The sequence below is a fragment of the Ixodes scapularis genome, unplaced genomic scaffold (assembly GCF_016920785.2).
Source record: "Ixodes scapularis isolate PalLabHiFi unplaced genomic scaffold, ASM1692078v2 PGA_scaffold3__209_contigs__length_174095766, whole genome shotgun sequence".
In the NCBI taxonomy this organism is placed as follows: Eukaryota; Metazoa; Arthropoda; class Arachnida; order Ixodida; family Ixodidae; genus Ixodes; species Ixodes scapularis.
In genome coordinates this window covers 132407680-132696037 of record NW_024609868.1, presented here as the reverse complement: position 1 = coordinate 132696037, position 288358 = coordinate 132407680, and the positions used below count along the sequence as shown (strand labels likewise).

Genomic DNA, 288358 nt, shown 5'->3' with positions numbered 1-288358 from the left:
TAGTTTTAAACTATGCATACTCATTCACACGGAAGTCTTTATTTTACGGTTACCATAACGAGGCTATCAGAGCGTCTTTAAGAAAACGCGGGCCAAAGCTCTTCCGCAAAAACTACACATCACAGTGAAAACGGGTAGATGCCGCAGTGGCCTGCGCCAAAGTGCCCGTGAGGTAAAATTATTATCGTTAAGCATAATTCGGTGATTAAATACAGGCTAGATTATTAACTCTCCAGGCACGCTTTCATTGGATACTTCATGCAGCCATCCAAAACTACTGAATCCACCCATATTATTATAATATAAGCTACGCCTTGCGTTCTGCGGGGTTCCGAAAAAAAATGCTCAAATTTGGACGCGCTTCTAGGTTACGACTTCTTATTGGAGAGCATTTTCGCGCCAGCTCCACCGCGGTCGAAACGCGCAATGTGCGTGCGTCATTAGGCATAACACGTAAAGACGCATTTTCGCACTGGTACCGACGCCAAAGACTAACCTTACGTGGCAGTTCGGATGCTTTCTCATCTAACGTCTTCTACGTACCTTGCTCATTTTGGTCACGGAGAGCGGGATTGCTGGTGCAGAGATGCGCTCCGGTTAGGAGCCGAAACGTAGACATGCGTCCAAATTGAGCATTTTTTTTGACGCCGTAAAATACTGCCCCTGCCCTATATCATTGGAATGTTGGTTTATTTAGTAGTTTTCCCATCATTCTCTCAGCGAGATTCTAAACAAAATCGTGGCTTTAAAATTAATAATTATTAATGTGACGACTCAAAGTAATTATTCGCCGAATTATACCGACCTCTAATTATTTTCTTTAATTAGCACCTGTGCACAGACCGTTACGACGTCAACCTTGTTCATGGGGTTGACACGAGGACAACATAACGACCGATTGCTCACAATGAACGTTTCTTCGTACTTCAGGCTCTTTTGCCATTCCTGGTCAATGCTGGGCTTCAGTACAACAGTGTAGGGAGCGATATCATAGCTGCGATTTCACCGTCGGATCAGCACCCATTTGTCCTGCGGCTGCATGATGACGAAGAACACGCTTCCTGGATCTACGTTGCCCCTCATTTCACAAGCGGATTTACATTGACATCGACATTGGCGCTCATTCGCACTCTCGAGTGGGTACGGAGAGAGCACAACAATTGTGATGGCTTACAAAAACCTTTCAACGAGCACAACTTGGGCCGCGTTTTCCTAACACACATTGTATAATATTGAATATACTCGCACTGTATTATATCAGCGTTTTTGAACGAAAATTCTAGTTCTGCGTCAATGTTAGGTTACGTTTCAAATTAACAGAAACAGCCAAATGTTTTTTTATATAAAAGTCAACATAATTATTTTACTTGAATTTTGTTGTTACTGTCCTGGCCGTTAAAGCATTTTCAGACAATGCTAGCCGGGATAGCAAATGTGAAAAGCAGTCACTCCGAACGAAAGCCAAGCTAGAGAAAGTTCCCTTGCAACATGTACAGTATCGCGAAAACACAGTAGGCACATCTGAGCTTCGCTAATATGTCAATATCAACCCAACATGTGATGTAACTCGGATATTAATTTCTGTATTGTACTGAGCTCAAGGGTGTTTTTGCTGTGATGATATCTTGATATTTAAGACTCAATGTATTTCATCTAGGTCTGATGCAATAATATATAACCCGCCTTAATCTATAACACCATAAACAGGTGGTCTGAGGTGAAAAAAAATATTCGTGAAGACAACCATTTTGAGAAATTCTGAGAGGCATCACCTTTGTCGCTCTCAAACAAAAATGTACAACTTAATCATTGTAAACTCATCACCAAACTCAGAAGCCGTATTAGAAAAAATATATAAACTCGTGTAATATTTTTGTTTTGCTGGTTAGTAGTTGCATAAGAATATTTATTTTAAGAGTTTTCTGTTACGGTTTCTATGTTGCTACAGTTTATGAAAAGTAGAGTTAAGAATTGGGTGGAGCACATCGCATAATAAAACATAAAGGGCTTTCTCACAGTTTAGTAAGCAAAAACAAAATTTATATAAAATCAGGTATCTAAGATCTATTGATGAGTTCAGAGATACTTTGTGAATTCTGAAAACTTGATGCTAGTAAAAGTGAGTTATGCACACCAACTTACCCAATTTTCCGTCTTACTAATAATCTACAGTTTTTCACTAATTTTTTTACATCTCCCATCTTCAGCGAGAGAACTAGTTGTGAATAACTAATATAATACGAATTACTGCGAATGTGTTCCCTGTTATCCTCCGTCATAGTCCTAATTTCGCGATATTTTTTTGCTGTTACATTAAAACCCTGAAAATCATATGAAAAAAGCTTGCTTTGTGTAGAAATGTTTTCAGCGCACACGAAGTGCTCATGCATCTGAATATTTTCCTCGTACACTTTGCTCTAGTTGTTCACAACACTTGCTGCAAAAATAAATAAAAATAACGGCAGCTTTTTTCTTATGACCCAGAAAATTACTCTTCATAATCAATTTTGTTCCCGGCAATGCCCTTTCCCCGGTGCGTTGGCGTGTGCGGGAAATGGAATCCATTAAGATCGACGACCCAAATTACGAATGAAGTCTGGAGCCGACGTGCAATTAATTTCACTTAGCCCCCGAAGCGGCATAAACATTGCTTGATTCTTCTGCCCAACCTAATTCTTTGTATTGTGTTGGTATCCAAAAACTCTCGTGTGCGAATTATTTCGATATGTATTGTACAATTCGTTTTCGTTCTTTTTTGTGCTACTAAAATAAAAGAATTGTTATTCTTCTGCATATAAAGCTGCAAACGTTCTGTGAATTGTTGTATTTCATTGATTGGTTGCTGCCTAATGACGAGTGTTTTTTTTTCATTCGTTTTATTGGAAGCTGTTACGAAGTCTTAAGTTGATTACAGAGAATAAATAATGCTAAGTTGCGTAGCACTTCTTTTAAAGACGTGTAAACCATACGTTTACTATTCAAAAACACATGTAGATTCGCGCCGTATAACTTTTAGGGAGGTTCGACCAGAGGTTTTACTCCAATATACAGTGTATTTGGTATCGAATTTTAATTAGCTCCAATTTTAGTATTACTAGAATATATGACTAGACTCTATAAAAATGAAGACTCAGCAACAGTGTCTAGGACACTTTTACTGATTTACGAGCATTGTTAACCATGAACGTCTACCCAAGTACTACAACTCTTTGGGCCAAAAGTTAGACTTCTTTTCTCGGAACTAAGGCTCTTAAAAAGCCCGAAGAAGCCCAGAAAGCGTCAAAATTAACCTTCTTTGGGGAAAGGGGCATCTTGGCCCTAATTTGGAATAAGAGTGACAACGTTAGGCTCTATTGCTGGTGGTTTGACTGTCATCTGGCATTTTCGTGTCTGAGTTGCCAAACAAGTACCATATATATGCTGCATTGCTGGTTCTGCGGTTCATACCTGCCGTCTTCTTTTCAAATCTGGCATTTTGACAATTTTGTAACGATCCAGAGAATGACCATTAAAACGTCGTAAAATGCTTTGGTACTAATGCCTTAGAGCAAAACCGCATTCGTTTAAATATAGGCTCTTGAATTGCCAAGCTTGTGGCGAATTTCGCGTTTCTCTGGCCTGCAACCTCAATATGTATACGCTGTTCCCTCAGAAGTGATAAGAAGAAACTTTTTGACGATAAAAATGTAAACATGTGCTATTTCATTACGCAAACAATTTTAGCCTTGATAGCCCGCGAAGAAATGCAGATAGCATGAATTTTTTAGAATTGAATGTTTAAAATGACCAATTCTTGGTATATTAACTTAATAATATCTAACCGAACACTAGATGAAGCTATTTCACAAATAGATATATACATTGAGGTATAAATTTGACAACATGTGAATTTAAGAACTCATAGTTACCAATGCTTGATCGGGAAGATATTTATTACTAAATGCACATGCTGAATGATTTTTTGAAATATACAGTTAGAAACAAAGGAAGCAGAACGCACAAATATCGAGAAATAAAATGGAGTCTAACAAAGTGTCAGTTGGATGTGATGATTCCGATATGATTTATAATATCGATTTATTGAACTTAAACAATATTTAAAAAATATTACTGAGGATTCTGTCCCACTATTTGTTCCCCAAATTTTATATATTTTCCTGTCCAACAAAAGTTGAAAAATTGATTTATACGTTTCTTCCCTAGAAACCGGAGGAACGGAACGATGAAAAACGGACAAGACAACAACAACAAAAGCAATGCAGCAAGTTGAGACTTGTTGTTGTTTTGTCGGTTTTTCATAGTTCTTCGTTTCCGGTTACTATGGAAGTTCTTCAGTAGCTCGCCTGTGTTTTAACACTTTCTTCAATGATTAATACGTGAAAATGAAATTTTTTCCGTTCAGGAACTCTGTATTAGATATGTGTATCAGTGTAATCTGCGTGGGCAGATTTATGTAAAAAAAAGACGGATGTTTTCTTTGAACATACAAAGACAATCTGCGGGAAGTGTGAGAAGTCTTCGTACGTTTTGATGTTTTGGGATCATGATTCTTGTACCACAAACCTGGGCAAACTAAGACCATGGTTTTGAGATTTCAACCATTTTTGGTATAGTACAGTTTCGGATAACATATATCTAAATCCAAGACTGTGTCTACTCACTAACGTTGCGACCGATTGTAGTAATACATTTGTCTGGATACTTAATTGTACAACATATTACCGCATGCCTGGCTCAGTGTGCAGCGCAAAAGGATGCAACAAGAAAGCACGAGGCTCATGCCTCAGCCTTTGCAAACTTTTGAATTACTTTCCGCCGATTAAATGTTCCACTTAAGGGCCGGGTGATATTCTGTGTTCTTGTACAGAACCTTCTCTAAGATAGACGGTGTACGAAACCAACCGTAGAGCGCTGCTTCGGGTTGGCCCTGTACAGTGGTCAACAAGATTTGCATGGTCGTTGCAGGCCCGTTAATCTCATTAAACGTTTATTTTCAAGGTTAAAGATGTCTGTACGTTCCTATGGATGAATAATTAACTAGGCCGAAGTGATATGATGTTGTTGTTTTGTATCTCTTTAGCTTCTAAAGTGCAATATATTACATACCTTCGACTGTTCCATGCAATCGCCTCTTTATTCGGGATAAGGACCAAGTTATAAGTTGTACAGTGCAGGCCAAATTGGCAAGCTACAGTGGAGGTAAAATTTTCTACTTGAAGGCAGACTTGCTTTGAGACTTAACTTGAAATAAGAAAAAATTATCCACACTCTTGAACACACAAAATAGACATCCGCTTTCAAAATACACAACAGCAAAAATAAAAAGCTACGCGCTTTGCCTTCTCGTATTCACTACAAACCCGTTGATTTTTTCCCTTCCTTTTTAATATAACAGAGCTCTTTCATGGCCAGTAAATATTTTGTCGCTCCGATTTCTTTATGGCGAAACGGCGGCGCCGGGGACGTTGCCCTTAAGGGGTACGCCCTCCTCTTTTCATCAGGCGAACCACCACGTTTTATAAATCACCAACAGTCTGTTTTTTTATAAAAAAAATTACCATGGTCTAGCGTTTCCTAATATTCCTCGAAGTTTTCCACTTTTTACGGCAAACTTACCGAGCTACATATACCCAAATCAACTTTCCATTCATTGAGCCTCTAGTGCATTACATCAGGCATCTCAAGTGTTGTGATGATTGCCAGTACTGTACTTATGTCTTCGCAAAAATTAATAGCTTTGTCCTCTTGCATGTTGAACTTTAGATGTAAGCAATAAATTAAGAACTAGAAGAAAAAGCCTGCTTTTTCCGGAGAAATGAATTATACAGTTCTTTAAAAGGCAAACGTATTTCAAGACATAAAATATATCTCAAACAACATGACTCGTGTCCTTTAATGTATTCATTATCGAAATAATCATGACTACCAAATCGGTAGCATTCACTCTAAATTGTACTGAGTTCTAGAAAAATAAAAATTAAACTATGTTGGCCAATAACTGTCTTGAATAACATATTAAGATGGCGAGTTGTGTTTAGTTGAAGCAGCGCAACTTTCTCTAATAATTCTCCAGACGACGAACCGATTTATAAAATTTCGAACTTTCCGTGACACCCTACTGAAAATTCTCATTTCTATGAGAAATTTCTGGTTTCCAATAAACACTTATGAATCAAACAAGATATATAAGAACCATATAAGAAACATATAAGTACAATATGAAAACCATATAAGAACTACATAAGAACACATAAGAACCATATCAGAACCATCTAAGAAACTTCTAAGAAGTATCTTATAAGTGTCTTCTATGGTTCTTATATGTTCTTATATATATTATATAGTTCTTATTAGCTTCTTATGTGGTTCTTATATATCTTGGATGATTCATGTGTTTATTGGACACGAGAAATTTCTCACAGAAATGGCTTTTTTTACTAAAGCAGCTCCTCAGATTGTTCATACTCTTGGTGATCCCTACCCCCTAAAAAAACAGTAAAACTTATCAATATCCTCATTCTGGAACAACAAATCTAACAGGAATTTCGACTGGGACACATAAATCTAGAATGGAAACAAAATAATAACTTCTGAAAACCTGAAATCCTGGTACAATCCATTAGAATATCTAGTTCCATAATCCAGATAACTAAAATATATATTGGATGGAGGGGGGGGGGTGGGGGTAGGGATGTCCTTTCATTTTTTCAATGTTTTCAATTTGATTAGAAATATAAGTGCGTATCGGTTTTACTTGCACAAAAAAATGAAAAAAAAACACTTAATGGAACCCGAAGTTTGGCGAGAATGGTTATTCAAATAAAACGTCAAATTCGACACTTGAGTAGATTTGCAGTTCTGCCGTTTAGTAGGGAACGCTCTCTTTAACTAACCGGTTGTAAAACCCTTTGTATAAGAAAAATTAAATTAAACTTTTCTATAACTATCATGCATATCTCAAAATGATCAAGTTTGAAGTAGATGAACATTTAAAGTGGCCTGATACAAATTCCACTACAAGATGTGCAACTAAAACTCTTAAAAACAATAATATATGTACATTTCTTATGAAAAAATAGCGCCCCGCTATTATGGTCCTATATGCAAAGACGTTTTGTCTATATATTCCTTTTGTAATAACTGCTTACAGGATTTTTGGATGTGCACGACCAAGTTAACCTACAGAAAGTTATCAGTAAAAAAGAGAGCCCCATCGGGATCATATGTTTAATCAATAAAGGAACCTTGGAATTGAGGAATTAATATTTAATGTAACGACAGATCCTGTCATGCCATGTTTAAATAGAACTCAATATCCCAGCAGCGTTTCCAAATTCGTATTATATATAGATAAATTTTAGGATTACTGTTTTTGTAAAATGGACCACATGTCTTGAATTATTCTTAAATTGATAAATAAGATGCTGCACACGTTATCATGCCAAGTATAATATTCATTCAACTAGAACAAGCCTTTTGAGTAGAAAATATTCTGTCACGTCTCTAGCACAAATATGGTACCAAGAATATTCACAAAATAGTCAGTAAGTTATTTTCTAGCTTCATGGGCTACAATTTAAAGTTTCACTAATCGTAGAAGTACTTTCACAAAATAAATAATGGTCGGGAATGCATCTTAGAAGGTGTATTTTATAACTTGCATCCTTCTTTCTCATAGTCTTGTTCAATATTTAAGCAAAACCGCGCGAAATCCAAGGAGAACATTCGCGATATCGGATGCACTTCCTGGGGAATCAACCCAGGAAGAACATAATAGAAGGATAAGCTTGGAGTGGAACGCAGCTCTCCATGTTAACACTCTCCAATCTCTTACCGCAGTTAATACTGTATTAGTGGTATTCATTGTGTGGCGATTGCGTGCAACTTTTGTTTAGCTCACAGAACATAAAACCATCTGATTGATTTGGCTTTAAACAACCCTTTTTCCAAGATATTTTATTTCCGTCGCCTATTCTTGTAGATAAATGTGGACTTCAACGAAAATGCCCAGGCTCAGAAAAAAAATGATAAGGTGTTTATTCTTTATATATTTAATGCACGGGGTACATTTCTACCAATAACATTGTTTGATCGAAATATAAACATGGTTTCAAGCCCCTCTCCTCTCTCGAGGCCAGAAAAGGCGTCTGTTGATTAATTCAGTCTCGCACAAACCACGCTCCTACAGAACATAAAAAAACAATCTCTCGAACCTATGCTCCAGCGCCGACCCGCTCGCAATATCGGACGGTCCCAATTAACTTCATATATTAGAAAAAGTCAACCTCCGAAAACTCTGGTGCTTCAACGACGAAGCGGGCGTGTAGCCCGATAAGGACGAAGCCCGCTCCGCTGCGACATCGCCCAGGCGCTGGTGTGGCCGGAAGTTCGCAGCTCGTTGTTCCCTGCTGCTGAGATCTTGAGCGGAGGGAGGCGGACTTTAATGTTCCCGGCGCGACGTTTTACGGCACTCAGATTTGGACGCGATACTGGCGGCAGCGTGTGTTCTGCCCGAAGATTCGGAGATTGGAGTCCTGCGCAGAGCACGTTTTATGGTGTCAATTGAATGAGAACTGTTCTCGCTCCGGAAGCCGCGGCCGAGGGAATGGTTCTTCCAAGGACGTCGCGTTGACCTTGGATTCGGAACTGCGACAATATGTGGGGCGGTTAACTTCCGCTGCGTGTTTCTCTAACCCTGGTGTGCCATTTCCTTGTGTGTTTTTTTTCCTCTTTTCGTTCGAAATGTGTGTGCTAGTGAAGCAGGGTCGTCTGACTGGAATAACAAGAATACGATGTTAGTCTATGGCGTGTTTTTGTTAATTCAGACAAGTGTTACATCAGATAATCATGTTCTAATTAAGAAAAAAAAGGTCGCAATAAGTCATCAATCAATAGTTAGAATATAAGTGTAATCGTGAGTTCACACTAAGAATCGTAGTGATCGAGACACAATATGCTGTAGAACTATTGGTTTACGCTCCAAGTCACATTTGATATTCTATCATCAAAGCAAACTTAGCATCCCTTGATTCTTCAAAAGCGTGTAAAAATAAAATTAAAATAAATAAAAAAAATAGATTAATGATTGGAATGCGGATCCAGATTAAAAAGAGCACACACTGGAACATGTACGTATCTTATGTGCTGATTGTATCTCACGTACTATGTGTTCACGGTGCTACCGAATCGTAAAAAAATGCTTCATGAAGATAGCTTGAAGTGAGAAAGGACAAGTTAATTTGAACACGTATGTCTAAGAAATATATCTAAAAAATTGTATTTCATATTTTACACCCTTGCAAATAGCTTTAGTTTTTACCATTAAGTTAGGTTTCCCCACAATGTGTAAATGTTTCCTCGATTTGGTAACACTGTACACGCATCAGACGTGCTAGGTTTTCTTCGGAATATTGACAAATTAAAATATTTGGGTACTTGTGGATACTACTAACAGTTGTAATCACAATAATGTTTGTTTTTCATCTAAGAATGGCATTTAATAATCAGAAACCGAGCGTATTGGAAAGGTTCAGTTTTATACAAGAGAATAAACAAACGAAACGCAGCACAAAACACATGTTAAATTAAATTTTACAAAAAAAAAAAGAAAACAATACAGAGCACACGACACGACATCTTTCGAAAAGGATAAACAGGCAGGCGCCCTTAATTGTGGGAGTTGGTAAAGAGCGCCTGTGGCGACTGCCAGTTTAGCTGGAGACGTGGAAGAAGGCCAGCGAACCCAGGCGGTAACCTTCTTTTGGGAGGGAACACAAAAGCTCCTGCCGCGTCATAACTTCCTGAATGAGAGATGTCGTGTTTTGTGCTCCGCCTTATTTTTTTATTCTTGTGTGTGGTAAATTGTCACCTATTGTATATGTGCCTTTGTGAGCGAAAATATTGAGTCGCTATTAGGAGGTGCTTGTGCACTAACTTTTGAGGCGTGTGACAAAGAACAATACGACGTTGATCCTTGTGGCGGGAGTTAACTAGTTACCTATTAATTTAAGGTAATCTGTATTTGTATCTGTAAATTGTTCTTGCTGTCGTGTTTGAAAATTTTTGTCATAGGTCATTAGAAAAATTAACTAGTATTATTTATATTTGTTCTAATGTTGCGCTGATTACTTTATCCTGTCAGCGTCATTCATCTGTTTCCATTCTACATCACAAGGCATCTTTACGTATTCGAAACTAACTTCAGCGACACGCCTAGCTTTCAGCGAAATACCCAATAAGACTTAAGTCTGCAAAGAGGCTAAGCCTTTCATCGTAAGTCCTTCCTTCCGATTACGTATGTTGCCTTCGTATCGGGTTGCGAGGGCGTCCTTGCCCACTCTCTTCCAGGAACATCTCGCTTCCCAATGCTGCGCTAACCATGCGAACATTGGTTCTTGCTCATCTCGTATATTTATCGCTCCATGTTTTTACGTACATCCAGCTTTTATATATATATATATATTGCTGCCTCGCACGGCCGCCAGAGTTATTCCGGCTACTCAGCCGTATACCTTCTTATACGTTCCATCTTGCACATTTACTTCGCTCTTTTCTTTATATATAATTTTGTCCATCCTTTTCCTCCGAGTCAGCCGTAGTCAAAATATTTACTCCTTTGCGCGCTGCTTTCAGGACACCCACACCGAAGATAGCATTTTTTTTATGCTTTTCGGGTGCGTGACAAGGAAACTTACTCAGAGGTCCAGGCCCCGGTGTGCCACTAAGGCTGGACCTGAACGTTGGATCGCTTCAGTATGCTCACCCGCGCAGCCAACACGAGCCTTTCCCTCTGTTGCCACGCACAAAATACTTGGTAAGGATAGGTCCGCAGCTCTGACGCGTGAAAATACCCTTGGCACTGTGGAACAAGTATCTGGACGGCGTTCGCACCGCAGGTCGGTTGGCAGTAATCGGTTAGGCTGAAACAAAAGTTTATGCGTATGCATGAGACCATAGCTTTCTTTCGTCCTTGATTCCGAGCGAAGGTTACGAAGCCCAGAGGTTATTTTGCACGAGTTGGAAGTTTTAGTCTAACCTTACGATAGCTCCGATAAATGTACAAGACGCCAATGCGATGCATGAGCAAAGAAGTAGTACATTGCTCTAGAAGTGGTAGACCGGTGATTAGACATACGTGCATTTTAATAGTGTGCTTTTTACATCTAAGAAAACACTTGAAAAAAGAAACCAATGAACGCTGAAGACCGTTTTCACGTAGGCTGCATTTGTTTTGATGTTATGAGCCGCAACGGAAATGTGATGATAGAGGTTAATTAAGAGATTTGTATTTGTACATAAAAAATAGAAAATGACGAGGTCTTGATATTTTTTAAAGGATACGTTATTGCAGCTAAGGTCTAGGGAGACAGATAGCTTAAGTTATGTACAGCAGTTTTCATGAAAAAAGAACTGAGCGAAGCGTACATGTTTGATGTCATTACAATGCGTTAGAAGTTGCAAAATTTCCTGCTCAAACAATATTTACAAGGGCTGTTGTTTTCAAATTCTAATATACTGGTTAAATACCAAGGAGTAATGACATTTATTTTGACATAACGTGATACAGTCACACGCTCGAGCTACTTTCCTACGTACGGACCCCACATATTTGCGCAGTTAATATGACGTCACAAGCTTCCCAAAGAGGGTTGCCGACTGAGTTCAGCCTTTCCATCGTACGTCAGCAAAATCGTCATATACCACAGATGTGTGATGCGTATGGACGAACCTTCGTGCCGGCTAGGGAAGGAATGAACACTCGACCTTTATGGTGGGAGTCAGGAAAGGACGTCTGGGGCGACTGAAGATCTTGTGGCACGCGTGAAAAAATTAGTGAGAACTCAGGCGGTAACCTCTTTGGAAAGGGCATCCAAAAGCTCGTGCCACGGCTTAACTTTCTACTTCACCTCACTGATTAGGTGGACAAGTAGCCAGAGCATGTTTCTCCAATTGGTATATAATGAAGTATTTTTATTACATTGTTTAACCCCGTTCATTTGAAGTTGGGAAAAACAGTCCTTGTGATATCTGTCAAACGATTGGTACTATGCAATTATTTGCAGTGTTTTTTGCAGCATTTTAGAGAATTTGTAACTAAATTGTTCCCTAACATGGTTTTATTATAAATAAATTGTTGACGGCTCGCACGTCACAGCTTCATATTCCGGCAGTCTGTGCCCTATTATATGCATGACTGATATGTTGGCTGATTCTATTGTATTAATACAGGGCGTAATATTGACTTCATTGTTTGATTCTTCTAATCCGCCATTTGTCTGGAATAATTAGATGGTTATGATCGTGCTTATCTAGTTCTGTCAAGAAGTAATACAATTAAATTGACACAATTTATAATTCTCAGAAAACACAAAAAACAGCTATCTGTAAATTTTTTTTTTACTTAGGGAACATGAGGTACTACTTTAAGTATGTCTACCCGCATTGCGAAAATTGGTTAGCTCGAGCAACCAAACTATATAAAGTATATTAGAAGTGTATATCTTCTAATATTCATATAGTCTAATTTTTGTTTTAGAGTTTGACGGTTCACCTTTACTTATTTCGGCACCAGAGACGAACAAACTGAAAGTAGGACTTAATGTATATTCAATATCATCACGCATTTCAAATGTAATTCAGAATACGAAAACGTATTTGACCCCTATCTTTTTTATTACACACAAATACAGTATTACTTCATTATTGATGTACTGCGTTTGGAAAGAGTATAAATTTTTGAATTATATCTTAGGTTTGAGGCCTTCATAATTGGATGAAATCCCTGCGTGTCTATGTGCCTCAAGATATTTTACTTTCTCACTTTTCAACTTCTATCTTACGAACGTACGTTAGAGATTTTACTCTCCGACCTATGTTGAATTTTTGATCAATGCGGGCTATCCAGAGGTGTGGGCTGGACATGGATTTGATTTCTCTAGACAACACATTGGGACGAGACGTGAAAATATTTTTAAATAAAATCGATAATGTATCATTTATGATGCAATTCTTTCGAAGCAAATGAAGCTCTTGCTTGCTAAGGTATGCTGCGTTGTTTTTTTTTTTTTTTTTTTTTTTTTTACGTGAAGAGTAGGTACCAGGTGCCGACTAGGCATTGCGTGCCGAGCAAGCAGCAGGAACGCACTCTATAAGGTTACAAAGGTTTTCCAATCAAAGTTTATTTTAGGGATGATACAACGGGTTCCTATATTCCTGAAAACGTGCTACCGTGGTTCCTAGCTTATGTTCTTTTTTTTTCCTGGTAAAAAAAGAACAAGTTTAGGAGATTATAAAATTTGCTGAAATTCTTTTGCTCAAATATACAATCGTAAAACTTTTCTTTCGTTTTTTATATTTTTACTATTTCAATTTAAACAGAATTCTTTCCTCTGATCACTAAAGGTGCTCCCCCGAGTTTATGGCATAGCTGCACTTATATCATATTTGTTTTCTAGATACTTCCTTGGTTATCGTATTTTGTTGCAAGAAGTTTACATTTCAGCAACAGGTATTATGTCAGCGCTTTGCGTCTATTTACACTGCATCTTGCCTAGTTATAATTCGAATGGACTTCTACTTTGCGTTGCCAATTCTGTTTTCACCTCACCAGCAAGCACTATCATATTTTAAGTATTTAAAATTCTTTCAGCAGGAAAGTCCACTTTTATGGCCTAACTCACTCTTTTCTGCAGTTACACTAGCAATTGAAACCACTTCACAACAAAAATGGTAGGGGTAGATATTAAGATATGAATTAAAAGAAGCAATTAGTTATATTATCGCGTAAACAAATATTTTAGCTGTATGAGTATTTGCGTATCTTAAACATTCTAAATATAACTTTGTCACCGACCGTCGAAATCAGCTATAGTAGTTCTTACAAACCAGGAAACTATTCTCCGCAATAATAATAGCAATATTAGGCTGCAAGATTTCCGGCCATACACGAGCTAAAAGGCTTGGTCGTACATTTCCGTTGGCTGCACTGATCAATATTGTGTTCCAATGCGGTGGAATTTCCATGGTGTTTTAAGTGTAATTTAGAAGCCGTAGTGCAGTCGGTGAGATTCAAGTTACGGATATGCAAACTGGGCTTAACTGATAGCGCTCTAGAAAACTGCGTTCCCAAGACGAGATCGATGTTTGCCATGCCCCTTTTACGATCATGTTATACTTGGTCAACGCGGCGCTGATTGATTGGATCGCGATGACTAGCGACTGGTATCTACAGCGGAGGCTTACATCGCTTCCAGGTGCTGTCTTTGTTGCTCTTTAATGACTGGGTTTCAATATCTCTCTCTAATCGCGGCTTACATTTGCCACAAAATAGCAAAGATTAGAAGTTAATTATTTGAATTTTAACACCAATTATATAACTTTTGAGGAGCCAAAAATCCTTGATTATTTCGGCTGGACTTTCTGCATGTATTGCAGGTTCGTAAACTATTGAATGCGAAAGCCTATTTCTTTTTAACCACACGTTGGAATTAAGGAATACATACATCTATTGAGCCATCTCACACGTGGTACATATTCGATATTCGTTTAGCTACAAATATTTTGCACTTCTGTGCCTAGTTATGTGCCAACAGGCACCTTGATTTCAAATGTTTATTTAGAATATGCCCACGCGCTCGTCGTTGCGTAGTAATATTTTTATCGTTGACTGCATTGACATAGAGTGCCCGAAACCCAACTGCCAAAAACTTCTATCCACCAGTGTGGACTGCTTACATCTACAAGGCTGTAGAAAACCCTTCCTTTGCCTGAGAACCAATACAAAAATAAAAATAACTCTCATACAACACATTTATAAAGGGCCGGTTCGATTTTCACTCTAAATGAAAATTAGCTATGTCACTCAACCATGCCAATGTCGTAGCTGACAGGTTCCTGCTAGAGGAACTGTACCGCTAAGGAAAACCGGTGGCGGAAATTGAGTATGCAGGATTCAATTTCATTTCATCACGAAGAAACGTTCGATCGATATATCGTGCCCACCTATTACTCCACGATTTTTTTCAGTTCGAGAGGAGTCGCACTTGGGAGATTAAATACACGTTTAAATATGGTTCTTCTGTCACTGAAGGTCCGCACGGCAAGAAATAAAAATTGACCAAATTATCCCGGGAACCCTAAACGCGAAATCTCCATGAAACTTGCGGGCGTTTTGTTTAGCTGGCAAGGAGCCTGCTTACTATATTACAGTGTTGCTTAAATTAAGTTAGCGCATTTTTGTGAACGTTTTTTTACGTGCGCTTTCCACAATTTTTTTTAACTCTTGGAATGTACCGCATATGTGCTCTTTTTTTTTTTCTTTTCGAACTCGCTTTCTCATGCATTTTGTATTAGGACATTCCTGTCGCTTCATCGATCATCTGACCAGCTCAAATTGCCAGGAATAATGTTTTTCTTTTTTTCTTCTTTTCAGGGTTATGAATGTGAGGAGGAAACTCGGAAAACCTTTGCCTTATTCCTCTATAAAAAATATTCCTCTATTTCGGAACTTACGTATACATCAGACGTTTCATGATTTTTTATTTTGTTTGGTTTCGTCAGTGGACTTTTTTGTTTTTAATCTACTTTTTTTTTTACTTGCAAGCCTTTAAGTCCCTGGAGGGAAGGTCGGGTTTCATACTCGCTAATCCAAATTTATACTCGACGCCGGCTTCCGCATGTGCCTCCCGAGAAGGGAGTGCGGAAGGTCACGAACGCGACCTTTTTTTGTTTTTCCTTTTGTCTTCTCTTTCATAGAGCTTTCAGGGCAGGGTCATAGATTTCCGGGTATCGGATTATGGGATTAAGTAGGGATTGGTGGCAACAGCAGACAGGGACGACTCCGAGAAGGACGCTTGATTATGAAGAGCTGAGTGTTTTTTTTTCTTTTTTTTTCACATAATACTAAGAATTTGGTGACCTTGAGACTTCCAACAAAAATATTGAATCTAAAAACTGCGCTTTGGTTATGAATATCTGTTTTTTTTGTTTGTTTTGCAATAATTCACGTCTATTTATTGTGTATTTATTGGGTAAAATAAATAAAAAATAAACTCCCCTTCAACTTGTCTAAAGCGTCAACATATCTCAGTATCATCTTTAGTCCCCACTAGCAGCTACAAAAAGGCAGTTATTCACCCCCTTGTTTGTACCCGATTCATAGCTTAAATGTATTAAATCACCAACTTGTACAAATTGCATTATCACGTTCTTCGTCCTGTACAAAATATGTGAAGTCACTTGTGCAAACTCGCTAATGTTTACTTTGTATATAAGGCGACAGCTGAAAAAGATTACCTAAAACTGTTAGCTTCAACATTTTAATTCAAATGTCCTGATAATATAAAGCGGATAAAGGTCTGATATTGAATTAAAAGTATAAAACAGAACTTTCCTCGCGAGGTTTTACACAGATATTCACACACATAACGAGTGTTTTGAATTGTAGCGATCCATGCCGACAAACCCTATATATCTTCTTTCGATTTTTGTCAGAAATGTTCTAAATGCTTTTTATCGACTCCATATCTGAAATCGACTGTTTAAATTTTCTTAGCCCTCTACACAGGAAAATATCAATATTGTTATCTGCACTTATTCAATACCTTATTTTAGGTGTCCTTCTTTTTGTATTTTCTAAGCAGCAGTGAATCTGAAAGAAATCAATCAAACTGCGCCCGCGGGACGTTTCCTTTTGAAAACCACGCCGTGCGACCAGTCGCAATTTATTTTTTTCAATGCAAGAAAGAAAATTTTATTCTGGGTCCTACAGCAATCTATGTCTGACCAGGCTGCTTCTGTTTACGTTTATATTTTTATGTTTTGTAGAAGAGCTTAAAAACATCATGTAAACGATTTTCATATTTTTTTTTTTTTTTTTTGTGAAAGACACCAGGAATGCTTCAAAATCTGAAGCATTCTTTACATCGGAAGTTTCAAAGCGAATTCAGCGATCTTGAGCATATAGTAGATGCCTTTATTATCTGGAAAATGCGAATTTCTTTCCACAATTTAAATCAATTAAACAATTTTATTATCCTGTTTTCATTTTCGTTTGAGTAATGAGCCATCAAATTACTTACCGTAATTCACCGTTGTGGTTCACGAGCAAGGCTTCTCGACGGATCAACTATTCCTGAATTTAACGAATGAACCGTAGCGCATAGTGTCTTGCCAAATACTGACTATATTGTTTAGAATGCGATCTGGTAGCCATAATTGGCAGGTCCGTAAATTTTGCGCAAGGAAATAAGTTTGATCACAACGTGGCAATAGATTCAGTCGCTCTATAGATAGCTTGTTAACAAAGTAATCATTTTATATCTATCGCTAAATCAAACTCCGTCAATTTGAAATTTTTCTTAACATAATATGGCGTTGTTGAAAAGTTTAGCTAAGGGATAGGCGATACGAGAGTAGATATAGAGTGGCTTTGCTCACGAGGAAAAGCTCTTAATTTTTAATGCGTTAGTATCCGTCAAGGGCAATGTATAAAATTTTCCGAACCATCTTTCAGGGTATTTTTTATCTTGCCTGCAGTAAGACAACGGCGTAGAAACACCCAGACAGCAATTAGTGCCGTGGTAGTTTGAGTTGTTCAAGGAATACTTTAATTAGCGCTTTGTTTTAGCACACTTGGAACTACAAAGATTAACACAAAGAATCCCGGACGTCGAAAGGGCGACACGTTTTGTTGCAGTCGCTTAAAGACAGCAGGGACAAGTTCGATACCGGGTGCCATCTTCACAGCATGGGTGAGGTCGCAGATAGCATCCGGCCCTTAATCAACCTTTGGAAGTACCACTTATCGTCTTCAGGCTTCCGCCAGTCATGCATGACTGCACATGACAACTGCTCGTTGAAAGCAGCGATATCGTTTTTTGTTTTTTCTCTAGCTGTTTCAATATCATTAAACGCCGAACTAGAAAGTGTAATAAATCGCAGTATTCACCTTGAACGAAAAAATTTTTTTTACAAACAATCACTGCCTGCCGAGCACTCCTGAGATTAAAAGGTGGGAACGGCCCGGCATTTCTCTCTCTCGGTGTTTTCGGGGCAAGACTGTACAGCGTGTATAAACTTTACTACTCCGGCCACAATCACTTGCTCTAATTTTTTGTAATGCTGACTATACATTAGAGAACAAATGCCCCCATTATGTGCTATACACCTTTCCAAAAAACACTCAACCCCAGGGGCAACAAACCGTTTTCGAGCCCAGTCACTGAGTTTGAGGCTAGACACTCACCGGCGTCCCTCCTAACCCTAACCGACTGGACTGTGATTTCAATCGGCGCAGCCTGCGTAGGCGCAGTTTAAAACGCTGCTGGCGGCTAAATTCTCGTCTTTTCCCGCTATATTTTGTGTTTCGTATTACATGTATTTTCCCGAGGACATTAAGAAACCATTGTACCACATTAAAAAAAAAACAGCAAAAAACAAAACAAAAAACTGTAATCTATTGATGTTAGGTACGCGCGCGACAGAACAAATGGTACTAGAGTGTATAGTTCTAGTTATTCGTGTTTTTTTCTTACGATAAGCTTTGACGGCGCCGCGGGATTCACCGCATTTGAAACGACAAAGTGCTTTGCTGTCAAAAATAAATTGCAACAGAAGAGGGCCGAAAGGCATTTTTCACGCTCTCAAATAACGTGTTTACCGGTGGACAGGACAGGAATACGCAATTGAGCAAGTGTTAACATTCGAACAATATATTGTACGTACCAAACGATGCAGCGCTATCCGAAAAGAAATTATTGAGAAAGATCTAAAATAACACAGTCACAGTCGACGACAGTCACATCTTGACGATCGGACGGAATCCGAGACGACTTCGTTTTGGGGCACGTTTTGGGAAGAGCTTCCTTTTTTCACAGCCGCACCAAGGCAAAGGAACGAACGCGACTGACCCGTTTTTCACCCCAACCCGGACAACTATTTGTTTGAGACGACTGAGGATTCTACGCGGATTATCTGTAAGCGGGGGTACAACAATCTTTGCAAAATCCCGTCGAGGTTCGTTCGACGTCCTTCACCTTTTTCGTTTCCCGTGAATGTAAAGCAGAAAAACATGAATGGCAGGCACTTACTAGCCTTATTTCTCACGATGGAAGATAACACAGAAAGGATACGCAGCACGCATAAAAAAAATTAAGTGGAAACTTTTAAGAGGGGCGAGAAAACGTCGAATGCAAAACCCCCCAAAAACGTAGGCAGGGAACTGCGCTGAGTGGGTCTTCACAGTCCAAGAGAGTGGCCAAAACGTTCTAGCTGATAGAGGGCGCGAGACTCGCACCAGCCGCATCAGCTTCAGCAACATGGCGGTTGCCCAGGGGTGTTTTTTGGAAAGGTGTATATTTTGAAGTTTATAGTTTCGGGCTGAAGTGTAAAAAAGGCTTCCTTCTTCTGAAACAACAGAAGAAAAGTAGAAAAAATAGCAAGTCGCAAAACGTTGCATCATCACAGATCACGCATTACAAAACAAACACTCGCTAACAATGTGTAGCAACAGGTCGGAGAAGTAGGAAGGTGTTACGGAGGTTCCAAAGCTAGCGCATTTAGTGCAATAGTATATTTCTTGATTTTGCAAGAAAAATTATTTGTAGTATGCATCAAAATGTTTTGGAATCGAAGTGAAGGAAACTATCAAGCGAATTTTGGCGTAACACGCGAGCGTCATATTTTCGCCAAACAGGGCTAGTAACACTTTTTTTGCCGTCAGGATACACGTCATATACGCTGTGATGAAAACATTAAATTCTGCTTTTAAAAATGCTGTGAACGCACACCCACTTGACTGCAAATCGTTTTGTCACGCAAGAGTTTTTTTTTTAATTTACGGTTAGCTGGGATGCTGTTGGACACGTGCTAGAATTGAAATGTATGTTAGCTTAGCCTTGGCGGTGGCACAACCTTCAGAATATTTTGAAATATAACAAATACAGGCTCGCTTTTTGGGCTTGATCCTGTGCTCACCATGTCAGTCACTTTGTGTTTCATGTGTAAATTTTATGCAAAACACGAAAACAAATTTGACAGAAAAACATTACGGAGGCCTAACATACAACTATGTTGTTTGTATTTCAAATTATGTACTTCCTTTTCGCATGACGGCAGTCGCTGTACGCTGACAGTTTGTAACAGAAAAGAACAACACAGAGGTGCCGGTTTCGACCATGACTGTAATATACAGAACACCGCTGTTGACGTCTTGTATGTTATGTAAGTTGAATATATCAGAGAACATACTTATTAGCTTTGCATGTATTTCACTCTTGACAATAAACGTACTTACAGTTTTCATATGGCTTATTATCAAGATGTTATACATTGCGTGTTCCTTGCGTTAATTTTAAATTTTATAGTCTGTATATTCGTGTAGTATTACTAACCCTTTGAGTGCCACGTTCCAGTATTCACAGACGCGCTCACATGCAAATTTCAGCATTTTTTCCTTACTTTCTCTTTCTGCTGGGATGTCGATCTCATATTTACTTGTAAAATGTTTTGTAATAACACGAGTTAATCGTACGTCAAAAGTCTTGTTTAGGGGACCTGTTTCGTTTTGCTCATTTGTTATTCTAGAGAGGACAACCTATTGTTGTTCTATTTCGCGCTTTATGGCGAGCACTAACATCTAGAAATTAGTAATGGACTACTCTAGAAATAAACGACTTAAAAGTTAGTTCTGAATAAAAATATCGGTTAAGTCCACTTGAACAATGTGACCCCGACCCCAGGTTGCGAGGGTGATGTGCCACTGTGCATGATACCTCGTCACGAAATTATGATGTAACATTATATGCATATATAAATATATATACATATATATATATATATATATATATATATAAACGTCGAAGAATAAATCGTCCGTTGTTGCTGCTTTCACCAAGGGTGTTTTTCTTCCCAGTTATATATATATATATTCCAGGTTAGACGCATATATACATCAATTAACTGTGAGCCGATAGTTTGGTGCATCCATGAAGAAGTATTATACTTTATAAAGTAGGCTACAAGTTTTCTGTGTGGGACACAAATTTTAGTTCGACATGCGGAAAAAAAACCTAGCGTTCAAACGTGTAATTATTACAACGTAATTACCACCAAGTTTTTCACTTTACACGCATTTCATTTTAATTCTGCGTTACATCTCACTCTACCCAATACACGCTTTCGTCTGTGGGCCATGGTTTGATATCTTCCGAAGCCTGGTCCCAAGGTTGCAAGACACACATATTTGTATAGGGCTACTGATGGTATAATAGGTCAATTACTTGCTTCTGAGCATTTGAGCTTTCTGAGAAGTTAAATTTTAAGTTTTCAATGTCAAGATTAACTGTGTCAACTTTCATTCATTGCCTCTTAGTGTTATCAATAAGGTATATTTTCGCCATCTCTCGTATCCTATGTTTGTTTTCCGCTTCTCTCCTTGCTTGAGTCAATCTATGCTAAATACCTTTATTGAAGAGGAAGGTGACTCAGTACTATTTGCTTTTGATGATATTGATGCTACTTTTGAACATTCAATATTTTTTAGAGAAGCTTCATACTCCCCTCCTTTTTAAGAATACATTACTAAAAATGATCCTTTCTGGTCACAGTCTCCAAGACAATCACGACTAAAATTTCTCAACTTCCCAAACTTCAGGACCTCAAGCAGCCACTTATGGTCGGTTTTATTTACGATGGCACTAGCCCTCTTATCTTCGTCACATGAAATTAACAAATTAATTAATAAGACATAAAGAACACCAACCATAGCCAGTGTGGAGAAATGTATTTTTGATTAAACGGATATCAGTTATTTGCTTATATCATATTTTGATTTTGATCAGTGTAGCTAGAACGAAGAATGTTTATCATTGCATGTATTCTTTAAACATAAAAGATTGATTGATGAAACCGTTCGATCACTGGAAACAATAGGAAAAAAACTAAACTGATAATACAATCTAATTAATAACTTTTATTTATATAAGCACCGGCATGCTAAAAAGAAGGCAGCTTGACTTTTCCAGTTGCGAAACTGCTAAATATGATGCCTCTTTTCGTTCCTGATTTTCTTGGAATAGGATCATTACGTAATTGCAGAACAACGTGTAAGGCAGAAAGAATGCCCGATCAACATTCCTATTCGCCCAGAAGAGCGCTGCTTTTTGCTAGTTTTGAGCCTGTTGTAAAGATTTTGGTCTTCATGAATATTTAATTTAAATACAAATCAAATCCTCATAAAATAACAAATGGTAGACAAACTTAAGAATTAAATCACCATTTAAATAATGATTGAAGTCGTGATTTAAATCAAGATTTAAACAAGCTTGATTTTTGTATAGGGTCAGCTGAACAGTTACAAATTCGGAAAACCCGAGAGAGGAAAAGACATACAGCGGTGTGTATGTCTTTTCCTCTCTCGGTTTTTCTAATTTGTAGCTGTTCAGCTCACCCGATTCAATATGTACCGACTAGCTCAAGTCAAACCTGTTGATTTTCGTACTCTACCTGCTTTATAGCAAACTTAATTATTTTTCTTGCATGGCTCCTGTATCTGATAACTTCCGCAAGCTTTAGAGCAGATATATAAATGCGAGCATCAATGCAGGTCTTTTTAACAGCGTGACTATGACCAGACTGAATGAGCACACAAGATGATATTCTCTTCATTTTGTTTTAATGAATTATTGTTCTTGATATGCGCACAATCTTAGCTGCTTTCAAGGAGGAGTACCTTTAAGATAAGAGTTTACAAACATCTCGCTTTGATTTATGTTCCCGGCACAGTATGTGTCGCGTCCTTTTCTTAAGTCGTGTTCAGGATTAAGACATTTAAATCTGCGGTGTAAATATCTTTAAGCCCTGTGTAGCAATAACCTACTCTTAAATTTGTTTTGTACTCTTTATATGCTAGTAAAACATTGATATTCGGTATTCGTTTTGAATTCTTACTTTATGCGAACCACTAGACGAGAAAACTAAAATAAAGACTACATAAACATAGAAATGAAAAGCCTGACGACCTGAGTTTCCCGGCCTAGCACTCGAGTGATGGATTGTAGCCATCAATCACGTCACGCGCAGGTTTGCACTTTTCTGAACTCCCCGCTCACTCTGTTTTTTTTTTTTTTTTTCTGGCCGTGTTTGATCACATTCTTTGCTTGCTACGACAGGACTCGTTCGCTCAGGTAACTACGCCACTGACAGGTAGGGCTAGGAGAGATGTTCGGATCTTGAGAAAACCAGTAGCTGCTCGAAAGTTTAATTTAAAGAAAGGATTTTTTATTACACGTTTTGGGGTATTGGTAAAGCACTTTTATTAGGAGGTGACTGCAAAATGATGTTTTACTTTCTTTGGGATTTAGGTCAGAGATAGCTCTGGCTTTTTTTAAGAAGTTTGGCGTTGAGTGTCATTATGATGGTTTAGATTATGTTAAAAAATATTGCTAACCGAAGCCAATATAGGCTAAGTAAATAGGGGTTGCTGCCGTTTCAGGGACAATTGTGCATGATGCTGTTATGTAAACAAAAAGCATATTGACTTTGGCTTTTGTATATTGCTCAACCTCTTCCTGGCATATCAAAGACGACTGGTAATCTTGCTGCTTTTCAATATCGCGCATCATATGGATGCCACGAAATTTGTACGAAAAGAAGTAGGCGAAATCTTTTGGCATTTTTAAAGATCTTAAAACCTTAAATTCTGTAATCATTATTACGTTGATACACAGTCGCGCATTCAATATCTATATTTTCGTTTAAAAATCAAGTGAGCACAATAAATAGCATGGCGACATTTTCTACAATATATATATATATACAGAGAGAGAGAGAGAGAGAGAGAGAGAAAGAGAGAAAGAGAGAGAGAGATTTTGATACCAGTTGCCATTTTTGTAATATTAAATGCGTGTTACTGCTATGTATGTCATTTTAAGAATCGATCTTTTTCGGTAAGCTTCTGGGCATGCGTACACTCCAGCTGTCGCCATTTTCGCGGGACACCGGCACGCGGAGCCTTCCGAAAATTGGCGACAGCAACATTGTCAGCATATATCTTCGCGCATATTCAGTCTATTTTGACGCTTTGTGTTTTAGTATCCGTAGTATGGGGTATAAAAACACTGAAAACCGATACAATGGCATGGTGCCAATGTGTTTTGACGGGCGAAGCATGTTGGGCTGCTCTTCTATTGTAGCTCGCAGACAACTCCTCACACGGCGCTCGTTACTCAAAAAAGGTCCATTGCTATAGGTGTTGAGTGCACGGCTAAATATGTTCGAATTTGTGTCATTAACCGGTGTGTATTTTATCTAAGCTGCAGGATTGTAACACTACTCTTTTTCAGCTGTCAAAATAATCGCGTAGAGCCGCTGATACCTCTGATCTAGTTGAAGTAAACTAATATGATAATGTTTTGAGCAGAATGTATTACTTTTGAAGCATCAGTTCCTATGTAACATGAATCTTTGTGCCAAAATCAGTTTTTGTCTGAGAATTCACGTACTTCAAAAGCACGAAGGAGCCAAGGTTGAGCCATATCTTATTTTCTTTTGCCTGAGCCTGCGTATCTTGGCCCTAAACCCCGAAAGGAGTGCCAAAGTAAGGCTTCTCTTCTGGTTGTTGAATTTGCATGTGGCAAGTTTGGGCATGAATTGTCAAACAAGAGTAATATTTAGGATTCACTGCTTGTAGTTCTGTTTATATCTGGCATCTTTGTCTGAAGTCTGGCACTTGGTAATTATTTTGCCAACCAGAAAAAAAAATCGAGAAACAAAAAAAAAAAAAACTAGATTGGCCCAAAGTAATAAATGCCTAAAAGTAAAACCGTATTTGGCCCACGATAGGTCTCTAGCACTTCCAAACTAGGATCAAGTTAAGTGTTTCTCTCGCTTGCTGGCTGGGTAAAAGTCACCGGAAAAATGCCCAAGCAAGACATATTTGTCCTGCTAAAATAAAATTTGCTTTCAGCAAACCCTTTGATCATATTTGGCAAAATACTTAGACATTTAGTATCAGAAACACAAGCGTATGTCTAGTAGTGTAAGAAAGGTTTAAATTGACATTTGTGTGCCGGTGATATTTTAAAGAATATAAAAGTGCTTCCGGCCACTACGTGTCAAAAGACGTCAGAAACGAACACAAGAGAACGTAAAAAAGAACGCGAAGGAAACGTGAAAAAACATCTGCACGGACACTGTCAAAGCCACTTCGAAAATTCTCCTGAATTAAAGATATTTGAGCGGAGTATTGGCTGCACTCTCGGCAGACCCATCATACGCAAAGTTTAAAAAAAAAGAAAAAGGCAGTAGCGTCAGATATAAAACCTAACGTTACACGTCGCTTTTATAACATCTCAAACATTAGAATAATTTCTTTCTTCCCACAACCGGATATATTGAATATCGAAGTATCAATTCCACAAATAAATAAGGTAGGCGTCATCTTGAGTGGCTACAATTTGATGCGTGCACCCGTCTTTCCAATTAAGGCATGCCTCTCAAAAGATTTTTTTCTTCGGTTTTGATCTATAGAGGTTTCTTTTTTTTTATCTGACACTTTAAAGCCGCGGCGCTCACTAACACCCTTCTCCTCTTCGCTTTTAGATTACGGCAAACCGTCACTTTGCAGACATCAAGATTCTTTGGCGCCGGAACAAGGATTTTTTAACTCATAAAAAAGCAGTCCAATGAAAAGACAGCGATTACGCCTATATATCGGTTTTGAAAACTAGTTTTTTTGTAGTTGTTTGAGGTACGTTTTCTAAATTATGAAATGCTCTTTAACGCAACCCCCAAATAATCAAATTATGCCCGGTCGAAAACCCGTCCGTGCCATTTCCGCTAAATTTAGTGGGGAAACTGACGTCACGTGACTTTACACAAACTGGAGAAGTTGACTTTACATGGCATATAAGGCAATTTAGTTTCCCCTCTAAATATAGCTGAAAATTTAGGTCCTGCTGTGACCTAACCATCAAACCATTTTTTCGCGTTTAATTGAGCGGAGAAATTGACGTGGCGGGAACTGTACAGAAATTAAGTTTTAAATTCTGAAGTCTCTTCCCCCGCTAAATATATCGGGGAAAATTGGCGTAATGTGGCCCAACAGCAATCAGGTTTCAGCGGTAGATATAGTGGGGGAAATCAACGTCACTTGATTTGACATAACGTGACCTTGATAAGTGTATAAATTTCCCTCTTCCTCCCTTTCTTAAATTCTCTACTCGCCATCCTAAAGTGCATTCTTTCCCTTCCACAATCAGGGGCAGATTTATGGGTCAGGCTTGGGGGAGGGGGGAGGGGGGCGTTTGCAGAAAAATGGCTTCCCGGACGAAGCGCTGCAAATATCTGTTTTGTTGACCAAATACGTGTACCTTCGATGTCACCAAGAACTAGACACTTGTTGCCGAAACAAAACAAAACTGGTGTATGTTGTTTTGGCCTTGACCTGGCCACGAGACGCACCAAGTCATTTTTCGTAAAATTGTCAACAATTTAGGATTCTTCACTCCCTGCACGACCGTTTAATGCCATCCCAACAATTTAATGGATCGCTCCTAAATACTGCGTTTCATGCATAATCTAACTTTGAAGATAAATGTCGCTGCCATTTCTTTTAACAGGCAGGTTTAGAATGGGGAAAAAAGTAGTTTTAAGGCTACTTAAGATTTCCTATTTCTCGTTGTGTCCTATAAATTGTTTCAGGCGACAACCGAAACGCAACAGTTACATGCCGTGTTTAAATTAAGCGGGCCTAGGCCAGCTTAAGTTTATCGAGCAATATTCATATGACTGTGACATCATGTTAGGGGATAATATCACATAACACTGACACCACTTGAGTTATGATGTCACGTGACTAGTTTACGCTCAACTTAACAGAGGAATTCCCCGCGCTACATTCGGCGAAAACTTCCCGCGAAACCTGGCGGGAAAGTTTCTTCTCTCATGACGTCACAATTTTGATGTTATGATACATGACGTCACAATTGTGAGGTCATGTAATGTAACATCGCGTGACGCTGTGATGTAACAATGCTACAAAATTTCGATTTCCCGCTAACTATTTACCGGGCCACGACCCTCACAAAACACACACGGAATCCTCTACGGAAGCCTGCCAAACACTACTATTGCCGTAAAAAGAAGAAAAACAAAGATATATATACCTGTCGTTAAAGCGTTTCAAAAATGAAAACGATTGGAGTCGAGCGGCGAACGGACGGAAAGATGGCGCGGTTTCCTGACGGACACGTTCAATTCCGTCCGCAGTTTTTTTTAGTACTCGGCGCCCAAGTTTAATTTCGGACGGCGCGCGACGTCTCGCTCTTAGATTACGGCTGCCGTCGTTTGCCGAGATTTACCGGCCGCTTGCCCTTCCGGTCACAGCGGTCACGCTGTCACACGCGATAATTACTTCAATCCTGCACTATTTGTGTTTTAAGTATTTTTCTGGCGCTCATGGTTCCTGTTGAAACTCGGGGTAATGAGAACGTGGGCGCTAGGGTAAAGTAACGAAGAATAAAAGCTTAATTATGCGAAGTGGCTGGTTACAATGAATGAAATATGAATAAACTATGTTCACAATTCAGTAAAGTCAAATTATGATACTAACACACACACAAAAAAAGTCGAAACTGATGAAATGGGCAGTGAAACAAAAGATTTTCACAGAAAAAGGGCAAATGCTTTTACGTCTGAGGGTGAAAAACACTTGATACCATGGAGAGTGGCGGGAAAAAAATTTTCTACATTCTCATTAAAATTACAAAGGTAGTGAAAGTCTGTATCAATAGCTGACAAAGGAGCAATAATAAAATTAAGAACGGCAGGCGACATTAAGCTAGCATATTTTCCTGCAAGACCGCCTCCTATTATCCCTTTGTTAGGTTCTTTTTTAAATGCGATTTCATACGGATTTGGAATTATAATATTAATGTTGACTAATCAAATAATAATATTATTACTGCTAGTACCATTAGTATTAATATTATTAACGATAATAATAATAATAATAATAATAATAATAATAATAATAATAATAAAGTTTTATTGGAACACGCATTTAACAAGGCAGATACACGGGCCTGTCAAAGCCAGAAGCGGCTTGTGGGACAGCACCCTACAATTGATGCTTGAAAGAGTCCCCACAAACAAGAAGTTCACAGCTCAAATTCAACTACAGATGCAGAACAATGTAGGTGATGATGGTCATTACAACATATGCAAACAGAAACATGCAGTCACAACTTCTCCCTAATACCTTGAAGTGATTCTTTCAATTTTTTTAAGGAGTCCACACCATAGATATTATCTGGTAAATTGTTGAAAATAAATGGAACGTAAAAATTTCGCACTCTTTTTCCGTACTTTGTTTCTACGAAAGGCACTTCAAACCGCTCAACACGCCGAAGAGGTCTACATAAGACCCGAGGTACCTTAAAAGTATCGCTCCAGAAGTATTTTAGAACAACCGTGTGTACAAGTAAAGGATAAAAAAAAGGCAAACCCAAGCATGTTAGCATTTCTTCTTCAGTTTGTGACGTTGCGCCGTACATTATGCTTTTAAATATTCCTTTTAAAACTGAGTCAATTTTTTTGCCCCATAGTCCTGGGCTGTGACCAAAAATAGTTATTCCGTAGCGTAATACACTGTATGCTAAAGCGTGAGTTATTGTCTTTTTGGTTGAAATGGGTATTAGAGATTTGGCATTATACAGAAAACAATATTAGAAATATTGTTTCTAATATTGTACAATTATACAGAAAACAATATTAGAAAACAACAATACAGAAAACAGAAAATAATATTAGTATTAATAATAATAATATTAATATTTATTGCTCGAAAACATAAGATGAGGTAATGAAACGGGTTCATCGAAGCCATCTAAGTCTTGCATGATAAACATCAGCTTAATGATCATGCTGCTCTTGGTGTGAAAAAGAAAATCCCAAGTTCTAAAAACTTTTTTTCTGGATACGCATATGTAAAAAAAAAGTAAATTCATTATGATTACTCACGATATGCGATTCCATACTACTAACAAATCTAAAGCAGTGATACAGAAAACACCACATCAAACAAACAAAACATCAACAACAACATACAATGATCCCTTTGTAGAGGGGTTACGAGCTGGGCTAGTTGGTAACTATTATACATGGTTAAAACCAGCGAGCAGCGTGAGAACACTATAAAATACAATATATGTATTCTTCTACAGTTTCCTCACGTTGCCCGCTGACGCTCTTTCACACAAAGGCGCAGTTTGGTATTGTAGTGCACAGCACCTGCGACCACTTCCGAACAACCCATTGAGCGGGTCCTGACCTTCGATGCATGTGTAAACAGTAAAACGAACGTTTTCCAGAACCCATTAGCCAAAGCATGGTGCCAAAGCGCGCGTCTTCGTCTGTATGTGAGCACGCATGTGTAGGGTAAAAGGGAAGCAAACAAGAGGAAGTCCTTCGTGAATCCGCCATGACCAAGTCATAACAACGTCACCCAAAGTGCCCTGTTGAATTTTTTTTTTTCCTTTGAGTATTAAAAGCAAAGGATGTAGCGAGAATGACCCAATTGCGGCGCGTCCAACGCATACATAGACGTGTTGCGCCATTTGCGCAAAATTGCGCCATGAACGCAATTCCGCTACAACTTTGCGTCAAAGTACCATTTTGGCTAAGAATTGCGCCACGCATGCGCCGAAATAGGTTTTAGCAAAGGAAAGAAAGAATTAGTATTGGGCGAGCTGAGTTTTTTTAAAAAGTAGCAGGAAAGAAAAATGGTACAAATACGTATTTCGCACAGCCTCTACTCACGATATACTTAGTTCAATTTTGGTCAGAGCACAGGCGACGGTTTTCTAGCACACATAAACTATAATCTCAAGTCACAGGTCATTCTCTGCACTTAATGTAGTCGATAAAATACACGTACAGGAAAATGGACGAATGCAATGGTGTCGCGCTTACACGCTGATTGGTTTGTCTCATTGGCTTGTAGCGTCCGCTGCCCTTTGAAGTATGTGGAAACAAGGCATTGATATTGCTCGTCAAGCGCGCTGGGCGGGTAATGCGCTGGCGGGTTGATTGCCGACACGTCTAAATTTGTAGACGATTTTGACGACATAAAAAGCTAAAATTTGCGAGAAAACGTTGTAAAAAAGTACGATGGCGACTATACTTCGATTCAGCTTCGGTCCGAGTGCGGCCAATGTTATGAGACGAAGGGCCAATCAAACAGCGAAAGAGGCACAACGTCACGGCGTGCTCTCTGCAGTTGATAGGACCAGCCGGTATTCGCCGCCTCTCTGCACAGTAAATATTTTAACACCCAAAATCGTGTTAAAAGGGTGTTTTTTTTTTTACCAACACCCTTCCTACACCCCTCCTACACCCTTTTTACACGATTTTGAGTATTGGTGGGTGTAACAGGGGTGTACGAGAAGGCTTACACCCTACATACACCCCTCTTGCACCCCTATCACACCCACAATTTGAAATATGCTCAGGAAATCGTGTTAAAAGGGTGTAGGCACTCGTCGCAACACCCCCCGTTCATAACGTGTAGAAAGGGTGTGATGGACTTGTATGATTTCAAGGAGTCGGAGTTAATCACGTCGAAGAAACCCTTGTCTACGAGAGGAGCCGGTAAGGACATCGTGACATCAATTGATCGTCATCGCGGTATAGCAGCATGTGCCCCAAATCGAGGAGCAAGCTATGAAATGAGTCGGAAAAAAAAAATGTCGCCTGCATTAGCAAGCTCGAATTTTTATCTAATATGCGCTTTAAGCGGTGGATTTTATACTTTGTGCAATACCAAGACGTAGCTCAAATTGCTTGGAATTATGTAGCGATGCATCGGTCCGCGTCCCGTCAAAGCTTCAGGACATCAACGAGAACGTGCAAGAATGCGCGTCACATTAATCTTACACAAATCCGCTTTCCGCTCTGTTCGGTCAATATCATTGTCATCGACGCCGTTTTTCTTCACGCCAGAGGAGAGGCCATTTATTCGTACCGGTTTTTGCCCGACAACCCGGCGCAAATGACGATGAGCAGTGCTCTATGCTTCCGTCCCCGGTCAAGTGGTTTTTAACGGACGTCCACACACTTTTCATCCACACGGTGTGAGACGGGCGTAATGTTGATACTGTCGATTACACCCATGATTTTATAACCGTTCATGTTTATTGCTTTGATGAAACGGTTGCTGATGTACGGCGGTACCAACATCGAATATAATTAATCGCCACACAAAGGCACGTACGATTAGGAAGTGCTAGAGAACGTTTTTTGCAACTCCGATCGAACTCTTCGTCCGAGAGGAGCCGAAAATTACGTGTCGCGCGTGCATCAGCTTATCAGTTCAACTTCGATTTAAAAAATCACCTCCCCTCGCAAAAGGTGACCGAAGACGTGTAAATATACAGCCCAGGCAACACACCATATGTCGCCGATATTGGATCTATTCGAAAAGATTATGCGCACACTATTTTGGTTTAGCCAACATTTAACGAATGGGGTGAGTCGCGCCAACGATATCCTGACATAACGTACGCGACGCCGTTTTTAGTTGAGTGTTGAGAGTATCCTGCGTGAATCGGCTATGCCGGAGAGGTATTTCTATTTCTTTGCCGCCTAAAATACGACGTTAAAAATCAAAAAAGCTTAGCCAAAACGGAATCTGCTTGCTTTTAGCCCGAGAAATCTTTTCCGGGCAAAAAGCGAGCAAATTCCGCTTTGCTTAATCTTTTTATTCATTTTCTTTTTAACTGCACTGAAGCTTGGAACAAACAGTGGCGCCTTTTTTTTGTGTAGCACAAACTCACCTGACTGAACCAATAAATACACTTCCAAACACATGAGAAAAAAAAGAAGGAAAGAGAAAGAAGGAATTCAAACGCATAAACAAGACGACGATCAACGAGTTCTACCCAGAAAGCATAAGCCACTCCTCGGCTCCACACTTTTCGAAAGGGAACCGCCACTCGAACAACAACCACTTCAAGGTCCCACATACAAGGCGACCCTCCCTGTGCAGCCCAGGAGGCAGCAGAGGGAGATTAGCAGCTTTGTTCACACCCTTTGACCTCTTCTTCTGATAAGCCTCCCCACTTTCTTTTGTGTCCGTGTGGCTGTGAGCGAGTGCGAAGGCCGCTTCTAGCGAATCAGAGGTGTGGAGCGAAACACGTGACCGCTCTCCGTAGGACAAAAACGCTTGGACGAACATTTGTCACGCGACTCGCTCTGACGCGCTGATGGCTTACTGGAGTCATAGCCTTCGCCGTTTGCCAGTTTATGGTGAGCTGTAGGGACCACGTAAATCCGATTTCCAAAAAGCGTCCGTCAGTGTTCTCTTTTCCGTGCAAGCAGGTCCTGACGAGTTCCATTTCGCGACCGTGGTTTTTCGTCGTGAACGGCCAGAATACATCTATGCAAACTTTTTCATCTATTGGCCATTTACTTCGTCGGAGTCTATGGAATTATTGTGCTGTGTTTGTTGGACGAGTTTCGACAAAGAGCTGCTCATCGGCGGACGCGAGACTTCAGTTGAATGTGATCGACCGCCTTCATCCTCGACATTGTGTTTGCGGTGTTTCGTGCTGCCCCAATCGGATTGTGCATCTATCACGACTGAGAGCTGCTCATCGGTGACCGCAAGGCTTCCGTTGAATGTGAGCGACCGCCTTCATCCCCGGCATTGTGTTTGCGAATTGTTCTGTGCTGCCCGAATCGGATTATTCATCTATCACGGATTACATGAGGTCGCTCTCTTATTTGTAAGTACTTTGCAAGCATGCTTAAAAACATGAACTGCCGCTTGCGTCCCAAGTAACTTCCGGTCGTTCCGTCTTTCCAAGCCTGTCGAGTTTTGCTTACGTCACCAGTGCTAGAAAGAATAAATGTCGCAAGCAGGGTTCTCCCCAGGAATTTGTGAGAGGTGGGCATTACCGGGGGGAGGGGGGGTTAGAAAGTAACACCCCTTTTTAGGGTGTTAGACATTAATCACACCCCTTTTTAGAGTGTTAGAAATCACACCCATGACTAAGGGTGTTAGAAAAATCACACCTTTATTCTAGGGTGTGAGTATATCACACCCCTTTCTTAGGGTGTCCGGACATCACACCCCTTCCGTAAGGTGCTAAGAATTACACCCCTTTCCTAGGGTGTTCTGTTACACGAATAAGGGTGCTCCCCATAGGACAAGCCATTTACACCAAAAAGGGTGTTAAAACTTTAAGTGTGTGTGCGTGCTCTTCCGCCGGCTAGTCCTATCAAGCGCAGAGAGCACGCCATGACGCTGCGCTTTTGCGCTGTTTGATGGGCCCTTCGGCTCATAACATCGACCGCGCTCGGACCGAAGCTGAAACAAAGTATAGTGTCATAAGAGAGAACACGGGTCTTGTACTCCTGATGGGATCACTTGATTATCGTATCTGCCCCATGCCTCCGTGCCGTTTCTCAGCGTCTCCCACCAACGCGCGCACGTCGAGCTTCGCCGCTTTGCACCGGGGTGTTAGGAGCAGAGGCTGACTTGGGTGCGCACCTGGGTTAGCGAGATTGGCTCGGAAAATATGCTGACTACTATTATAGGCCTACTTTCTTGGGTCTTAATTGTAGGTTGATCTCTAAATTTCGGAAACCTACACAGAAAAAGAGAAAGAAAAACGGATCGATATTTAAAAAAAAAAATAATCCGAGGACACCATATATATATGCACTCCTTTTGAGTTGTGGATACAAAAGCACTCTCGGCGCCGAGAGGAGCAGGAGTGGCTGCAGCGCCGGTAGGGGGTGTGGCGGTGCGCCGTGCACACCACGCTAACTTGCTGGTGACTGCTGCGCCGCTCGAGCGCAAAGCTCGGCGCGGCGCGTGGTGAAATAACTTGTCCTCTCATCATCATCATCGCCCTAGGTGCGGGTACCGGTCAACGTTACTAGATAGATTACCTCGGGTTTGGAACTCCCACGGAAAGGGGCCCCCCTTGCCCTCTCTCTCCCCCCCCCCCCCCCTCGCTCACTTCAGTCCGCCTCCCGTCGTTTGAAGCGCCATCTAGATTTTTGTTTCATGATTGTGTGTTTCATAGAGTACGGTGGAGCGCCTTCTAGACGCTGTGCTTCGAGACGTACGTATTCCATATAACACACTGCAGTTACCATAGCAGCCGTCCGGTGCGTCGAGCGACGGAAGGCGAGTCGTGGTGAGTGAAGGGGGCTACTGCTCGTGCGAGCAGTGTCTATGGGCGGTTCCGTAGCTGAGCTAGTCTATTAACATTGGTACCGGTTGACGACGTTAGACCTGAAAGCGTAACGCTAGACCTAACGTTAGGCCAGCGTATCCTTGCGTACCCCCCCCCTCGTAAAACAGCTACGCGTATCGATTGACTTTGTTACACCTCAAGGCAAGGCGTAACAACAGGCATAACGTAAAGCCTAACGTTAGGCCAGCGCATACCCGCGTCCCCCTCCCCCCCCCCCCCCCCCCCCGCCTCCCTCACGTAAAACAGCTGCGTGTACCGAGTGACGACGTAGACCTCAAAGCGCAACAATAGGCCTAACGTTTGGCCTAACGCCAGGCCAGCGAATATCCGCGTCCACTCTCTCGCTGCGCCGCCAGCAGTTCGAGTGGCTCCATAGAAACTATGACGCCATGTCAATGGAGCCACATGACGTGTCGCCGCCAACGGGAATTTAGGTGCCATTTCGCTGCTACAGACAACACCGGGCTTCGCTCCATACGACAGTTAATGCTTTCACGTTAATAAAGAGGGTAGTCAAGGTCGTCCCCTGCAGCTCTCGGTCGACAGAGCAGCGAACTCGAATTTCACCATTGTTTCAACGCCTCTAAAGAGCAGTGTCACCTTTAAAGCACAAATGCAGGTTTTCACAATATGTGTGCGTGGTAGTTTCTGTGCGTTCTACATAACAATATAAGAGTCTCGTGTTCGGTAGGTTCGTAAAACTTAGAGGGTGCATGTTTATTGATAGGCGTGTTAGTGGATATGCTGCTTTTTGCTAACATTTTACAGAAATTATGTTTACAGGCTAAGTGCACTTCGGGGGTAAGAGTGGGAGTCAATAGGGGTTATAAGAGAGAGGCGTTTACAACCTGAAGTGTAGTGGTAGGATTGTGTTTTTTTTTGTGCAAATTATTGTTACCCATTATAAGTGGGACCTTCTCTGGCCAGAGCCATACTTCTAAAAAGAAGGATGTGTGTACATTTTGCGCGATATCTCAGTCATTATGAAATATGAACTCATTTAGCGATGTAATAACTTTTTTCTCTTTTCAAGTGATGCGCTAACAGATGTTGGCTTCTATTCTAAGAGCGTAAGTAGCTGTTCCAGAATAATGTATTTCCTGCGACAGAACCTTCAAATGCTGCTGCCATCATTTAACCAGGGAGAATGTTTTGCGAATGTTCCTTTTGAGAAGGTTCAAATGAGAAGGAAGTCGAAACGAGAACGGGCTGAAATGATAACCAATCATTCATCCCTGCCGTTAACAAGCAAAAACGACAGTAGCAAATAAAAAGGTAAATATACCGTTTTTGGCATGCCGAAAGCAAGAGAGACATTCGATTAACAAAATTGTACTGAATTTGAGAAAGTGTCTGTTAGTTTCTAGAACATTGTACGTATATGTTGTATTATTTTATTATTGTGCTTCGTAATGAGTAACCGTAACTAAGCAGAAAGACTTTCATGACACGGGCGCCTCTCCCCCGACTGGTTGCGCTCCCTAGAGACGTTTTTCTTAACTTCCGAAACAATAATATTGCAGTTTTTACAGAAATCGTCCTATTAGATTCGTACCCTGGATCGTTGTGGTCTTCATTTAAGACGTGTAGTACTTCATAAATGACAAGACGACCACATTCAAACATGTCTAAATATGCCCTGGATACCTTTAGGACACTAATTCCGTTAAGGACACTTTGTATCGGGGAAGAGAAACGTAACAGCCGATTGTAACTTCTGGCCCGTACCTTGCCACGGCTCTCTTACTAGCGTTTCTAGGGTTAGAGATTTGGCCGCTTGTCAAGTAACGCACTCGTACGTTGAAATGAACCGCACTCGTTCGACGAACAAAGCGGCCATGTTTCAGTCTAGTGGCTGCTCTATCATTCCATCACTGTCAGGCTTTTATTGGGCATTTGAAACAATTTATTCTTTACCGAAGTGCTGTAAAACCACTATCCAGATATTAGCCAATGAGCAACACTTTTGAGGTTAATTTAGAACTTCATACACGCAAATGCTTTTCCGTTTCCTCTCATACCCTTCCCACTTCCCCACCCTTCTCTTGCGCTCTAAATATACGGCATGCAACTAATTGGATCTGACCACTGTGGTCTGCGTTGAAGGCCCCTAATTGGAGTACGACTGCCAGAATTCTGACAGCAAGCTTTGAGCGTGATGGCGAGGGGCAGACGGAATTTCGAAACTCCGTCCGTCGCGAATGCTGTTGTAGCACTCGGCTCGCGCTTTAAACTACCGCCCACAAAGTGCAGCGCCAAAGTAAGTGCGATCGAAACGGGAGGGGGAAATATTTGAGGAGCGTCTCGACGATGTTGCGAGTGGATGTTGTCGCAGAGCTTGTCGAGACCACGGTTATTGATCGTTTCTTTTCGCGGCGAAGTGATACGTGTGGGCTGCTATTATAATCTGACACGCACATTGGGCTAGCTAATAAACCTCGATGAACTCCAAGGATCTTGAAATTCATGACAATTATCTCCACGCAGAAAAAGAAGCGTTGTAGCAACCATTTTTTTTTCTGTTTAAATTTTATCATTTGCATCGGTAACCAGCTAGCTTCGTGGCACCTGTGGTATAGAAAATATTGTCCTAGAGTTATGCACCCTAAAAAAAAGGTGTAGCTTTTACACCCCTTGTCACAAATTTGACACCCCAAAACTTCAGTTCGACGTACAGCGCAATAACATCGAAATGACGGCAGCAACTTTTACGAGAGGCTTGATGACGGTTGGATATAACATATTCAACAGCTAAAGTACTTATCAAAGACTTCAAAAGAAAATCACTGAGGTTTTCGCAGTAGGGCCAAGAAAACCCCGATAACTTTTTTTGCATTGAGTCATATGTGCATTAGATATTTTAATAAGTTGTACAACTCGGCTATCAAGCCGCTCGTGAAAGTTGGTACCTTCGGTTCAACCTCAGTGCGCTGTATGTCGAACTGAAGTTTTGGGGTGTCAAATATGTGACATGGGGCGTAAAAGCTACACCTTTTTTTTTTAGAGTGTGGAAATTGTTATTACGTCTTGTTCAACGTCGAGAGACTTCACGTGCTTCGATATTATCTCCTCAAAAAGTCTTAGTTGCCATCATTGCCTTCTAACATTTAGATTGCTAAGGTTTATACATAACCGAACGTTTTGGTTGCTCCTCTCATATACATGAATAATTATTACAACCATGGAGCTAGTTATTAAGGCTTGTGCGACGACGAGAAGCCTCGAATATATGGAGACTATCTCTACGGAAAAAAAAGTCTTAGTTGTAAGTATCGTTTTATTCCGTCTAAATTTCCTTACTCACAGCGGTAACTGGATTGCTTGGAAAATCCCCTCGTAGATTATGACAAATTACAATCATTAGGCTAGCGCTTGCCTTGTTGGGCGTCGAGGAGCCCCGAATTCATAAAGATTATCCCGACAAAAAAATGTTACTTCCTCACAACATTACCCTCCTCTGCCTGAATTCGTTATGTTACGTTCTGTCGCTAACTGAGTTCACTGGCTGCTTCTTTCTTAAACAAAATATCGCACAGCAAAGTTACAAGGTGCGATACAAATGTTCAGGCACAATGAAAATGTTAAAGCACGATGAAAATTTTCGAGTACCTAGTTTTTAGCTCAGCTAACTCATACATGAACATCCCCCATGACTAGCTTTAATAGTTGGTTTCAAAAGGGGTGATTCGTGTTTCCGGTCAATATTTAAATTTTAATATTTAAAACACAAAAATGAACCTGATTTCTTCGTCAGAAAGTTGAGCCAGGCATCATAATACCAATACATGAAAATTTGGAGTATTTGAGGTTTAGAAACAAAAGCGACTAACGTAATACGTAAAGTATACTAACTTAGCATGCTTTTCAATATGGAAAATACTTGAAACATAGCATGAGCTTGAGTGCACCATATAACTACCGGTCTGCCTGTTGTTACTTTGTCAATCCCGCGGCTATAAGTTAAAAACAAATATCTATAAACATCGATGAAGAGTGTCCCGCGATATTTATCTATTCAATATTGTACTATTCAATTATTAAATTGTTATCTGTTGAATATTTAATTGCAATGCACGGTGAACTAGAAACGCAATAATGTGTCAAGTTTGTTGCCCGGGGGGTTGTTGAATTTTAGCGACGATCGATGGTTGAGCTGTTTGTGAAATCGGACTGGTTGAATTACGATCGAACAATTTGGTAGAAGTGATGCATTTGGAAAAGTAGGGTTGAGGCATGATATCTCAGTGGAACTGGTATAGAAACATACCATTACTAAATATTATTATTTTATATAAAATAAGCGCGTTCAGTTGCGAATGAGATTCTCACGTTATTTGGGGTACTGTTTTTGTCAAAGTTCGAGTCCGGTGCCCAAAGAAAAACTGAAGCTCTTTAACGGTGCACTTACCAGTGATAGTAAAGCTCAAGATACACCTGAAAAAAAAAAACTGGTTTTTAAGTTATTCCTGGAGCTTCTGTTTGGGTTCCCTGGGTATATCACAGATGCCTCTAAACGTCTTCACGTGTGGGCACTTTTTGTTTACAAACTCTCAAACAATATATGCATTACGTGAATTTAAGTTGAACAGAAGTACTCCACCGCTCGCAATTTCTTTAACTCTGATACACGTAAAACCAGAAAACGTGATTCATTTAATAGAATATCCAAGTACTTCGTCATTCAATACTTCGTAACAATAATTACATCAAAGGACACCTCAGTTCCATCGATATTCCATCATTGAATATCCACTGCGCACGCTAAATTCGCAGGGAAGATTTTATTTATTCAACGGTCAGTTATTTTAGTTTGAATTCAAGACCGCCTGTCATTTCAGTAAGCTTAAGGTCAACGTTACGGTTTCTGAAGTCCTAAGATTAGTGGTTGTTTCCAGACACGTTAGCTTAACCGAAGAGTCTTGGAGTAAACACGTTAAATTTTAAACAAAAATGTACACACTACGAAATATATTATTGTTTATGAAAGCCGTTTTAAGTATGAATCGAAGTGCTTAATCTGTATATTTGGTTTATTTATCCATCTGCTCTGGAATATATAGTTATCTTGAATCCTAAGATTCATTGTTAAAACAAAAAGGTCGCTCCCGGTACATGTCTAACATGATAAGAGCCATTGCCATGCCGCAGTGGTTCATTCTGCCGAATATGAAAAAAAGTACCGAGCAATCGTCTTCCATTTCAAGTCGAGAAACCATAGCTCACGCGTGAAAACCCCTGGCAAACCCGCGGCGCTTTTGTAGAACAGTTTCTATTGATCGGGCGCCTTGCCTCTTTCTTGTCTCACGTCCGCTTCGCCTAGCGAGGTCTTTTTTCGGGTTCCTCTCTCCCTCTTTTCCCTTCCGCCTTCTCCCAAGTCGTTCTGCTCCTTTCGCGAATCGCAACCGCGTGAAATACCGCCATCTTGCAGAGGGAATGGAAGTAACAACATCGGCGACTGGGGAAGGGAGAAAAAAAAAACATCGCGAGAAGGTGTAAAAAACCCACGCGAAAGAAAAAAGACCAAGAGCAAAAAAAAAAAAAAAAAAAAAACTAGACCAGAGCAAGAACTGTTTTTCATGTTCTACATTCTCTTACTCAAGAATGTTTTTCTTTTCTTATTTATTGTTCTCACCAGGTCTGCTGCAGTCCTCGTGGACTGTTTTTCAGTCACCTAATTTATGATACCTAATCCCTGATGTATCGAGGGTTAGTGGAGACAGTTATATCTGCACATTTAATCATAAAGGGTGCTTTAAAAATTAATTGAATATTCTTTTCGCCTTCACTACAGCGACTCAACCTGCTTTTCAGATAAAACTGCCTGATGCTAATCATTTAAAAGTATTTTGTTATTACATTTACGCATTTCCAAACCTTTAAAATGGCATGTTTATTTCATAGCTATACTGTGACTTTACTGAGGCACCGTCGCTTTTAATTCTTTTACCAATATATCATTAGCTGGGTGCAGAAATTGCATAAATTAGACTGGTAAATTACACGTACAGTCTTTGCCAAAAGTGCTGAACCCACCGCGCCCGCGGCCGGAGCGAGCCGTCACTCCCGTGCGACGGCGCTGCTACCATCAGCACTCTATGGCTGAGAGGTCTTTGAGACTGAGGGGAACTTGGCTCTTGCGTCGCTCTCGTTTTGAAATGTCTGATCATGACCCATGTAATGAGCAGATAGGAGAGTAGCTAAATATAGTTACTCGTTACTCTCTCAAAAAGAAACTAAATATGGTTACTCATAAGCGATTCTCAAAAGGAACGCGTTACTTTACCTCAAAATAACGAGTTACTTTTTTCTTAACTTTGACGACAGAATACAAAACTGCTTTTGTTTCATGGTTTTCTGTTTTATTTTCAGCAGTCGATGCACGTTAGCAGTAGCTGCCTCTGGCAGGTTTCATCAGTTTTGTTTCTCCGCTTCCTTGAGAATACATCTACGGCGTCGCTAAAGAGTCATTCTGCTGACGCGCTCGAAGGAACGGCAGGGCTGTGCTTCGGGAAGAGCTGGTGAATCTTGGATTCCCCTCTCTCGGTTGTTCACTCTATATATATATATTATTGTTTTGCATTGATTTTATATTTGCGGCAACGTGAGCTAGCTCTTGCGATTTGCGAATTCAACTTCGTTTAATGTAAGAGAGTTTTAGAACAGCGTACTCAAAAATTTTGCGAACGCAAACGAAAAAAAAAAAAAAATGCTTCGTCGCCACTGGCCTTCAGCCGGGTCCAAACCTTGTTTTGGATTGTCGCGTGACGACAACGCGTTCTCTTGCAAAGTGATAGGTGTGCTATTCTAAAATACGTTATTCTGTCTGTTGAATTTCTCTTACGTAATATCAGCTGTCATTGCCACGGTTTACTGTTCTCGGATGAAACGGAGCTGCCAGCTTAAATTCACGTGTTGACCGTCAGATGGCACTGCATCATTTGATGTTGTTAGCAACATCAAATGATGTTTCTAAGATTATAATTTGATGTTAGTTTGATCCCTCGAAAAAAAGGTTCATTTTATTTTTGTTTTTGGCTTTTATATTTACCTCTTGTTTTTTTATCCCCCTTTCGTTGTCCGTCATGCAATAATGGAGTACTGCCATTCTTTCTTAGTTTGAGATTTTCCCACGCTGATTTATGTGATTTCAATGACATTTTATTTCTTGTCCACTTCAAGAAAATACCAGCTAATAGCAGACCCCAAGGAATGACGGAAGAAAGATACAGAAACTATTTTGTTTCTAGCTTTTGAAAGTCGCGTGAGTTGAAGAAGATGGGAAAGCAATCATCTTTTGACCATTGTTCCGAGTGGAACGACTTCTTCGAGTTTAGCCTAGTACGACACTTGATCGGTGCCATTAGATGCGTTTATGGTTTCTACCGTTGGCGATAGCTCTTTATCGTGGAAATCCGTAATGATTTATCTGCTTTGTTTTTACTTTTGAGGATTATTTTTCAAATATATAAAAATATGACTAAGGGACTGGGAAACGTGTAAAACGTTTCACGGGAAACATAAGCTGATGATCCATATAATGCAAGCAAGTGGTATGTCCCCTTCCCAACTCTAAACATGTGGAGAACATGGGCTCGTATTTATTTTTGTAAGAACTGCTTTGCTACACAGCTTGAACTGGAAAGTTTCCTATTAAAATATTATTGAGCTACCGCCTGACTAAAATCACAATTGACATGTAAATTAAAGAGACAAACGATTTGCCGAGGAAGAAATCGATAGAAGCGAGTTTATATTTTATGTAAAAAACATATGTATGAATTTTTTGTTAAAATCTGCTTGTCCTAGGCTAGTCGTCATCAATAGTTTTCTTCTCGTGAGTATGTTACCAAGTCGTGATTATCCAGTATCAATTTCATAACCAAAACAATTTTTCTTAGTAACAACTTCAGTCTCCCTTGACATTAATTTTTTAACTGACTTTGGGCACTAGAAAATGACTAAGAAATATATTTTGGATTTTATTTTAGGCATTACCTCTAATAAGATTTTATTTTAAGGGCATTACCTCTAATAATATAGACTCTCCTCTCCGCAAGATGATATGGGCACTTTTCATCCGAAATAGTGAATACTGCTATTATTTTGGTCATTTATGAACACACGTAGAAAATTACAGATTTGCTAAGCTTCGTATTCGGTATACTAAGACAGGAGTTAAAACTTTTTTTTGCTATGGGTACGTTTAAAGGAGCTGCTCGAGGATCAAACGTCACAGCATTTTGCGTGGTGGTTGGAAGTGAGCTAGTTAGTTTCTTAATAATCAATTGAACTGTGCTCCTGGGTTTTCAATATTAGAGTGCACCGAGGCTGGAAAAACCGGACACACATAAAGTTAGGAATAACACGAAACGACCCTGAGACTAACAATACAATAATAATAGTATTATTAATAATTGTCCAGTGTGTAGGCTTAAACAGCCGCTTGGACATGCAGTTTTGACAGAAACAAGTCAGCGCTCAGTTATCATCTGTAGTGTTTTTATTTTAGTTTCAGTGTCCTTCAATCTTAAGCACTTACTAATGAAGTTATATCAAAGGAATTTTCCTTCGGTGGAAATCTTGAATAAAAACAATGAACTTGGGATGAAACAATGGGATGTTTTCACATGGGGTGCGGAGAGGGGGAGGAAGATTCTGGGAAGGGGGGGGGGGGCGGCTAGACTGAGGCCCCATAAGCACCCCCCCCCCCTAATCCCCCCTCCTGTGGCTACGCCTCTGTCCACGTTATATGTTCTGTTTTCTACTCCGGGATCAAAATAAAAACGTAAAAAACAAAAACAGCTTGACACATAGGAAAAAAAGATAACATAACACCGCCGTTTCATAACCAGCGCATCATAAAACTATCATTTACTTTCACTTCTTTTCTTCGTCATCTTTACTTTGAACTATACACATCCGAACGGCAGGTACTCTCACTACACTGAGAAAGCCTTGAGCACTCGGACAGAGGTGACTGTAGCAGTTAAACTTTGCCAATTTCTGACTCAAACTTTTAAGTTTTGCTGATATAGTTTGTTGCAATGCTCTAACAAATCAAACACGTACTTGTAGAACGTTTGATTGTTGTTTTTACAAATATAATTTATTGAGCTTATTCATATCCTTAAATGTAACTGTGCACGCATTTCGCGCTCCCTGTATCCTCTTTTCCCTCGTCGTCTCTTCTCTCTCGCTCTTCGTCGGGACCCTCTCGAGCTATGTGCTCTCGGGAGAGGGAGCTTTCATGTTTATCCTGCCGCGGAGCCGGGGCTCTCGAACGGTGGCCGGTATCCCCGCTGCGCGCGCGGCAGACTCCTCGTTCCAGGAGTCCGGCTGGGATGTGGCTTCGCGGAAACGAACAATCGAACTAGCGAACAGTTCTTTTCGCGTGCATTCAAAGTAAAAAAAAAAGAAACTAATTTGCAAAGAATTTTAACTAATCACCTTTGCTACGTCCACCTCACCCACGATATCGCAGGTATACTAACAACAACTATCTACCGACTCCCACTGAACTGTCAGCCCAGGTCGTCGCACTCGATAAATCGCATGCACGGTAGCGAGCTTAGCTGCCCCAGTGTTTCACTCCGTGTTAGGTTAGGATGGACCGCCGGGCACGCTGCGCTCTACCTCATCAACTCATCATGTGTGCGTTTCGGGCGATTCACTACACGCTTCACTTGTCGTCCATGCGCCTCTCCAAAATGTCACGTGACTCTCCCACGGCATTCGATTGGCTTCGGATTGGCTTACAGGGTCCTGTGCAGTCCATATTATGTGAAACCATGTACAGCATGGCTAATCGATCCCCGAATTCCACCATCGAATTCCAACATCCCCCGGCCTGCCTATGGTGGGACTGTGCATTTACTAGCTTACTGCGGCTCTAGCTAGCTATATGCGTGTCGATATCCGAATTCTCAAGCGCGCTCGATCGATACGAGCATTTTGATCGATTTAACCTTTTGCCGTGCTAATTACGTTTGCAACGTCGACGTAGATTAGCCGATGCATGCTGGCTGGGGGTTGCCACTTCCCTAATTAGTTTCGAACCCTGGGCCGCAGATACATTTTTTCCTTCTTTTCCACGACTCTCGAGTGATTCGATTAGGGCACCGATAATTAGTGGTCAAGCACGAGTCTGCGAGTTGAGTAATAAGCTTTGACTTTAGCTTTCCTTCTACTTTTTGTTTTGTAGCCACAGAGGTAAACGCGGTTTTGGCGGAGTAGCTCCTCAACTCCAACAGCTCGTGGATAAATCTTGCATATTTAGTATTTGCTGTGCTTTTTTGGGGGGGTTCTGAACACATGGAGTGATTTGTTTTGTAAGATATATTCTTTTTTTTTTGTTTTTGTTTTAGCAGTTTAATTCAAAATGTTATGCAGAATTGTAAATGAGTATATAGAAAACGACCTTTGTCTGCCATATATTGGTTTCTTGATCTAAAACTTTCTTTTTTTCTAAAACGCACTGAACAGCAATATTGCAAATAATAAAAACGAATATTTCTGCGGAAATAAGCTTCCCAATATTTTAGGCGAGTTGCGTGATTAGCGTGTGCCCTTGTGCGGATATTAATTGGAAATGTTACTGCACGTTTTTAATTAAAGTGTAAACTTACGTCTTGTCCAAATTTTCTTTTTCGAATATTTCGTTTTTCTGACAGTAGCTACGTTCTAGCAAATGCACCAAAGCACGAGGTGAACATGCCCTTCTTGAATGAAAACAAGCAAACTGGCAGAGGCTAGTGTGGAAATTCATGTTCACATACATATTTGGGCTGCATCTGTCAACTCCAACGTCTCTTGTATCTCTTGCTGGTCCATAACTCCATTGAAATGATACAGGCGTGCGCATTAATAGTGCAAATATTTTGTTCTTACAGAAGCTAACTAAGACGTCGCAAGCAGAGCCGTGCATAGAGAGAGTTTGGTCAATGGGAGGCGCGGGCAGAGATAGGGCGTGCATCAGACTCGAAAAGAGGGCTTGGCATGCTCTCTTGGCCAACTAGAAGCCGAAAAGAATCCCCTAGCGGTGGTAGCGAGAAACAGTTCTGATCAAAGGTATATGTTCGTATATGGTTTTAATAAGCGCGTAAGAGTGAAGTGTAGTAACTCTTTGTGGTTGAAAATAGGGTGCACGTGATGTTTCGATCATGATCATGCAGAAAGATGAAAGAAACGAATGTGCCGCTCAACTCTGTTTTGCTCTGACAGAGTGTGGCCGCTCGGACGGCAGATTCCCGGCCCTCGGCGCTTGGCCTAAGGATTATGTCGATCGTTCTGCTAGTCGCACTCTTCCACCCTCATTTTGGATGAGCGTTATTGAAATATCACGTGTACCGTATTTTCAGCCACCGAGAGTTACTCCGATGCACTTATCAGGTTTGTTTCTCGCGACCAGCGCCAGGGTAATATTTCCGGCTTCTGGTTTGTCACATTCGAATTTCTGAAGACGCCCTGGAACACGCCCAGCCCGTTTTTGGCCAATGGCGCCTCCTCATTTGTCTCCTATACTTCCCATCCAATGGCCAAATTCTCTACATATACGGCCCTGGTCGCAAGCGCCCTAAGCGCGGGTCGTCTGGATAGTGGAGGTACCAGGATAGGCCACCCGACAAACTAAAAAAAAAGAGAAGCAAGCAAGTATCACAAGGTGACACCGCGACTGTTAAGTAACGAAGGATTTTGTTAGAAATAAGTAAGATTTCTTTTAGAAAAGTCTATCTTTCTACAGTTGCGTCGGCATCATTTTTTTTTATCTGCCTATGTTTGTGTCCACATTTTTGGGCGTTTGTTCGCAGACCCGCGGCAGGTGGTGAGGGCGTGAACGGGGAGTCGTCTTGTTCTCTCAAGCGCGGGGGGGCTTCGAGCAGCCGCGGCGCTCGGCGGAGAAAAGTCGGACCCCGGTCGTTAACAAACGGATCCGGCTTTTGAGATCAGGCAAATTCGGCTCTTGAGACTGGGGACTAAAGTACGGGGTTTTAATTTTGGGAGTTCTGTAAATTATTGTTGACTTGTTGTCGTTCTGTTTTGAAATAAACGTGGCCACACTGGCCATCGTAAACCAACCAACGTCGCAATGTGTCCAGCGGGATTGAACAACTTTTAGTATTTTTTTTATTATAAACTTCCCGGGGGACTTGCATCGGGCGAACGTCATCATAGATCGTCACCATCCTGACCGGCCCCCTCTGCCCTCTCCCCACGGAAAGTTGACTGCGACCCTTAGAGAAGACTGGGCAAGTTGCAAAAGGCTTTTAGAAAAAAAGATAAGGCAGGAAAATGACGGAAGTTGTGTAAAGACACGGTGGTGCTTCTTAGGAATGACGATATTCGACATGAGCGTCCGCTGCGTTTCTAAAAAACGGAATCGTGCTTATGACTGTTTGATCGATATATGAAAATTGAGCTTCAAATGTGTATAGGACGAATAATCGCTTGAAACGTTTCCCTTCAATAATAATTTTGTTGTCGGGAATGTTAATTACAATAGATAGAGCTGCTTGTAGGCACCCGAAACAATTGGTTTTATGTCTTGTATCCCAAGAGTTGCATGTCGTAACGTTACATTCGGAGATTTGTAACGACTCCTACATTCCGAATGAACGACTTCACTTGCGCAACCGTTATATTTTATAGCCTTTTCTTACTCTCAGAATTGCCAATCGTTGGTTTTTTATTTGTACCATTCTTTTCATGAAATAAAGTGGTTCTGGCTGCACCCTCCGCCGAAAAGGCTGTTAACGATGCAGATGAGTTAAACGGCACTGCGCCTCGCAGTCTGTCGTCTGAAAGTCTTGGCTCGAATGGGAATTGCGGTTTGTTTTCATTTTTATTCCGGTTGAAAAAGGCGTCATTTTACTGCCGTTTTTGTCCGAACACGAATGATTGTTCTCACTTTTTTTTTTAACCTAAACACCAAGATATATCATTCCACCCGGGCAGCAAAAGGCTTAACCAGCTCTTTCGTAACTAAAAGTTATGACGCAACCCCTTTCTCGTGTGTTTCTCTTGATGCTGCGGCGACTTTAGTTTTTTCGCGACCCGCAACGACTGCTTATGACATGTTTGAAGGATTGCATAAAAGGATCAAGATGAAAAAGAACGTATATTTTTGCCTGAAAAATAAGTTTTTTCGACGTTTTCCTTTTCTTTTTTGTGCGCATCAAACATTAGAAGCACAAAAAGAAAGCAGAACAATCATTCGGCTTAAATACATCTTGTTTCGTGAAGTATCTAAAAGTGCTGCATAGCGTATTGCACATTGCATCATTCCTTTTCCAGGTAGCATGTCAGAGAAAGGCTTAACTTTGTGGTAGTTTAACGATCGTCGGTCCTAACTTGGGCCTAATACGGCATTACCCCAAGGCGTCAGTTAGTGACAGAATATATTTGTTTCGCGCTACTCTATTTTTAGAGCGCAGCTTTTAGGCGCCCATTTCCGGCTTGAGCGGCGTCGCCGCCGTCGTCGTCGGCGTGAGCGCGCGGTGCATAATAGGACATTTCCCACAATGCACCGCGCGGGGAGGAGGATGATGCGAGGTGGAGGGGAAAAGGAGGGGAGAAGGGGAGGGGGACGGAAGAGGAGGAGGGGGAAGGGGAGAGATGAGGAGGAGGGAGGGAGGGGGAGGAGAGAAGAGGAGGGAAGGATGAGCGGAGGAGGTGAAGGGGGAGGAGGAGGAGCAGCGAGGATGAGGAGGCAAGGAGGAGGAAACAGGGGTTTACTTTCCCCTCAGTACCCTTCCATCCCCCTCCTCAAGAGCTGCGCTCTAATTCGGCATTGCAGATAGATGTAAACGGCTTCCATATTTCTTCTCTGGAAGGAATAACGAAACTAAACCGCATTACGCTTTACTGGAGGCGGAACATGTATATACTTTTTTTTTTTTTAACTTACAGGGTCCGTTGCTGGTCTAAAGTGTGCGCTTGTGTTTGGACGGAACAACGTTAACGCCGGCACAACGACGACAAGAGCGGTCAATCGGAAACCGTTGGATGTCAAGAACAACAGCCAATGGAAATTAAGGGGGAAGTGGAGGCGAAGAGTTGATGGCATTGTTCGCTGCACTCGCCGCAGCGGGAAAGGGAAAATACGCGCACGTTCGGATGCCAAGGGCGGGAGACGTAAAAAGTTAATTTTGGTGGTATTTTTGGCAGGACTCTAGGAGGCACCCTTTGTCATTTTGTAGAGTTCTCATTAAAGGCCGCTGTACAAACGGGACGTTCTGCAGGGAAGAACCTTCTCTCCCGAAGCTGGAGACGGGGAGGGAAAGGGCCAGCGTTGGGTGGAAAGGGCGTCTAGAGAAGGGGATTAGCCTCGGGGCGAGGCCATCCTCTCGAGAGGGAGTGGGGACGGAACATAGCTGCCGTTGGGGTTCCGGCTACCAGGTGGAAGATAAGCTTGTCAAACGGCGACCTCGGATGCGAGGACGGGCACTTCAGAGAATTTGAAAATAGCTGCTTGATTAGCTGGACGACCCAGTGCGGTCTACTGGCTCAAGAAGGTGAATCGGATGAAGAAAACTCGTTTTGCTCCAAAACTCTAAAAGCATTCTGAAACGTGAACACTTGCCACAAATAAAAATAACACATACATGAAGAACTACGAAGGCACCTAAGCTTTTTCCTATGATGTGAAAATGCGCGAGCATTACAGGCAGAGTTATGTTGGCACAACTTGCAATAAAGAAAAAAAAATTATGTCGGCGCAACTAGGCGCAACGAATAGCGCGCTAGTTTCACGATCAAGAGGGCCTAGCTTCGAAACCGGGCAGGGGATGATTTTTTCTCGTGTTATTTTTTTATTTCGTTTATTTTTTTTTGTTTGGTCACGTGACAATAAAAATCACATGAACAGAATTTTTTTTTGGCCACGTCGCCAGAGATTTTTTTTATTATTATTACTTCTCCTTTTCTTCTGTCTTTTTTTTTTCCTTTTTTTCGGTTTACGCTCCCTTTTGCAAAACTCTTTGCACCTATTTCGCGTTACATTAGCGTTAGCCAAATCATTTTATTTATGGCAGGGAATTCTGCCGTACGTATCTTATGTTACTATTACCAACCCTGGCTTACAATACGCATAGAGAATTTCGTCCGGCAACCAGTTTGGGAATGACGAGGCCAAATTTGTGTTATAATTTTTTTGAGGTACAAGCATAATTTCGGCCTCGTTATCCGTCGGTCTCTATGATTGGCTCTTCAAGTATCTTTTGGGAAGGCAGACGACTGGCATTTTTAGTGTGCACGTGTGTCGACCAGAGTGAACATTGCTGAAGCGCCTCCAGTGTGATTTTGGCCGTAAATAACTGGAGGCCCCGGGCAAACCCACCCAATGTAGAAAAGTATCTACCTTTCTCGTTTCATAGAGAGCTATGAAAGCGACGAATCCCAGCCGAGTCAAACTAGAGGCTTGCAAACGCAATCGTGTTGGCAATAGCTCCAAGGAGTTTGTATGACCCTCTCTGGCAGTGTGCAGAGGGTAAAGGCACGGAGGTAATATATGCTTTCGCCTAGTCACCTCGCAAACGGTTGGGTATTGGCTGCAGAGATCCATTTCGCTTTGTTTTATTACCGGGATTATAGCTTGATTTCTGTGTTCCTAATTTCACAGACAGAACGAAATCGCTTTTCTCGTGTGGTGTCACGGCGGTGAGACTGAAATGAATCAGTGTACCGGAATTCGACGCTTGTGCTCGTTCTATAGCGCTTCTAAAAACCGTGTGATCACGGCTGTCCAATTAACGTCAACAATGCATAAACTGCAGTTACTTGTACTCGTATTGCATCGTGAGGGAACGACTATGACTGGGTAAACAGGAATAGGGAGAATGGGTGCGTGTGATTTGTTGAAGTTCGAATCAACAAATCAAGCTTCAACGAATGCGATAGTATTGCATTCACTGAACCAGATATGAGTTTTCAGACGGTATATACCTTCCAAGTATGCGATTCGTGTTCTGCCAGTGGTGCCTCAGCTAAATTAAAAAAGCAAAATCCACGTTGAAAAAAAAAAAAGTTTACGGTGACTCGAGCCGCTCCCGCGCCGAATCATGTTTCACGTAAGCGTAATCTTGGGGTCGATGCACGACGAGTTGTCTTCAATCATAAAAATAGTTTGATTACGATTATTGGCAGCGCTAAGAATTTGAAAGCCAAGCAGTGAAGACAACGGTGTTCTTAGAAATATTATATACATTTTATTTTACACTGTTTGACTACGCTGCCGTCGTTATGTTCTTGAATTATTGGCTAGCTTGTGGCGGACAGGGAAGTCTTGCAGGACCATATGATAGGACCTACACTAAACCTGCCGCACTTCATAAAATGTTAGTCCAATGCATACAAGCTTGTTCAAGGCGGACGGAGCGTTGCGCATCCGGCAAAGCGCATACAGTCGCTGCCCGCGGCGTTTTTTTTTTTTTTTTTTTTTTTTCGAGCAGCGGAATAATTTTTAGTCAAGCTGCAGGCCCCCTCTTCGGCGGGTTAAGCCGGATTAACGGAGGCGTCTCCTAATCCATTCTCCATGTTGTCCCCTCGGGGGAGGGCGGTAAACAGGTGGGGGAGGGTGGTGAAGGAAGGAAAGGAGGGCAGGAGAGGAGGAAACGCAAAAAAAAGTGGAAAGCGCGAACTGTACAGCGGCCTTTAAGCAAAAAAAAAAAACCTCCCAATCCCGCTCCCGTGAGGTCGAGGCAAACAGCTGGAATTAGAAATATTCCTTACTCTGCGGCGAGCGGAACCAGAAATACTTCACCATTGCTGTTCCACCCCTAAACATGTTTATTTTTCGTCTCCACGCAAGAGGAATACAGCTTGCTTTGGACCGCCCTTAATTCCGGAACTGAGATTTAAACGAAATATATCACGCATGAATCAAGGATCCAGCGGTGGAGCCTATTCCTAGCACATGCTTAGAGATTTTGCCCGAAAATTCCCGATGACTGCCAAACTGCCAGAAATCAGCATAACTTCTGGTCTAGATTAGCGAGCAAAGACCAAGATGAGCGGATTCTGCGCAATACAGTTCACGTTTGGCACTGACTTGTCTTCTTCGGGCTTTTTAAGGCCTTAAATTTACAAAAAGAAACCCGAATGGTGCCCCAAGAACTGCTCTGCTCGTGTTGATAATCTATATTTTCTATATTTTAGATGCCGCGTATCAATCAAATTAGATTAAAGAACATTTTAAAGTATTGCAGAAGGTAATTTAGTTTCTGTAGTTATGTAACTTATCGCGCCCCAAGTAAATAATCAAACGGGGTATCATATATTCATACGCACTTTGTAATCCTCCGTCTTTATTAATTCTATTTGAGACGTTGCACAAACTTTCACTTTAGCGTATTCTTGAAAAAATGATTTGTATATCTACCATTAAACGTAGGCCTGATGTGTTTGTGTAGAATAATTTTAGGATATCTACACCCTGCGGAATTGAGATTTGACATCTCGTTTTCGGTCCGAGAACTCGGAGAACTCGCGCGAATGAACTTGCACTGAAACTGGTGTGATAGCGGCCATTAAGCCTATAAAATTCTCGGTAACGATAAGTCTGTTTAAGGAAACAAATTACTGGTGCTAAATGCATTCTTTCGCGCCTATAATTGCAACGTTCGTGGTCATTTTGCTGGGAAATTGTATAGTGGCGCAGAGCATTAAATTAGCAAAGAAGGCACTGGGGCATATTAGTTTTTTCGCGTGGTACTTTGTGATGAAGATTATTTTTGTCAATGTGCTTCTGCGAGGAAGTATTTATTGTCGTTTTATATATTAATTTTAGTCGTTGTTTCTAACGCTGTTATAACCATATTTTCAGGACTGCATTGTGTACACGACGTATAGTCAGAAGAACATAATTTCTCCAGGAACGTTTCTTCTTGGTCTGCACCCGGCCATAGTCGGGAGGAAAAACCTTTGGCGATTTTGTTTTTTCTTGGGTGCACCTCACCTGCTTTATAGTCCCGACCGAACACAGCGGAGCTTCAAACATCTGCTTAATTAGCGCATAAAAAATGCTTGTAAAAATTCATCACTGCGCGCAAACGACGAGGAAACAAAGTAATAGAAGGACACTGGAGGAGCGCTGACTTTCAACTATACTTCGTCTCACCCAAGGATAGACTAAAGGTAAAAGCTACGGACCGCCAGATCCAATCACGAGCCACTTCGAAATTGCGTGGTATTTCGCTTCGATGCACGTCTCGGTGCCACCGTCTAGGATCACTAGTGGGTATTGGTGAACAGTAATTCGAATTAAACAGCACTGAGTGACTCATAAATTTTACATCGCAAAGAAAGCCACGACATGGAGACTCTTTGCAGTGCCCTCTAAAAATATCTGTGCGTCTACTTTCACGCACACCACTTGGAGAGCCAATCACCGCAACTTACGGAGGAAGCTCAGCCAGTGACGATGTGGAAGCATATGTTTAGACCAAAAACACAGTCTAATTTGTGACATTAAGCAATGCAAAATGTCACGCTTGCATTGCTTTTTGCTCTAAACATATGTTTCGGCAACGTCATTCGCTGAGCTGCCTCCCTAAGTTGCGGCTATTGGCTCTCCGAGTTGTGTGCGTGAAAGTACACTCTACGAAAAAATGGAGGAAAAAAGTAGCAACGGCGCGTCTTCCTCCCTTCTACCGACGCGCCCCCAAGCGGACACGAGAAAAGGGGAGGAACGAAACGTTTTTCTCCTTCTCCGGGCGGACGGGAGAAAGCTTTCGCCCTCCCGACTCATCTTCTTTCGGTTTCGTTTTTCGAGCAGGTCGCGCTCGTTGTTTAATAAATAGCTGTTGAGTTGATCGCGCTTCAGCGGCAGCGAAGGCCGTCAGTAATTCCGTCTTCTAGTCTAAACGTGCAGAACAATCCGGTTGCATTGACGTTTCTATCACTAATTTTATCAAACAAGCTAACGAAGCCGCTAGAAACAGCGAAGTTCCGGAGCAGTGCCAGCAGCGCCACGTACACTGGGTAGGATCTCCGTCTCCGGATTGCGCGACTCACGCGGCAAGGAACTACAGTAGCGAAACCACGCGGAACTGTGTCGACGTTTTCGACGTTATGGGAACCGCAGGAACTGCGTCCAAGACAGGCAGGTTTTGCTGCCGGCTGCCTGGGTGCCTTCCGTGCTGAGTTCGGTTCTGTTTTCCGATACCGAGTGCAACCGGCGTTCAACGTGGTTTTGTATTTGTGCGTGTCAGCAACATAGCTGCTACATCGTGATGGCAGTGTTCTGGGTTGTGAACAGAAGACTGGAATTATCGCCCATGTGACGTGTGTTCACGTGTCAGTGGTGTAACAACGAGGTGAGATGGCGTAAACTGTCGGGCATTGATGCCGCTCGTCGGGCCGTGATCGGAGGGGGCGGGGTGTCGCAGGCTTTACATTATATAGTTTAATACCACTTGAGGGGTTACGTGCAATCGATCAACGTGCAGATAGTCATGTTGGAACGCTGGTCTGAACAGTGTAAGCTCCTATCGTACAGTGGCCAATGTGACTGTCGGTTGTCTCGTCCCCGAGAGCCATTGCGCTCTGGGGCAAGGACAACAGTACGAAATCGTGACGGAAAGTACGTATATTTACAGTGTGTAATTTTAGCATTAAAAATAATACTAGGTAAAATAGAGAGAAAAAAAACTACCCTTTATTTTGCTGTTTAAATATACTACGGTTCCTGGAGTGACTGTCCTTCAAGTGGCGCGCTGGGATGAGCGCTAGACGTTTTCGAGCTCGCCACTGCGTAGCTCCGTACACTCAACACCTGCCGCAAGTCGCGGCTTTGACTGCATTCAAGTTTATCGAAAAGCGATTTCTCAGCCCGTGAAGCATCAATTCCAACTGGGTGAATATCCTCTCTACAAAGATTAATTCAAGACGGCAATTGCAGCTTTGCGCGAAGAGCACAAAGAGAAAAACAGACACAACAATAGAAATACAGGCTACGACGTGCCGTGCGGGGAAACAAACTCATGGCTTCGAACCGCATTGGAGCGGCTTGATTTATTGGCTTTCAAATAATTACGGCATGATCGAGCGTTTCCTTTTTAATAAGAGATTCATCCCCTGAGATACTCAAAATACTCTCAAACGTATGACATTGCTGGAAAAAAATCAAAATGCTGGGAATATTTTTTATTGCTTATTCAGTCACCGAAAAATTCCGTCCGTTCAAAACGACCAGTATAAAAGACGGAAACGCAGAGCTGGCTGTAGTGTTCGGGTTAGTATGGTGTTCTGTTGTATTGATATTTGTGTGCGCCGTGTATGTGCTCAATGTATGTTCACCTGATGCTTGTAATAAGCGTAATGTGTGTATCGTAGAGGACCCCCAGCGTAATAGTGGCCTGAGAAAATCAAATTATTTTTTGTAGAACATGAATTGGGCGGTACCTAGCGCCACCTAGCCTAGCTACTTGCAATTACTCTGCTTGACCCCGCCATCTGGTGGCTAGCGATGTAACCTTCTTTCACGCTACGCCATAAAGAGCGGCTTCGAGTTTGCTCTTTCGAGAGCGGCTTTTGGTTTCGCAGATTGAGTTTGCCCTTCTCCGTGATGTGCGGTTGACGAAGGAATTATGACTCGAGAAACACCTAAGGTAAGACGGAAAGTGCGCGAAGTAACTGGGTATCGGTTGCCTCCGTTTACATCGCAGTGCTGTCGACGAGAAGACTGAGAAACTGCTTTCGAAACGCAAGTTCTGTACCTGTGGGGGGAATCTTGCTTCGGAAATAAAAACAGTTCGCGGAAAGCTCGTGTTACGCTTTTATTTGCTGCTGCTCTCGTCCCGTATAAAAGACGTAGCGTCCTCGTCAAGCCTTATTGGGCTCGATTCGCTCTATTCGCGGCCGCCATATTGAGATGCAGGCGACGGAGGAACTTTGCTCTTCTGCTTCAGGGACGAACGTTTCTCCTTTTCTAAAGGAACATAGGTTACAAGACCGTTCCTTCCCTAAGGGAGGACTATCCATACCCTTTTTTCTAAGAATGTAGACGCACATACTTTTTTTAGAGTGTGTCGAAGCTATAGAAAGGATGCGGCGCCTTTTGATTCGTAGCATTATTCGTCCCCCCCTAATCAATTTTAAGCGTGTCATAGTTTTGTTTGTAACGTGACTGGACCTGGCGGCCCGTGGCTTTGGCCTTTAAGGCCCGTTCACACAGTTCCGTACGGAGCGACCACTACGCTTACGAACGAATGCAACCGATTGGAACGACGAGTTACCATAGCAACGAAGCGCCAAGCGGTCATTTGGTTCGTGTTCGTCCGAAACGCAAGGAGTTGAGCCGGGCTGAACTTTTTCGTTACGTTCGGGAACGACCGCAACGACAGACCAATCACAGGGCGAGGAGAGCTAGGTCGCGCGCGTTGCATGCCGGTCGTGCCGGGCTCCTTCTATCTGCAAACATGGCGTCGGTGGTGATCGTCGACGTGGACGGCGTGGTGGAAGCTCATCGTTCCGCGTAAAAGCGCTATCCTCCACAGTGAATTTTCGTCGTGTGTCGTTATGATAACCCAGCACGTACTAGAAGGGAAGATCCACCTACTCATGCGGCGATCTCGTGGCGGCACTGTCAAGACAGCAGAAACGCCCGTTCCGTCGTGTTTGTTTACTTCGACTGCAGTGGTGCTTTTTTAGCATTTTTGTCCTCGAACATCGCCCGGATTTCTTTTTTGGTGCATTCCATACGTGTGCTCAAGTTCAAGTTATTACTGCTGCGTACCGTATAAAGGATGTGAATATTTACGCGTTTTCATGACCCGAGAAATGTCATTAGTGTTAGCAATCCTGAACGCTCGCAACGTCTATCTGATCATGAAATTATATTTCTACGTTGCGCTATCGCTGCTAAGGTTACATCGTATTTTATAATCGTAGAAAAGGCGTGTGGTGAGATATGTACTATTGACAAATTCGTGCATTAAAGTCGTGATCGTGCAACACGGCGTATTGCATCTTTTTTTTTTTTTAATGAACTAGGGTACCTTGCAAGCGTATGCCACTCACTAGGCAAGTGAGTAGCAGCGCGTCACCTTCTTTTTAGAGGCACCGCTGAAAAGCTGACGGCGGCGGAGAGGCGGTCGCCGCGCTGCCGACCCGCTGCGCTTGTTGCAGTGGTTGAAGGAGTGTACGCGCGGCGCTGAGTGGTCGTTCCGGTCGCTCCGGTCACAACGGACGCAGTCTTGGATAACGGGGTTGTTTCAGATGTCTGAACCACTTTTTACATAGCTATTGTAGGTGCACAGCAGATCTTCGTGACTGTACGCCGTAGCCGAAACCTCCGGCTGCTCCGGTGAGGACGGTGGACCTCGCGTCGGGCGGGAAACCGTCCGCCATGTTTGTAAGCGTAGCTGGGTTGCTTATTATTGGCTAGTAGCAAGAGCTGAAGCTCGTTTTTCATTGGCTGTTGATTCGTGTGGTTGCGTGCGGTTGCATGTGTGTGTACACGTCGTGTACAGTTGTCGTTGAAGTCGGCGCGGTTGCATTCGTTCGCAAGCATAGTGGTGGCTCCGAACGCAAATGTGTGAACGGGCCTTTAGTCCTTCTTAGAATGAGACAAAGTACAATAAATTTTATGGAAGGAAACACAAACAGCGGTAAGCAACTCGGTCATGGTCTATCAGCACACATACTTTCAATGTAAATGGACCAATATTGGGCTGCCACTTGGGTCCTCCCCACATTTCTCGATGGCGTAAGCTTCTAAAATATATTTGGCATTGCGATTCCCGCCCCTTCCAATGATGGTGACGTTGTCCAAGTCAGGGCGGCACTCACAATCTGCGCAGTCTAAAGGAAGGTACCTCCCCCCTCCTCACACAAACACACAAGACACACACACACACTGTCAACCGCAAGGTTTAGCCTTGCTCTCTCATTCACAGGTTTATGCACTTTCCTGTCTGGTGAATGTTCGCACGTCCAAAGGGGTCAGCGAAGTCTTAAAAACAACGCCTACCGCTCTGTGTGTTCAGTGTTTTCTATGTCTTACTGTACACGTGTGCTTATTGCCAATCCTGTTTTAAACTCTGGGCTGAGTTGAGCCAACTTTCTTGCTGCCGAACATTCTGTGTGCTGGTCGTTCGCGCGCTGCGTTACATTTTTCGAAGTATGCAACAAATAGCTCGCATCAACACCCTAATCTGAGGCTATACGCTTTGAATATTATCTTACCGCGCTTCTCCCGCAGCGAGTAGAACGTGGCATCACCTATATGCGCTCTTGAACCAAGAAAAAATATCAAAGTCTAGACAACCCCTACAAAGAGTTAATGACAAGGCTAGGTCTGCATTTAGCTATATGACTGCAGTCTCAGCAATCCAAATTAATTTTCAAATCGTTTAATAGTTCAAAGACTAAAATCTAACCTTTGCGTTTTTTCTGTAGTTTACACCAAAACGTCCTACAATGTTGGCATATTCTCTGAAACGCGGGCTGGAGTGTTAACGTTTATATTATGCGGCATAGCCCACATCCATTCAGAGTTAACTTTGCAGTCATCTACATGTTGGTTCAAACAAACAAAATGTCCACAATTATTATTTGTACCTTTTAATGGCTCCTAGATCGGGTAGCGTGCGATGTTCTTTAGGTACTACCTTATGCAGAGAAACACTCCAACATTCCTATGCCTGCCGGCCGCACCGCAACAACACACCTATTACTGGATGGCGGAAAGATTTAGTTGGGTAATCTTAACGTATTGTGAGATACATGTTGTGCTCAATCGCAGCGTTAATAAAGGGAAACCTATACAGTTACTGTCATTTTTTTTTTAATAATCAAAATTTCTACTTGCGAGACCCCGGTCTAACCAACTCTCAATTCCGTCTCAGTTATTATGCATGCAGATTAGGCCACCTCGCCAAAACCCCTCTCCTTTTCGAATCACCACTCATGTTGCTGAAATCCTCGCAAATGCCTGCGATCTCTGAAAACCAGGAAAACAGCTGAAGCAATACAACGGCCAAAGCTGAGGCTATGACCATCTCTCCACGGTAGCAACGACAAAATCAATAGTTATTTCCGTGAAGGTGAAGCCTTGTATTTTTCCCTAGGTGGCGATTCTAGTCTGCGGTAGTTTTCTCCAATGTCCGTGACACCACGAGGGAACAATTGCTCCAAGAAACGATGGCTACTGGACCAATTGGATTTTGTGACACTGCTCAGAATGGGAACTTGTTTTCTTTACTGCTTAATGGCGCTCCTTTGATAACGTGAATAAATGACCAAACTTTATTATTTTGCTGAAGCAGAGGGAAATGTAGCTAACTGTTGCTAACGCCATTTAGTTCTATAAAAGCTATACAACAAGCAGCGATTCATGTCTCCAAAGTATGATGCTATAATAGTACTACTACTACTACTACTACTACTACTAATATTAATAATTTATTATTTTATTATCTTATTATGCTATTAATATCTTATTATTTTGTTTTCTGATGCCCCAAAACGACCTGACGGCCTTCTCTTGTGTGCACCGGCGCAAAGAGATAACAGACAAAAAAAAACTGTCAAGCACTAGATCTATTTACTCAAACCCAAAATTATACAAAACTACAATAATTCAGCCCATGGCGATACCTTGAAATGAGAGTACAGTGCGAGATTCCGCAGTGTTGCTGCGTAGCGTCTGTATACCAAAATGTAGTGAAGGCACAGATGATGAACGAACATCCAAACAAATGAAATGCCTTGTAGGGCGTAAAGAAACGTGAAAATTGACTCTGCTAAAAATCCGTGATGAATTAACCATACCATTCAAAATCCCGTATAAAATACGAAACTGCAAACAGGTCTTCTGCTCGATAAGAAGTTCGCCGAACATTGTGTTAGTAAATTTTCGTAATTATTATTACGCGCTGTCCAATCCATCTGTCGTCAACACTATGAATAAGTCTTTTCTTCACATTTTTAATGATTAAACTGAACGATAATGAATTAGAAAACACAGACCCGCATCGCTTATCGCTGGTCAGCGAATTCATTATCCCAGAGCAGGGATAATGAACATTAAACCATAGACCTGAATACAAGCCTTTAAATAACTAAAAAAAAAAATATAAGTTATATCAAGCAATGGGGCTTTCTAAAATGCTACATTAAACGGGATAAGATTCCCACCACTCACATTGCACTGCCCACAACAACAAAAAAAAGTAAATTTCGAAAGTAAAAGCACAATCAAGAACTGAACACGCAAATATCCTTCACAAAAATACTCGTTCTCTCCGTTTTCCATCAAGATGATATCTGAAATTTAAGATAACATAGGGTCTGCGCATAGACATCACTTTAGTTTTCAGAGGGTTAAGTTGAAAGGAATTATGTTTACACAACTCTGAATAGCATGACAGATCATGTTGTATATAATGCATCAGTGTCCATGAGAGAATTTACGGTTTTAAACAGCTCAATATCATCTGCGAATAGAAGCAGCTCACCATGTTTCGCACAGACGCTATATCATTTATAAATATATAAAAAAAAACTGAATTGGTCCTTGGGTACACCTGAAGTTGAAAAAAAAAAAAAAACACACACACCCACACACACTTCAAAAGAACAATCGGCGGCCCTAGCACTGTTCGAGCGAAAAATCTCTTGACCAGTTACATAATTCCGAAGAAAAAACAAAATATTTTATGCATGAGCAGCCCATTACTGACCTTATCTATGCCATTGACATATCAAAAGGAAATCGTGTCCACCTGTACTCTGTTCATAACAAAAAGCGCACAGTAATTAAGAAATGTACACAAATTGGTCTCAGCAGACCTAGCATTAGAAACCATGCTGTGCAAGTGTCAATGTTTGGAAGAAAAAAGAAATATCCGTGTACGCACAACCATTTCCAAAACGTTAGGAAAACCAGAGAGTAAAAAAGCAATGATGATAGTTAATAACAGCAGATGCGTCGCCGTTTTCTTTTAATTGGGACAATAACAGATTTTTTTTTCAGGGCAAGGGGAGGACGCTTGATCTAAGTAAAAGGTTAAAATATGTTGCAAAACGGGGGATTAACAGCTAACCTCTGGCTTTGATAATAAAACTTGGTACACTTTCTTCGCCTGTCGAAAACCTCGGTTTGAGCTTATCGCTTCAGAAAGGTAAATAGAATCGGTTCTCGCAGCATTAAAAAGATGCTTGACAGGTCAGCTGTTAAACTACAGATTGATGAGATTGGTGACAACACGAGGTAAAATAGTCTGCAAAACTATTTACCACTTCATCAGGAGATGATTGATAGCCCGTAACGTTATCGTAGAATCACGTAAACCGACACTTCACCTGCTCTCGTATTTTCGAAAGCTCTCTGTCAGCGAAATAAAGTATATCCTACGTTGTCAGGATGTAAAAGTATATCAAGCTTGAACAATTTATTGTTCACAGCACGATATATACCAAATTTGGTACACCATAGATTGGAGCCGGTTTTTTATGAAATCGGTGAAAATATTGTTTTTTTCGTAAGTACAACTTTAAATCCCCGGAAAAGTGTTCGGAATATATAGACGTTTTTTTTTTTTTTTTTTTAGGTTTAGGCACGAAAGTAGGTATAAAATTCTTTTTACAATCTACGTGAGCGGGGGCAAACCGGACTTGGGCGGCCTAACTAAACCTTGCCCTCCCTCCTCCCCCCCCCCCTCCCCTGTGTCCCACATCGGTTGTGCGTGGGCTATGTTAGCAATGGTGCGGCTCCACAGTGGCAGAGCGTGAGCATGCCCGACTTGGGCAGCCTGTGTCAAACCCCAGTGGGTCCCACCACGGCTCCGCGGGGGCCACGTTACCAACGGTGCGGGCTCAAAGGCGGCAAAACGTGGGCGCGCCCAACTGAGACTACCTGTGCAATTCCCAGAGCAGCACTTTTCGCTAATTTTGAGAATATTTACTCCCCGTTCTTGCAGTTCAACATAAAGGATCGGCTTAATATGATGCAAGATCACCCTGGACTGTAATTCTAAACCGTGAATGTTGAGAAGGTTATTTTACGTGGGGTAGAATTTTTTTACGCAGGGTATTGAACTTGAGGATGGATTCGAAAGAGGTTCGTCAGAATAGCGTATATTTTCTAAAATCAGGTTTTGTAGACGGCCCAAGCTCGCTATGTATCCCATGATTCCCATCCAACAGGATGTTATATGAAAATGTGCGCAGTTTTTTTCCTCTCGCAGACTTCAAATGGCCAATATTTTTTGCCTTTTTTATGATTTTTTATTGATTTATCAAAATGGTAATATTTTTACTTGGCACACGAGGAAAGTGGGGCATGCTCAATTTGGGATGAACTGCAATACCACACGCGGTAAAGGAGATATAAAATGACCCTGAAGTTAGGTTCGCGGGGCGACCTCACGCGGGCTGTCCACGTAGACCCGCTTTGGGCCCCACGGAGGAAGCCCGGAGGGCAGCTCAAGTGTGGCCGACTTGGGCCCGAGTTGCAGAAGAGACGCCCGACCCATGTGGCATCCCCTTTGCCCCCCCCCCCCCCCCCCTCCCTCCCCTCCATTTGGAGAACACTTTGTACTCCTTGGGAAATTTGACATAAACTCATCGGCCTTCGTGTGGAGGCATCGTATATTTTGACAAAAAAAAACAAAAAAACTTACCAACTTCCTGTGTTATGTTCACAATCAACTGCGCGACCAGGATGAACTAGATAGCGGAGCAGTCGTTGAAAAAAACTGGATAAAAAATTCCTCCTTCCGCCCACACTCTGGGTTCGTTAATCGCGTCAAGGACTGACTCCTCAGATTCCAGGTGAGGAGTCAGTGCTTGGGAAGGCGAGGAGAAGAGGAGGAGGACGGGTGGAAGATGGTAGGACTAGTTGGTACGTTGGAAGAGGTATTGGCGATGCCCTCCACTTCTCCTAATGAGTTGCGCTCTAATTTTGCGTTACAGAGGTTTGTAGACATCTTTAATTTTTTTTTGTTACGTGTAATCTTAAGATTTGATAATACGGTACTTGAATAACGTTTCTGCCTCATTAGTATGCTTGAGTTGTTTTCGATAGACATCGGTATTACAGATTTCGCGTTAGCGTAAAAGGGAACTCCAAATTGCGTCTTGGAGAAGCCGCCTTAAGAATATTGCCACAAGGTATTATACCTAGAACACGAAATCCCAACTGAGAGACTATTCCGCGTCATTTTATAGCTAAGCCTTTTAATCGCCCTTTTCCTGGTTGAGCGGCGTCGGCGTCGGCGTAACCGTGCGTTGCATTATGGGGCGCTTCTCATAATGACGTCACACATGACGCCATGTGTGACGTAACGAGGGTAACATTTTTCTGATATATTTGGCGTGAAAAGTTTTCGTTAAATTTAGCGGAAACTTTATCCGCTAACTTCAGCGGATACTTTGACCCTTGTGACGTCACAGGTGACGTCATGTGTGACGCAATATTTCCCCGCTATTCAGCTTCCTCGCTAAATTTAGCGGGAACATGCATGAAAACTTCCCGCTAAATTTATGTGGAATATTTTACCGTTAAATTTAGCGAGAAAATTTTCGCTTAATTTAGCGGGAAATTTAGCTAAAATTTCCCGCTATATGGGAGGGGAGCAGGAGAGGAGGAGGGAAGGGTACCGGAGGGGAGCGGGGGCACACCCTCCCCTCTGTACCCTCCCCCCTGAAGAGCTGTCATCTAATTCGTTATTGCAGAGAACTGTAAACGTCTTTCTTTTTTCTTTTTACAATAAGGTAGATTTTTGCAATATTATGTGAAACTCCAGCACGCGTCTCCGGCATCTAAATAACGAACCACATATGTAAAAAAAATAGAGTTCAGGCGAGCTGGTGTTGTGTTGCACATGATTGTAAACCTGAGACTGGGGCAGAAAAGAGAACACAACAGAAGGTAGTAAAAGAGGTGGCAACGTCTCAAAGAGGAGGCTACGTCTTTTGAGACGTTGCCTCGTCTTTCACTACCTTCTGTTGTGTTCTCTTTTCTGCCCCAGTCTCAGGTTTACAATCATGTTCATAATATGTGGACCGTAATTGCAGTGTCTTACAGTAACTAAACAAATTAAAAACGAAAATCTTCGGGCAAAAATATTTTTTACATAAACATTTGTTTTTATTTTTATTTTTTAAATAAGCTTTGAGGCGAAGAAAGAGAGAAATTAAAACGATAGGCAGTCGGAGTTTGAATCCCGTCACTCTGCATGACCGTCGCGTGCGCTGAAATATCCTTAAAGAAAAAAAAAACTACATAGTTATTTATATAAATATAGGATGAAAACAGCGTTCCCGGCTTTCAAAGAATGTATCACGGAATTTCAGTAACATCCCCAGTCCTAAAAATGCAACCAGACGAGGAGCAAGTTTTGCGCACGTAATTGCTGGAGTGAAAAAGAACGGTAATTACATTAGCTATCAGGAAAATACATCATTCTAGTTTAGTTTACTCTTACGGCTTTGAACTGTGGCGAAACCTAACCTTCAACCATAGCGAAACGGAATTAAGGAGTAGAATCCACTCTTTAGCTCATAAATCATGGCATTTTCTCCAATGCATGCTCGTACGATTCTCTGCAGTTGATTAGCTGGAAGCCTGTAAGTACACTAGTATTCCTAAACTTCATAGAACTGATTTTTTCTGAAAAAGTTCCGAGAACAATTTGTTAAATTTGTGGGCCATTATATCAATATGATGAAGAAAGCCAGAATTAGTTACGGTCGGTGATGACCACCTTGTAAACCAGACGCTGCGTATATGTCGGAAGTTCGCTAATGCGTAGCTGATGCGGGGAACATGAAAAATAAGCGTTTGCTTCGCAACTGACTGGCAAGCTTTTGGAAGCCGTAAAATTATTTCGGGCCATGACCATACTGCAAATCATATAAACATCGTTCAATCAGCGTTTCATAATGATTCTTGGCGTTTAATTATGGAGAGGGCGCTTTTTTCTTAATTTTATGCTTTTCGAAATTTATAGATTTCATTATGAAAACAGGTCAAATTGCGCAAAATCGCTACTTGCGCATGTTAATTTGAGGGCCTCACTTTAACACTGATCACAAAATCAAAAGCTTTTGAAAATAAAATATTGAAAAAGCTTTTGTCTCTTTCCGTGTCCCCGTGATGCAAAATTATACAGAGGTTTTAATGTGACTAAAGTACCGCAACGTGGTTACTGTAAAACATGTAAAATAAAAAAAAATAAAAAAACGAAAGGGGGATTGCGTTTTGTGCCCATCCACGTATATGTTTTACGCGTACGCATTTTAAACTAACAGTTTGTTTTTGGTGTATTTTCGCTCTAATTATTTAAACGTAATATCGAGTAAATATCCAGTCCAATGTTACTAGCTCGCATCTAAGCAATGCGTTTGCACTTCGTTTCACCTTATCTACAGACGCAGCCTATGCTACGAGCTGATGCTAGCACTCGGAGAGCGTCCAAAGCTAATCATCATGGTGTACCTCATGTTTCTGTACGTGTTCTATCCTCGCCCAACCAATCACAAATAGAAAAAGCCCAGTGAATTGCGCTTTTAACGGTAGCGTCGACCGCGTCTGGAGTTAAGCTGAAACGAAGAATAGATGTAATGCACCGGTAACCGTGCCCTAAACTGGCCCAAGTTGACCGGAGATATATGCGCTGCTTTTGAATACCAAGAATATGTAAATAGTTTGTGAAGATCAGATATTTAAATGTTTGTGGAGTATAGCTACTGGGAACAGCACAATTTGTGAAAAATAAAGAGTATATTTTTGGTGCAACCGGTGAATTTATAAAAGACCGGTGACCTAAGTGTACTATTACGGTTGGTCTCGGTTCTAAGTTATCAAGAGTTCTGTCTTAGAACGCCCTTCAACTTAATGGGTTATAAATGAAGTTTTGGTTTTTTGGATTTCCTGCACAGCGCAAACTCCAGAAACAGCAAAATTCGCCAACAGATTTAAAGCTTTACGTCAGTGTGATAGAAAGGGGAGGCCGGTACATTAACCATATAAAAATGCCCGCGGGTCACTTTCCACAGTGGTAATCCGAAACAATTTGTGCGGTTTTTTATTGAAGCTCAAGGACTGGGTGCGGTAGAAATCATGTTTAAATTTGAAAAAAAAAAACAGAAACACTGTTGTCGGATTTATCAGCGTTTCAAAGCGTCAGAGAAGATTCAAGTGAATATTTCAATTCCTGCGTGTCGGGCGTGCAGAAAAAGCAAGCATCTTTCGTTATCTTACACGCGATGCTATATCCAAAGACCCACCCTTCAGTACCCTCTCATCCGTCCAGTTCTTGACCTTTGAAAACTCCTACCATAATCTTTCTTCAAAACCTTCTTGGGTTGTGACCAGCGTCGTAGGCGTTAGAGAGAAAAAAGTAACAAAATACGTTACACGTTACTTCTAAGGTAAACGAACGCGTTAACAACGAACGTGACCTCAAGATAAAATGAACACGTTACCGTTACCGATATAAGGTAACACTCGTTATTTTTGGGTTACTTTTAATTCATAAATTGAGTGCAACATAGTTATTTTTGGCGACAGCGTTTTTCGACACTCGGACAAAGGACGTGGGCGCTGAAAATTTTCTAAAATGTCACTTTTTGAGTGGCGAAAAGAAAGCCAAATTTTCGAAGGCGCATGAAATGAATGCAGTAATTAATGACCTGGCTCCTGTACTTTGTGTCAGGTTAAGTGGAGACGGAGGCGTCTCTACGAGCAAATGGTACCATCCAAGCAGCGTCAAAAAAGCCAGTCGTTGGACCTTTTATGTTTATGATTGGTTCAGCGATGATCGAACACTTACAGAAACATGAACACCATGATGGTGTCCTTTTGATGAGGTTTGATTGGTCTCATCAGCTTGTAGCGTCGGGTGCGTCTGGACTTCAGGTAAAATCAAGTATAGAACCCCGAAACAAAATTAAGTCTACTTTTTTCAGGTCTTACCCCCCTCCCCTCTCTCTCTCGCCTTCTAGAATGTTTTTATCAATTAGAAAACTAAGCAGAACCGAGCCGTGGGCACAGGACTGCAATTAAGAGTTCCTTAATGGGCTCGAGCCCGATTCATCAGCCTACTTCCGAAGAAGGCGTTCGCTAATGACTGCCAGTGCGGTAAGCCTCGCTGACCGTCTGCCAGCCGTTTCGTCAGAATCAATGCGATTCGGGTCCTGCGAGATCCTCGAAATGGGAAGTTGATGGGTCCCTGAGGTGATCTTTGCAAGCCTGACTTCTCCCGAAGGATCGGAATCGTTCCCGGTGGCAATTTTCTGGGGATGAAGGGTACGGCTTGATATACGGCCCGGTTAGACCACGAGAATCGCTCGGGTATTTGCTGCGTCGTACGCCGCGTTATTGTAGAACGGTCCATTGTTCCACTATGTCGTGTTTGAATCTTTCTGTGTTAGTTAAGCGGCAACGGCTAATATGAGTGATTTCATCTCAAATTGGTGCAGGCGAGAAAGGATGTATATTTAATTTGGCCAGGTAAAAATTGTGTTGCAGGAAATTTCTATCTAGAAGAAATGTGAAACACTTGGGTTTTAATATTTGTTTGTTTTCAAGTTATGAAGTGCAGATTTTATTATGGTGGAATTAAGTGTTTTCCCGACTGTCTGAGGTCACATGATTGATGGTCGACGTTACAGTGCTCTTCAACACATTGTCATGCACTGAAGCTTTTGAACACATAAAAAATGAAAACGCTCATACACCACTCTCTAACAACTCTGTATTTTGTATTCCCTCTTAAACGTCTTCTGCTTCATTTAAGATGATTTCAAATGAAAACAACAAAACAAATAAAACGCATTTCAGCTTCTTTTTTAGCTCCTAGACAATCTTGTGGCTCAATAATTGTTATTCGTTGTGGTAATATTATAGACGGCGTACTAACACCTTTATCTCCGTTCGTATAATGTTCACGGCTGCGATAATTGTTCATGCTAGATGGTTTACACTTTTGTCTAATCACGAATTCCATAGGTCGTCTTGGAGCGAGTCGGGAACAACTTTTCTGGAGCTCGCCAATTTCACTGGGTGATCGCGATAGAGACGGACGTGTTCCACTCGTCGTTTTAGATCAGCTCCCAATCGAGATCTCGCGGATCCGACAAAAGTCGCTCCGCCAATTTCGGCGAATTCGACCGGAAGCGAGACTGGCCAGCCCTCGGCGTGCACACGTGACTTCCTCTCTCGCCGCGCATCTCGCCTCAAAAGAATTCGTAATTGCCGGTTGCGCAGCGCCGCCCGCTTTACTGCTGCTCCTTGATGACAGCTCTCCGTCAAGCTGCTCGAGCGGATCCTCCAGCAGCAGCGGCTCGAGCAGCAGCGACGATGAGGATTGCCTGTTTTTCCCGCATGAATTCGACTGCCTTTTCAAACTTCCACAGAACAGACCGAAGATCAAAACGTATTTGGACACCGCTCACGAGTATTTTGATGTAGAGGCCAGTGGGCTGCGTTGATGGACATCGCTTATCGACACACATCTTACAAACCATCATAAAATTCACTCTTGCGTTGAACACGTGTTGTTAGAGTCGCGATTGCGAAAACATGTTCTTGGAAATCAGGAACCACGGGAAGGGAATTCACTGGAAGGTAAATGACGGGAAAGCACCCGCCGATCCCGGAGAAGGGGTCATGTTCCACCGGGAATCTGGAGGTGGAGCAACTCCGTTCGGATCGCGTGCCACAACTCGGATCTGGTTTACACATATCGGCGCGCTCTAAAATGACCAGTGGAATTCGCCATAACATTGTGCTGTTTTTGAAAGGCGCAGGACAACAACAATCCCGACAATGAGCTCCTAAGTTGCTAGACATGGCGTTAGATAATGTTGCTGTTGCTAATTATGCTCTCAAAGGCGGCCATTAAGACACCACCCAGTTTGTCCTACTTATTTTCTTCCATGGAAAAGGAAACGCAAATAGACAATTCCCTCCACGCAAAACACAAAGTTCGCTTTATTGTTTTTGAAGTTGCAAGTTGCTCGATCAAAACTTTGGTCACATTTTCGGACATGCTGGAAAGTTTGTTTGGAGGAGAAAACACGACGTCAACATTACCTCCCGTTGTTTTCTTAAGGCCCTGAATAAAATAGATATACGAGACCATCGCAGGTCTTCTTGTCCTGTCGCTGTGCCCTGCTGAAAACAGCGTCCTTGCTTCACTTCTTGGAGGCGTTCTTCTACTACTGACACCAATAGTTAAACAAGTACCCAGCGGATATCAGCCTTGCAATTTGCCCGTCGAAGGTTCCTTGTACTGGACTTGGGCATTATTTTGTGATTGACTTCTTGATACATGGCTGCATTATTCCTCTCTTGACGCATTCTGACTGCGCAGAGTTAATTAGTAGTTGTGGGGATTTCCCCTTTTGGTTCATATAACCAGCGGACGTGATGGGGTCGCGCCGCCAGTCGGAGATCTAGGAATTCTCAGAATCCTTTTAGCAGCACCTCGTGGTGATATCAAATTGTCCATACACTCTTTAAATCTGGTGAGTACGTCGCAGTGTTGTACACGTTCCTCAAAAAAAGGGAACGAAATATCGTTCCTCGTTTCTTGTGATTTTTGCAACGCGTTCCCGTTACAAGTTCCAGCTATGCAAAATGAACTCGTTCCCAGTTACAGTCAAAAAATGCAACGTATAATGACATATACGTTACATTTGTATTTTGATAATTACCATATTTAGTTAAATCAAGAAAAGTGTTTTTTTACTATCTATTTCATCAAACGGCAACTTATAAATTTGAATTCCGTGATGCAAGGGCACCAGTAGAAGAAAACAAGAAGAAGCAAAGTTTTATATATTGACGTAGTCGCCTTTAAAAATCGCAGCTTTTAACTATATTTATATTTGTTGTGGGCGATTCAGACAAGCCAAATGTACTGTTACTCTGAATTCCACTAGAGTTTTACAACCGCACACGTGTCAATCTAACAAAGTCCCTTCTTCGAACTTAACAACAGTTGCTTCTCGATGTTGCTGTCCACAAGACGAGCAAGTGAAGAAGAGAGTAGGGCTTTTGGAAAATCACTCTTGAAACCTACAAGTCCTTCGTGAAGGTTGGATTCGTTGTTGAGGGAAGAAAGAATACAGGTAAATTTTTTTGTCTTTTAATTGGCCAATGTTCGGGATACAATGGTGCGTTCAATGTCTGGTAACCTGTTGTTTTTCTGTAACTGTAGGTCTCTTTGTGAAAGTTCAGTGAGGGCAGTAGTCGGCCTTAGATTTCTAGATGTATGGTGACTCGGGGAAGCAAAGAAAGTAGCTTAGTTTGAAATGTCCCTCTTTCTATGTCTCTTCCTTTGACTAAAAACTTTGCTTGTACCGCAGCCTCAGGTACTGAAAAAGAATAAATGTCGACTAGTTCTCCGACACCCGACGTTTACCAAGCGAAGACCACACAAAATAAACCCTAAGATAAGGAACCAAAAAGTTGGCGCGATCCTGCTCTTCGAGAAGATATTGTTTTTATACTTCTAAAATTTCCCTCTTAGAAAGAAAAATAATTTCCACTAGATGAAAAAAAAGGAACGCCGTTTATTTATTTATTTTATCTTAAAATACTGCGACCTCGATGAGGTGATCGCAGGAGTGGAGAGAAAACATACATATTCATTCAAAAAGGCCATCGATTAAAGATGTACACACCCTACGAAACAAAACTTAGAAAACCGTGAAAAATGCAATATAAAAAAGAGTACAAAAACAATCACATACACTTCAATTACAGATTCCAGGCACCATACCAGAACACCTACTGTATTTCTAATACAAACCTATCAAAATCGAGACAACGAACTGATCCATTTATGTTATTCCAGTTTTCTTTCGTTCGAGGAAAAAAATAATATTTAAAACGGTTAAGGTGGGCTCTGTACGGTACAAGATTTAATGGATGGAAGCTTCGAGTGCGTGATTCAGTAGTAAAACCAACATATTTTTCCCAATTAAGTGCACAGTTATTATTCACTATTTTGTGTAGGAGCTTGAGCCGTTCTACAGCGCGTCTAGAATCAAGAGGCGTAAATCCTATGTCAGTCATGGTAGATGTAGGAGAAAAATTGCGGACATATCTATTACAAATAAATCTAGCTGCCTTTAATTGTATTGCGTCAATCTGCTTAATATCACCCTTTAGATACGGATCCCACACCACACAACCATACTCTAAGATAGGTCTAATGAAGGTCTTATACGCCGTTATTTTAACTTCCCTAGTTGAAGATTTTAAAGTTATTTTGACATATCCTAGCCTTTGCAGAGCACGGGAACAAATATAACCGATTTCTTTATCCCATTTGAGACTAGGCGTGCAAGAAAGCAAAACAAGTACTTTTATTCATGAACTCGACGCAGAATTATATTACTAGTACCATACCTAAGTACAGACGGTTCCTTCTTATTAGTAAATGACATAACTACAGATTTTTCAAAATTAATTTCCATCTGCCACTTTTTACTCCAATTAAAAAAAAACTGTTCAAAAGAGTCATTTAGCAAGGCATGGTATTCTACCGAGTTGATTTTGTTGTACAAGACGCAATCATCTGCATAGAGGCGAATTTTAACTGGAAGACCATTGGCGACGTCGTTAATATAAAGTAAAAACAAAAGAGGTCCTAAAACTGATCCCTGTGGGACGCCGGAACTAACTGAGACATTGCTAAAACGAACATCTCTGTATGAAACAAACTGTGATCTATTTTTAGATAACCTTTGATCCAATTAACTAATGACGTATTATTTAAAATCGCTTGTAGTTTCTGAGGAAGCTTATGATGTGGCACCTTATCAAAAGCCTTAGAATAATCTACAGAGATGGCATCAAGTTGTCCTGTTTTATCTAAAGCTAAAGCTATGTCGTGAGTGAATTCAAGAAGTTGAATTGAGGTGGAGTAGCCACGACGAAAACCATGTTGTTGCGGGCAAAGAATAAAATTAGTCTCGAGGTACTCAGATATCTGTTTATAGACAATATGTTCCAAAAGTTTCTGTTCCAGTAAAAATGTAAGGAGTTCCCGTTCCAGTTCCACCGATGCAAAATGGAACGGCCGCGTTCTTTCGTTCCTTCTAAAAGAAACGCGTTCCAGGAACGCCGTTCCTTGGAACGCCGTTCCGTACAACACTGCTACATCGTCCTCCATGGCTTAAAAGTTGTTTTAATCGGTGACTAGAAGAAAGTATAAAAAAATCCCACGTAGCGAAACACTCGCTCTATTTTTTTTTTTTTTGGCATCTAACCTTTGGTGTAAACCACTATCGAGGTGTGCGATAGAGAGGTGACAGAATACATGGGAAAGATACGATACTCTTCGTAATCCATTATTTTGTAGGTAAGCCGATCCACCGCAAGAAGCAAATGTGGCTTTTAGATAGATGTTGAGCATATCGAAAAGCTGACTTTGGGCCATGCCCGACGCATGAAAGACAATGTTGCCAAAGGTGACGATGCTGTTTTCAATACTTGCTATGAGCTGGTGTTGTTGAAACGCACAGTGAAGTTCCTAAATTTCGATAGAAAAACTTGCATATATCGATCTCTACTTTCTTCCAAAAAGTCGAACACTTCGTAGGAGCCTCGGATCAAGTATGAATCGTCAACTCTTAAAAGGTTTAGTTTGTCTCGTAGGAATAAGGCGACTGAATTTCGCTACATCCCCTTTTCTGAAACGATGACTCTTAGGGGGAGTCGGATTTGTGGGTGTTTTGACTAAGAAAACTTCTAAGCTTAAATGTTTTCTGCGGTCAATGTCAGAGCAACGATTTTTTAATTCAAGCGAATGACAAAATAGCCTTGCTGCTTGATTTACCATACCTAATGATATCTTAACATCGCTGTTGAAAACGGATTCAATCGCAGTTCAAGCTTTTTTGCCGAACGTAACACAGCGCAGGAGAAAAGCTCAAACTTTCTCAGCAGCTAGAGAATGCTCTTTTAGGTACTTCTCTTTTCTCTTTGGAGACAGAGGGGCGACAAGCGATTTATGTCAAACGAGTACGTCCACTCCTCCAAAAGTTCAACGAAGTATCTCAGCCTCTGGGGCGTTCCCTGACGCTTGTCTCACTAAAGAATGTTGCTCTGGTGCCCATTTATAAGGTTCTACTGCAAACTTTCGGCCAAGAGTGAGGACGAGCCACACAAAACTTGAAACAAGGACTCCTCTATTGTGTGCACATGTTTGTTTCACTCTCGTCTCGTGGTTCTGCCTTTTAACGTTTTTCGTTATTTTTTCTCAATTCTTTGTCTATACTCTTTCGAACCTACGAAGACGTCTTGATGTAACAAGATACTTGAGGCGTTTTAATTTTTTTTCATAAATCATCAGCCTTAACATTTAGGTAACCTTTTTATTAAGTTTAACATACTTAAGAGTCACTTAAGTTGTTTTTTATAATTTTGATTTCCATGGAAAGCCCAAGAGGTTCTTTATAACTATATTAGTGTAATTCAGATGTGAACTTTATCTTTCGCGGTATTATCACCTAAAGACCGCAAAAAATAGAAAACTTGAGATTAATTTGTGTTTTGAAGCCACAGATTGTTTTCGTCTTTGTAGAAAAGAGGGTTTTCTAACCAAAATATTAGTTTATAAATGCAATATTTCGTTTTTATGCCCTCTTTTTAAGTACCTACATCGGGAAATATGTAGACGTTATATTAACTTATATTTAAAAACAAATACCCGATTGTCCGAATTGACAAAAACATCGACCTTCAAGATCTAATGATCCACGAAATGCATTGTAGTTAATAGGAGATATGCGAAATGCGCAGCGCAAGCTACAAGGCGCGGGAAGAACTAGACCCGCCGTCTTGGGTAGGTCGAGAAAAGCATCCGGGCACGCTGGCGTGTGTTCGAATATCTTCTCTTTCTACCGGCCAGACGCCATTAAACACCTTTGTATAGCTCTTTAAGTAACGTGGTTTCACCGACAGCAAGGGGAATAAGGTGTATGTCACGAAGGTATAATTTATAACTACTATTCGAGGGATAAAGATTAGATTGAGTGGTCCTTAAGCGGTTAGCACAAGAAAACCATCGTTGTTTTTTTCTCTGTTATATTTAACACATAACATCCTATCGTTAAAGCTAAGCATGTTTTGAGAAGGACTTTTTTGGGGAACCAAAATGGGTGACGAACTTTGCGTTCCTGGATTTTTTTGTTCGAAGATAGCGCGAAAAGGCGCAGCTGTCATGTTTGCCCGAACAGTCTCGCGATTTGTATACTTAGCAGCGTGACAATAAGGATGCAATTTTTTTTTTTAATACGGTGTACTGCAGCTAATAGCACAGCTTGTTTTAACGTACATGAGTTCTGTTCCTCGGGGACTGCAACCTTACAGGATGAAACTGTGATGGCGCCCATGTGTCGACTTCCTTCTCTTCCGCGACGCATTCGCCATGAGTGCCTGAAGTCGCGGCAATTTTCTGAGAGTGAAGCGCTCCGTTGCTCGTAAGCTTTTTTGTTACCCTTCGGTGGCTGGAAGTGCTGGTAACCGACGCCGCGAGGGTACTGCTCCTACCGACAGCAAGCCTCACTCACGGCAAAGGGGGCCCGCTGGGAGCATGCGCTTCCTACTAATTATTTTGCCGTTTCGCGTCTCCGCAAATTTTCAGTGCACTGAAATGCCAACACGACGTCCTAAAAGCAAATGAACTGCAAAGGCGTCTTCAGTGCCGACGCAGCTGCGGGCACGAGGCTTTTGAAAGCGTCTTCTCTGCGCGAGTTCTAATGCAAACAACGCATTCTGCGGAGCTTCGCTCTCGAGCCCGTGCCTTCGCGTGCACTGAACGCAATTTGTGAGGCGGGATATACAGGGAAAAGCTGGCGGCATGCCTGCGAAGTAAATGTGGCGACTCAATCTGGAAGCAGCCCTATTTAAAAATCTAATTTGTATGAGACATTTTATAAACACAAAATAATCATATAGGATATGTAAGACTTTGGGCCAGTCGGTTCATGATCGAAGAGAGGCGCGGAAGAAACAAGGACAAGAAGAGACGTAAACACTGGCGCTAGATAAGGGCCAGTGTTTTCGTCTCTTCTTGTGCTTCTTTTTTCGGCGCCTATCGTCGGTCGGGAGATATAAGAACCACATAGGAACCATATAAGAACTATATAAGATATATTTTTACACGCTTCTTTTATGGTTCTTGTTTGTTCTTATATATCTTATATAGTTATTATATATTATTGTATATATTGCATGATTGATATGTGCTTATTAGACAAAAGAAAGTTGGCAAGAAAATGGCTTTTTCATTAGGGACGGTGCTCCCGGTATCGAGCGGGCACGCGTACTAGCGATCTGTTTCTAAATCGCGCTTTGTTTCTAAAATACTCTTTTTAGTGAGTTCAACCTCTTTGCTTCATGTTCATACTCAGCAGTTTCGACGTACCTTGAGTCGCAGACGGTCGTCGACACCGATTAGGGCAGCGTGTGGGCTGTTGACGGCGGACACGACTTGCTTGGCTGGCGAGACGACTTCGCTGTTGACGTGTACAAGTTTGCGAACGTGTCATCAGAAAGGGCAGGCAAAGCATTTATATTCTAGATTGTTGTGCCATATGCGATGTATGGTTTGACGCTAAAAAATACCATCGTCGCATCATTCCTCCGGCGGGTTACACGGTTGATCAGCTCGCAAGCGCGGCTTTCTGGCTCTCCCAGTTCGCTTAGTGTTGCCAGACGTCCGAGCAATTTCGCATATATTCTATTGGTGAGGGAATGGGTGTTTCACGTGACGTATATTTTCCCCCTAAATTTAGCGGTGAAACATAATGGTTGTGCAGGTCACGAGACGCAGACTTCCCCCGCTAAGTGTAACGCGGACACTGGATTGGTGTCTGGGCCACAAGACGTGAATTTTCAAGCGGGTATCTGAATTGATATATAGGTCACCTGACGTCCATTTCTTGATATATTTGGAGGGTAAACTGAATTGCTGTTTTCGCTACAAGACGTGTATTTAGCCGCTAAACTTAGCGGGGAGACAGAGTAGACGTATAGGTCACATGTTATCAATTTCCCTCAGGTCTATAGTTTACGTGACGTCACGTGACCCCACTTTCCCCATTAAAGTTAGCGGAAAATTTACGGGTGGACACACGAAATGCAGGGGTTAGGGGCTAGCGTTAAAAAGCATTTCATGATTTAATAACAAGTTGCAAGGGCTTATTAGAATAGAAAAACCTGAATGTGTAAAGCTAGGGTTGATATAAAGCTTTGACTCATGCAATGTTAATGCGTGTTGGACGTGTACTTGGCGTGCCTCGTTCCTTTGAAACTGCTATTTTTGTCCAATACATCGCCATGTCTACAGGGAGAAAAACACATATTTTTCTGTATTGGTCTGAAGCTCACAAAAGGACCAGCCAAGCTTCATATACTTTTTTCCCACTTTTTTGCGTGCCAACCATATTATTAACTCTTTATGGGTTAAGGTTGTCTGTACGTGAACGATTGTGCCCTTTCTTCAGATTAAGCGCCGAAAACGTTTAAAACACTTTTAAATGTTCTCCCAGCGAACACTGTTGCTTCTAATCTTAGACCAAGTTTTTTTTTCTGTTTTTGTTTACGAATGAAATCAGCTTTCTTGTCCTTTTGAAAATAGGAATAACTTTGGTCTACTATGCCATGGCGACCGGTTCTAGACCGGGCAGAAAATCTCTCAGCTTCACAATACACTAAGCGATATACTAATTTACTCTCAGGACCTCGAAGTAGATACTGCATTCATTGCGGAAATTATACAATCAACACTTACATCTACATCCAGGTAATGGTTGTGTTCCAACTTTTAAAGAAGGCTCCGTAGACGTCCGTAAACCTAGTTTGTTAGAATCTTTTCAATTCATAACCCTCTCAGCCATTTTTTCGTCCGTGTGAATGAGTACGGCGTTTGTATTAGTTTTAAAGTGTTGTGATATTCTTATATGAGTAACATTTGTTGCATTTATTTTTGGTCTACGTTACCTCATGTTTTTTCGGAGGTCACGCATAGTCGATATATTTCTTCGAATCTTTGTTTGCAACATGCTTCAAGCTGAGCTCCCGACCTAAAAGCACTTTGACTAGTCTTGAAAATGTATGTTATTTCGCCTTGAAATTAAAAAAAAAAAAAACATTTTTTAAATATTTATACCGACCATATTTCACTCTTAAACCATAGATTTTTGGGATATTGTGGATATAGTGATGCCGTTATTTTTTAAATTCGTTTAACTGGTTTTAATTGTTTTATATTTTAGTAACTGCGTCGGAATTGGTGATAGTTACTCGATAATTGTTTTTTTTTAATTTAGTGGTTATTCATGCGTTTATGACAACTTTATCATTCATATTTGCTATCTGGCTAAGAACAATAAATATATGCTATTGTTAAATTATAACAAAAACTGTGAAAGTTCTTTGTTTCACGACTGCAATATTTACATCATTGTTTAGGTACATTGCAGAAGATTTAAGCTGAGAGCTTTCAGAAAATTTTAATATGGATTATATTGCGCTGTTTTTATTTAAAACACATTATATTGCAGCTATGTTTTGGAGCGCACGCCAATTGGCTTCATAGTGCATCATTCTAAAAATGCAAACGCGTACGAAAAGCAAAGCCGCTCTGAGGCTTTGAACTGTAAACTATGTATTTTGTAGTTGATTTCGTTTTACAAATTTTTAATTTCCAAGATTTAGTCAAGCAAATGTTTTAGATTCATAAAATGTTAGGTTTTCTTACTCAGATCGGCGGCGTAGTCATAAACATGACCCTTTACAAGCTCAAGAGATTTCCATTACAGTGTCACATACTTTGTCAGGTAAAATATGATTTGTTACTGCTCCACTTACGAGGTTCCATTATCCATTACTATGTCAAACACTTTGTCAGGTACAATATCTTTTGTTACCTCGCCACTTACTAGGTTATGTCAAAAAAGAATGCAAAGATTCGTGCACTGCAAAAAATGACTCATATGCATTTTTAGTAGCAGAATATACGTTTAAATGAATATGTTTACATCGCTCGTGAAAACAAGCCTATATCTTGGTTTGAGGAGGTACCGTTATACAACTGCGCTGCAGGTAATCGGTCGTATTACGCAATACCGCTGCAGGCAGCTTCACGATGCCGCTGCCAATCTTTGATTCGCGTTTTTTGTTGTTTTTTTTCGGAACCGGGAATGACAAGCGTGCTAAAATCTTCCTAATAGCTTAAGCTCCCTTTGTGTGCCCGATAAAGCAGAGCCCTGCGGTCAACAAATAATGTCCCTGGAACGCATCATGAGCCCCACTCAACGGTGCGGAAGGAACTCCGCCGCTATCGGGGGCAAACAATAGCTTGGGCCTTGCTTCCGAAGAAAGATCCGGGAGGCAAGAACGGCTTTCTTGGATGCTGCACATATATTGAACATTCACGTGTTTGTACGTTGTTTGGTGCTTTTGTTTTGATCTATTTAGGATACTTCCTTTCTGACACTAATGCCTAGAGGTCTGTATAAATCTATTAGTGGTATAAGTGCTTTTGCATTTTTGTTTTCACGCAAGTGGGGTATTTTAGGCGAAATTTGTTTTGTTTTTCCAGGCACCACAGGGGACTGCTATCAAATGTGATGCTAGACTGGTGAATAAGGAGGGGTAGTGGAATACGCAGGATTCTGGTAATTCAGCTTAGACTAGATGGCATGCTTTGTAAATACGGGGTGATAACATTAGGGGAACATAAATGCATTGCTCGGTCTCAGGACAGAAAAGTAAGGCTGTAGTAAGTGCTTAAATTCGCCACAGTATACTTGTGTGATGTTACTCAAATAGAAATGACATAAGAATGTCATAACCTGATTATCTCATTTCGAATTTATTTTAAAAAATTATATTTCAGAAAATGCTTAGAAAACCATGAAGCTTGTTAGGAAACACAATAATGTTTACAATATGGGTGTTATCACTTCACCTGGCTTTTTGCTGTAGTAGCACTTCTCCGAGGTGCCTCGTGTAGGCAATATTTAAACATAGTTAACTGCTTAACACAACTTAAATAAGACTAGATTAATATTTAACATTAAATAAGAAGTGCGTTTGACCTTTTGAGAAGTGCTGACAATGCTAGCACTGTATATTTTGCCCTAATTGCTTGCTTTGCTACTTTTTTGTGACGCCGTAATAAGCGGAAATGTTGCCATTAACGTAATTTATACAAGAAATTATACTTGAAGAGGTCGCAAAGTTTAGCTTTCCGATAATGCGGCCCCACAACCTATACATTTTCTCATATTGTACTATTCAACGATGCTTATTTAAAACAATACGAGTAACAACGCTGTTTATAAATTGTTGAGAATGTGATCTCTTTAAAATGAAAAATAATGGCATTTAGTACTGATTTTATAAGTTTTGCGGGAGCTGCGTGTAGAAACTTTGCGAATCGTTCTAGCTCGTTGTCAATTCTTTTTATTGTTTCATAAGGTATGTTCAGAATGCTGAGTACGGGCATTAAACGTTTGTCTATATTTTTTTAAATGCTCAGCACAGAAAAGGTATTGAATAATTTGCATTCAATTATGATTTTCACCGTCGTATAGCTAAATTGGACCAAATTAGTTCCAAAGAAACGGTCATTTGGGAGCCCCGGGGTGTCGCACGTTGATATTTATATAATTATAATGCAATTAAATGCAAAGGGGCAATATATATATATATATATATATGTGTGTGTATAATCAGTTAGTTATATTTATATAAAGTTTTCCTGTTTCCCACCATTTAAAAATGGAAACATTTGGTAGTGGTAGGTCTATTTAAAAAGTAGTTGATCTTTTTAATTAACGTTTAGTATTTATTGCCTATAAGGTTCAAAATTTGTTATTATCGCTTTGGTTTGTCTGTTTCCTTGCTCTGTTTGTAGGACAACCAGTGGAACGAGCCTTTTCACTTGAACTCAGAAATGCTCCATTCAAGTAACGTTAATATGTGGAACAAATGTGGCAGATGAAAAAAAAGTAATTATTTGCGACATCTTTTTAATCTAGCATAAAACAAGCAAAAGTAAGCCAATATTTACATTCTGTAAATTTAGTTTCATAGACAAGTAATACAAAATAATACAAGAAAATAAAAGTGGGTGTATGAGCAAATCCCTCTCAAACATGTTGATGTATTAGGTAGTAAATAAATACAAAGCAGGATATACATTTCTTGTAAGTTACACACAATACCACTACGCCATCAGATAGTTCATGGTAATAGCTGCCCGCGCACTGACTGATACTTTGTGTCATAGTTTTGAAGGGTTCATATTCTTCAACAATGTAAGTATGAGTTTCCCTTTTCTTTAAAAAATCAATCCAAAATTTTTGAACTAGTAGTTGTTCTTATATAAATAATTCGCACTAACCCCCATATCAAATAAAATTATAGCAGTTTCATTTGTATTAAATAGTTTGTTATCAACTGCCGACACTGTGAAGAGATCATACCTGTGTATAGCGTATTTATCAAGTGGAGCTTGAGTTTTTGTTTTGAAACTGTTAGGTTCTATCATCTTTAGATTGAAGTTTAGTTTATCAGAGAATCGGTACTATAATATGTGTATTCATATGTTAAACATGCAATGCCCGTTCTCCGCCCCACAAAGTGAAAGTCAAATTGGACGTTTTAGTGATTTATACAGCGTAAGGTTGGTCTGCCAGCAGGGGCGACACTGGTTTACACTGTAGATGAGCAATTTTGCCAGTGCAGTACGACTGCTAACCTGGGATCTTTAACGTGCACCGCGCAGTGGTGATACACGACCGCACGCCGGTACGATGCTCATCCAGATCGAAACGGGCAGGGGTGGGGCTCGAACCCAGGATCCCTGGGTTTCGCAGCGCGAGCTTTCGCTCCACGCGCGTCGAGCTGGGTTTGCGCTTCAGCCCACTCGGCCACCGATCCCCCCTCTCCGCCCCACAAATTTTATAAAATGTAGATCAAGCTTTAGTGACGCCTAATTATACAGTCGTCCTTCTGTATTTAAAAGGAGAGTATTCTTTCGATGAGAACATTTTCTCTAGAATTAGGTGCCCACAAAATATACAACACAAAGTAAACACTAATGAATTACACATGCATCATATTTGCACGTGATGGTTTTTGTTGTATTGCGGCATTGAGCATTCGGTGGCAATTTACGTGAACAAGTTGAGTACGTACGGTAATTTTAATTATAGGATTAATGACATGGTATTAAAATAGTAGGTGAAGAGTTCTAAGACATTAGTTTTCTTTAGCTTTACACGTCGAATTCCCTCGCAAACCTAAGCACTGAAAAAAATATTGATTTGTATAGAAACATTCCGCCTCAATCATATGTCGTGAAACATATATCGTCATTAGCGATACATCAAAACTCACTAATAAAGTTTTGATGGTTTAGGCAAAACAATTAAAGAAATTAATACATCACTACGAATTTGAAGGATTGCCGATTGCTGTGCATTTCGGGAAGATTATCGCAAAATTTCTTTCTGCGTTCTATGGTAATTCTTCTCGTATATTGTTCCCTTTGTGTTTTTAATAGCGGCAGCTAGACTGCAGTTGAGGAATCAACATCCAGTTTAAACTTGTCCTTTTTTGACGTCGAATTTCCAGCTGTAGGAACGTTGGATCTAAGTAATTGAAACGTGCGATAGATATGTTCAATACGTTGACATACTTCTTAGGCTACAAGTAGAATAAAGGGAAACCTTATTTCGTGGTTGTGAGCTTCGAAAAACATAAAAGAAAGAGTAGATATCTGTCTAGGTAACTAATACGGTATGCTGATATTGACAGCAGTGATGATCGCCATAAACGTAATTTAAGGGTTGACTGTGAATTGAACGATTCATTCAGATATTACTCGACAAGCAATGCATTAGGTATTTGATCTGTAGGTTACTCGTCGAATTTCAGAGCCATGGTAGTTTACATTCAGCTTTTAAATTTAAAAAAATGCTACAAGGACAAGTTGGGGCTTATTAGCAGTCAAGAAGTACTCGACATATTCTTTCCCCTTTAAAATTGGCTCGCATAAAAAAAAGCCGGGAGCTTCTCGAATAAAAATATATAGTGTAATATTTCTATCCAAATTAATAATGTTATTGCGTTAGTGCACATATAAGTCTTGAAGAATTGCATCCCTGATAAAGCCACTAACACAGGTTTAAAAAAAAAAACAAAAAAAAAAACAGGTGAGAGACTTTGAAATTCTTGTTCGGACGAGCGTTCAAAGAGTTACGGCTAGGATGATAAAGAACGACATGGAACTTTTCTAGAAGAGAAGTTAAAAAGCCAGGATGCTCACAAAGTTCATTCTAAATGCTTCCGAGCTCGCCGGAATTAGCATTAGCAATACTAAACTTGAGACTGAACTCCTGCCTAAATGCCGAAATTTTTTGCCTTTGTAAAACCTATGTGATTGTACACAACTGATAAATATCAAAGTTCCTTGCAATTTTAGGGCAGATGAAACACGAGAAAAAAAAGGTATATATATACATTTTAAAAAGTACTCAATCACAAGCGTGGGGAGCCGAGGTTTAGTTTTCAAAGTCCTTGATTGTTTTCTTGCTCTAAACACCCTTGGGAGCTAAACTAATTCTTCATAGAGAGTTCACCGTGCGATGGCACTTCCAGTATAAGGGGAATGGCAAATGGCTCGGCGTAAGATTGTGCCTCTTAGAGCTTCAATGCGCTCATCGTTCAAGCTGTAGCCTGTGCCGCATAAAATCTGTAGTATATTACCCTACTATTCAACAATTTTAAATTGTTTGGTGAAAGGGCGTATGTTATGTTCAGTTATGCTAGGAAGGTATACATAGGCTCGAAAAACAGTTAAAACACGAAGTAATGCAGACGTTTCCCAATTACCTCCCCTGTGCTTGATGTATGCATTTAGGGAAAACCTGTATATTAATACTTCAGTATAAAATTGCTGACAATATTTTATACTGGTGCACAATACAAACCCACGCAATCAGATACTGTAGTTTTTAAATAATTTTTTAATACGGATTCTTAGAGCCAAGGGCGTTGGACAGACAAACGGCAGACTGAGTTCGGGCTACACGATGATGATGGTTAATTAACAAAACCTGAGTTTATATTTTTTTACGTACAATTACTGCCAGCCCAAAACAATGGGCCAAGGTAGCGTTGCGCCACAGAAAGTGCAGGCACACTTGTAAAAAAAAAATGAAAAAAAATGTGCAATTACAATTATAATGGTGCCATTGTGCTTGTGAAACTCGTCATTGTAGGGTCTTTTACAGCATCTGACTCAAGTTTATTACAATCGTCTACACATCTTGGGAAATAGGAAAATTTCAAGGGGGCAGGAAGTACGGATATCGCTGAATATATATTTGTTATGCTATGTACGAGTCAGAAGTCTACGTGAGTCAGCTGGGACGCCCGAGTGGAGGTATCTTTGCCTATTAATATTATGAAATCAACTTACTAATTAAAAAAAAGCATTTTAAACGATGTGTATCCATGCGTGTCGTTACGTCAGGTAGCCCCGTCCTTAATCTGATCATTGTTACTGAGTTTGTGGAATGATAACGGCTACAGATAAACCTCACTGCCTTATTTTTAACTACTCCAAGCTTATTGATGTTGCCCTGAGCGAAAGGTTCCCAGAGCATACTCGCGTAATCTATGTTTGGTAAATGATAGACTATCTATGATTGCTGCGTTTGGTCCTATGTCCCAATCTGACTCGTTTGTTCCTGTCTTGATGCCCCTTTTATAGTCAAGTTCACATCACGATTATAAATTACCGGTGAAGTCATTTTTTAATTGGTCGTGGCCGTCGGCGTGTATTGCGTAGAATATAAAGATCCACCACAATTGAATCAACGGCTGATATCCAGGCATTAACAGCTTGTCTTTATGCTAAAAGAGGTGGAATGTGAAGAACTGTTGAGTTTGGAAACGTCAACCTATGTCCAAAGCCTTGGTTTGGGGAATTCAAGACATACTTCATCAAGAGATGGCGTTGCGGGCAGTTGTGCATTGTCAAGAGATGGCGGAGATGGCGTGAAGAGAAGGCGTCAGGGTAGAAACGTAACAGGGCGCCTTCGAGGCAAAAGGTGTACTGCAGCCTTTCTTTGGAAACTCGTGTTTATTAGAGTCACTTTCTTTATAGTTGACTAACATGATGCCTTAATAATATGATTGGGCTCAGAAAATAATATTATATCCATGTCTGAAACTTTTTTTTTTTTTTTTTTTTGCTGGAAAATTTAGATATTTGTACCTTTATGCTCTGGGGTTATTATAGCAAAAGTCTTGTTTTAATTTAAAAAATCTGTGTTTATATTAAAAGTTCATCTTCTATGAAGGCTATCAATACCGCAGAGAAGCAAAGTTGGGTCAGTGTTACCAAGAATAAATGCTTTTATAGAGCTAAGATTTATACAGAGCTTTTATTGACAGAAGCTATGGCTCTATGGCAGCTGGGCTAATTCGTGCCTAGACATTTTGACTAGAATTGCATGCAATACAATTTCAGTATTTCGTGTGATTCTTTATTGTTAAATGACATTCAAATTTATTGGTATTTATCCTTCAGCTCAAATGATTTCCGCTTGGAAATGCGGCTGGATTATCTCGTAAATTTGAGTTTATCTTGTCTCTTCTTCTTAAGATCATATCGTGAGTGAAACATTACATCAAATGTAAGCACCGCAATTGCGTATATAAAAGAACCGTTTATCGCAAGCGATGCTTGCTAAAGAATATGTATAAGATATTTGTTACAAAAAGCAAATCTTTTGCGCTTTAAAATCTGTCGTGCTGAATGTTTGAAAGGCAATCGAATTGCGCTCAGGAAAGCGCAGATCGCCATCACGTTTAGAGACGAAGGAAAAATACAGAGAAAGGCAATTTAGGCCTATCATTGAAAGCCTCTCAAGTCCTGTTAAAGTTCGCTATTTCGGCCGAAAACACATTACCTATCGATTTACAAAAATAAACACATAAAATCATCTCGTCGTGCAACGAACGAACACCGTGAAACGGCCTTCAAAACCTAAGCGTGTCCCAGCAGGCGTCTCTCCTGTCTTGAAAAAGTTTGCAGATTAAACTGGAAATAAGTAAGAAGTAAAAAACACTTACGCCCAACGCGAAAATTTTATTAATATTTTTTTTTCTGGGGTTACGGTATGGCGTTGTGTACCTTGTTAAAAATATTTTTGCGGAGGAGAGGAGAGGTCGCCGGCTTTCGGTGTCGTCATATCAGCAGAGTCATCTCCGCTTCCGGAGCCAAGTATTGATCGCCTTTCGCGCACAGGCGAGGAAATCTTACGTTTCTTAGCCTTGACATTTAATTTATGGCGTGTCGAACACCGCAGGCGCACAGTGCCGATGAAATATTCAGTGCGCCGACACTGCTGTCAGAGGAGCTAGCTGCGCCACCTTGGATTTTTTGCAACTTGTTGCTTTTCGGCGTAGCGCAATCCGTTAATATTTCCCGTTTTATTTTAATTGAAAAATAGTTTATCATCTTGATGATCTGAGCGGGTGGATTTCGGAACTTTGTTGATAACGCTCATTAAAATTGAGAAAAGTTCCCTCTTATCCTGGCTGGTCTTGGTCATTATTAAATACCGTCAGGACTTAGATATTTGTAATGTCAAGACTAATAAGAAGGCCACTAATTAGGGTGCCGTTTCATCTCCAACAAAATGAAACCTACACCCTCAATGAAGCACCAGTTGAATTATAACGTCTAAAACGAACTTGATGTTTTAGTCCGAAGTTTGTCTTGCCTCTATTAGCATTCGAACGAATTGCTGAAATGCAGCAATTGCGGATCAAGAAATGTCTCTAGCTTTTGAAGAGAGAGGTTCATAATAATGGAATGTTGTATTCAAAGTATTTGTGTTGAACATATGAAAGGACGCATCGTGGATTATTTTTCAATTTGCTGCAACTCGAGGCGTTAAAGAAAGCGAATTCCACCAAGCTTCACTTTCCTTTCGGAAACAAGAGTGCAACACAATGAAATGACTTTTATTTTATCTGAGTATTTCTTGCAAGCTAAGGCACGTTATAAAATATAAGCAGCTAAAAATAAGCTACATAAAATAGGCTATTTAAAATACACTATTGATCGTTTCTGTTAGTGTTCTGTCATCGCTGAGCCAATCATAAACAGACAAGGCCTAGCGACTTGTGCTTTGACGATGCTTGATTTGTCCCATTTGCTCGTGGCGTTGGCCGCATATGCTCTTAAAGGGAAGCTGAAGTGGTCCTTGACTCCGAACAAACAGTAGAAGTTGTAATGTAGACACATCAAAATTAAAATCTTAAGCTTTCTTTCTATCGTATTACTTAGAGCGTCGTAATGGTCAATTAAACTGTGTACGTCGTCCTCCCCTTTGCCAACACCTCCTACATAACAAAGCTGTAGTGCTGCTAGAGATGACGTCATCAGCGAAGGCCAACGCTGGTTACACATTGGACATGACGATTGTGTCAACGCTTGGCTCAAACTTGACTTGAAGTCGAGCGCTGACGCTGCTCTTGTTTCCTGTCTGTTTCCAGCGCTGCCCTTCGCTGGTTTACAACGCTTCGTCCATTTCGTTTTTTTCTTTTTTCAAAATATGAACGTTCGTTTCCTTTTCCTCTCATAAACATATCTTGCACGTCAGCGCTTGTGTGTGCTATCTCCATTTCTCCTGTTGTCCTGTAATTTCTGCGCTCTTTTTTTATCCTGTCGTCTCAATACCAGCTGTACAAACTCACCAAATTGCTGCAACGTAGGTCCAGATATCCATGGTAATTTATAATCTAAGTTTAACAACACAATGCCTTTTATTTCCTGCAGATAACGCAGAAGGCAAAGATTTTAACTCGGTCGTTGTCAGTCCCTTCTTTCTATGTACTTTCCTCATGTTTAATTACTGTTACCAACACGCTCGTTTTGTACCTAATCTTAACTGCCCGTTACTAAAAGAACTGGGTGACCACGGTGCTAAGAGAAGGTTCCGACCACCCAGGTTTTCAAGCCAAATACGAACTCGATGAGCGTGTGGCCACACAGGCTCATGTCATGCCCACAGTCACTGACGACTTAAAAAGAAATGTAAGGTGTGGCTTTATATGTCCTTGCTACATGATTTAGGATTTAGTCTTCGTATTTCTTATCGGCAAACTCCGTGATCACATTGGCTAAGGAGAATTAATAATCTGCCACAGACTCGACACACCCTGCGGTTCTTAAGCTGTCAGTGACATGTTTTATGTTCTTGGATGTTTTATTTTTATTTTCTTTATTTACCCTATTATTTTTGTAGCACGATTTAGATTGATTCTTTGAGTGCTCCTTAAAAATAGACACATGTAAGCGTGTTTTGTGCGTCTGTACACCCGGAGTTCCGAAATTATTGGAGATGGATGCAATGTCCTGCTTGCTTACACCAAGATTTAAATAAATTGAACTGCAAAAATTACTTGAACAAACAATGAAACACTCATATGGAGGTGTAGAATGTTTTCTCTAAATAACATTAATAAGGATATGTGCAACTATATTCTGCGGGTTCCACTCAAGTGACCAAAAAATTGGCAGGCTTTCACGGCCGCTATGCTCTTGCCAATGAAACATTGCCTAAAAATCAAGGGAATAGAGCCGTACTTCCGCCTGTTATCTTTTCATGTGTTTTAGTCATATTAAAACAACATTTTATTGTGTCCAGTTTGCATTATTTTTTCTTACGATTCTTAAAAGCAGTGTCCCAGATTTTAACACACACATTTTTTGTCTACACTTCGGTAAAAAAACGAAGCCTTTTTACTTGTGTCTGATAATTCTGCGTGAAAAACAAACAAACAATAGTTTTGTGTGCCTCAAATAAATGCACCTGTGCAGTATTGTGCGTGCGTAAACACAAAGATTATAATAATAATAGAACTACACCTTTTAACTTGTCCTTATCTCACGTAAGATTATCTCTTTAAACGCAGGTATCTACAGGTAGGCCTAAATTCGGATATCAGATACTCAGTTCAGGATCAGTATCTATATTCAGAACAGCCACAAAACATGAAAACGTACAGTGCTGTTTTAGTTTATGGACAGAAAGCCGTCATTGAGTACACTCCATATTTACTAGCTTCACAAGCGTATAAAAAAAAATTATTCCATTATACAAAACGCAAAGCTAAGGGGTGCTTCAGGAAACTTCGAACGCGACTATACAAACTTGATTGCATGCGCGTTTACGTGAAAGCGTTTAACGCGGAAATTTACAAACGCACAGACAGACTCGCAATCACGGAAATGTATGGAAGGGTTTCTCCGAAAGAATTGTCGCTTCTCCACAGCGTTCCCAACGCTATCGCTTTTCATTTAGTTGTCTTAGTCATTTCTTAGCGAATCAAATAAAGAAGGGAGTTGACGAGGCAGCCTTTAGCGAAGGCTGAACTTCGTGCTTGCAGGACCAGGGACTGCGTTCAAGGACGGCACTAACAAGGCGCGCTCCAGAGTCGTTCCTAGCAGAAATAACGGAACGACCAATTAGAGTAATCTACTCCCAGCACGATCTGCTGGGGCGACTGTTCCCCGAACCACTGTACTGAGTCAGCGGAAATAATGATATGATCTACACGCTGCTCTGTCTTCTCACAAGTAAATTAATTACATATTTATCTGCGTCGCTTTGGGGGGTTGACGTTATACTGATAAGGAGCCATAGAGAGAATAAGGACGAACCTCGAGAAAGAAGCGGATGTAGCTTATTTATTCTATATAGCACGGGGAATCAATTTCAACACTGCTCGGTCATTTGTTTAGAGGCAAGAAGAACAAAGCTTTTGCAATATTGTCACGGGTGGTGACCAAAAGAAAACAGGAAATAAACAAGAAGAAATAAACGTTTAATGTGGCGAACTTGTGCCAAAAATAAAAGAGTACAAAAGATAATAATAGAGCGTCGCGGGCGTCGAAGTCGGCGTGGCAGCAGAGTCGAACGCTGGGGCGAGACTGACTCGACAAGGTCGCGGGCGGCCTCTTATCTAGAGTGCGCCGCTATCTCGAAGATTCGGCGAAAGCGGTTCGAGCGTCGCGTGATCGGGGCGAGAATGAACACGCACTTTCTAGAAAACAAAAGCAGGGATAAATGATAGAAGTTACGTGCGGTACATGAATAAACGGGAACTTTCTGGAGGACCGTGACCGAGCGTTGCTTTCTCAGCCTTGCGAGCGGCATTACTCCCCCTTTAAAAGTGCATCGCCCCGATGCAGTGTAAAACAAATCAAAATAAAAAAGAACGATAAACTAAAGAGTCTTTTGGAGCACAAAAGGTCCACAGTCCTATCGAGCGTAGTACGGCTTCAGGCGCACGACGTGGACGACCTCAGGTCGTGGTGGGCGGCGTGACGATGTTCGTGTTCCGTCGGGCATCACCTCGTAGTTCAGTTCGCCGAGGCGACGAAGTACCTTGTATGGTCCAAAGTACCGTTTCAGCAGTTTCTCACTGAGGCCGCGGCGACGGATGGGCGTCCATACCCACACCCTATCTCCGGGCTGGAAGTGGACGTCCCTGCGACGAAGGTTGTAGCGGCCGGCGTCGACGCGTTGCTGGTCTTGAATCAGGAGTCGGGCGAGCTGGCGAACTTCTTCGGCGCGTTGAGCAACCGCCTGGGCGTCGTCGCTCTCGTTGTCAGATGGCTCATGGGGCAGCATGGCGTCCAGCATGGTCGTTACCTTCCGACCATGTACCAGCTGGAAAGGGGTGAATCCAGTGGTCTCTTGAACCGCCGTATTGTAGGCGAACGTGACGTAGGGCAGCACCTCGTCCCACGTCTTGTGCTCTACGTCGACGTACATAGAGATCATATCGGCGATTGTCTTGTTGAGTCGCTCCGTCAGCCCGTTGGTCTGCGGGTGGTACGCTGTGGTGCGGCGATGGCTGGTGTGGCTGAGACGAAGGACTTCTTGCGTCAGCTGGGCCATGAATGATGATCCACGGTCTGAGATCAGGACTTCGGGAGCGCCGTGCCGGAGGACGATGGATTCAATGAAAAACTTGGCAACTTCCACAGCAGTTCCGGAAGGAAGGGCTTTCGTTTCGGCATACCGCGTGAGATAATCTGTGGCGACGATGATCCAGCGATTTCCCGACGTCGACGGCGGAAAAGGGCCAAGTAGATCCATTCCGATCTGCTGGAAGGGTGCTGTTGGCGGAGGAATTGACTGCAAGAGTCCGGCCGGCCTCGTCGGAGGTTTCTTTCGTCGCTGGCATTCATGACATGATCGCGTGTACAGGTGGACGGTTTTGGGGAGCTTGGGCCAGTAATACTTTTCACGAATACGTGCCAGGGTCCGGCTGTAACCAAGGTGTCCGGACGTCGGGTCGTCGTGGCAGGCTTGAAAGATCTCCTCCCGAAGGTCGGTCGGGATTACCAGCAGCCATGGCGAGTTTTTGTTCCCGAAGTTCTCTTTGTAGAGTACACCTTGTCTAATGGCGAAGGTCGGCAGCGCTCGTGAAAAAACACGTGGCATCGCACTCCCGCGCCCTTCCAGGTGCTCTATTAGTGCGCGCAGCTCAGGATCGTCTCGTTGACGCCGGGCCATGTCGTCGATGTTCACTGCGCCCAGAAAACACTCGTCGTCATCGTCGTCGCTGCTGCCGGAAGGTGTTGCGACGGGAGCTCTGGACAGGCAGTCGGCGTCGCTGTGCTTGCGGCCTGACTTGTAGACGACGGTCATGTTGAACTCTTGTAGTCGGAGACTCCACCGCGCGAGGCGTCCTGACGGGTCCTTGAGGTTCGCAAGCCAGCAGAGCGAGTGGTGGTCCGTGACTACCCGGAACGGGCTCCCGTATAAGTACGGACGAAACTTCGTGATTGCCCAGACGACCGCAAGGCATTCTTTCTCAGTCGTGGAGTAATTTCTCTCCGCCTTGGTCAATGTCCGACTTGCGTAGGCGATGACTCGCTCGGTGCCTTCTTGTACTTGAACCAAAACCGCGCCAAGCCCTGCGTTACTTGCGTCCGTGTGAATCTCGGTTTCCGCATCCTGGTCGAAATGTCCAAGAACAGGAGGAGTCTGTAGTCGTCGCTTCAGCTCGTCAAATGCCTGCTGCTGTTCATCGGCCCATTCGAACTTCTCGGCGTCCTTCGTGAGGTGTGTGAGCGGTGCGGAAATTCTTGCGAAATCTCGAACGAAGCGCCGATAGTAGGCACATAGCCCAAGAAACCTTCGGACGGCCTTCTTGTCTCTTGGCGCTGGAAATGCTGCGACGGCACGAGTCTTCTCGGGGTCTGGGCGGACACCTTCGTTACTAACCACGTGGCCGAGGAACTTCAGTTCGTCATAAGCGAACCGACACTTTGACGGCTTCAGGGTGAGTCCGGCGGTCCGTATGGCTTGGAGAACTGCTCGGAGTCGTCGCAAGTGCTCGTCGAAGTCGCTGGAAAACACGACGACGTCGTCGAGGTAGACGAGACAGCTCTGCCACTTTAGTCCTGCCAGTACGGTGTCCATGACACGTTGGAAAGTTGCTGGCGCCGTGCACAGTCCGAAGGGCATCACTTTGAACTCGTACAGTCCATCCGGCGTGACGAAGGCTGTCTTTTCTCGGTCCCTTTCGTCGACTTCGATCTGCCAGTAGCCGCTCTTCAGGTCCATCGATGAGAAATATCGAGAGTGGCGCAGCCGGTCTAGAGTGTCGTCGATGCGGGGGAGTGGGTAGACGTCTTTCTTCGTCACCGTGTTCAGCTGCCGGTAGTCTACACAGAACCTAAGCGTCCCGTCTTTCTTCTTAACCAGTACGACTGGAGAGGCCCAAGGACTGCTTGAAGGTTGAATTATGTCGTCGTTCAGCATTTCTTGAACTTGCTCCTGGATCGCCTGCCTTTCTTTAACGGAGACTCTGTATGGCGATCGATGCACCGGGCGCGCGTCGTCCTCGGTAACGATGCGGTGCTTCGCAACGGTGGTTTGGCGCACCTTCGACGACGTGGCAAAGCAGTCGCGGTATTCGGCGAGAAGGTTAATCAACTGTCGTCGTTTCGGGCCCGGGAGTTTAGGGTCAATGTCGAGCTGCGCTGGCGACGCACTGTCTTGCTGAGGTGGCGAGAATTCGTCAGTAATGGCGGCGACAGCGGCGGAGTTTTGGAGTTCCTCGACCTGGCCCACAGCTGCACCTTTTGTGAGGTGTTGCGCTTCATTTCGGAAGTTCGTGACGAGGACCACAGTGCGGCCATCCTGAAGTTCAGCAACTCCTCTTGCGACGCCTATTCCCCTTCCCAGAAGCAACTGGAGGCTTCCTTCGAGCAGAACTTCGCCGCAGAAATCTTCGGTGATCCCGACGGGTACGAAAACACTCGACCGCGGCGGTAAGTTCACGTGGCTGGCGAGGACTCGGACCGCAGATGACGTCGCTTTGGGTTCCTCCGGTGGTGAAACAGGCTTTCGCAGCGTCAACCGGTTTGCTCCGAGGTCGATGACGGCGCCATACTCGCAGAGGAAGTCCATTCCGAGGATAACGTCCCTCGAACAGTCTTGCAGAACGACGAACTTTACAGGGCACGTCTCACCGTGGATCTCGACGCGAGCGGTGCATCGCCCGACTGGTGTGATGAGGTGCCCACCGGCGGTTCGTATTTGAGTTCCATCCCACGGCGTCGTGACTTTTCGAAGGCGGCGGGAGAGCCTCCCACTCAAAACTGAGTAGTCTGCTCCGGTGTCCACGAGTGCCGATGCGTCGTGGCCGTCGATGATGACGTTTAGGTTGCTGGACACCGTTTCAGGAGCGTTGTTTCGGTCTCCGGTAGCGTTCGAGTGGGGGCCCTCCGACGTTCGTGGATGATCTTGGCGTCGGTCGTCTTCGGCAACTCCACCTCCAGGGGTTGCCGCGCTTAGTTCCCCCGGCGTGGAGCGAGGGGTGACAGGCTTTCACGTCGGGGTCGGTGCATCGGCGAAGCTGGACGTCGTGGTGACGGCGACCGGAACTCTCGGCGTGACGCAGGCTCGGGGGACTGGGGTCGTCGCAGGTACTCGTCGATCTCCCGAGGGCGTTCACCATACCGGGGGCGCTGGTCGCTTGGATGGAATCCGCGCAGCCCGAGTCGTCGGTATGGGCATCGGCGGTACACATGGTCAGCTTCCCCGCAGTGGTAACACAGCGGGCGTCGGTCGGCCGTCCTCCAGACGTCTGTCTTCCTCGGCGCAGGTCGCTCTGGGGGAACGTGCGCCTGATCTTCCGGCCGTCGGGGGTACTGCGGCGTTGGGGCGTCTCTTCGGGGTGGCGCCATGGCTTGGCGGGAAGCTTGCGGCGGTCGTCGGGCCATGGCGGCGTAGCTCAACGTCGGTTCCTCCGGTGCCACCCTGGTGACGGGAACCTCTGGTTGGACCGCGCGATGCACTTCTTCTCGGACAGCCTCGGCGATGGAAATGGTTGGCGGACGGCTGGTGGTTGGCAGCAACCTTCGCAGTTCCTCCCGGACAACCTCCCGGATAATTTCGCGGATGTCCGTACCAGGCACGTTTTCACCGCTGAGCAGCGCGGTTGCAGTGACGCTTGGCTGCCGCTGGTAGTGGGAAGCGCGCGCTTGGAGGGCGCGCTCGATGTTTGTCGCCTCGCTGACGAAGGCGTCAACGGTTGCCGGCGGGTTGCGGACGAGGCCTCCGAAGATGTCGTCCTTCACGCCCCGCATCAAAATGCGCAGCTTCTTTCCCTCGGTGGCCTGAGGATCGGCGCGGGAGCTCAGGCGGAGGACGTCTTCCACAAAGCTCGTGACGCTTTCATTGGGGCCCTGGGTCCTGGTTCGCAGTAGGTCCTCGGCTCTCTCTCGGCGGTGGTGGTTGACGAACGTAGCCTTCAGGTCGGTCTTGAAGATGTCCCACGACGTCAAAGAGGACTCATGGTTCTCGTACCAGTGCTTGGCGGTTCCCTCAAGCGAGAAGTAAACGTTGTGCAGGCGTTGCTCGTCGGTCCAGCCATTGTGGCGGGCAACGCGTTCATACTGGTCAATCCAGTCTTCGACGTCTTCGTAGAGTTCACCGTGGAAGGGGGCAGCTGTCCGCGGTGCGACGGGCATGTAGACGACGGGAGAAGCGGCGGGGGCTTGCGACTGGTTGGCCATCGTCGTCTTCTGCGGCTTGGGCTTGTCCAGGAGCAAACCGTACTCAGGATCCTCTCCCTTGGTGCGGCGGCTGGTCCGAATTTCAGGTTCTGCGGTGAGTGGTCTTCTCACCGAGCCGGGAATCGGACTTGCACTGCGGTCCCTTGGAGGAGAACGCTGCACGGGCATGCGGTATCCCGCACCTCCACCAAAATGTCACGGGTGGTGACCAAAAGAAAACAGGAAATAAACAAGAAGAAATAAACGTTTAATGTGGCGAACTTGTGCCAAAAATAAAAGAGTACAAAAGATAATAATAGAGCGTCGCGGGCGTCGAAGTCGGCGTGGCAGCAGAGTCGAACGCTGGGGCGAGACTGACTCGACAAGGTCGCGGGCGGCCTCTTATCTAGAGTGCGCCGCTATCTCGAAGATTCGGCGAAAGCGGTTCGAGCGTCGCGTGATCGGGGCGAGAATGAACACGCACTTTCTAGAAAACAAAAGCAGGGATAAATGATACAAGTTACGTGCGGTACATGAATAAACGGGAACTTTCTGGAGGACCGTGACCGAGCGTTGCTTTCTCAGCCTTGCGCGCGGCAATATTAATGAACAACAAATTTAGACGAGGCCGGCTAGCATCGCAATTGTCACAGCTGATGCTGATTTGAATGCTATAAATTTAAGGGACGTTTAGGCCGTGTGACGCTTGTAATTTTAGCACTTTTTAAAAACACCTTAAATAAAATATGTTTTCCATACCCAACGAACTAAAACTTCGTGAATCAATTTTACGGAAATCCTAGAGCCTTGGGGATGTGCATCACCTCACGCCTGTGCGCGGTTATTTGTTTGTACAATTAGCTTTTTTTGGGAAAATGTGCATTTCAATTTATCGTTGGTGATGTGTTAGCCTACAGCGTTCTTGATTCCTGTACTTTGTAGATTTCAAGGTATCGGTATCAAAAATTTATGTTATGGCAGGCATTTTGTTTCCTCACTTCATTTTTATTTTCTAAGAAATGACGACAATCAACGAGATACTTTACAGGACGTTTATATTTGCAGCGTTCCTACGAGGCAGTATTTCCTTGTACTTTTGTTAGCCTTCCTGCCCAGCAAATATAGGACATTTTTAGTGTCGCAATGTATCTTTGCAATTCTTTCGGTTGCAACATTTTGATTACATTTGTGATAAAAATTGTAGTCTTTATTAGGAATTTGAAATTGAGAAAAAAAAATTTATACTTAATATATATCTACGCTTATGCGCTCACATTCGACAGTGGAAAAAAATCTATATTACTTGTCCTGGAAGCCTAGGAGCCTCAATGATGGGAGTTCAAAGAACCGCTTCGGGGACCATGGACCAAAATTTTGATGGTAAAAAACAATTGGGGGTAATCAAGAGCACGGCTTTTCGTCTCGTGCTGCCGCTCTTTAGAATCATCTTCTTTGAGTCTTTTGAAATCCGGCTCGCTTAATCTTTCGGGCGTGAATAGGGTGCCCCTGTACAAAAGGGGCTACCGATTTCCCGCATTCCCTTAACGCTGGTAATGATGCTTCGGGTTGGAAGATCAACATCTCTTCTCGTCCCTTGTCATAGGGGTGATCGAACAGAGGCCCAAGAGAGTGGGCGTCCGAGATCCCGCCGGGCAAACCTCCACACTTCGAAAACCCGACCGCCAGTTGCAGACCTGATTGATGGCTTCGGTGAAGCCCTCTTTTTTATTTTTTTTTTTTTGGTCTAGGTCTTATTCCCTTGGGTTCATCTCAGTGCAACGACCGAACAAGAAAGGAGAGAAACACTCCGATGCATCGCAAACAGTTTTTTACAGCCTTTCGGTCGCTGGTTTGCCGATGATAAACAATAGGGCATTTGTCACACTGCGCTTCATACTTTTATTGATGGTCTTCTTGATTCTTGTTGCAAGCATTTGGGGCCGTTTGTTTTGATGGGAATGCGAATGATTGGTTTTCAGTATGAATGCACGTTCTAGAAAAATGGTGGTAGTGGAGTATGCCCTGCATTGAATGTGCAATTCATAACAACCTGCTGGCTGGTCTTTGTCGATTGAGACCTCGCCATTCTGGTATGATTTACAGTTGCAAAGATGATGTGACCGTCGGCCATTTTCTTTTTCACTCCTTTTTTAAAAATTTATATAACTAAACAGATGATTAGGTATATTAAAAAAATTCCGCTTTGCTTTTGCAAAATGCTGACTCAAAACTTAAAATATAATTTTGTGGCAAATACCCTGCTGAAAATAACACTTCAGCCCATATGTGTTATGGGACCCTCTCTGCGCTTAACACTCACCCCAGGCCCATCAGAACCCTCAGCCCTACAAATTCCTTTAGCCCGTCAGACCTTCAAATCCTTTCAGCCCGTCTGACCTTACAGCCTTTCAGACTCCCTCACTCCTTCAACTCTCTAGAAACTTACATGAGTTTGAATCATACAACAAAAGCGCTGTTTAAAACGATATTTGAACCTTATTTGAGACAGTAAGTTTTACATGCATTCTGTAACTCAAAAAGACAATTATAGCCTATGCTTGCTTAAATCTTGGCTCAAGCAGTTGATGACGAAAGTGATCAGAACAAGTAGGAACAACCGAATCCTCTCTCGTAAAGATATACTTCAACGTACTCACAATGCCACTGGGTGCATTCCTGTGATGTGCGATAGTCCAACTAATAAAAATGAGCAGGTGTACCATACGGACGCATACACAGTGTCAGTAGAAGGGTTGGGCAGAAATACTGCAAAATATATTTCGTAATACAAATACTGGGATACATTCAAATAGTAGCTAAATGCAGATACTAAAATATATCTCTAAAAATGTACCGCAATACGTATCGGAAATACATTTTAAATAGATGCAAAAATATTTTGGAGATACGAATACAGGAATACATTTTAGGGAGGACAGAAATACGAATACAGAGATACTGGAACTGCAATATATTTTTCACATTTGTTTGAGACGTCGACTGAGATGAAGCTTGAAATTTGAAGTGAAAGATTTTAATCCAGGAATTACTTTCCCGTAGGCTTGGCACTTTGTCACGGTCCGGTGCGGAGTGAGAGGGGAAGCGCACTCGCCGCAGACCGCAACGGGGGCTCGGACGCCCGCTATCCCAAAGTACGTGGGCTCCAGGGACGGGGGGAACAACGACAAGGCATGTGACGAACAGAGCAGTAGAAACATTTAGTAAAAGGCTAGTAAGATAGTGACAAAAGTAAAAGGGTAATGCATGCACAGTCTCTATCAGGCGAAATAATACAAGAGAAACTTAGTAGCTATGGGCAAGACAGAGTATACATAATAAGAGGAATGGAAACGATACCGCACTTTGGCGCAGTCCGGTACGACGAGGCTTGCAGAGGCGTGGGCGCACCTGATGTTGGTCGCTTACGACGGACTGGGTCTCGACGTTGCCGCGGTGCGCCAGAGGCGTTGGTTGTTGTCTTCAATCGCTGCCGCGACACGGGCGGTCGACGCGCTGGGACAGTCCGGAAGAGGAAGCCCGCACAGAGCAGGAGCACAGACGCAGGTGACGTTCAGACTCCAGACGGGTCTTCCCCTTTACCGCGGTGCCCGAGGCTACGCCCGGAGCCGACAGGAAGAGCGGGTTGCGCTCTCGAACCCCCCCCCCCCCCCCCCCCCCCAGTCGACTGCTGCGCCGTTTCCCAATTACAGCCAACGGCACTCTTTCCTAATAAACTAAACAAAATACACCCGCTCCGCTACAATCCCAATACACTCACACGTAAAAAAAAAAAAAATGACCGTCACAGCGGCGAAGGGACTTGCTGCCCCCCCGCACCAAACAAAGTCAATACCAAAAACGATCAACTGGGGCATCTGCCAAGCTCATTTCCAAATTCCAAGAAATTTTACCGCGTCCAAGCATCGGGCAAAAGTGTCCCCCGAACGGGAGTCCAAGAGGCCATGAACGAGTCAAGTTAGGGTCCTAGTCGAGACCGGCGAGGTGCGAACTAGCGCCAACCAGGGAGTGTCACACCACCCGCGGTGACAACGTGGCCCCGCAGGCAGCCGACGGGGCGACATTTAGAACACGCGTGGCCCGGCGGGACCAGGCCGGTTTTCGTGACACACTCTGCCTTGAAGGTAGTGGTTTCGGACGACGAGGAGTCTTCAATGGACTAACAAAAACGTTCCATCTGGAACCGACAGCGGTTTCTTCTCTGACATTCTGTATGACGAGGGATGCGAAACGTCTTCGACCTCTATACAAATTCTATGTCATCCTTAATCCCATCAAAACGTCACCACGCCCCTGTCCAATGAGGATGCCCCTCTCAACATTGGTCACATGACGTCACGGTGGAATGAAGCGGTATTCTTTATCTGTAGGTGTGGCCTTCAACATGAAACTTTACCACGCTGCTGTATGAAAGGACAATACGTACTTTTGTTGTAGGTTACCTCCTTGAAGACCGTGCAGGCGGTGTCATTTGGGATTTTTGAGAATAGTGGACCACCTGAAGCATCCTGGAACACATGTCTTATATTCTGTTACGGTTGAAAAAAATGATAAAGTGGCATCCCTGTTGTGAAGGTCCTTCCTTCCGACCCTCCGCCACCGACTCATGGGTCGCAGTCCTCAAGTTTCGCCTAGCATCATCCAAACAGAGACCTAGTGGATTGGGACCTGGTATTTCCGGCACAGGTGCGAGCTCTCCGAGAAACAGCGCGCTCGAGACGAGTCGCAGATGTACGAAGTATGCGTCGGCACAGCGAGGACAGCCGAGCTGCGCTCGGCTGTCCTCGCTGTGCCACCAGCCACCAGCGCCACAAGGCGCTGGTGGCAGAAAGGCGAACGTAGGTACGGTGCGAGACGAAAGTTTCTCGATCTCGGTAGACGGCCAGATGGCGCCACCACTTTCGTTGGCGTGCGCGCCCCTCGCCTCCTCCTCCTCCTCCTCTCTTTTTTTTTGTTTGTTTGTTTGTTGGATTGGTGCCGTCTGCTCGCCGGTGCCGTGCTCGCCGGTGCTAACGGCCAGCACGACACCGGTCGAGCAGACGAGCAAATGCGCTTCGTGTGATATTAGCAGTGCAATAAAACAGAAACAGCACGTTCATTGAACTGTATTTTTTTTTTATTGAACACCATTCGAATGAGTTGCGGTATTTCAAAGACGTATTTACAAACTCCTTTGGCAGTTCACCGCCTGTCATGGGCAACCAAGAACTGTAGGAGGGAGTAAACGAAGTAAACGTTGCCATATATGTAAAACAATTTAATTGTTCTAATGTACAAGCGAACAGAACAGCACTTATCATACTCTATCGTAAGAAACAAACACGACGCTGTCAAATTAACTGAAGATTGCTCTGACAACAACTCACCTGGAGGAACGAGTCCTTGCAGCAACGGGTTCGTATCAAGAACGCTGAGGCACGCGTTTCTCCCCAAACGAATGTTGCTACATTTCTCAAACGCGGTAGCGCCGGCGTGCTCGCTACACAGACGACACTGGCGCAGCTTGCACATCGGCAGGCTTCCAAGGTCCTGGCGATTTGCATACGCAATCCGTTTCGATGCTGTAATGGAAAGATTGAGAATGATCTTATATTTCAATGCTTCTGCAGTTTCAAACGCTGACAAAAAAGCTTGATATAAAGGTTCACCTGTCGTCTGTTGGAAACCGGAAGAATGAGCGCTCCGAGTTCATTTGAAGAATTGTTACACCACTTCGCCGCGCAGTAGAGTCCTTAATACGCCATCATAAACACGCAACACACTCGGCAGAATCTCTGTCAAACTAGAAACGTCTCTAATCCCTCTAATCATTTTCTGTGCGCAGACGCGCAGCGATCTGTACTCAGTAAAATCTACACTTTCGATTTCAACACGCACGGAACGGTTTGAAAGCCTGGAGTGACGAGCGCAAACAAAAAGAAAAGACAAAAAACGGCCGTTTGCTCTCACACTGAAAGTTGATGATGGGTCGGAAGAGCCGAGAGTGCTCCGGTTTCGGTCGCGAAGATGATATACACGACGCCAGCGCTAAAAATGACAGCGGCAAAACATTCTGGTTTGAGACGAATGGGTAGACCAACGAATTTGCTCTTTGGATGGATGTACGAGAGCGAAGCCAGCGATACGGCGCCACATATCGGCCCAACCGGGAACTCTGTAAGCTGCATTCGGCTGGTAAGGCCCCGTTTGGCCTCCTTCCCTTAACACCTTTTATGGGCTTCGAAAGAGGTTTGCGAATTATGAAAAAAAAAAACGTGATTTTGCCTACGGGCATTTTGTGTTGCAGAGCTCTCAACCGTGGCTTGAATATACTAGGCCTGCATGCAGAATAGTGCACTACTGACTTGGCGCTGTTGGCAAATTGTGTTTTTTGTTTTGCTTTTTTTTTATTCGGGCACTTTTATTGAATTACAAAAAACAAGGCGTGTTAGAGGTTTCTTGACAAAAAAAAATGCATTGGACGTTTCTAAAGACGCCCTGCATCTTTGCCCTTGGAAATTTTGCTCTTGATTGAATATTTCTAAAGATCATTGAACAATCTTAATTAATTAGTTACTTGAGAAAAATACAAAAAACTGCCTTACTTGCTCCAAACAATGAACAAACTTATTCGCTTAGTATCGTTTACCTAAATTGCACCAAAATATTTTGAAACCTTGACTCAAGTTACGTGGCATACTCTGTAAACTAGTCATCATTATTTAATATTAAAATAAAAGTAGCCGCCCTTCATCAAGTGAGCAACGAGGGCTGTTGAAATATTCTAATCGTAACTGGCATCTGAAGCAGAGTACCTATTGTAAGGTTAAGCTGACTCAAACCCTCAAATTAAAAGCCTACGTTTTTGATAACAGGTTTAGCGATATTTTTCTCTGGAGGTTCTTTTTGGGATTGATTTCTTCGAGGTTTAACCAGAAGAATTTTGAAGGATGAAGTAGTAGCTACTTCAAAAGAACCTTTGCATAGTATCTCAGATACTTCAAAATTTTTATAACTGCAAGGAATGAGCAATGTCAGTTTCAATTGTAACTGATGTGCGATTTTCTTCCTAGTTTGAACTTCATAAATTCTCGAGTCTCACAGAGTTGTATATATTTTCACTTATTTTATTAATGCAACGTAGATGAATATTGCGTTCCCTACATTTTCTTGTTTTTTTTATAATTTTGGCAGAAAGAAGTGATATTTATGGATCATCTGAAGTATTCAGCGTAGCGTTTCTTGAGACATAGGCGGGCGCGTGTTGTAGATAAAGTTGTTTAATTTTTGCGACCGTTCTTGTAAACAGATCATTAAAAAAAAAAAAAAACTATAGGTGCACGAGTTTCAATCGTTCACTTTGGCACTCGCATTTTGAGGTGCGCTCTCTGTAGTAAAGACAGACAGAAAAGAAGCCTGTACAACTTCCTAGTGCCATGAAACGTTGACAAATTTCTCCTCGACTCAGTCGTTGGGTGTTCGGAAACAAAGCTCGCCACAGGTTTCCGCCTCAACGAAAGGTATACCTGGCGCTTTTAAATCGCACCGCACTCTGGTGGAATTCAAACCGGTCGATGTGAACGGAACCCAAACGCATTAGGCTCGAACGCTTTGGCACGGAACCGGTAATGCGTTCAGATGGAACCGGATGCATCCATGCTGGGCGCCGATGTCGACAAGAAAGTTTACTTTCCTTCTAGATACTTAAACAAACGTCATTGTAGCCGAGGAGCGTGAGCAGGGATAGTAGAGACACGAGCACGCAATAAATCAACTCAGCCGCATACTCACGTAAACATTTTTTTTAAAGCTAATGTTATGGTGAGCGCGTTGGAAACAATTAAAATGTCGAAAATAAGAAGCAAAAAGGCGGACAAGACAATACATTATGTTTGTTTTATGTGGAAAGGTTAAACAACGTCATGTTTAAAATACTACATGCAGCGTTAGGAGAAAAACTTTCCCCTGAAATATTCGGGGGATTGAAGTTTAGGTCTAGACCGTGCCATTCATATTAACTAGCTGATTACATGGCTTTCTTCCTGGCTACTCTAAACCTACCCAGCCACTGGAATTTACTCACGAGATTGTTTTTGACTTAGATAAAAGAGGGCAACTAGATGCAGTCCTTATTGACTGTTCAAAGGCATTCAATAATGTGCCACATTCTAAACTTTATTGATAACTGTAAAATAAATTAAAAAAATGCATCACTAATGAATTGGTTCGCTGATTACTTTAAATATATATTTCAGTTTGTCTCATATAGGAATATTTAATCTAGCAAGATTTCGGTTTGTTCAGGTGTCCCACAGGATTCGGTTTGGGGCCACTTTTGTTTTTGTTTTATAATAATGACTTCGTTGACCATTCCTGTTAAGATTCGCCTCCATGCTGGTAATTGCGTTTTATACAACATGTTCTGTTCCGTAGATAATCAGGTCATGTTAAATGACTCTTTTTATAATTTCTTAGTTAAAGTCAGAAATGCTAGATAAAAATTAACTTTGAAATATCTGTACTCATGGCTTTCACACACAAGAAGACGCCATCTGTTTTTAATTATAGTGCACGTACTGGCAATTCTCCACCATGTGTAAATATACATATTTGGGTATTCTATTTACTCTACGTTTTAAGTGGGACAGGCACATTATTTCTATCTGCTATCGCGCTTTACGAAGATTAAGTTATGTTAAGAAAACTTTAAGATGTTCAACAAGAGAGTTTAAAATAACCGCCTACAGGACTATAATTATACTGAATTCAGAATATGGCTGTGTGATCTGGAACCCGTATATAAGCGGAGATATTAAGCTTCTTGACGCAATAGAAGCTAAGCCAACAAAATTGATTTTTAATCGATATGAGTTTACATTTCCTCCTGCATCGTCAACGACAAAAATTGGACTTGAACCCTTAGGTTCGAGACGTGTAGCACAATCTCGTGAATAAGAGCTGTGTAGCTATTCGTGAAACGTATACTGATTTTATTTCTCATTCACGTAATCGTAGCTTCCATAGTCTAAATATTGTACCGTATGCATGTAACCTCAATAGTTTCAAATATTCTTTTTTTCCGAGGACCACCGATACTTGGAACAGCACTGATGGAGCTATTCGTTCACTTGAACTTTAGAACTTGATATCAGGAGTTCACTAGTTTATTGTAGTTATGTGCTGTTGTTTTGTTAACCCATTTTAACAGTGTGTTGTACTTTTCTATAGAAGCGTCTTCATACATTTTTATATTGTATTGACATGCAATCTGTGTGACATTTTTCACTCCTGTAATGACCTTCTAAAAGTATCAGTATTTTTAAGTAAATAAATAAATAACAATATCCAACCGCCTTCTATTGAGCAACAATACGAAAAAAAAATTTCTGAAAAATGACAATGCTAAAGGTACAAGCGTTTACTTGAGTTAAGGAATGAAACTGCATTTATTATGGGTTTTTTGCTCTATGCAATCGAAATTGCACATGTCAGTGACGGAAGATCATATTTTTCAATTTCATTATGCGTGGTAAACGAACGATATAAAGTCGCTTGGCCGTGTTTCTTTTCGACAGATAACCTCAGTGGTTAGCCCCCAAATAAGCGTGTTTTTTTTTCTCTTTTCTCATGATGTATTTTTGATCATATAAAAAATGCTCGTCCAAAACAAATACTCTGCCAAATATATTTATGATTCCCATTTAACATCACCTTAACTGCATAATCCTATGCGTGAGAACGAAGCAGAGACAGAGATGTATAAAAAATTGCAGCTGTCGTGTTCCACTCCAAGATAAAGTTGTGCTTATATTCTCTATTTGAGGAATCCCGAGTTCTTTCCCTTTATACAAATAAAATCTGCTATACTTCGTTTCAGCTTCGGAACGAGCGCGGCCGATGTTATGAGCAGAAGGGCCAATCAAACAGCGAAAGAGACACAACGTCATGGCGTGGTCTCTACAGTTAATAGGGCCAGCAGGTATTCGCCGTCTCTAAGTGCGTGCTCCTCCGCCGGCTAGTCCTATCAAGCGCAGAGAGCACGCCATGACGCTGCGCTTTTTGCGCTCTTCGATTGGCCCTTCGGCTCACAACATCGGCCGCGCTCGGACCGAAGCTGAAACGAAGTATAGTACACCCTCAGGCGATATGAAGCTGAACGCCGGACCGTCGACCGCTCCGTGCTATCAGCGTCATGGCGCGGCTGCCGTGGCGACCACCTTTCTTATCGCGCGCTTCGCCGAGACTAAGCGCTTCGATCAAGCACTATTCTCAGCTCTTCTGCTATTCCGAATAGGGTGCCGTTAATTTTGCAGCCATCAAGCCTGAAGGAGCTTACAGAAACGACCATAGGGTAGGGGGTATTTTTCGTTATTTTAAAGATAACCTTGGAGTATTTGGTCCTGTCGGAGTCAACAGGACCACATGAATCCATTGTTGTGAAATCCCTAAGGTCACTAATTGCTTCACTTCATCGTCTCCCGTTCGACACTATCGATGCATTTCTTAAATACGTAACTGAAATATAATGGATATCATCTCTCAATTTACCAGTTGTTTTTAATTTGTGATTTTAATTTTGATTTCTGAATATAAAATTGTTCCTGACGGCGCTTTCTTCAAGCTGTTGAATCTTTCGGTTGCTCAAACGTTATTTACTCACCCACGAGAATAACGCCTGAAGCGAAACACTAATCGGTTTGTGAGTTAGTAGCCACAATCCAAATTACGTTATTGAAGGTATTCATGCATTTTATTTAAGCTACCATATACTCATTTTTACCACTAATTAAAAAGCGAAATTGTCCTTATAACTATCCTTCAGTATTACAACAAATTTTGGTGCAAATGCTGTCGCTTATTTCTGTGGCATGATATAAGATACGAGTTGGAATGCCGTTTACAATGAAGTAAAACCAAACTTTAAGCTACGCAGTTTTTTGCAGAAGATAGAGCATAATTACAAGACGCATTTCCCCTCGGACCAATAATTATTCACAACAAGCCTAGGAAACCTTGCGTTAGGCGGGAGTTGTATAAAATAAACAACAAACGTAACAAAATATTCGACAAGTTAAACCCTGTAAGACACCAAGTAATCTTACTTTAATATAAACATAATAGAAAAAAAAATCTTCAGCCAATACCTTAAAAAGCACGTGAAGAATACCATTAAAACAAGTTAGCAGATATATCGAATGAACCTAGCAAACTGGAATAGAGTCGGAAGCTTTTTGGAAATAAAATTAAGATACTTGAAAAATTGCGTGTGATGGTATTCAGTGCAATTATACCTCTTTGGCTGGCAAATAAAATTCTTATTTTTTAAGCTCTGTGTTCATCACTGCAGTCAAATGACTAAAAAGAAAAGTATGTTTCATATGCAGTTATGTACTCTATTTTCCGGACCCCAACTGATGAACAAGGAATATTCTCAATCTTTAAATATAAACACAGCAGCCGGAGCACAGGAAATGAAGGCCATAACTGTCATAGGTCTCGCTCACCTTATGTGTTCATCTACGCAGAATATAAGTAACAATGCATTAGCCAGTGGCACTTTAGCTGATGGTCTGAAAATCGCCAGAATTGCTGTTTTTCACAAAGCCGATGGCATTCATAACTATCTTTCCATATCCGTACTTCCTTTATTTTCAAAGGTACTATACAACATTCCATAAAAAACGATTCCGCAAGTCTTTGAATGATAGAGATGTTTTTGCAATGCAAGAATACAAATTTAAGACTAACAAAAAGTAAACCGAGATGGCGCTAATCAGTATCAAAAATCAAATTAATCAATAATTTTGAAAATGAACTGTTCACCACTGGAATATTTGATTATTTTAGAAAGGCGTTTGATTTTATTAAATGTGATGTATAGTTTTACAACTATCAGTACGTGGAATTCGAGGCGTTGCTTTAGGTTCGGTTTGTAGCAACTTATCGTGTCGGTGTCGGTCACAATGTACAGTCGGGAACAAAAGTCCCCAGGACGTGCGAGCTGTGGCTGAAACGCATTGCTCTGCCATCTGCCGGCGGGTCGTCTGGTTTCGAGATCACACAAAAGCGCACGCGCGTCCTACTCTGCCTGCAAACATGTATATTTTCCCGCTCTTCTGCAGCACAGCGCCTAACTCGGAATCGGACGCATGGAACCGCCTCAGAGATAGCGGTGCGGCTGATGAGCGTTTGTTACACTTTCCGAAACTGGAGATACCGCCTGGGGCGTTGCGCCGCATTTCGCCTTGTCAGCGCACCTTGCTTTATAACCAGTTTAGCTTATCGCTCAGTTGAGCTGCCGTAACTTCTTGCTTTATAGGTGTCATATCAGTAAGCGCTCTCTCCGAGGCGGTACCACCCGCCCGATTTTTAGTTAGGTACTGCGCCACAGAACAGCTGGAAGGCGCACATGTTGGCAGGCACAGCAGGACGCGCGTGCGCTTTTCTGTGGTCTCGAAATTAGGCGACCCGCCGGCAGATGGCAGAGCAATGCGTTTCAGTCGCAGCTCGCACGTCCTGGGGACTTTCATCACCGACTGTACGTGTCCGAGTTGATACCGGTCCAAGTGAGAGAAACTTTAATATGGGATTCTACTGGGGCCTGTTTGAGGTTTTCTGTTTTTTTATTATTTAGATTAATGATATTGGTATGTATACCAAACATTCCTGAAATGGTTTTTTTTTTATGCCGATGCATACGAGCGCATTTTTGTGGTCAATTTTTGCGTGATCATGAAATCTCGGCTAACAAGTGGCTCAGCGAGTTATCCGAACGGCACGACTCTAATAAATTTCAGTTAAATGTTAGGAAAACAAAATATGTCATTTTTAAGCCACGCGCTAACTTGATCATAGTAAAATTATTCAAAATTCCCAAAAACCTGTGAGTGAGCATGTCAATGTCTAAAAATTCTTACATTTTTTTGAAGAAAATCTAAGCTGGGCTCCCCAGTAGATAACATTAATTCAAGCATCTCTACATCTATTTTTATTTTATACAAAATTAGATTGCTGGTTCCATGCTCGTTAAAACGTCAGTTGCACTATACTCTAATGCACATTCATGTCCATTACTGCCTACGAGTTTGCGGATCAACGACTAAAACAAATATTGATAGGCTCTTTCTTTTGCCAAAAAAGGCCGTACATTGTATAAAAAACCTTCAGCGTACTGACTACACAGCACAGTTATTTTTTAACACAGTATTTTGACCCTTAGTCATCTACTCCTCCTTAAAATTATATGCATATATATAGTGAAATATTTACTGGCCAGTTCCGTTTTTTAGAAAATTATTTCTAATAATATACATTACAGTCTTCGACATGACACTTATAGAACACCTTGTTCGAGGACGAAATAAGGAAATTATCAATAATCATACTTAATACGAGATCCCTTAGACATACATTCTATTATTATGAAAATTTTCAGATTGTGCTTCAAAACACAACTTCAAAATAGAATAAAACTGTACAATCCGTCATGTCACTTTGAGTAAATTCTTTTAGTAAGTGCTCTCACTGCTTTCGAGTTTTATTACATGGTTGATGTCTAATTTTCAATGAGTTAAAGCATGCACGGACAATTGCATCAACTGCATACCAAACACGCTATTATGAGTGTTGATGTGCTACTGTATCTTTTTGCACCTTTTTAGTGTGTATTGTTTGCGTTTTCGCCTGCTGAGACATGTGAAGGGGTAGTACGGAAACGTCAGGCAGACGAAGGTCGAATGTCCCTAAACTGCGCGCTGCCGCTGCTGTCATACACACGGAACATTCGGGGTTGTTCTGAAACAGAAAGCACGATCACAGCCGATAATGGGATGCAATTTTCTAGAAGAGGGAAGTTTAATAAAAGTAAGTACCGGCCCGCGCGGTGTTCGAGATAAGGGTCCTGTTCCTGCTCGTGGCAGCCGCGTGCGTACACCACACTTCTGCGCACGCAGCATTATGCATCTCCCCAGCCTTCCTTCGTAGTAAAGAAGCTCGAAGGCGAGCGCGTTCCAAACTAAATGAATCAGTGACTTCTTTCTTTGCCTGTTACATATATATATATATATCTGTGTGTGTGTGTTCAGTGTATGAATAAACAACCTCGCTATGGCTTGTTTCATCTAATGCTGCCGATGCTGGCTGACCAAAGCGCTACATCAGATTTTCTTTTTGTGTCATAAAGAAACGGCGTCTCTATGACATTGAGTAGTTCAAGGTCCCTAAGCTTCATTGATGCGTTTTTTCTCTGTCTTATGTTTACCCCAAAAGTGCCGTTTCCTCCAAGAATAGCAATCTGGGTCAAGGACGCTCCATTCACGAACTGTGATGCCGCATGAAGAATGCAAAGCGCAATCCCGGGGCCTCCCGCAAAAGAACTCAAATTTCCGATATGCTGCATTGCTGCACATGTTTACTTGCAACTTTATTTGTCTCGTTGTGGAAGGCAATTTAAGTTTGTTTTTGATCTTCAGGTTTCTTATTCCATTCGCAGCGTCATTGTGCGTGTGTGCGTGTGCATGTGCGTGTGCGTGCGTGGGCATGTGTGTGTGTGTGTTTTTAATAAACACATCTTGTTTTATGTCTCATTTTTTGCAAGAGATCTCGCAATATTTGGGTATTAAACAAGACCAGCACAGAACAGCGCTAACAATTTTGAACGCTTATTTTCTTCCCATACTGTGCCCTTGAACCGAGCAGAAACGAGGAAAGGACTACTTCCGCTGAAGAAAGTGTAGGATGTTTGTGTGCAGATTGAGGAATACATCACGGACTGAAAAGACGCATCAAACAAGACTTGGGGATAGTAAATCTGTTTACTGCTTCCATTCTCCTGAGGCAAGAAATGGGGGGCCAGCCAAAATTTAGTGTATTTCGCCTCATGGAGCACGACAAAATGTCACAGTTCTCGCGCGTTCGCCCGTCAAGTTACGACGTAGTTTCCAGTTCACTGAGCCCGAAAGCGTGGCCCGGGTATTTCCCTTCATTTTTTTTTTTTTTATTTACGTATGGGAGACCATGTAGACAAATACGAGGCGAGCATTTAACTGGGCATGCGGATTTGTATTTGCCTTATCTGAGATCTGCGACTTGTTTTAAATAGCTATAATCAATATCCCCACAACGCGACATCCCTCCCGCTGACTAAACTTATGTAGTTTTTGTTTCTTCCTTGTACAGTATAATCGCAAATATTTATCTTATTGTGTATATGTTCTGCATAAAAAAAAAAGTTTACGAACCTACAAAATCGGGTCGGTCGGTTGGTATAAGTTGTGCATGTTAAGAAGAAAGCTAAAAAAAAAAAACTAGAAAAAGAAGACAGCAAGGCGCATTTAGAAAATGATCCCGTAGTGCTTGAGAATTTTTTTTCAATTTTGTATTTGTTTTTAAGCTGTTTATTCATGTCACGTATTCTCAATGAATAATATGTACACCAGTAGAAAGTTTAAGCTGTTCAGGTGTAACGATTCCCAAGATGATCGCCCGACAATTTTATAAGAATAGGGCTGGTTTAACACACCTAAAAATCATATTTTTAACGTAAATATTGTTCTCACATGAAACATGTTACGTTAAATGTACTGCATTTTAATAACTCCAACAAAAATTGTGACTTAGCGTTGAACGTGACGCTCGCTTGTCATTTTCTTAATGATTATTGTCGAAGAAAATAATGACTCCATATTAAAACAAATGTGAATGTTATGAATCAATATAAACTTAATTATTCTACTTACCCCAATTAAGTCAAGACCGGGCTAAATAAGTAAATGAAATTCTATATTCAATTTCTTTTAGCTCTATGGTTTTAAGCATGCAATCACTGTTCCCTTGCCTTAGTATTTAAACTAATTCTTACCATATTTATTAGGTGTTTATATTTACACAGTGCGTAGTAAGGATCGCCTCGTTGCCGTGACGTATTAATCAGCAGCTAGGTAAAACAGCACAACGCGTAAGTTTAAACGCATTAATTAGAGCCAGTAGAAAGAAGGCGCTACAAAAAAGTGGCAACGAAGAGTAATTGCCAACAAAAATTGTACTTAGCAGAGAATTTACAGATGCACTATCGTCACAACACGGACGGTGTTAAATTGCTGAAATTTATAGATGAGCAACTCAGTGACACTCACGTTAAGGGCAAGTGCTTCCCAATTTGTGTCGCATCGAGCCGACAATACAAAGGCCAACAGAGTATTCTACGAATATATAACTTAAAAACGGTCATTGCACTTACCATAAAAAATAAAACAATTTTATATCGATGCAAGTGACGGTTTCAAGTGCACAATATAAAATGATCGGTTGTTCCTTTATATACTCAATGTACACCTTATTGTGGAAGGAAGTTTCTTCTTAAAAAAAAGGCCCACATAAATCTAAAAAAATACGCCTGCGTTATACGACCCGGAGGCAGAATTTGTCAATCAATTTCGTTTTATCATCTGAAGCTGGCGACGTGTAACGTCTTACTCATTCAAGCTGTAGACGGTTGTAAAAAAAAAGTAGAGCTTGTTTCGTGTTTTACGGCTCACATTACGGCACACAGTATAACATGTTTCGAAACTCAGGTTGAGTGTCCTGAAATAACGTTATCTTTTGCGCAATTTCGCCGTTGCGTAAGAGTTGTCTCTGGTGTTTTGTTTCAGAGAGTATGTTTACTGCTAAGATGAAGCCTTCTCCAGCATCGCACGCTCTACCCTACACTGTGTTTGCACTTTGGGTCATTCACACTATGTAACAAAGTTTTGACACATTACTGCCCGTTGCGTATTTAAAACGAATGCCCTCCTAAATTCAGGGGGTATTGTCCCCTTCTTTATTTTATTCTAGGTTATTTTATGGCGCACAGCTGTGACTTCATTTGATTGATGGTGAAAAATCTCCCTGACGTCTGGCAGTGGTGAATCCGCAAGTCTATCCCTTCGTCGCTAAAACGTTATAACTTTTTTCGGTGCAGTCTGGAAACAAGTTGTAAATCAGTCATGTCGATAAAATGTCCCAGATATTAAGATATTCCGAGACGAGCAATAATGCGGAATGTGTTTTCTGTAACTCTATCACAGCTTCTAGATCTTGAGAGAAAAGTCAGGAAAACGAAAACAAACGCTGCATATCGTCTTGATAAAAGAATCCGAAAAATTCAAACTGAATTATTAAACGCATCACCAATATATGAGGGCTCATCGGTTGAACGCATTAGGTAATTCCTTCAAATGAGTTTACAAAATTATGGTAGATGATACATATTTGGCTCCCTGATGTTGTGTTTGTATAAAGTATATCTTTTATTATTTTTTAAAATTAACTTAGAGACTGTTCACTGGTACACCTGACAAAAAACAAAACAGATACACTTGCACCAATGGAATATTGTTCAGAGCACAAAATGCAACTAGAAGAAGCATTTCTAAACTCGTATGATTCGCCTATCCTGGCATTCGTCAAGGGATTTTACTATTTGGGCGTGTTGGTGGTTTTCCACAATTAGAACGAAGATAAAGATAAGGGTTGCTCAAAGCGCGGCTGTATTTTTGACGACCTGTAAATTAAACGTGCTCCCTAGAAAAGGAATAATACGTCACGTGATTGCTAGAACAGACTCTATGTGTAATTGATTGAACTTACACTTACGTTTTTAGATCATGTTGTATTTAGGTGAATTAAAAAAAAAGAATGTACTAAATGTTGTGTCCGTCTGTCACCAAAACTTGCTGTTAAGCAAGCGATGGCAAGGCGGCTGTCTTCACCTTCTTGAAATGAGCTTAATGTATACTGGAATCCACGAAGCCTTCCTACTCTCTCTGCACTTACCACCTCCAGGAGCCCCCAAGTCGGGCATCAGTACATTGACGAGAAAAATACATCCAAATATCAAGCTGCAAAAGAAACGTGGTACCTGACCGGGCAAATCTGATGACCGGGTATGGAGGTTGCAGGCCAGAACGAACGATTATAAAGCGCCCGTTTCACGGCTAAATTGACGGTCCCCGCCGTTGGAATATGTTTTCTGGTTCAAGCTTCATTGTTCCCAAATATTATAAATTATAAAATAAATGTTTTAAGAAATCAGAACCTGTCTAAAATTTTCGATCCGACAGTAAGGCTTGCAGAGTATGTAAAGATTGCACGTGGCCCGTGTCTATTTTGACACGGCTCTGCTTAGCCAATAAAGATTACGATTACGAAAGGTTACGACAACTAAAAACGGTGTTCTCCACCCTTTTCCAAACTGAACACACGCTGTTGCAGTTTATCTTCGCTTACATAACACAAGCTGCTGTGCGGTCGTTACAGCAGTAACTTGTGCAGCAGGGGTTTTGCCAATATTGGTGTCTTAATGCGTTTGACATTATGGTGAGAGTCGATCAAATACTGTCCATAATTGTGTTGTCATGAAGCCGGATATTATGTCGATTCAGTGGTTCGTTACTTTCAAGAAACACAATACAGATCAGTTGATAATAAAAAAAAGCAGCATACAATTTTGCAATGGACCCAACGATTTATAATGGTGACGGCAGGTCTAAAGAATGCATGGCATCGTGCTTGAAAAAAAAATCATAAATTGTTTCGAACGTTAGTCAATATGTTGAGATATGTCATGGACAGAAATCACTCTACCATGAACTCAGAAAGGCGCTATTGACTTCGTAGAGTTGGTGATACCGTTTAAAGTTCTTACCACGGACGTTCAACGCGTATAATTATAACGTTTTTTTTTTTTTTTTTTATATCGGCAAAAGCAGGTATTTTTTATTTTGAGCTGGTCTATGTTTTATGCCCTCGACATCCGGCTTGCATTTTTTAGTATATTAGCAAATTTAGTAGTATAGGCTTTTAATTCGTGTTTACGTGGAATAGTTGAGGCACATACTTCCCTTTGCTTGGGCTTGCGATGAAGTTTAATAGTTAAGTAGCAGTTGTCACCGACTAGCTGATGTTCTTGAAATTCGTAACGTTCTGTAATATCTGTCAAATGCTTCAATAAGCATTCCTCAATTAGTACCGCTCAACATTACATGCTTACTAGAAGGGAGGGAGTGGTTTGTACTATCAGTAATCACGGCTACATTATATTGCAACAATCCACATAAAGACCCACAAGAAATTAAAAGAAGCAAAATCCTTCATCGATGTTACCATTTGTCTTAAATCTGTCATTTGACAAATAGTCCAGATTTGGCAGCTGCAGTAATTCACCTTATCAGCTTGCTAGTTTCAGTGAAACTTTCACGGGAGGGCATTTATCGAACTATCAGTGGCAAAGAGGAGGTAGACACTTATAACTGAATGATATTTGGGGCACCTAGTGTGCATTAGCTAAAATTACTTAAAGTACGTTCGGCACGGATGCCCAGTAAAATTCATGGTATATTATTAGGGTAAATCTGTGTATTCTATAACGACATCTGTTATCTTTTGTTTTCACGTTGTTCTGACAATTCAGGCTAAATTATTTAGGGGCCGTGTTAATTAACCTCGAAAGTGGTGGTTGTACAATTTCACGTGATAGCGACCCCATAAAACCCAGTTTATTATTTGGTAATTACTATATTGCCACGCTCGTCGGCGACCGACCGCGCGCGTGGACGAGTGGTTACCGTGCTTGACTGTCGCGCAGAAAGTCTGGGTTCGATTCCAGTCTGTGGAATGCTCTTTTATTTGTTCTTTCAACGTTGTGTTCTCGTGATTTCGAGAACATTCTCGTCTGATCGAGTTCGGAATGTTCCAGTCGCCGAACAATCTAAGCCGATTGTTCCAGATACCAACGCGCGTACATAAGGGACTCCGCGTGCTGATGTGCAGTCAGTTTCGCCCCAGCGTTCGACTCTGCTGTTACGCTGACTTCGACGCCCACGACGCTCTGTTATTATTTTTTGTACCCTTTTATTTTTTGGCACAAGTTTGCCACATTAAACGTTTATTTCTTTCTGTTCATTTATTGTTTATTGGTCACCACCCGTGACAATATGAGTCGTCCGGTCCTCTAAGGAAAAAAAAAATACTGGTTGGTGGCTGAGTGGAAATACCGTATATAAAACAAAAGACAGAAAATAATCATTAAAAAATGGATCAACACTTTTCATTAAAAAAACGACACAACGCATTGAACTCTGATCTTATCAAATAATTAAGATCTTCAGAGCAGGATGTGTATTTTGTTACATTTTTCTTTATGCTCGTTGATTACTACTGAAGCTCTTTATATTTTATGTACAGTCGGGGACAAAAGTCCCCGGGACGCGCGAGGTGCGACTGAAGCGCATTGCTCTGCCATCTGCCGGCGGTTGACCTGGTTTCGAGATAACACAAAAGCGCATGCGCGTCCTACTGCGCCTGCAAGCATGTGTGTTTTTCCGCTTTTCTGCGGCGCGGCGATTAACTCGGAATCGGGCGCGTGGTACCTGTGGTACCGCCTCGGAGATAGCGCTTACGGCTGACGAGCGTCTGCTACATTCCGAAACTGGAGATACCGCCTGCGGCATTGCGCCGCATTTCGCCGTGTCAGCGCATCTTGTTTTATCACCAGCTGAGCTGATCGCTCAGTTGAGCAGCCGTGACGCCTTGCTTATAATATATGCCATGTCAGTAAGCGCAATCTCCGTGGCAGTACCACGCGCCCGATTCCAAGTTGGGCGCCACGACGCATAAAAGCGGGAAAACAGACATGCTTGCAGGCACAGTAGGACGCGCATGCGCTTTTGTGTGATCTCGAAAACAGGCGACCCGCCGGCAGAAGGCACAGCGATGCGTTTCAGCCGCAGCTCGCGCGTCCTTGAGACTTTTGTCCCCGACTGTACGTTTTACTAGTAAAAAAATATATTTTTGTAACGATGTACCTTATAACATTTTAACCAGGTTTATTATATTTTATTTTGATTGATATTATTTCAATCAGATTTATATGATCTTAAGTCACTGTACCTAAAAAAATAACGGTGGTTTACAACTCGATGCATTCCTCAACATCGCAAATAGGCCATTCCACGTCAAACTATCGAGGCCTAAGATCGGCCGACTTGGATTTGGCGTAAATTATTGTATCGGTTAGTGGTGATGTACAAGTATATTTTCCAAAATATTTCTGCTATAACTATCATACAATTTTTTTTCGCCGACACCTTAAATTTGGCAAAAAACAAAAAGACCTTAAAAGTTAAAAAAATGAAAGCCGTTTACAACTCCTTGTAACACCGAAGTAGAGCGCAGCACTTGAGGAGGAGGAGGGAAAGGAACGGAGTGGGGGCTATGCCCCTCCTCCTCTTCTGCTCGCCTCCCATTTAGGTGAAATTTTGATTCTCCGAGAAAAATTTTTCGGTAAATTCCGCGGGGAAACTTTTTCTGCTAGATTTAGCGGGGAAATATTTCCGCAAGAAATATCGGGAAAACTTTTCCGCTAGATCGCTAGATTAAGCGAAAAATTTTCCGCTAAATTCAGCGGGAAAAATTTTCCGCCAAATTTGGCGGGGAAATTTTTTCCACTAGATGTAGCGAGGAAATTTTCCGCTACACTTAGCGGGAATATTTTTCCGCTAAATCTTGCGGGGAAATATTTTCTAGTAGATTTAGCGGGGAATTCTTTTCGCTAGATATAGCAGGGAAATTTTTCCGCTAAATTTAACGGGGAAATTTATCGCTCAATTCCGCGGGGAAATTTTTTCCGCTAGATATATCGGGGTAATTTTCCGCTAGATCGCTAGATTAAACGGGGAAATTTTTCCGCTAGTGTTAGCGGGAATTTTTTTCCGCAAGATTTATCGGGGAATTGTTTTTCCTAGATATAGCGGGGAAATTTTTCCGCTAAATTTAACACGGAAATATTTTCGCTAAATTCCGCGGTGAAACTTTTTCCACTATATATATCGGGGCAATTTTTCAGCTAGATCGCTATATTAAACGGGGAAATGTTTCCGCTAAATCGAGCAGGGAAATTTTTCTGCCAAATTTAGCGGGGAAATCTTTTCCACTAGATGTAGTGAGAAAAATTTTCCGCTACATTTAGCGGAAAAGTTTTCACGCTACAGTGTGGAAATTTTTTTGGCTAAATTTAGCGGGAAAATGTTTTCGCTAGATATAGCGGGGAAATTTTTCCGCTAAAATTAACGGGGATATGTTTCCGCTAAATTTTGCGGGGAAATATTTTCCGCTAGATTCAGTGAGGAAATTTTTTCGCTAGATATAGCGGGTAAATTTTTCCGCTAGATTTAGAGGGTAAATTATTCCGCTAGGCTTAGCGGAGAGTTTTTGGCTAGATTTAACGGGGAAATTTTTCCGCTAAATTTAACGGGGATATGTTTCCGCTAAATTTAGCGGGGACATATTTTCCGCTAGATTTAGTGGGTAAATTATTCCGCTAGGCTTAGCCGGGAGATTTTTTGGCTAGATTTAACGCGGAAATTTTTCCGCTAAATGTAGCGGGGAAGTTTTCTCCGCTAGATTTAGCGGGAAAACTTTTTGGATAGATTTAGCGGGGAATTTTTTCGCTAGATTTAACGGGAAAATTTTCCGTTAAATTTAGCGGCGAAATTTACCCATAATGCACCGCGCGGTTACGCCGACGCCAACGGCGACGCCGACGCCGCTCAATCCGGAAACGATCGCCTGAGAGCTGCGCTCTAAAAAAATTAAAATGGTGCAAACGAGTTTGCGGGAAAAAACATCGTTTTAGAAGGTCTATATAGTCTAATAAATTATTCAATAGGGTTTGTGACGCCTTTCTGACTATTTTAAGGGAGAATATTTACATACTAATTATACCCCAAGGCGTTCTTGAAGGGCATTGCATGAGGGGAAAGGGAGGGGGGTGGGGTACAACGATGAGCAAGTGATGCAGACAATGAAACGCTTTGTGCACATTTTATTAGATTGTCATAAAATGTTGATACCAATATTTTACTTCCAGTGCCAGGCTATCATATAAAGACTTCAAATTTGTACTTGCTAGTAGTAAAGAAAGCAATGCATATTAAAAATTTTTGTCAAGGGTTTAGTTTGTTTCTTAAGCCATCTGGACAATATTGAACAAATACCAAAGAGCTCAGTTTAAACATATATACATATCTTATCAATGTATTCGGCCTAAAATATATATCCAGCAGTTATAGAGATTCCAGACATCACGTAACAAACGAGAATTCTCGGAGAGGTGGATTTTCTTTCTAGAAGCGAGAAAATATTTGTTGAATGCGGTCAATTCCTACTGGTATTAAAATTATATCAAAATATTTGTTTTCAAAGCCAAAACCAAAAAGTGTTCAATCTAAGAACACATGCTTCACGGTTATGTACAGTTAATAACGAAGAAAGCAGACGAAAAAAGTTTAGAAAAGTAATATGTATTAAAATAATTATTTAAATCTGCTTTGTCGCCGACAATTACCAAATTGAAAAATACGGAGCTGAAAAACAAGGAGCTGATTGGTCTAAAATTATGAATACATACTTAACGGTTTTACATAGCTTGGAATTCAAACGAAAACAAAAGCGAAGTTCGAAAAAAATGTATCTGCATTTTTAGAAAAAAAAATATATATAAATGTTTTAATTGTTGGTCCATCATATTGGGCGGCTCTGCCTTGAGGCAGACATGCGCCGTATTGAATACGTTAGCTAATGGTGCTACTGAACTACGATGAACACGACACACGCAATACTAACCGAGAGAATGAGAACAGTAGGGTGTGTCATCCGAGCACACGACCTCCAGCACGCGCTCCTTGCCTTCCGCCGTGCTTTGATTGCTGCCGTTCTTATCTTCCTAATTACTACAGACAGATAATTAAAAGAGACGATGATAGCGGGAGATAGTACAGCCGTCTGCGTCTTCATAAGTACAACGTCATACCAGTGACGTCCAGTTTTTAATGGGTATGCATTAACTGTCCTATGGAGCGAAGCCGGCGTCATCTGATGTCTGTAGCAGCGAGAAACGGTACCTTTATGCCCATTGGGTGAATAAAACGGCACCTAATTTCCCATTGGCTGAGCAAAATGGCATCTAAATTCCCATTGGCTGAGCGAAACGCCACATAAATACCCGTTAAGTACAAAGAGAACGCGCCTCAGAAATAAAACACAAAGAGAAGCACAGCAATGCAGATGCCACGTCAGAGAAGCCGGCGGGGCGCTAATGGTGAAAGCAGACGCGCCTCAGATATAAAGCACAAAGAAGAACACAGAAACGCGGATGCTTCGTCATGCAAGTCGTCATGAAGCTGGCGGGGATCGCCGCGCATGCGTAATGGGAGAGCATGACGTCAACGCCGGAGCGTCATATGAAAAAAAGAAGACGTGGCGTGCGGCGTGTATGAATGCATTGCGTGCAGAAATGGTTTCGCAATCCTACACGTAAGCAGTCTTAATTGTCTCTGCCCAAGTTTTATAAATAAGGTTTTCGGGGAACCTTAACCCATCTCAGGAACCGGATACTCATCTTCCCCAATATTGCCAAGTAACGTTTTACGCTACTTTCGCTATATTTTGATACTTTTAATGAGCAAATTGAGAGGACCACCACTTCGAGAATATGACATGTTGTAGTTACCTATTACTTTCATCCAAGATTTTTATAAAGTTAATTTTTGTTTAGAAGTCGAGTTCATTTGAAAGTGCGCAAAAGAAGAACTCTAGAAAAGAAATGTTGGATTTCGATTTAGAGCATGCTAACTGAATATATGTTTGTTCCAGAAGACCGTATCAAGACGTGCTACTAGGGACCTTTCGAGAGATGACCATGTGCAATGGAGTTGCAATGGGCCGACATAATTTTCTCACTTTTAAAAATATTTCTTCATTCAAACTTTGCTCGTTTGTTGTATTAGATACAAGCTACACATATGTAAAATATATGCACCTTTATATCGAACACTCCCTGTTTTTCCCTTTGGATACTGAGTATTTTGCGATATTTTCAATTACAGCAACAGACAAAATTAAAATAGAAGTCGCGTTTAAAAAATAGCCTTTTTTATCGTTCCTTGTGTGCATTCTAGACTGTCCATAAGCGTTGAATATATAATTTCGTCCCACGAGATGCTTTTTAAAATGAGTGTATGGCTGTTTGTTCAAAATTGTCAATTTAATTTTAGGAATCGTAGCACATTTTTTATCAAAATATATGTACATTGCAATCCGTATCTTCGTTTGTTGTTTATTGACCATTGCGTTCGGTTTTCACTTTCAATTGAAACGTTTTTTTGTTTTGTTTTACTGTTTCAGTTTCCGAGAAAGAGGTCAAGCAATGGTGAGTAATTCAGCGATTTATAAATCATTACTTTTTCAGAAAGATCATCGACGAATTTTTGTCCTGATTATAGCTCGCTTGTCAGACATCCATAAATAAATCAACGACGCCAATAAAAATTCGCCTCTGGTTATACGAAGTCTTGACGCGACAAAATAGATCTGACAGTGTGTTGTAAACAGCTTTCCGGGTACGAAAAAGCGGACGTCGTGAAACAAACAATGAAGCGCGTCAGTGAATGTCCTCCTATACCAAGGAGTCTTCAGACGCATAAAATAAGTGCCAGAATTTGGCTGCAAGATGCACGATGATAAAAAGTCGCAGGCTTTCTTTGTTCTACTATTAACTCGTCGTTTATAACAGGCAGTCTCGAAAGTGAGATAAGATCAGCGACTCCGAAATTAAAGTTTACCAAGGAAAAACCGGAAAGAGGGGTCCTAGAGTTCCTAGATTTATGTATTCATGTGAATCAAGGGATATGTTGGGAATATGGAGAAGAAAATTCTAAACCGGTGTTGCCCAGGATTAGCTGCCATTCGAAGGCCGTAAAAGCTGGGGTTTTAAAGTTGTTGCTCAGAAACGCGCTAGACAGGTTGTGTGTTCATTTTATCATGGACTCGGTTGAAAGACAGTGCGAAAGATTGATCTGTTTAGTATATAAAGAAATTTTTTGTCAAACGGCAGTTATAAATGGTTATCAAAGGTAGGGGAGAAACGGAACAAGGTGAAGGGACCAGATTTGCTGTGATGCCGTATTTTCATGAAATTTCGCACAACTTGAAGGAATGTGCGAAAACATTTGGAGTAGACATTATCTTTTGCTCGGATTTTAAACTCAGTAGATTAACGCCATTTCAAACAGGAGCGAATAACTGGAGAAAGGACCTTCCAGAAAAATCGGTAAATTGCGAGAATGGTGTTGTGTAAGATATACCACTGGAATGCGGGTTTAAGTATGTAGGTCAGACATCACGATGCATCAACGAGAGATTAACTGAACACAAAAGAAACGTGAAGAACAGTGCACCGAACTCAGAAATCGCAGAACATGTCCACGAATGTAACGACTGCACTGCGATTTGGACAGAGACTGAAGACATTCACATGGAGAGGAATGATGCAAAAAGGGTAGTAAGGGAGACGGTGCGGATAAAATTTCTAGTTAATTGCATAAGTCAGGCTTCTTTACATTCCAGTAAAAATTGCGAGAACTTTATATATATATATATATGTATATATGTTTTTTGATCGGTATGTGTGCACTGTATGTTTTTGTCCCGTTTCAGGTTCAGTGTGTGCCCTAGCCTTCATTTATCTATTTATTTCCAATACTACTAACCCCATTCGGGGTTGTTGTAGGGTGGTACTGTTTGAAATGTTACAAGCAGAAAAAAGATACTCAACACACAATTTGCAGGTCGATATTCAAAGCAAATATAGAAAACAAGATTGAAAAATTAGAAACCAACTTCAATACAATAGCTATATTGCACTTTTAAAAACAGCATAAAATATTAGTCTATGATGAGAAATGGGATTCTCCATAATCTAGGTAGATTACGTAGATGCCCACGCTGTCATCGCTGGCATAAACCGTTTTTTTCGGTGAAGAGGGCATTGTTTGTTTTGGTGAACCTTTGTTAGGATAGACTAGGTACTCATCCTTGTGTTAAATTTTGGGAAAGATTGTAGAGCTATTTTTGTGAATCGACATGAAGGCCGTCCGTAGTACTAGTTGGTGTATTGGAGGTTTTGGTGTGTGAACTATTTATAGGTTGTCCCTAATTGTGTTGGTGGTGGCTAACTCGAGGGTTTGGCGTTTGAACTGGTTAGAGATTGCCCCTTTGTATTATTGGTGGCTGATTTTGGGCTATATAAGGAGGCGGACTAAATAGGCCTGGTAGCTGAGTTTGAGACGTCGTTCTGTCCTTTTCTGTTCCTTCGACTTACATGTTCATTTCTGCCCCAGCCTGAGGTTTTTTCAAAATGTGTAGCATTCACCAGCTCACCTGCACCGAAACTACATTATCTCGTTTTAAATGTTCGCGTTCATCGCGCGGTAATAATTGCCTCGTGAAAACAATGTAATGAATCATTACATCGATTTAAAAAAAAAATTCCCCTAGCTCCAAAAATATATGTCCCCCTTGGAGGCACAATAAATTAAATTTTAATTCTAGGCGTAGGCTACAGTAGCTTCTGTAGTCAGCTATGAGCCGGGAGAAGCAACAACATAGAGTAACATAGTAATACTTACTTAGTTACCACTACAGCCCTAAATCGGATCAGCTGTGATATTTCACAACATCCGCAACATGGCGCAGTGGTGCCTAATTATTAATTATTTATTCATTAGTCATATTTGTGTCATTTACAGTTATACATGAATTTAGATGTTTTTACAAATGTTCAGTTTCGAACGTTTTCAAAAATATTACGACTGCGACTGGGCAACACGAACAACTTGGAAGTTTTCCTAACTGTATCCAAGGTGGCGGAGGGCGTATGCACCCTGTGGATTTCTAGTCGTTCTTTATTTGTGGCAAATGTGAGATGGTTAAAGCGCAACCACGTGACGAGTCTTTCAAGCGTATGTTGAGCGTCAGCTCCGTCACCGAAAGGTGCTTTCTTGTTTGAAATAAATTAAAGAGAGCTGACGCTAAGAACACAAACGCGCTGACCTTAAGGTGTCAAGCTCGTGTTTATAGTTTCTGTTTTGCTCGAATTTAGAATGAAATGAATACCACTGTTCTATGGATTCCTATAGAACTGTTATTTTTGCTATGGTTGTCTTTCTGGTCACGATAGAATCTTGTGCATTACTCAGATATATTTTTTCAGTTGTCGCCTTTATTATTCTTATTAAAGCGGTTTTATTTTTAAATTTCCTATGGTGTATGGCTCTCCGTCTTCTCTGGAAGTTATCATTTACGTATGCTTTTGAGCAATGATTCTTACGTAAATCTAAAATTCATGCAAGTCTCGGCAAAGTAGCTGGTGCAAGCAACCACCTAATACTAACAGAATCACTAATACTAGTTATCCACGAATTCAGTTAGCAGCAATCTACGTCTCTAGCCATGTAGTGAACCAAAGCGCCTAAACAGGAAGCTGAGACCAAATTCGCAACAGCCGATACTTGCGCTGACAATCGATTGGCCTCTAAAGCCAATGGGAGTGGCCACACTTTACGGTACACTTTCTTTTTCTATGAAAGCGACATTAAAAAGGTACGAACTGGGAACCTAATTTTCAAAACTCCACCGTAAGGGAAATAGAAATATTTTTTAAAGCAAGATATATGAAAAACAAATAGAAAATCCACTCAAAGTTGAATTATACTTTATTTTCAAAGTGTTTACATTTATTTTTAAACACGGTTGATACTTCAAATGTTTAGACTTAATTTTAAACTTACTGTACATCTTAAGAAGTTTACTCTTCATTTTAAACTTATTGTGCACTTTAAAATGTTTACTCTACATTTGAAACTTAGTGTAGCCTTTAAAATGTTTATCTTTCATTTCTAAACAAATATTGATATGTTTTTTTTTAAAAATAATCTTGCAAATATATCATCTAAAGCTTAACAAATTTGATTTTAAAGAATACTTCATGGCGGTCAGAAGTTACTTACAATCATATAAAATAATTTTGTTTGTTTTCTTTACCGTTATTTATCTCAAAGCACCCTGGGTTAATCGTATAGGTGTGGCGACCTTGATATTTTCTGAAATATCCTATATACCTTTTTTGTACTCCGTTACATGGGCGCTGCCATCTTGTTATCACGTGGAGCGACCGCCCAAAAGTAACATCAACGTGTCGCTCCACTCTCGCTTTCGCGCCTTGTCGAATGCGTTGCAGTCATGCTTTTCGACGCATTTCACGGCGTTTCTTGCGCTACTCGGTGAAGTGCCCTCTGATGATTATCCTTGCTACCTATTAACATGGCAGAGCATCTGCGGTTCCCTTTGTAGCACACCTTGTTTATTTTAACCGTCGGCGTATCGAGTACATGACAGGAAGGAACAAGCACAGAAATCAGCGATAGCATTGGCGCACTTCGATTATGTAAACATTTAAAAAGGAGGAGTGACAGTACGTGGATTTTGAGGACAATCGCTTATAGAAAATCAGGTTTGCTCAGCAACCGTGGTGTAAGATTCGAAATAAGTAGATCAATAGGGGGTGGGGGGGGGCATATTTATGGTCGCGAGTTTATGAGCGTGACAAAAATAGCCAGCGAAAGTAGCCAATATGTTTGCTTTTTGAAAGTTGGAAGAATCGTGTTTTTCCTTAATAACATATACATACACGGTTACTTTTTATAATCTCTCAAAAATAGAGCAAACAAATGTTTCTTTTGAGCTTTTTAATTTTGATCTTCGAAGAATGTTAACGTCAGATTACGCGATTTTATTTTTCATGATATAACAACTAAATGTGTGACGTGTAGAAAATCATTGAAGTGCTTTACTTACATTTTGATATATATGCAATTCAGTTAGTTTATTTTAATAATTTTAACAAAAAACGTAAGGGCTACCCGGATGAAAAGCGGTCTCAGATAGCTTGAATGCTTGGTGCCCGCAATACGTGACAGTAAAACGAAGCAGACGAAATGGAAATCTCGCGAGTGCAGCTTTGTCCGTGCCAGAAAGGGGTTTACTTTATAGTTAGATGGGCGAAGCCGAATAGCGTAAGTCGAACTTGTTCCACTAAATGAAGACCTGCACGCACAAGTTCATAAAGTGGTGCCCTTGTATTCGACTTCACCCAAACTGAATGGAGGTCACTTCTCAAGCACCCTTTATTTAATTCGTAAAATTTTACAGAGGAGAGCTGTCAGATTTCATTCGATGTCTGTGTTTTCTTTTACGTTGATTTCGTCCTATGTAAATGTCCATGTAACAAAGAGCTTCTTTCGTAAGACTAATAATATTAAATGCTGGTAATGAGCATTTTATCAGAGTCGATAGTCAAACAAATTTGCTGCCTGCCCTGAACTAGCAAGTGCTTAATTTCGTTAGAGAAAGAAGTGCGTGCCAATTTCACTTCGCTTTAAGATGTTTCGTCTTCATTACAGGAGGCTTTTTTCGCTGCCAAGGCTCACTAAATGTTTACGTATGCGAGAATGAAAGATTGTGTTATATAGTGCGGTCGTCAGTTCTTGTGGATTTAGCACATAGTTAAAATGGCCATGAAATTACCTTTCTTTTTGAAATTACCACTTTTGCCAAATAACTTTTACATTACACCATCATTATGCACTAAACGCCGAACAGGCATCCGTTTTCGTTTCGGTTTATTAATTTCTTCACAATTCACCGCAAAACAAGCCGATCCGTAATTTTGACGGTCGTGACGTACTGTGGCACGACATCTAGAAGTTCTCTTCGCAGTAAGGGAACGGGAGTTTTAGCGGCGAGCTGGCGGTGCGCCACTAGGTTTTACCACAGAATTTTACTGCGCTGACGGCGCCGATGCCATCGACATGTTTTCGGAATTGGTGCCGCTCATCACCGCGATAGCCATAGACACATTGCAGCTGAGTGAATTTCATTTAGGTAGGTTGCTCTACAGCGACAGTATGGGACGGTTTCATGCGCCTCTACGTCTGTTGTAGAGTGCGGCAAGTCTGACGAAGACTCCAGGTCATCGTCAGAATCGGACGGTAAGGAGTGGTGAATCCAATGTACGGAATGTTCCGAGCACGCACGGATGACATTAGAACTGGGGTCCCTCAAACCGATGAGCCTGTACCAAGTGCTTCGACGTGGTTCCTCGAGTGGCAAGCGGTGAAACTGCAGCCGTTTCTTTTTTAAGCTCCGGAGTGCACAAACAGTAATGTAGAACTTGCAACGAGCGCGTTTGCAACGACTGCCTCCGCTGTGGCTGGAGCGACCGAACAACCCCTCTGCGCCGCGCGTACACACTCCTACAACCACTGCAAGCAAGCCCAGAAGATCATTAGCACGCCGGCCGCTCCCTGGCGTAGCACAAAATGGACAGATTTTTTCTATGAGCTCAAGCTTTATTAATTTTTACTTTGTCAGGATAGGCTCTCGGGGCACAGCGGATGCAATAAGAAAATAAAAGAATGGAGCACGCCGTCTTGGATGCTCACGACTTTAATACACTTCACCGATAGTACCACTCCCTCCACACTCCATTTCTTCGATTGCAGGAGACGATGTAGTCTTAGCACCCATAGAGCAACGTAGAAATTGACTTCGTTATCCCATAGACGTTGCGAGAGTTCAGGAATGCTAAAACTAATCACTTTTCTTTCGGTTAACGAAAACATCGAAATTCTCATTCTTCATACACGCGTTTAAATAGAGTACGCACCAGTAATACCTTGGACTCCAGCACACGCGTAGAACGCGCAAAATAAGAAATCCGGGCGATGTTCGAGGAGACAAATGCTAGGAATGCACCACTGTAGTGGAAGTAAACAAACACGACGGCACAGCGTTTCTGCTATCTTGAGAGTGCCGCCACGACATCGCCGCACGACTGGATGGATCTTTCCTTCTAGTACGTGCTGGGTTATCGCGACACACGGCGAGAATTCAGTCAAGGATAGCGCTCTACGCGGAACGATGAGCTTCCACCACGCTGACCACGTCGACAATCACCACCGACGCCATGTATTTCAGCGGATAGCAGGAAACCAGGAACCGCGACCGGCGCAGGCGGATCTTTCTCTTGCTTCGTTTACCACACGATAAATGGCCCATGGCTCCGAGCATTATAAAATTCGGAAAGTTCCGTCACATCGCTAATTATGCTAGAAAATACGGATAAAAATATTCATTAACAAACCTTTTAAGAAACATTTGTCGGCTATTTATTGTTTATGATCGCGGTGCTGGTGAGGTACGCTCTTATTAATTAGGCTAAGTGAATTTGGCTGACGTGCTTTGGCACCGCGGATGCATCGCAGTAGTGAAAAAGCAGGGAGCGTTCGAAGGAAATATATAAAAGAGCTCCTTTTTTTAAGTTCTCTTGCGTTTTTTTTTGGCTCTGTTTTTTTTTTTTCACACCTTTTACGGTGTGCGGTGCATGAAATTCGGTTTCAAAATTGTTTCATTGTCCCTTTAATCAGGTTTTCGATATTGCCTTTTTTTAGCACACATCCATGCATTTGTCTTTTCATTAGTTTATTTTCTAGGAAAATAGGGGGCCGAAGCAATAGAAAAAAAGCATCGGTGGAGGAGTGGGCTACAGCGCACACCCAGCTCGACGCGTGTGGAGCGAAAGCTGGCGCTGCAGAACCCGGGGATCCTGAGTTCGAGCCCCACCCCTGCCTGTTTCGATCTGGATGAAAATCGTACCGCCGTGTGGTCGTGTATCACTACTGCGTGATGCACGTTAAAGACCCCAGGCTAGCGGTTGTACTGCCCTCGCTAAATTGCTCATCAACAGTGTAAACCAGCGTCGCCCCATCATGGCAGACCGAACTTACGCTGTATAAACATTAAAACGTCCAATATCACTTTTTAAGTTTATTTTCTGGATATCCGAATGATTGGGTGATGCCATAGATAACGATAACCCCTCTGCGTATTAGTTTAAACGTTTCGTCACCAAGCTTGGTCAAAAATAACAAAAAACATGGCCAGATGCATAATAAGTTATTCGTACAACAAAAACAAATATTTCTGAAGCCGCTAAGCAACTTTTAAAGTGACTAAGTGGTATTGTTTCATTGGCTGTGTGGTACAATATAAAGATGTGTTTAAAACAATTAAGCAAATGTGACAAAATATCACTACCAGAGTAGCGAACACGCTGAACCTTAAACATACTAAATTGAGGCCGCCCATTGGTGGCAAGTGCGCCAGCGCCCTCTTTTCGCACGTCGAAAAACTTCTGAGATGAAAAGATCCATACCCTTACGAACCTTTCTTAAGTTAGATTTTTTTAAATCATACTGTGTGTTCTCAAGTGACTCTCAGTGTGATACTAATCACACTGAGACCCTCTCCTTCTCGTCTATGCGGAAGGTAGCAAAGGGGCTACCCTACAAACGGCAGATGGTGTCGTGTGGGCAAAAGAGCATCCGTTTTATTTCGCTCGCTGGTTTTATACCAAGCGTCGTACACACGCCACAAGCTCTATCTACCAAGTCGAAATTTTTTGCTTCGGCAGCAAACATGTCAAAGGTTCAAAACATTTCCCTTGCGTACCGGCCCATTGTGAAACAATAGCATGCGGACTTGTTCCTCCTCGGTTCTTTGATTGATGACCGTAGCGAAGCGATAGTCGTCGGAACGTTCGATCCACACCGGTCACTCCGATATGCTGTCAAAATACAGCTGCGGTGGCTGGTACAGCTCGAACGTTCCCGTCCGCGTCGGTGTATCTCCGCCATGACCGTCTAGTGTGACTAGTATCTCCGTTCCCTGACGACCGCTGGTACTCCCATATCTGGCACCATGTCGTGTGGGCAAAATAACCCGTCTTTCTTTTCCACTCACTGGTTCTATAGATAGCGTCGTACACACGCCTCAAGTTGGGTAGATTGTCATAGTGCGGCCAGCGCACTCTTATCAGGCTGAAACCAAAGATGGAGAAAAACATCTCAGACTTTTCTATGTGGTATCTTTATTCCCTTTACTAACTTTGGTATGTTGATATGCAAAACGAGGTATTGGATATTAAAAGATAAGACCAAATAACAAGTAAAATACGTAAAAAATCGCAAAACAAAGCTTGCAGAATGTTCGATATTTTGAAAAGCGTTGATTGTTTCAAGCAGAACGAGGAAATATATCATAAACTCACGTACTAAAGGTGCTTTAAACGACCATATCTGCGAACAATGTTGACAAGCACGATAAGCATGACAATCATGATTAGCATGGTCAAGTTACCATATCTGCAACATCGATATGGAAAGCTTGTGGGAGTAAAAATTCTACTTAGCACTGAGCTTTGTGCCAAAATTTGGCAATTCTCTGGGAGTTTTGGGGCTTGACAAGCCCGAATTAGCCAAAGTAGAGTAAAATCTAACCTTCTTTGACACAAGTCTTCATATTTTGGCCCCAATTCGCCAAAGAAGTGCGAGAGTTAGCCGTGACTTCCTCTAATCTCGGCTATTATCTGGCTGCTATGGGCCAAGGTCGCCAAACGAGTGCCATAGTCAGGCTTACTGCATGGCAGTTCGGCTCCCGTCTGGCATTTTTGGGCCCAAATCGCCAAACAAGTGCCGACATCAGACTTTATTTCCTGATAATTCAGCTGTCTTCTGGCATTTCTGGGCCAAAATCGCCTAAAAAGTAGTAGCATTAGACTTCCAGTGTGAGCGCTGGGTGGTGATCTTTCGTTTTTTGTCCCACATCATTACGCAAGTCTCAGAGTTACGCTTAAAGGCCCGTTCACACTCTTGCGACCGACTTCGACCGAGAGAGACTTCTTACGACCGGATCCGCTGCAGCGGAGTTGGTCCTAAGAAGTCGCAAGAGGCTTAAAAACCGGTCTCGTCTCTCTCGGTCTAACTCGGTCGCAAGAGTGTGAACGGGCTTTTACTCTCTATTAGCACGACTAAGGATCTGTCATACTTCGACATTGTGTGCAGCGAACTCAGCGTAGAGCATAACGTGCGCCTTTCATTAACCGGCGAGGAGGAACTCGATATCCTTGACCAACCAGTATTTGTATGCGCTGCGTTACGCCGCTCTTTCTACGCTCGACGTCGGAACGTTGACAGCCTTCAGCATCTGTCATCTTGGGACCTCGATTCTCTAACAAATTCCAGAGTTAAATAATCTGGGCATGTCCCGTTGACGAGTGTTATTTTATGTGTGAAGGTAGATGACCGATAAGGCAGTGGTGGTATGCGTGTGGTCTGCACTTATCTAAATACAAAATAAAGTCTAATTCCGATCACAGCATTTGATTTTACTTTGGTTGTAACCTGATTTCTCCAGTCCAGAAGTACACCGAACGCTTTGCAGCAGTTGGACCAAGCAACGGCGTTTCAAAAAACGCAGATTGCGGCGGAATATTGAAGTCGCACGTATGTACACACGAAAATATACGGACGTACCGTGGGACTGGTTCGAGGTTGCCGCTACGGTTGCCATAGAGCGAGTGTTGCGCGAGACTGATGTGCACATGTCTCTTCAACACTTGTCATTATTAGGCGAAGTGTGTCAAAAGTGAGTGGAGCGTTGTGTGTGTCTTAAATTGTTATTGACAACGGTCAAAGCCTAGCGATAACAAAAAGTAAAAGCGACCACGGCTCCGCAGTACCGCGCCGAGAAATGTTTGACCTTTTTTTTTAGATAGAATCATTGCGGCGACGATTTTGTTGACGTTTCTCCTAAAGTATTTGAAGCGATCAACCCGGCACTTATTGCTTTCACAAAAATTCAACGCCCCCCCCCCACCCAAAAAAATAAAAAAGGAAGAAAAAACAACTAAATTTGACACTTGAAGCTTTGGCTCCGAAACACTTGATTTTCCTTTCCTTTGCTTTCAGTTTCAGTCAGTAAAAAATGCAGGGGGAGCTTATCTGCATTGTCCACCTCCCTTTAACCTCGCCTTTTGTTGAGGCTCCCCACCTGCTTGTCTTTCTTCCCGAGGTTGTGAGCATGCGCGAAGGCCGCTTTGACCAAATCAGAGGGGTGGAACGAATCCCGTGACGTCTCTACATAGGACGGGTAGGACAAAAACGCTTGCACAAAAATTCGGCACGTGACTTACTTTGACGCGCTTATATTATCACTTGGGGCGTAGTCTTCGCCATTGACCAAGTTATGGAGAAGGGTAGGGTGCCACGTAGGTACGTCTTCGAAATGCGCTCTTCGGTGTTCTGCAGCTTCTTCTGTGGTCACAGTCATGGTTTTTCATCGTAAACAGCCGGAATACGTTGGTGTCATCTTTTCGCTTATGGCCACTTTTTTGGCCGTAGTCCGTGGAATTGTTTTGCAAGGTTTGTTGGACGCGCTTTGATACGAAACTTCTCTTTGGCGAGAGCAAGACATTTGTTAAATGTGGGCGACCTTCATAATTCTCGACCTTGTGTTTGTGTTGCTTCATGCTGCCCGATTCGGATTAAGCATCCATGACAAATTGCATTGTAACGCTCTTTTTTGTTTTAGTAAGTATACTGCAAGCATGCTTATGATAGTAGGCCTGCTGCCTCTCACTCCCCCATTTATTCGCGTTTGATTTATGAGATTTGCTTTGCATAAAAACTGTATGAAGTATATTTAATCATTTGCTGTCGGTCTTTCAGAAAGTATATCTTTCTGTGTGTAATGATGGTGATCTAAAAAAACTTCCTAGAGCGTTCAAAAACGATTCTGTTTGTTTGTGTGTTATTTGAACGATATTGCGCCAATACTAGACCGGTGGCAAAAAGACGGTACATCAATACGGGCACGACGCTATCAAGCATTACCGTGATCCTTGGGAACGGAGATGGAACAACCTTACCATAATGTTTTGAACAATTAATTAACTCAATTGTGTTCTCGAGTGCGTCAAAGAGTAGTTTTATGGCACACCTGAAAAAATCCAAACTTCGGCAGGTCTCTGTGCCTTCTTGGCACTTTTAATGCATATTCGGCTCTCCAGTGGCCAAAGAGAAAAAAGCCTATCTTTTGCATGCCCCAAATCCCCGAATTAGGACTTACTTTCGCAGTTATGGCTCAAATGTGGCACTTACTTTGTCACTCCTGCAGCGGACCAGAGAAGAGCCGAACTTTGGCGTATTCAGAATCTGAAAATCAGGATTTGCTTTCGCAGTTATAGATCAAGTATGGCACTTTTTATAGCACTCCTGCGCCGAGCCGGTCTAAAGTCAAACTTTGACTTGTACAGAATCTCGGAATCAGGACTTATTTTGGCAGTTAGAACTCAAGAATGACACTTACCTTGGCACTTTTATGGAGAACCGGAGAAAATCCAAACTTTGGCACTTCGGAAACCCCTCCGATTAGCATTTACTTTGGCAGTTACGGCGCAAGTATGGCACTTACTTTAGCACTCCTACGCGGATCGAAAAAAAGTGAAACTTTGGTATGTCCAGAATTCTCAAATTTTCATTTACTTTGGCAGTAATCGCTTGAGTATAAAACTTACATCGGCACTCCTTCGGCTGACTGGAGAAAAGCCAAACTTTGGTATGTAGGGTATCCCCAAATTTGGATTTACTTTGACAGGTATGACTGAACTATAGCTCTTCCATTCTCACCTGTGCGGCGAACCAGGGAAAAGCCAAACTTTTAAACGTCCGGAATCCCGAAAGTAGGATTTACTTTGGCAGTTAAGACTCAAGTGTGCCACTTCCTTTGGCCTTCCTGTGGCGGACCGGAGAAAAGCCAAACCTTGGCACGTCCGTAATCCCCAAATTATGATTTGCTTTGGTATTCATGGCTCAAGTATGGCACTCTTATGACGGACCAGGGAAAAGCGAAATTTTAGCATGCTCTTGGATCGCCTAACTAGGGTTAAAATTAGGCAACTTACAGTGACACTGACAAGCGCCATAAAGCAAAGCCTCACTGGGCCAAAGTTGGGCACTTAGGTTTGCCTTACGTTTTCCCAAGTTTGTGCGTTTTCCTGGCTTACTACCTGAGTATATTGCTGCGTGCGATTAGCTGAGTTTGCAGCGTGCACAGCTCCCACGCCGCTGGCTGAGGTTTGAGCCCCGCCAGCACTTGTCCTTTTTTATCTTTCTTTTGTTTGCATGTCTAGAATGTTCCAGATGGCTCGAGAATCTTGTTGTTTGTTCGAGCTCAGGAACTTCTAGACACCAATGCGCTTCCAAAAAGAACCACTTATGGATGGTTGAGTCAGTGGCCCTTTCTTCGCCGTCAAAGTATGTAAGGTATGTGTTACTTTATGTTTCTCGGCACAAGTCAGCCGCCTTAAACGTTCCTTTTAAGTCTTATTAAATAAGTTTATGTTTTCATTCCTGACATTTTCTTGGAACGCAGTCTATGCCCACAATGCGTACCACCTGTGAACACGATAACTTGAAAGACAACGACTCTGAAGGCGAATTCCCATAAAAGATCATACGATGACTCCAACTGTGACCTCAACGACAACCTCAACTGTGGCCTCAAAAACGACCCGGGTTTTGAACTCGACAAAGGTACTGGCCTACGACCTCGACGATAAAATGATAACTTTGACGACGACGCTGACGATGAAACGGACAACCAATCCAAAGAAAAACCCCGACTACGACGCCAACAACCAGACCGGCTATGGCCTCGACGCCAAGCAGTGTCTTCGACCAAGACGACGAGACTGCCGACGACACTCATGACGATGACACAGGCGACGACTCGAATGACGACATCGACCATCCCGACAACGACGTTGACGGCAAACCTGATAACAACTAGGACGGCGACCCAAGCACGAACCGGACGATGACTTCCACGACCACACCGACTGCAACCTTGACGACGACCATGATGACAAACCGGATGACGATACCGACGACAAGTGTGACGTCGACCAAGAATTAGAACAGCGCGAGGATGTTCGGCTCCTCACTCAACGAGTGGGAGAGTTCGGCCAGCTGGGCCGCAATTAGATTCAAGCGGCACAACTTGCTGATGAGGGCCGGTACAGTCTTTGTCACCACGACGCCCAGTTCCAGCCTGGCTACCAAGTGTAGATCCGAACACCAGTTCATCGTCACAGCGAGGAACCGTTAAAGTGGTGCTTCGGATTCAAGGTTATGCGCTTCCTGAGGAACCTAAAATGCCTGCCGTTACCCGACAGAACATGCGAATTGTCAGGCCGCCCTCTGATGACGCCGTTACCCGACGGAACACGAACATTGTCAGGCCGTCCTCTGCGACCCAAAGGTGATCCGGGAAGTCCGACTCAAAGTAAACTATGCTCGAAAGGACTGTGAAAATCTGTGTTTTATGTGACTGTAATTTGCTCATCTCTTGTTTTGAGTAGTCAATTTCTTTTTGTGTTCCATCTGGACAATGCGTTTTTTTATGAGGTTAGCAATGCCACCTGCCAATATCTGAGTTAGCCGCGTGCTCCGCAGGCTGGCATTTGATCCCTCCTAGGGCTTGACCTTTTATCTTTCTTACGTTTGCATGACTGGAATGTACGAGATGATTAAAACATCGGGTTGTTTGTTAGAGCTCGGAAACTTCACGATACCAACACGCTTACAAAAGGAGTTTCGCACGGCTTCTTGAGTCAGTCGTCCTAGTGTCACCGTCAAAGCATATACGTTTTTTTTTTACTTTATGATTCTCGGCACACGTTCGTCGCATTAAACGTTCATTTCAAGATTTAATAAATAAGTTGATGTTTTTAATCGTTACAACACATTGATGTTGGGTGGTTTCGAAAAAAACATTGATTCATTCGATCAAGTACGGCTCATTTATCTGAATATTTTCGAATATATATATATATATATATATATATATATATATATATATATCACCGTGAAAACAGGAGTACGTAGTACAAAAGCCTGGGAGTATGATTTTTAGGCTGTTAGATTACAATTAAATTAAGTATTGTTAAGGCAGCCAGGGCAATGACCAGCCGAGTCGGTTCATGCGCGGCAAGATGGCGCCCAATGTGGGGCTTTGTGTTGCACGCGCGGGTGTGGTTGTACCGTCTTAGCTTGCTAGGCTTTGGTTTTTCAGGGATTTGGGGCCGGCAGTTGCGGCGCTTTGAAGTGGGGTTTGTTGTTCGCAGCTAGGCTTAGCAGGGTTTGCCGAACCTCTCCCAAAAGTCATCCCCTGGATGTGAACCCGAGTGCCGGGGTCGGGGAACGTTTGTACCCATTTAGCCGGTGGGATATCTTGGGAGTAAGGCGAGAACTATTATTTGACTGTGAATTATAGGATCCCATTTCCGCCAGATGTTGTTTTAGATGCGACCAGCCACAAGGATACATCAGTTTTATTTAGAGGATGCTGTAACCGTAAAAAAAGAGGTTTTCTGTTTAACTGAACATTGGGATGCCAGCACTGATCACATGTATACTTTCTTAGAGCGAAAACTTGCAACATCACAACATGGGGCTGTGCTGCTCTTAACCAAAATTGAATGAATATAATAACGCCAAAAAACTCCCAAAGACGAACGTTTTTTAATGTGGGGTAAACTCGAGGAGCGCAAATATATAAATAGCTCATAATCAATAGCCTCCTATCTTAGGAACATGCAAAAAATAGCTGTTAACACATTATATGCTACAAGGTTTGGCAAAACAAGTCAGGGTTGGCTTCAGATACTGCTGCAAACTGCTATTGCAAGCAGACTTGGCAAGTAATCTGTTATATATCAAACATTGCTTGTAATCCGGTACTTTTTGAAGAAATTTTGTAATTGCCACGTTACTCTCTTTTTGCGCCTGTATTTTATAATGTAAATTCGTTGGAAAATATTCAGGAACAATTACTTGATTACTCGCTTTTTTTAAAGATGAACATAACAGAAAAATCGAGCAATATGGGCCGGCAATTCAACAGCATAAAAATTGCAAGTTCAACAATATAGAAAGGATTATGGAAACGGTAATAACCAAAAATAAAACATGATTTTTTTCACATGTCCGGCCACAAGAACCACTAGAAAAATGTCCAAGGCATATACAAATATGCAAAAAACAAAAGATCAGAAAGATAACAAAGAGCAGGCGTTGTCTTCTCGATCACCTTACAGAGCTAGACGCTGGTACTGGGCAAGCGCACCGCTAGCTATGTCTACAGAATTCCAGGGACCATTTGTGGCCGTCGTAAGCTAGCGGGATGGCGGGCGTGGTCGCAGCTTTCGCTGCCTTGTCAGCTTACAGGTGAACGGACTCCAGCTACACTCTTTCTCTTAAATACAATATTTTATTTTTACAGGGACGAAGATATTGCGGGCATATGAGAAATGGAAATTAGTTTGACAGAACATTTTTGAAAACATCAAGATTGTTTCGATTGTTTTGTTGATAAGCGTGCGGGAGAAGTAAAAGTAATTCGTAACATAATGAGTAAAGCGATTTGTTACTTTTCAGCGAATAAAGTAATTTTAACGTCAGTCCAATACATATTAGGCTCGGTAACTTGTAATTGTAATCTATTACATTTTTAAAAAAACGGTCAAAAATCTGATGGCAAGCCATGGAAGTTACGCTTGGTTTATGAACGGAAGCAGTAATTTTCCCACGCTACACATGGCGATATACTCAAACGCTTTGTTACGTGGTATCAATGAAGGGGCATTATCACGGGTAATGGAAGCGCTCACAACCAGTGTATTGCAGATGCTGTTCTATCATATTTGTGAAAGCAAATGATTGTTTTATGTAATTTCATAACCTTGCACCTTTACCTAAGGAGGCAATTACATAATGGGCTTCCAGTTCAAATCGCGAAAAGAAAAACATGCATTCGTCGAGATTTCTTCATGTATATTTTTAAAATTGATAAACGTGTTTATGCTGAACTTATACGTCTCAAGGTCCTTTGGTCTTCAGGTCATCTGGAGGGGCGTCGATAAATTTTTCTTGTCTATCATCGAATGATTTCTTTGCACACTAAGAAAAACGTACTATGCTCCATCCGCATGCGTAAAAGGACGATTCCTTTAATATGAAAAGTGTAGCACGGCGACAGTTAGAGCCCTACCTGCGCGCCCATTTAAACCGTCCAGCGTAATATTAAAAATGTATATATTTTTTTTTTATCGCGAGCTTCTCTGAACTCTCCACTAACCTCTGTTCTCGCAAGTCTCAAAAGTTTTTTTTTTTTTTTTTATTTTGCTTGAGGATAGCGGCATTAGCAGCGAGCCAGCTATCTAATTTGAATATTTTGCACGCGTCCTTTGTGTACTCGGCTGAGAAGTTATGCGAGTCAAGACGATGTAATCCCACGCTTTGGGCGTTTCAATGTTCGCGAGCGCCATCCACTCTGGATCCGGTCTAATGAGGCGCCAAATAATTAGCGCTGCGCGTGTAAGCGACAGAGCCATTATTTCGGCTTATTTCCTGCTTTACTGTCTCCCCGCGCCACCCCTACCCATTCTCTTCAAACGCTTATCATCGCCTTTTTCCGCCCTTTTTTCGGGACCGTGTTTTTGGTATTCATGAACTCGCGCTAAAAGGCGCGCGAAGGACCGTCTGGGATCAATGTTGTTTGCTCGGTCAAGCGTTCGATCAGCGTAATATGGAAGAAAAAAGACGACAAAAAAGGCTAAAGCAAAAAAAAAAAAGAGATTGTCAAAACTCGGGACAAGAGAATGACGTTACACCCTCCGTATGTCGATGGAATAACGGTCCGCTGCTCTTGCTTTTTATTGCCGTCAGGAGACACGGAAGTCACAAGTAGCAGCATTCGAATGTTGATTTATTGGATAGAGAGTCTTGTTATCTGGTGCTCTTCGTTGATTAATAATGAGCAAACATGGATATAATCGGATTGCTTCGTTAGCCTGTCTAGCTTCACGTCGACAGCCGGTTGAGCGCAGGAGTGCCGCGGTTATTCAAATTTTCGTTTTTTTTCCTTCGCTGTGTTGCTAGGCACTCCAACTATTAGAGTCAGCGAGCGTCTGGTGAAAGGCGAGCCTTTTTTCCGCTATAATTTCACGTTTTTAAAGCAAAAATCAGTGTCTTCTTTAAAGTTCGAGAAACTGAAACTATATATATTCTTCCTGATTAGACCATGGTTCATATTTATACAGAAGTGCGTTCAGAACGTATTGCGAAAAATATAAAAGTAGAATGGCATTGTATAGCAGAAATACGGACCTTCACTAACCAAGTCCTATACTTCGTTTCACCCTAAGTCCAGACGCAACCGACGCTACGAGCTGATGGGACAAATCAGACTGCGTCAAAGGGGCGCCATCGTGGTGTTCGTCATGTTTCTGTGCATGTTCCATCATTGCTGAGCCAATTGTTAACAAAAAGGCCCAGTGACTTGCGCTTTTGACGCTGATAGGTCCATCCTTTTATCTCGTTGTTTCGTCTGCGTCTGGACTTAAGCTGAAATGAATTTTCCGTGGTTTCACAACCGATTCGTTTTTTTTCATCAGGGGAGGCATTTTTCACCTGGAAAGCACCAGCTTTTTTTTCAACTCCGGTGCTGTCGCTTGCTTTACTCACCTGTTCTTGAAGTGCCCTAGCCCTTTGACATACACCGACGGCAAAGTGCCTGTCGACTTATTGATGTTTTTTTTTCGTAGAGTGTATATGCCAGGATTCTGTGAGAAGTCGCTGGCGGATGTTGGTTTCAACGCTCATTATTCCGGTGTAATCAAAATCGATATACTGGTCATTGTCGTCAGAGAGCTCTGCAACAGCACACCGCTCCCGGTCAAATTTTCGCGCATCATTCTCGTGTGGCACAATTTTTTGATGGAGGTTCTTTGTCCCACCGATGCTAGTGGCGCAGCATTCAGAACACGAAATTTGTTGCACAAACCCTTGTGATTTTTCTTTAGGAGTGCTGTCTATGGTTCGTAGCATCAGGCGCCAAAGCGTTGACACCGGCTTGTGGGCCACCCGAATACCTTACTTTGCAAGCGTACGCGGCAACGCCTCGCAGGTTCGCTTTATGTAAAATACGCATATGTGGGTATTGAGGCGAGACTGCGTACCATATTGAGGCTGCAGGTTACGATGACCCGATTTTGACGGCAGGCCACGCGAATGATGAAGCTGCGTGTGTTGCCGCTCTTTTATGACGGCGGTGACTCTTTCCTCTTGGTTTTAATGCGGAATCACATATATCCCAGTAAGCTAAAATCCGACGCCGTCGGCAGCGTGACAATGCGACGGTACCAAAAATGACCTACGGCACAAGCAGCGAAAATGCGGCAAAAGTCTCGGATTGACGTCAAATGTCTCAGGGAGGTTCCTGTAAACAGTTAATTAAAGGCTTTCAAACTAAAATTTAGTATATTTCTTACTGGGCGGGAATTGATTCAAGGCCTCTCTGGTGCGAGACGAGCACACTTCCAGGACACCACGGCGGCTCCACGGTTTTCTGGCTGACTAAAGGTGTGCCTAGTGCGTGCGTCATGCTTTCGCATTCCCGCACGTAAGCCGCCTTAGGTGTCTGTCGAAAATATTCTGTCCGTCTCTGACGTGCAGATTTTCTTAGCTTTGAACAGGATGGTTGTAATCACCAGTGCTTGGTGCCTCATAGGGTGGTAGCAGTCAAAACGGAGGTAACGTCCAGTGTAGGTTCGTTTCTAGTATACTGCGAACGTCAGATCTTTTTGTCGCTTGAAAAGTACCTCCAGACACGGCAGTAATGGTCTTTTTCGAGTTCTGCTGCAAACTAGATGGCCAGTTTGACGGTGTTTCGATGTTTTAGAAACATCCTGAACTCTGACATTTTGATGATACACAAGCAATCATCCACGTAGCGCACGAAAACTTTGGGGCCTTACTGCGAATGACTGCAGTGCTCTTTGTTCAGTGGCTTACACTGCCAGATTAGCTGTAGTGACCGAGATGGACGCTCTCATTGCGATTCCACTGGCCTGGCTGAAGAATTCTACTTGAAACCAAAGGCAGCTTACGATCGGTTTATGCCGCCGGGCAAGGGCACTTGAAGAAGAAACATTGATTAAAGCAAACGAAACGACTCAAGATAGAAAATCGCCTTCGGCTCTCCTCGTGCAAAGAGTGGCCCCTAATAAAAAATTATGCAATAAACAAATTGGTTTTCAAACGTCGGGCGCCTAAATGTTTAGGGCTTGATTATTGAAGGTTTCTATACCTCTTATTTTTGACCCAGCCAGACGGATTTCCATCGAACATTTTTATTGTACAGCTTCGGAGAGAGTGTTGCCAACTGCATTTTTTTTTATAACGTCCCACAAAGAAGGAAGTTTGATCAAGATTTGTAGCCTAGCATTACATTTTTGTTTTCACGAATACATCGTTGTGTCGAGCAACTAATACTACACTGAAACATGTGTTACGCAATATTCAAACATGAGAGCTACTTAATTCAAAGTAATTCTAGGTGATCAAATAACGCATATGGCCTTAACCTGCTGTATACTTCAAGGCTATGACAACCTATTGCAGTAACGCAAAGCTAAAACAAGGCAAGCGTTCGTGTCATAAGAAAATATATAGAACACTAGACAAACACTAACATGCTATCTGCGCTGATCAATCCTTTGTCGAATCGTTAACTCCTATATCACCCGATTAAAGTATTAATAGGCTCTCCTCCCCTATCCACTAGGTGATGTGGGCAGTGGGGTGCAATTGCATGTTTCGAGCCAGAAAAAAAAAAAAAGAAACACGCGACAAAGTCTTTGTGAAAAAGGAGGTAAGGAGCCTGTCACTCACTGAACAGCCTCACATTGGGATTTTATTGTGTATTAAATATTACCTTGCAGTATCTTCGCTCAGGTTCCTGGGGTTCCCTCACAAAGAGCATACGTGGACCGAGCTTTCACGATCACTATAAAGGTTGCAAGACTGAGCGTTTCTTCAGCCGCCAACTGCCTTGCCGAGAGTGAGGCTCGACCTTGATCGATTTTCGAAATCAGCAGGTCACGCTACACCATACAAAAAAACAGTAAGCTTCTTTTCTCGACGCCCAGAATAAATGACGTTGTGAAAATGCTAATGTTCCTTTTCCATGTGCAGAGTACCGGGAGCGCAAGATTCAATGTGGCGTGAGAAATGGACGTGCTGTTCAGACGCTGAGGCTTGAGATTTTGTGTCTTTAGTATTCCCAGATGTTCCCAGATTTCTCGCTACTTTATTTCTGGGTTGCTTCGCTATTTATCTCGGATATTGCTCCCCCCTTCTAACGCTATTCTCGACGTGACATAAAGTCCGCACACATCCAGCATCAGTATTTAAACGTTTAATGATGTTTTATTTATTTTATGATCTCCGGCACCTTGAAATTTAGGATGATCTTTTCTATCTGCTTGTGCTCTATTTTGGTTTATATCGAAGGCCTTCAATCACCAAGTTAAACAAAATATTGTACAACAATAAAGTAACAGCAATACCTGGAAGCGTAAACTTGAGAAGTGATTACAGCCCGTTGACGAAAATGTTTCGATATACGCATTCATTTGTAATGAAGACGAAAGTGCCGTTTCAGTTTTTCATCGAGCAATTGAAAATGATATTTTTTAATTGTATTACCAGAGTAGTATACCACTGTTTACGACGGGTTTGTCGAGGTGATGGAACTGTATCAATATAATGTGCAAACAAAATTCCACATTTTTTAATTTTTTTTTTATGCTGAAAGTTAAAAAAAGGTATGCCAAAAGATTGAGGGACGGAACGGTAAAATCGGCACACGGCACTGCGTTACCGCTGATACAGAGGGATTGAGAGTGCTTGCGTTGTTCCCAATTTTTAATCTCGGACATGCATTGGACGACAACTGTTTTTTTTTTCTTTTTCTCGAAATAATTGTTCCTGATACATCGGCACTTTCATCGATAATCACTTCCAGCCCAGCGTCCTAACACATCTAATGACTGTAATGCGGTGAACTAAAACGATGATATTGCTGTACTCAAAGAGGACGCAAAATCTGAACAGTCTTGTCTTACTGAAAAAAAATTAGATGGAGAGCCCCGCCGTTTGAAAAGCGTGCTTTGGGAATGGTTTCTGTCTGTCCACAGGCGCTGTGTTACAAATATGGCACATGCCAAGCAATCTCCATCCTGCTGTGTTGGCGTGACTACAGTACTTATTTTTGAACTTTCGCTGGCACGGCAATTGTTCGTTTGGGGAAATATTTTTTATTGCCGACAGTGCAATGGTAAATACAATCGTAAAACGGTCAATTGTTTAACCACCCTAGGGAATGTATAGTTTAGCTTCAATATAGAAATTAGTAATCGCGCTCACCCACTCATATACGCAATTAGCTATAACAATACATTTTGTAACGCCACAAACGGTCCTTTGATGATTTCTATATGCCACTTTTATGGCAGACGCCACCCGGCGGTGCTTCAGTCTTTGACGGCCCAGAGAACTTCTCGTTCATAAAAAACACATTTTATTTTCATAAGTACAAATTCAGCAGCGCCAGGCCAGACCTCCTAACTTTACATCCTACTTAGCGAGGGAGAGTTGTGAGGCGCATGCAGAACCTGATTCCACTCACAGCAAAAACCGATAGTCCCTACACGTGAGGAATCCCTGTTCATTTAGGGTCCAAAAGTGTTTGTCCAGGTGGTCTGCCTTCTTTTCCATAGCGTTCGTAGCATTGGAAACATGGACCTAAAACGACGGCATTAAACAGCGGCCCTATTTGTATATACTCCCGAAAACTTTGGAGGGAAAGTATTACTACGAACTTTGCGAAAAGACTTCGCACACACCCTTGGGAGGTGTAGCGGGTCCCAAACATCCCTGACACCAGTGCTATAGAAGTTTGCGCGACTACACATGTGTAGAATACAGGCTGATTTGTTACTGGGAAAGCACATGGGGGGCCACCATCAGTCGCGGTGACTCCGCAACGTGCTAACCTGTCTCTGGTAGGTTACCTGTCTCTGGTAGGGCTTGTCCGAGTACATACCAAGTTAACACGCTCTCCCGGGACGCCCAGGAGCTCTGAGCTTGGTGCTGGGAAGACACGCCAACCGTGCAAATGGCTTCACACATAGGCGATGTTTCTGTCTCTTGGGTGCTGACGTCCGGCAACGCCTCAGCTACCCAGCCTTGGATTACAACAGCCATGGCGTAGTACGGCAAAGGAGTCTCTGCCGCGGGACACAAACTTTCCAGTACCTGAGGAAGGAGAACCCGTCGTAAATGTCCCAGCCAGTGAAAAAGGTAGGGCGCGGCCTGGATACACGACATAATCCAGCTGGTCCAGCACACACGTCAAGATATGTAACTTTCCAAAATTTGCTACACACAGTATCCTCCACCCATGCAGCACGGAACTGGGCCAAGTATTGGCCAATGGCTGGCGATGGTGTTTTGGCCAGTGGCCATAGAATGGCCATTCATCGGCTAATGCTTGGCCGATGGCTGATGGCCAGTGGCCATTGGTCAATAGCCAGAAAATGCCAGTCATCGGCCAATGGCTGGCCCCTGTGTGGCCACTGGCCAAAGGACCATTGCCTGCCATCGGCCAATGATTGGCCAAATCTGTGCTGCTTGGTCAGCCACCTCTTTCACGGATCAGGCACTGAGCAGGCCTGGCGACAAGTTCGGTTTTCCGGTCCCAAAAGAACGCAAATATCAATAACGTAAATATACGTGTCATTGCCTGTGGAGGAACCGACATTTTAGCCGCGTACCACAGTTTCCCACAAATGACCCATTTTATGACTCTTTATCACGGGAAGAGAGATCAAACTCTTGGACCCTTTGCACTTGTTGCCTTGCGTGCTCAAGCACTTCCTCACATGTACCAGGCGCTACTCCATCTTTTGTGATGAGTACCCTAAGTACTCTCACCACTCGTACAAAGGGAATGACGCCACAGAAGCATCAGGGAATTTGGCGAACGGAAGCGTCTGGCATTTTTCTTGGTTTAGTTTGGCCCCGGCGAGTGCTGCGTGGTAAGCGAATATTCGTTTAACTTCTACCCTATTGAAAATAGGTCTAAAGGGCCCATCAACCTTCAAGGATTATGGGACCTCACAGGCCATCAAAACTCTTTAAAAATACCCCACTGAAAGACCCTTCAGGGATACCCCATAGAAAAACCCTTCAACCCGTCAGACCCCTCTTCACAAATCTCTTAGCTCATCAACCCTTTAGACGCCCAAATGACTGAACCACAGACAAAAAAGCAGTTGAAAACGTTACTGAAACTTTATTCCGGACTTTTAGTTGTACATGCATATTATAACCCAAGAAGACGATAAAAAACAACGTTTTTACAAACATGGCGCAAGCAGCTGTAGACGAAAGACATCATATCAAATTTGGAGAACTAATTTTTTTATCACAAAGAAAAATATACTTTAAAGTACTCACAATGCCGCTGGGTAAATTTCTTATATGCAGTATTTCAGCTAACAAAACCGAGCAGGTGCACCCCACGGACACATACACAGTCTCAGTAAGCACGTTTAGCGAAAACCACGAACTCGCAACCAGCACCTGCCACCATTCAAAAATCCTGAGCACAATCACTGTGTCGTCCCTGGGGCCGTCGCGGCGGCGTCTTCGGTGTATTTTTCGCTCGCTGGATGCTTCTGAAGCCCGACGGACGAAGAGGCGCAAGGAACAAGGCCGGACAGCGGCCGTCATCAACCGTCTCAGGACCCACAGTGCCATGATCCCGGTCCGCAGGCACAACATGCGGTGGGACGCTGACCCCGACTGCCAGGCTTGCGGCGCGTAGGCCGGTACAAGCCACCATCTCCTTGAACGCGCTGAACACGATGGCGCTCGAGCGGTGCTTAATGCGGCCAACGCCGAACTGGGGTTCACCTGCAAAACCAAGGAAGAAACTCCACGGATCAAAACTGACCGAGGGGCGAGCCCTGAAAGCCATGCTCACCTTCCTGGAGGAAATTGGTCCGCTTCAGACATCCGTGGCAGCGGCGGCGGTAGCAAGGTAACCACCCACAAGCCGAGACAAAATGGCTATAATGGCTTCCCCCACAGTTGGTGGCCTCCCCGGATTACCACTTTATCCCGCCGACCACTGGAGCCGCGGCCCTCCACCCTCTCCCCATCACCGTGCGAAGAGAAGCGCAGTGTGGGCTGCTGTTGCTATTCGTGTTTTTGACGACGAAAAAGAGAAGACGACCGACTCTGGTGAAAAGCAAAATGGTTCTGTTTATTTTTTTTCCTTTTTGGGGACCGTCCCCCATGGAGGAACCGGTTCCCGGAACGAGTCGCTCCCGCTTCGAACCTCGCCATCTGCCCCACGTCCCTGTTTCTGGGCAACGCGCTGCTCTAGTCTTGCCATTTTTTTATTATTCGTGCAGCAAGCAAAGCTTGTTGTACGGATCTCGCCTCGAGAGGACAGGATTCTGTTTGCCTCAGAATGTTGCTCGGCCAACACCACTCGGCCCGCGGCTCGTCGATTCTCCAGATGAGGCGGTCGCCCCTGCTGAGCCCAACCCGAAAACTGCAGCCATGTGTTTCACTGATCTCGTGACCCAAGTGAAGAGTGTACGCGAAATGAATGGGAATGATTCGCCCGAATGGGCACCTGTATTAGACAAACTGTCTCACATGAAAGATTTTTAATCAACGGCTGCTCGAAAGACCTGGGTAGCCTGTTTTTATGTACGAAATAAAGAAAAAAAAAATATTAGCTCAGTGGAAAGACGTCCGCTTCTCAAGCAGAGGGCACGGGTTCGATCCCTTTTTCTGGGTGTAGCTTTTTTTTTTTTTTTGGTCAAGGATCTTGCGATGTTTACATTTCTTTTTAGAGCGCAGCTCTTAGGGGCCCGTTCCCGGCTTGAGCGGCGTCGGCGTCGGCGTAACCAAGGTCACCCCAAGGTCACGCGACCCCAAGGTCATCCCACGGTCACGTGACCCCCAAGGTCACGTGACACCCAAAGTCACGTCACCCCCGACGTCACGTGACCCCCCACAAGGTCACGTGACCCTCCACGAGGTCACGTGACCACCCCCAGGGTCACGTGACCCCCGCCGAGGTCACGTGACCTCCCCGATGGCGTCACTGATGACGTCACCGGCATCCGCATCGTCATCGTCATCATCACTGATGACGTCATCAGTGACATCACTGGTGACGTCACCGGCATCCGCATCGTCATCGTCATCATCACGAATGACGTCATCAGTGACGTCACTGATGACGTCACCGACAACCGCATCGTCATCGTCATCATCGCTGATGACGTCATCAGAGTCCGCATCGTCATCATCACTGATGACGTCATCAGTGGCGTCACTGATGACGTCATCGGCATCGTCACGTGACCCCCAAGGTCACGTGACCCCCCCAGGTCACTTCGCCCCCCCCCCCAGTACCCTTCCCTCCTCCTCCTCAAGAGCTGCGCTCTAATTCGGTGTTACAGGGAGTTGTAAACGGCTTTCACTCTTTTTCACAATTATCACTGAAAAAAACAACTGTTGTGGACGATACGTCGCTGAACTAAATGGTATGGGATTCCATTTTTGACACCTGCGAACTCAATGTAGTCACTTTCCACAAAATGCAAGGAGCATATGAATCGGGTAGCGTCCGCTTTCCGAGCTTCGCGTAACTGTTCTACAGGAATTGCAGCCAGCCATTAATCCCGACCCGTTTATCTTTCGAAAACTTGTGCACACTGCCGCACAGTGCTACTTTCAGATGCAGGACATGCGAGGCAACTCTTCACGCAACATCTTGGGAGTATTCTTTTCGGAGCCGATCACGGGAATCGTCCACGGCACTTGGGCACTCACTACTAATTGCCAACCCTTAAATGTACAAAACAACTCATCTTGAAGTACAGAACAGCGAGCGGAACAAACATAACTGCAAAGGAATCGCACGGCAAACGAACGTATTTCGTCTGCTACGTGCGGAAAGAGAGAAAGAAAAGAAAAAAAAAACCCCGCAGGGTCGGGTGTAGCCACGTGACTTCCGCCACTCGCTATATTCTCTCCACTTCTTCGTGCGGTGCGGCAGTTTCCATTTCGGTTTCGAGCAGTTGCTTTTTTTGGCTTTATTAAAAAATACGTAACTCTGCAGCAAAATATTAATTGGGTAGTGTTCTGACACCATAATGAATCGCCTGACAAAAGAGGAAACAATATTTTGAGGGGTGTCGGTGTCCCTTTAAACAAAATTACAGCATCAGAGACTCGATATGTTTACGTACGAGGCTACATTATATAGACATATCTAAAAAAGACAGTGCCTGTGAGTCATCCCTGAATATTAGGGGAAGTGGAGACTTTTACGCTTCATATCCTTTGGTCATTGAGGGGGTCTTAAGCGTTTGAAGTTCGTACGGTGTAAAGCTCGGTTTTCCAAAACTTGTAATATGAGTAGTTAAACAAATAGAGCGAAATGCTTTAAAGGTGGAGGTTGAGGCTCGTCAAGAACTATGGAGAGAAGAATGAAAACAGGCGAGATTGCATTGTTCCAATCAAGTACTCCGATACACTATCAAGTAAGTTACGAGCTTCGAGTTGTTAGTTTTTAACATTTTACATAGTAAAACTTGCGCCTGGAAGTAAACAAATTGTGTTTTTTTTTAATATCACTTAGTTTCTAGACATACAAGGTCGTTGTATATGTAAAGTCTGAACGAGTCATTTTTCTACCAGCTTTGTAGACGTTGTTGTTTCCTTGGGAATCATTTCCGTCTTTCTAGGGCCAACGAAACAATTAAAATTGCGACTATACCGTAGCATGCGGAGACTGGATTTTTTACTATACTTCCAAGACACCTATCTGCCTTCAGCCGCTCTTTATAGTTGTCTACTTTAAGTTCTCAACCACTCTTTCGTCCTTTTTTACGTTTGTCAGGAGTTGCATCTAAGCCAGTTCTATCATTTGTACTCGCCGTATCACATCTTTGAGAAGCAGAGGAATGGAGCCCGCAAATTCAATTCGTGTCGCGCAGACTCAGGTTATACGGAAACACGGGAACGGCTTCACTCTCCCCGCTATCATGACATCAAGCACGAAAAGGAATGCGCACGATGGACTATTTTCTGTCTATCGTTCTGATTTGTTGAAAGCTACGGCAAATACAAAACTGAACCTGACCAGATTCCTTTTCTTTAAATTCTCCTGCGATTTTATGTATCATCTTGAAATGTAGGAGCGCCATGAAAACTAGCGTAGTAATAAAACGGGACCGCTCCCAAAGTGAGAATCTCGGGAAAATATGCTAAGCGTGCGCGCTGCCAATTCGGGAACCTGGAAACGAGCTTGCGCTAGATTAGGGAGAGCTGTCAAATTCAGGGCTTTGGGACGCACTGGAAAACAGATGGCCTGACGACGTCGACTGGGCGTCATGCCAAACTGTGTTTTGGAGAATTGCTTAGGGTGATATGGGGCAACCTTCAACGTGACGCACTTGGCGTTTTGTCTTTCACTCTAGACTTATTTCGTATGACACAAAGATCTGGCATTGATTTGTCGGTAATTTGAATGTAAAACAATGCCATTCGTAGAAAGCGCAGCTCCTTTTTACGAATGAGACACCATCCAGACTTCAAAGTTTACTGAGAGGATAATGTTGTGCTAAGCTGTACAACAACGCAAAAGACATGCCTGTAAGCACTTGGTTACAAAAACTAAAATGCGGTGCGTATTCCTGTGGTCTTTCTTACCGATTTGATAGAGCTCTTCTCGCTTTTTTAAAAGTTCAGTTTTCTAAAACCAAAGGTTGTGTCATGCTTCTTGCCCCACAAATTGTCAGGAGGTTGTGTTGGGAATAAAACATGCAAAGGATTTTCGTTAGTACGATAATCAGGAGAGGTATCCTATAATGTATTAATATTTTTGTATTTTTTTTGAGCAAAGGTCAATGCCAAGCAGTCCTTCCTTCCACGTCTTCCACGTCGGTACCGAATTGTTTCCTGCGGTTTCCTTCCGTACCACGCCATTACCGAATTCATTCTCAAACACTGCATCTTTGAAAAAAGTCTCCAGTTCGTTTTTTTCTCATTTTTGTCCATGGGAAGATAGAAACAAATTAAAGAGCACCATCTCGACCTGCAAAATACAAAGAAAAAAAAAAACACGCTATTTTTCAATTCCAGCACAAAACTGCAAATGACGTTTAGGGCCAAGCGTAAAATTGAAGGGTGCCGTGCACACAAGCTTTAGAGGGGATTCTGCATTTTGTTCCCTCCTCTGGGTGAGATGAGTGTGCTGCGTAATGTGCAAGTGTGTCTGCTTCGGGCCGGGGCAGGGGGGTTGGGGGCAAACCCTTTTTCAAAGGTGCGCACTCTCTGTCCCTTGGAGTTTTAGTGACACAAAGAGACGCCAGTCTTCTGTGCTAATAGCACGGTTACCCAGCCCCACGTGAATTCACACTTCCAGACGCACCTACGGGTAAGGTTTCAACAGTCGTTCAGGCTCTCAAATAGTTGCTTCCTCTTTTGATTGTCTTGACTTTAGGTCCTCTCTGCTTTTACCAATATCAGCCAACCTTCTCATACCTTTTTTGTTTTTGTTGCGCGCAAACGTTTATTGGCAATAAGAAAATGCAAGTAAATTAAAAAGTAATTAGTAATTAGAGTTGACACTACTAAGCGAAAGTATTTAAAGTAAACTACTAATTACCCAAAGAGATATGCAATAGAAAGTTTTCAATCACAAACAAGTAGTTATACTACAGTAACTATTGTAGAGTAATTATTTACGTACAAGTATGTGGCAAGCAGACAAAAAAAAATAAATATGAAGTGTTTAATGAACTATCCATCACAAAAGTAATGTTTTTATTGAATGGAGAGCAAGTTTTATGCTTGTGTTGAATATTTGACGAGTTTCGCTTTGACATATTTTTTTGAGGTTTCGCGTATCTATATCTATAGTTTCTAGGCATTTATTTAGTACTGTTTTTTGTTTGAAACAATACTTGTGTTGGCATTTATTTAGTTATTTATTTACTTATTTGCACTTACTTATATTTGGCTTTCTCTTATTTACTTATCTTACTTACTCGTTACTTACTTAAATGAATACTACTCACTAACTTGATTGTTTCTTCATGGACCAGAGGGCATTAAAGGGTGAAGTGGGCAACTAAAGACATGAAGATAGACAAGATATGAGAAAAACGGTCATGACAAACTTACGCAAAAATAATTAAAAACAGAAGCTTAAAAAAAATGTAACGAGGGTATTGATAATTATGATGCTGGCAGCTTATTCACTTCCGGCGTTGTTTTATGTGTAAAGAAAACGCGATAGGCTTCCTACCGAACAAAAATAATATACAGGGTGTGTTTTTTAAGCTTTGTTTTGGAAAAGCCGTGAAAGCTACACCTATGCAGTTTGTGCAGGTGAGTTATACGGCCAGGAGGACATAATATAGGGTGATAATCGTAATAACACTCAAATAACTATGTATAATTTGTTAACTAACTCTTAATTTTGTGAATATGAGGAGATGGCTCCAATTAGAAACATGCTAAGCATGATCGACAACCACTAAATCAGCTTTTTTTAGAAAGATATGACACGGGCAGCATTTTATGGAGTTGTAAAATAATGCTCAGTTTGGACGCGGTTTTAGGTTTCGGTTTCCAATCGGAGCGCATCTTTGCGCCCGCAGTCCTGCTCTCCGGTGGTCGCGGCTCAAAGATAGCCTCTCGGCTTCCTCGTAGGAGGGCGGGAGTAGGGTGCACGTGTGTTGCGCGTCTCAGCCACTGGGGAGCACGACCAAGGGCGCAGACATGCGCTCGGATAAAACACCGAAACCTGGAAACGCGTCCAAACTGAGCATTTTTTCAGAACACCGTAAAATGCTGCCCCTGCGTTATATCGCCGAAACCGTCGAAAACTAATTAATCCACCATCCTACATCTCCGCTCGCATTGATCATAGTCATAAGGTCAGCATTCCAAATTTCGAAACATCCTTATTTCAATATTCTTTCATGCGTCAAACGTCCATGGATTGGAACCACCTTCCCGCCTCGACAGCCTACATCACTGATATCGTCCTGTTGAAGAATGTTCTGACCAACATGTGCACATTGTAAATAATTATAGCTCACGCACCTCTTCAATTTATTTACCTTGAGGGTATTTGAATTAAATAAATGAATAACTAAATTAATAAATATTTCTAAAAAGTTGATTTAGTGGTTTTCGATGACGTCCAATAAGTTTATTGGAACCATAGGTCTAATTTTACTAATTAAAGAGTGAATGAACAAATTTTACTTAATTAGCAGACTAATCACGGCGATTGGTTCCTTGTACTATGTCTACTGGCCGCAAAACGCACCTGCATAAACCACACAAGTGTTGCTTTCAAGGTTGTTTTTAAAGAAATTTGTAAAGCTTAAAAATAATACCCTATATGTTTTCGCTATCTGGATTATGGAACTGGAAATATATTTGCATTTTATCTGGCTGTCAGCATTTCAAAAATTATCCCTCTGTCTTAAATCAGCAGGAACAGCTACAAAGCGTTTTCTGGTAACTCTAGATAAAACCGTGAAAACGTAACATTACATCTAGTGTCACAGAATATCAAATTTCTAGCGAAGTCATGACGCTTAAAGCACACTTTTAAGTTCTATGACTAATTAGTTTACACCTGAATACCTCAAGCGTTCAAAAAAATTCCGCAATGGACTGATTATAGACTAAATCAGGAACAAGAAATGCGGAAATGTATATGCTATTCCAACGACAAAAAATCCTACATAAGATACGGAAATGTATGTGCTGTTCTAACAACAAAAATTCTACAAAAGCCTCCGGGCGGAAGGAGGACGCTAGCTGGACGACCTAAACATCGGGGAAGTTTTATGTTGGGTGCTTGCACTTAGACTTTAATGGGTGAGGCGGTCTTGTTTATGTAGGGATAGTAAACCTACTTGCACATTGTGACGCGGAGCGCTCTGACATTAGTATACAATGTCTTTGTTAAAGGGCGTCACAACTCTCTTCAGAGTTGAAGGGTCTTCCTGAGGGATCGTTATCATTTATTGCGTTTTATGGGTCGTTCTCAGTTACATTCGTAGTAACGAGAATAAATATATTATTCTCGGCAGTTTTTAGATTACGTTCTTTTTAAATTTAAGATATAACAATTTAAAAGTAAATGATAGGAGTCGGCGTTCATGCCGTCTCGTTTATTGGGGCAACGACTACGGCCCAGGCAGCAGAGGTCATTGGGCCAATATTGGGAAAAATTGGAAAAAGCTGGACATCATCGGCCCATTTCGTTCTCTTTGTAAGCAATATTGGAAATGCCGGAAAAATAGGGTCATTATTGGCCCCCTTTATCTTCTATTTAACTAATATTTCGAAACCATTGGATAAAGTAGAAACGGCTTCCAATGTGGTGCCATTGGGCTTATAATGTCGCCCAATATTGGTCGGTCAATGGCACCCCAAAGGATAAATTGGATCCACTTCCAACTTACTGCGCATGTGCTTCCACTGTTGTCTAATATTGGGCAGTCATTGGCATCCCATCTAATAAATTGTATACCATTTCAAATAAAGCACCAATGGTATTTTATTGTTGTCCAATATCAATTAGGCATTGAATAAGTTGGAGACCATTTCAAGTTGTGCCCGTCGGCTTACAATGTTTTTCAATATTGGGCAGTCGTTGGCAGCCCACTGGATGAATTTGGTACTTTTTTCTATTGGAGTGCTAACAAGCTTCTAAAGTTGTCAAATATGGGATAGTCATTGGCAACTTATTGGATAAATGAATAGTACTTCCTATGAAGACCAAACCAGCGCCGTCCGTTTCTTAATATCAAGATTTTTTCATTAGTTTTTTTGTTTACTTGAAGCAGTAACTGACTAGTACGGGAAAAGCAGGTGGAAGCAAGCAATCTAAGAATTTGCTTTGTTGCTTGTTGCATGTGATTGGTCGGAACCTATTAAATGTGCTTGTCCCATAAAATATTTGAATACAAATGTCACTGTTGGTTTGTAAAGCTTTTCATTAGATTGCTTAAAGACAATTAGTCTGGAGTCGAGCTGATGAAAATCTGCCATGATGGCAGACTTTTATCCAGTGTCCCCAAAAAGAGATACGAAAAATATTTTATTTTTCGTGCCCGAATTTCGGTAACCGCCGGCGAAGCGGGCATCATGTCTAAATATTTTAAAAAAAGTTGTCCCGTTCATTTGTTCAATGAAGGAGAACATTCTCTGATCCCTAAGCACACAAATTAATTTTCACATCAAATATATCTTGCTTTTTGTATCATTGATGCTCAGAAAGTGTCAATGTCCTTGCAAGCTTATATTGTAATACACTAAATAAATTTTCGCGGCAACTGTGGAATGTTTAGAACTACATTGCGATAACTATAACACGATTTTTTTTTTTCACTTATCTACAAGTATCCTGAGAACCGAAGGATCGAGCCGCTCACCTCCATTCAATGGGGACCATGAATCACAAAGCTATCGTCCGCGTGTGACCCAAATGAAATGGCGGGAACGACTAAGTTGCTTGAGCCTCCCGTTGACGAGTAAATATAATAATGGTTGTTTCTTGCCAAAGTTTTCGCCGGTTAAGTTTTTACGACAATCTTTAAACAAGGCAAAGTACTTAGGGTAACAAGTTTGTGATTTTGTACAAAAATAGCCGTAAATGCTAAAATATCTTGATCACTTATGCGTCCCGCAGAAACCATACTTCTTGTGCGGCTTTTGCTAGTTATTACATTCCACACCACGTATGTTAATCGGGGCGAGACCAAGCAAACCAGCGTTCCGCACAGGCGCTATCTTATGTGGTTCTTGCTCGATGCGAGAGGTCAATGGGGTGAGCGCTCGGATGGTGTGATGCCACACCACTTTAGCAGGCACGTTTTGTCGGGAGTGCCATGTTTGCAGTGTACCTGTGCTACGCACCACACCGACCAGGGTTCGAGCCGCCCTAGAAAGTATTTTTTTCCTCGTTCCTGATGGTTGTCCTTGAAGCTCGTTGTTGAATCTTGTTCCTGAACTCGTCCATAGCCGGGCTGGTTTATTACGCTCGTTCATACCACTTTTTTCATAAAGAGCGACTTATAAAATATATTCGCTGTTAGCATTAATTTTAAAATTTGACTTTCTTGAACGCATTGTTTAAATAAAGGCATCCATGGTAAACAGAACTAATATAAACAAGCAATCTCCTGATTTTTCAGCAATCAATATATTACTGGAAAGCAGAATATTATTATTTTAGCATACAAAGCGGCACACGAATTAAAAAAATATATTTTATACTTCTAGCGAGCAACGTGCCTCATAAACTGAACACCTGCAATGATATAGCAAAACCTATGTGTGTACGAATCATTTTAACTTCAATGAATTCATGAGACGCACGGGCACGTTTGGACAGGTAATACCATGATATCGATTCGTAGACCTCTGTTCCGCTCATAAGTAGATCCAAACAAGTCTTGCCAAGAAGCGCTCTGCACACAGACACACACGCACACGCACACGCACACGCACACGCGCACGCGCACGCACGCACGCGCGCACGCACGCACGCACGCACGCACGCACGCACGCACGCAAATATATATATATATATTTTAAGGAAACGATGTTACAAACTGATGGGGGTTTATTATTTACAGTGTGGTAGCTAGGTTGAGAGAAAGGCCGTTGGGAATCCAGCTAGTCGCGCGCTCTGCCCGAACGAACCTCTTCCTCCTCGTCTTCCCTCAGCCTCCGCGTTTTTCCCCAACGCACCGTAGATCTCATCTTGGTCACAATGCCCTCTTGGTAGAGATAGCCATCCTGGCGAAGCTGGGATTAGGTGTGGTCAGTAGGGGGGCAGTAGAGTTTAAGGCGGTTGACATGGGCCGTTTCACGAGAACGTCGGCGGCGATCGGCAGGTGGGGAGAGAGGCTCAATTTCGTAGTTTACAGGTGAGGTCCGACGAAGCACGCGATATGGGCCTGTGTAGTTTGATAACAGTTTCTCGGAGAGACCGGGTTGGCGTTGTGGAATCCACAAAAGGACGAGATCGCCGGGTATGAAAGAAGTTGGTTGGGATGTATCATCGTGAGGGCTTTTTTGCTGTCCTTGCAGGTGTGTCGTGCGTGCTCGTGCTAGCTGGCGGCATTGTTCAGCATGATTTCTGATTTCGGTGACTGGAAGGCATTCAGAAGGATCGGGTGAATAGGGTAACAAGCGATCTAACGTTGAAGAGACCTGCCTTCCGTAAAGAAGGAAAAATGGTGAAAATTGAGTAGTGCTTTGAACGGCGGTATTGTAGGCGAAGGTTACGAACGGAAGAACCTTGTCCGAATTACGATGATCGGGGGAAATGTACATGGCGAGCATATCGGCAAGTGTTCGGTTGAAGCGCTCGGTCATGCCGTTGGTCTGCGGATGATATGGTGATGTTGTTCGATGGACGACACTGCAAGCTCGCAAGACCTCTTGGATGATTTTAGAGAGAAACACAGTTCCGCGGTCGCTGAGGAGTTCTTTCGGGGCTCCATGACGGAGAACAACCTGGTAAGAGAAAGTTGGCCACATTTTCCGCTGTGGCGGTAGGCAAAGCAGCAGTTTCAACATAACGCGTTAGGTGATCAATGGCGACGATGATCCGGCGATTTTCAGAGGAGGAGTGAGGAAGTGGGCCAAAAAGATCTATTCCGACACGGTCGAATGGTCGTTCTGGGCACGGAATGGGTTGAAGCAGGCCTTGAGATTAATATAAAGGCCGCTTACGGCGTTGGCATGAGAGGCATGATTTCAAAAAACTTTTGGACGCTTCCATAAAGCCCTGGCCAGTAGTACCGTGAGCGTACCCGATTTTAGGTCTTGAGTAGACCTCCGTGACCACATGTTGGGTCGTTGTGGAGGCATTCTAAAACCTCACGTCGCAAGTGACGAGGAATGGTAAGAAGCCAATGGCAGCCTTCGGGCGAATAGTTGCGCCGGTAGAGAAGGCCATTTCGAATGCGAAAATGCTTGGACTGTCTTTGTAGTGAGCGGTTTGGGGAAGATGCAGGGTCTCTGACAACAGCCGAAATTTTAAATATCCAAGGATCTCTTGCTTGTTCTTGCTCCATGTCAACAATGTATAACGCGGATAAGGTGATAGGGTCTTCATCAGAGTCAGGTAGGTCTGGTGGTTCAGAGTGCAGAAGACATCTAGAGAGACCATCGGCGTCGGCATGTTTGCGGCCGGATTTGTACAGAACAACGAAGTCGTACTCTTGCAGCCGCAGCATCCATCGACCAAGGCGTCCCGTGAGATCTTTCAAAGATGACAGCCAGCAAAGCGCGTGGTGGTCGGTCACAACGTTGAATTTTCGGCCATAAAGATATGGACGGAACTTGGCAACTGCCCAGACGACTGCCAAGCATTCTTTTTCAGTTACGGTGTAATTTCGTTCTGGTTTTGTGAGAGCCCTGCTTGCATAGGCAACAACGTAGTCACCGAAACCTGTCTTGGTTTGTGCGAGCAAAGCCCCAACTCCAAAGCCGCTAGCATCAGTGCGAAGTTCTGTTGGGGCAGTAGGATCAAAATGCCGAAGTATCGGGGCAGATGTTAAAATATTTTTAAGCTGGTTGAAAGCAGCCTCGCACTGCGATGTCCAAGAAAATGGGTGTGAGGATTTCTTTAGAAGATCCTGCAGGGGTGCCGCTATGGATTCGAATCCGAGTACAAAACGTCGAAAATAGGAGCAAAGTCCAAGAAAAGTTCGAATTTCTTTTTGGGTGGTTGGCCTGGGCATGTCAGAAACGGCCTGAATTTTGCTAGGGTCGGGTTGAACGCCTTGCGTTGGGGATATATATATATATATTAAAAACAGCTGTCTCAGCTTTAAGCGAAGTTTTATTTGTACTAATAGTTGAATGCTCACATATTAATTTCGAAATATATGAAGACTCTCCCTAACAAATTTCGTCGCAATCGAAAGAAACCCTATATATGTATATTGCGCTGATATAATTGCAGAAATGCATAGGCACTTCCCTAGGTACTGCGTTTAGCACACACGTTTAACCTCTTTTTCGTGAATGTCCATTGCGTGGCTCCACCCCATTATTTGCAAGATGGCTACAAAAGAAAGAAAGAAAATCTACTGGCTGTGAGAGTAAAAACAATCCTTTTGGTTCGTTGTTTTGATGAGGCACCTATTTTCCCAGATTTTTGCTCCTTGCAGTGCAATATATTTCTCGAGCACGTTTTGGGTAACAGCTTGAACCTGCCTATTTACGTCACAGCGTGGGAAATGGAACGGTTGTGGTTCCTGAAAATTTATGAACCACGCTCCAAGCAGAAAAGCTTTTATTTATAAAGCGCTTCTTGAGAAGACTTGTTTGGATCTACTTATGAGCGGAACAGAGGTCTACAAATCGATATAATGGTATTACCTGTTCAAACGTGCCCGTGCGTCTCATGAGTTCATTGAAGTTAAAATGATTTGTACACGCATAGGTTTTGCTATATGTTGTTCAGGTGTTCAGTATATGAGGCACGTTGCTCACTAAGTATAAAATATATATTCTTTAATTACTGTGCCGCTTTGTATGCCAAAATAATAATATTCTGCTTTCCAGTGGCATATTGATTTCTGAAAAATCAGGAGATTGCTTCTTTATATTAGTTCTGTTTACCATGGATGCATTTATTTAAACAATGCGTTCGAGAAAGTCAAATTTTGAAATAACTGTTTTAAAGAAACATAGGCAGCTATTCCCGAAGTATACGTGCGGTACAGGATGTTGAGACTCATATTTCGTACGTTTACGACATGCTCGTGTCAAGTCGCGGTACTTTGGGTTGATGCTCTTTCTCGGTATAAAGGCGTTTAGAATTTATACTGTGGCACAGCCTGCCTTTGTGCGTGGTCTACTGAGTGAAGGCAAACAGCAATGAACATCTGGTAATATAAAAAACCGGGTGTTGCCACCGTGGACGCTGTCATGTCCTACATTTATAACAAATTCGTGGAAGTACACAAGATGAATGCCTTTATTACACGCCTAAAAATAATAAACTAATGTCGATGTTCAGCGGCGCAGTAGCCTGTATGCTATTACAGTACGTCCACAACGAAATATATCTTGTAAAGAAAAACGTATACTAAAATAGTTTTATGAATATTTGAACTGTGACACTTCGTTTGTAGGCCAAGGTTGCAAAACCTCTATACGAGCAAAATATGTAACATTATTCTAGATTTTATGTACAGTGTTTGTCAGCGATCAAAAGGGCCATATAAAATCACAAAAAAAAATGGAGAACCTAGTTTATCGCATTTCATACCATTTTAGAAAAGAACGATGTCCAGCTGCAAAACAAGGTGTATAAAACAAGCACGTTGGTCGCGCTGTAAAGAGATATTTAGGTTTAAACTAATGCTGCATCGCATGCGCTTTCTAGAAAACAAGGTGAAGGAGAATTCACACTACCGTGTACAGCATTATTATACTTATTTACGTACACCAGTGTATCAAGGAAGATGCCCTGTTTTAAGTTGCAAGGCCCGGGGAATGTGGACCAACCAAAAAAGAACCAAGGAAACACACACGAGATTGAAAAAAGGGTTCATGTGAAGATCTCGAGTTGTGCATCTTAGATACGAATTAAAATGTCAAAGGCACCAAACGTCCCATTATATATTTTATGCGCTGTGTTTCATTTAACAGTATTTCTTTTAACATGCTTAGTGATAATTTTGCATGTGGTGCAGGCCTTGACGACCTTTAGTTCTCCCAAGAAAGCGCAACTTGTACAAACCTATAGAGTAGATGCGGATCAAAGAATTAAGCAAAGTGCGTTGTTCGGGTGTCAATCAGATAATGCGTAGTTATGCTGCCAGAAGGTAAACTTAGAATACCATGCCGCGGTAGCTTTACTCAGTCTTATAATATTTCGTGCTACGATCTTTACATGTGAGAGGTGAAGGGATGTAGAAATGTATAAAAATTAAATTTGTGATACTTTGAGTGAATATATTTATTTTGGTTATATTTTGTACTTTTCTCGTGCGCTCGTTCTGCAGCTAAAGTAAGTGCTGAGGAACAGTACAAGGTTGCTAATCTATTTCCTGAATTTTGTCGTAGGTTTACGCTGGAATATTTTACCAGTGCGTACTTTCAGCTAAGTGTAATCTAGAATAGTAATGTATTTAAAGATAAAAAATTCTAAATCATTTTTTCCGCGCATGCAAAGTGGCAAAAAAGGACAGGTCAACGTGGTCCAACGTTTCTCTGGCGGGATATCTTGGCAACGAATGAAGTTTGCCATGACTTGTAATATGTTAAAATATAATAATGGTCGTACTGTTCTTTAAAGATGTTTAGAAGTTTTTTCAACTGAGTAAAAACTCTATGCAGACAAATTTAATGGAACTGGTAATACTGTATAAGGTATGCTGTAAGGAATAATATATAGAATATTATGTCAGCAAGTGTGCTAAGATATTGTCGTGGGCTAGTCGGATATGCATGATATAAAAATTAAATAGCGCAAAGGTCAGACAGAGGACAAATGACAGAACATGTTGACAGCACAAGCGCTAACTCACAATTGGCGTTTGAATAGAAAAATTTATATTAAAATGCCAGTTGTGAGTTAGTGCGTGTCCTGGCTACATATTCTGTCCTTTGTCCTTTGTCTAACCTTTGCGCTTATTAATTTTTATATTATGTCAGCAAAATTTTTATTCTGGCAAGCGCTTCTCGTTCGAAAAAGTTTCTTTTAAACTTCAATAATTTTGCTTGTAAATTATGTCAATGCAAAATAGGTTGTTTTTTTTTTTTTTTATGCAAAAAAGTAATAAATGCAGGGTGTTTTTTTAGATGCACCAAATTTTGAAAAAAAAAAGGCAACGAGAGATAGAGTAATTTAAGCACTGGAAACATGTTAATGGCCATGGGGGCCTCTAGAAAAAAGGTGAAATTAGGTAATTAGTTAGATAATTAACTAAAATGTTTAACTATTTAATTTTTCACTTCAAGGCACATAATGTATTTAGTGGATTGAAGACCGACCACAATATGGTTTAGCCGTGTCGTCAAATTTGGGTAAAACAATTCCTAGTAGGCGCTACGGGGTCGAGAATAGTGACTTTCGTAAATGGCATCAAACCGAAACTACACAGGAAAGAGCGCCGGTAAAGTCATCGCTCCGCCCTTTCGGGCATGCGATTTGTTATTTTCGCGGCCGGCTCCACTTACTTGGGCGAAGCTGACTGTGATAACGACGATCCACCGAGACCGGAAAGGCGGAGCGATCACTTTACCGGCGCTCTTTCTCGTTTAGTTTCGGTTTGACGCTGTGCACCAAAGCGACATTTCTTGACCCCGTAGCGCCTACTAGGATTTTTTTTAAATTTTATGTCTAGAATTTTTTTAATCAAACTTTGATGGCAGGACTAGAGCATATTGCAATCGAGCTTTGATTTTCTAAATATATCATGTGCTCTCGAGTGCAAATTTAAAAAGTTAATTAAAACCATTAGTTATTTAGCTAATTACATAATTTCACCATTTTTCTAGAGGCCGCCATGGCCATTAACACTTCCAAAGGGCTTAAATGACTCTGTCACGTTTCCTTTTTTAAATTTGGTGCAGCTGAAAAAATCATACTGTATATGTTAGAATTTTATGGTGGTACATTAGGCACCAAATATATTTGTGAAAAGCTTAATTTGTTGCATGTTTAAGGATACTACGAATGTGTTTTTCTTCTCTCTCAGCGCAGAGGATATTTTTGTATGGAATTAAAAGCGCTTCCATTTTTTACTTTGAGTTAGAGATTCAGCTGATGAAATGTGTGACTAGGTTGAAAGTGTTTCCGAAGTTCTAATGCTTTAGCTAAAATCTCCACCGTTTCTTCTAGGTACAAAGGCTTCCTAAAAGACTGTCCGAATGGCCAACTAACAGAACAGGTGAGCCGCATTACTTTTCTTTTTTAGTACAACGTGTTTCTTCCAGCAGGTTAGTTTGTCACACAAAATGAGAGTTTCGTTCCCAAATCAAACATGTATAAATAAGGGCTTTTCTGTTAAGTGAACACAATGTTATTTTATCTGCCTCAATGTTAATTCGAAAGGTATCACCGATGTAGTCGTAACAATGATCTGATAAACCCCAGAAAAAACTCAGTACTCTGTGGAAGCAAGGTCGGAAACATTGCTCAATTAGCCTTATTAATCTATTTGAAAATAAGCCTAATTGAAGTAGTTTTATTATTTTTTACCATTTTAACTAATTTGTGGCATTACGCTTTACAATGCTTTTTGGAGGCCCACGAGGCTAAAAGAAGAGTAACATCAAAATGTATTTTTTATATATATCGGTTTACGCTTTGGTATGTAAATAATATGCGGAAACGTTATGTGTTCAACAGTGACGATCGAGATCCCATATCATTCTGATTTAGAGTCCTAATGTGCTTATTAAAGTAAGACGAATTCAACATATTTCGGTGAGTTTTAGTGCTGTTCTACATTCTGCAAGATATAAAAGTACATGAAATAAGCCCAATCCCCGAAAATTTGAATTCAGGACCTATAATTTTGGAGAATCCACAGTGTATTGAGCGAGACTCGGAAAACTCATTTCTGCTTGTTCAGACTTCTGACTGATTTTAAAGCATCAGAGCAATGTTGTAAAGAGACTGCTAATGTTCTATTTGACAATTGGACGATGCCTGTGGCCAACAAGAGCTAATCATAAAAAACATATAAGTGAATTAAATATCACAACCTAATACTGTAAAAATTCGTATGCGTATTAACAACACACCCGTAGGTAAACCTTTACGGAAACTGAAGGTGACGAGACATACAACACTGTCCTGCTGTATTGTGGGCGCCTTTACTTAAGTTTTGTTTGATGGAATATAAAACAAAAAGAAACTATATAAAATAAGATCATCTGTAACAGTGGCATAAGTAGTAAATGTGCTGGCAATACTTGTTCCTATTATTTTGCCCGTGTGAAGGCTCGAAGCAAACAATCCACAATCCATTAAAAATTACATTTCCAAAGCATCACACATTCGCTAATCTATCGGATGAAATTGAAAGGTACAAGGTTAGTCGTCATAAATATGAGTGAACCAAAAATTAATAAGTTGTTTACAGTGTTGACGGATTTCACTCATCTAGGCGTCAGAGAAAGATGTATTCAGCAATCGCCTTGAACGCATTCACTTTGTGATGTTTTTGGTTGGCAGGTGTATAAATCACCATTGATCTCTTTCACAAATGAAAAAATACCTTGAGACGAGCTTCGACAAACGTCTTGGTGACTTCATATAGAAGCCTTCTCTTACCAGCTAGAAATAACGCGAATGGTTAAGAAAAAATACACAATAAATCATGGCGAATCTGGGCAGGAGAAAAAGTAAAGAAGTAATACATCCTGCAATTGTAATAAACAACTGCCCAATTACAGGAACGGATTTCTGTGTCAGTATCCAGAACAGATAATCACGTATATAAAGTTACGTTCCCCGAATATATTACCGACTTTTTTTTACTGAGACCCCTAACCATTCGAAACAAAATATCTGTACGATTTGCAAGAAACAAGATTTCGGCATATACATAACCAACACTTTGATTTGTAAACTCAACCTGCGAAAGTACGTGTATATTTAATTATTTGTAAGCATTCCTCGCCAGAGCTACCTTCCAAACACTCTTAAAATATTTAAAATGCATTAGCCACCTTTGCAGGCGGTCTTCTGTAACACTTGAAGTAACATTGTGTGTTTTCTTTTATATTGTTGTATACAATGCTAGGGTATACAGGGTGTTGTTTAGGATTGAGCGATTTTCATAAAAAGTATTGGAAGCTGCACTAGTACGGTCTGCGCAGGAGACTTATTCGATCAAGGCGCCATAATATAGGGGGCGAATAGTCACGATAAGTGAGTTAATTACGCGTTATTTTTTTATTTAATAAAAATACACAGAGGTATTCAATTAGAAACTTGCTGGATATAATTGCAATTTCCTATATAACTAAATTTAACAAATATTCGGGCATGTGGGAAGCGCGGGGTCGCGGTATTGTTACAACGCGTGCAACAGTCCCAAAGCTGGGCGTGCGAAAACGCGCTGATTGTTTCGCCTGTTATTCTCGTTTTTGCGCCGCCGGTATTTAGCCCGTTTTATCAGGGGTAATTGCAGCGAATTGCCGCGCTTCCCACGTGTCCCAATACTTTATTAAATTTACTTATTTTGAGTCTTGGTTTATGACACTGAGCGAGTTTCTCACTGAAATCGCATGCTTATCCTTCCCTAATCACAATACGTGATTTAACACATTGTAGATAATTATTTTACTTAGTGACGTTTGACACCTACTTTATGCACCTCTGGCCGAAACGCATACCTGGGGAGACCAGATGAAAATGACTGTCACGGCTTTTTTAAGACAAATCTTTAGAGCCAAGAAAAAACACTCTATAACCATTTCCCTCTTGAAGCACACGCATCTGGTCGTGTTAAATACTCACTACAGATGCTCAATTAAAATGTATCGTTGTGGAATATATTGTTTTAATTACAATATACTGCTCTTGGTATTCGAAGTATGGGAAATAGATGCGTAACATTAAATACTTTGCACCAAGGGGCCCTTTTACATTTTATCGTGTGAGTCTTTGAATCCCCCTTAGGTTAATTACTGTAATTATGGAATGATAAAACATTAGAGTGAACGGTACACTTCTAAGAACAAAAATACATATTATATTGCTATTTAAATATATCCTGTAAGTTCTTATGTCGGTCATCACCATAACTCTGACGCCAAATTAAGTAAGACACCCGCACTGAACATCGATCTAAGATTTTCCCAAGATTAACGTAATATTTCCAATTGCCACATTACTCTCGGCACTCGAAACACGCGCTATGAGTATTTTGCTTGCAGGATTTCAGAGTAAGTTTTTATTTGCCCCGTTTTGTTTTGCTTGTTCTGTGATTCCAATCAAAATTTTAGGGTTTTGAAACAAAAGCAAAGCTTTAAATGTGTTTATCTCCTCTTGAAAGTCCCTAACAGCTCTGATATATAGAGATGTGTACTCGGCATGTAATTGGCTTACAGCCGCTCTTTTCGTTCTAGGGTTTTCTGAGGATATACAAGCAATTTTTCCCTCAAGGAGATCCCTCGAAGTTTGCATCGCTGGTTTTCCGGGTCTTTGACGAAAACAAGGTAAGTCTATCCCAATAAAAATAAGCGACATAATAGCACTTTGGGAATGTATCTGAACGTAATGCTATAACTTGTTTGTTTGCAAAATCAGGCTGTCTCGAAAAAATAAAAAGAAACAAAAAAACTTAATAACACGGGCTTTTACGGGTGACGTGGTCGTGTGAGCATGCGACGTGACCTCAGCTAAAGTTACATCACGGTGTCATTACGTGCTGTGCGGGATTTGGCCACGTCGTTATCAAGTAACACGTCATGCGGATGACCATCGCTGCGAATTTTGTGTAATTCCTTTGAACTTCGGTGGATTGCAGTGTTGTCTAGAGTACAATATTTTTCATGTGGGTGGCTGTTTCTTTTAGCGGTTTTCAAGTCACGATGAGTCCTTTCTGGATACCTAACATAGTTAATGGTTTCAATTTAATAATCATAAATAGCTGGAGTCATAATGTACGCTCATGGCATAGTGTTGAAGTCGTTACGAATGCTCAGTGAAATTGTGGTCAGTGCATGAGACTACCGGTCGCGACGCCGTGACGGCGCTAACATTGTAACACGCTTTGAACTGAGTTGTCCGTGAATCCTTAAAGGCAATTTTAAAGTCGGCGAGTTCGGACAGGCAGAGAGAAGTATGCATAAAGTTTCAGAATAAAATATTTGGCAATGTTACCTAAGATTTGGTAATGCTACCTTAGATTTGGCAATGCTACCTTATGCTATTCTTGTACAAACAAAATGTGAGCAGGCGTGGCTTTCGACACGTAGTGTGCTACCGAGTGGCCCTTAGAAATTGACAATACTGCAAAAGAGACAGGGGGATGCGGAAGGTCTGCGTATCACATTTGGCCAAACTTCGTTGATAACAGAGCGATAATGCTGATAGAGATCTTGGCATCAGCGAAGGACAACGCTGGTCACAGATGGGATACGACGACTGCGTCAACGCCCGGCCCATACTTGAGCCCGTGCGCTGAAGCAACACACGTTTCCAATCTGTGTCCGGGGTTGGCCTTCGTTGGTGACGTAAAAGTGTCAGCACTACAGCCTTGTCATGTAGGCGGTGTTATCAGTGACTAGGTGATGCCTGGCGGCCTTTAGACAACACTACACAGAGTCAAGGCCGTTGCAGTCCTTCCATGACGCCACGGTTGGAGGCGATCGGGTCGGGCAGGGCTTACCGGGATAGCTCTGAGGTGGAGGTAGCGCGCGTAAAAGTGCCGTGGTAAATAAGAAAAAAATAATTAAAGACACAGGCAATATGTATCATCTAGAAAGTTGTGTAGAAGTATGAGACCGACAAGGGAATAAACTTTATTGCATTCGAAACAATGTTGCTCCGCAGAACGCCTAAGCCCATTTATTGTGAATTGATTTGCCCTTATACCAAAAAGTTATAACTTACTCAGTCAGTCTTTATTTGTTATAATGATTATTATGCAAAGCCCTTAAGTTCAATAAATGTACACGGGCAAACGTTAATTATTTACGACAATAATTATTGCCTGTTGTGTTGTGTGATCACAAGAAATACGTATAACAATGCCTAGAGAAAGATGTTTTTACACAAACGTTTCAGCGCTGAAATCGCTCGGACAGATAGATGTTTTATAAACAATAATTCCCGTGAAACGACTAGACCCCGTCTAATGCGACATTGCAAGACAGTTCGTAGTAACAATGTAATGCATGCAGAACCAATGGCTTATGGGAACTATTTCAAACAATAAAAGAAAGTAGTGCTAATTAATGCTGCCTTGTTTCAGCAAAAAATATGAAAAAAAAGAAATATATACCATTTTTTTACTTCACAGAATGAAACCGATGGCGAGTAAAAGTAGCAAAATATTCTCTATAAGGAAAGTTGATGTATTTTCCGTCTTCCGTATTTATTATTTCTAATATTTCAGTCTCAACGCGCATTTACTAATATAATATAATTTTCCGCTTATCGTTTTGTAATCATGTATTTTTAAATATTCCTTTTAGCGAAATGGCATTTTTTCCGCCACATAAATATTAACGAGAGAATTGAAGTTCTTCATGAGCCACTAGCTCCATCGAGACTCGCAGTTCTTGAAAAAGACGCGAAAATGATTCTACATCGACACATACTTTTAATTGCACTACTCTGCTCACATACCATCCCATGCGACCAAGAAACGTCTAACGAAAATTGGCAGCTACCTTTACGTTAAAGGGGCCGTGCAAGGACTATTTTACTGGTTTTTAATTTGCACCGAACCTGAGCGCACTGAACGCATAACTTAGTGAAGCTTTTCTTTTCTCAAAATTTGTTTTCTTTGAAAAGTTATATGCAAATTAGAATTACAAAAACTAGCGAAAAATAACCTCCCTCATGACGTCCTTGGTTGCTTGAGTGGCCGTGGACTACAGGAGGGGTAGTGAGCTCACCAAGCGCTCACGGCTGCCGCACTCCGTCTCGACGGCGGGAGAGGACGCCACTAAAGCATGTTCTGGATAGGCTGCATGCTGCTGGCAGCCAGAGCGGCTCTCATTGCATTTGCTGCGCGAATAAACACTAATTCGGCATGACACTTCATTGGCCACAAACGCCAGCAAACAAGGGGTGAAGATCAGTCCGAAATGGGAGCCACTTCCCGCTGCCATACCGCGAAACGGCCGATCCGCAAGACAAAATTAAAGCTTCTCCCCGGAGGCCTTCGGAGCGGTCGGAGCCGGTCGGATCCTCCTGTCCATACGACCGCAGCTCCGCCGCGTAGATCCGGGACCTTTCCGTGTCGGCGCCTGATCCCACCACTCCTTTCTACTATGCGCCGCCCTTTCCACCGCGTGGTGGCGGGTATGTTGACGTGTAATTTTTTGTTTCCCTACTATATAAACTGCATTCGTTTCTTTTCTGGTCTAACATACTGAACAAAAACTACTTTTATCAATAATTGAAATGGTTTGCGCCACTTATATTTTGTATTTCGATCAAAAAGAAGCTTTTAGCGGCTCTGACCAGTAGAAAATCCAGGACCAAATACCTCACATTTCGCGCGCTTTTAGTACCGCTGATCGCCCTCGTCGGTGGAGGAGGTTTCCGCGTCGTCCGGTTAAAATAGGACGCACTGATATTTAGTTAAGGCACGACCACATTGGCGTTGCGGAGGTCTGCGGTGCGACGGCCGGCGCTACCGGTTGCCCAGTTTTCGGCTCCAACGGCGCGACGTACGGAGCCGCAGAGCGAACCACTCCTTGCGTGGTTCAGAGCTTGCCGCCGCTCGCCGCAGAAGAGAGGAGCCAATGGGAGATGGCGTAGATAGTGACGTCGCGATGCCTTGGCAACGCTCAAACTGGTCCTCCGCACGCCTTTCAGGTTCCGAAGGACGTGTGTCGTGTCGTCTGCTATTCCTATTTCCCTTCGATGCCTTCCGCAACGAAGCGGTTCCTTGAAACTGTGCGACTGTTCCCCTTTTTAGATGCAAAAACGCAGCCAGACTACCCAGATAGTGACGCTAAGAACAACCGCTGGGAAATTATAGGAGAGGAGTCGGAATTACAAGCGAGTTTCTCCGTGGCACTTGTTGCATGTCGTCTGTGTTTTGACGAATGTCGTGTTGATTTGGTGACACTTTCGAAAGTATCCTTCATCTCTGGCGGGCCGCCGGGGCAGCAAAGCACTGATCTGTCCTTCGGTGTTTCGGTAGAACCAACTCGGCCGGACCCAAAACCTGCGCCGCCTTCCCTTCAGAGCGCGGCGACGTGGCAAGGTCAACGAGCAGGCTAGGATAATCCCATTCACGCTGATCACCAGATCATCATGGACTCCTACCATGTAGGCAGCGAGTGCGGTTTCGATGCTGATATATGCGAAAGATGAGAGCCGATACCTGGCCAAAACGGAGGATTCTAACGAAGAGCAGACGGCGAAAGAGCGGGAAATCTAACGGGAGGCACACACGCGATCGCGAGAGCCAGTGCTGTCACGTGACGCCCGCAAAATGGAGGCCAATGTGGACTGCTCGCGTTGGGACGCCGGCCGGCGGTGCCGGCCGGCGGCGCCGCCTGGCGACGCGTGTAAGCTAGTATGATCAGGCCTTTACTCTCTCCGTTCCCGCTGGCTTGCCCGAACTCTAAGAGACCTGGAAACCGCCAAAAAAGGAGACGCTTAAATATGATTGCAAGGCCCCCTTAAGTCCAATAACGCACGATAGGCACCATGGAAATTGGTGAAGGAATTGGTGCGTCACGTGACATATAATTTTCCGCAATATTTAACGAGGAAATTGAATAGTTGCATAGGCCACGTTACGTCATGTCACGCGACATCGATTTTCCCGCTAAATTTAGCGGGTAAATTGGATTGGTGTCTAGGTCACAAGGTGTCAATTTCCCCGATAAATTTAGCGGGTAACTGAATTAGTACATAGGTGACGTGACGTCAATTTTCTGCTAATTTTAGCGGGAAGCTAAACTGATGTTTTGGCCAGAAGACTTAAATCTTCTCGCAAAATTTGGAAAATAAGTTGGCATATAGGTCAGGTGCCGTCAATTTTTCTAGGGTGTATGGGTCACGTGACGTAAGATCACGTCACGTGATGCTGCTTTCCCGTCAAAATGTAGCGGATTATGCGGGGACAAATGAACGAACTGGCCGGTAAACCTTTGGGATTGGGGTTATTTTTAAAAAGCATTTCGCGCTTTTTAAAGTTCCAATCTGCCAAATGTATCCATGCAATCCAGCTACCACCAAACGTAAGCATGAGTATTACCACCTCAGACTCGGACAACGGTCAATTCGGGGATGATGACATAATGCAAGAGACTTTGAGAAGCCGTTCGCCACTGCCGAAAGAAAACACAGAAGCCATGCAACAAAATAACAACAGAAGAACAGGCGTGTATTACATTGACAAAAGAAGCGAGCCACACTACCCTGAATAAACTAAACCACCTTCCGAAGCCGACAGCGCCTTATATAACAGAAGACGGCGCCGTTGTGCTTGGCGTCGCCGGTGACATGTATGCAGATCCTACTCTTCTTGCAGCATTTTGCCGCTCTCTGTAGTAGGCATTTGAGTGCCGCAAACAGACGACAAGATGTCCGAAACGGACCGACTGAATACGCTGAATCGAGGAACCTGTGGTTTCAGCTTCTCTCGGCGAAAATGCAACGACAGTCGGCCTCTGGTTACTGGAGGTAGTTTCGTTCCTGTCGTTGCAGAGATAATATACAAACTTGCTATTCTAACCTCATGAATACTTTAAAAATATATGTTGACTTTTTTTAAAGCACATGTATTATGGAAAGGGATGAATTGAAAATCCGTATTCCTTAACATTTTGAATAGAGCACTTTGGCGTTCGAATGACCGACTGTTTGGAAACAAAGGACAGCAAAAGATGGCAGAAGCCCAAGATGAGGCCTTACTTTGAGGATTGCCTCCTCCTACGAGCGCTCTGGCCTTGTCTCTAGGTGGTGCTGCTCTAGGCATCGTAGCATCTATCGAAGGCCACAAACTTCACGTTTCGTATTTCATTCGTACCGAAATGAAATGTGTACGTTACACAAATCGAATTCCCCTGTATGGTAGAGCAGAATGCCCTGCAGAACACAGATATTTGATCGCTGAAAGTATATTTCTTTTATTAATCAAAATGTATCTTGACGAATTATAGTAATATATTGTAATATATATCATTTATTTCCTGCGTGTTCAGTTTGGCAGTTTTAATTTTTTTTTTCAAGAATTCGTATTTGACGCTCTGTATGTTTGGTTTGTTAACACGGTTTATGATGTCCCGTTATCACCATCACGTAATCGGTACCGCGTGGCAACACTACACTAATGGTGTCACGTAACCACTGACACGTTATCTACTACAGATCGCCTGGTTGTGGCCGTTATCAGTCACTTGACGTAGATAAAATTGACTAGGTCATCGTTTTACGTTATTGAGACTTTACACGTATAATGAACGCGATCATATTTGTTGGTATACCTCCACAATAATAACACCAGACGTTCAGCACTTCCTGATCCTTTTTGACGTTCTATTATATTGACCGAAGGTAGAAAATTAATGCAAAGACGCATGTTATCTACAAATAATGCAGAACAGTGCTCATATGGAAAGATCAAAAAGAGGGAATAAAGGACAAAGACGCGCTGCCTTACACTTGGAATAGATATCAAATACAAAATACCAGGTAGCGAAACAAACGAATTCAAACTTAAAGGCACTGTGCAGAAAGAGACATTGTTGAAAGGCCACAATATATAAAAATAAGGATAAAAAATAAAGTAAAATTAAAAAAATAAAGGCAAAAGGAAGAAACTATAGGATAATCTCGTGAATTTTATCTGGTAGTTAGCAAATAGCCTCCAAATTACATTTGCAGCTTTCATTGTAAAACCTAAAGACACGAGCTCTTTTTCAGATAAATGCTACACATTTTGTGATTGAGCCATTTTTATAAAGGTGGTTCGAAGGGGAAAAATGCTATTCATCTTTTTAGAACATTTGAACGAGAGCGCGTATAGCGGTGGTTATTCTTTGTTTGAAGTGAAAGGGCAGTTAGGAGAGGAGCGGCTAAAGTAAATCGGCGCCAGTTCGCTTTCATGTTATTTTGATTACTGATGTGGTTTTGTTGTCTTATTTATTTATGTATTTTATTTATTGATACTACCGGCCGCTGTGGGACCGCCGAGATAGAAAAGATATATCGATCAAAATTTACGATAAAGCAAACACATGTAATAACGTAGAAAAAAAAGTATCACATATAATTATGAACAGACTTAGAGTAGATAAGTATTCTTTTGAGGGGTATCAAGACCCGAAACCTCAACACTCTGGTAATTCGTTTATCAGAGTCTTTGTCCTATACGTAATTTTTTTTCTTTAATCTTAACTTAATTTGATGTTTTTATTGTGTTTTTTTTCCAATGTGTTATGGCGGGAAGACACGTGAAATTTATTAATTTTAGAAACAAGGATTACTTTGGGTGTAGAGGGTGGGGATTAATGTTTACAGAATTTGCTTTTTGGTGTTGCGTTTCAAGTAATTTATTGTGAACAAATAGCGCATCAATATGAGAATCATCATTCTCACTACTCGTCGTTGCCTCAGGTTTCTTCTACTGGGAAAGAACGCCCCCTTGACGCCTGATGATGTTCGCAGAAAATTAGCTTTAGAAATATGTTTACTTGGAATTTGAAGATTTTACTGTCCTTAGCGATATTTTGGTGCCAACCGAATAATTACAAGTAGAAACTCTTAGTTTCCTACCTGCTTCGGCAGGCAGGAGTCTAATGACTTTGTTGTGTTTTCAATCTGGGCTGTCATCTCCATGATATCTGGGGTGTGATAAGCGCGCTCATTAGCGTGATTGCTTCCAAGATTTAGGCAGATTCATAAATTATGTTACCTGTAGCACGGTCCTAATGTAAGAGCTTGATAACATACTGTGTGTGTGTGTTTTTTTTTCTGCTCAATCACCGTCAGGAGGGTTTCTCTCCCTACTTCGAAGAATGATATGGAACAATCGATGCATGTTGTCGTCACTGGCGAATAAGTGTTGTTGAATTGTTCAAATACTCCTATTGGCATGCACAGGACCGAGAAAACAACGCTCAGTCACGGACCTCTAGAAAGTTCTCGTTTATTGTTGTTCCGGACGTAACTTCTATCATTTATTCCTGCTTTTGTTGTTCTAGAAAGTGCGTGTTCATTCTCGCCCCGAGCGCCCGACGCTCGAGCCGCTTTCGCCGAATCTTCGAGACAGTGACGCACTCTAGATAAGAGGCCGCCCGCGACCTTGTCGAGTCAGTTTTCGCCTCAGCGTTCGATCTCGCTGCTTCGCCGCCTTCAACGCCCGCGACGCTCTGTTGTTATCTTTCTTTTTCCTTTTATTTTCGGGCACAAGTATGCCTCATTAAACGTTCAGTTTACTCAGTCATTCGCCGCCTCATCACTTGTCATTTGTGGCAATATAAGGTTGGTACAAATATTTTTGTTTTTTGTTTTTTTTTATTTTTGTTCTGTTCGATGCGTATTCTACAGAAAAAGACCACACAACTTATTCTTTTGGTTGAATGCCCCCAGTTTATTGTTTGTCTCAAAATTGTAAAATGCGTTCAAGGCATAAAGTTTCAATTGTCTTAAGTTTACCTCTAGATAGTAGAACAAAGAAGCTGCTACATCCAGGCCATGCAATTCATATCTTCATTTTTTAATTTTCACTTTCTTGTGTCCCTACATTATACCTTCTCATATCGGAAACAGGCTCTTTTTTATGTTTTGCTTTTCTGCTATAGGGAGTCACACAGTTGTGTTAGAGTAAGACACCACGCAAGAAAAAAATGGCATATGCGCGACAATATAACCTATGTTATTAATCATCCACGCTGATAAAAAAGGCAGCTCAAGCCCTTGTCTAGGTACTATTATGGTTACCAATTTAAGGCAGATGTGTTTACAAAAAAATTACTTTTTGACAGGAGAACCAGGATAAACGTTTTTGGGGTATCATTGGTAAGATGACGGTGAAAAACGCGGAGGATGGACAATGTCTGTGGAGTATCAACTTTTCATAATTGTCTTCCACATGCGTCCTTATGGTCACATATTTAAATAAACTACTGTACATCTCTTCAGACTCCATCAGGTTGAACAAAATATCGTAATATAGCAACATACAAAAATTTTCCTCGAAATATTATGCTTAAGAACATAAAGAAAGTCTGCAGAAATCTACAAGAAAAACACTCGCAGCAATATAGCATTGAACTTTCAGGTGCACAAGCTGAATATAACAGTGATTAAAACAGTCGTAGTCTCGTTTGCAGAAGCAACATACAAGCGAACGACTGCTGAAAATAGTGTGCCGTCACGGTGTTCAAGGCTGTAATTTATTGTGGTCATTAGGGACAAGGATTAGGTGAAATTGCTGATTTTTTTCTGTCCTCTGGAATATCCGGTGGACAGAGCTATACCCGTTAACTATAACAAAAGTTTGAAATCTCTCCATTTCACTCTTTGTAAATCAAACACTTAAAGCACGCTTTTGAAATAAAACCCATGATCATGTCAGTCCACCCTTATGAAGTGATCAGTATCTTATGTTGCTAAATAATTTATATGTCTAAAATAGTTCAAAATCAGTGGTGACCGACTTAGTGTTTGTTGTCTCAAAGTACATATGCATTAACTTAAAACAACCTCTGCCATCCTTACACTATATATATATATATATATATATATATAATCTTCAGCGCTGTTTCACAACAACATCACGCTAGGTGATGTCATCTCTGTCCAAAACATTAAGATTATATAAGTCAACGGCTAAATAAAATTAATTGTGTGCCTTTTAATGCGTCAGTGTTGTAATGTATATAATTTACAAAATCTATATACCTCTTCTCTAGGTTACAACTCTTGAATCTGAGCGAAGAGTTTTCTTTTAAATTTTATATTTTGCTTAGTTGTACGTCATTCATGACCCGAGTCGGTCGCATCACGTCAATATTCAATCATGTCAAGGATCAATCAGGGACACCGGCCGCTATATCGCTACCTTTTATGGAATTAAGCGACGCACGTTCGTGTGCTGTCGGAATTCATGGGCGATGTTGCACGCCAGCCTTGAGTTTCAATTGTCTTTCAATGGACACTATAAGATTCGGAACAAAGTACATCCTGAAATGACGCTCTAAACTTTGATACATATGTGGTGTATTTTTTTGTTTTTCCGATAATGAATCTTCTCGGGCATCCATGTTCTTTTTTTTCATTGATTGTCTTCTCCGGAAACATACCTTATTTAGATATAAGACAAAATACCTGTGAAATGAAGCGAAGAAATAAAGAGTACACTTTAGCGAGCCCTTAAATTTGCGGAAGAGACTATGACAATGGAAAGAAACCGGCGAACTGTACATCACATTTTTCTGAATGTTTATGCATGGCAGCATTAAATAAGTGTACTTTATTCAAAATTGTATTAGAAGACGATCGAGTGGTTCATGGAAGCGAACAAAAGGGTTGTAATATAGGGGACGCAGTTTGCTTACTTTCGCATACTTATGAGAATGGATCAATCCTGGCGATGCAAATCCTTAAAGAAATGCTCTAAAATCATAAATTCATATCCAAACATTAATTTGCACTTTCGACGGGCGCTTTTAAATCAGCCGGGACTAAATTATTTTCACAGTTTGCTCCAGTTTTTACCTCATTTTGTTTTTTCTCTCAGAATGATTCATCTCCGATAAATGAATCAAACAAAAGATTGACTTCGTCTTTCATTTGTCAACAAAAGTGTCTTCTTGTAAAATGTTTTAGCGCCTTTCTCTGGGTACTTTTAACCTTGCTACATCAAGATCAGGTATCATTTCTCATAAGAAACGCCGAGTGCATTATCGCCTCCACGCTGCATACATCGGATGTGCCCCCTGTTTCATATATTTAGAGGAACGATGTCCACGGTGTAAAAATGGAAAATCGCTTTTACTTAGCAGATATGTACAACGCTCACCACTGCCTCGGTCGTCTCGATGTCCTCTGTCCTCGCGCCTTCTTCCGGACTTTCTCGTCTTCAGTCCTTTATAACGCGCACATTCCTCCCCTTCCTCTACAATATTTAAAACACTCCGGGGCCCGAGGTGGGAATTTCAAGGGGGTACAAACATTGTCGCCAGATGTTACGGGTCCTTAGATGGTCAAACCGAGCTTCGTGTTTATAGCCACCAGGCACTTGTCCTCGCCATGCAAACAGGCTTCGGTCAGGAGGAATTTCCATATCTGGTCTGCTCCCACAAGTGAGCTGATACCAGCTTCTTCGAGTCCAGGGAATATCAGAAAGTCAGCAATATACTGACCTTCCTTGGTCAGCCTATGGATAAAAGAGTGTGCAGCGGGAGCTTCAATTAACTCCTCGCAGATAAATAGAACTTCAATTGCTTCCATCTCGTGTTGAAAATGGCTAAACGGGCTCATCATGGCTACTTGTACTAAGTTGTATTTCGTTCGTGCTGCTCCGTTAGATCCTCCAAAAGCTTTGATCGACAATTCATCCGTTTTTACGGTGAGTAATCCCAATTCCCTCGACACGTCTTCTCTTGTGAAAGTTTTCTGACTCCAGTTGTCGAAGACACCTCTGATGCAGCACGACTGGCTTTCGTTCAACAACCAGGCTCGAAATGTCTGTAAGAGCACCTGCTTATCCACTGAGCTCGTGGAAGCATTCTTGGTTGCCGCGTGCATGATCGCGCTCTCTTTTTGCGCGTGAGCTTTTCTTTGCTTGGTACACGAGATCGCAAACTACAGTAGCGTGCCTGCCCCTGCATTCTGAGCACTGTACCTCACGGCGGCAGTCTCTCGCCCGATGTCCAATTGCAGTGCACTTAAAGCATCTACCTGCCTTTGCTAGCCGACTTTTCTTCTCCAGCAGATTGATTTCAGAATAACAGTTCTCCGGGGTGTGAGTTGGCGAAAGGCAAAAAACAACCGCATCTCCACGTGGTGAATGATGTTGGTTGGGGCGAAGCTCTGGTGTGGCGTGTCTGCGTAGACGCTGAGCCGCAGCATGCCGAGCCTTTCGTTCGTTTTCATCCATGTCACGCTGCGCTCAAATGCTCAAATGCGTATATAACCATGTTCCATACCACACATCCTCTTTCTGACATGGATGAAAACGAACGAAAGGCTCGGCATGCTGCGGCTCACCGTCTACGCAGACAAGCACCACCAGAGCTTCGCCCAAATCAACATCATTCACTGCGTGGAGATGCGGATGTTTGTTGTTTTTTTTGTTTTTTGCCCTACACGAGCACAGGAGCACGTGCTCACGTGCTCGTGACCCGACGGCGGACGGGCATAATGGGGTATCCACACGAAGGAGAAATCCGCCCCTTGCCTCCGCGGAGCGCGCATCACGTGACACATACGTCATCCCTTTTTGACGCCTCGCTGTCCTCGCGCCGCCGTTCTCCTCCGTGGCGGAGGCGCGGAGGCTTCGTGGTGTCAGCACGAAAGCTCCGCAGGGGCACGCGGCGGAGCCGGGGACGGAGTTTCCCGGGTTGTTGACGTCACGACATCCGTCCGCGGAGTTCTCCGTCGTGTGGATACCCCTTCGGAGTTTCCCGGGTTGTTGACGTCACGAAGGGGTATCCACACGAAGGAGAAATTCGCCAATTTCCTCCGCGGAGCGCGCATCACGTGAGACATACGTCATCCCTTTTTGACGCCTCGCGGCGCCGTTCTCCTCCGTGGCGGAGGCGCGGAGGCTTTGTACTCTTAGCATGAGAGCTCAGCATGTGCACGCGGCGGAGCCGGGGACGGAATTTCCCGGGTTGTTGACGTCACGACATCCGTCCGCGGAGTTCTCTTTCGTGAGGATACCCCTTAAGGGGTATCCACACGAAGGAGAACACCGCGGACGGAAGGGGTATCCACACGAAGGAGAACACCGCGGACGGATGTCGTGACGTCAATAACCCTTGAAACTCCGTCCCCGGCTCCGTCGCGTGCACCTACGGAGCTTTCGTGCTAAGAGCACGAAGCCTCCGCGCCTCCGCCACGGAGTAGAACGGCGCCGCGAGGCGTCAAAAAGGGATGACGTACGTCTCACGTGATGCGCGCTCCGCGGAGGAAAGGGGCGGATTTCTCCTTCGTGTGGATACCCCATTTAAGGGGTATCCACACGAAGGAGAACTCCGCGGACGGAGCTCGTGACGTCAACAACCCGGGAAACTCCGTCCCCCGCTCCGCCGCGTGCACCGGCGGAGCTTTCGTGCTGACAGCACGAAGCCTCCGCGCCTCCGCCACGGAGGAGAACGGCGGCGCGAGGCCAACGAGGCGTCAAAAAGGGATGACGTATGTCTCACGTGATGCGCGCTCCGCGGAGGAAAGGGGCGGATTTCTCCTTCGTGTGGATACCCCATTAAAGGGGTATCCACACGAAGGAGAACTCCGCGGACGGATGTTGTGACGTCAACATCCCTCGAAACTCCGTCCCCGGCTCCGTCGCGTGCACTTGCGGAGCTTTCGTGCTGTCAGCACAAAGCCTCCGCGCCTCCGCCACGGAGGAGAACGCGCCGCGAGGCGTCAAAAAGGGATGACGTATGTCTCACGTGATGCGCGATCCGCGGAGGAGAGGGGCGGATTTCTCCTTCGTGTGGATACCCCTTAAGGGGTATCCACACGAAGGAGAACTCCGCGGACGGATGTCGTGACGTCAGCAACCCGGGAAACTCCGTCCCCGGCTCCGCCGCGCGCACTTGCGGAGTTCTCATGCTAAGAGTACGAAGTCTCCGCGCCTCCGCCACGGAGGAGAACGAGAGAACGGCGCCACGAGGCGTCAAAAAGGGATGACGTATGTCTCACGTGATGCGCGCTCCGCGGAGGAAAGGAGCGGATTTCTCCTTCGTGTGGATACCCCTTATGGGGTATCCACACGAAGGAGAACTCCGCGGACGGATGTCGTGACGTCAACATCCCGGGAAACTCCGTCCCCGGCTCCGCCGCGTGCACTTGCGGAGGTTTTGTGCTGTCAGCACAAAGCCTCCGCGCCTCCGCCACGGAGGAGAACGTGCCGCGAGGCGTCAAAAAGGGATGACGTATGTCTCACGTGATGCGCGATCCGCGGAGGAAAGTGGCGGATTTCTCCTTCGTGTGGATACCCCATTAAGGAGCTTCGCCCCTAAAAAAACAGCCACTCTGCTGTTTGGCCACGTCACTATGAAGTACCGCCGCTGAAGGTAGATGGCTGCTGTATGAGCTTCGTGTGTCGTCAGTCAGACTTCGTTTGGTGAGTGCAACGAGCCCAGCTTTCTCGCGGGCTTTTACTTCTATACGCAGATAGCATAAGGGTTGTTCAAGCTCTGCGTCTGATGACTGATTTGTTCTTGTGACATCTTGGAAACTCTGTCGTTTATAATAGTCGACAACGATGTCACTTGGAATTGCTTTGGTGAGAACCTCTAGTAACATTGCTGCGTACGACAGCTCCGGTAGACACAGTGCTTTAGGCCTCTCATGTTAATCTGTACGCTGTGCAGGAGTTCCCTTAGTTCAGTCACTTCACCAGATGACTTTAGTGGCTTCATCGTTCTGAGGTTCGCAAGGTACGTTTGCTCGATAATTTTTACGCTTCCAAATCGGTTTTTCAAAATTTCGATTGCGACGCAGTAGGATGCCTCGCTCACCTGGAGTCCTGCAATGGCTTTTGCTGCGGGCCCGCTCAGCAGAGTCATCAGGTGGTGGTATCGATCAATGTTGGTCAAATGGTTGTTTTCCTGAACAGTATGGCAAAACATATCCCAAAAGGGCGGCCATTGGGATACGGTTCCGTCAAAACGAGGAAGCTCTACTTTAGGAAGTCTTGCACCTACCCGCCCTCGACCTCCGTGACCGCCGTGATCATTCGGTTGTGCGCTCGCAGCAAGTAGGAAGTCTTCGTTTTGTTCATCGATTCCTCGGGCCGGTGGGCATGGAGCTTAGAACGATTCAATGTGATGGCGGAGCAGCGCCAAGCTTGCAGCTGCATTGTCCTCGTATTCGCTTACTGAAGTGAAATCCCCTGCAGCCTGTTCGTCCGTGAGGAAGGCCTCTAGTTGTTCGTTGAGCTTCTGCAGGCCGTCATTGCACGTCTTCAGTCTATCGTGCAAAACACGCAGAGCAGAAAGACTGAGCTGGTTGGAGTCGATGACTTGTCTTGCTTCGCTTCGTAGACGTGTATGCCGAGCCCGCTGGGTGGTTCGCTTGCTTTTCACGCGTTCCATGTTTCCTCTCGGTTGGATCAGTGAGGTAGCAGAGTCCCGGGTTTTCGCACCAATGTTTCATATAGTTAGAGGAACGATGTCCACGGTGTTAAAATGAAAAATCGCGTTTACTTAACAGATATGCACAACGCTCACCGCTGCCTCGATCGTCTCGATGTCCTCTGTCCTCGCGCCTTTTTCCAGACTTTCTCGTCTTCAGTCCTTTGTCGCGCGCACATTCCTCCTCTTCGTCTACAATATTTCACCTTTCCCCCTTCCATCGAAAAATAAATAAACGAATACCACGAGCCGTCGTTGAGACACGGCAAAGTGCAGGCAATCTAAAATTGGCTCGGTGCAGTCATTTTAATATTTTGTTAAAATGCTGCTTAGCTTCTAAAAACAAAACGTGACGCATTTTAAAGTAGTTAGCCAAAATCAGCACTCTGAGAATTACTACTTAAGAAGAGTAGAAAAACTTTTTACAAACTTTCAGCGCGCTATTCCAAATGGAATTCACCGAAACAATTAAGATTGTTGTTTTGATAACACACACAAGAAAAAAACAATATAAAGGTAAGGGCACCAGCGCCACGCCTGAGAAATGCCGATCTTGATGTAACCTTGGCGATTGAAGGGGCCTTACTTTGACATAATGCGGTTTTACTTTAATTCCTCAGTTAGAGCTAAGGTGCTTTATTTGTGTGTTTCTATGAATTTTTTCTCTCTCATCATAAGTGGAAAAGTGCCAAGCTCCAGCCATAGATAACCCACAAATGTGCCCAAGGACAAACAGTGGTACCTATCACTTAAGCTTGTAGGGCAATCCAGGCCCAATGTTGCCACATGAAAACCGAACGACCAGAACTGGAATTTCACTGTGAGCCTAGTTTGGCGACGACCAAACTAGACCGGTGGTAGCCGGACTACTCAAAGTGAAGTCCAACTTCTGGCACTTGTTTGGCGAATTGAGAACGAGATACCCAGATTCTGGACAAGGGAGGTTAAGTTTGATTCTAGCCTGGCTGTTTCAGGCGTTTATAGCCTTTAATTAAAACTATACAAAAACATTTTTGCAAACTGGGAAGACTTTTTTAGTGTGAAGTTACATTCAAATAATTGGAGTAACTTTACAGTATCGCTCGGAAACTCGTCATGTTTTAAATAAAATTACACCTAAATAACAGAATAGTCAAATCCATATTACTCATAAAAATATGTCGAAATATTAACTTTCCTTGAACCCATAGGTTAACGATTGGGGAGGATCACCCATTAGGGAAAAAAGATTTTTTATTCAAATTGGTAATCAGAACTGTGCGACTATATAAGAAGAAAGCAAGCAATATCTTAATTGTATTTAACTTACAATGTCTAATTATCTGAAATTAGGTTATAACTATTATGTGGAGGTAATATTCGGGTGTTTCTTATAGAATAATTTATGTTCTTACAATCTCAAGTCGCTTTAAACAAACAGCTAGCTCGCTTGCTTAGAAGCGTTATTCTAATTATTTGAACAAATGTATTTCATCTCCGATTTGAGCAAGTATTTATCTTGACGAGTATACCAATTTTGTGTTGTTTTCCAGGCGTTTAGAAAGAGAGAGGCGATCATAAATTTTAATATGGGCCATTAAGAATTAATGAATCTGCAAATAATTAGTTAACAATTTTAATAATATTTTAAGTTAATACACTATTCTGCTGAAAACGTTTTCCCATAAAGGAAGCTATTTGTTACGAAAGAACAATCGGGCTACTGATGGTTCTTTTGTTCCTTTTCTTCTGTTTTCTCTAGTGCCTTAAAATGGTCGGTTTATATTCCACAACCTACGGCAACTCGTATTTTAGCCACTTTCTCGCCTGATCGGAACGGAGTGAGCATCAATGAACAACAACGTGCCAAGCCGCTGTAGGCTATAACAATGAACACATTGGTTCAGTACTTAACACGGTGAAGCGTGCAACAACTAATTCCTCTCAGCTACCGTTAAACGACGTTAGGGAGAGCGGAAAAAGTACACACCATTAGCCTTCGCTTTGCGAAACTTGGTCTTCACCGAGTTTTCACAAAGCGTTGCGCCTCTCTTTCGCTCGAAAACATCATTGAGTGCAGAAATATTTATGAGCACCCGATATTTTTCGCGTTTGAAGGCAGGACAAAGCACAACGAAAAACGCTCACTATACGTGCATGGTGGTATTTTGAAAGCGCTCGTTGGCCCCCTCTCACCCCATCTCTTTATTGTCTTACTTTTTGCGGCTTCGAAATTTCTCCCTCCTGACCAATTTTCTGGCGTGAGCATCGCTGGCGTGTTGCAAATGACGCTAAGTAGTTTTCCCGCAGCAGCAGCGAGGTGCTTACCCCGCTCGCGATTCACCGTTCAGCAGCTCAGTCCTGGAACGTTATGCGCAGAGCGAGTTTCCACGCAGCTCGTGGAGACTGCCTGCTTTCGAAACTTTCGCGTGTTTGCTTCATGTATAGACCTCGGACGAAGTGCCGAAATTTCACCCTTCTGTAAACGCAGCGGTTATTTATATCCACGCGTGTCATTGCAAGGTTGCAACTCGTTACTTCGGTGGAACCATTTCGATGGGGCGGTGAATTTGATTATGCAAACTCGTGTGACGTGTGTTCCAGAAAACTTCGGCCTAAGTTTTTTTTTTGTCAGAACGATACATGGAAAATAAATAGGATTGATACCGCATTCATCCCTGTAAAGGATCCTAATTTTTTTTGTACAAGCAGTCCCAGACCACTTTCACCAAATCTCAGAAAGACAACAACAGAGTGCGGGAGTGAAACTAACTGTTTTATGTTAACAACCGCATTAAGATAGTGGACGAATTTTGTTAATGCATTTGGTTATTTTCATTAGGATTAATTAGCTACCATTTTAATTATTCTTTTGAGGGCCGAGGCGTTGAATGGGGATTTGGAGAGCGCACTAAGAAAAACCCCAAGAAGAAGTTTGCGATATGATACGCTTTGGGTGTTTCATTTTATTAGACTACAAAAAAAAAAAAAAAAAAAAAAACACGTGACAACGTGTTTGCGTTCAGACCTTGCGATATCCATCTTACCACTGCCGTGCTCTCCGATACAGGGATTCGGGTCCCATAGTTAAGCGCGAGCACCTGCTGCCGCAAAGCCCGTTTCGAACAGGGTGCCGGTGATATACTGGACTTTGTTTTTTTCAGAGCGCATCTGAGAGCGCTGCAAGCGGAGCGCGGAGGCGCCTTTGACGTGGTCTTATATTTTATATTTCGCGGACTTTCTTCTTAGGCCAAAAAGGAAACAAGTGCGCATTGCGTATCACGTCGAAAACATATTAAATTGGTGTCAATGGGCAGTACAACTATTCGGTTTCTATTAAACGAATAATTAAAAGTTAACTAACGTCTTAAATATTGATATAACTAGTGGCACTAAAACCTCGTGCACTTTCAGATAGGCTTACAGACAACATATATTAGGTTTCACTCCCGTACAGCGGGCCGTTTTCTACAGCGCAGCTGTTAAGGGCTAGTTTCTCCACTATCGTGTCCGCGGACAAGCGCCGCGTCGGCACAAAACTCGAGCCAGTTTACCGTCACCCTCATTCGTGTACGACGAGGAGAGTCGCCCATTGTGTTCCGTGCCGTCTCTCCCCCAAAGCTGTCAGCAACGGAGGCTAGCCGCTCCATTGTGCTGTCGACGACCTACAGTAATCCGGACCTGCCGACAGACGAGGGCGGCAGCGCGCGGTGTTTAGTATACACATAATCCGCAGCGTTTCATAACGCTGTGAGTGTATGGCGCCACTTAAATGTCTTTTTGTTTGCTAAGATATCCGAACGTCAATTCGAGGCGCGCAAATCGCGGCTGCGTTATCTGGTCCTGACGTGTACGTGGAATAGCTCTCCTACCGTGATTTCGCCACTGCGGGCGTGAAATATTTTGCCACTATGGGCGCCAGCTTCCGTCATAGTTATTGCCGCGCGCCAGTTGCAGATGAGGCGTAGGTCGAACACGCGCGTACTTATTCGACAGCTTCAATATGAATATGCGACGGAGGATAACCGGTCTCATGGTTAGCCTTATTTAGTGATAAACGTTTAATAATTAACCCATCAAGCCTATTTTAGTTCTTTCAGAAGACAAAGTCGGTCGTTGCGGCGATAATATCCACATTGAAAAACTTTTATTGTCCCGCTACAAGCGCAAACGGTTGGTCTCTCCGCTGGCGCCGCTCTGCGGCGAGGTAGACCCCTCTGGAAGGCAAGGAAGTGTGGTAATCAGCTAGTGGCTAGGGGTGTCACGAACATTTGTCAAACCGAATTTTTAGGTCGAAGTTTCGGGGTTCTACTGGGTCGAAGGGGTTCGACAAACCTTCGACCTTTTAACCGGATTCGACCGCTTTGACTTTGTGGACAGTGTGGCTAGACCTTGATACAAGCATGTCTTGGTTTGTTTGGAGAATTTATATTTAATGCAAAGGGCTATATTAATTTTATGAACAGTTGCAATTAAAAGCAACAAATTCAAATCACCGAAAAAGTTCATAACTTTAGTTAATAACTTTATTTTTTGTACTGTATTAACTGAAATAACAGATCAGTGCTGCCCTAAATTCATCACTTAGCCATCACCATCCAATCCAAAGCTAACTGGCCAGCCTGTCGTGCATGTGCGTAGCAGTCGAACCTAAGTCACACCTTTGTCGAACTTTTCACAAGTAGTCCGAAAAAGTCGAACCAGGTTGACCTCGAACCTCGACCGGTTCGTGACACCCCTACACTCTTAGAAAAAAGGGTATGGATAGTCCTCCCTTAGGGGGAGGAACGGTCTCGTAACCTATGTTCCTTTAGAAAGGGAGAAACTTTCGTCCCTGAAGCAGGGGAGTAACTAGTTCCTCCGTCGCCTGCATCTCAATATGGCGGCCCCGAATCGAGCAAATCAACCCCAATAAGGGTTGACGAGGACGCTACGTCTCTTGTACGGGACGAGAGGAGCAGCAAATAAAAGCGTAACACGAGCTTTCCGCGAACTGTGTTTATATCCGAAGCCAGATGCCCCCCACAGGTACAGAAACTTGCGTTTCGAAAGCAGTTACTCAGTCTTCTCGTAGACAGCACTGCGATGTTAAACGGAGACAACCGACACCCAGTTACTTCGCGCACTTTGCGTCTTACCTTTGGGGCTTCTCGAGTCACAATTACTTCGTCAACCGCACAACACGGAGAAGGGTAAACTCAATCCGCGAAACCAAAAGCCGCTCTCGAAAGAACAAACTCGAAGCCGCCGTTTATCGCGTAGCGTGAAAGAAGGCTAAATAGCTAGCCACCAGATGGCGGGGTCAAGCAGAGTAATTGCAAGTAGCTCGGCTAGGTGGCGCTAGGTACCGCCCAATTCATCTTCAAAAAAATAAGTTGATTACCTCAAGCCACTATTGCGCTTGGGGATGCTCTACTATACACACTTTACGCTCACGAGAGGCATCAGGTGAACATACATTGAGCACATACACGGTACACACACATATCAATACAACGGAACACCACACTAACCCGTACACTACACCCTTGCTCTGCGTATCCGTCTTTTATACTGGCCGTCTTGAAAGGACGGAATTTTTCGGTGACTGAATAAGCAATAAAAAATATTCCCAGCATGTTGATTTTTTTCCAGCAATGTCATACCTCTGAGAGTATTTTGAATGGCTCAAGGGATGAATCTCTTATTAAAAGCAAACTCTCGATCATGCCGTAATTACTTGAAAGCCAATAAATCAAGCCGCTCCAATGCGGTTCGAAGCCATGAGTTTGTTTCCCCGCACGGCACGTCGCAGCCTGTATTTCTATTGTAGTGTTTTTTTTTTTTTTTATTTGTGCTGTTCGCGCAAAGCTGCAATTGCCGTCGTGAATTAAGCTCTGTCGAGCGGATATGCACTCGGCTGGAAGTGATGCTTCACGGACTGAGAAATCGCTTTTCGATCAACTTAAATGCAGTCAAAGCCGCGACTTGCGGCAGGTGTTAAGTGTACGGAGCAACGCCGTGGCGAGCCCGAAAGCTTCTAGCGCTCATCCTAGCGTGCCACTTGGAGGGCAGTTTCTCCAGGAACCGTAGTGTGTATTTAAAAAGCAAAATGAAGGGTAGCTGTTTTGTTTTAGATTTTACCTACTATTGTTTTTTAATGCTAAAATTCCACACTGTAAATATACGTACTTTCCGTCACGATTTGGTACTGTTGGCCTTGCCCCAGAGCGCAATCGCTCTCGGGGACGAGACAACCGACAGTCACATTGACCACTGTACGATAGGAGCTTATACTGCTCAGACCAGCGTTCCAACATGACTATCCGCACGGTGATCGATTGCACGTGATCCCTCAAGCGGTATTAAACTTTTTAATGTAAAGCAGAATGTCAACCTGCGACACCCCGCCCCCTCCGATCACGGCCCGACCAGCGGCATCAATGCCCGACAGTTTACGATCTCATCTTGTTGTTAAACCACTGATACGCAAACACACGGTCGCATCGGCGATAATTCCCGTCTTCTGTTCATAACCCACAAGACTGCCATCACGATGTTGCAGCTATGTTGCTGACACGCACAAATACAGAACCACGTTGAAAGCCGGTTGCACTGGGCATCGGAAAACAGAACCGGACTCAGCACGGAAGGCACCGAGGCAGCCGGCAGCAAAACCTGCCTGTCTTGGACGCAGTTCCTGCGGTTTCCATAACGTCGAGAACGTCGACACAGTTCCGCGTGGTTTCGCTACTGCAGCAACTGCAGTTCCGTGCCGCGTGAGTCCCGCAATTCGGAGACGGCCATCCTACCCAGTGTACACAGTAAATATTTTAACACCCAAAATCGTGTTAAAAGGGTGTTTGTTTTAACCAACACCCTTCCTACACCCTTCCTACACCCTTTTTACACAATTTTGAGTATTGGTGGGTGTAACAGGGGTGTACGAGAAGGCTTACACCCTACATACACCCCTCTTACGCCCCTATCACACCCACAATTTGGAATATGCTCAGGAAATCGTGTTAGAAGGGTGTAGGCACTCGTCGCAACACCCCCCCGTCCATAACGTGTAGGAAGGGTGTGATGGACTTATATGATTTCAAGGAGTCGGAGTTAATGACGTCGAAGAAACCCTTGTCTACGAGAGGAACCGGTAAGGACATCGTGACATCGATTGATCGTCATCGCGGTATAGCAGCATGTGCCCCAAATCGAGGAGCTAGCTATGAAATGAGTCGGAAAAAAAATGTCGCCTGCATTAGCAAGCTCAAAATTTTATCTAATATGTGCTTTAAGCGGTGGATTTTATACTTTGTGCAATACCAAGACGTAGCTCAAATTGCTTGGAATTATGTAGCGATGCATCGGTCCGCGTCCCGTCAAAACTTCAGGACATCAACGAGAACGTGCAAGAATGCGCGTCACATTAATCTTACACAAATCCGCTTTCCCCTCTGTTCGGTCAATATCATTGTCATCGACGCCGTTTTTCTTCACGCCAGAGGAGAGGCCATTTATTCCTACCGGTTTCTGCGCGAAAACCCGGCGCAAATGACGATGAGCAGTGCTCTATGCTTCCGTCCCCGGTCAAGTGGTTAACGGACGTCCACACACTTTTCATTCACACGGTGTGAGACGGGCGTAATGTTGACACTGTCGATTACGCCCATGATTTTGTAACCGTTCATGTTTATTGCTTTGATGAAACGGTTGCTGATGTACGGCGGTACCAACATCGAATATAATTAATCGCCACACAAAGGTGCGTATGATTAGGAAGTGCTAGAGAATGTTTTTTGCAACTCCGATCGAACTCTTCGTCCGAGAGGAGCCGAAAATTACGTGTCGCGCGTGCATCAGTTTTATCAGTTCAACTTCGATTTAAAAAATCACCTCTGCTCGCAAAAGGTGACCGAAGACGTGTAAATATACAGCCCAGGCAACACATCGTATGTCGCCGATACTGGATCTATTCGAAACGATTGTGCCCACACCGTTTTGGTTTAGCCAATATTTAACGAATGGGATGAGTCGCGCCAACGATATCCTGACATAACGTACGCGACGCCGTTTTAGTTGTGTGTTGAGACTATCCTGCGTGAATCGGCTATGCCGGAGAGGTATTTCTATTTCTTTGCCGCCTAAAATACGACGTTAAAAATAAAAAGATTAGCCAAAACGAAATCTGCTTGCTTTTAGCCCGAGAAGTCTTTCTCGGGCAAAAAGCGAGCAAATTCCGCTTTGCTTAATCTTTTTATTCATTTTCTTTTTAACTGCGCTGAAGCTTGGAACAAACGGTGGCGCCTTTCTTTGGGTAGCACAAACTCACCTGACTGAACCAATAAATACACTTCCAAACACATGAAGAAAAAAAAGAAAAGAGAAAGAAGGAATTCAAACGCATTAACAAGACGACGATCAACGAGTTCTACCCAGAAAGCATAGGCCACTCCCCGGCTCCACACTTGTCGAAAGGGAACCGCCACTCGAACAACAACTTCAAGGTCCCACATGCAAAGCGACCCTCCCTGTGCAGCCCAGGAGGCAGCAGAGGGAGATTAGCAGCTTTGTCCACCCCCTTTGGCCTCTTCTTCTCATAAGCCTCCCCACTTTCTTTTGTGTCCGTGTGGCTGTGAGCGAGTGCGAAGGCCGCTTCTAGCGAATCAGAGGTGTGGATCGAAACACGTGACCGCTCTCCGTAGGACAAAAACGCTTGGACGAACATTTGTCACGCGACTCGCTCTGACACGCTGATGGCTTACTGGGATCATAGCCTTCGCCGTTTGCCAGTTTTTGGTGAGTTGTAGGGACCACGTAAATCCGATTTCCAAAAAGCGTCCGTCAGTGTTCTCTTTTTCGTGCAAGCAGGTCCTGACGAGTTCCATTTCGCGACCGTGGTTTTTCGTCGTGAACGGCCGGAATACATCTATGCCAACTTTTTCATCTATTGGCCATTTATTTCGTCGGAGTCTATGGAATTATTTTGCTGTGTTTGTTGGACGAGTTTCGACAAAGAGCTGCTCATCGGCGGACGCGAGACTTCCGTTGAATGTGATGGACCGCCTTCATCCTCGACATTGTGTTTGCGGTGTTTCGTGCTGCCCGAATCGGATTGTGCATCTATCACGACAGAGAGCTGCTCATCGGTGACCGCGAGGCTTCCGTTGAATGTGAGCGACCGCCTACATCCCCGGCATTGTGTTTACGAATTGTTCTGTGCTGCCCGAATCGGATTAGGCATCTATCACGGATTACATGAGATCGCTCTCTTATTTGTAAGTACTTTGCAAGCATGCTTTAAAACATGAACTGCCGCTTGCGTCCCAAGTAACTTCCGGTCGTTCCGTTTTTTCAAGCCTGTCGGGTTTTGCTTACGTCACCAGTGCTAGAAAGAATAAATGTCGAAAGCAGGGTTCTCACCAGAATTTCTGAGAGGTGGACATTACCGGGGGAGGGGGGGGGGGGGTAGAAAGTAACGCCCCTTTGTAGGGTGTTAGACATTAATCACACCCCTTTTTAGGGTGTTAGAAATCACACCCATGACTAAGGGTGTTAGAAAAATCACACCTTTATTCTAGGGTGTGAGAATATCACACCCCTTTTTTTAGGGTGTCCGAAAATCACACCCCTCTCTTAAGGTGCTAAGACTTACACCGATTTCCTAGGGTGTTCTGTTACACGAATAAGGGTGCTCCCCATAGGACAAGCCATTTACACCAATAAGGGTGTTAAAATTTTAAGTGCGTACGTGGCGCTGCTGGCGCTGCTGGAACTGCTTCGGAACTTCGCTGTTTCTAGCGGTTTCGTTTGCTCGTTTAATAAAATTAGTGATAAAAACGTCAATGCAACCGAAATGATCTGCACGTTTAGACTAGAAGATGGAATTACAGGCGGCCCTCGCTGCCGCTGAAGCTCAATCAACTCAACAGCTATTTATTAAACAACGTGCCGGACCTGCTCGAAAAACGAAACCGAAAGAAGGTGATTCGGGAGTGCGAAAGCTTGCTCCCGTCTGCCTGGAGAAGGAGAAAAACGTTTCGTTCCTCCCCTTTTCTCGTGTCCGCTTGGGGGCGCGTGAGTAGAAGGGAGGAAAACGCGCCGTTGCTACTTTTTTCCTCCATTTTTTCTTACAGTGTACCATGCAGTGGCAGGGGTGGCAGGCCGCAGGGACGTCAGGCTGCGAGCTGCGTGTAGGCCCCAGAAAAACCTTTACCGCGGCCTGACCGGAGAAACCAGGCACTCCGCTGGCGACAGTTGGTTTCATAGTGGGCCCTTCTGTCGGCAGGTTAGAATTACAGTAGGTCGTGGTGCTGCCACGCAGCTTCATCTTCTTCCCCGCGTCCGCGTCAGCGGCCACCTGCTTTCGTGCCACCGAGCACGCCCCATGATTGGCGCGGCCCTACTGAAATAGAACGTCATCGTCTCACCTACAAATCGTGTGTGTCCTGTGTCCCGTGACGTCGAGATCGTGCTAGCGCTCTTATCGGTTGCCCTTTGGACTGACGATGGGTCGACCGCGTGCGGTTCCTTCGGGGGACGAAGAGTGGGGGTGCGAGGCGTGGCGGCTTGCGCAGCAGCGCGAATGGCCGCGCCGCGCAAACGCCGCGAAGCCGCTATCGCCTCGAATTCCACTGCGTCGAGAAGTTGCGAATACCTTGCAAAAAAAAAAAAAAAAAAGAGCGGGTCGCTCGCCTGAAACGCTGCCGAGAACAAAAGCGGCGATGTGACCGGCGCCGGCGAGCCAACGTCACGGACGACCATCGTGCCATGGAAGCCAAGCGCAGGCGCGAGTCCCGGCGGCGACAGGACGCCGCGCTGGCTGAAGTTTTTATAAATACTTCAATCCCACCATAGTATAGTTTAGCTGGTCTTCCATCTTCACCAAAGTAGAAAGGTTGAAGGTTTTGTTTATTTCTTTTTTTTTTATTTTAAATTTAGTGCGCCTTATCTGGGACACCATGTATAGCGTTGACGACAATTAACATTTTAATGAGTTTTGATTATTATTTTTTTAAATTAAAGGCAATAAACATGTAGTTTTATTTACAAATTTGCTTCGGATCGTCGGCAACCACTAACTCAGTGAATTCTAGGTAAATTTGGAGCGAATGCCTTTTTGCTCTGGGTTTCGAAAGCACATTCAAATTGTTTGCGCCCGAGAACAAAATTTACTTTTTAATCGTCTTTTTTTACTTTAACTTTTTGCACTTTCTAGTTCAAGATCTAACATTGGCGCACCGTGTACTACATTTATATTGAGCATGAAGTCTCTCCAAAGTTTAGTGATATAGCGCCCTTCGATGACGTACTGCAAGTTTCTAGTCGGATATATATATTTATTTTTAGTCCATGCTCTACTTATGCCACACTAAAGACTTCATTAACGGAGACGCTGAGCATTCTATTTAATAAGCCCTTTGGGGAGTAGCACCAAGACATAATCACTTTTGTGATGCGATGCGTTTTCTACTCGGAAACATCTTGGTCGGGCCTATGTGAACCTCCACCCCCCGTAGAGGCTGTTTAATTTTATTTTGAACATATATGTGTAGAATTGTACGGATTGTTCAAGAAATTCTGTCGTCCCATTCAATTGCGTTTAGTTACGCACGACATTTCGCAAAATGAGCTGAGCGACGACCCGAATATTTCATGTACCTCGACACGACCAAACATATTTTAGTAGCTTTGACAGAGAACACACCAAGGGCAATGCGAAACACTGTGACTGTTGTATGATCCAAACTAATTATGCAAAAAACACTGTCGCACTTGGCAGTTATAGGCGCTCAAATATAACCAATCGAGCACTAAGAAGACAGGCGAGCGTGGGTAGGCATTGACAAATAACCTGGCGGTGATATGCATTAACACCCCAAAGTATACACTCGGTCACTTAGCGTTGCCACGTTGTTTGCGCGCTCATTCTCAAGCCAGGCAATGTTTTGGTTCTCTGACATCTTCCTTTGCTGTTGCTCGTAGTTTCAATTTATATTGCCGATACCGCATTTGTAAAAAAACAAAAAAAAACAAAAATATTATTTGCTTTTTTTAGCAGCTGTGCTTGAGTTTGGGCATGCGAAGCAATGGGTTGAAAAGAGCTTATATGCTGTGGAAAGGGTTCTAAAACCCATTGAGTGTCGGGCACTTGTATACTTGGCCGCCATCCCCGGCACACTCCCTGCCGCGGTAGAGCATACTGGTTTCGAGTTTTCAATTTATTCCCTGCCGTTTCCAACTTAATTCAGGCTGACAAAAATATTTTTTGCTTGAAACGTCCCATGGTTTAATAGAGAGCCCATTGAACCATCTGTTTTTAGTCGTGGTTTCGCCTTTCGACTCAAGGTGGTAAGTTTTGTGGAGGCGCCTTCTTCCATATATCTTTCCGAGTCAACATTATTTTTGGTTGGAGAAACCGCGTGCTTCCCCATCGTGCTCATTGACGGATGCTGGAATCTAGGACCCGAAAAGAAATAATGATCCTGATGACATTAAAACTGAGTGTGCTTGGTATACCGAGGAAAGTGATGCCTTTTCGTCACCGCAAGAAAGGTCACTCAAAATGAAAACAAACTTGACGACACTGGCCAGCTGACCTTCTTGTGTCTTTGTTCTCAAAGTTCGGTTCAATTAAAAAGTTAAAACACTCGTGTAACGTAAAGCAATTTAGTAAATAAATGTACTTATTAAAGCATAGAGCGGCGTTTCTGCGTCTTGAAAATTTGTTATTGTGCAGCGAAAAGAACTCGGCACCGGGTGCACGCCTGGACGAAAAAACCCCGGCACTTAAAGGAATAACAAACTTTTTTTCCACACGACAGCGGCTGCACATCTAAGGAGTGACGAAAAACAACTGACTGCAAACATCAGCTGGCGGCTCTTGATGACTAGTTGTAGAAACAAGATAAATTAAACATATATGGCATGTGAACCGCTGTGTTCGATTTAGAGAAGTGGTATTCATGTGAAGCGTGTTTTTGTACTCAGTCAAATAAACATCGAAATCTTGAATAGTACTCTGTCTCTCAGCGAAGCCGTTTAAAAATCCTGAAAGATAGAGTGGTTGAGAAACCAATATACCCGGGAACAAGTTGCCAGACAAGAGGACGTCAGGAATTGAACAAAAACACTCAAACTATCCGATTAATTAACTCAAACTTACGAGTGCACTTTGGGAATAAAAAAAAATAAATATATAATGCAACTGAAAAAAACTTGATAAGCATCTTCGAAAACCCCTGAATCAACTCGGTTTGGAAAGATCTAAAGCAGGGGAAGCATTTCATGGCGTTTCGAAAACATGCTGGAATTCGACGCGTTTCCAAGTTTCGGCGTCTTATCGGAGTGCATTTTTGCGTCAGCGGTCCCGCTTCCCGGTGGCAGAGGCACAACAGAGGCACAAGGCCCCCGTATATTTTCTTTCGTTGGATGGAGGAAAGTATGAAGCAAGTATGCTGCACGTCTCGGTCACTGGGGAGCAGAGGTCGGCACCTTAGGTCGTCCTCACTCACGCTCACCCTCACAGTGACACTCACTTCCGCCCCTCATGCACCCTCACCCTCACAGCTACCCTCACCCTCACAGAAAACGCTCCGTCAGCCCTTCAGTAACCCTCTTTGAATTTTATGGCCCTCATGCCCCTCACTTCCCTTGCGCACTCTGCCCTCACGGCCCTGCCGCTCTCATACTCCTCGCGCACTCACGGTTCTCACAGCCCTCACAGCCCTCACAGCCCTCACGACCTCACGATCTTCAAGGTCCTCAATCACTCTTACACTCATGAATTTTTGAGTTTCAGAAACTCATTCACCCTTACCTTACCTGTGAATATAAGAGTGAGTGAGGGTGAGTGAGGGCATTCATGAGTGAGGCATGTCGAAGTATGCCCGTTGCCCAAAAGTCAAACCGTACCAAGCATCCGCGCGGCAAAATTGTGGTTGGGCAAGCCTCGACCCCGGAGATGCCGCGAGAGGTCACAATACCCGCGCGAACCCTCACAACCTTTTACGCATATAAGCGAAATCAGCCCTCACAGAGAACTCATCTTCTCGCACAAACCCCAAAGCAAATGAAAGCGCTTCATTTGAGCTCAGAGCCCCCACGAACTGGTGCCCCTTACTCCCCTCACCGCCCCCACGGCCCTTACACCCCTCACACACTAACGGTTCTCAGGCCCCTCACGCAATCATAACCCTCACGAACTCACTGCCCTCACAACCCTCACGTTTCGCATGCCCCTCAGGCACTTATACCCCTCACGCGCTCACGTTCCTCACAGTAGTGGTGCAAAACTATCGATAGTACTATCGACAGTATCGATAGTCGCCAGAAATTTGACTATCGATAGTAAAAAATATATCGATAGTACTATCGGTAGTCGACTATCGAAAAACTACTGATACTACTATCGATAGTCGACTATCGAAAAGCTATGGATAGTACTATCGATAGTGGACTATGGAAAAGCTTTGGATAGTACTATCGATAGTGGACTATGGAAAAGCTATGGATAGTACTATCGATAGTTGACTATCGGAAAATTATCGAGTTGACTATCGTAAATATATCGGTAGTACTGTCAACGGTTTACTATCGATAGTTTTGCGACACTAGTAGTTTGCGTCACTCCATCTTCTCTTTCTCGCTTTATTTTTTTCAAATGGACATCAACTAGCTTACCATCCCAACTTTGGCTCAGCTTATAGTGATGACAAAGACGGGAGTTTGGGCGAAGAGAAGAAGGAAACGAGCGGCGGTGCTGCAACTGTGTTCGTTCCGCACGCGAATACCACTACAAACGCGCGCCAAACTTGGTGGCGCGCACGCAGAGTGCGGAGCATACGGCGCCAGACTCGGCGGCATTACCTGGCGCCTTCTGTTAGAGTCGACGGTCTTTCTACCGCGGAATAAACAAAAAAAAAAACAAAAAAAAAGTACCCCATTGCTGCAAACCTAAACTATGCGGTAGCCATCTAGGTCTGGCTGAACCTCGAAGACAAGCAGGCAAAAAGGGGACCCGCGTTTGAGTTTCTTGCGTTCTTTTTGGTTTGGTCGGTGTGGTGTCGTATCGACCGAATTGGCAGAGTATTGGCGACTGCTCTATGTCCATCATTCGAGCACAAACAACCAGCCTCCTGAGCTAAAATGATTTGCACTGGTAAGCGGAGTATTGGTGCAAAATTATCGCTAGAACTATCGATAGTATCGACAGTCGCCAGAAATCTGACAATCGATAGTAAAAAATCTATCTATAGTACTATCGGTAGTTGACTATCGAAAGACTATCGATAGTAATATTGATAGTCGACTATAAAAAATTATTGACAGTCGTATCGATAGTCGACTATTCGAAAACTATCGATAGTCGGCAATTGAAAAACGATCGATAGTACTATCCATAGTCGACTATCGAAAAACTATCAATAGTAGACTATCGAAAAACTATCGATAGTGCATCGATAGTTGACTATCGATAGTTCTGCGACACTATCGATAGTTTTTGAAAAACTATCGATAGTATCGATAGTCAATTTATCCATAGTTTTGCATCACTACCTCACAGCCGTCACGGCCCTGACGCCCTCACACCCCTCATGACCTCACGATCCACACTCACCCTCGCACTCATGAATTTTCGGGGTTCAGAAACACACTCATCCTCACCTCACATGTAAAGATGAGGGTGAGTGAGGGCCCTCATGAGTGAGGTTTGCCGAGGTATGCTAGGGAGCAGCACCACTGACTCAAAGATCCGCTTGTATAGAAACCAAAACCTAGAAACGTGTTCGAAATTAGTGTTTTTTTTGTTTGTTTTTTTTCTCGGGATTCCGTAAAATGTTGTCCCGACAGTATATATTTCTAATAATAATTGATCTAGTGTTTTTCTATGATTCTTTGAAAGCTTGTCATTGGAACCTTATGTTTATTTGGCCAATTAAAATATAATTAGTAATTTGTTTCTAACTCTTTACATATTTAATGTTTTTTTGCAAATGATGACGACCGCCAGGGCTGGCAGTTTGTTCCCGAAAATAATTTATAGTATTTGTACAAACCTCGTTTTAAGGATGTTTAAAAGCCTTCGGTGAAACACTCTGCATATACACATAAATGGATAATACATGTGAAAATTACACGCCTCAAAACAAAGCTATTAGTCATCCCAGGACACAGATGGAGGTCCCGAGGAGGTGTAAAGTGAAGCAATTGGTGCATAAGCAATTACTGAAATCTACGGATGTATCCCAAGTGTTCCTCCCAGACCAGTTGGAGCAAGGCATGTTCCTAATAAAACAGATTTCTAATGTTTATTCTATTATTACAAAGCTTCTTTTGTGCCTTATCTTGTGTCATCCACATAGTTTGGGCCAAGTCCTCGTTATTCTTGCTGCATTTCGACCTAATGACTTTGGACCAAGCTAGCGCATTTCCGCATTTCTTCCTCCATTTTTACTCACATCATGAATAATTTTCTTCTGCTTCTGATTCTCCCTCTAGATTTTGAAGGCGCCTATGTGCAGTAATCATCCGCTGTCTCACGATAGTAAATGACCCGTCGACCAGTTTCTTCAAAATCGATTGCACGCATCTTTGAAGCAGGGCGCAAAGCTGACAGAACCTCGGCACGAAGATTCTTATCGCCCTGCGAATGTCATTGTTGAGAATGGATGGCCTCCTTGGGCAGAAATAACACCTTACATTTTGCCAGACTTGCTTTTACTTTTGAGTATCGTTGAGTTTCCTTGCCCTTCATATCCTCCGCAACAGTTGTGTTCTTTGTTTTTCTTTTTGACAAAACTGTTTGGTTGTTCACGAAGAGATTTTCGATCCAATCAACTGGAGTCTTGTCTACACGCGCGGACGAATTTCTCGGGTATGCCATGTTATCGATTACTATAGCCACTGAAATAATAAAACGACAGGACATATCTTTCTAGCGCCCAACCTCCAGCACGCGCTCAATGCCTTTAGTCGTGCTTTGGCAACACTCGCGCGTTCGATGTGCACGAGACGCAGAAACATTACTAGGAAGCTTGCGCTTGATTCCGGAAACGTAAAACTCCTTGCCGTTCTTACCACGTCGATGACTTTAAAATAAAAAAAAATAAAATGTCGCTGAGTTGATTATACCAACACTCTGTGGGGCTCCACTTTTGTGTCGAGGCTTTCTTTCTTTTCTGGTTGATTCAGGAAGATCACAAATCTTAAATCTGAAATGGATAATAGAAATATGGCATACGCTGTGTACTAATGTGAATTATTTATCTATACGTACTTTTGAATGATGCTTCTAATGATTGGATTTACTTCCCGGGAACCACAGTTTTTGAGCCAAACGTTGGTCCTCGTCAGAAAATATAGGGCCTTAAACAGTCCAATGAAGTCGAAATCGAGCCGACCTTGCTTGGCCAGAGTCTATGTGGCAATGCATCTCGGAGTGCACGGCGAATCTCGCAAGAGCATTTCGCCTAAAAGCCGTTGGCTCTTTCTAAAGGTGCGGCTATGCTGCATCGGACGCTCTACCGGGAGAACCAATCGACATCCCTGGTACTACGGAAGCGTGCGGTACTGGCGAACCACCTGCCAGTAATCTTCGAGTATATACACCGGTGACGGTCATCACATCGCTGGGATCGACTTCCGCCGATGCAGCCATGTCATCAGCAAGATCAACATGAAAGCAGCTTCTGCAGCGATTCACTTTCAGAGGGCACGACGAATCCCATGAGAACATGTCGTCTAGAAGCCGTTGGCTCTATATACAGGCGCTGCTACGCTACATTGGATTCTCCTACGTGGAACCTGTGATCGACGTTACTTGGTTGCCTACGGAAGCGGGCGATACTGGAAAACCATCTGCCCGAAATCTTGGCGCACAAACATCGGTCACAATCATCACAGCGTTAGAATTAACTTCCGCTGGTGAAGCCGCGTCATCAGCGAGACCAACTTTATAGGGTCTACCGCAGCGCTTCAGACTCAAAGGGCACGTCGAATCTCGTCAGAGTAAGTCGCGTAAAAGCCCTTGGCTCTTTCCACAGGTTAGTTTCCCGTCCTGGATTATTAGAAGCGATTCTAGTTGGGCCGTGCCCACGGGTCATTTGTCATTACAAATGATTGTTTTTTGGTATGTAGGCTGCTTTGGTGGGGTGATGTTGAGTTCTACCTAAAACCTACGACTGAATAAATATTCGAGTCCATTATGGTTGTCCAAACTGAAATAAAAAATATGACGTCTGAACTGAAGTCTAGGCTAGAGATTAACAATAAAAGAGAAAAAAAAAACAAAAAAAAAACAAAAAAAACTCACACTTGGTGTACGTAGATCGAGGTTAAACAAAAAATATATTGAATCTAAATCAACGCAAATGGAATATGTTTAACAAACCGTTACTGTCCTTACCCAAACCATTATGACGCAAAATAGAAAAAAATGCTGATCTCGAAGAGCGAAGTCGCCGTTCCGACCTCGTAATCCACGGCCTTGCCGAAACGCCAATTTAAACCGACGAACAGCTTTATACAAATGTTTTTGAGGATCTTTGTTTATACAAACTGGGGGTCACGTGCTCTTCGCAGACCTAAAACTTAATTCAAAGCTGCCTGTATTTTTTTTTTATTTTCAAGATGAATATAGAAATAATTAAATTCTTTGCAACGCAAAAACAAAGAAAACAAACCTACAGACACGAAAGTGCTTAAAAACCATGATTACTGGTAATTTGACCTCACGAAAATATGAATGCTCTGTGGAGTTTCCAGACAGGAAAAAACGTGCGGCGCTAGTGTTTATCTTGTGGATGAAAAACTCGGTGTGAATGATGACGCATTTCGATGGGATGAACACGTAAGTGTACGTGTTCTAATTTTGAACACGAAGAAGGCCAACAATTCTGCCTGACTTCCACCTCACTGCAAGCAGCAGCGATTTCTAGATTTGAACGCGCAAAGTATCGTTAGCAAAGCATGCTCACTTGAAATATTGTTACACTGGAATGACTCTCATGTTTGTGTTTTTATCGAGAGGTGGCTAACTAACAACAATACTGGCGCAGAGGTATCCCCGGAAAAGTGTAACGCGCTTCCTAGTGATTGAGAAGCTAAAGGTGGCGAAGTGACCGTGTCATTCAAAACTGGTATAGAAGCCATCAAAAAAAAACAAACAATTTAAGGGCCATGAGAGCTTTCTTGTGCATTAACTGTCGCGGAAACACTGTGATTCTTGGAGATACTTACCGACCAACGTCTGCTTCACAAGAATATTTCAGTCAATTATCTGATCACTTGTTTTTATTTAGCGAGAACAAACTAATCCTCGCGGGTGATTTCAATGTACCGTCGATTGACTGCTTAAACAGAAGTAGTTTATCTCCTTTCACATATATTAATTTGATATGATGCTCGCTTTTGCTCTAATGCAATTAAATCATTATCCCACCGTAGGGTGGGGTTCAACTCGCCCTATTATTTACCTTGTTTTAGCGAGTAGTTCGTTTAGAGCTTCTACTATATCTTTAGAACAGAGCATATCTGACCACTTCTCGGTCCTAATGTCCTGTACTCTTAAGCCGTTATCCCCTAAAAAAAAAATACATGTCTTCATCTTACCCAGACTTCTCAAATGCGGATGGTAGCACTATTCTAGACTCAATTTATTTTTCATACCGGACAATGCTCGATGCAGCCTTTCTCGTTGAACAACCGCGCAAGCAGTTCCAATCCTTTGTTTGAACCCACTAAGTCTTGCCGTCCCTGTGGCATAAACGTGGGCTTTGATGTAGCACCACAAACAAAAAGTCCGCTGGAGATAGGTCTGTTGACCTAACTCCGCTGGATTTGTGCAGAATTGCATTTCATTTCTGCAGAATGTTGCCTCATCTGTCCATAAAACACTGTTCAAAAACTCAGCCGTTTTTTCAATCGGACTGGTTGCCCAATAAAAAAAATCTAAGCGTTTCTAAGAGTCCTTTGCTTATAAATCCTGGTCGAGGCATGCATAGGAAGGGTGAAGCTTGTTTTTATACGATTGTGGTAAGTAAGTAAAACTGTAGACAGCTATAGCCCGTTGGTGAAGGAAACCATAGTACGAGTTAGAAAATTAACCTTTAACACACCACGCACAAGGTCAGAGATTGCTAAAAAAGACATAGGAAAAGCTATAGGCAGCTATAACATATGATATGTAAAGATAGCCATTGGACGAGTTATAGAATAAGTTGTGGCAGATCACTCATAGAGCAATAGAGGGCTAAGGAAACCAGAGAAAATCTGTAAGCAACTATAGAACGACGGGTATAGCGTACCATAAGACCAGCTAAAGAATAAGCTATAGTAGACCACGAAGACAGCAATAGGCGGCTAAGGAAACCTTTGGAAAATATATTGGCAACTATAGAACGACGGGCAAAGAGAAGCATAGGACGAGCTAAAGTATAAGCTATTGCAGACCCTACACAAAGCAATAAACGGGTAAAGGAACCACGGGAAAAGCTATAGTTAGACATAGCAGGACAGGTAAAGAAGGTCATATGTTAAACCGTTGAACGCTCTTCAGGCAACCATTAAAATTCTACGTGTTTCTATAGCCAGATAGTGATAAGGATATGAAAAAGACCTAAAGACATCAAGTGAGGTAACCCAAGTAAATCCTAAAGAAAACCATAGAAACATTTATATCGGAATAGGCTGACTTTTGTTTTTGCCATACAAAGGATTTTTTTATAAACTTCCATAAAATATTTTTATAAGGGCGGCCCTATCAGTCCTGTACGCGTTACTAAAAAGTAACTGATTACAATACAATCACTTCATTGAAACTATAACTGCTTACAGTAACAAATTACTGCATCACAAAAGTAATTGATCAAAATATCAGAAAGTAAATCATTTCTCTTCACTTTACTTATTTAACTTTTTATTATGAAATCGAAAATGCAGGCATTTGCTTAACGTGGTTATTTTTGTGTGTCCTTTCCATTCACACTTTGTTAAGCTTCAACAGTAGTTGTCCGAAGTATTCGTCTGTCATCTTCCCACGTTTCTGGTGAAGATATCTGCCGCGGCGTTGATGGCCCTTATGACGGATGTGCTGGAAACAAGAACGGTGTTGTAGCCTACAAACACTTTGCATGCCAGTTAGTGGTTGCGCAGTGCCTCGACTGGCGCTTTCAAAGTTTCTTGGAAGCGCAGCGCTTCACCTTTGTGAGCTCCTTTTTAAAGCGTTTCCGTTGGGGACAGCGAAGAGCTGAAAAAATTGTCCGTGGATGGATTCTCTGAAACGTCCGCAAAGACGGCGACCTTTGCGCAACCACAGCAGCGACTGAGCTAGTCTGCCAGAAGATGATGAAGCTCCTGGTGACGTCCTTCAGTTGTCGCCCACTTTGCCTCAACGCAATCATTGTAGCCCTTTCGGATACATAGAATTGATTGCAGAAAAATAGTAACTGAATTACAGCTAACGTTACCGCAGAAAAAAAAGTGAAGCGTGGAAATTTACAATAAAATGCAAATTGATTACTAGTGATCAGATGTAACCCGTTATATAACAACTCTAGCCATTAAAAAAAAGTTTGCTAAAGACGTAGGCTACGGCCGCAGTGAGCCCATCAGCGCACCAGAGCGAGTCACGTGACAAATGTTCGTCCAAGCGTTTTGTCCTACGGAGAACGGTGACGTGTTTCGCTCTACCTCTCTGATTAGCTTAAAGCGGCTGCGGCGCTCGCTCACAGCCACTCGAAAACAAAAAAAAGAAGGTTGGGAGGCAAAACCGAAGGCGAAATCGAAGGGAAATAAACAATGAAGCCGATCTGCCTGTTCCTTTTTTGTGCGTCTTTCTTGAGCTAAAATAACCAAGTCCTGTATTGCTTACCTTTTTTTTAGTCGGTTTTGAGCTGTTCAAGAAATTGAAATACCTCGCCGGCATAGTCGATTGACATAGGACACGCTCAATACTGGATCAAAAACTGCGGCAGGTGCAATATGGGAGAATGGCGTCGGCGCGACCCGTCCGATACTTCACAGATACCGTCTGAATCGAAATGGTACCGGCACGATTTGTTTGGTTTTGGCGTCAATATGTGTGGAATATTATGTGCTGTCTGGAGTATAGTCTCGTTTTTTTATGTTGTTTTAGTTATCGTTCTTGATCTCTACCTCTCTCCTACCGGAACCCGTTGGGGTGCGTAGTATTAACTAAATAAATAAAATAAAATAATTCGTCAAACGAGTGCCACAGGTAGGCTTCACTGCGGGTAGTTAGGGTCTCATCTGTCATCTTCAAGCTAAAGGGACAATTAAGTTCCGGAATGTGACTTCTCTTTTGCTTTTTCGGTTTTCATGTGGCAACTTTGAGTCTAAATATACAAAATATTACCGTATCTATGATTCACTGCTGGTACTTTGGTATATACACGACACCTTTTGTTGAAGTCTTTCGTTTTGTCAACCATGTTGCGCGCAAAAAAAAAAAAAAAGGCACAGAACGTAAAAGCACTTTTGCCCTAACTGTCGCTTTGGAACAAATCAAAGTTTGCTCCGAGAATTGGCAAACTCATTCCAGTTGCGGCGTTTTCTTGGATTGCTACTGATTTTGCTTCCCATTCTTCCTTTCTTTGCAATTTATATTGTCTCGTGCAGGATTCTGCTTCTTGTTGGTTTGAGCATTTAACTTAAAAGAGCTATGAACAAATGATTCGAGGATCATTTCTTGATGGAACAGCACATCACTCTTTATTATTTGGAAGAATGAAATATAGTTGCATAAATTTACCTATACATATTTTTTTTTTCGTAGACCTTACCATGTGTTTTGCTTTCAATTGAAATCTATACTAATCTGGTCCTTGCAGGTGAGTTATATGGCCAGGGAAATATCAATATAGGTTATTCATTCAAAAATACGAAAGGGTTAGACAAAAAGGATGGACAGGTTACAAATTATCACGATAACTCGGGAAATCGCGTTGAAATTGCTTTTCGCTTTCTAGTTAATGAAGAGGAACATGGTTTAAATTAAAATCTTTATGAGCCTCATCGACGACCAATTAATGAACATATCTTAGAAATATTTGGAGCGCGTAAGAAGTCTAGTGTTGCGCTAAATTTACCACGTGTCCAACAGGCGGAATGAAAGCGGTAGCAAATGGGACCGTACGCTAAAGCTTTGCTTACGCAAAGAAATTGCGTGTCGGGAGTGCTCATACGCAGAACGCAATATAATGGCTAGCATAATGAGTTCGCACGCCACGCTTGTAATTTTGTGTTACGGACTAGCGGACTTTGCGGGACGCTCTCGGGTGATCTCGGGCCCAGCGAGACCACCAGTTTCAAGATGGCGGTTACCTCGACTGGCGCAGCCAGGGCGACGTGGTGCGCGCGAAGTTCAGTGTGACGTGAAATTGCGCGTTGTTCAGCTTCGCAATTCTTTCCAGGACCTACCGCGGTCGAATCAGCTCGCCGTGCAGCTGAAGGACTGCAGAGTGAAAATGTTCACCGCTCGCAGTGTGCGTGAAGGCTTCGATCTGCTCAACGCTAAGCTTCTTCACGCATTTCATTACCGACTGGCCAACGACTGTTTGAAATCCGCGAAGTTGTCGCTATGCACTCGGCATCAGTAGGTCATGGATTTTTACCCGTGATAGCAATAATAAAAGGTGCCGTTTCCACGGAACGATTGACGGAGGCTCTGTGATCGAATTTGGCGACGTACTAGCACTCGTAGCCTCCGTACCCAGCAGCAAATCGCGCTTGACGAGGCAGTATCGGCTTGGTTTCATTTGAAATAAGAGTATTGGAAACGTTTTCATTTTCAATATTTATTTTGAGGAGCATCATTGTGTTATAAGCAGGCTGCATTCTACTGCTCTGGTAAATTAAATCAAAAAGAGCATGCGAGAAGTTCACTAGGCAACGTAACGCACGACTAAAATCGGTTCGAGCAGGTCATTTTGACCATACGCTATACTGCTGCGTATTTCGTACGTAAGAGCCAGAACGCCATGCTAAAACGGTCTTTTAGCTAACTACCACGCTTCACACGAACTCATGATATTTCTAAAATGTAGGTATTTAGCCGTGTACGAAGATGTTCAGCGCGCTTCTAACTACAATCATGTATTTACTTTCAATAATCGAAAGAGTTAATTCGCTGATATTAGTTAATTAGCCCACTTATTCTCAAGATTAACCATTTTTAATTATGTCCTCCTGGACACATAACTAAGAGGTCAGACTACATTAGTGCGGCTTTTACGGCATTTTAAAACTCATTTGTGAAGTCTAGAAGACAACCTAAGTACGTGGAGCGATTACCCTTTGCCGCAGTCATCGCTGAAAACAAAAAAAAAAAGAGAGTAAATGATACCTGATGTTACGTAGATTTTAGAAATTTGGTATATTATGAAAGTAATTAGTCTTAATGTTCAATTAGCTTTAAACTCACAAGTGTCACTCTCAAAATATTCAGTAAAATAATCTTATATTTCGTGTAGAACTTTATTGTTTATTATAGGCAAATGCATTTTTCAAAAATCAGTGTCCAAATTTGGGTATTTGTTTTCTACTCTTAGCTTACTGTGACATTTCCACTCACCTACAACTTAAATACTATAGTGCATGTCTGGCGTCACGACTAAGGATCTATTATCTCTAAGATATAGCACATATTAGTTTATGATACGTCCCTAAAGAAGCATGCATTAGATGAAACATTCAAAATGGCAAATAGGATATCATGTTTTGATGGTCTATTTCGCTGTCTATGAAGCGCCCCTAAGTATACGTCGCGCAACCAAACGGCAGTTTTTTTCCGGACGTTCCTACATAAGTTGCAATTATATATTTCCACAGTCGGCTTGATAAAACTACAATGTTAAGCCTTTACAAATGTATTGTAATGTTTGGCAAAAGGACAAGCGGGAGTCAGTTTCAGTATAGTCGCCAAAGAATCTAACGGGAACAAAAACCCCCAGAGCAAGTTCGTCCACTTAAGGTAAATAATTAAAAAACAAAATAAAAAACTCATAGGAGCCGAACCGTTGTTTATGAGGAAGTGTTTGAAGAATATAACTTTGTAACATATGCAGCGAAAAATAAAGACTATAAATTATGCATCTTTTCAAGCTATAGGCAGTGCCAACAAGGCACCTAAACTAACAATTATAGGCGAGATAAAATTAAAACATAAAATTGTAGAAATTAAAGGTAGGTTCCAACAATTATGTGCGAGTGGAGCAGCGGCCAGAACCAAGACGCTGTTAAGAGGTGTTTTTTTTTTTTTACAGGGTGATAATTGAGCTAGTATTCGCTCCAGGTTATCAAAGTTTTCAAAGCGAGAATTTGAGGGACGTGAAAATACTTCAATATTGCTTCATTGCTCGTTAATGCTTCGAGCATTAACGAGACAACAATTAATTCAAATCCGTCAGACTTATTTCAACTGGATTTCATTGAGCCCGTAAAATTTAGAAAGTAGTTTGATCTTTTGACATGCATAATGTACAAAAAAGTTGCAACTTAAACTGGAACCTGCAGCAATTTTCAGAATCGTCAAAGTGGTACCAACCAGCACTTGTGAGAAGCGCCCGACTTGGCTAAGATTTGGCGATACTGGGGGTTAACGAAGGCCTAATAATGTATTGGTTTTAAGTTGTTGGAACCAACTTACTTGTTTGGGTTTGCCATGATTTTTTTCTGGCTTGCCACCTAATTGTTAAGCTGCCTAACATGAGTGACAATGTCACGTTTCAAATGATGAAGGCCCAGTGAAGCCTAATTCTTGCACTTGTTTGGAAATTTATAATGCACGATGAACAATATCGAAACGGTAGCAAAAGCGCATCTTTCTCCCTTCTATTGACGCGCCCTCAGGCGTGCAGGAGACTGGGGGAGGAACGAGACGTTTTTCTCCTTTTCCGGGCAGACGTGAGAAAGGTTTCGCCTTCCCGGCTCATCTTGTTTTGATTTTGATTTTTGAGCACGTCGTTTGCATTTTTTAACAAATTTTGTTGGGTTTATGGAGCTTCAGCGGCAGCAAAGACCGCCTATATTTGAGTCTCCCAGTCAAAAGGTAAAAAAAAACAAAAAACATTTCGGTTGCATTGATGTTTTTACCCCTAATTTGATCAAACGAGCAAAAGAAGCCGTTAGAAACAGCAACGTTCCGGCGCAGTGCCAGCCCAGAAGCGCTACATACACTGGCTAAGATGGCCGCCTCCTATTGCGGAATGACGTTGATAACGATATGGAAACCCCGGAAAATACGCCCGAAACAGACAGGTTTGGCTGCCTGGGTACCTTGGTGCCTTCTGGGTGGAGTTATAATCTTAATACTTTTTTATTCCCTCTCCAGGGAGCGGAGGGGCGAGGAAAAAAAGCTGCATTCAGCAGCTTGACGAGGTCCCTGCCCCGATACCAACTGCAAAAAGAGCAGTGATGACATGTTTCAGAATCACTCATTTACGAACAAAATTAAACCACAAAGACAAGACTACACACATAAAAAATGAAGCAGTGGTCAATCAAAACCGCTTATGGCCTGAATGTCCAACGAGACTGAATGTCCAACGAGCCTGAATGTCCAATCGGTCACGTGACAGGCGAGACGGAATGTACAACGAGACGAAAGATCCAATCGAGACGGAATGTCCATCGAGTCTGAATGTCCAACGAGACGAAAGGTCCAACCGAGACGGTATGTCCAACGTGCCTGAATATCCAACGAGACGAAAGATCCAACCTAGACGGAATGTCCAACGAGCCTGAATGTCCAACGAGTCTGAATATCCAACGGATATAGAATGAACCTTGCAAAGAGTTTAGAAGACATTTCTTTGTTGAATTGTAGGAATACTGATAGTTACGGCGAGTGAAAAATGCGTTCGATGAAATGGGGAACCGGACATTTCGGTGCCGAGATATCGGTACGCGATCATTTCGGTATTTGGTCGCTTCGGCAACGGGCTTTTCAGTACCGGGATTTTTAATGCACGGCTATTTGGATATGCCGCTGAGCTTTTCCCACTGACGTTGCCTCTGTAAAGTCCCCAAAATGAAATTAAAATTATGCACGTATATTTTGTAGACTTCATAAAATCCCAAAAACAATTCATTTATTGTTCGTTTTATATATCGAAATATAAAGATGATATCCAAAATTAAAAAAAAAAAGACGTTTAAAAGGTCACAAATGCTACAAGATCAAAGAACGAACTCGTTGACTATTGACAACCTGTCACGCGTTTGATTTTAGAAGGTCGTACCTCTGGACCGGAAACAAATGTGGGACCCACGAGCGTCCTCAGCCACCGTTTTTCCGTATTGTACGAGTTGCTATATTTTTCTTATTCGTGTCCCTGGTCCCGCAAAGATGATGTCCCTCGCATGGGAGAATAGCGCCTGATTGAATTTTTAGTATTATAATTATTATTAAATGCAGTCGGTGTAGTATGTGTAATTACTCTAAATTGCAGTTTTTGTTTTCTTCTTTTTTACAGAACGAACGCGAAAGATTTAGACATTTTTGATTGGACTTCTCGGTCCCCAGAAATAAAAATTCGATCCTCATATCAAAATCAGTGATAGTATACAACGTTCCTCCCATTAAGCCTTTGTGCAGCTAATCTCCCCAATTAGTGAGCTTTTGTTCGGTGGTTGTGCGTTGACGCTTATCGCGACGATTAGTTTCGCATGCTTCGGCCACCAAAGCGATTGCTGTCGCAGTGAACCATGTATTAAGCAACTAGTAGGTAATATTAATAATTATTACAATACTTTTTTAGGGTTGGCTTTCATCGTTTCTGCCTTTCCTGGTCACGTGGCATGCAGCAATCGCACCGATACGCGCCCAGGTAGCATACCAAGGCTGCGATCGGATTTCAACTGGTTCTAACTCTGTCACAGAGCCGCTGCGACAGTGCGACCGTTATTTATTCATATGCGTACATTACAAGTGCACATATGACCACGGCATCAGGAGGACAACCCCTTGCTCGGTCTTCCCAAATTCCATGATGCTAGAGTTGCGGGTGAACATACTCACGGAGAACCCGACTTTTATCATTTTGAATAACCCGGGTATGATTCACTATCGGACCCTTGCCAATTCTGAGAGCTGCATTTGTCATCCTCTCTTTTTTGAAAAGAAGGTCTCACTGTTGACGCCCACTGTCACCGGCAATCTACACACCCAACCCTAATCAACTCTTTACGACAGTTCGACAAACGGGGACTTTCGCCCCATTCTACATTCTGCGAATCGGGACGAATTGTCCTTCTTCCAGTTGTCCAGAGACCAATGGAATTTCGACGAAGTGACCAGATTCGTGGTGCAATACGCTTACCCTACAAGAATAGAAAGCCACGTGGAACGATCTATTGTTATATTCGCACATGATGCAGGCTATTGGTACATCCGGGTGTGAACCTTCTGCTGCACGCCGAGATTGATGCGTTCGCTTCCTTTATCAGCAGTCAAGCTCCCACCTACCAAGACGTCATGAACTACCTCGACAAAATGGCGACCTTTGGAGTGCTTCCAGAAGCCAGTTAAATTACATGGGCTTCTGAAAACCGCTATATCTGACACGCACTATATGCATGTCACATGCAAAAAAAAATATGCGTACTGTGTGATACTAGTATTATCGCTCTACTCACTGACATACAAACCTATTGGTAGGAAATGAATGCGTATGTAAACTACTGACGACTGAAGTGTACAGTGAGTAGTTGTCTGTTCCAAAGATACACGAACAAAAATAAAAATTTCTCAAATTCACACAAATGTTCCGCGTTTACTCAGGAATTGTCGGGTCACACCAGCCACCACCCCCATGCATTTACAGGCGCGTTAAATGTAGATTGCATTTAAAAAAAAAATATCTATATTTTTTTATTGTGGGAAATTACGCTTGTGGAAACTCTTGATGCCTCGCACCCACAGCTCCCGAAGCTGATTTTAAAAACTTAAATATTGACTTTCCGCATAGTCAGTGACGCTGGCGGCCGGTCATGTGTTTGCAATGCGGATCTCCGTATGTAGCTCATCTATAGATCGAAACGGGCAGGGATGAGGACTGAACTAGAAATTCCTGGGTTCTAAATCGCGGCTTTTTTAGACGTCCGCCAATTGCGATCCACTAGAACACCCGTACTTTGCATTCCTATTATATATTTCAAATTGGCTGACCTATGTCATCGGAATATTCCAAACATTTGAACTGTTAATATCAAAGGGGCGTTTGGCGTCGTACAATCGACACCTTTAACCGATTGGTACATAGCTGCGCATCGGCACTCAGCTAACTAACCATCAAGCCTTCCTATAGATGAAATTATAATATTTGTGTCTGCTCTGTTTCTTTTTCGGTCCGTCAACGTCGGCTTTTGTGGCACGACATTTTAGTATGATGAAACTACAGCAATGCCTGCAGGAACGCGGACTAAATATGAGCACAAGTTTGTACATTTAAGAAGGAAAATTATTGTAGCACGTGACAGGCGAGACGGAATGTCCAACGTGCCTGAATGTCCAACGAGACGAAAGATCCAACCGAGACGGAATATACAACCAGCCTGAATGTCCAACGAGACGAAAGATCCAACCGAGACGGAATGTCCAACGAGCCTGAATGTCCATCGAGACGAAAGATCCAACCGAGACGGAATGTCCAACGAGCCTGAATGTCCAACGTGCCTGAATATCCATTATTGGATCTTTCGTCTCGTTGGACATTCAGGCTCGTTGGACATTCCGTCTCGTAATCAACCAAAACGTGGGGGTGTCCTTTTGTTTTAGTTTGCTGTTTGTTAGTTCGGTTTTGTTTTCCGATCTCGAATGCCAACCGGCAGTCAACTTGGTTCCGTATTTCTGCGTGTCACCCTAATAGTAGCAGCATTGCGATGGCAGTGTTGTGTGTTGTGATCAGAACGCTCGAATTATTGCCGATGTGACCTTGTGTTCGCGTATCAGTGATGTAACAACAAGATGAGATGACGTATACTGTTAGGCCTTAATGCCGCTAATCGGGTCGTAATCGGAGGGGGCGGAGTGTCGAAGGTTGACATTCGGCTTTACATTAAAAAGTTTAAGACCGTTTGAGGGATTACGGTGGAATCGATTGACGTGCGGATAGTGATGTTGGAAAGCTGGTCTGAACCGTAGCTCAAATCATGCAGTGGCTAAAGTGACTGTCTTCTGCGATGTCCCGTTGTCTTCTCCCTGAGAGCGCTTGCGCTCTGGGGAAAGGACTGAACAGTATGGAAATATGACGGCATGTACGTACCGTTAAAGTTTGGAATTTAGCATTAAGGGAGGATGGTGGGTAAAATTTAAAAAAAGCTATCTTTTATTTTTCTAGTTAAATATACAACGATTCCTGGAGAAACTGCCGTCCCAGTGGAGCGCTGGGATGAGAGCTAGGCGTTTTTGAGCACACCACGGCGCAGCTCCGTAGACTTAACACCTGCGGTTAGTCGCGGCTTCGACTCCATTCAAGTTGACACAAAAGCAATTTCACCGCCCGTGAAGCTTCGCCTCAACGTGAGTGAATTTCCCCTCTTCAGAGATTAATTCAAGACAAGAACTGCAGCCGCACGAGAATAGCACAAATATAAAACAAACACTACAATATAAATACTTGGTGCGACGTGCCGTGCGGCGAAGCAAACACGTTGCATGCAACCGCAGTGCACCGGCTTGATTTATTGTCTTTCAAATACTTACGGCATGAGCGTTTGCTTTTTAAAAAGAGATTCATCTGCTGTGCCGTTCAAAATACTCTCAGATGTATGACATTACTGGAAAAAATCAACATGCTCGGCATATTACTTATTGCGTAGGTGGTCACCGAGAAAATCCGTACCTTCAAAATGACCAATGTAAAAGACGGAAAATTAGATCTCAGAGTTACCTATCGGATTAGTGTACTGATGCATTCACGTTCGTAGCGCTGTGTCTGTGTACGTGCTCATGTACATGTTCAGGTAATGCTAGTGGTATGCATAATGTATCTGTATGTGGGTGTCTTAAAGGGGACCGAAGTGTAGTTGGTGGCATGAGGAAATGACAATATATTTTGTAGCACATTAATTGGGCGGTATACCTAGCGCCTCCTAGCCTAGCTCCTTACAATTACTTCGCTTGATCCTGCGACCTGATGGAAAGCGATTTAACCTCCTTTCACATTTCGCCATAATTTCTGGTTCCGTGCAACTAGGCTGCTTCGAATTCGCTCTTTTTCAGAGCGACTTTTAGTTTCGCGAATGGTTTTCTACTGCTCCGTGATGTGCGGTTGACGAAGGAATTGTGACCTGAGGAATAGCAAAGGTAAGACAGAAAGTGTGCGATGTAACTGGGTACCGGTTGTCTCCGTTTAAAATCACAAGTTTCTTTACCCGCGGGGGGAAGCTGGCTTCGGAAAGAAATACAGCTCTCGGAAAGCTGGTGTTACGCGTTTATTGGCTGTTCCTCTCGCCCCGTACATGAGATGTAGCGTCCTCCTTAAACCTTATTGAGCTCTATATTCTCGATTCGGGGTCGCCATAATGAGATGCATGCGATGGAATGGAGCAACACTGCTCGCATGCTTTCAGGATGAAAGTTTCTCCCTTTCTGAAGGAACATAGGTTACAAGAGCGCTCCTCCTTTTAGGGAGGACTATAGTGTCTCTTTTTGCTAAGAGTGTATGCCCGAATTGCCAGTACAGTCGAAAAAAACCAGCCTTTATCTATAACTTTATAATTTCCCTGGAAACTGAAGCACAAAGAAGCCAGGCTACAAACAAACTACCAGGATGTAAAACCCATCTCTGGCTCTTTTTTTTTTTTTAATTTAGGGTCAAAGTACGTTAACTTCTGTTTTTTGTTTTTGAGTATTTTAGGACCATAAATTGTTTGCAAAAACCAAATTCGGTACACATGACTGTGCTACTTTTGGTTAATAGCGGCGGCTCCGGCCAGAGCACCGGAAAACGGATCTCGAATTTGCTTGCTGAAATGTTGATCAAGTTGTCCGAAGTGTGCGGTTTTTAGCATTTTTAGCAAGTGTGCCACTTGCTAAAAATGCACCGTGTGAATATGATAATTCAGTTGCACGTGAAATATTACCCAGGTCGGCTAAATAAACTTCTACTTTTCCAGTGGTGTGCGGCACGATCCAGTCTTTGGTCTTGCGAACCCCAATATTTTTTATTTTAATAAATATATTATTTAAGTGTTAATTTGGGTAACATGGCTAGCCAAAGAAACATTAGTAAACTATTTACTAGATATTACTTTTTAATCTTATGTTCACTGCGCTTTCCGGCTCTTGGGGGCACTTCATCGAGAGAACTCGAGTTATTATTTACCTACAAATTAGAGACGTATTATGTATCACCTTTGTTTCATTTGCATACGCGAAGCGGAAGGTTCGCATCCTTTTACGGTTCCAGCTATTTTTAGTTTCATATCTCAAATCTATTATCTAGATAAACATTAGAACTGCATACTGACAATTATCAAAATATTTTTTTCTAGTTAAAAGCATATTCGCTGACACAAGGCAGTAGATATTTGATGTTCTCGTTTCGAATATCATGCTCTCGTTCTCCGGAAAAACTGTTTCAAGAATTAAAATATATTATGCCTACCCCTATTCTTTATGTCCGGTACCTTTTTAATATGGCCGTTTCCTCTTGTATCTGGCGGTATAATGACAAGTCAGATAAACCTTCTTTATTTCCATACATTTTCACTGATTTACAGGTCTTCCTTATCTATTATGTTTATAAAACAAAAGCAAACATTAATATTTTATGGGGATTATTGAGATGATAACCTTGAGTTCGGACATTATAGACGTAAACATTCATACCAATACTCTTCTTTTTGGTCGTCTGGAAAATACCGGGATTAATAATTGATTGTAGGCAAAGAAAACGCACGTCAAATGATTGACCAAAGCGCATTGTTACCGCGAAATTTAACATGCGGTGGAGTGGTCAGTGTTCTCAATTGGCACCCTCAAAATTGCTGCGGAGACTTTAATCTTACGCTCGAAATCTTACCGCCACCCTAATTTTATGGAGACCTAGCCTTATAAAGCGATTGATTTAGTGTGCTCTCTTCAAAATACCAGATTCTAAAATGCCCGTCAAATTGAATATGTATCTGATAACTCTGATGACCCCGTCAATTGGGTAGTAACGTCTACACAGGAATCCCTATAAGTGTGTTCTGGGTGGTTATATTTCATCGAACAAAGCGAAAAATAATACTACAAATTCTAGATTAAAATTTTAAGTAAAAGCTTTTATGCCTACACAATGTATTGTAATGAGCGGTTTCTAAGCCGTTGTTACTAATTCAGCATGATATGTACTGTAGTTCCCAAACCTTTAAGAGATGACCGGGCTAAAATTGTCGGCAAATTTTTCATCACCCATATATAAAGCATACACTTGTGGCATTCAGGTTCGTTCTCAAATATTCACACCTTCCGATGACCAGTACACGCTCTTGGTACACACATGTGGCACTTCGATCACTCTAACCATACTTGAGAACTTCGATGACAAGTTAAACCCAAGCCAAAGTAATTGCAATATGTAAAATTTAAAAAAATATATTTTATTAAATATGCTTGTCCATCTTTGACGTCTGAAAGCGTTTATAATTGTTTTTTAAAGGTAAGTTGTAGATGCTTTTTAACCTTATTTTTCTCCCCCTTTTAATTTATCTTAAAGTTCCTTCCTTACATCAGGGTTTAAACATCACGATTAATAGGCACCACGTCGCCTGCACTTCAACATTTTTTTTTCGCTATATATAAACGAATGGCGATTTAATTCCTTTTTTTATATCCACATATCTATCATCGTCGTCTAATCACGTTCTTTAAGCATACATAACCCCTGGGATTTTATTTAGTGACGTTGTGGACGGGTTTGGGAAGTGGATAAAAAACTGTTGTATAAAATAAACTTTGTTAGCTGAGTTTAATACGCCGTTTGTCACCTGTCTTCTGTTCCTTATAAAACGTCTTCAGGTTTCTTCCCAGTGCCAGATACTAAATATCATAAGTATGCTTACCCTTTTTGCCACATTTAATAAATAAAACCAAGATACGCCTGACGAATAGGCAGATTAAAACAAAATACTGTTATTGACATGCAGACTGTTTGCACCATGATGCTCTCAATGAAAAAAATGCAGATTACTATACGTCTACTGCTGTCAAATAGAGCGCAGTTTTCATATGCACTTGTTAATTTGGGGCAACGACTATGGGATATAGCGCAAGTTTGGCAGTGCGTAATATGCGGGAAACATTGAGCCGTAGCATTTACCTATAAAGTTATTCTTCACAATCACTAGAATTTCTGGCACGCCAACTCAAGAGCATCCTTCGTCGGGCGCTAGCTGCCTTGATATCTACACTGCTTACCAGAGTACAAGATATACATATTTTACAAACAAAAATAAATTATTAAAATATGTCGCATTTTCTATTGGAGCATGGAACTGAGTCAACATCGATAACTCGAAAGGTTTTCAATCCATTTTAGAACGAACAAGTTAAGAACATTTGTTTTGTGTTTTAACGCCGCCTCTCTTTGTTCAAGCTAGTGCTATGAGGCAGCATACCTGTCATGGGTTCCTTCTTGACAGGAAAAGCTAACTAAAATAGACAAAAGGGGGGCATACACTGGCGTTAATTACAGTTTCACGTTTTTGCTTAGTGTTTTTTTTTTAAATGTATCCGAAGTCATATCTCGTCGCTTTAGTAGGAGGTAAATTCAGTCAGGTTCAATCAAACTTTACACTGCCACGAAAGAAAGCGCGGTTCTGCAGCTACGTCATTCGCCGTGTGGACGAAGCGATATTTGTAAACAAGTCGCTTCTTGACCCTAACTATTTTGTAGGGACTTTAGCCGTCTCAACTCGAGAGGCGGCTCCGGTGTTTGAGAGCTACCTCGGCTGGACGTTATAAGTTTGCAATCTTGCAGAAAGAAAAACAACAACATAATGTTTACTCTTAAACAAAGCGGCTTTTAAGGCACAACGTCCCATTTTTAATATACTTTACAACCCCCTCCCCCCTCCTCCCCCCCGCATCTTTTGCGTGCTTAAGCCATCGTAGTATTTTCTTAAGCTTCGAGTGACGTGGCTCTAGTATAAACAAAACATATTTTTTATGGCGCAGAAACTTTGACTCCCAAACTTGGATTGTATTTTAGTAAAGCAGAAAAGACGATGCACTCTTTTCGTCGCAACTTGTTATGTAATCCTTCGTAGTTGAGGAAATTATGTTCGGCTTATTTTAGTTCCAACACTGCAAGTACCACGAAACATTGCGACATGGGTTGAAGGCTGCGTAGAAGGTAAATCTTACCAGTTGATTAGATCTTACAAATGAATTGTGCGAAATGCCTCACGGGAAGCCTGAAATCAGAATATGTCCCCTGCAAAAGTGTCAGTTGCTTATTGTACGAATCATAACTTTACACTGAAGTTGTTTACGTCTCCAGATCTCCAGTGCTTCTACAGCGAAGTAATGATGACAAGAATGTTGCGACAAGAGTGCGAAAGTTCACGTTGAACGGAAAATGAGTTTGGCTAGATCCTCACAGCCGCCGACACATAACTGGATTCCACTCGGGCGCAGTTTCGTCGCCTGTGCACGCGTAGATAACTGGGCGTCGAGACCCGACGGCATGCAATTTCCTAGACCCAGGCGGGACGGCCGTTTCCCACGCACCGCCCGTGGCAGTGCGGTATGCTGTCCCGCAGTCGGAAATGTTCCAGAACTACCAAAGTTGTTGGAACTAAATTAGCTGCCCGTGTTGCTGCCGTGCTGGCCCGTGCTCGGAAGTTGAGGTTGTTAGAACAAAAATATTGTGTTGACTGCCCCTGGTGTAGGCGCAGACCACCAGTCTAAGCGGTGATGTCAACAATTTTGTTATTTTACGTTGCGATAGTATAATGAGTACACTCTTACCGTTTTGTCTTTCGCGTGTCAAAATCACAACCTTGTGCTCTCTAAAAGAAATAAAAATGTCGAATAATTTTTTCAAAGTCACATGCTCGTTTTCTGTATTGTGTATACTTCATAAGATAAAAAATAGTGTTATAGGACTTATTTCTTCCAAATTGTTTATCTGTAATGGTATTTTCAATAGAATGTCCATTTGTGCATAGAATTTCAAAATTTGAACATATTAAAGGAAATAAATTCGCAGACTATGCGGATGTTGGTAGCTCACCTCTACATTGATAATAATTATATCTTTATATCGGTTATAATTTTGAAAGCTTGTAAATCTTTTTCTTGTTTTTATAATAAGATTGATATAACCAAATGTAGGCTCTTGTTGTTTTCTGAATACGGATGGTATTTCACGATGCGGGAACTATATGTTACTTTATAGATTTTTATAATGATGCAGTTTTGGGGGCAATCAAGGGTCGAACTGGAGTAGAGGACACCATGATGAATAATTAAGCCGGATACCTTCATAAACTACTAATTTAAAGCTTGAGGAGGGTAGTGAAATATTAAATAAATAAATTTGGGTAAAGTTTGTGTGTATATAAATTTGGCCTATTTGGTTCGTTGCTTTGTCAAAAACATAAATTGGCAACAAAACGCAAAAGTAATTCGTCAAAACAGTTATTGATTTTCAATTGAATAATAATTAAAATCTCTCTATGTAAATATTCAACGCAATAAATAGACATCTTGTTCGTTGCAATGTCTTTATTTCACTCAGCGAAAATGTAGAGCCAGACATGCAGAGATAAGTATAAACAAATCCCGTCGAAGACTACATGAGAATATTACCGAGTTGACAAAACTCGTGAAATACGAAGGCTTTATGGCACTGATAATACCACATATCAGAAGAAGGTACTAAACATTAAAATGGTATTATTTGCAAATGTTAGGCCAACCTCCATCTAAACTGCAATACTTCACTGGTTCTGCAAGTTTTGAGCCGGCTTGAAACACCCGAAAAATAATTGTTGTCTTAACCAATACAAGTTGGCGGACAATCCAGAATCTATCTTGCCGTATATTTCGGTTAAGTTTTCAACACAATTTTATTTTAATGTTTTGTTCCTTTCTGCAACACTTTCAACTTGCAAAAAACTCTTCCGGCTAAGGAATCTCTCTATCTCTCTCTCTTTGCTCATAAGATCCTAAAACACCCACAGTTAGGTATTGCATACTCCCTGAGAGTTTCGAACGCGAAGGGTGTGACTAATAGTGTCACTATTGTTGCCTTGACAATTAGTGCGTCGGCGTTCTTATTGACAAATGACGCCTCTTATTGGTTGAATAGCGGTACTACCTTTTCAAAAAGCCGCTATTTCCTCCGGTTTTTTAAGCTCCCACAGACAATAAAAACCTTGCTTCGATCGTCACAAACCAACCATTGAAGGCCGTGCATGCTGAAGACCAAACCTAAAGTTGCGGGAACGCTGACAGCCCGTGCTTTCACTCAGGAATTTTGAAAACGTCGGTGTCCTCTCCCCTGCCCATCGCGACGCGCGAGGTTGAACGCCGGCTTGGAACGATAGCCGCGGAATATTTTAAACTAGCGATGCCTCTACGGAGAGCGCCTCTGTTTGCGGAGGGCGGTCTCCACCGATTCCCGTCTTTACAGCACACATTGAACGAGCGCACTTGTGTACTGCGAGGCGCAGACACGGGCTTGCGCTGCCGCGGTTCAGGCTTGCCCGAATGGCCCTCGGGCCATGCGACGAATCTGCGAATTAACAATATGCATGCCGTCCTCTGAGGTCTACGGGTTCTCTCTTGTCGCAAAAATGAGCTGCAGTTTTTATTTTATTTATTTTAGTTTTGATAAAAACAAATTGTGCGCTTATTAGTTTTTTTCTGAGCATGTGACTGTTTACTGGAGTGAGTTTTCGCAAGTATACATACTCGAGTCAACTTGGCGCTCTTCATGAGTGAGTGAAGCAAACCTTCTTTTTTTTTTTTTCTTTGTCTCGGATTTAATTTTAAAACAGCTGCTTAAAATGTTAGGCTTCGATTCACGGGGCGGGCTATGCCACAATTAGTTAGCTGCGCGTGTACTGCTTATAAAACGACGTGAGCGGAATTTAATATTACTTGCACGAATGACTTTATATATACTTTATTGTTCCGATCTCACATCATATATTCAAGTTCACGTTCAAAAACGGTTGCTGCGAGTTTTTACAGTGGGGCTGCTAAGGGCTAGTTTCCCCCGGATCGTGTCTGCCAGCAAATAAATGTCGACACAACACTCCAGACAGCTACCGCCATCTGTAAGCAATGGCGGCAACCAGGCAACAGGCTTGCCTGTCGTCTTGTTACCGCCGTCGCTGATAAATGGCGGGAACCTTTGCAGGCTTTCCACTCTGGCTTGCTGACTTGCGGCCGTCCATTACTTCGTTCCCACCATAGTACAGCTTCGTTGGTCTTCGTCATTCTCCAGAGTGGAAAGGCTGAAAGTTTTTTTTCCAACTCTCATTGCTGACTGAATATTCTAAACTAGCCCCACGGCCCGCATGAAACACTTGTATAACACTCTCAGTGCATCGTATCTTGGCAATTTTAACTCAAATTTTGTAACATCTATGTTGTTTCTTACTAATCTGTAAACATCCTGTTTTGCACCATTACCGAGCCATCAACATTTTATGAACACTTAAAATAAAACAATAGATGCGTGAACTGTTAGCAATATTCCCGTTATAATTATCAGGCGAAGTTTTTGAGGCACTGAGCAATATCTTAAAAGGGTACGATAAGCAGAGCCCCGTGATTATTCTGTAAATAATTTATGTAGCAATCAACATATGTAAACCAAACTATACCAATCTCGAACTCTTAATGGGGCCATATCACAAATGCGTGAGCTAGCTCGTATCATTCACTGGACGCATAGCTCACAAATTGATCTAATGAAAACATATTTGCAACCGTTCTGTACCATAACATAATATCCAATGTATTTCACTGTTACTATTCAGCTGTCACAAAAAATCGAATCCGACAGTGAAACTCCGTACCTATAGGAAACACCGTCAGGAAAAAATGTTTCCAAACTGTCAGTTGCTGATTGCTTGAGCGTGATATTATTCCGAAGACGTTTGTACCTATAGTTGGCGACACCTTCAAGATCCAGTAGTTTTCGTACAGTTGGAACGCAAAAGCATGCGCAAGCAGTCGCAGCGCCTTCTAGATGTGCCCAAGCAAACTTATCCGAGCAATCCATTGCCGGTATTACCTCCAGCTAATTCCATGCCGCGAATACCATCGCTACTCAAACGTTGCCTGTCTATTTCCGGGTGGTGGGTGCTCTCGTCGCGCGCGGGTCAGCGCGCCACGAGAGCAGGGAAGTGGGAAGGAAGAGGGCCGCTGCGTACCTACGCAAAGAATGTTAGCGAGCTTGCTGCGTTGTGTGCGTGTGGCGTAAGCGCACTGCGGAGCACGCAATGCAAACGCACTGGCCTTGCGTGTGCCTTTGCACAACCAAAAACCATAACTCTCTAACCTATGGTTTGCACGAGCAAAAATCATAACACGTGTGCAAAAACCATAACTCTCTAATACCACGCGTGCTCTCGTGCTGCATAAATGATTCATTGGTGTGTACTCAATCTTACGCCTTCATGTTGTGACCTGTTCATGATCGAGAGACATGCTGATGTTTTCCAGGTTGACGGTGACGGGGCTTTGCCTTTTTGGTGTAGGATACAAGTTTTCGTTGGCCGTCGGGCTGTGGCGTCGATTAGATATGGGGCCAGGACTTCTAGCCTTTGACCGCGCCTTTTACTGGTGTTTGCCGCGTGAGGCGCTTCGCTCGGCGGTTGGCATCAGTCGTACTAACGTAAATTGAACAGACTAGGGCTTCAAATTTTGAGACAAGGGTCGCCTTCGAGACAATACTCGTAGTAATGACGCTTTGTTCGTGCTTTCTTCGTGTGGGGATTGAAAACAAAAAAGAAGAGAAACCGTGTTTTTAAACAACTTTAGTTTTATTTCGGTAAACGTACCCCCCAAACTTTAATTCTAAAATTATAAAGAAGATAATTGCCTCGCATTTATTGGTACTGGGAGCCAGCCAGGTTCGTTCCTTAATTTCCGTTAAAATCTAGAATATTGAATGTTGAATTCAGAAAATATAAATTTACGCCGGCATCGCTGTTTTCAGCGGCTCTGCACACGCGCTTATATAATGGACCTGCTTTAATCATCTACGCTCACAGCAAGTACTCTAGCTATTCGACTTTCATGCCAAGCTTCTGTAAACTTTGGTTGCAGCCTAGAAATGTGTTTAATACGCTCACGTCGTCTTTGTTCTTACACTTGCTTCAAACATCTTTTCACAACATTATTTTCTTTCGTCGGCTTCCAGACGAAATTAGGAGGCTTGGAATGCGCAGTCCAGTGGAATGTTTTTTTGTTTTTTTTTTATATAAGAGCACTCGATTATGCAGTGTCATTAGCTCGTTTTAATTTTTTTAAGATATTCTTGCGGCATCCTCTTGCAAATTCCTATCATGCGCTCGGGCGTGACGACTGCGTAGAAAATATGCCGCTAGTGTACGTACAATTTTTTTTTTACATTTCTTTACTGTAATGATCCTTGAGGCAATGTAGGGCCTCTAATAATTAAATAAAAATGCAAGACAGGAAAACCTGCTGAACGGTATGTGCGTAACGTTAATGGTGTCCAGCAGTCTTTCGATATGGTTCTTTTGTAGCTAATATTATGGAGACAATTTTCTTTGGTATTTTTGGGGCATAATTAATTATGGCTTTGTTTACTTGTTCGGTGAATGCACGCATGCTCAAGTGCGTTTCACACCGAGATGGTAATATTTCGAAGAACAATTTGTAAATTTCCTTCCAATCCGCGCATGCAAGATGTAAACCAAGTGAAGTAAGGAAAAAAATTACCATCGCATTGCACTTGTCAAATTAATTTTGTCGATTTATATCTTGATCAGAAAATTATACTTTTTTAACTCACGCACAAATATTTGTGACATGTATATCCTTTTAATATTACTCAAAGCGCCGTCAAAGAGAAGAAGTAATCGGAAAATAGATGTATAAATGAAACCGAATACCCCCGGCGCACTTATTTTGCTTGATTGGCTTAGCCTAGAATATCATAAATAAGATTCGCTTTTTTTATCTTCTATTTTTCGAAATAAAATTGTATACTTAAACATATTTTATCAATTGTACATGGGAGAAGTTCTCTTAGAGTTACCGATCAGTTTGGAGTCAACTCGTACGATATTCAACTTGATTTTTTAAATACTAGTTTGTGGTCAAAACAATCAAGGAGTGAAATGGTCAACATGCAGAAGCTTTGTTGATTGATAACGAAAAAAAAACAACCATGGTTTGATTTGTATTTCTCGCATGACATTTATTTTTAGATAACCCGGGTCAGGTGACCTTGGGCATATAGTTGTGTAGCCAAAAGAGTGTTCAAATGATGACTGTAACGGCGGTGATTGGTTGCTGGACGGTTCTTTTTTGTTATTATTTTGTTCTAACATGTATACTCGTGACGCAGTCCGAAAAGGCTTTCTGTATTGCATATAAAAATATATCAATAAATTTAACAAACGTCAACAAGATGAGCATTTGATGCAGCATTGTTTCTTCACTGGCTCCTGGTGTCTACTGTGCTGCGACCTAGGGCGAAACGAAGTATATCATCCGTTCTTGGTTTTTTTCTAAAAAAAAAATATTGTCACGAATGACAAATGATGAGGCCGCGAATAACTGGATGCACTAAACATTTATGGGGCGGACTTGTGTCCATAACAAAATTAAAGAAGGTTAGTGTCGTACGCTTCGATGTCGGCGAAACAGCAGGATCGAGCGCTGGGGCGAGACGGACACCGGCTCGCCACGCGGAGCTCCTTTGGTACCCGCAAATGCTTCTGGAACAATCGGCATAGAAGGTTCGCGCGTAGGACGTCCTAAGCTCGAATAAGCAACAGCAGGGTCCTCGAATTAACCGGAACGTGACATTAACAGAAATAACAAAAATATACCTCCGCTTCCAGGAATGTAACCGTGGCCCTTTGCGTGAGAGACAAGCACGATAACGATTTGGACATGGACGCGCTTGCTCGGATAAGCGCGTGGCATTAATCCCTACTTAAAAGAAAACATCGTCTCGATGCACGGAACATAAAAAGAGCAAACCTAACAAAAGTAGAGAAAACTACGGAGGCTTCTAAAACACGGTCATATCGAGCGTCGTACGGGATCACAGTTCAGTCTAATCAAGCAAGGACGGTTGGAGGTGCGCGACGTGGACGACCTCAGGGATTGGTGTGCGGCGTGATGACGTGCTTGTTCCGTCGGGCATCGCTTCGTAGTTCAGATTTACGAGTCGGCGAACAAATCTTGTATGTTACAAAGTACCTTTTCAGGAGTTTTTTATGGAGACCGCGGCAGTGAATCGGCATCCACACTCATGCCCTGTCTACGGGTTGGGAGTGGACGTCACCGCGGCGAAGGTTGTACCGGCAGTCGTCAACACGTTGTTGTTCCTGAAGTTAGAGTCTGGCGAGCTGCCCAGCCTGCTCTGCTGGCTGAGTTATCAACTGGGTCGTGAGGTAGCATTGCGTCGAGTATCGTAGTGGCCTTTATGCAGTGCACCAGCTCGAATGGTGTAGCTCCGGTGGTTTCTTGGTCTCCCGCGTTTGAAGGAGAAGTTGCGTACGGCAAAATATTGTCCAATGGCTTGTGCTCTTTGTCAGCGTACATAAAGATCATGTCGGCGATAGTTTTGTTTAACCTTTCTGTTAGTCCATTTTTTTCTCCGGATGGTACGCACTGGTTCGACAGAGGCAGGTACTACTGAGACGAAGGATTTCTTGCGCCAGCTGGGCCATGAACCACGGCTTGTAATGAAGACACGAAGGGCTCCGTGCGGGAGGACAATGAAGTTAATGAAAAACTTTTCGACTTTAATATTCGTACATGATGGGAGGGCTTTCGTCTCTTTGTGCTGTGTGAGATAATCAGTCGCTACAATTATCCATCGGTTTTCTTGCATCGATGGTGGCAATGATCCAAGAAAATCCATTCTTATTTTCTAGAAAGGGGCATATGGCGCCGCAATTGGCCGAAGAAGCCACGCCGGTCTCTTCGGTGATTTCCTCCGTCGTTGACACTCGTGGCAAGATCGGGTTTAGTGATGGACTGTTTTCGCAAGTTTGGGCAAGTAGTACTTCTCGCATGTCCTGGAAAGAGTCCTGCTGTAGCCAAGGTTTCCCGCCGTTGGGTCATCGCTGCATACTTGAAAGATTTTTTCTTGAAGGCTTGAAAAATAACCAAGAGCCACATTGTTTTTGGCGAAGTTGTTCAGCACCCCTTGTTGTATGAAGAAGGCAGGCAGGACTCGTAAGAAAGCTAGGGGAACCGTACCAGCTTGCCTCTCTAGGTGTGTGATAAGTGCTCCCAGTTCAGTGTCGTCTCGTTGGAGTGCTTCCATGTCGGGGACATCCAGAGCGCCGAGGAAACACTCATCGTCCTCGTCTCCAGTGCCGGCGGGACCAGCCTTGATGGGAGCCCTTGAAAGGCAGTCGGCGTCATTGTTCTTCCAGTGGGACTTGTACGCCACGGCCACGTCGACTCCTGCAGTTCTAGGCTGCACCGGATGAGGCATCCGAAGGAGTCTTTCAGATTCGCGAACCATCAGGGCGAGTTGTGGTCTGCGACTACGCGAAAATGACTTCCATGGAAATGTGGGCGGGTCTTTTTTTTTGTCCAGACGACAGCAATGAGTAGTTCTTCTCCGCGTTGGACAGCGTCCGACTAGCGTATGCGATTGCTCGCTGTGGTCCGTCCTGCCTTTGGACTTCTACCGCGCTAAGCCCGGTGTTACTTGCGTCCTAGTGGATCTCTGTTGCAGCGAACTTGTCGAGATGACAAGAGTTGGAGCGTCTGGAGTTTTCGAATAAGCTCATCGAATTAGCGCTGGTATTCTTTTGTCCACTCTAACGTTAAGGCGCCGTTTGTGAGCTGTGTCAGCGTGCGGACCGGACAGTTCGCCGAAGGACAAACCACTTGTCGTAGGCACAGCGTCCCAGAAACATTCTCACGGCCTTCTTGTGAGATGGCGGCGTAAATGCAGCTATAGCGCGGGCCTTCTCGGGGTCATGGAGAACACCCTTAATGTTCACGACATGTCCAAGAAAATTTAGTTCGCCATAGGTGAACCGACACTGTGTTGGCTTGAATGACAGGCCGGCGGTCATGAAGGCTTCAAGCACGGCTCTAAGTCGTCTCAGGTGTTAGTCGAAATCCTGTGAAAGTACCACAACATGGTCCAGGTAGACAAGGGACTAAGCTTAAATTAACAAATGATACTTATGAGGTTCGTAAAAAAATTGCTGCGATCATATCACTCAATGGCAGGAAGAGTGTTTTTTCGCACTGACACGTCAGCAGGGTTGGGCAGAAATACTCAAAAATGTATTTGGAAATACAAATACTGGGATACATTAAAATAGTAGCTAAAATACTGGTACTGAATTATATCTGAAAAAGTGTATCGCGATACGTATCGGAAATACATTTTAAATAGACGCAAAACGTATTTGGAACTACAAATACAGGAATGCATTTTAGGGAGGGCAGAAATACAGATACAGAAATACTTATACTGCAATACATTTTTCGAATTTGTTTGAGACACCAATTCAGATGAAGCTTGAAGTTGGAAGTGGAAGTTTTTGATCCCGAAATTACTTTCCCGTAGGCTTGGCACTTTGCCTTGAAGGTAGTGGTTTCAGAAGACGAGGAGTCTTCAATGGGCTTAAAAAAACGTTCCATCAAAGACTGTCCGTGGTCACTTCCCCGACATCCTGTCTGTTTGACGAGGGATGCGAAGAGACTTTGGCCTTTAAATAACTTATGTAATCCTAAATCCCATCAAAATGTCACAACGCCCCTGTCCATTAAGGTCGCCCCTGTCAACATTGATCACATGATGTCACGGTGGAATGAACTGGTATTCTTGATCTGTAGCTGTGGCCTTGACCATGAAACTTTACCACGTTGCTGTATGAAAGGACAATATGTACTTTCTTTGTAGGTTACCTCGTTGAAGATCATGCAGGCGCATTTGGAATTTTCGAGAATAGTGAACCACCTGAAACATTCTGGACCATATACCTTATCTTCTGTTATGACTGAAAAAATTATACGGTGGCATCCCTGTTGTGAAGGTCCTTCCTGCTGACCCTCCGCCATCGACGCATGGATTGCAGTCCTCAAGTTTCGCCTAGCATCATCCAAACAGAGACCTCGTGGATTTCGACCTGATATTGCCGGCATAGGTGCGAGCCCTTCGAGAAACAGCGCGCTCGAGACGAGTCGCAGGTGTACGAAGTCAGTGTTGGCACAGCGAGGCCACGTCTTGCCTCCTTTCTGGGTTTCGGATCACCAGAGCAGCGGGTCACGTTCACGTCGGCTGATGACGTACCCTTGAGCCGTGCAATATTACGGGCGCAGCTGCAGATGCCTAAGAATATGTGTTGGACTTCACTATGTGAGTCATCCTATATATTTCAAGTCAACCACCGCCAGGCTCGTGCTGCAACGGACAGTGACTCAGCTTTGCCGGCTGGGTGTACTGTGTAGTATGTACAGTGTCCGGCAATATGAAAGACCCACTGGGAGCGCGTGGCCGAGGCGGTGGCTGGCGGGGGCGCTGAGAGCGCTCCGGGCAATTCCATTCTGCTTCGAGGGGAGGACGCTCACTCGGGGCTCAGCACAATCTGATTAGCGCGTTTCGCTTTAGCTGAGCCCGAGTGAGCGTCTTTTCCTCGAAGCAGAATGGAATTGCCAGGAGCGCTCGCAGCGCCTCCGCCAGCCACCGCCTCGGCCACGCGCTCCCAGTGGGTCTTTCATATTGCCGGAGACTGTACGCTAAGGCTAGAGAGGCGGTTAGCCGCGGGCATTGGATGCCAGCAAACAATGACTCAAGAACGCGAGTGAGAGCATCTTCTGCCGCCGTTCCTTAGGTAGGGATTATCTAAGGACCTGCGGCAGAAGATGCTCTCACTCCTAACTCACTCCACTCCTGGCGCGCCAACTGGTTCGAGTCCCCGACTACGCAACACTTCTCAGAAAAGAGAAGAGGATGCATAGAAAAATAGTTGGGAGAATCGGAGGGAACATCGGTCGGCATGGTAACAATGCCCCAGCATCTCCTTGACCTGGCACCCCAGAAGTAAAGAAATAGAATATAAAAAAATGGCGTTCAGGTTTGTTTTTTTTCGCGGGGGGGGGGGGGGGGCGAGTATTTCTCAAGAGATGTATCGAAATACATTTCACCCTGATTGTATCGCGATACGAGGAAACATTCCGAATGTATTTCGATACAGGAATACAGATACTGGTGAAAAAATTGTATCGCGACACAGAAATACAGATACGAAATGTATTTCTGAAATACTATCGCGATACATTTGTATCGCGATACTCCCCAACCCTGCACGTCAGACACAGACTCGAGAGCAGTTGCTTGCAGTCACTGCCTCTCGAAAACTTTTGGGGTCGTTCTTGTTGTTGGGGACATCTCAAGAGCCGGCTCCTTGGAACGCCTGTTATTTGTTAGAAAGGACGACTTCGGCAGGTTCATGGATTTTTCTTTTAGCTTGTTTTAAACTTGTGGTTACGGAGGAAGCTTTCTGCGCAAACCAACACTAAAACAATAAAAAAAAAAGAAACAACGAATGTGTAGCATGCATGTTGCTCACGTAGCCTTCGGCAACACTTGCCTTCCGACCCACCATTGTCTGTACAACCCATCGAGGTACCCCAAGTACAATAGAGAACTCCGTGGTGGTCCCTCCGTCCGGTTTAAATCCAAAAAAACTTCAGCGGGACTGCCAGCGTCGGGAGCGACAAGGAGGGTGGGAGGTAACGCTTACATTTTGTTGCTCTAGGCAACTCTTTTACAACGAGCTCACAAAACCAGCTCTTCTAGCAAAGGGAACTTTATGGCGTCCATCTTTCCACGTTAGAAAAAAAAGAGGAAAATGTGGGGGGGACGTCGGAGGGAACGTCGCGAGAACGCCAGGGGGCCTAGTGGCTCTTCTGAGTTTCGTTCCTCATTTAGGTTTGAGCTTTTTGACTTAAAACCGCGTAGCATCTTTGTTTCGAAGTTCGGAGGGCCAGCACGGGCCCCTGGCAGCCTGAGGCTTTGGCTGCAGCGCCCTTAGCCTGAACCTTAATCCGGCCCTGCCTTTTCTACACGCAAGTGCTTCTGTAACAATCGGCATAGAAGGTTCGGCGCGTAGAACGTTATAACTTCGAATAGCAACAAGGTTCTCGAATTAACCAGAATGCGACCTTTACAGAGATAAGAGAAGTTGCCTCCGCTGCCAGGAATTAAACCGTGGCCCTTTGCCTGAGAGCCATAAAAGGTTAACGGTTCGGCCTCGGACGCGTTTGCTCGTAGACGCGTGTGGCAATATAATTTGTTCATCTCTAGTTCAACATGAAAAGCGGCTGCTTTGTTTTGTGTGTAGCACCTATGTTCTAAATTCTAGAAGTGTAGAGTTTTTGTATATTTAAAAATATATAATTGCGTTAAAACTTATTAATATTAGTTGATTATGCAACGAAGAAATTCGTAGGATAAGTCACATTACTTCAGTCGCAGTAGTCTGTTTTGCCATCTGTTATATTTCGCATATGGGTCAAAAACATAAACACTAACACAGTAGTTGTTCGCGTTTCCTGTGCCGCTACCTTTGTTTAGCAACTACCCGGGCGCGCCTGCGTTTAATTTTTTTTTTTCAGCCTTTGTTTTTGTAAATTATGCATGAAAAGTGTGGTTCAATGTTATTTAAGCAATCGTCGTTCGTTGATGACAAATGAACGCAACCGATGTGGCTAGAACTATAATAACACTCACTGCGGAGACCGACGATGTCGAGAATCGCAGTATAGAAAGTCGAACATGATTGTCTGCAGAATACCAGAAAAAAAAAAAAAGAAAGTTGTGAGTCACTCTAAATTTCTGTCCCTGAAGACGCCTTTAAAGAAGTTTGTAAAGTTTAGGATGTGGGTTTTCAAAGGACACATTGATCGGTAAAAAAATGGTTCATAAACCTCTACCGGTCATCTTAAAGTTATTTGTCTGCAGAGAAAAGAAAAAAATACTGAAAGACTGCTACAAATTTAAAGCCATAAACTTCCCAATCACTGAAGTCTATTCTCGTCCAGTACAAGAAATCAAAATAAAGTTTTGGAGTAGCGCTACGTAAAATAGTAAAAAAAAAATGTTTTTTTTTTCTCTAGTTTCTGACAAGATACAAATAAATAACTATCTCTTTGCTTCTGACGGGGGTGAAGAAGGACAAATATCTTTGAGAAAAAAACAACACTATCAATCCAGTGCAAGTAAATGCCTCACCAAAGCCCGTCTACGAAGATAACATTGATTAAACTCGAGACGTTAACTGAATAAAACTGTCGCCCTTGAATGTGTCTTTCTTGACCACGGGGCTCACTGTCACAGAAACTTCGCTGACGCCATTTGTTTTTGATCATGAGGTTGTGCCACCAAACTATGTAATCATTAGACAATACAGACATTCGCGAGGGGGAAAAAGCCACAATCATAAAAACGATATGCCTCATCCGTCAATATCAGTATAATTCATATTTGGAATAGTTTTAAGCCAATGATTTACCCCTGCATTAAAGAGCGCATAGGTACTAGACACATTTTAACAAGACAAAACAAAACACACAATCCTTCGATCAATCGGGAAATCATTTATACAAAGTGAAAAATAAAGAGAAATGCATTGAAAAACAAAGGAAATCCAAAGGTTAAACTTATTCTGGCACAAGTAGTCGAACTGTTAAAAGAAAAAAACAAAGAATTATAAAAATATTTTGATAACGTGAGCCTTTATGACTTTCTAAAGACTTCGCCCCCAAAAGTAGGGAACCATGTGGATCCAGAAAAATCAAAATGTCACGCCGTTGAAAATTAGACGATTTCGTTATGCATAGTTACAACGAAAGAAACAGCGCCAAAACACGCATTTTCGATAAGATCTTCACCTTCGAGTAATTTGTCCATTCATTGTGATAGATGTGGGTGCTCCTTTCTCTTGTAAAATAGGACGATTGTTGTTCGGCACAGTCAGCAGATGACTCGTGAAATATTCGAGGTCTATTACATTTAGAAGTATGAGGATGAGTGCGTCAGTGCTCCCTTGATTGCGCTTTTCGACAAGAAAATTAGGTTCTTGGAGAGTTGTTACACGTGCCCTTAGGCGATGGTCCGATGTATGTTTGTCTGGGTTTTTGTGCAAGTAGGTGGTTTCCAGAAATAAACCAGTTGTCACTCAGCGCTCGGGCTGTGTGTTCCTCGTTGTCTGTCCTCCGTACTTTTGGGGCTGTTTCCCACTTCGTAACAAAATGTCACAGTTTTTCTCCGGATGAGTTGTGAAGCAAGGCGAACACGTTTAAAAATAACTTTCAGTCTGCGATTTTGCAAAAATATATTGATATTATTCCCCGTGACCTTAATGCTAGCGTTATCGCCGTAGAACCTTTTCTAAGAACTGAACCAAGAATTATGAAGCTTGATACTAAAAGAATAAGGAATCACAACAATGTTCCTAGTGAGATAAAAAAAAAATATGCTGAATGAACGAGTAAATAAATCTATATATCAATTTAATAAATCATTTATTACTTTCAAGGTTCCGATCAAATGAAAAAAGGCAAACTTATTTCCATCTATAAAGCAGGAGACATCAATAACCCTTTTAAAATCAAGCCAATCTCGATCACATGTACCTGCTGCAAACTACGGGAGCAAATTATAATAAAACACATTCCAGCATTTCTTGAGGAGCGGCACATCTTATCTCCTCAGCAACATGGTTTCAAAATTAGCTTCTCTACGATAACCCAAATAGTTGCAACATTCCATGGCCTGTCTTTCGTCGTTTGCAGGGGCAAGCAAGTGGAGCCACCAGTACTCGAAATCTTTAAGGCATTTGACCGCCTCTCGCAGCGCAAAACATTTATAAAACTAAAACTCTTCATTGGTGAGGAACACATAGTTAATTGAGTGAAAATTAGCTATCTAACCGTTCCGAGTTTGTACAATGTTAGCAGGAGACACCCGAGAAAGATTTCTTTCAAGTGTCATTCAAGGCTTTGTGCTTGCTCCTGTCTTGTTCCTCCGTTTTTACAAACAACATAACTAATAATATGAATGCTAACATTAATATTTTTGCAGATGACTGCGGGATATATCAGGAAACAAATTAATCTGAGGATTATTTAGCCCTAAATATTTCACTCCAATTAATAAATTACTGATGCACTAGCTGGCAGATGATTCTTAGCGCCCAAAATTCGTTTTGCATGTATACATAAAAAATACCATATCTGAATTTTCTTCGCAGCGATGTAACACTGTCATGGGTCAGTGAATGTAAATATTTAAGGTTAATGATCACCGGAGACGTAAGGTGTGATACTCATTTTAACTATGCGACTTCAGCAGCTTTCAAAAGAACTCATGTAGATAAAGAGAACGCCCAATCCAGGAATCACAGCCACACAATTTTTGCTTACACAAGCCTTCTTACGATTACACTCGAATATGCTATCCTGGTCTGCTTTCCTCACACTGAAACGCTCATAACTAAAATACACCGTAAATTCATAAAATTTATCTGCAATAGATACGGCGGCACAGTCAAAACCTACCGAACTTTGTTTTTAAAATGCTGCTATCAATTAACACTAGCTAAGAGAGCTAAAAAACCTAGGCTCAAGTTCCTCTACCTCATACTGCAAGATTATCTTAAAATTGACAATTCTACTTATGTATCATTGGTATACTAGGCCGACTAGATATAACCATAGCAAAACTTTGTCCGAATATTCCTTCAAAAACAACTTTCTGGGACTCTTTTTTCCCATTACTTATCAGACAATAGATCCATATGAATCATACTATTACTAACAGCACAACCGTCGCTTCATTTCTATATCAGGGAGGTACTTTCTTACATTTTGATTAATTTCTTTTCCCCCTAATTTTTTTACTACACATAAGACTATTTGTGTGAATGATCCACTTATGATGTTCTACTCAAGGTATATGTACTTCTTTTGTAGGTGTGTGTTCAGTCCTGTTAAAATCTCTTATGGGATTGACAGTATAAAAAACAGTACAAGTATCCAATATGTTGATAAGTTTTTGCTTCAAGAGTAACGATGCGAATAGTGAAGTCCTGACGCACAATGGGTTACAAAATGTAATCTCACTGAGGATTGTTTCATCACTAGGAAGTGGTAATACGTTGAAATACAACTAAATGACTCTCTTTCATACCTTCTAAAGGGTTCGTAAATTTTAATAGCTTGCAGAAAAGTGTAAAAAATACTCCAGCGTGACTACTAATTTCTGCTGGCGACTAGAACGTTAAAGATTGTGTCTGTCATTAATCATCTTAACATATACTAGTATTAAATGTTAGGTTTTTATCTCTTAACCGCTGTTATATCTCAGTTGTCTCTGATATTTATGCTGTATGCATATACTTAATACAATAGTTTCATATGTTCCAAGGCAGACGGAGAATAAAAAATCATTTCTCTAAAAGGTTTACTAGAAAACCATTTATGCAACACTAAAAATCAATTAATAATAATTCACGTGGTCATATATGTAGGTTTCCCATATAACACGCCAGAAAACCGCCACCAGCCTGATAATCCTAGGGACGCAAAGTTTGCCACATCAAAACCAAACAACCGGAAGGCAAGCTTAACTCTGGCAGTTTAGATATTTATGCCCAAGGATGTCAATTCACAACCAAACTGCCAGCTTTGAAGCCTAACTTCGCTATTTGTTTGGGGAATGCAGCCAATATACCCACACTCTGGCCATAGGTCACGATAGGCTCTACTTTTGGCTTCTTCTATCAGTTTAATTACATAAATTTCTAGACAAAAAACAATTTATGGCCAAATAACTATGCTACCTCGAGCAACCTTATTATCGGTTGTCCTTAAAATCTGAATGTCATAGCTAGCTTTTTTTATTGACTTGTAGTAATAAAACACCGATGGATATATAAAATCAATTTTATATCTATATGACTAGTTTTATAAATAAATACATAAATATATTGGAGCAGGTAGAAGGCTAGCGGTTTCGGTAGGGCGCCCGCGCAATTTTTCCGTCTCTTATCTAGCCCCAGCCTTGTACCTGCTCCACGAGTGGTAACTTAAGAGCACTACTGCGCTTCTCACGCGCACAAAGTCTTTCTAAAAATTACTTATTTATGGATTTTGGACGACGCTTAGCAAGTTTCTCATTGGAAGCATATGTCCATTTTTAATATTTAAATGTTAATTAGTGATTTTTTATTAATTAGCTGACTTACCACAAAGATTAGCCACCCACATAATGTAGCCCTGGGCGTATAACTCACTCGCAAAAACCACATAGGTGTAGCTTTCACGGCTTTTTGTAAAACAAATCTGTAAAAAAAAAAAACGGTATATATATATTGTTTCAAAATACGCGTTTAAAGGTGTTCAAAGCGATATATTAAAATCACAACAAGAAAACTACATAAAAGAGGCGCTGCTTGTTTCGGTAACTGACGGTATGAGATTCCGCAGATATATTCAACTGCGAGGATTTCTCAAAAGAGGTAAAGAAAAGCGGAATACAGGCCAGGAAAAAATTAAAAATAGGGTGCCTTTTGACATCAAATGTGTCGTGTGCCAATAGTGGATCTTGAGTTTGAGGCGAATTCAAAACAAGTAGTGGTTTTGGCCGAATACTTTCGAATCAAATATCGAAGAGTTTTTCGCTACTGATACACCATGCTTCAAAGAAAACCCAACTGAACTCATGGAGGTTGTTCGCAAGCTTTCACCAATTCATTTCTAAGCTAAGTTATTATTGATCTAACTATATCTATGAAGTGGTGCCTCAGAGAGTGTAATATCTACGTTGGTATTGTCAGGAAACGCCGAGTGTGACAGAAGTCTATACCTATAAAGATACCCGGCTATACCTAATTCTGGAAATTTACGAAACATGCTATGTGCGAATACCTTCCTTCAGTAATAAATTAGCGAAGAATTCTCTCAAATGAGGAGCTACGTTTCCAGTGCATATTTGTGTATACTCTTCCATAATGGCCACTGTTGTTTGGAAAGTGGAAGTGCATTGCAGGCATCAACATTCAAAATGTTTTTGCGTCTTTTTTTTTTTTTTTTTTTTTTTAAATACACGAGGCGTGCGCGTGCGCCATCCCGCTTTAAAAGTGTAGATTTCTCCTACGGACGTGACTGCGATATTTGCAGTTTTTTGAAATAATATGGGCGGGTTAACCCTGCAGAGCGCGCTTCTTAACGGTCACCAGAGCACTGCGGACAGCCAAAACACGCGGAGCTTGCTTTCGCAAATGTTGCTTCTCCGTAGTTTATCCTCGCTGGGTAAGCAGCGCGCTCAACGAAGCTAACATGCTGCAAAGGTCAATTCTAAAGATACGAATATGAAAGTTCATCTCGAAGTAAATATCGAATAGGCAATTATTCGAAACTACAATTTGAAACCTCGATTATTCGTATAGGGCTACAAACAGTACGAAAGCAAAATAAAAACTATGAGAGTCACCTCCGTTCCAGTTTTGGAACGACTGTTTTATTCATCTCAGCTTTAGCAGGAATTGATCTCACTTTTCGCTACCTATAGCTTTATTGAATATACGAAGTGCTGTAGGCGTTACAGAGCAAATGTAGAGAAATACGTTATGGTTATTTACAAATATATGGAACCCGTTACCGACCTATGTTGCCTAAAATAAAATGAACGCGTTACCTTCACTGTTATGTGTAAAAAAACATAGCGCAGATTACTTTTGCGTACTTTTTATTTACGAATTAATCCGTTTAACAGCTTTATCGTTACAGGTATATAGAAGCGTCATAGATTAAAATAAAGTGGGAGATTTTGTGCCTGTTGAACAGAAGCAAAATATTATTGGCATCTGGGCTGAGCGTAAGAATTCATATTACTTGGCTCCTACATACTTAAGCAATAGAATTGCAATTTAACTTCTAACTTTGGAAAGGAGATAGGCTGAGAAACGTAATTAAGTTACCCGTTACTCTTCTTAAGTCACGCCAATACATAATCCGGTACTGTTTTGCGAATATAACGAGTACGTTACTACAAGACGACGACTTCACGTGCAAGGCATTTGTGCTAGTAATTTTGATATAGTATAGACCGTTCCATTAGGGTCATAGCAGAAAGGGTAAAAGAGAAAAAAAATGCACTCCCCCTCTCCCCCGCAAGCCGTCCGCTCCGCCGAGTGGGCTGTAGCTAGCGTCCGGCTGGCGCGCAAACTCAGTTTAAAATCGCGTCATTTTGGAACTTTCAAGCGCAGATGCGCAGATTTGGGTATGCCAGTTGTCGTGTAATATTATGCTAGATAAAAAGCCCACAGGGTCCAATTGCACTATTACCTGTGTGCAAATAAAAAACAAAAATAGGGAAAACTGTGTCAGATTGGCTGGTCTCTTTGGCGAAAAGAAAATCCGGTTGCTGTACTTTTTTACTATACAAAAGTTCGTACTGGTGTAGGCCTTTAGCAACTCTGAGTGGAAGTCTGAAAAAATAAATAAAAACGTGCTCTCCTGCCGCAATACACGCAGTAGTTGAGGGTAGTAATGCCGGCTGACTCAACTGCTATTTAAGTAACGGAAAAAAGATATGCTAGTTTATCATTTAGAGAAATAGAACAACCAAGACCATAGGCTGATTTTGGAGTAGCCACAACTATTCTAAGAACGCGAACCACTTCACAACGGCAGCCACGAGCGAGAGTTCGGTGTTCGGTAGAGCCCGCCGATACAGCCCAAAGATGGAGAACGGCAAGCTCCCGGTTTGTCGTCTGCTAGCGGAGTCGGCGGCGTGCCCTCTCTCTCGTTTTACCCCGCGGAACCCGCTGAACTTCCCGGATGTGTGGAGAGGGCGCTGCGGTCGAACAAAATGGTGCCGCCCAGAGAGCGCTAAATGGAATGGTCTATAATATCCGAAGATATATCTCATGCGTAAATAGCAATAGTTTTTTTTCATCCCCTGCTCAGCTTTTCTTGTGCGCCTACGCTCGTGAAAGAGGCGATTTGTTAGGCTTTGCACTCTCACCCATCATCTATACATCACTCAACAGATCTCAAGCCATGGATTTCGGACAATCAGGTGGCCTCGCAAAGTATCTTGTCATTTCCGTTAATTCAGGCTTCGCCTGGACGGGCTTGCTAGAAATATTGTCTTATGGCTGACAGTATCAAAGATGGCAAGCCCATCCCAATACGTGCGAGGCCTAGAGACTCAATTTCGCTTGACATTCCGCTTCTGCGTTAGAGTTTAGAGTGCTTTCTTTGACACATCCCTATTTCAGGATTTTCCCAACAAGCCAGAGCTGGTCTTACCTATTCAACCGACATCACTATGAGTGTAGACACCTAAGCTACCTTTTCTGATGATCCTTGGGCTGGTAGTCCTTACACGGGGTACGGTCAGCTTCCGCAAATCAACTCTTCGGCCGCAGCTACTGTTTCTTCATGGTACGTTTAGTTCTTTGTCACTGCTTTTTCAGCCCTCTATGTCCACACCACATAGAATAATAAAAACCCGTGCACCAATGGTTTGGCGTCATGAGAGTGGGACCGGGCATGGTCATATTGGACATGAGCGCTGTGTTAGCGATCGGATGAGTCTCATCTGCACTCAGTCACGTGTGTCAAAAACGTTAAAACATTAAATTCTGCGTTTTGACTTACTTGGAGGAAGATATTAAAGGTACGCATCCGCATGACCACTGAAGCCATGAAATATGAAATTGCGTGCCAAAATCAAGTTGTGCCCAAAGCTGAACAGCGGTTTGATCGCAAGTTATTTTTTTCTCCTAATGCCTATTATCGGCTCGATTAGCGATGCCATCTGGCGTGTGTGGTTGTTTCTATTCATATTACGGCACGCAGAAATATATATTTTGTTTGGGAAAGTGGAAGAGGCGTTCCCATTGCATATGTAACGACATTGCTGAAGATGAGCACAAAATTCTAATGCAAAACATAATTTATGTTTAAAATGTACTGAGAAAACGCGACACCACCGAACTTTGTCAGAGGCTGGCTCGGCGACGACAATGACATCCATGATTCGGGCGAAGCGTTGCGATTTCACTCAGACTGCGAAAATGTGGCTGCGGGATTGTCAAAAAAGGAGGAGATTAATTTCGTAGGTTTTCTTAATGTTGTGTCTGCTGAGTTGGACGTCTTGACTGCTGAGGTTAACGATTCTTGTAATGTTTTTTTGTCTTTGTGTGCAGTTGAAAATACTAAAGTTGTAAAAACTATAAATAAACTAAAACCTAGAAATTCTCCTGCATTGATGGTATACTTATTTTCGTTATCAAAATGTTGTCTTTGTGTTTTTTTCTAAATATTTATTTAAAACTGGTCTCTTGCAGACGGTAATTACCTGAGTTATAGAAACTATCGGTGGTGATCCCTTCTTTAAGTAAGTGACTCCCCTTTTACTCATGATTACCGTCTTGTATAATAGGTATGTTGCTTGCTAATTGGTTTTGACAAGTTTGATTGTTTTATTAAATTATTGATGAAGTGCTACTTTGCGCAAAATCGACATGTCCCTTGCGCGTCAAACTTAAGGCTTTGGGACTATTACAGAAATGAAAATACCCATAAGATGTAAAGGCTATTTCACCTTGTGCAACATCAGATGATATGGACGGTCCAGTCGGCTGTAAAGAACTTTCACAGTAAAAAGTAGTACGGTGGAGAAACCAGAACTTGAGCAAAATACCTGTTTTATCAAGGAACATGGAAAAATGTTCAAAATCTTTAATATAAATACAGCAGCCGGAGCAGATGACATTAAGGCCATACCAATCATAGCTGTCGGTCATCTTTTGTGTTCTCTTCTGCAGCATATATGTAATATTGCATTAGCAACTGGTACTTTTCCGGATGGCATGAAAATTTCAACAGTTGCAGTTTTGCACAAAGGAGGTTCTTTTGACAACATTAGTAACTATAGGCCCATATCCGCACTTCCTTTGTTTTGAAAAGTATTAGAACATGTGATAAAAAAAACGCTTCAGTAAGTTTTTGAATAATACAGATGTTTTTGTGATGCAGCAATACGGTTTTCAAGAAAAAAGTCAACAGAAATGGCGCTACTTAATATCAAAGAAAAATTAATCAGTATTTTGAAAATAAACTATTTACCGCCGGAATATTCCTAGACTTTAGAAAAGCGTTCGATTCTATTAAACATGATATATTGTTTTATAAACTACCATGTTATGGAATTCGAGGTGTCGCTTTAGATTTGGTACGTAGTTACTTATCTTGTCGGTCACGATATACGTGTTTTAATGGATACCGGTCCAAGTCAGAACAAATTTCGCATGGGGTTCCACCGGAGTCTATTTTAGGTCCCCTTTTTTAATTATTTATATTAATGATACTGTGCGTATAACAAACACTCCTGAAATAGTATTGTATGCCGACGATACAAGCTTATTTTTTCTGGTCCATTTCTACGTGATCTAGAAATTACTGCTAACACGTGGCTCAACGAGTTATCGGATTGGTCCGACTATAATCAACTTCAGTTAAATGTTACAAAAACGAAATCTGTAATTTTTAAGCCACGGAATAAGCCTGACGATTGTGAAATTCTTTTAAAATTCCAAGACTCTGTCATCGAGCGTGTCAACGTTTATAAATTTTTTGGGAGTTGTTTTGGAAGAAACTCTAAGCTGGACACCTCATATAAATAAGATTCATGCAAGCATCTCAAGATCTATTGGTATTTTGTACAAAATTAGATCGCTGGTTCTATGCTGGTTAAAACTTTAGTTGTACTATACTTTAGTGAACTCTCATCTCCATTACTGTTTATTAGTTTGGGGTTCAACAAATCAAGCAAATATTGACAGGTTGTTTCTTTTGCAAAAAAAAGCGGTACGTTGTATAGAAAACCTTCAGCGTACTGACCACACAGCAGAGATATCTTTTAAATACGGTTTTCTTACCATTAGTCAGCTATTCCTTCTTAAACGTTCAATGCATATCTATAACGAAATAATCAGTGACTCCACCCGCTTTTTTGACGCACTTCTTCGTAGAAACACACGATACAATCTTCGTCATGGCTCCTATAGAATACCCTGGTCTAGGACAAATTATGGACATCACCAATTAGCATACTTAATACCTGATTTCTTAAATAAACATCCCGCTGTTAGAGAAATGATTTCAGATTGTGTATCAAAACACAGATTTAAAATTAGTATAAAACGGTACCTTCTGTCATGTCACGTTGAGTAAATACTTTCAGATCGTATTTTCATTGCGTACGAGTTGTATTATCTGTTTCATTTATTTCCAAAGTGCTAAGAGCACTAACGATTGTATGGGCTCTGTACAAAATCTGCTGTGTTGATTGATTTTGGTGTGCTATTGTATCTTCTTGTGCTTCTTTAATGTTTATTGTTCTCGTTTTCGCCTGCTGAGCATTGTAAACGGGAGATAGGACCACGTCAGGCAGAGATAATCTGCCTTTTGTCCTGTTACCCTTGACCTAGTGTCTAAATACAACGAATTCAATTCAATTCAAAATTAATGAACGGCTGGTCGCCAAACACACGTCTAGGATGAAATTATAAACAGTACCCCGAAAATTCCACAAAAAATTATTACCTTTTGAGAATTATTATGGGCGTGTTTAATTTTGCCTAAACCCGTATTCATGGAAATTGAGACACATAACAATTTTAAGGGAGGTCCGTTGATTGAAATGTGTGCTCATTCTTGTATCATTCAGCGCTATAATGTGAAGAATATGGGGTGCGATGTGGGTCACTTGGTTTATACTGACGAAAAGGCAAACAGCGCAGAGTAAACGAGGAATAAAGGAAGTGCAAACAGGACCAGCGCTGACTCGCAACTGAATTTTAATCACATGAAAACAAAACAAAGAAAACAGCAACCCCACCCACGTCACATGATACTTTCATCAAGGGTCCCAAAAGAAAAATCTCTTTACTACTTAAGCCCAGTGACGTTTGGCTTACGCAGTTCGCGCCTGCTTTAATAATTGCATGCGCCTTTAAAATTTCTCTGTTCACACTGTCCCTTCTATGGCCAATGATACCAGTCTTACTGAAGAATTGCACCCCCATCCGTGACAATGCAATGGCAGATGCCCCCTACAGCTCCCCCACTGATCGGTACGACAAGTAATGCTCCCGCAGCCTTTGATTAACACATCTGCCCCTCTGAAAAACGTAGGCTTTTCCACACAACTCCCACCTTGCAAACAACATATTGATTTTCATGCTTCACCGAGCAAGCGGGGCCTTTGTCCTGATCGCCAACTCTCGCGCATAGTCGCGCCGGTTTACACGGAGCGGGAAACACCAATGCCACATCGTACCTCAAGGCAACGTTTTTCAAGTTGTGTGAAATTTTATGGAGATACGGTATTACGAGTGGTCTCTTATTTGGCATATCCCTCTGGGGACGGGGTTCCCCCTTGAGTTTCTTTAACATACCCTCCGCAACGCTCAGTAAAACCGAAGTTGGGAAACCTGCCACTGTCAGTCCCTCAACCTGCCGGGAAAAACTACCGTTAACCACATGATGACAAAACTTCTCGAGTGTAGCTTCTAGGCAAGACGAGGCAATGCTTCTCTTGACCAGCTTAGAGTGCGATGAATCATATAGAAGTAGACCCTTCTTTGAGCGTGGGTGGTAAGACCAGCAAACCTGTTTAGCGATGAATACTAATCTCAAATCCGAAAATTGTAAGTAAGCCCCATTCTGAAGTTTGTGAGTGAATGTGAGCCCCTCCGAATGATGTGTGAAAACTTCTAAAACAGACCTCACGACATCTGCCTCACATATGCCCTCCAACCTAATAAACAAAACCAAAAAGTCATCCACGTAAAGAAACACTTTGCAAACGCGCTCGATATCCAGTTAATCAGATATGGCCCTATCGCACTTGGCTAAAGAAATATCACAAAGCAGAGGCGCCACAGACGAACCAATACAAATTAATTTTTTTCTGAACGTAAAGCCTACTGTTAAATAGGATGAAACTTGAGCAGCTCTAAAAACCCATAAGGACACACACCGCTAGCGTTCTGGAAGTAAATCTCGCCATTTCTTTCAACACATTCACGTACCGAGACAAACAGAACGCTATGAGGGATGGAATAAAAAGGATCCTCAACATCTATGGAAAAGCCCCCCACATCTGTCACTGCACCAGTACTAAGATAATCTGTGACACTCTGCGAGTTGCGCACCAAAAAAGGATCAACGGTCTCTAACCGACCTAAGTGCTCTTGCAGGAATCGACTGACCTGTCTCTGCCACGCCCCCTTCTCTGTAACGATAGTCCGAAGGAGTGCATTCACTTTATGTGTTTTAACAGAGAAGTATACATCAAGATTACCTTCCGTGGTCTTTCCAAGTTATTTCTCCAGCTTGAACAGTTGTGATTCTTTGCGCAACTCCGCTGCCGCACATGTGGCCCTTTCTGGCTCTTGAAGCTCTTCTTAATCGCGTCGTAAGCCTTAGTGTTTGATTGGTACTCTCGAAGTTCTTCTTAATCGCATCTGTCTGCATCTGGGGTGGGTTCTCTACAAAGTGTTGTTACCTATTTTCAAAACAACGATCTTAGTTTGCTACAGGCTGATGAGGAGGGAGGATTTGTTGTGCTACCCCGGAACCTATTGAACACTAAGGCTGACGATGCGATTAAGAAGAACTTCGAGATAGTTCATCTTAAGCCAAAAAGGGTCAAATGTGTGGCAGCCAAGTTGTGAAAAGAATTACAACTGTCCATGATCGAAAAAGAAATTTGAAAGATCAGGCAAGGTAAGCTTGATCTATTCTTTTCTGTAAGACGCGTAAAGGAAACGCACCCCTGCGGACTATCGTTACAGAGAAGGGGGCATGGCAGAGAAAGGTCATTCGATTTTTGCAAGAGCACTTAAGTCGGTTAGAGACCTTCATCCTTTTTGGTGCGCAATTCGCAGAGTGTCGAAGATTACCTTAGTACTGGTGCAGTCACAGATTGGGGGGGGGGGGGCATTTTCCATAAATGCTGAAGATCTTTTTTATTCCATACCTCATAGCGTTCGATTTGTCTCTGTACGTGAATGTATTGAAAGAAATGGCAAGATTGGCTTCCAGAACACTAGCGGTGTGTGTAATGATAAGTTTTTAGAGCAGCTCAAGTTTTATCTGGAGTCAACTTTTATCCTATTTAACGGTAAGCTTTACGTTCAGACAAAAAAAAATAATTTGTACTGGTTCGTTCGTGGCGCCTGCGCTCTGTGATATTTTTTTAGCGAAGTGTGAAGAGGCCATATCTGATAAACTGGATGACGAGTGCGTTTGAAAATTGTTTGTTTACGTGGATGACTTTTTGGGTTTGTTTATTAGGTTGGAGAGAATATGTGAGGCAGATGTCATGAGGTCTGTTTCAGACGTTTTCACACATCATTCGGAGGGGCTTACCTTCACTCGCAAACTTCAGAATGGGGCTTACCTACAATTTTTGGATTTGAGATTAGAATTCATCGCTAAACACATTTGCTGATTTTATCAGCCACGCTCAGAAAAGGGAATTCTTCCATATGATTCATCGTACTCTAAGCTGGTCAAGAGAAGCATTACCTCGTCTTGCCTACAAGCTGCACTTGAGAAGTCATGTCACCATGTGGTTAACGATTGTTTTGCCCTGCAGGGTGAGAGACTGAAAGTGACAGGTTTCCCAACTTCGGTTTTATTGAGCGTTGCTGAGGGTTTGCTAAAGAAAGACAAGGGATACCCTGTCCCCAGAGGGAAAGGCCAAATAGCAGACCGCTCATAATACCTTATGCCCATAAAATTTCACACAACTTGAAAAATGTTGCCTTGAGGTACGATGTGCCATTGGTGTTTTTCGGTCCGTGTAAGCTGGCGCAACTATGCGCGAGAGTTGGCGATCAGAAGGACAAAGGCCCCGCTTGCTCAGTGAAGCATGAAAATTAATATGTTGTTTACAAGGAGGGAGTTGTGTACAGGATTCCAATAGCGTGTGGAAAAGCCTAGGTCGGTCAAACGGGCAGGTGTGTTATTCACAGACTGCGGGAGCATGACTTGTCGTTGCGATTAGTGGTGGGAGCTGTAGGGGGCAACTGCCATTGCATTTTTATGGAAGTAGCTGCAAACCTATCTTCAGTAAGACTGGTATATCCCTTACAAAAATGATCAATGAGTTTCAATTGAGTTCCTATTCAGTTGAATGACTTTCAATTGAAACTGGTTTCATATTTTTGTAATGATATGTCATTGGCAGTGGAAGGGACAGAGTGAACATAGAAATTTTAGAGGCGCGTTCAATTATCAAAGCAGGCGTCAACTGCGTAAGCCAAACGTCACTGGGCTTAAATAGTAAAGAGATTGTTTTTTTTGGACACGTGGTGAATGAATTTATTTTATTTATTTATGCAATACCCACAGCGCCAAATAAGGCATTACAGTGGGGGGATATACATACAAAAAACAACGTACAATGTCAGTCAGACCTCTGCTCCACGGCAGATAAATCATTCAAACAACATATAAACCTTAATTATAAACCATACAAGGAAATAGAAACTTATAAACAACACATATAAACATAGCTTATAAACCACGCAGGGAAGAACTCAAGCTAGATTTAATCTAACAGAGAAAAAAAGTGATCATTTGACAGTACGCCAACCAAAGACGGAGGCAATCGATTCCACTCGTAGATAGTTCTTGGAAAAAAGGACATCCTAAATACCTCTGTTTTGAACGAAATTTCTCTCACCTTGAAACTATGGTCAACGCGCTCTGATTGATAGTGGGGCTGCATTATATACATGTCTCTTTGAATGCCAACTGTCGAATGATAAATGCAATGAAACAACTTTAAACGAAGTCTCCTTCTGCGAGTTTCGAGGAGCTCCCATTTTAAAACATCTTTTGTGCGTGTTGCGCTGAAATCTATATTATAATTCCCGGTAACAAACCGAGCAGCTAAGCTTTGCAGTCTTTCTAGTTTTATTTTGTCACGTGCTGTGGGCGGGTCCCAGACGACACAGGCGTATTCCATGACTGACCTGACGTATGTTTTATAGAGCAAATCCCGAGTATCTTTATTGAAATTTCTTGCATTACGACGGAGGAACCCTAATATTTTACCAGCCTTGGCCACTACGTAATCAACGTGTGTGTTCCATCTTAAGTCAGTCGTGTAATTTACCCCCAGATATTTATATTCTAACACTCTTGATAAAATATTGTTATTTATGGCACAAGATGCAGCGTACGGGTTTTTTTTCCTTGTGAATGTCATAAAAACAGTTTTCCCTAAATTTAACTGCATACGCCATCTGAGGCACCACTGGTTAATTCGATCAAGATCCCGCTGTATGATATTAGCATCCTCAACAGAAGCAACAGCCCCATATAAAACGCAGTCATCCGCGAAAAGTCTCATCTGCGACACTACTCCCTCGGTGATATCATTAATGTATAACAAAAAGAGAAGTGGCCCCAGGACCGATCCCTGCGGTACACCAGATGTGACTTGCACAGTAGAGGACTGTGAGCCATTTACAACGACAAACTGACTTCGTTGTCTCAGATACTCGGAGACCCAGGAAACCACTTGCGGGTTAATATTGTAGTTATTCAGTTTTGCAATTAGTAAAGAGTGCGGTACCGTATCAAAAGCTTTCCTGAAATCTAAAAATACACAATCTATCGAGAGACATCTATCTAAAGCATAGGCCAGGTCATGGGTAAATTCGGTTAGTTGTGTTACACAGGATAGTCTCCTCCTGAAACCATGCTGACGGGGATTAAATAAACAATACCTATTCATGTGCTCTACGATACTCGTATACAAAATGTGCTCTAGGACTTTACACGCAACACACGTTAGCGATGTTATGCAGGCGGGGTTGTTGTTTTCTATGTTTTCTTTGTTTTGTTTTTGTGTGACTGGACGTTCTGTTGAGAGTCAGCGCTTGTCCTGTTTGCACTTCCTTTAGTCCCTGTTTACTGTGCGCTGTTTGCCTTTTCGTCAGGTTGAAGAAGGGAATAGTTATAAGCTTTTTACTTCGATATCTCCGAAGTATTTTATTCGGTGTATCTCGAATTGTTGTTGCACAACCTTGTCCTGCCTGGCTTCAGTCCTCGTCTATATTAATGATTTTAATGTCTTAGAGATGACCGTATCTCGGTTCACATTTTGTTACCTGATATAATGAGTTTATGCAAGATCCGGTGTGCCCCACAACTAAATCTTAGCTAATAATGTCCCTTTCGTTCATTAATATTTTTTTCCTGTCAATAATTTAAGACACTTTATTTACTGTTGATGTCAAGTTATTTATTTCTGAGTTTTCAATGTGTGTTTGATTGTTCCAGTGTCCAAGCTGATATAAATTACATGTTTAAATGGGACTCCGAAAATTCTTAATGACTTATCTTCTAGCAAGCAAAATCCATAGTGCTGTGAAAAAAGCGGTATATCATTCCATTTTATTAAAGGATTGGTTGCGTTTACATTGTAACGGTTTCTTTCATTGGGAATCTTTGCTCCTATCGACAGTGCACTTTTTTATTTACTGTGCATATAATTATAGCCATAAACGCAGAGTTAGAAGCGCTAAGTATAATTTTATATGTCTTCAATTTTGTCCTTTTTGTTTATAGTGCATTTGGATAGGTATTTAGTCGCATTACTTTAGAGTTTAGCTCGCTACCTGGAATTCCTTGACCATTAGGCAGGCTACTGAGACAAAAAATTTGCAGAAGCGGATAGGCACAATGAGAAAGAGTGTTTCTATCATTATGAGTCATTATTTCTCGGATTTTCATTCAATAATCCGTCTGTAAAAAAACTGTACTGACATTTTAGGTGTTTGCACAAGGCAGTAAGAAGTGAATCTTACGCACTTAGTCAAGTATGTTAATTTCCACTTTCCGTACCAGTGTCAGCACGGAACGATAAAGCTTTTAAACGGCGTATGTGTAATATGCCTCACCTTTAATGAGAGTATAACTGATCGTATACGATGTTCGTGAAACTACCTTTGACATTTTATCTGCCAATGAGTTTCATTCGACATGTACACGAATGAATGTCTTACTTATAAGCATGGTAAAGCTGAGATACTCTTCGTTTTTTGGATCTGTTCTCTCATATAGGTGTTTTATTGACTTGTGTACTGTTGCATTTTATAAGTATTGCACTTATCACTTGCGCACTACTCAGTAGACCGCGGTGTGGTTGGTGGGCGCAGATACATAAATATCTTTATTATTTATATTAAAATATTAAAATTATTTTTATTGTGATTATTATCATCATCATCATTATCTAGAAGTCGACAAGAGCAGTCGTTCCTAATGGTTGCTCATCCTATTTCTATCAGTGATTTCTATATTTCAAGTTCAGTTACAGCCTTCAAAAAGTCCTATACACAACTCAAGTTCTGGCGTCGTCACAGTCAGGTCACCACCGTCATTGATCAGCCACTGGACCCAGGGCGAGCTTTCACAGCATAACCCCATCGGCCATTCCTGATTTTCATGACTAGCTCTCCACAACCTTCTGGGGGACAAAACTTTTCTCAATCGGAATACACATCACAGGACGCCCTGCATGACAAGGAGACACGTCATTTCTCTCCATGCCTTCTTAGTTTCTATCAAACTGCGGAAAATGCCACTATATGATTTTCATGAATTGTCGTCACATGTCTTGCGCCGACTAAAAAAGTAGTTTCACCTGAGGAAGATGGTTACAGTGCTGCGGAACGCAGCTTCAAAACCATGAATACGCGGGAACTCTGACGCTGCCGTCTCTGCCCAAGGCAAAGTAGTTTCACTGATTACCAAAGTGAGACATTCTCGTCACAGTGTGAATCCTCCTTGACTGTGGATCATTTTCGGTAGCATGAATCAAAGTTGGAATGTTTCAAGGTACTTAAGATCAACCTTCAGTCCCTCATTTACATAGCAACAAAGATCGATCACCTCTTGACCTAAAAGCCGGTAGTTGAGAGCCTAAAATCCAGGTAGCAAGGGTTCAGAAGTTTCTTGACTTCCTATCAAACGGGTATAACTCCGTGCTATCAGCAGCCACTATCAGCACTGTTTCAGTTGCAGAGCTCCTGCTCGAAACCGCGTCACTAAGAACACTAATACCATTCAAGATCTGCAAGAAAACCTTGACGACAGTGATTAGTTCAGTTGTCTCTCGAATCCCAAGGTACGTGAGCTGCCTTATTGCGCAGATGAGATTCTGACCAGCAAGCTTTGGGTCACCGACTTTCATCCCAGTGACATATTGACAGTGCAGCACCTGCCATCTCTACGTGACGTCCCTCCGGCGACCCTGATTCGATTTTCTTCAGTTACAGTCAGAGATCCATGGCTCACCACACGAGGTGAGCTGTAGACTCGTGCAGCAAACGGGTAACTGCTAAAACAGTTTTTTAACGAAAACCTGACCCTGAAAAGCAAGGAATGGTATTGAATGGCGCGTGGGGAGAGCAGAAGGCAAACAATACAAGGTCACATGGGTCAAAAATAGTACACTACATAGGAGGACAATTTTTCTGGCACTTCTAAAGACGAGAGGATTGCGCAAGCATATCTGTGATCGGTGGTCAATATACGCTAGCCAATGGTTACCATTAGTTTTTGCTTTACGACAAAGAAATTTTGGCCCTGTGTATATTCGCTATGAAGACGAGCCTTTCCTATAGCACGTATTCAACGGCTGGACAACCTCGAAAATGCTGCTTAGTTCTTCTCGCTAAGCGCTTTTGAGAACAGGGAAAAAGACCCCTTGAAATGATGGAGGTGCAATTTCGTATGCGCTCAAATTTGGCATCCCATCAACACATTTAATTCAGTAAATCAGAGCCATATTGGTTCTTTACTTGCAACCACCATTAGTATTAAGAAATTTTGGGATAATTTAAAAATTACTCTGAAAGATGCGAAGGCAACAATATCTTTTTTTTGTGTGAGCAGTAATAAAAGTTCGCTTCTGCAATGAATTTCAGATACTGGGATATAAGGTTGTAATTTTTAATGAACAACTAACCGAGAAAGCGGAATTGCGGTGTTTGTTAAGGAAGTGGGGTGCTGGATAACTTGAATGAATTTTCTTATATTATCTTCGATCAACAAGCACTGGAATTGTCCTAAAACCAGTACCTTGCACAACGCTCCACAGTGGTGCAACACGATGTCAGTGCAACATCAAGGACAAAGTGTGCAGCGCCGATGCGTCGCGGTGAGCGCCACCATGCGTCACCTTTCGTTTTGTTCGTTTTTTCTCGCGCTTGTCCGCTCGCGATGCCCATCTGTGTCACTTTCTTTCCCAATCTTTTCTTTCGCGGACTTAGCCGTCTTGCGCAAATGAGCATCGTGGACGGGATTGTCGATGAGGTCACGAAGCAGGTGACAATTTCACAAGCATAATTTGCCCATTATTGTTGGTAGAAGAAAAAGTACCACCAGATAATGGCCGTACATCGGTGTCATCGAAACGCCTCACAACACTTTTCACGAAGTTCATAAAATTAGTGCACTCCTTGTCACCGCTGCGATTACCGGTAATCGCGGCGATGCTAAGAAGCTCGTCGTACTCGGTGTCAGAAAAGCTGAGGACTTCACCGGGTGCCGCAGCGAGAACGTTTCGTTTTGCAAGGTCGCCATCGCAATAGACTGCAAAGTCGAAGTCAAAGACAAAGTCAAGGTCCAAGTTAGTTTCGGTACAAATGGTGTTAGTACCAAAACAAAATATGTGCAGGCTAGGGCACCAACGTTTTTAGAGAAAACTGTTAAAGGGACTCCGTTTTTTTGACATGGGGAGCAGGCAATTCACTAAATAATGATACAAATACACAGTTACTCTTAAAAAGCGCGAAAACGAATGCAGGCACCGATTCTTAACGCGCTTCTATTCAATCTAGTAATAATAAGCTACAAACAAAACTCGAAGAAAGGGTAGAAGCTAAGGCGAGCTGTTGAAGATCTTCCATCGTAAACCCGAGACACGGAAAAATAAAAAAAACGGACAAAACAACAACAAGTCTCAACTTAACTTTTTGTTGTGTTTTCCGTTTTTTTTTTTTTTTTAATTTTTCCGTGTCTCCGGTTTACGATGAAACAAAACTCTCACTGCATGCGACAGGCGTTAAAAATGTGCATTGTAAAAATAAATCCAAGAGAGCTGAAGAGCATACTTTAGCTTTGATCCAAGAAAAATGAGCGGAACACACTTGATTTCAATGCTATTTTAAAAAAGACTAATGCACGAAGAAAAAAATGGTAAGGAATGAGTAAGAGATTAGTCAGTTTAATTCCAGTGATGTTTAATACCAAACTTTTAATAGCAAGACGAAAGTGAATGTTTAAAAACTCTTCATCAGTGCTATACGTTCCGGTTGAGCGTTTTATTTTTTAGTCGATACATTCCATACATATGTAAATGAAAAAGCACCGTAGTTAGTTCGAATTTGGAAAAAAATGAAAGACACCGGTGTACATGACAGGAGTCGGTAGGTCAGTGTTTTGATCTGTCAGGTGTATCGATGGGCAATGTACAAGTTTATAGATACGCTTGAAAGTTAGTGTGGACATACGGTGTTCTAGATGTTGTTGAACAGTAAAAATGCTTAGTAGGTTAAAACCGAATGTAATGTTAGCCCTAGAATCGCAAAATAGCATTGCTGTTATTGCAGCGTTTTGGGCACGTTGTGCATGGTTCAGCGTTTTGTAACGTTAGTCCATACGACGTAATTCCATTTGAAATATGACTATTCGCGACTCCAGTGACCTATATGGGGCGCCACCACCAAACAAACATGGCGGCTGGGTCCAGGTCGCGTCGGTTCGGCCGGGCCGCCTGAACGGGTGGCGCATTCGATTTAACAGATTTTCTTTTGTTTAATGCCCAATTTCATAGGTATTTGAACTGCGACGGTTAAGTGTAGCCCGTGCACAGAAACTTGCAGAACATATTTTTGTTTTCCCCGGTGTTCTTTATTATTTTCATGTCAAACTTTCGTTTCAGAGATTTCGTTCAAAACCAAAACTATGGGCTCCGGAGAGACGGTAATAGACTCTAATCAGTTTTGATCAGCCAACGAAAGCGGCGATGACTGCAGAATTGTTCCACTAAGAGTAATTTTCAGCTAACTCGCATGCCTCGACCACGTGAATTTTCTGTCCGAAAAATGGAGCTTTTGTGCGTATCCCCTTTTAAGAAACAGCTCCAGTCGTCTGCTCGGTCAACAACACAGGCTGCAGGAAAATCACAAAATTTAAGCAAGCGCTTCTTGAGCCAAGGCGCAGGTTAAACCACCGGCCCCACTACGCAGCTGATACTCGTATTTCAATTCAGGTGTTTGCAGCAATCAAAAAGTCACTTTTTAGGAATATTCGGGTTATGTATTATATTACGTACTATATCCTACTAAAGCGATATAAGCATATTCTTCGGGTTAAAACATGAGCTTAGTTGACTAGCTATTAAGTGAACTGCTGAATAAATGTATATTTGCCAGACAGATAGATACTATTTAAACTCAGTCAAATGGTTCTAGTCGGTAGCGCGGAGACGAATGCAGACAAACTGAACGGAGTCTTCATCGCAGATTCACGCAGAACCTCTCTGCATTGAACTTGACTTCAAATCCTGAACGTGCAAAATTAGTATTTTTTGTGGCCGGTCAACCTGAGCAATGTAGACGTATATTGCTGCTGGCTTCTTCGGGGGTAGAATATAAATATTGAAGGCGCGATATATCAGAATGCCGTGACAGCTTCTAACTTTGCGAGACGCGTCCCCCACCTTTCGAAAGCAGACAATTTCTCTTTTTAATCGTATGCAGCGAGCAAGTTTTCCGGAATCAAGTAATTACGACATCAGCCCAACTCCTACGGTGTGGTCCAAAGGCTTTTTCGGCGAAACGCAGCCAATATGAACAGCCAACGACTGGCGTAGGTGGCTCAATCTTGAATCTAATTGAACCCAACCAAACCCAAGAACAGCAGCTATCGAACCTTCCCATTGGTGTTCATTGGTGTTCCCTCCAACATTGGTGTTCCCTCCAGTGAAACATCTCGTCTGTCGTCCTCAGTCCACTGTTCTACATTCTTATGAAGAAAGCACTTATCAGTTACCCAGTAGTCGTCACTTTGAATGTTATTCAAGAAAAACAAGAAATCAAAACGTTTCTCCGTGATTCCTCCCCATTCCAAGAAATCGAAAGCACGAGACTATGTGTTGTGGAGTAAGCGGGCTTGCAAACAAGTTATGGAAGGCAACAATCTACTCAGGCCTCACCACACTAGTGAACACTCAAACAAACTTAAGAAATTTTCGGACCTTCGTGAAATTACATTGTTCGCCACCACGCAGAAAACACGTGTGTTTTTATGTTAAGATGTAAAACTGACAAATTCGAGAATGACGGGACATGTGGCGCGAATGAATGTGATGTGATCAAAAAAAGATATATTGAAGGTTCGAAAGGAGAATATACCTATCTAAAAAATGGTTCTCTTTCTACACGAACACTTTACGTTACGACGGGTCGCAATCCTGAACACCGGAATGGTGTTTGCTTGTATTGGCTTTAATGGCGCAATTTTCAGTCCGGAGGGACTGTCACTTTTTTTATAGTGCTTCTGAAAAGATGAGTTTTTTGTTCAACTAAGGTTATGATTGAATTAAAAAAAAAAATCTGTCGTTGGTCCTTAGTCAGCCCGAAAGTTTATAGGGAAGCTGTATATGACGCGTTGGTCGGATATTTTCGTGCCGGCGTCATTACGAGAAAAAGCCTTCAGCGATTGAAGCGACACTTACATACGTCACGCATACAACATACAGCACATCATTCATTTCAATTAACACAATCACAAAACAACCATCCAAACAAGATAATTGTTGATAAAGCGCTCCTGATAACAAGGTGATTCGCGTAGCGCTCAGCACTTACGTTTCCCGGTATATACTGCTGTTGCGCAAGTTCCCGCGGCGACTGCAACTTGCGATGTGGAGTGTGACTGCAAGATGCTACAACAAGGTGATGCAAGAAAATTCTCTGACAGCTTTTAGAAAGAAATATGTGTATGGTACGTAACACGTACCGGCGGAATAAAAATGTTTTGGTTAGCGCTAAAGATAATGGCCGCGCAGTTCAGATGCGCTCCTTCGTTTGGCGCTGCGTCGGTTGTGCCTGGTCTTTTGTAGTTGCGTAGTCGGAAGTGGTTTCACCGGAACTCTCAGTATTGGCATTTTTAGCCGCCTCTGGTATTGTGGTGGTTGATCGTGTTGACTTGTCAGGGTCTTGTGGGCTTGCCCTTTTTAGCCACTTCGGCTGCAGTGGCGATTCATTTTTAATAACTAATCGTCCGGAATGGCAATGTTTTGGTTGGCGCTGATAATAATTGACTCGCAGTTCAGAATCGCTCCTTTGTCAGGCGCGGCGTCATTGGAACATGGTCTTTTGTAGTTGCACAGTAGGAAGGGGTTTCTCCGGAACTCGTGGTATTGCTCTTTTCATCCGCTTCGGTTGTTGTGGCGGTCCATTTCAATGACTAATCCGACGGAATTACGATGTTTTGGTTAGCGCTGAATAAAATGGCCTCGCAGTTCAGAAGCGCTGCATCACCTGGCGCTTCTGTTATTCCCGCTATGTCATTGATTCCCCCTCTTGGCCACAATGCTTGAAGGGATGGCACCCACCCGAACTGTCGATTTTCTTGGCGCGCGTTGGCGGTACGAAACGTCGTGCCGGGAGTGCGCTGCTCTGTTAATGGAGGATATCCGGTGCGTACTGTGCGCTTGATCGAAAACGACGGGGACGCCTCGGTGCCCGGTAGGCACCGGTGCGGATGTTCGAGGTTGCCATTATTTGTGAGTCGCCATTACTAAAGATGTGGTATTCTTTCGGTTGTTAAAATCGATAGCCTGCTACATGACCCCATCAGCGAATCCTTCTCAAATTTAAGACGATCTCCGAGGCACCCTCTGCAACATTCAATGTATTGATGCATTTATCTAGCAGGTAACTTGTGACCAGTGCCAACGACAGTGACCAATGAGTAAATGTCTGTTAGGACATCGAGCGGCTGCGAAACGCTGGATTACGGCAGTAGCTCTTCAAATGAGAGATATTTGTTCCCGGTGTGTAGTAAATGGGTCACATCATCACTTAGGCTGGCCTTAAGCCGAATACAGCCAAGAGCTGTGCTATCAGCACCTACTCCTCTTTTTTGTAAAAAAACTATCGAGCTTTTTTGATCTTGATTAATTACTACAGAAGTTTTTGTGCCAAAAGTGTATATATTACATCATTAGAAGCACCTGCTGGTGGAAGGGCCCGTACCTGCTGGACGCCCGAGCAGGAACGTGCGTTCAGGACTGCCGGAGAGCCCCTCGCATCTGCTAGAAGTTTGGCTGCTTTTGATTCAGGAAGGGCAATTGTGTTGATTACTGCTGCCTCCCCGTATGGACTTGGTGCAGCCTTGGCGCAGCGAGAGCCTTCATTGGAAGAGCGTCATGTTGCTCTTGTATCTTGGAGCCTGACATTTGCAAAGAAAAATTACTGTCGTCTTGAAAATGAATCATGAAGCCTAATGTTCAGCATCGCAAAGTTCAGGCAGTACTTGTTGGGTCGCCATTTCGAAGCTATTACGAGCCACAAGCAGATAGGGAGACTATTTGAAGCAGATAAGTCTATTCGATATCCTGCTCTTCGAGGCTGCTGCTTTCGGGATACTGCTTCAATATGAGTTACCAGCCTGGTAGCCACATTGCCCATGCGAATGGACAAAGTCACCTTCCACTTCCTACAAGTGCCTTTGTCGTGTAGTGCTCCGCTGATGTGTTTATGCTTCATGGTGTGTACACGCGAGTACTGTCATTCGCTGCTGCCACCGAAGACGCCGCCTAAGAAGTAGTGGTCTCACGAGCGAGGGAAGCATTGTGGACAGACCTCCGGCTAGCCATGGGATCTTAGAGAAAGCCCTATAACGTTCGTGTTAATGAAATGGGTGTGCAAGAAAACGGTGTGCTCTGGGGACTGTTGTAGTCCCAGTATTACTTCAAGGTGAGGTCTTGAGTTGGTCCATGGGACCCATTCATCAGTAAGCAAGAAGACTGGTGACGGAGCCACGTAATGTTTTATCGAGAGGGCGAGGACATTGTAGCTGCAGTTAATGAAAGCCACAGTTTCCAGGAGCAACAGCGAGAGTGTTTGCGGTACCATTCATGCCCTTGCCATTCCCGGACAGAGCCTGGTTAAGGTATTTCCAGTGTCGACGCCGCTTGCAAAACGCATAATCTCAAGACTGCAGATAATTTTTGCGAAGCAGTTCCTTACGGATATTTTGGTCCCCGATAATAGCCGGCATTTGCACGCGACACCAGCAAGACGTTTCTAAAGAAGACTTTAAGCGGATAAATATTTGTGCCACCGTTCCATCCGGCTTCTAACAGAGCTGCCGATAAAGCTGTCCAGGCGGTGAGAAGGAAACTGGAAAAGGCTGCCACCGGGGACCTTCGTGCGCATATTGCACGCTTGTGACTGGCCTACCAGTTGACGCCTCACAAGGTAACGTAAGGCTGCACCTCCGAGCTGCTGCTGGGACGGAACATGAAGACGACTATGAACTTTCACTTTGACATGAGGGTAACATTGCGGCTAAAGCAGCTAAAAAGGAATATCATATCGGACCAGAAAACAAATCCTCGATTATGATGACAGCCTGAAAACCACGTGTTTGCCAATAACATTCACGAGTCCCACCATTGTTGCTGGCTGTGGTCAGTGCGGCGAGTACATTTACGTCGGATCTCCAACTTGCAGACGGACGATCCTGGACCCGACACTACGATCTTGTGCGGCCAACAATAACGTTGCCACAGCTAGAGTAGAACAGTTCGTCTGGCACATCTACGCGCAGTCTCGGAGGCCCCGATGTTCTAAGCCCCGTTCCTGATACGTCCAGTGCAGTGGGACACAATAATGCACCTCATCTCTCCTCTCCAACATCTCAGCTTCTCTGCCCAAGAGTTGTGCATGAATAGCCACTGCGGCCTGGAGCAATGCAATCCCCGGCAGTCTCTCCGGCAAGTGCCTACTGCTAAATCTCCTCGTCAGAGCACCAGAGTGCGCCGGCATGTGCTTCGCTTTTCCTCTATATAAAGGGACTGCTGTTTTGTTGTGGTTTCTTTTATTGTTTTAAGGGTTGGTGCGGTGTAATAAGTAGCGACTGGGAGGAGTAATAAAAGCGAGCACCTGAATGAGCCAGTCAGTGTGATGTACGTGCTCATCGTGACTGGACCATTTGTGTCCGTGTTCCCGGCAGTGTGCTCCGTGTGGATAAGCATTTTGAAGCAAGAAATGCAATATTGTATTCTTGCCCACCATTTATTTCTTGGATTGGCAAATATTATGCCCCAGTAAATGTAGACTCATAGGCAAAGCTTACTTTCTTTTTCGGTTTTACGTTTTGATCCTAGTAACATAGTGCTCTCAAACTCTCGAATTTTTTCTCCACTACTAGCGTCACATACAAAGAAAGTTTCAGCTTTCTGTAATGCGGTGTTGACTTAATGGACCAAGAAAATAGATTTTTATTTTCACTTGGCCCCTGTATATGTGGCATCGGGATGCACATGGAATATGGTGGCAGCAGTCGAAGGATAGTGGTGTAGCAGTGAAGGCGCCCCGTTTCACCGTGTCTAGAGACTGGGGCCTAAAAATTGGTCTAGTCTGAAACGCTCCCGAGGTAGAAGCTTCGACCGGAAGCCTGGTTCCAAAGTTTGTGTGTTTTGGAAATAACGAAATCGGTACTGGCCTTTAAAACGTGGGTACTGGTCTTCACGTACCTATTCAAAAGGGCTAGCGACAGTGGATAACGCCCATATTAAGGGAACGCACTCGGAGCCAATCATCGCGGCCCTCTCGCCGTTTTCATGGCAAGCAGCACGTTCAACTTTGTAATGGGACAGAACTATAGGGCAAACGAGTCCGAGATCATAGATCTTGCTTTATTGAATGTCTCGTGGCCCTGCATGAACAACATCGGCACCATGGGAAGCTGCAACAGAGTGGTTTCAAAATGAAATAAAAATAAAATACTGTCTCCGTATAAAAACACTAAATTGTGTGTAGAGAAAGGGCATTTTTTATTCGGACGGGTGAAAAGCGATAAAGACCACGCCCGGTGTGAAATTAACAGAAAGGCGACAAAACGCATATGTTAAGATAAAAAAAGAAATTTAATCATGCGATAAGTATCCGCTCACTGCGAGAGCAAGAACATATTATCAAAACGTGAACACGCGTTCACCACAAAGGACTTCCAAGAACCTTCGGGCAGTGTGGCCACGATGAAGACCAACCGAACACAAACTCACAACACCACAAAAAACGCGTCACTCCCGGCAGAAATACAGCCGGGAGCAACGCTCGTAGGCTCGAATTCATGAACGAACGTTCAGGAAAACAAGTCTTAACGGGTAGATCCCAAGTCGAGGGAAATGTTCAAAGGCTCACCTACGCTGGGTTCATGACAGGTCGGGGAAAAATTTATCGTCTCGTTGCTGGTCACCACACTCCCGAAACCGAAAAAATAAATTCTCGCACCGCAGGCGACATCACGCCTCCGAAGACAAAATTACCGCCGAAGCCAGAATCATATCCCAAGGTAAAACATACGACAGTAAGAAAGCACAGCGAAGAGCCAATCTAGGGACTCCTGCCTCGAAACGAAAGAGAAACATACTCACGACAGAAGCAGCGGTGGATTAGCCGAGTGCCGGCCCGACGGGCACCCGCACTTTAGCTATCGTGTTAAAAGTATCCCTTTTTGTAAAGCAACCTGACCCTTGCAGATAGGCGAGGTATAAAAATAACGTTCCACGATGAACCTTTCGACGCATCTCGAAGAGCCTTTGCCTTCTTCCTCGAGCAAAAATAACACCAACGTGAGAGTCATTCGACATCGACTGAAACCCGCGACCACGAACAGGATTATAATAATCCTCGAAGTCCCTAAACTAAAGAGCTGGGGGGCCTCCGTATGTTGTTGACGTTCCAACACTTTTTCGCGGAAAAACCAGAAAAACCTCAAATCCGAGAAGCGCTCAGGCGAGCTTCATTGAAACGCGTAACCACAGAAGTGGTCACCGAAAATCAAATGAAAATCCGCTGAAAACTAGTTCGGCATATCCTAACTTACGTCGTCGCAGGAGGCTCACGCAGCTGAGTTTTTTGCGCACAGAAAATTAAAAGCCAACGGAAACTAATGAAATTCGGGAGAGAAGTATATTTGAAAGCCTTGTGGAGTACTTCAGCTGACAAATTTGGTCACACTGACGGACTTGTTTTTATAAAGTTCAGCTGGTCCTGTTTACAGGGGGAGAGAAAGGTGGTGGGACGCGATGCTTAGGTAAAACTGTTTCATTGGTTCACGCGCTAGTTTTTAGCCTGCTCCGTATTTACGTAGAGATATTGGGTGGCCAAATCGCTAGCGCATGAATCCATTACGCGTGCTTATTTAAGTGTCTCGCCCCCTCCTACCTCTCGTTCCATAAACCAGGCTATTTTACGCTCATGAAAATACGCCACTCAGAGTGGCGAAAGTTTCGCCACTCTGACTGGCGAAAAAGATTGTGGACTCCGTCCATAGGTCAGTCCTGCCGCGAAACTGACCTATGGACGGAGTCCAAAATCTTTTCCGAAAAACCCATCCGCGAAAAACGCGGCAGCTCGGCCTGTGTCACTAAAAAGCATCGTGGACGTTTCTCGGGGACGCTGCCGCAAAGGTAATTTAGAAGACATTAACATAAAATGCTTACTGAAACATCTGCGAGTCCGTTTTCGCAACCTTACTTGGTGCCAATGATGTGCGTTCTGGGAAGACTGTTCCCGTGTTCGGGGTCAGATAGTCTAATCTATATGCGCAAGCTGAACGACCAAATAAAACGATCCGATTCTTACCCATAGAAAAACGGAACTGCAGATTTCGTGGGCAATCGTTCTCGGCGGTTTGCATAGAAACGCGGTATTCCGTGAAACTTGTAATCGGTGGAGCGTCTGTGGTAACTCGTCGACATGTTAAGCAGAAAAGGCAAGCAGTGACGCCCTGTACGGCTCAAGGCTTCAACCACCTTGTGGTAGCTCATATTGCACCTCGACTTATCATCGTCGACATCAAAATGTGCTGCAGAATGTGTAATAGGAACAACTATGACAACTGTAATTTGCGTCCGATGGGATGAAACCATTATATTTTAATGACTAATTGAATTGCCAAGACGATTGTTTTTATTCGCAGTATTTCCTGAGTTTTTACTTTTGTTTTTCAATTCTTCTGTGGTTTGACATTTTTTTTTTATGACTGCTCCAGGTTGTGCCTTTTTAATTTTTCGTGTTGCCATTAAAAGGGTCGCTTTTAAGAGCGTCTGACATTGTATTAACTGTGGTATGAAGCAAACGTACTAATTTAATGGGTTTCGTTCAGGGATGGGCAGTATTTCAAATACAAGTATTTGAAATACGTATTTCAAATACTTTGTGTATTTTGCATTTGTATTTAATTACAAATTGGGTAATGTATTTAACGTGTGTATTTAAATACTAAAACGTGGGTATTTTAAGTACAATTGTAATTAAATACAATTTTGTGGGCGAAAATACATCCCTCAAATTTATTGTCACTGTCCAGAGCAGGGAGAAAACTACGTTCTGAACCGAATGCAGTGTCTCTCATTCAAGCACAAGCCTTTAGTGACTTTGTGATTACGATGCTAGTCCAGGGCAAGAATAGTGACGAAATCAACATTCACAGGCAGACTGGCTTATTAAGTGCCTGTGACAACTTGTGATCCTTTCCAGCCGGATTTCCATCCATACTTTTGCCTTGGAAATTCTAAATGCGCGGGTCATCCAGATTTTCGTAACTGGTGCGAGTTGCAACAATAAAAAATTCTCTAGCTAGTGCTGCGTGTCTTGGTCGTCTCGGTTCTTTGTGGGCCTATATCAAAATGTAATCGACAAAAATAGCTGCTTGAAGCTCTGTACTTTTTTCACCTATTGCGTCCAAGCTGATTACATTTTTTTTTGTGATTATATTTCTATTACGTTACTAGAGCCTCGCTCACTAACTCCCGAGTGTGAGATTCAAAATGAAAATGAGATACCCGGAAACCCGTTGCAGGTGCCCTGAAGTCGCTGACGCAAATTTTGAGGAATGTATTTGGAAAAGTATTTGGAGGAGACCAAATACATTTGGTTGTATTTGTATCTTGTATTTAAATGCTTTTTTGGTAATGTAATTAGATTTGTAATTAAATACATTTTTGACGAAGTATTTTGTATTTGTATTTCGATACATATTTGCATGTATTTTGCCCATCCCTGGTTTCGTTAAATTGTAACTCAAGTGAAGAATCGTATTAGGGGTGGTTTGTTCCAGCCGTACTATTACTGCAAGGGTGTTTTGCTGTAATATAACATTATACATGTTCTTTGAATAGGTGTACGTAAAACAAAATAAATTGAATCAATTCCGCGCACTTAACTGGTCAGTACATTTTGCGTTATATTATTGTAGTCTGATCAAGTTTAAGTATCTGAATTGCCGTATACAGGGTATTTCAAGGAAGGCCAGCCATACGGTTCCAGGAAAAGTGCACATAGCACAATAAAAATGTAGATGGCATAATCATGACTGCCGAAACGCCTATTTACGGACATTAATAACGTTCGGTGTAGTTCAGATAATTATTTTTTGCGGAATTTTTATTTTCAATATTAATAGTAGTAATGATAATATTAATATTTTATTGTATGTCAAAAGAACCGAATACAAAACGCAGACTTGCCAAAGCCTTATTGGGCCTGTCTGGCAGTGCCTGTCAGCCAGCAGAACGGAACACACAAAACAAGATTCGTGACTAAAAACCCTAGCAAAAACGTATTTATAGCAAAACGCCCTTCAGTTATAAACCCGTTGAGCTTGTATTAGGAGTGTGTATTCAGAACATTTTAGAAATTTCTAAAGGTATATTTCCTTCCGGTGATCATTGAAAACCATAAATTGGCTCACTTAATGGAAAAAATATATACGACATACACATACGAAAACGCTCTGTGGTTGAAATGACTTTGAAACAATAATCCTCTACTCCTAGGTTCAACTCCGTCATACGTTAAATGCACGGCTGCGCCGGTTTGTGGCGCTGCTTGGGCGCTGAAAGCAGGATCATTGAAACTAAGGTGCAGTCGGATATGACTCAATGCGTAGAACCTCGTCCAAATCAATTGTTTTACGGATCGCTACAAAAGCCGGGTCATACCTTATACCGATCTAGAGAGGATGAATGTAGTATTTTTTGGCAATATCCAACTAATCCTTAAATAATCCATATTTTAAATGTACTTACTGAACCTTTTAGTACTCCATAAACATTAATACCATAATTATCGCCAAATAGCTTCTAACGCTATTTGGCAGACACCAAAAGGACATAAACATTTACGCTCTGGGATTTGTTGCTTTTGTAGGACTGCCTTGTCCGACATCCTGTGGAAAACGTATATAAATAAACAAGCTATGTACAAACTGACTCAAGGGGGGAATGTTGCTCGCAAGAATTAATATGTGCATATTCATCGGGAAAATTTAATTGACCAGCCGATTCATTGAAAATTCATTTTTATTGGCCAGTATGTAAGGACAAATATATTGTTATGAAAAACATCTTCCGAACCTGCAATTATGGAAACTTTGATAACGTCCTGTATTGCTCCTACTTTATCTTAGACATGAGAATCTTGACTTCACCTTGAATCAAAAGAGAAAAAAAACGCTTTACAAGACTTATAGAAAGCAATTAGTTCGTTGCGCAGATATGAAAGAAAAGATTAATCAGCAGACAATACAGCTTTATTCAAATAAAATTTCCAAACAGAAACTTCAAGACATAAGCAAATATAATATCATGCGTCGCGTTACTGTTTTGACGTCGTATATTAGTAAAAAAGCTACTTTGAAAAATTAGGAACTATCAGAATTGTTTGCTCTCATGCTTCTCCTCATACGTGCTGTGTACATCGAGCGAAAATGAAAACCTACATTTTATTTTATGTAGAATTGAAGAATACATAAAGCACAATGTGTTGATCTATCTGAAATGAAGACGGCCGATTTGTGTGAACAACATTTCTATACTTTCTTGAGTGCATCCAGTTGCATACTTTGTACGTTCTTGCCGCCCTAAAGATTGCCTATTTAAGTACGTTTTTATTGTAGAAACCTTTTTCCAAAGATATCTTCCCCTGTGCCATATCGAAAAAAAGTTAGATTAATGCATTTGATAACGATTTAAGTTTTCTCAAGGCGTGAATTTCGCGAAGAATTTGGTGTTATACATATTGCTATTCACGTTACATGTGGAACCTTGTAATTAATTCATCGAGTTAAATTTTTCCGATTTGAGTGAGATGCCTCAAGAAAACTTTAAATGTTATACAAAACCATGTATGGTGGTGAACAATTCAAATATAAGTTTTAAACTCCTCTTCATAAAACAATGCACTCCTTGAAATTTGACGCTTTCATTGTAGTCATCACGCTTCTGCGTACAATACTAGATGAATCACAAAACTAATAAAACGTCCTGCGAACATTCTGTTGATTTATAAACTTATTCTTTCGTTGTGTAGAATATCAGGTGCATGTCATATCAGCAACCCGAAGTGGCTTCTGTTTTTGCAAATGCTTGTTTCTTGCTTTGTTGTGGGGTACACGGTTCACTAAAATGGTACAAGTAAGAAGATAGTAATTTTACTGCGTATATTATAGTTTAGGATGGAGAGAAGTGCGCCGCGGCAAGAATAAAGTAAAGAAATATATATATATATACATACATGCTACACCTTAGTCATAAATGATGTCAAGGAAATGATATTACGGACGTCTTGCTGCAACATTGGGGTTTCATTCTAAATGTGCAATTTTGTTTCTGAGTTCGATATAAATTTATTGTACTTTTTTATTAGCTAAGCGGAAGTAAAAAAAAATATTATCTTATTTATATACTTTTTAGGTATTGGTATTCTAGTTGCGTGTCGAGAAGATACCGTTTAGTATATCCAGATATTTAATAAAAATTATTAGTTATATCCCGCGTTGTACATCACAGAAAAGCGTAATTGGCATAAGCTTGGCAATGCGAAGTCCGGACTTGGGCCTAATTTGGATACACTCTGAGCAGTTATTTAGTACCACATTGTTTTTTGTGAGTTCTTGTGGATATCTCTGGCTAATCACATAATTCCTAAAAAAACACTTGAACCAAGTATGCCATATTTGAGCCAAACAACCAGCACCGAATCTTTAGCTTGGTACTTTTTTGGCGATTCATGCCCAAAGTTGCCACATTAGAACCGAACAACCAGAAGTGAAGCCTATCTTTGGCCCTCGCTTGTTGATTTAAACCGAAAGATGACACATGACAGCCAAGCCACCAGCAGCAAAGGCTAACTTTGGCACTCGTTTGGCGCTTTCGGACCGAAATACCTAGACTCTGGCCAAAGAATATATATCGAGTTTGGCTAGACCTGTGCACCTCTGGGCTTTTTAAAGCTCTAAAGGTTGATACAGAAAAAGATGTTGACCCAAGGAACTGTAATACCTGGTGTAATTTCAGTATTTTTTCCTACTGTCCCCCAAAACGAAATATGCCATCTTTACAAATGAATAAAAGACAAACAATCCTCAAGACTATAAACATTCCGAGTATCAATTTCAAAATTTGTAGATCTCCTCACTTTTATGCAGTTTTCTCTGTGAACTTAAAACTAGATGGAGCATGTTTTGCAATTGACATAAATAAATTACATTTCTTTTCTGGAATATTTCTAAAATTCAGTTCTTAAACGGTGAGACTGAGACCAAAATGAAAGATAACTTGGAAGAGAAAATAGTGGATGGACGGTCTCAGTTGAGAAACTGCCTGTACACCATCTTTTGAACCTTCTACGTTATTTTCTAGTTTACATCCCAGTCTCATGGTGTTCGCACAATAATTAATACGCACCAACTCTCCTGCTACTTGGCAATTTTTTGCACATCCTAAATGCTGTGATCTTTCTTCTTGTTCTCCTTACAGGACGGCTCTATTGAGTTCGAGGAATTCATTCGTGCACTATCAGTGACTTCACGAGGCAGCCTCGACGAAAAGCTAGTCTGTAAGTGGATGTTTCTTTTTATTGATTATATGAAGCTTTATTAGCATTTCAAAAATGACTATTGCATGTACAGTTCCTCTTGATATGCGAGATGTTTTACCCCGTAAGGAAGTATTTGAATGGGAATTGAATAGAATAGTGTACGAACTAGACGTTTTTGAAAGAATTGGAACATATACATATTATAAACAACAGTATATTTCATTTGGGGTGTCTAGTAATTCACTTAAACCAGCTAACTTTTTTGTAGCACGCTGTCTATATGATCAAAATTTTAAGCTTCTGTTAGTTGGCTGCTTTTGTTTCTATTTGTAGTGAAATATGTTTTTCTAGGAGAGAACAAATTAATCCTGCAGCTTTGATTGCTTGGGGTGATGCATCATATTATTCAGCGTTTACCCTAACATGACGTTTGAATTACGCGAATTACGCGAAAATAGCGCTCAAAATCAATACAATTTATCTCTTCTTATCTCATGTTTAGTGAATATTAGTCATGGTATACGTTATTTGACGAGAAAACACCCGGGTTAAAATGCCGTGATTGTATTTTATGTCATACTTTGCTGCCATCCCTTTGCTGCATATGAACTATCCGATGAGCTGCTAAAAATAAAATCCCCTACAATGAAAAAATAGCAAAAAGGTGGATAATTGAACGGGAAAAATAAGATCTTTAAAGGGTAATAGGTATATCCGATAAGTATCCTCGAAAACGCAAAATATAAAAGGTTATATTTTCTGTTCTATTATTATAATTATCTTGTAAGTCGCGAATTCTATTTTCCTTCACGGTATGTAAATGCTAATTCAATATGACTGGACGGGTGTTACATATGTAGTCGTCAAATTAGAGGAACTATTATAAGCTGTAAAAGGAGGTGGAACTGTAGTAATATATACTTATATTGGTATGCTTTGTTGTTTTGGTTTATCTGTTCAATAAAAAGCAGAGGCTCCTGTCGCGTCCCATACACACAAGTCATTATTGGCTTATGTGGGCTTTATATTGTATTTTTTTTCAAACAAAGTAAATAAATATGGTTTTTGTATTGTATTGTATTGTAGCTCAGTTTCACTAAATATACTAATATGGCCAACATTTGCAATCATTTTGTATAATTTCTAGGGGCCTTCAAACTATACGACGTCGACAACGATGGCTTCATCACGAGAGACGAAATGTACAACATCGTGGATGCCATTTACCAAATGCTGGTGAGTCCTTTGTTTATGGTGCTTATAAACTCCTTCACGCTAATTACGTAAAGACCTATAAATAAACACGATTTTATTAAACTATGTCAAATAATTATTCTCGCTGCTATAAGTATTAGCAGCAAGGAATTTAGTTTCATGTTAAAGGGGGACCAGGAGAAATATTCTTCCGCATGGCGGAAAGTCCTCCTCGCCCTCTTTCTTCTTGTATTGTAGTACGGCGAGGCGAAGGGAAAGGTCCCCTTTTGCGCCGGCTTCTTCTGAGAGGATAAGCCGAGAAAATCCCCATTCTGAGCGACGGGCGATGGGTGCGGCAGCAGCGACCTCGTGACTTACTGGTAGCTTCAGCTCCTATCGCGTAATCTGCCCCATTTTTTGGCGCTCACCAAGCCTAACCCCTCGGGTGTAGGTTTTACGGTGCTGCAAGGCTGCGCCCGCGCAACCACCGAATTTCAGCTGTCGAAGGCCTTTGGTTTAGCCCGTGGCAAAGTGAACGCATACTTGAGAGCTGCGATCCCTAACCGCACTCATTGAAGGAACATTTCATAGATATTTTCGGTTGATCAAGGAGCTCAAAAAACATGCGCGAGAAGTGGTGACTTGAATATGTAAGCATGACTTACATCTTCCGAAAACATTCTATCTTAATAAAAACGGCTTATCACGCTCAAACCTGCCTCAAACTAGGATCGATGGAAAAGAAAACGATGTACCAGGCGCGGGCACCTTCTAGAAGGTCTTTGTTTTGTAGCAGCGAGCACAAATTATTGGAGAACTTTTAGCAGACTATGTTTTCAGGCCACGCTATATTTAGCGGGAGCTCGCGCTGCCACTTCGATGCATTCTCTGAAGCGCGCGCCTGAAGTGGCAACGGGCCTTTGAAAACGATTTGCTAAAATGCCCTGTTGTGTGCCTAACTCGCGGAACATGATGGCCAGCAAAATGTATGAAATTCATATTTACACATTCCCAACAACCACCTGACGTGAGAGGGCATCAAGGGTGGATGTCAATTTTAGAAAGTTTTAGTGGGTCTCTTTTAGCCACTGAGATAACCGTACGGTCCCCAACCCACAACGAAATGTAAGCTAGACTCGCTGTTTACATTCTTCATCGAGTGCGGCTATGGAGCGGAAAAGACAATATTAAAACCCTTTTTGGCGAGTCTAGCGTGTCGTGTTATGGTTCAATGTTGCTTGTATTGGTACCATAGCACGGGCCGCCACTTCGAAGTATTTTTGGTGTCTCAAAGAAACTAAAGCAAAAGCAGACATTTTTTTTTAACGTGACACAGAATATTATTTAACATTGTAAAAACTTTTAGGTACCCTACGCCACGCAGTTAGCACAAACAAACTATCGCTGGTGTTTCCCACTTTTTTTTTTCTTCATAGAAGAGAATGATATTTAGGAAACTGTTAACGCGAGTATCCAACCTAAGCGGTAGATTTTAGTGCGAGCCAATACATTACTGGGGAAAATAGCAAAAAGCGCCGATGTCGTGTTTGCGCTAACAGTGTAGCGTAATGTGCGCATACCGCTGCACAATCAACGCTAACGGAGTGAATCATTAAATTTGGTGGCCCCCCAAAAAAGTGGTGTTATTTTGTTTTGTTTTTATGGTTGAAAGGTTGTTATTTTTATACAAGCAATTCGGTAAAGAGTGCTTCCATTGGGCACCAACGTACGAGGCATCAATTTGTTCTTATACACTAAATTCTGCATGGCCCTTGCGTAAAAATGTCAATATTGCGTTCGTGCTAGCTGTTTCACGCACAGTAAGAAGACCAGTTCATTGCTCGAACATTTAAAAAGGCCTTTCCAAATAGACATTTTGCGAGTACGCTTTATTGCTGGTGGTTCATAAAATAATCTACGTTGTTTATTTCGAGGAAAGGAAGTAGTGGTGAGGGGAGGCGGAATTGAATACAAAAGATGACTCTAGGGAACTTCGAACTTTGTAAATATTGCGCACACCCTATAATTCTGAGTTAATTACATCACTTTTACTTTGTCTGTTTTAGAATTTGTTAACAGTCGCGCTAAAGGCCGAGATGAACGACAAGTCAGATTCCCCTGTTTACTTGAGCAAGAAGCGTATGCGAGAGGAGGGGGGGGGGGGGGGCTGAAAAAGCATACGAGTGTAACCGTAGCAATCTCCGACCAAGCCTGAACCTCACTTTTTCTGAAACCGCCGAACCGACTGCTTTCGACGACTTGATAATGCAAGCCAAAGCCGTTAATAAGTGTGACTCGTTGTCAGCTTTGATAATCAAGGCGCTGCGACGATTTCTTGAAACCTTTCATCTATTAAAACAAATTGTGTAATAAATCTATTGCCACATTATGCTTGTGCTGATCTTGTAGCGGTATGCGTGCATTACGTGGCACTGTTAGCCCGAACGCGACATCGGCGCTTTTGACTATTTCTGACAGCAACAAGTATTTTCTAGCACTGATCTCTGCCACTTAGGCTGGATAGTTGCATATCAGTTTTCTAAACATCATCCACTTTTAAGAAAACAAAATTAGGAAGACCGGCGATAGTTTGTCCGTGCTAACAGTGTGGCAGTATACCTAAAATGTCTTTGCAATGACAAATTACAAACGCGTTTCATGTCAAAAAAAGATCGGCTACATTTTTTTTTTAATTTTTAATGCTTCAAAACTACTTTAAAGGGGCAGCATGTGCTATAGCACCGATTTAAGCAACGTTGAATTATAACACGACACGCTTCGATAGCCGCACTCAATAAATAATGTTCTCAGAAAGGTTATAGCTTATATAATGTTGTAGGATACGGTTATCCAAGAGCTAAAGACGATTCACTGAAACTTCTTAGTATCAATACACACCATTGCTGCCTTCTCACCTCATGTGGTTGTTGGGATGCGTAAATATAAATGTCATCTACATTCGTTGGCCATCATGTAGTGTGAGTTACGCACACAATAATTTGTGCTCGCTGCTAGAAAACAGAGACCTTCTACAAAATGCCCGCGCCCGGTATATCGTTTTCTTTTCCTTCGATCCCAATTTGAGGCCGGTTTGAGCGTGATGAGCCGTTTTTTTTTTTGAAGGTGGAATGTTTTGTGAAGATGTAAGTCATCCTTGCATATTCAAGTCACCACACCTCGCGCATGTGTTTTGAGTTCCTTGATCAACCGAAAATATCTATGAAACGTTCCTTCAATGGGTGCGTGGATGCATCGCAGCTCCTAAGTATGCGTTTATTTTGCCACGGGCTAAACTAAAGAACTTCGACAGCTCAAATTTGGTGACTGCGAGGGCGCAGCCTTGCAGCTCCGTGAAACCTATACCCGGGGGGCTAGGCTTGGTGAGCGCCAAAAAATGGGGCAGATTACGCGATAGGAGCTGAAGCTACCAGTAAGTCACGAGGTCGCTGCTGCCGCACCCATCGTCCGTCGCTCAGAAAGGGGATTTTCTCGGCTTATCCTCTCAGAAGAAGCCGGAACTGGGATGGTGGGTGGGAACCCCATAATTTCTCGTGCAAGCGGCATACGTTGCTAGCTCCGACTCATATGCACCAAGATGTACCACCAATCAACAGCTATAATATTACTTAATTGGTATCAATAAAAATGTGTGGTTCCCGGACGCGGGCTCCAAGAAATGTATGTCTATTAAAAAGTAAAAGCTATAGTAATATTCTTCTTGAAGTCCTGCTATTATATTGGAATCATATTGCAACCCCGTACCCCTTGTTGTCGAGGACAAAATTAACATTCCATTTCTCTCTAAAGTGAGGCGCACAGATAATTGGTGACTATTATTTGATTCATTATTTAATATACTTATTTTCAGTTTTCACGAAGAGCTTGACGGTTCCTTATTGGTGAACATTCTAACTCCTCTGAAAAAAAAAAATAAACACATCATAGGCAGATAAGCAAAAACTAAAAACAAACAAAAAATAAAGTCGCGGTAATTGAACACTACCCATGTCGTAAAAAATTCATACGTAGAACTCGCCGTGATTTGTTTAATATGGTTATATATTAATTTTAAGCGAGTCATGTGTGTTGCCTGGTTCGAATCGGGAGGCTAAAACAAGGAACACAGTCTAGTAGAAATCCGACCAAACGTATGAAATGTATATAAGTACCAAGGTTGAATCTATGACACTACTCACTGCCTCATACAGGAACATCAGATCACGCACTGTGGTCTTAAGATATCCAGTCTAACTTCCTCAGTCTGGATATCTTAACGTATGTGAAGTAATGATTACCGACAATAAAGCACGAAACCCATTTTCGTCTCTACGCACCCATTCACGCCTAAATTCGTTGGTCTGATACAATTCCCAAAACCCGAGCCGTATCCGACGTGGGATCGTAGAAGTGAACAAAGAGGCGCAAACAACAAAATGGTTCCGAAAATTTATGTGTAATACACGTAATACCACCAAGAACTCTAAATGATGGATTCATAACTAAAGTTACGAGATGATTGAAATAAATTGCAGCTTACATGTAAAATCATAGATTGCGAATAATTAAAACAGGAATAATAACTGTGGTATCTAATGCACAACCAAAAAACTAACAATATGACGCTTTCTTGCAACTTCAGAACTTTTGTTTTTGATTGAGTTCGAGTAAGACCATTTGAAGAACACGCCGCCGAAATAACATTTTGTCTCCCTGAAAACGCCCATAGTCCTGTTAATAATTCGCTACAGTAAATAACATAATATCGTTCGAAATAACAGCAAATGGGTATCCTTAATACAGAAAACAATACAATTCATAAAAAATATAATAAAGGGCCAAGATTCCTGCCTTGGCGAACACCAGAAGTAAATACAACATAAGCAGAAAAGGGACTGCACACTTGAATTGTACACTGGTCGGGCAAAAGTAGCCATTAAAGAGTCGACATTACATAGGAGATCTTTCCCAGACACACATTTACTCAAAATGTTTTATGACTAACCTAAACAAATGCTTTGATAATATAGAAGCACACATCTGCTTGTTCTAAGCTATACACAAATGGTAAGGCAACACTCGAGAATGATCATAGCTTACTTTCTGCGGAGCCACCTTTCATAAAAACGTGGTGTCAAGGATAAAACTTCAGAGAAAAATGTACGTAAAGGTAAGTGTGCAATCAGATTTCAAACACGTTAGATGGACATGATTGTAAACCTGAGACTGGGGCAGAAAGAGAACACAGCAGAACGTAGTAAAAGAGAAGGCAACGTCTCAGAGACGTTGCCTCCTCTTTTACTACGTTCTACTGTGTTCTCTTTCTGGCCCAGTCTCAGGTTTACAATCATGTTCAACTTACACTAGCTCGCCTGCACTATGACTATTTTTACGTTAGATGGGCTCTAGAAGAACAGTCGGATCTATATTTGGTAAAAACAAAACGGTTACCCGATTTATACAACCGAACCAAAACCGAGGATTTCTATGGGGTAGGAGAAATTCCAAATGAAAAATAGAAATTACATCCCCTTTCGAGAGGAGGTACGGTTTTAATTTTAATTGCCTTCAATATTTCGTTTTCATTTAATGGGACGGCGGTCAAGAAAAAAATCAAACCCGTTTACGACGCCCTGTAACGCCGAATTAGAGCGCAGCTCTTAAGGAGGAGGATGGCAGGGTATTGAGTGGAGGGTAGACCCCTCCTCCTCTTCCTCCCCATTCATCAAACTCCTCCGGGGGGGGCGGTCACCTGACCTCGGGGGGAAGGGGTGACGTGACTTCGGGGAGGTCACGTGACCTGGGGGCACCTGACCTGGTGGTCACGTGACTTGGGCGTCAAGGGGCGGGCGGGAGTGACGTGACCTCCGGGAGGGGTCACGTGACCGTGGGGCCAGTCACGTGACCCTGGGGGAGGGGTCACGTGACCTTGGGGGTCACGTGACTTTGGGGGGGGGTCACGTGACCTTGGGGGGGGTCTAGTGACCTCGCGGTTCGACGCCAACGGCGACGCCGCTCAAGCCGGAAACGGGCCCCTAAGAGCTGCGCCCTAAAAGTCATGCAATTAGTATCCGATTTTTGCAAAAAGTCATCCGCACTTGAGCAAGATCCAAAATGAGCCGCAAAAGTATTCGCCACATCTAGTTAGTTCGAAAAGAAATCGTATTCATGTCGCATAATGGGCTATAGCAGCAGTGTTTGATTGTATGTTTGATTATATGCAAGAAACACATAATTTGACGCTTCCACGAGAGCTTTTGCTGGGAAAGGCACCAAAGTTTATGCACAACTTTTGGGGACCAGAAAAGGCATACAAACGAAAACGGTCGTAGTCCATAGCAGGCGTGTACCTAAACTTTGCGGCGCTAAGTGCCTGTGTTTTTGTTTTACATATCTCGATTATGGATGTCGTTTCCACGTACCACGTTGACCAGAACATAAACATTTATCTAGTTGAAACAATTTTGGGGGCTCGTCAACCTCTCTTGCAGCCAATGTTTTTGTGAAAACTTTCTTCACTGGATTGGAAAATACAAAAAAAAACATTGACTGCTGTCACAGAACGCAATATGTTCCACAGGGTACACGACGTCGCTTTCATGCCGTGGTTTACTACACTGGCGAAAGGTGCTTGAGCCAAAAATTGATCGTTTGCAACTTGATAGCGGATTACTTATATAGTTTCCTCTCGTTCCGAAATTGATAAAAATTGCACGCCATGATCACCACGGTATGTGTTTTATAGGGGCAAGGCGGTGGATATTCTTTTTTCATTATCTAGCGCTTTTGTACTGGGGTAGCCAATAGTGGACTACCATACGTCTGTTTGAGCCCATCAGCAACGAAAGGAGTTGCTCAGTACAACTGCGCGTGCCACCTCTCCAAGCGATACTCAAATTTTCTACCGAAATATTGATTCACCCAACAAACTCAACCCGTGAGACAGGTTTAGCCAAATGACCCAAACAATTCCTGAAACCAGCTGACGAGGTTAAACATGTGCGCCTCATAATCAGCCTCTTCTACCTGCTACGTCACAAACAATGACGATGTCTCTAGAAGCTCCCACTCCAGTTGGCGCATGCCACGAATAGCCTCAGATTTCGTGATTCTCGTACTTCGGTTGCTTCTGTTTTAGATTTCTGGTCACTAATACGACTAGAATACCCCGGGAGAGTTTTTAGCTGTCTTCCGTCTAGTGCCTATATAATAACACGTGTTGTGTTTTGATTCCAAGTGCAATATTGTAGTTAGTCGAAATCGAGTCACCACCTTTTCATCATAATGCAGCTGTCGAATGCTAGAGATTTAAAGACGCCGGATTCACCATTGCCCAGTGTATTTGGCATGTTCCGAATAATCGTTGTACAGGGTGTCACAAAAAAAATACAAGTTTTTTTTTTGTATTGCAAAAATAAAATAGGCATCGCAGAACGCTTATTCTCCGCCCAAAGGTAGCACTAGAGGTCCCAACCAGATGCCAACGTTTCAGCCCGACCCCATATTTTATTCAAAAGTTATGTGATTTTCTGAAAATGTCAATGGGAAAATGGCGGCCGATGGAGTTTTCGAATACATGGGGCTCTATGGCAACAAAAACCGAAAACGCACGAAAACGGGCTGCATTTTCCAACTGAAATTTTAAAAAGATCACCTATAACTTTTGAATAAAATATCGGATAGAGCCAAAATTTTGCGTCTAGTTGTGACCTGTAGCGCTACCTTTAGCCGGAGAATGAGCGTTTTGCGATGCCTAGTTTATTTTTGCGCTAAAAAAGAACCTGTAAGTTTCTTTTCGTGAAACCCTGTACTTTGAATTATTCTGATGGTTGAAATCCATAGAATGTTGTCAGGGCTATGCGGTGCAAGCGGATATACGAGATAATAATACTCCTTCATTTGCAAAATAAACGTTTTAATGTTCATTCGTTCAAAACTGTCTCTGAGAGGTCTGTGTTGTTTCTTAAATAAAGTTGAAAATTATGTCGTGCAGAATTTGTGCAGACAATAACGTGTACTTGATCAAACACGGACAGTGTGTGCGCTTAAAACCACGTAAACGCACACACTGAAACCTTATGAGCCGCGCTCGTTGTGAGGTCAAACGGACGGATACATACTTGAAGCGCCAATAAGGAATACTGGGAATGGTGAGCCGACTTAATAATGAGTGAAGCTAGAAGTCATTTCACTTGAAAGCTTCAGGCATAGGCTACAGGACGTCGCTGTACCCTTTGCGCGAATTACTGTTTAGTAGTGATGTGCCAACTTTCTTGCCGAATCAAAATACGGCGCGGATTTGGCAAAGTCGAAGTTTTGCCGAACTTTTCCTGAGATTCGGCAAATATACATTGTTTTTATAGACAGGTGCAGAAAGATCACTGCGATCAGAATCCACACCCTAAAAACGCGTCTTCGTTGAGCGTTTGATTCCTTGAATAGCCGAACCTAGAGTATTTTATGCATTGATTCTGTGGGTTTAGAGTATGCTCAGTAGGTCTCTAATTGAAACAAGATGTTTAGTTTCACTATTTAAAACTTAATTTTGTAAAGTTTAGGCAATTACGTTCAGCTACGTTTAGCTAAATATAATTGCCTAACTGGTTGAAATTGAAAGTGTAAACTTTACGGTTTCAATTTCATGACACTCGATAATGTTTTACCGAATGGAACATGAATATTGCATGTTTCATAGTCGGTTTAAAAGACCGGAGATTTACAGTTCTGATGAAAGCGACCATCATGTATACCCAAGCAGCACGAAATTATGCTCAGCATTGGCCAATGGCTGGCTTTGGCCTTTTGGCTAATGACCAAAAAATGGCCATTTATTGGCCAATGCTTGGGCGATGGCTAATGGCCAGAGAAAGGCCAGTCATCACCCAATGGCTGGCCACTCGCCAAAGGACCATTTCCAGCGATTGGCCAATGATTGACCAAATTTGTGCTGCTTGGAAGGCTAGTTCACGAGTGTATCCTCTCCGTTTATATATGACGTTTACTTTTTTTCTGTCTTGGAGATCTAAATGCCTGTTCACACACTTTTGGCTTATTGGGACTGGGGACGCTAAAATCCGGCTCTAAGCCTTTCGTGACGGCTTACGACCTGCCCCGCAGCAGCGCAGCTGGTTGTAAGCCGTGACAAGAGGCTTAAATCGCGGTCGTTTCGAAGCCGTTTGCAGTCAAACGCAAGTATGTAAATGTGCCTTAAACGAGGAATCCTTAAACAAGCTATTCAGTAGGGTTGAAATTGTTGATTTATTTTGTTTTTCAGGGGAATCAAACGAAAGAGTCCGAACAAGAGGAATCTCCTCAAGAGAGAGTTGACAAGATATTCGACCAGTTGGACAAGGTAAGACAATTTCATGGTGTGGAGCTTTTACAAGCTATGCATTTGTTTTAATATATCGCTCAATATAGCAGTTATGTCTGAGAGTGTGAATCCAGGCAGTGCTTCTGGCGCTGTAGCTAGTTTGACAGTAGTTTGAATCTTAAACATTTATTGAGAGAAGTGCACCGCATAATGGCGGTAAATAAGCATGGAAAACTATATTATTGAAACATTTTTGTGTCTAGTACCGTCCTTTAATTACTGCGGTCTATGGGGTGCGTTATATCGAAAATATGTTAGTTGCAATGGTTCCTAAGCTCTGAAACCTGTCGTACATATTGACGCCTGCACGTAATAAGATCAAACTTTCACCAAATGTGCATTGAACAGGTTATTTTTGCAATGCGTAAATTCAAGGCGCAACTTTCTTCCAGTAAAAACTGAGTGCAACAAAGTCGCTAAAGCAAACCTACGGGCACGTACGGAAACGATTGAACTAGCGACGCTATTAAGTTGTGACACCATCTCCCGATATGCGTAACGGGGAGACGACGCACTCCTTTGCCTGCTCGATGCACCTATCGGGAAACACGGCCACAAATTCCAAGCGCGTCGCTAATTCGGTTGTGTGGGTACGTCGCCTTCGATAACTTCGCTGATCTTCATTTTTTTTTTCGCAGAAAAATAACTACTCATTGAAACTATACAAGATAAAACAGACTTGCCCAATACGAATTCGGTTAAGGTTTGAGCATATTACGTGCAGGCGGCGCGTTTCGAGCTTGTTTTACAGCATGTGATCAGCTGGAGTCACCCCATGTATTTCCCGTGGAAACAATAGGGTTAAAACTTATTTTTTGTAGTTCATGCAACGGCTTTGTAGTTTAAGCATCCTTTATCTGAACGAAACGAGTGATGTAGACACCCAATAACATTAAGAAGATGGTAAAACACGAATTGTTTGAAATTATTTGAATTTTGAAACTATTCACACTATTTTCGACAATATCAGTGTCCTGGATATATGACGCAGTTTCTGTATCTACAAATATTTGAACCGAACCCTAGACTACTACGCTGCGTTGAGTCATCTCTATGAAATATATGTATTTTGATTTGAGGAATACGCTATTGGTATTCACTTAAAACTTTCAGGAGGAGGGGCGTTCTCATTTTCCATAATAAGATCAAATCAAGCGCATATCTCGCCGCACAGTTCGAGTATATTTTCGTATTTTGATTAAACGAAGGGTTAAAACTGAGGAATGGAGGATTAATAGGGATGCATAAAGTAATGAGAAGATTATGAATTGATGATTTAGCTATTAGGTATAGAGTAAATAAAGCGTTTTAGTATAGTCGGGATAACCTGCTTGCATATAAAGAATTGAAAAAAAAATCTAAATTCCCAACGTCTGATCTAATCATAACATGCCGCAACCATTTCTGGCATTCTGGAATATTTTTATCGCGCCTATTTCTTTCTAGAATGTATACAAATTATAATTATTCTTCCGCCATGACGTCGAATAAGTACGTCGTTGTTTTGGCAAGTTTATCATCAATAGGCTTTTCAGTTAATTATTTAAGTATTTGTACATTTTAAACAACTTATATATAATAAGAAATATTTTATATAATAATATATACACTTTTATAAACTAAAAAAAAACACCGTTTCTGGAATGAAAATCTCGCAAGCTCAGGCTGAATACTACCGTATACTACCAGCCTTCGCATAAATAGCGAACTAAGCATACATGTATTGATGTACTCTGGTTTCTGCAACACCTCCCCGAGTTGTGTGTTTACCGCGTCTAAAAAGTGGTCACTCAATTTCTGACAAAAAGCGCCATTGAGGCATCATGTCAACGGCCGTTACCCTACGATATCTCAGCAGCGACGGCGGATATGGGAGGCGTCTCTTTTGCTCAAGGTCGCCCTCCGACCTGGCAGCTTACTTAAACTTGAGCAGCAAGAAGTTCGGAATAAGTGACAACCGCGACCCTGTTTTGACCAGCCACCAAAGTCACGACATCCTACAGCATAGCCTTCTTGTATTTGTGACGTCATTGGCACCCACTTCGGACTGATTCGGGACGCACGCACGGAAAATAAAGGACGCTAAACACATCAGTTGTAGACGTGTTCCAGGCACCGTCCTATATACAATAGTATTTAAACCTCAGGCCTCCGATCATTTTACAAATATTGATCTATCGACAGGTATTTAAATCTGAATGGGTCACTGCAGCATAACAATGCCTTCCCCAGGCGAGCTTAGAGAGCCAACTTTGTTAAGAAGTTCAAACGGAAAGAGAGGATTAGTCCAACTATTGCCAGAAACAAACACCTACGTGAATGCATTTTGTTTGTCTAGCATTGTACATATCTTCGTGTATATTTCTTTTTTTTTCACTAAAAAGCACTGAACAAAATACGGTTAGTTCACAACTTATTCATACAACCTAAGGCACCTTAATCGCCACTGGATAATCCGGTGTTGTTAGAGGTTCTCAATGGATGTAACGATTGTACACAATAACCACATGGAAGTTTAAAACAACGTTTCTACCCTTTGTAAAATCTTTAAACCTGAAACAAAAAATATGATGCCTCAAACTTGTAAACAAAAGGAGCTTTTTGCAGAAATTTAAGGACTTCAATGTTTAACACGTGAGACATATTTCGAGTTTCGAGCTTTCCTGAAATCTGCTTGTTTCAAAACGTCGGCTCCGGAGTTCGTGCAATTATAATCCTTCCGTCATTCGTTGTTTATATTGAACATTGGAAAATAATGTCGCTTTCTTCTTTTTCTTTTTTTGTTTCAGAACCACGACAACCGCTTGACGCTCGAAGAGTTCCGCGAAGGCTCCAAGCAGGACCCAAAGATCGTGCAGGCGCTATCTCTTTACGCTCCTTGACACAACCTCACGGCCAGTCAGTCAATGTTGGTCCAGCCTCCCACGTTCGAGCTTAACTACTCCCATATCCCGCCCATCTACTAGCGCTGGAACCCTCTTCTACGCTGCTCTACCAACGTCCCCTTGATAACAAGGCCGTAGAGCTAGATTTTTTACGTCACCTATAAAGGGCGAACGCGGGGCGCATATTAGATACGAGCGCCGCGTCAGCGCGCGATTGTAATTTGTGTCCCAATAATTTAGCCCAAATATCCGCCGAACGCTGACCACCATTCGTATTCAATCTCTGCCCAGCGCTCGCCCGTTCTGGGTAATGTAGAAAATACAGGCCTCCGACCTTGATATGCAAGAATAATTGTTTCTTCCCCAACCCTAATCTTTTCACACCGTACCTCCTCCTTTGTTTTCTTAGGGTATGGGTGTTTTCTCTGTCTCTACCAATGATGAGGCCTCTGTGGCACGCTCGTTGACGTGAAGATTTTCTGCTTTTTACTGTTGACATAGCCGCAAAAAGGCGTGTGGTTTTGAAAGCTATGCAACTTGAGCGTCTGACATTCATCGTACTACTCGAGACACCTAAACTAACGTTTTGCAGAACCAGTTGTGCATACTCCCCAGTGAGAGGAGACGCCCAGATTTGTATCCTGCAAGCGACGTATACAAACGTGTCAACGATTGGAAGCTATAACTTAGAGGCTACTTTAAATTAAAGAAGAGGAGACGGATATTATCTGTATTGCTTAACTAAGGTAAGTTTAAAGACGTCGCAAAAATTAAGTCACCTTGTGTGCGGGGCTATATTATGTTTTGTAAGGCTTGATCAAATAATATAAATTACCTTGCAGCATTCCGTCACAGCAATTAAAGTAGAGAACTACAACCATAGGGACATGATAATCGAAGTGAGCACTGTACATCTATAAGAAGAAATAGTAAATATGACCATAATGTAGTTGGTGGGTTACGAGCAAAGCAGACTGTAAATAGAAGTCAAATTTACTTTTTAATCTGGTAAAATTAACCATACCTAAATTATGGGTATGAGCATGGTACCCAGTGGCTTCAGTTGTCGTTCTTTTGGGGAAATCAAAAGTTAATCCCAGACTTGCTTTATTTCTAAGGCAAATTTGATCTTTATATGGCAAACCTAAAAAAATCAAGGTTCCTGGATTTTATACGCTTTCAATTAAAATAATAGTCTTTTTATTACTCCGCGTCAACAATGAGAATCTAAATGCCGGATACGTGTACTTTTGTTTTCACTGTGTACTTACACACAAATTACTGCTCACCATATCTACCGATAGCCTCCACAAAACATACAGACCTCCCAGCCTTTCTGTAGGGCCTGTGCGGCACCACGACCAGATAAGCTTCTTCTGGCTCCCTTTGCCAGACTGCGGCAGAAATTGCTGACGTCAAGCCTGCGTGCGAACAGATTCCCCAAACGTATCTCTGAACTCCTTTTCCATTTCCTTCCCCTCCCCTTTCTATAAGAATATCTCTTTCCAGTAGCGCGAACGGTTCCGAAAAATGGCTGGAACAAACGACGCAGAAACTGCAACTGTGGACCAACAACACTCTTAAAGCACTATACAAAGCAATCTTGACTGACTGGCTGTTGAAGTGACAGTGTAAAGCTGCTAGCCAGAGAAATGAATGTTCCCGGAGGGCAGTGCTTCGGAGAAACATCAAGGGAAAGGCACGAACTTCTGGTGGCCTGCTTTTCACCGGTGTGCGCACAATGTACATACGAGCGAGCGGACGGAACTCTTCGCAGTCCCAACCCAAGACGCCATGGTCTACGCTTGCCTCCAATCGAAAAGCGACCATCGTCTGTCAGAGTTGCCAATCGATTGTGAATACCTTCTAGATTTTGTAGGGTCATCGCGTGTTGGTTTTTGTTCTTTGAGGGGGCGTCTGGTGCTAGAGTTTGGAAATCTGAAAATCGGTAACAATATTTTCGCTAGCAAACTCTTTTCTAGTTGTGAAAGAACCCAAGAGTCTGCTTCACACAACAAGTCAAGAGAACGGAAAGGTGCATTTCTGCTCAGTGTTTTGTTGCGCGTTTAAAATTTACTTTCCTTGAACTCGGTTGCAAGACGCTTCTCTTCTGTAATATTTAATATGTTTGTTTTCAGATAAGTATACAAGATTTGATACAACCTGATTATGTATGTTGCATACAAGCAAACTCATTGGATGTGCACTATACTTTGGCGATATTGGTTACTAATTATTTTCTCAATACATATGCACGTTCATCCGAATATATCATTACTTTTGTGAAGCTAGACTACCGTTATTTGTATTGCATCATAACTTCGTGGCTTAAATGTACACGCTTTTTTTTTACTGATATACATGGAAAGATTTCTCAGCGTGGATTTGTAAACTCCGCGGCGTCTTTTAGATGCTTAACTTTATATGAATTTGAATTTGTGTTTAAGTATTACTGGTGAATTAGCCAAGCCATATAAATTTCTTATCCAAAATTGACACAATTTAATGCGTGTTTAGTAGTTGTACGGAACCGAAATTCAGTGACTTGCGCTTTTTATTCATTCTAATTAAAGACTTAGACTTAACTGTAGTATTGTAATTACGCGGATACTGCACGTCTTTTTAATAGACATCCCTTGCAATAATGACCTATTGTACTTAGCACAGTGTAGTGAGAAGATTCTATATTTTCGATGGTGTCACCATCACATGCCACATCTTGGGTTGATTATTTCACTCCAAGCCAAATGCATTTCAAACGAACGAGTTCCTGGTATCGACACGAAAGACACGAGCGAAAGAAATACACGCCGCCACGCAAGGAAATCGTTTCTAAAACTGACATATTGGGGGTTGCGAAAAAGCCTGAAAAAATTTCGCAGGTTCCAGCTTGAGTTATCAATGAACATTCAATGAACAAGTAAAAGCGATTCACAGAAGCTATGTTTCACCGAAGTTCGAAATCGCTTATTCAATTTCACCAGAATGCTGACTGTCAGATCAAGGAATGACGAGCGGTTAAGTACGCAAGACATCGTTACGTCAATTTGCACTATATTGATTTGTGCAATTATCAAAATGTTGAAAGGTTAACTCGAAAAATATAAAGTAAAGGCAGCCAATCAAAGACTCTCTTAAGAACATTTGGATACAAGTTTCGAACGCTCGCTAACCCCCGAATTTTAAAATTGCGGAAACGTTTCCCGTTTAAAATGTCAAAAGCACTTACAACAAGTGAAGTACGGGCTAATCACACACAATCTAGAAAAATAAATGACACCAAGACATGTTTTGTGTCTTGTCCGTTAAGAAAGTTTGGATGGATTCGTTACATGACACTTTCATTTACATTAATAACGATTGCGAAGGTAGCTATTTTTTGTGAGATATCGGCGGTAGGATCGACGTAAAGTGCTAACTAGAATATAGGTGATCCACTAATTTGTTCTACAGAGAAGGTTGTCAAGAGTACAGACGTTCCCATTAAAATAAATTCTAAATCGCGAATAGCTTACATTAAGAACGGCGAATTGTTAATATCAAATTGAAATAATAATTTGCAGCTGTCTTATTAGAATAAAACAAATGTGACGTTTGTCAAAATATATGAATCTTGTAATGATAAACGTTTTGTGTGGGATAGAGTTCCTCAATGCTCTGGTGCTATTTTCTGGTTTCTTTCAATTAAAGCTGTTAATGCATGTAATACGTCCTGAGAATTGTCTTTATATATGTATTCTTCACCAGAGAAGTTGGTGTTGTACTGGACTTTAAAAACCTTCTACGTGGCTATTTTTGTCAACATCTTTGTAAATTGACAAGATCATTGAACCGGAGTAATTTCTGTTTTTTTTTTAATATTTACTGTTCGAGGCAAAAAAATTCTACGTTTGTGTCGGCACATGGCTGATCCCTTTGTGTCTGTGTTCGAATTGGAGGTCCCATACTGAAATACCTAGGCATTTTATTTCCTTCCCAGCCTGATGTGCGCCAAGCCCTTCTTACTCTGTTGATTTTCTGAAGTATTGATCCTTTGAAAACGAATGTCCAGAGATTTAAAAAAAATTTGTCATTTGAGATCAACATAAAAATGGTATTTTTGGTCCGTTTTTTTTTTGTTGCAATTTTTCAATGCTAAGGCAACCTTCACCTGGTTGCTGCAGTTGTGAAAACGTGCCCCGACGTGTCCTTTTACAAAAAACAATAATTATTTTCCACAGCTAATTACGTGTTTTATTTATTTTAATTTTATGTCACATACTACAAACGCTTGTATAGTTTAAGTTTTAAAAAAAATTCTTTTATGTGGACGGCTAAAAACAATCAAAATTATTTTTTAAATACTTTCTCATAGCAAAACTTAAATTCCTCTCTTGACACACTCTTTTTTTATAAGAAGCTGGTGTATAATTTGTATTATATATCATGTATATTTGAATAGGCTAAATTAGAGGAAAATGATTAGTTTAGTTGGGTAATATCGATGAGAAATCTTAACACCGTGTATTCATAAAATATAATTTCTATCTACTTTTGTTGTCAAAAACAAAGCTAGCAAGCAATTTGTATGCCTAGATTGAGCCCCAACCTTCATTATTTAATTGCTTAACTGGAATTGAAATTCAAAGCATTGTACTTTAATATGATTGGCTGGGCTCAAAAGAAAACAAAATGGAGAATTCGAAGTGCTTTCATTCACAGCGGCGTTTCACTTTAATCCAATTTTAATAAGCTAAAGTGACACTATGGCACTATTCTAAAGGATATTATGATATCGAGATCAAATGTCAAAAACGGAAAGCCCGCTCGACTTCGCATTGTGTTTACCCTAATACGCATTGCGAGGCTGTTTCCCTCACCCCAAAATTGTAATGCTTTGTGTTTTTATAAGAGATTCCGTGGAATCACTTCGTAGCGTAACGAGTTTTAAATTTCGGTGCACCGCCAAGAAATTAACACAAAATCACAAAGGAAAACAAACTAATTGAATATGCACTGCAGAAGTTAGCGTTTTAATCTCTGCACGAAACAGGAAACAGTTAATGTAAACAAGGAACCGCTGATGTTGTTTCTTTATTAGACCCTAAAGGTTGTAATCGAAAGTAGGGAATCAGCCTAGCAACAAACATTAGCATTCATCAATGATCTGTGAGGACGAAATTCACAAATGTGCCAATGTCATTGAGCCGCGTTCAGGATATCTATCTTGTCACAATGCAAAACGTTAAGTAGTGTTCTTTCTTGTTGTCTTTGCAAACTATTTCGTTTCTTTTTTTGTGGCACATAGAAACCTTCCATGTATTGAGCAAAATAGTGGTTGTTGGTTTATTTTACCATTCACTCACATCTTGCAAGAAAGTTGTGGTCTTACTATTGTAAAAGATGTGAGTTCTTCTAAACATGGGTCACGAATGATAGACGATAATATTGGTCTGCTACAACTTTTGCTCTCATGTAAGAAAACCTTAATGATTTGAAGTAAATAATATTGAAGCCTCTTGGTTCCCAGTGGGCGATTCCTCGTTTGAAGATTACATTGTCTTGAAATGTGCGCTTCAATACCCATTAAATGTTAAACACATTCGAACTAAATAATTGAAAAGGCATATTTTCGAAGCTTAATTATAGTAATAAGATTTGAATCCACTAATATATTTTATTTCCAGCAAGGTTTCGAAATTGCTTCACATTTTACCTCGAATACGACAACTTATTTTAAAAGAACCTTTCCGTCTTCGGTTTTCTCGAATATGAAATATTTTACTCTATGTAAACAGTGCAGGCGCGAAAATTAGTGCAAGACAGTGAAATATTGTCTATATATGTTGCGCTGACCACACTCTCCTGACGCTACTATGAAAATACACTTGTAGCGCTATTAGAAGTGCTGAATGTTTCCTCACCTTATGTTTCCTTTAGGGTTAGTATTTGTTTACATTAATTTGACAATCTTGAAGTTTGTGCGACATTACAAGAATACTAGTATAGTGAGCACCCACCTTCAGCCCTCTGTGACGATGGCGCGAACTTAGCACTGGACTGTAGGCCACTAGAGTAGCATCAACATGTACCGCATTAACACAAACACAAGCTCGGTCTTAGTACTCTCCTTGTTTGTCTGCTGTGCGACCTTTACATGTAACAGATAGCCCACTTGTGCGGACATTAACCTCATCTTACGCGTGCCTCCTTCGGTAACGCCATCCTTGACGCTTCCATTCCGGTCGCTCTCAGTTGTACTTTGCTCGAACTGTACTTGTTAAATACAATACTTTTTTCATAAAAGTTGTGCGTTTCGAACCTTATTTCAGTACGCGATGTCTTGCAGCCATGGCCCTTTTGTTGGCCCCGCAAATCCCCTCCTAGAAGCAGCAACAGTTGAAAGGTTGGTCACACGCATTTTACAGCTATCAGCAACAAAAAACAAAAAAAGATGAATTTAAACTTGTTTTGTAGATACGTATTCAATAATGACGGTAATTTGTGTAAATAGATAGCGTTATTAGCAATATTAAAAAAGGAGTTCCTCACTTGGAATTGGAATGGTTGTAATCCTTGTTCTGCATAGGCAAACAGATTATGTGCCGCTTTCTGCGATCCAGTCTGAGTACTTCTATTATCTATATTCACAGATCACTGAGGTTGCAACTCGCCAGCATTTTAGAAGTATGAAAACCGTGTTTATTTACTCTGTTGAATCTAAATGGCAATCGCTCTTCAATCGCAAACATCGGGCACATATTCCTGTTTCGTTACATATGTGGACATAAGGTTTTTCACTTCGATACCACAATGGGGTTCGAAATGATCGATTCTAGGCTTTCATGTCTCGTAGTTACCGGGTGAAACAATTCTGGAAATGTTCGCAGCATGAGGGCGGGACCGTGAATGTGAACAAAAATATTGTACCAGTGGAGCTCCGAACACATCTAAGGTGTGCTATCTAAGGCGAAGAAAAGGTAAGTCTTTACTGCCGAGCAGCAGAGGAAGTTGAATGTGTTCGTTTTATCCAGTTGGCGGAAAAGGACCGACAGGAATCAATTGTACCGAATCACACTTTTTTTAATTGGTAATTGTTTTTTATCAACAATGGCTTATGGTAAACATATCATAAATAAATAAAATGATTTTGATTTACATATGCGGTTTAAGGAATGTATACAAGTGTGCGCACGATTACTTAAAAGGGGGGCTGGGGTCGGTAGAAGAAAGCATTCATGCTTCGCTTCCAGGTTAAACCCATGCTAGCGTTTTTTTTTTCAGTATAAGACTATATTTAATTATCATGTTTTAAAGACAACTAGCCAATAAACATGTTTATTTAAAAGTGATGACACGTTTGATCGGATCTGTTCGGAGGAAGGGACCGGAACTCTCGACTTGCGAGGGGATTTTCCATTATAACAATGCCCTTCGCATGATGCGTTAATACGTAGCTTCGCCCAATCTTATCGATTTTATGATTATTGAGGTTGCTTAAATAAGTCAGAATACCTGCCTTTTTAGGTGTGATTTGTTACTGTGTTTTTTTTTCTACGGCTCATTACGGCACAGAAACTGCCCACTAAGAAGGCGGCAGATCGGCTTCCATGTGACGTCATACTTGCACGGCGGAACATTGGGCGTGCCTGTTGGACAAGTTTCATTTCATTTCATTTAATTGCCTGAAATCGCCCGAGGGTATTACATGAGGGGGGAGAAAAAAGTGCAAAGAGATTGTATGACAAAATACGTAAGAATAAAAAAATCGAAAAATTGGGATTAAACAAAACTATAAAAAAGGGTAACTACTCAATCAAATTGCATGCATACAAACAAAATTAGCATAGTTCATCGGAAGAATTTCTAAATAAAACGCAAACAGGACTGCTCAGGAGTGCGAAACACACTTGTAATACATGAAATACATTAAACAAATTGGAATTACACAAAACTAAAAAGTAAAGTGTATCTACTCATTCAAATTGCATGTATACAAACAAGTTTAGGAGAATAATTCTTCGCAAGCAAATTTTAAATAAAACGCAATCAGGACTGCTCACCACGCTTTCAGGTTGATTATTCCACTTGCTAATAGCTAGGTTTAACGGAGATTCGGAATAAATTTTTGTGCGACTTGATGGCAACCTGATTTTCTGCTGGCGGTCGAGTTGAGAAAAGAAATTCGGTAGAAGGGCAGTAGGATCACATTTTAAGATCAAATTTATGGTAGAAAGCTCGGTGGAGAAATAAGAGACGTGATACTTTGCGTCAAGAGCATAGTGATGTAAGCCAAGCTTTGGACTTTAGAGCTGTCACTCTCTAAAAATAAAACGAACTGCTACATTTTGCACAGATTCGAGTTTATTAATTAAGTAGTCTTGCCAGGGATTTAAAATTATTCCAGCATATTCGACCGTCAAACGGATAAAAGACTTGTAGGCCAGCAAACGTATATCAGAGGATGCCATATAGAGATTCCTTCTGAAATAACCCAAGGTACGATTTGCTTTACTAACGATAAAATTGATACGCATTTTCCAATCTAGATTTTCACTTAGTGTTACACCGAGGTATTTATAATTTGTAACCTTTTTAAGGCTATAGTCGCATATTTCGTAGATGTTGGTAATCGTCGTTTTTTTTTCGTAGAAAATGTAGGAAATATAGTTTTCGAGATATTGACGGTCATTTGCCATTTCTCACATCATGATGATAGAGAATTTCGATCGCGCTGCAGGGTGAGGCTATAGTCTGTTTAGGCGACACGCCTATATATTACGCAATCGTCCGCAAAAACTGTAATTTTTGAACAAATGAAGTTTGGAAGTTCATTTACATAAATTAAGAAAGGCAGCGGACCGAGGGCCAATCCCTGAGGGACTCTAGATTTTACTGAAATTTCGTGAGAAGAGTCGTTAGATACTGAAACGGGTATAGTTCGAAGGGAGAGAAATTCCCTGATCCAGTTACCAAGAGACTGGTGAATATTTAAAGTTTCAATTTTTTGTGGCAGGCATTGGTGCGGGACACGGTCAAACGCCTTTGTGAAATCGACGAAAATAACGACCGTCTGCACCCGTGAGTAAATGTTCTCATGTATATTGGTAGTGAATTGAAATAGTTGAGTTTCGCAAGATCCTTCATTTCGGAAACCGTGCTGGTTCAGGAAAAAAAAAGTTAGCATCTGGAACGTAATAAGAGAGGTGGGTGTAGATCACATGTTCCAGACGTTTCCAGGGTATGCTTGTTAGGGAAATTGGAGAGTAGTTATCAGCAAGCGAAACGCCTACAGACTTAAAGACCGGAATAACCTTCGCGTTTTTCCAGTCTTTAGGTAATAATCCTTGATCCAAACTCTGTTGAAACAAACGCTGAAACATATCACTTGAATATGCCAGAATAAGCTTTAGTAGTTTAGGCGTAATACCATCAGCTCCTAAACCAAACGAGTGAGGGAGGTTGAGGATGAGCTGGCTAATCCCGTTGGAGTCAACGTTTATTTGATCTAAATTGTGTTGTTATAACTATTAATATTTACAGGCAAAGGAAATGAATCTTCGTTAAAAACCTTGCCAAAAGCTTGATTGAAAGGGATCGCACTTTCAAGATCAGACATCAAGTTACCATGTTCATCACTAAGCCCACGTAAAGCGGATTGTCTTTTAGGAGGACTGATGATTGACCAGAATTTTCTAGGATTAGAACTCAATAATTATTTAAGTGTACCACCAAAAAAAAAGGTTTTTTGGAGTTTTCTACTGCTTACTTAACAAAGTTTGGACTGGTTGGAAAATTTTGCCCATGAGTCAGTACTGTTTAGACTTTTTGCTCTAGAGTAAAGTCGTTTTTTAGTACTAAGTACGGTTTTTAGATCCTTAGTAAACCAAGGCTAATGGGAGTTTCACGCTATTCTTATTCTAGGCACAAATAAGTCCATATTTTCCAAAAGCTTTGTTTTGATCAGACTCCAATCATCTTCAACTGATCTGAGGCCAAAAGAAACCTGAAAGTCACGAGAAAAGTCTCTAACGTTGATGCGATCGCTGAAGAGTTTGCTCTGGCGTAATAAAAAATCAACTTGTGTTCCGATCTTTTTTCGTGAACAGAGATACTAGCATCTATCAGGACAATTCTGGGGTCTCTTATAGTGTCTACAACGTTCACAGATATTTTGTCGGGAATGGAAGTTAAAAACAAATCAAGAATTGAAAGTTCCCGCGTAGGAACTAATACAACCAGATCGAGTGAGCAAGATTTAGAAAGGTCAATGAAGTCCCTACACTGAGAAATATTTCCGCAGGTACTATTAGGAACACAATCAATCCAATTAATACCAGGATAATTAAAGTCCCCCAAGAAATATAGGACTCTGACGGTAACGTAATGTAACAAAATTCATAACTTGATACAATTCTTGAATGAACACAGCATCCGCGTTTGGAGGTCTATAGCAGACTCCTATCAAAGCGTGAAAGAACGGAATCTTGACCCGATCAAAACATATTTTAATATCAGTTTCCAATTCGACAACTAAAAGGAGAAACATTTCTGGAATGCCACCAGAACACCATCTCCCTAGACAAAGGCCTGTCTTTCCTGCGGATGCTAAAAACACTGTTTATTGAAAGTTCGTCGTTAGTATTATTATTTGAAAGCCGCGTCTCCGTAACAAGAATAACATGCGCACAGTATACCTTAATGGCATTGTCAAGCTCATCCTGCTTAGATAATAGGCTTCTAAACTTGGCCACGGTAAACTTTAGGGAGCTTTCTTTACGGCTAGGCCTTCATTCGTGTTTATTTTGACCTGAGTGTACAGTTCTAAAAGGAGCGCTTTGTAGTTAAAGAACTTAATTCAGGCTGGGATCATAAATATATGCCGTGTCATCAATAAACAGTTTGTCGAAAGTGAAGCGAACTTTCTTTTGCGCTTCTCGATGCGGTTTTGCGAAGTCCCTTGGCTTTTTTCGTGCTTCCTAAATACAGAGAGAAATCCTCGTCAATCCAAACTTTCAGGGACTGAACATTTCAATCCCTTTGTAACTCATTCTTTGCGGAAAAAAACAGTGCCAGCCGATAACACTGGCTTGGAGACCACGGCATTCCGAAGTCTGTCAATCGAACATCATAGGAAGCAACAACTCAAGAGGACGAGGACACCAAAGGCAGACGCACGGATAAAGGGCGCTGACTTGTAACTCTGGTATTTTTTTCTACCTTGCAGAAAAGCAAGTAGAATTGTATTCCTAAATAAGCACCACCCGTGAATGCATGACATCACTTACCAACTCGCCAAGACCTCCATCTTTAGATGTTCAGCTTTAAGTGTTTTGAAAATTTACAAGATACCGTACAGAAAATATATTTAAGAAGCTTCTACAGAGGTGTGTAACACCTTCTGGATCATAACACAACACCTCGAAACGTGAAGGAAAAAAATGCCTATTCGTAGGCTTTGCTTCTTTCGACGGTGTGTAAAGCGCCGAGAGTTTATCGTGCTTTTGTACCACTTAGCTATCATTTGGTGCGTTCTAATCCACGCCGTTATGTCGGAAGATTACTTAGAGTACTACACTTTGTTATTTTAGAGCCACCTACGAGCCCCAAATGTCACCTAGTGCCGGAGGCTCCTATGAGTCGTGTTTAGTCTCACTCCTTGCACTCCCGTTCGCCTAATCCTTCTGGGGCTGAAAAAAGACGTCGAGGATGAATTCGAGTTGCACCGCTTGGTAAATCATGCTAATCATCATTATGTATGATTAGTCAAGGCTACATGTTCCTTAAAAATTCTTTGTATGCTTATGCATTGCCTGATGTGGGATAAGGATGCTTTATTTTGCCTTGATCTGTTTGTGACAGATTATGTTAGGGCGAAAGCATTACTCATCCGAATATGCGAAAAATCGACGGCGTGGCGTCCGAAAGATGGTCACGCCAATATGTCATCAAGCACGCGCCTCAGAAATAAAACGTAAAGAAAAGCACAGTAAATCAGATTAACATAAAAAATCGCGCACAAAAAGACAAGGACCAACGAGGAAAGAACAGAGAACAGACAGGCGCGCGTACTCACGACTCTGGTATGTTAGGTGAAGAAGAAAGGAAAGATGAACATGATTGTAAACCTGAGACTGGGGCAGGAAGAGAACACAACAGAAGGTAGTAAAAGAAGAGGCAACGTCTCAAACTCAGCTGAGTTCGAGACGTTGCCTCCTCTTTTACTACCTTCTGTTGTGTTCTCTTCCTGCCCCAGTCTCAGGTTTACAATCATGTTCAACTTACACCAGCTCGCCTGCACTCTGACTATTATTTCGTTAAAGGAAAGATGTTTGCCCTTGTCCTTGTCTTTTTGTGCGCTGCGCATATATTTCATGATGTTCAACGTTTCGCAATTCATCCAGCTTACCACTTTACTGGAATGGAGATGCTTCGTCACGGAAGTGTGCGGGGGCACTCGAGGCCAAATCAGACCCGCCTCATAAATACAACAAAAAGAAAAGCACAACAACGCGGATGCTTCGTCACAAAAGCCGTCGTAAAGCCGGCGGGGTTCGTCGCGCCTGCACAGTGCGGGAGCGTTGTCTCACGGCCGGAGTGCCGTGTGAAAAATGAAGACTTGGCCCGCTGCTAGTAGGAATGTGCTGCGTTTAGGAATGCTTTCGCATTCCTGCACGTCAGGAGTGTTAGGTGTCTCTGTCGATTTTTTTTTTACGTCGATCGTAACATTTTTCGCATAAAATTCACGCCATAATCGTATTTTGTGGTAACATTTATATTTTTTTCTTTTGATGAGAAATATGGTCATTTGGCGCGTGGAGTGTTAAGGTTGTGAATCGTAGCGTGCGTCTAAGCTCGGCTTCAATTTTTCTGAAAGCCTAAGTGTAATCTCGTTCAACACTATTCACAACTCGGGCGGAGCAATGTGTTCCGCTTTTATTTGGTTGTATTTGAATCTCTAGCTAAACGTATCTTAGCTCGACTCAAATGATATTTCATTTAGGGGGGGGGAGATTATTTGCATAACTTTACTGGTAGTGTTTGGTGGTCAATTGACAAGCACAACTCCCCGCCGCACAGTATCTTAGAAACTTGCTGTTCAATATATAAGCCTAATAAACGTTAAAATAATTTATAATAATTATTCTTACAAGTTTCCTAATTTTCAGCCTACAATATCAACTTCTAACTTTCGCCGACTCTGCTACAGGCCCCAAACCTCTACTACCGATTATGAGGTGAAAGTCAGCGTAACTTAAAATAAGAAAATATATTAATACAACCGACTTTCACCCGTGATGTCGCAATTTAGGGCCATATACACACAGGCATATGAATGAATTGAATGAATCAAGCTTAATGTTTCGACGCTAGCGCTTTTTTTTTTTTACGCGCTATGCTTTAACGTATTGATTGCGGTCTGGTTGCGGGCACACCTGATGAAAGTAAACTCCAGGGCCGGTTTTCTCGAAGCGATGGTAAACCCATTTTAGTAAACCACGGTACCTAGGAAGGGAAAAGTACCTAGGTACTGTAATAAACGGCTGGATATAGAGCAACAATAATTATTTTTGATTGGGCAGTAAGATGCGTCCTCTATCGGTGAAACAAGCCAGTCATTTTGTTTATCCTCTTTTTCCGCTGGCTGTCATCGATCTAGTATGGTATTTTAAGTCAAAATATAGTAAGGTTGTACTTGAAGACCAATTTATTTGCTTCGGGTGGTACGAAGAAATTTTAGCTACTATGCTAGAGTTTGTCGACGAATATTCGGAAATGTAAAAAAACATCTCCTTCAATATGTTTCGCCATAAACAACGCATAACTTTCCCGTGTTTCTTCCAGTCTGGCAACGCCGGTGCTGTAGTCTCGTTTTCGTTCCTTGCGACGCACGTTTCTGCGATTCCTGCTGATCTCAACTGTTTGCTCTTTCTTCCGTTTGCCCAACCAATTCACCGGTGGCGAGAAGCTAAGCTTCTCGTCACCGGCTTCTCGTCACCGTTGAATTGCTGGCCACCGGGGATATGTAGAAAACTCAATGCTGTCGGCATACTGCCGGCGCACTGTGAACAAAAAAAAAAACAAAAAAAAAAACGCTACAATGTCTCAGCTGTTCACCCCGAACGAAGACTTTATTGAGGATAACCCCCTTTCTCCGCAAAGTAATCGCTGCTCACGAGTTGGCGTGCATAGTGTAACAAATTAAACGTCTTAGTATAAATATGTACCAACACTCGTTTGCAAAACATTTTTTTTTTTTACTCACCATAAAAACACTTGCAAGGCTTATGTACCGTCATATGTCTTGGATCTCGGACTGCTGAAGAGTGATGCGTTCGCGGAATGCTGCCGTCGGTTAGCTTAGTTGTCCCTCTGAACTACCGCTTTGCTTGACGTGCTAATAGGTTGATGGTGCGTCATTAATATAGCAGCCGGATCGAAATGAATGTTCGGCAGAACCAAGCAGAACTATTAGCCCTCATTAAGCGACGTCGCGGCCATTTTGCTTGTAGGTACTGCTTCTCCCTCGGCGCCCCTGCTCGCCCAGTCACGTGACCTAAAATTCCCCGTTCTAGGGACAATAGTCAACTTTAAACCACGGTTTGCGTTCGAGAAAACGGGCCCAGGAGGACCGTGATATCTTTTAGACAAAGTGTGCTCGCCAGGCTAGTGCGTTTGAATGGCCTTCTAAGGACCCCAAACAAGTACGTGATTTGAATATCACGCAGATAAATGAGGGTTAAAAGTGTGGTGTGAAAGCCATTGGACATATCATCAATTTATTCGCACATGACTTCCTCACAAGGATAAGCATGTTCACAAGTAAGCAGTGTACTCGTACGTTTTTTTTTTGTATACTGAATTCTCCCTCCAAGGAAGTTTCTTACCTTCGAATATCTGAGCATAGCCACTATAGGGGGAAAAGTTCGCGCCGTCCGCACCGGAACCCTCCGTCAGCACGGGAGAAACAAAACAACATAACATAAAAAATGGTATTGGCAGGCGTGCGCCGCGCCGTGGCCACTCTCTAGACTTTCATTTTTTTGCTGTTTTGGCCTTCGCTAAAACGGAAGGCAGTACGGAGGGTACCGTCTATCCTTCTAACCTACAACTGAAAGCACCTTCCCCTTTGATAGCACTAAGAGTAGAGGGTAATTCGTACACCGTAAGTATGAGGGAAGCCTGTCGGATACTTTCTTTCGTGTCTCCCGCAAAATGCGAAAAAAATATAAAAAGAGGGGTAGCGCGCCTTACAAGGCATGCGTGGAGCCGCCTCAAAATATGCTTTCTTCTCTCCTTCCCTTACTCTATACTATCCATTTTACACTCTAAGAAAAAGGGTGTGTACACGGCTACTCCCCTTGTCCCACATGTAACTCCCGAA

General features: G+C 42.2%; 1 protein-coding gene across 1 annotated transcript; it reads left to right on the top strand.

Moving 5' to 3' along the window:
- Nucleotides 1–131634: 131634 nt before the first annotated feature.
- Nucleotides 131635–272991, top strand: LOC8029481 (frequenin-1). The gene is made up of 8 exons (XM_042292885.1): nucleotides 131635–131827; nucleotides 131966–132134; nucleotides 159020–159068; nucleotides 162262–162351; nucleotides 259485–259563; nucleotides 260693–260781; nucleotides 270011–270088; nucleotides 272899–272991. The coding sequence occupies exons 1-8, from the start codon at nucleotides 131635–131637 to the stop codon at nucleotides 272989–272991; spliced, it is 840 nt and encodes a 279-aa protein (XP_042148819.1).
- The last annotated feature ends 15367 nt before the right edge of the window (nucleotides 272992–288358 follow it).

What these genes read in the sequence shown, in the direction of transcription:
- LOC8029481 (XM_042292885.1), top strand. Translation starts at nt 131,635, where the DNA reads ATGACTCCAACTGTGACCTCAACGACAACCTCAACTGTGGCCTCAAAA. An exon ending in CAACAACCAGACCGGCTATG is followed by an intron (nt 131,828 to 131,965) that starts GCCTCGACGCCA and finishes GATAACAACTAG; the next exon opens with GACGGCGACCCAAGCACGAA. An exon ending in CCTCGACGAAAAGCTAGTCT is followed by an intron (nt 259,564 to 260,692) that starts GTAAGTGGATGT and finishes TATAATTTCTAG; the next exon opens with GGGCCTTCAAACTATACGAC.